At 45.1% G+C, this 288,358-nt stretch overlaps 2 protein-coding genes across 2 annotated transcripts; both read left to right on the plus strand.

The window, feature by feature from the left end:
* Window positions 1–5,438: 5,438 nt before the first annotated feature.
* On the plus strand, window positions 5,439–53,814 carry MEGF9 (multiple EGF like domains 9). The gene is made up of 6 exons (XM_077787952.1): window positions 5,439–5,739; window positions 27,997–28,189; window positions 40,617–40,756; window positions 44,022–44,165; window positions 45,063–45,335; window positions 48,944–53,814. Exons 1-6 carry the CDS (start codon window positions 5,439–5,441, stop codon window positions 49,396–49,398), a joined length of 1,506 nt encoding a protein of 501 aa, XP_077644078.1. The 3' UTR covers window positions 49,399–53,814.
* A 4,083-nt stretch (window positions 53,815–57,897) lies between these two features.
* Window positions 57,898–128,806, plus strand: CDK5RAP2 (CDK5 regulatory subunit associated protein 2). The gene is made up of 39 exons (XM_021551487.3): window positions 57,898–58,078; window positions 58,196–58,257; window positions 58,903–58,970; window positions 62,337–62,447; window positions 63,258–63,334; window positions 64,076–64,196; window positions 65,638–65,789; window positions 66,681–66,843; window positions 68,122–68,175; window positions 68,591–68,710; window positions 69,300–69,392; window positions 71,095–71,313; window positions 76,711–76,881; window positions 77,602–77,775; window positions 82,748–82,845; window positions 86,034–86,164; window positions 87,755–87,870; window positions 89,325–89,453; window positions 93,861–93,956; window positions 94,541–94,588; window positions 95,193–95,380; window positions 97,501–97,963; window positions 100,630–100,894; window positions 102,260–102,376; window positions 104,488–105,079; window positions 107,003–107,235; window positions 109,813–109,861; window positions 110,614–110,798; window positions 111,923–112,048; window positions 115,707–115,823; window positions 116,088–116,277; window positions 116,489–116,610; window positions 117,947–118,195; window positions 119,147–119,236; window positions 119,330–119,583; window positions 122,152–122,298; window positions 124,205–124,343; window positions 127,262–127,308; window positions 128,157–128,806. Exons 1-39 carry the CDS (start codon window positions 58,026–58,028, stop codon window positions 128,214–128,216), a joined length of 5,889 nt encoding a protein of 1,962 aa, XP_021407162.2. The 5' UTR covers window positions 57,898–58,025; the 3' UTR covers window positions 128,217–128,806.
* Window positions 128,807–288,358: the final 159,552 nt, after the last annotated feature.

Raw genomic sequence — 288,358 nt, forward strand, 5'->3', positions numbered from 1 at the left:
CCACTCAAATTGATGCCATTTTAATCTTCCACGTGTGTGAGCTGCTGGTTCCTGGCTGTACCCTGGCAGTGCTGGGCACCCACAGCACCTTTCCATGGCACAAAAAAGGGAATCCTTCCTCATCGGCACTTCTGAAAGCCTTCTCCAGCAAATTTGGGATGGACAGGAGGATTTGGAGATGAAAACACATCTGAAAGCACCACAATTTCCTGTGGAAGAGAAATTGTACTTTCCAAGCACTCTGAGTCAATAGTGCAGAGCCTGACCCTCCCTGCTCAGCCTTTCTGATCCAACCTCTCAGAGAACAGCAATAAACATATACATTAGCCAATTTATTCCATGTTTTGCATTTGTAGGACACTTTTGATATAAAAAAGAGCTTAGCTTTAAATTTGTGTGACCTTGACTTGCCTAGAATTAAGCTGCTCTTTAAGTCTGTGTAGAATTGGGACCTTGTTAGTGGTCCACACACCCCCACCATGTCCTGCTGATGTTCCCCTGGCAGGAGAGGGTGGTCTGGCAGCTGATGGCATTGATCTGAGGTGGCAGCAGACCTGTGCCAATGCCAGGTTTGTTTATGTTCATGTAGGAGTGGTGCTGGCTGCAGCACACAGCGTTTGCAGCCCTGTTCACCAGGGCTGGGACTTCTGCTGCTGTCTGGGAAGTTGCAACAAGGACTGTAGGGAACGCTATGTCCATCCTTTCCAACAAAGGACAGAAACTCTTCCCTGCTTCCCTGCAGTGCTTTGTGCAGATAAAAAGGTGAGGCTGCAGAGGCTGTGGGGGCTCATGGCCAGGTAAAGGTGTGTCCCTTCTTGGATCCACACCCGGATCCAAGGCCCCTCCTGGGTGGATTTGCAGGGAGCTGGAGGGAGGGATGCTCAGGGCTCAGCTGACTGCAGTGACAGGGCTCTCCTGGGCTCACCTTTAAAGCAACAGCATTATTTCAGAGACATGTGCAAGGGCAAATTCCCCGTGAGCACAGTGTGTGAGCGAGTGGGACCCAGTGAAGGAGGAATTTGTCACCTTTGGGTGATGCTGTGGATGCTCCTCCTGCACACTGAGGTGAGGCTCCTGCCTCTGCCCACCCAGCCCTGCCACCAGCAGCTGTAGGCCTGCAGAGACAACTCCCCAGGCTCCCTTTTTAACTCACTTGCTTTCATTTATATTCAAATCAGAGGATAAATGTAGGCAATGCGTGCGCTCAGCTCAGGCAAGGCTGCTGCTCCAAAGCAACCACAGAGAAGGTGTTTTATTTTTAAAATAGATAAAGGAAGAGATGAAGACAGGGAGTTCTGCATTCTCACTATCACCTTCTTGTTGCTAATGTTGGCCTGGTCATGAAAACAGAAAGATTTGTAAAAATTGTTTGTTTTCCAACACACAGGCTGTTTACTTGGCTCCAGAAGGGAAAATAAAGCCAAGGCTTCTGCTCATGCTTTAAGTCAGTTCTTGTGTCTCATGACCAGGTTTGTAGAGATGCTCCTGGGGATTTCAACTTCCAATCAGTCTTTATTTGATGATTTAAATAAATGATAAATATGCATGTGGAACAATGAAAATATTCTTGGAAGACGTGCAGCCTAAAGAATATATTGATCTCCCCTGAATCAGGGCTCTGCAAAGCGAGAGGTACCCTGCTCAGGGGCAAGCCCTGCAAAACCCCACCGAGGCAGGCTCCTAAATGAAGGTGGAAAAGATCCCAGCATTGTGTGTGGCTCAGTCTCACAGGCCATGTGTCCTGAAAAGGCACATGGGATCTCACTAACAACCCTCTGCATTTAGAGCAGGATTTTGCCCTAACAGATGATCCTGACATTCTTAAAAGTGACGGTGCCCTTTTGCAGTGTGTTTTAAGCACATGTGTGCTGACACCTCCATGTGTTGACCAGGCTGGAGTCAGCCTTGTGCCTCAGTCCCCACGGCAGAGCTGTGCTGCCTTGTCTTTTCCTGGCTTTGCCCACCTCAGAGCACACAGAACTGTCAAAACCTACTTAATACACATTGACTTAATGGGAGTTGTGCAGCAAAGTGCTGCTGGGTGCTTGGAAGGCAAAGTCTGTGCAGAGGATTCATTACTCCTGGATTGCAATTAATGATAATTAAAAAAAAAAAAAAAAGAGAGAGAGAGAAGGTTTTGTATTGAGAGTTATGCTGGATGTCAGAATTAACATCTCATTGAATTATCAAAGCTTTCAAGCAGTGGGTGGTGGAGAGTGGCTTGGGGCTTGCAAATAGGTCAGAGAAAGAGCTGGTTGCTAAATATCTGATAGAAACTTTCCACTGGGGAAGAAAATCTTGCTGATTTGATGAAATAGGAACAATTCTTGGGAGGATATATATTCCCTTAAAACGTATGGAAAAAGCAGGCATGGAGGCTGGGCTGCCTGCATGCGACCTGGGTTCTGTGGCTTGCTCCCTGGGGATCCCTCCTGCTCACATATGCATTACTCCCCTTCTCACTGCAAAATGAGAACACAAAAAGAAGGGAAGCGTGAACATTTTGGTGGCGTGGTGCCAGCCAGGTTTGCTCTGTGCCTTTGGCAGCTCCAGCTGAACGCCCTTGAAAGCAGCCATCGGTTTTTTGGGGGCTTGGGTTTTGGGTTCAGCCGGGGATGGTTTGGGTCCGGTGCTCTGGGCTGTGGAGCACTTGCAACTCTGTGTGACATCAACAGGGGGAGCGGCAGGTCCTGCGGAACTGTCCCTGCGCCGGGCCGGGGACGTGCCATCCCCCGGTCCTTGCACCAGCATCCTCCAGCCCTTTCACCCGGCATCCTCCATCCCCTTCAACCAGCATCCTCCATCCCCTTCATCCAGCATCCCCCTTCATCCAGCATCCAGCATCCCCTTCATCCAGCATCCCCCTTCACCCGGCATCCTCCATCCCCTTCATCCAGCATCCTTCATCCCCTTCATCCAGCATCTTCCATCCCCTTCATCCAGCATCCTCCATCCCCTTCATCCAGCATCCAGCATCCCCTTCATCCAGCATCCTCCAGCCCCTTCAACCAGCATCCCCCTTCATCCAGCATCCCCCTTCATCCAGCATCCAGCATCCCCTTCATCCAGCATCCTCCATCCCCTTCATCCAGCATCCCCTCGATCCAACATTCTCCATCCCCTTCATCCAGCATCCTCCATCCCCTTCACCCAGCATCTCCCACAGCCTTTCTCCAGTGTTGACTCCAGCCTTCAACCCAGCCTTCTCCTGGCAGCTGGGGGAGCTGCCAGTGGTTTTCACCTAGGTGGGAATTCATGCCTCATGTTTTCTTGCCCCTGCTGCCACTGGGATGTGGCATTACCATGAAGGCTCTGGGTTGTGTGTGCCCATAATTTGGCAGAGGCAGTAAAATTTATTGCTGTGGCTTTTTGTACTGATTCTCATAATAATTCAGCACTGAAATCAGCCAGCTGGGCAGATCGACTGTTTTTGCATTGTGATCCCACCTCCAAAAGGGGTGGTCAGTCCTTTTTCATGTGTCCTGCTCGGTTAAAGATGCCCAAGAACCTCTGACACTGCCAGGACCTTCTTGTCTCCCTCCTTTGTTGGGGTGACAGCAGAGGATAAAGAGATGGAAGAGTGACATGCTTAACCTGCTCCTCCCAAGCAGAGATGAGAATGTAATAGTTTGGGAATCAGATGAGCAGATCTGGCATCCTGTGCTGGTCCTTGTGGGGAGCAGCCCTGAGCTGAGAGGTGGGCACAGCATCCCTCCTTTGGCTCCTGAGGCTGTGCAACTTCTATTTCAAACTAACGAATTTCTTTGTTCCAGGCAACTCTTTCCTTAATCTTTCCTCTGCTCGGTTTCTTCTTCCTGTTCCCATAGACAACAACCTTGTGTGAACTGCTGGAGGAGACAGTGGCTCAGCAAACCCTCCTGCCTCCCTGCCAGCTGTGTTCCCCCTGATCAGAGGGACACTCTGCTCCCGTGGGGAGCGATGGGCTAGTGGCAATTATGGAAAGCAGATCTCAGAAAGGCTTGTCTCTGTGGGGGGAAGTGGTGCAGCAGAGCTGCTGGGGAATAATAATTCTATTAGTATGCAGGAATAAAGTCCTGTTTATTTCTGAGAAGGGCGTGGGTATGGGGGAAGAGCAGTGAGTGATTGCAGAACAATTATCCCACAGCAGCTATGCTGGGCAGTGGAGGCAACTCCTAAATATTGTGCTAGAGAAGGATTGGCAGCCTAGACCATGTGGTGGGTGAAGGTGGGGCTGTCCCATCCCAAAGGACGCTTGGTCAGTGGGGCTGTCCCATCCCAAAGGACACTTGTCAGCATCCATTGGCTTCTGCAGGAACAAGAGATGATGCACTCACCTGGCAGTGGCACACACCTGCGGGCAGGGCGGGGCAGCCGAGAGCCACCAAGCTCCCGGTGCTCGGTCCCTTCCCGCGGGGGGATGTGTAGGGATGCTGCCGCTGCTGCCCGCGGCTCTGCCCGGCCCACCCAGCTCCTCCAGCACATCCCAGCCTTGCTTCCACGTGCCTTTGTGTTGATCGGAGCGGCGTTCTCGCACCGCGCGGGGCTGGCAGCGCATTCCCCCTGGTCCAGCAGCCGCGGAGCGGCGATCCCCCAGCCGGGCTCCGCGGATAATGAATATCCGTGTCACCGTGCTTCCTCCCCGGTCGCTGCTCCGGGACCGGGGGGGCTTGGTCAATGTCAGTGCCGGTGTGGAGCCTGGGGAGCCCAGGTGTCATTGTCCTTGTGGCAGCCCTGCTGGTGGGGAGAGCTCCTCTCCATCCCCGGGAGAGGAGCGGCACAAAGCCTCACACCTCACACCTCCTTTTAAAGGAGGCGGGCAGGGCACGCCGATGCAGGCGGCTGCATCCCCGACCTGCCAGCCCCTCCAGAGCCCCGCAAGGAGCAGCACTCCTTCCCGAGGACCGCTTTGTGCCCGATGCCATTCCCCGGCGCCTTCCTCGTTGTTTCCCAAAACTGGGGAGGATGGGGGGAAATTTAATTTTTCTAATAAAAATTCTAAACACGACAGAAAGTTAAAGCCTTTAAAACCCTGTATCCTGACAAATCGAGCAGGCACGCCCCCCTGAGAAAGGCAGCCGGCGTCCGCCCGCGGCGCTGCCGGGGGCACGGCAGCTCCGGCCCGGCGCCCCTCACGGCCGCACAATGCCGCCCCCTCCCCGCCGCGCACCGCCCCCCGGCCCGCCCCCGCCCGGCGCTGATTGGCTGCGCCGCGCCGTCAGGTAGGGCGGGCGCGGCGCTGATTGGGCGCGGCGGCGCGGGGCGGGGCGGGCGCGGCGCTGTCAGCCGGGGCGCGGCGCGGCGGGAGCCGCCGGAGGGGCGCAGGGCGCGGGCGCGGCATGGCTGGCTGAGGCGGCGGGAGGAGCCGCCGCCGCCCGGCGCCGCTCCCGGCCGCGCTCGGTGCGTGTGCGAGCGCCCGCGTCCATGAGCGAGTGCATGGCGGAGCCCCGCGCCGCACCATGAGGCGCCGGCCGAGCACCGCGCTCGCCCTGCTGTGCCTCGCCGCCCTCCTGGCCGCCGCCACCGCCGCGCTGCCCGCCGGCGCCGCGCCGCCCGCCGAGCCCGGCAGCGGCAGCGGCGGCCCCGCTGAGAGCAGCCTGGGCACGCTGCCGCCCGCACGGCCCCGCGGCACCGCCGCGCCCGCACGGGGCAGCCCGGCGCCGCCGCCGGAGGAGGAGGAGGCGGTGGCGGAGGAGGAGGAAGAGGAGCAGCAGCAGCAGCAGGAGGAGGAGGAGGCGGCTGCGGACAGCGGCCCCGCAGGTGAGCGGCCCGGGGAGCGGGACGGGGCTGCGCCCCATCCTCCGCTGGGCGGACAAAGGCGCGGCCGGGGCCGGGCGGCGGCTGCCCGGGCCCCTCCGGCTGCGGCGACCCCCGTGCGGGGCGGGCGGAGCGAGCTCCGCGCCGCGGGACCCCCCGAGCATCGCCCGGCCCGGCCTCCCCGCGGGGCCGGGTGCGGGCTGGAGGGGCCGCTGTGCCTTGCCGGGGCTGTTACCGGGGCTGTTACCAGTGCTTTGGGGGCAGGTGCTGGCCCAGGCTCCCCGGAGCGTCCTTCAGGCTGTGGTCCCTGGCATGCACCGTGCTCCCGGTGGAGGAGATGCAGACAGGTCCTTCCCATCACCTTGCATCCAGGCGGTGTCCAGCAGTGTGGGTGCTGCCCTCGGGCATCCCCCGATGGGACTTTGTAGGTCGAGTTGCTCCGCAACCATCAAGCGTGCCTGGTGTCCTACCTCGACGTGCTGGCAGCAGAGAGAGAGCAGGATTAGTGATGACTTGGGGTCACCAGAGCCCGTGTTCTTACCAGTGTCAGGAGGTGTGTTTGCAGCTCAGAGGGTGCTGGGGTGCTCACATGGTATCTGATGAGTGTGCAAGGACAGAAATGAGCCCCAACTTCATCTGTGCTGGAAATGATGAGTCTCAGTGCATCCTGTGCGAGGCCGCATCCTGCCCCTGTGGTGATCAGAGCTGAGCAAGGTGCTATGGCAACAGGAAAACATGGAATTATCAATGGAAGGTGTAAGGAGGGGAGAGGTGAAGGTGGATGTGAGGGCTGTGCTCTCAGGTGAGGCTCCTTCTGGATGTAGTACACACTGACAGCACTGGTCACTTGCTGGGAGGTGAAACACTGATGTTCTTCAAAGCTGAGATTTCAGTTTACCTATAGATTAACTAGGCATAACTGTGCTGGACTCCAAGGATGGAGCTTTGTCCACTTATTTTACTGGAGAACTTGGCTTCACTCTGCAGTTCCAAAGCTGTATCTTCAAACACATGCAAATACTATATCACTGTTTCTTTCCTGTTTTATATTTATTTTTTTCTCTTTGCCTGGAAGATGTTTGGCTTAAGTACGTTAAGCTTCCTCTGATGTGAAACGGATGCAGTCTGTTCTGGTAGTGTTAGCAGTCTGAACAAGGGGATTAATCAACTTTTTTCATTTGATCTGAAATAAAATCAACTGAAGATCTGGAATTGCTTGTTTTTGAGACTTTAATTTGCTTTTTTCTGTTGAGGTTTCTCTCTTTGCTTTTTCTAGAAGAAACAGAACGGCTTAAGATTGGGAATTGCTGATAAAGGCAGGATAAGTTGAATGTTCTTAAAGCAAAAGCAGTTTCTTCTTTGTGCCTGATCGTACAGAATGGACTGAGCAGCTCAGTGCAGCACAGTGCGACCCTCTGGGTGCTAACCAGGGGATCCACATTCACATCCTGAACTTCCTCCAGCATATTTCCCTCTCTGACCTCTGTGCTGTGTTTATTTCCATTGGTATCCATTAGTATCCATTGGCACTGGGTCTCCCACCCTGAGCTCCAAAGGCTTCATCAAGAGCATCTCCTGCAAGGCAGTGACAAGTGCATGAGGTGGCTGGTTTAGCAGTGGCTTTGGGATGCTCCCAGATTCCATGGAGGATGCTTACATAACCTCCTCTATGTCTTCTGCCATTGCAGTTTCAGAGATGGAAATCTGGGCAATTCTGTGTCTAATCCCTGTGCTCCCATGGGCTGCCCTCACCCCTGTGCTTCAGTTCTCACTCGGGAAAAGGGAGCACTGAGGATGAGCACTCCCCCCCACCACCCCTGCGTGTGCTGAGGCTGTATTGAAGAGGCCAACATCACCCTTTGGAGTTTTAACGTGCTAATTATTAATGGCTACAGCCACTTAATCACAAAATTGCTCTCTGGTGCCTTACACTGTGGTGATGGCCAGGGCAGGAGCACATGGGCAGATTGTGTTCTCCAGGAGGCCAGGTTGTTAGTCCTGAGCGTGACAGGTTGAGATTAGCCCTGATTGAAGGGGGGAGTGCTGCTGTGCTCCAGAGCTGGGCAGGTTTTAGGGCACCTGAGGGTGGATGAGACAGCATCAGGAGGAGATGCTGGGCTTGGCAGCATCCTCTGTGTGATGGGGGAGCCTGGGGTGGATGGTACAGCCGTGCTCTGTGTGGGTTTTGTGGGGTTTTCTGTGCTGTCCCATCTGCTGTGAGCTGTGCAGAGGTTTGCTCTCAAAGGCTGTTAAGCACCAAAGCCACAGCAAAGCCAGTGGACATAATGGGCTTAGCTGAAACCCTCAGTTTGCTTTAACTCGAGCATGTTTTCAACATCACTTTTCCAACTCAGTAGGTAATTAATGCGTTATGTGCTCTGTTGCATTAAACAAATGGGCCTTTTCTCATGCACATTATTAGGAAGGCTTCCCTTAATGTTCACAGCATTATCACTGATAAGAGGTTGGTGTGAGAGGCATCAGGGCCAGTGGTGTTCAAAGCTACCAAGATTTCAGTTCTGACTTTGGTGCATTTCTCATTCCGATTTAGGAAGCGCTTCAGTTTTCCTCGAGCTGCCTGTTTGCTCTGTTCTTGTCCTCCTCCTTTTTCGAGTTTCATGATGTTTATTTTTCTTTCCAAGCCTGTGATCATGTTAAAATCCTGGATTTTGTTTCTAAGGGAAGTAAATTGCTAATCCTTATGTTTGTGGAGACAAGCTTAGAGGTATCCCCCGCCTTATCACCAAAGCCTTCAGCACCCAGTGTTGAGAGTCTGCCTCCTCCTTTAATCCCCAACAGTCTCATTTTAAGCAGGAGCTGAGCTTTGCTGGCTTGGGAATGGCTGCTCATCGGGTGGATGCTTGTTTTGGAGCAGACATGCAGCTGCTGTGGCCAGCATGGTCCTGGTTGGACTTTCCCTGCCTACGGAACAAAAATCCTCAATTCCACATGGTTCTTAGTTGAGTAATATGGGTTTCTTTGAAGGACATTTTGTTCTGTCTCTCTTCCTGCCCCATGCACAGCAGGTAGGTGGGCTGAAAAACCCAAATGTCCTTTCACAGCCATGCTGTGCTGGCTCAGCAGGAGAGCTGCACCCAAACCCGGGGTATTGGTGTCTTCTCTCCTCCCTGGTGTTTTATCATGCCTCACCAGCTCCCAGAGGTGACATTGGGTCTGACTCCTCACCTCTGCACCACCTAGGAGGGGACAGTGAACAATTTCTGCTGCAGCCACAGGGCCGGAAATGCAGGTGGCTTGGAGCATTAACCACGGGAAGGTGTCACATGGAAATGTGTGAAAGCTGAGTCAGTGACTGATGGGTCCCCAGCTGCTGGCGTGGGGCCACCTCGGGCTGGGGTGCTGCTGCTCAGATGGAGGAGGTGCAGCCAGAGCCCCTGCATGGGTGGTGGCTGCAGCTTTGTGTGGGATTAGCTGATGGGTTTAGCTTGTGAAGAGGAGCCTGGCAAATCCCTGGGGGCGTTGGGATGACCTGAGTAATTGTCTGGGCACAGGGGAGGTGACAGGTTGAGGAGGGGAGCTGGCTTCATCCAGCTGGAGAGATGGAGGGTTTTGCTTTTGTTGTGCAGGGCATGTGGAGAAAGGTCTGTGCATCCCCTTCTGGCAGGAGGTGTGGTGAGGGCAGGTCTGGGGGGTCCCCACAGCACTTACAGCATTGTTGTAGAGGAAAGACTCTTCCAGGCCATGGAGCCATCAGCAGCCAGACCCTGCCACGCTGGGGCTGTGCCCCTCGAGTGGTTGGGAGCTCTCAAATCCTGGTAGGACAGAAACAGCTGAGTTGTTGAAGGTAGTTTCAGGATCTTGTGCCATCATCCCTTTTGCACCTCGAAGTGATTTCTCCTCTCATCCAGCCATTAGATCTTTTGGAAGAAGTCTTCCCACTGTGTATGGGTCCACCTGCCTGAATGCCCCTGCTCTGCCTCTGACCCTGTGGGGAACAAGCAGGAGCAGCCAGGGAGGGTGAGCTGGAGCTTTCCTCCTGCTCATTACTTGGGAAGGCAGCTTAAGCCTTCCTTGTTTGAGGGCTCAGGATTGTGTTCCATGTGGTTACAGAGATAACTTGTGTTCAAGGTGCTAGCAGGATTTAAATTTATTTAAAGAAATGGAAATGAAGGCATGGATGTGAAAGCTGAGGATAAGGAAGATGGTCTTGTTCCTCAGGATCAGCACAGGAGCAGCCAGGGCAGAGAGTTCCTTTTTTCCATCAAGTTTGTATCTTTGAGCTTTAAATAAAGACATGTTGCCCAGAGCAGAAAATGTCGCTCCCTTGCCTTCCTGCCTGCCTCCACGCTCCCATCTGAATCATTCTTGAATCAGATGCATCCTACTGTCCTGACTCAAGATTGTGATTCTGGGACATAGCAATGCTCATGAAAATCAGGATATTTCTGGGAGGATCTGTAGAACATCGTGGGTCTTGTTTGTTAGCTTCTCTCTGCTGAGATTTTGCTTTCTGTTTTTATTTTAAATGGTAGCTGAGATTCAGACATATCATCACTGAGGTGCCACTTGAAAAATGGCACCACCTCTGTGAGGTGATGCTATTTACCTGGTTGCTGTTGGTCATACCCAAGCACCAGCCTGTGGGGAAGCAAACTGGAGCACTGAAACAAGAGGTTTGTCTGAGGCTGTGTGGTGGCAGATGTCCCAGCTCCTTTGCTGCAGGCCCTGTGAGGGTGGCTGGGACAGGTGGGAGTGCTGGGGTCTGACCAAAAACACTCTTGTGACACAGACTGGGATTTGCACAGGGTGCAAAGGTTGTGCCTGTTCAGACAGCTGGGAAATGTGTGGGCAAGCGTGGCATGGGCTTCCTGGACAGCAACTGGTCCTGCCCTTGGAGCATCATCCTGATGCTGCCTGTTCTCCCCAAGGCACCCTGACCCTGCCTGGCTGTGCCACAGGGGACAGGACTGCTGTGGTCAAGGAGTGATGGTGTCGTGGGCTACGCCCAGGTGTGACCTCGGGGTGTGTGACCCCATCCCTGAGGGCACTGTGGTCCTTGTGATGCTCCAGTGTGGCCCTGCAGGTGGCTGCAGCATCCTGGGATCTGCCCATGTGGGTGGCAGCGATGGTGGGCACTGAGCGTGTGGCACTGATGGTGAGCAGCATGAGGACGGGGACATCCAGGACATCCCATGCCCCACGGCTGTGGGCACAGGAGCACAGAGCAAGCTGTTCCCGAGGAGCTGAGGTCCTGGATGTGAAGTTCTGCTGAAGACTCCAGAGGTTTCCTGACGAGAGCCCTATAAATACACGGGGCTGAGGCTCAGTGTGCTGGTGACATTTGTGGAGCTAATGCCAGCTGACTGTCAGGGAGCGCTGCTGCTGATCTGAGGTGCTCGCTGGTGCTTCCAAGAAGCAGCCGAGCTCTTCGTGGTGGTGTGAGGCATCTGCCAGCTTTGGGAATAAACCTGTGCCAAGGCCGGGTGCTGAAGGCAGGATCCTTTTACAGCCGTCTGGCTGGAAGGGAAGGCTCCTTCTGCTTTACCGCTGACAAGCACCTAAAAAAATAAAACAAAGGAATGATGGTGAGGAGCTGGATTTTTGTACAGCACCTTGATTGCACCTGAGACTTCACTGGGCTCTTGGATGATGATGGAGCAAGGTCTCGGACTTGTTTTAAAAGCCCTGGAAAGCTACAGGCTGTGTTGCCCTGGCAGGTGCTGCATGTCTGAGCTCAACAGGACTGCCTTGTGCAGTGAGGCATCGCTAGGTGGGAGTGGGCCCAGAGGGGCACAGTCTGGCACTTTATAATTGGTTGGGGATATTAATATATTTTATGAGCTAAAGGCTAGATTGCAATCCAGCCATCTGCCCTGCCTTGGGGAGTCGTGTGTCTCCAGCACCCCAGGAGAACAGAACCACTTGCAATTGAGTCTCATTAAACTGGCTAAAACCCAGATTTCTGGTTCACAGGAAATTATTTGCCTCTTTTTTTTTTTTTTTTTTTTTTTTTTTTTTTTTTTTGACTTTTGGGTTGTATCAGACTGAAATGGAGTGGTTGTTCTTGCTTTGCTTCTGCTCAAGCTTCCAATGAGCTCAGTGAGTGTCCTGTGCCTTGAGGCTGCCCTGTGAGATTGTTGTGCCTGGGGCTAAACCCATCCCCAGTGAGGAGCTGGGGGCTGCTGGGTCCCTGCCAGGGGGAAATGCTCCCAAAATCACAGCAGGGCTTGTCTGGAAGGGTCTTTTATTGGATTAAAGCTTGTCAGTCTGGAAGCATTTCCAACAAGACATTCTAGACTTGGAATAATTGAACCTCATTTGTCTGGCAGAACATTTCCCCCCCTATTCAATGGGAAACTTCCCGATGGAGCAGGGCAGGCTGTCGCCTCTCCTGCCAGGGTCACTCAGTCCCGCATCCCTGCATGGAGGGATGCAGGAAAACGCTCCAGCTCCTGCATCCCAGCTGCGGGGCCGGCAGCAGCTTGCCTGGCTCCTCCTGTTGTCTCCAGCGATTGAATAAAGGCCGGGAGCAGGGAGGGGGCTGCTCCATCCGCCTGGTTTCCCGGGATTTCGCCTAGCTGCCTGGCAAGAATAGACCCTCCGGACACTGTAATTGCCTGCGGACCGATTGAGCTGCCCAAAGCGGCTCTTTTGTTGGAGGCTCAATTCCTCCCCTGCCCGGTGCTCATCTGGATCTTCCCGTGCAAAATTCCCCCTGCCCTCTGTCCCCAGGGTGCAGCAGGGTCGGGATGCTGTGCAGGCTGCCCCAGATTTGGCAGCAGCTCTGCTCCAGCCCTTCAGAGCTTTTCCCCCCTGCCCTGACTCTGGAAAAGATTTTGGAGGTCTCTGCTCCTCATTCACACACACAGCTCCTATTTCACTGAATGAGCTGCATGAACTAATCCAAATCCTTAGTTTGGTCTTGTGCTGCTTAAAGAAGGATTTTTTTCTTTTAATATATATTTCTGAACACCTGCTGTATGAATTAAAATTTGCCTTGTAAATGTAACCGATTCAGAGTCTAAGCATGAGCAATGGGCGTTTGCTTTTTGCCTGGAAAAAGAAAAAAGCAAAAACGCTAAAGGTTTTTTTCCTTCTGGCAACTTGGCTTTAAAGCAGAGAAGCCAAGACACTTCTTTTTAAACCATTTTTAATTCAGTTGCCCCCTGTTCTTATAAATAAGCCCCCAGAAACATGACAAGGCAAGCATCCCTGCTATTTATAGCTCTGCTCCACATGCCTGTTTTAAAAATCGGGCTGCTAAATGGCTCTGCAGCCTTTCAGCAAAAGGCCTAATGACACAGGCATTTTCTATGCATGGATGGGTGGGTGTTTAAAGGCTCTTGGTGCTGAGCCTTCACCCTGGGCAGGCAGGATGGTTTCTGCAGCAGGGAGATTTTTCCTGGGCAAAGGGGAGCCCCTTGGCACTGCCCCAACCCTGAGAAGGGGCTCTGGTGGGCTGCACCCCATGGCTCACCCCTGCTCCAGCCACTGGGGATGCTCCCAGCACGGTCAGTCCTTCCACCTGTCCCCCACACCTTGGCCCTCCTTGGGGTTACCATTAAACAAGATATATTGATATTCCCCAAGTTGTTTGGGTATTTTAAAAATAATTTGTTGAAGCTGCGTTAACCTTTCATTCTTTCTTTTTTTTTTCTCCTTTGTGGCATCACCTCTCTCTAATGGGAGGCTGCTGGTAACCTTTACCCGTTTAACTGGTCATGCCACTTCTCAGATGAATCTGCTTTATTCCTGGCAAATGATACAGCCACAGTTTTCAGGCAGCTTTACTCTATTTTGACTGACTGGCTGACTGTATTAACTGATAGTGCTGCTTGGGCTGCTTTGATCCTGTATTATTTATGGAAATGATGGCACATAACTCTGTGTAGCTGATTAATGCTGCGTGTATTTTTAATATGCTAGTTCTCCTGTTTGATCTGTGCTAAATGATTATTCTCTGATGTGTTCCTGGGTTCATATTGGCTCTTTATGAAAAGGAGATTGAAATGGACTGTTTGTTTTGTTGCCTTTTTTTTTTCCTCCCAGTGGTCTTATTGTGGGCTGGTTTTTCAGCTTTCACAGGTCGTTTTCCCCAGCAGGGCTCTGCCTGCCACATGGAGCACTTACACTTTATTGCTATTAATTTGAGCACTTTGTGACATTACTCTAAATTCATCCCTCAGTGTGCATTTGTGGGAAATTTTGAGATTTTACAAGGTGGAAAAACAACCTTTTAGGTGATGCTTAAGCCTTCTGTGTAGTTGCTGAATGAGATTGTGACTCTCACCCAATGGGACTCGGGTCCAGCAACACCTGAATGAGAAGAAAACCTGACTAAAATGGCAAGGGTGTAATTCATATTTTCTGTGCCCTGTCACAGGATGGCTGGGACTGGTTGCTATTAAGAAGATGACTTTAATTGCCAGGGATGTGTGTGCTTGACCCACAGCTTCCTCTCCTGCAGTGTGAGATGTGGTCATGGCTGGGGAGGGATCTGTGGGCAAAGCTGATGTTTCATCCCATGGCATGTGCAGTGCTGCTGGTGCAGATGTGCAGGAGGGAGGCTGATGTCCTTCATCCCTCCTCCAAAATCCACCCCCAGCACTAGATGTGGCTGACAGGGTGGAAACCAGGAGCTTGTTCCAGGAGAACCATCTGTGAGCTGGAGGATCAGCATTTCCCCTTCCCAGGGCCTAGTGGAAGGGAAGGAAGCTGATGATTTTTTCAATACATATTTTTTTCTTTTGTATTAACTGCTCATTTTCATGGCACAGGCAAGGGCTGTCTCCAAAGCCCTGCCCTTACCCTGCACATGGTCACATCTACCTTCTCCCTGGGCATGCTGTGTTCCAGCAGTAACAGGTTTGTGAGGATGCTTTCATGAGCAGTGCTGTAAAGGTGCAAAAGCAATGCTCACAACCTTTAAATGAAAGCTTTTCTTCCCCTCCTCTGAACAGTCCTTTTTGTCAAAATCAGCAAAATATATCTCTTTCTGCAAAAGATCCCATTTCCTTTAATGGGCTTTTCCATTGAAAACAGTTTAAACTTGATGTTCTGTTCCTTCCCTCCAAATTTTTCAAAGCTCCTTGGGCTATGAAAACTTCAATGATTCCATTTTCCTCCCCTCTATTAATATATATATATGTATATATTACTTTTTCTTCCTGCTAGCTAAAGCTCTTGCTTTTTATCCCAAAGCAAACATTATAGACTGGGTTTTAGGGTGTTTTTCCTCTGCCCCAAAATAGGCATGCTCTCTTGAGCAGTTATTTGGGGGAAAAAACCAGGGTGAATGCACCATGTTGGGCTCTGAGGGAGCAGGCAGGATTTCAGGATTTTTTTCCCTACAAAGCCAGCTGCCTTCCCAAAACACATCTCGATGGCAGATGGGTGACTAATGGGGCAGGGGCACCCACGCCTTCACCCTGTCCCAGGTTTGGAGCGTTCCTGGCTGGGAGGGGACAGGGAGCTTGCACAATGCCCCAGCTGGCAGCGCCTGCGGGGCGGGAGGAGGTGTTGCCATGCCCCCCTTCCCACCCCAAACTGCAGCCTGGCCTGTGGGGAGCTGGCCTGGGTGCAGTTAGGAACTCCAGGAGATCCCAAGGAGGATGTGCTCCAGTGGTTTGTCCAAGCTGGAAGGTGGTTGGAGTTGGAATGGAGCACACTGACCTGTTGGCTCCTGCCTGGGCTGGGTGTTTGCTGACTTGCTGCCAGCACAGCTCCTTTGCTGGAGCCTCTCCAGCTTTGTGCTCTGCCCTTCCCTGCCATGGCCAGCGGGGTTTTGCCCAGTCCCAGTACCTGAAGAAGGATCTGGGGGGGAATTTGCCATGTTTTCCAGCTTGACTTGAACATCAGTGCTCCCAGCACTCCCCTCCCTGTGAGCATCCATGCCAGGCTGAGATCTGCCCTGTGGGGTTTTCCAGCAATGCTCCCCCGTTCCAGGGCAGGGCTGGGGGTGCCCCAGTTTGGGTCTGGGGAGCTGTTGGGCTGTGTGGCATCACTGTGGCTCGCTCAGCATCCCCTGGGCCAGCTGGCACAGGGAGCAGATGGGGAGGTGGAGCTGGGTGCTCGGCCAGGTTTCAGGCTATGATAAAGTGAAGTGACGTAGAAAACTAAATACCTGTTATTGGAGAAAAGCAAACACTCACCTGCCTCCAGCCTTTCTCCCTTCAAGGGCAGGCTGCACTCCCTGGAAAAGATGTTCTCTTATTAATGTGCTCGCTTTCCTTTGGCTGTGTTGTTGAGAAATCCAAGTTTGACTCCAGATAATGAATGACAAACATTTATCTGGTCTTAACTATTTTTTTCTGAGAGGTTTTTTTTCCTCCTGGAAGTTTACAGTGAGTTGTTGACAGTGTGCCCTTTGACGTGGATTAGTGTTGACGCCTGGCAGTTGGATCTTCCCATCCTTTTCACATCTTGCTTGTTCCTTTCCAAGGGAAGCTTTTGTACATGTCTAATCCATTTAAAATGAAAGATAAACACCAAATGGACCAGTCTCTGAAGGGACAGTCAGTTACAGGAGTGGTACTGACTTCCCTGTGGAAGGCAGCGAGCTGTTTGGGATGGATGGAATGACAGGAGAGAGCCTTGCCCCCAGCACCTCATTTTGGTGTCAGGGGATGCTGAAGCAGTGGCTCTCCCTGATTTTTGGTTCACAGACCCCTTAAAAGCTTTCCAGGAAGTGTGTGGATGGTGAGTTCAAGTTCAGGGACTAGAGAGTTGATGCTCTCCTCTCTGCTTCACCACCCATGGTTTTGTGGTCCCTCTGAGAGGATCCCCTGTGTCCACTGTCAGGATGTACATGAGCTTTGTACATGAACTTTGCCTCAGAGCTGGCATCTTTCCCACCTGTATAACTGTAGTTCCAGGTGATGTATTTATATTTTCAGTGGGTGCAGTATTGGCCCTGTCAAAATAGAGTCTCAGGGCTGTGTCAGGTACTGGCAGCTCCCTGGGTTTGGTAGGATTTTGGATGCCTCTTCGCAGGTAAAGGGACTCAGATCCTCCTTTCACCTTGTTTCTTTCTGACAGCAGAGCTGGGGGAAGAGGAGGCCCTGCTTCTCCTGCAATGCCAAAACAGTCATTATGAAGCCCTCAAAAATGAGGAAATGGTCAAGATAGAAATGTCAACAAACCTCTCCTAGCTGACCCATTGGCTGCAGAGGAAGCTCTGTGGTTTTGTTTTTCTTTGGCTTGGGATCAGGCTTGGTTTTGCTAGCCCCAGCCTGAGTGTGCTGCTGTTGCTGAGGGTAATTCCACCTTGGTGATGCTGGAGGGCTCAGCTCTGCTTCTGCAAATCACTACTTTGATTTCAGCATCTTGGCTCAGACTTGGTCTCAGCATAGTGCCTGAGCTGTGGTGAGATGGGGAGGGCTGCACAGGGAGCCTGAAACCCTTGTGGCTGGCTGCCTCCCTCCTTCCTGTCATGCTTTTAAGGCTTTTGCCTATTTACAGAGGATTTGGGTGTTCTGTGGGACAGGGCTGTTGTCTGTTGTACTTCTCTGAATGACCTGGTATGTATTGTGGAGGTTTCAGAGAATAGGCTTTAAGTTACTGTTTGTTTGTGGTTGCTGAACTCGTGCTGTTTAATGGAAACATTTCCCTTTGGTAGGAGAACTATTGCTGGAAAGAAATACAGGTAATAAATACCTCGTGTCCGAGGCAGGAGCTGGGACAGGATGGAGCTGCAGTGTCCATCCACAGTGACTAAGCAGAGGGGAATGAAAAGCTGATGTTCTGCCCTGGCTGGAGTCATCCATGTGCTGCAGGGCTTGGGGCTCCAAGCAGAGGTGAGGGGGAGGCATGGGCTGGCAGCTGCCCTCAAAGCCCTGCCCCTGCTCTCTGTGCAGAGGGGGATATATGCCCTTTAAATTCATGCCATGGCTGCAGTGCTGGAGGAAGTTGTGGAGCTGAGCTGCACCATGCTGGCTGCTCACACTCAGCAGATGATACTGGATCTGCTGCAGTCCCCTGTTTCCAGTGATAAGTGATGACTTTCTCCATCCAGGTGTCTTTTTCCATGACGTGTCCTGACCCATATCAGTTCCCTCTTTGAAAGCTTGGCTTCTCCTCCATGGATTTGCCAACAAATTTTGTCTGGCTGCGGTATCTACGACCCAGTTTGGCAGGTGCTGGGTGAGAACAAAGGTGTGAAACAAGCTCTGAACGTGGGAATTTAAGTCACTCGCTGTGAGCTGGCATCACTGTGTCCTGTGCAAGTGTAGCAGGACAAGTGCAAGGCTGCATTATAAAATAAGGGAATAAAACGTAAGGAACAGGAAACTTCTCTTCCCAGCTCGGATGACATTTTCCTTGCTCTGTCCCAGCAGCTCTCCCTGCTCGCAGCACGTTATAACTTACAACTCCTTGTCTGGCAGGAGTTATGGTAACTCCAAACCAGCCCACAGCACTATGTCATCATAACCCTGAAACAGGACCCAAATGGCAAAACCTGCCCAAAACCAGTTGTGATTACTCATGCTCTGTGCTATCCCTTTCCCCCGCTGGGCTTTCTGCTATGGTAATTCCACTTATTAAGCAAGGAGACAAAACACCTTTATTAAACTTGGAACCAAGCTTGGGAGCAATGAGAGGAGCAGGACTTGCTGGCTGCAGGCTGTCAAAGAGTTTTCTTCTCTTGTCTCCCCTCCCCTTCATGGCCTTTAAAGTGAGTGAGAGAGGAACAAAGATACTTTGCAGTTTGTGATGAATAAAAGTCTGCATTTAAATATGTTTGTTTAGAGTAGAGAAGAATTAGGAATGTGTATTGGGAATGAATCCTGGGATTTGTTGGGGCTTTGCTTCATCTCCAAGCTTGAAAATGCAAAGAGCTGGGGTTGTAGCTCAGGCTCTGGAAAGCTTCTTTTTATTAACACTTTCAGTTAGTGTTTATTAACACTGTGGATAAAAGGTGCCTTTGTTAACGGGTCTGTCCCTTTGCTGCTAGGCTGGAGGAGCTGAATCTTGAAAGGAACTGCCCTGGGCATCTGCTGGAATTACTGATGAAAGTTTTCATTCCAGATTTTCACCACAGGCTTAGACATAAAATAGCCTGAAACCCTCCAAAGCAAGTCTTCCTTCTCTTTCTCATTAAGAAAAATGGTTAAAAAATTGTAAAAATGCCTCTTGCTGTCTGTGTGCCAAGCTATGAATGATGAGTGAAGAGCATTTCATCTCACAGCAGTGTGATCCCCTCCTTGCTCCATCTTCTTCCTCTTGTGGGTGTCCAGAGTCTCCCTTTGAGTGCATCTCTTGGCCTGGGGAATGATTAGAGCCGTTCAAAAATCACTCCTGCATGCTTGGAGAAGAACCTGGGCCTGATGCTTGTGCAGCCCCTCAAGGTGAGGAGCAGCCCCAGAGGCTGTGTGTGCCCCAGGGCAGGGTGGGGAGCTGTGGCAGCCCTCGAGGAGCAGCTGCTGCTTCCAGGAGATGCAGAGCACTCCTCTGCTGGGGGAGCATGCACATTTTTATATTGAATTATGGGTTGTGCTGTTTGCTGTTGGCCTCTCCTTGCTTTTGTTCTGTCTTCCCTCTGGTGTAAGAGCGCTGTAAATGAGGGAGAAAGGAAAAATAACTTCTTGCCACATTCATCCCAGGTTGGGCTGAGCTTTGGTAGCTCTGCCCAAGGGCAGTAGGCAAAGCTGCAGCTCCCTCCATACACCAGTGAGGACCTGGTGGTGTAAAGAAATTGAATTATCACTTCGCAACAAAAAAAGCTCTGTTTTTTGCAGTGAGATCAGCCATGTGTGTGTTTGCTACCTCCCTGGGGAACCTCCCAAGGGACCCCAGCCCTGCAGCTCGTACATGATATACCTGCATGGGTGCAGGGAGGCTGTCACCACTCCCCTCCCTTCAGCAGCTGGTGGCACTGAAGCAGATGTGTCACCACCTACTCTGTGATTTCTGTACTAAGCAAAACATGGCTTTCCAGCAGCCTGGACTTGGCCGTTTCCTTTTCTTCTCCCAGGCAGTGTGAGCCATGGCTGGGGATGACAAACCCAGCTCAGCAGCACCCACAGAGCTCTCGGGTTGGGTATTCCGTGGGTGCCCAGCCCCAGGCTGGCTCTAGAAGGAGGAGGCTGGAGGTCACATCCATTCCTGCCAAAGCTGAAGGTGGCACTGGGAGCATGAGGAGTTGATTGCAGTGACTTGGGAGAGGAGAATCTGTTGTATCTGCAGACCAAGGTCTGGAGGGGAGAAGGCTGCATGCCTTGCAGCAATGGATTTTGGTTTGAAGTAGCTTAATTGTGTCAGACAAACGTGCAGCTCCTGTCTCTGGGCAGATCATTCCTGTCCCTGCTCTGCTGCATCCCTGGCAGTGTGGGAAGGCAGGGCTGTGTGCTGCACCTGCTCTTGCCTGGGATCTGCCAGCAGCAGCAGGAACAGAAAGTTTTGCTTCTCAGCAAAAAGTATGAGCAGCAAACCCAGCTGTTACTCAAACAAAAGGTTTGACCCTGTTCTCCCTGGTCGTGCCCAGAGGAATCTCTGGGAGTCCTGCTGGGCAGGGTAGGATGTGATCAAGGGGTGTGACCCGAGCTCATCCCCCAGCTCATCTCTGTTTTCTTGCTGGTTATTCACACAGCACAACTTTACAGCCCAAACACAAACAGTTGGAAGGATGGTTCCTGCTCAGGGTTTTCTCTGAAGAGCCTTAAATCTCCCATAAATTAACGTGTTCATTCATTAGTTGCAACTCCCCAAAGCACCGAGCAAAGTTTGTGAGTTTAATTACTTTTTGCGGGAACTGGAGCAGGCAGAGCCTTCAGCAGATGATTGTAGTTCATATTATTCATGCAGCTCTTGATAATCCCTTTCTCTGCTGGGCCGTGGTCGATAGACACTAAAATTGGAATCTGCTCATAAATTCCCAGCCCCATCCCGTGTCAAGTGTCTTGTTCTTCCAGTGAAAGCATTTTGCTGACAAAACAATTCAGTTTCCTGAGAGGTGCCACACAAGTGTATCTGTCAGGAGGGTATGAGCTGCCAGGGTTCTGTGTGCTGGTGGGGAGGTGTTTGCCAAAGTTAGTTTTCACCCTGTTTATCTCTAAACCCTGAGTTGGGCTGGCTGTGTCACACACTGGGTGGTAAAAAATACAGAGATTTTCAAACAGAAACATGGAATATTTATATGGTTGCAGACGTTTGTGGAAATATTAGTGGGAAAATTTAATCATCTAAAGTAGAATGCAAACAAAACTATTTCTAAATTAATTAAAAGGCTTGGATCCATTTTTTTTCTAACTGTGGAGATTTTAATCCTCAAGTATGTATTTGGTCTGTTTGAAGTTACTGTAGTTTCTTATATCATAAACATTTTAGGGCCACATTCCTCTTTGTGCACAGTCTGCTTCATAAGAGACCCCGGAGGGTTTGTCTGCCTGTGGAAACTTATTGTTATATAGGAATGAATAATTCCTCAGCTGCAGCTGTGTAATCCCCCCTGCACAGCTTTTCTGCCCTATTACCTGGATCTTAATGACTCCAGGACCCCTCCTGCTTCCCCTGACATCTCCTTGTCCCATCCATGGGAGCTCCTCAGGTGTTGTGTTCCAGCAGAGCTGTGAGCTGGGCATCTCCCAGTGCAGGAGTACCAAGTTAATCAGAATCCATATTTTTCTTTTTTCCCCCCTCTGATGTTTACAGGGCTTTATCCTTTAGTATCCCAAGACAGCTTTCCACCTGTGAGTCTGACTTTTGATGCAGGTTTACTGGGGAATGAGCGGGTCCAAAGCTCTCTGCACAGGTTGCTGACTTGTTTAGCATCAAAAAGGAGGAAAAAGCAACAAAATTGCTCGGTGTGGAGGAGCTTTCAGGAACTGCTCAGAAACCAGGTGCCTGCAGGTTGCATTGCAGGTGCAGGGAAGGAATAGAAATAAGCAGTCCCAGGGAGTGAGCAGCCTTTGGGGAGGGTCTGAGGCTCCTGGTTTGCTCACAGCTGGGGAGGCAGGGCTGTGAGCTCTGGTGGGGAGTGATCTCCATCCCTTTGGAAAAGCAGGGGGCTGACACAGTTGAGGCTGAGCTGGAGTTTGGCTGAAGCCCCAAACCTGCCTGCTCCAGGCTGATAAAAAGTTCTTGTGCAGCTGCTGGTGACCCCAACGTTGGGGCCTTGGCTTTGTGCTTCTTTCCAAGTGATAAGTGAGAGATTAATCTGATACAATGTTCCTCAACAGAGGTGTTTAATCTTCTAATGACATTACAAGTAATGTACATGAATTGAGAAATTGTTGTCTTTTCCCCCTTGTTGACCTCTAAAATCCTTTTATGGAACAACACAAGTGTTCCATAAAGTGTTGACCTGTAAAAGCCTTTTATGGAACAACACAAGTGTAATTCTCTTAACAGCATTCATGTGAACAAAATTCTCTTCACCATCAGCACCTGACTCTGCAGAGCCTGGAGCTTGATGGAGGCTCCAAGTGCCCAGAACGTGGTGTACTCAGTAATAAAGTGAATGCAAAATAACAGAAGACACTCCTATATATAAATTTTCTGGGGATAGGCAGAGATACTCTTCCTACCACTTTGGCTTTGCATTTTAGCCTCAAGTGAGAGTAAATTACAGGTCTGAGCACTTCAATGCACCTTCGTGACACAAGAGTTTGACTCTTATTTTGTGCTGAGTGCTGTCTGGATGGGAATGAGTCCTGGGACTTGGGAGAACTCCTCTTTTCGGGAAGTTACAATGCATCAGCTCCTCTCCAGCCTGTTCTTGCAGGAACTCTTAGCCCATGGCAGATGTTCCCCAGCTCCCTGTGGGAGAGCTCAGCCAGGCTGTGCCCTTTCAGATCTGCTGCTGCCGTGGGGAAAGGTTGGAGGCCAAAGCATCCTTGCACTGGGATAACAACTCCTGCACTCAGAGCATCACTGGAGTTGCATCCAAGTGAGGAGTGATGGAGCTGAACCCAAGTTGCAGGGTGGACTGGACCACGCTGACAGCGTGCCTCAGAGACGTGGAAGAGATGGGCTGGAGCTCAGGGAATTCTTTTACAAGGGCTGGGTAGGATGGGACCTTCCCTTTTAACAGCTGGCTCATGCCTGCTGTCATTATCCCATGCTGGAGCAGCACTGTCCTGACCCTCGTCCCATGGCTGGGGCAGGTTTGGCACACCAGGGCATTGCACTGAGGGGATGAAATGTCTTCTCAGGGGGAAGGGAAAAAGCCTGTTGAGGCATGAGGAAAGACAGAGCCATGGTGCAGCACAGCTGTGCCTTTGTCTGTAATGAGGAGAAATTCCCACTGCAAAGAGCAGTGTCTAATTCTTTAAGGGAGTGTGGTGTGTTTGGGGGAAGATCTGGAGCTGCTGCAGTGCAAACAAGGAGAAAATAGATCTGCCAGGCTGGCTCAGAGCAAAGCTTCACCCACCCAAGAAAGGCCAGAAGATGCCAAGATGACAAGTCATGATCCTGACTTTTCTGGACAGAGTTTCAGGGCCTTTCCCATCAGGATGCTTCCTCCAGATCCCTGTGTTTAACAGCCACCATTGGACCTGTCCTCTGTGAGCTTTTCCAGTCCTGCTTTGGAGCCATAGGTATTTCTGGCAGCCAGAACATCCCCTGAGAATGAGCTCCACAATTTAATTACAAGGGGAAAGGAAATGACTTTGGATAGATTTTTAAACCTGCTGCCTGATCCCTTTATTCCTGTCTTGTCAGGAGTGGTGCCTGCAGAGGGATTGAGAAGGGGAAATGGAAGAGAAGGTAGGGAATGAAGTCTGGGGAAGAGGGAAAACTGCTAAATTAATATGAAAACAAAGCCTTTCCAGGGATGGGATCTGTTGGGGCAGTGGATTAAATCCAGTGGGATATCTGGGAAGTATCTGGGAGCTGAGCTTTTTACTGGGCTGTGTTGGCTTCAGAGCTGCAGGTGCCAAACTGGGGCTGCACCTCTGGCTCCCAAAACCCAACAGTACCTCCAGGTTAGAAATGTTCTGGTTTTTTTCCCTTCATTAATCTGGAGAACAGAAAATGTCTGTCTCCTTGGGGATGCTTTTGCAGCAGGACAATAAATAGCATCTGTGGGCCTCCACAGCTTGCTCTGACAGCTGCATGTTCTTATAACCAAAAATGTGCATCTTGGGTTTTCCAGAGTGGCTCCCAGGGGGAAGGTGAGTTCGTTCAGGATTTGCACTGGTTCAGGATGTCCCCAGCTAATGTGGTTTCACAGAGACCTTCGTGCCTTTCACAGTGTTGGCTTCTTTACCCTTTGTAAATATTTCACCTGTTTTCTAAATTATTCATTCATTAAGTGGCTTGGAAAGGAGGAGGAATCATGCTTATAATATGTGTGAAAACTTAAAACACCACAAAGCTGAAAGGATGTGAAAAAAAATAATTTGAGGAAGGATTTTTACATCAGAACAAGCCCTGTTAAAGTACTAGGAGGGGATGGGAGAGGAAGGGACGTGGAGTCTTGATGGATCTGGCACAGGTTGGGATGTTGCTAGGATTTGCAGAATTGGGATTTGCATTGGGATGGGATTTGGGGGCTGAGATCTTTATTGGGGTGGATGGGGTAGCTGGCAGGTTTGAGGTGGCCACTGAGGAGTCACAGGGTACCCTCAGACCTGGAGGTTCTTGGTTGTGTCAGTGCTATTTACAGCCATGGTGTGGATCCAATACAACATAAAAGATCTATTCTCCACTTTAGTGGTAACTTATGGCTTTTGTATACTAAACATGAATAGATTTTGGGTCGGGGCTAACTGAAATTGGTTATTAAATCTGTCTCCACACAGCAGCGTGCCCCTTGCTTCCCAAACGAGGAACTTTCCCTTCCAGTCCACCTTCCTCTAAGCAACAACCAGTGAAGGTGAAATATTGTTCCTGAATGGAACAATGTGTTTGTTTTTTTATGGTGCGTCTATTCTTGGACCCCAAAACGTCATTAGGCTGTTAATTAATGAAAACCTGTCAGTCCCTTCATGAGCAAAGGTGGTGGGTTTTATCTGTGATAACCGTGGGCTTTGAGCTGTAGTGAAGTTCTTTGTGGGAAAAGAAGGGAACCTTGCTGGTTTAGCAATGGGGAACAGGCAGAGACGAGCAGGGCTTGGAGGCCCTGGGGCACAGGGGAACACCCTCAGATGGGGAAACTGAGGCAGAGCAAGGATGAGTCAGGATAGCAAACTGAGAAGAGTCAGAGCTTGGACCAGTGCCTCATCTTTGGTCTTTGTTTGCTTGCTGATGGTGTTATCCCAACCTCAACACAACCCTCCAGCCGTGACTGTGCAGTCTGGAGTGGGACAGCCCTGGGGTCATCCCCTCTCTCCATTCCTTTGCCTTCACAAAAACTCTCAGTGAGGTATTTTTGAAGGTTATCTTCAAAAGCAAAACATCAGCCTGAGAAAACTGAATAAAGGCTCCTAAAGCCCAGGCTCTGGCCAGAAGCCAGGACAATGTTCCCTAATTTTCTTCTGTAGTGCTCATCCTCTTTGCTGTGTTCCCGGCGCCCAGGGCGGGTGTTGGTTATCAGCTCCTGTTCTGGCTGAGGGCCGTTCGTGCCTTCTGCCACCCGGCTGCTGTGGGGACAGCAAAGTGTCCTTTAAATTAGCCTCATGTTTTCATAGCCTGCTACATCCTTGTGTAGCCCTTGCCCTCGATGGAGTCCAGATTTCAGTGCTGCTGTCTGAATCTCCTCCACAGCCCAGCCCACACAGCTCCCGGGCGTTTTGGGGCTGCATCCACGTGTGAGCTGGGCTGGCTGCATTTGGGATGGGTAGGGGCCATGTGGGATGCTCTTCCCCTACCTGGGACCACCATCCCTTCCCAAAGATCTCTGGTGTTGTTGGGGGATGTAAGGTCTTCAGGAATTGACCCTTTTGGGAGACAACTTCTAGCTCTGTCGTGTTGTGCCTTACCGTGCATTTGGGGTGATTTTGCAGCAGACAGGCCCAGCTCCTGTCCTCATCACTAGCTGAACCAGGCTCCACCAGCCTCCCAAGCACAAAGTGCTTTTGCCAGTGTTATTTTGGATTATTGCAGCATTTCTCTGTCTCCTGGGGCACTGGCATTGCAGTGGTGTCTGTGCTGCTGTTGAATTTGGCAGCTAAGGCAGAGCCTGACCTGAACTGGGGCAATTTGATGGGCAGGAGCGCTGGATGGAAAGCAATGTCAGATTCAGGTTCAAAGTGCTGCCATCCTGCTGGAACATAAGTGATGGGGCAGAGCTCCATTGTGCTGATGGGGGCCATCCTCAAGCACTGCCCCACTCCTGCCCTCTCCATCCAGCCATCCATCTGGAGTTCAGGATGGTCTCAGGTGGTGCCTCTGGCTTTGATGCTCCTGGAGCACAGGGGTGGTCTCCACACGGAGCTGCTCATCCCCCTGAGTAGTACCTGCCCTGCCAGTGCCTCCCATGCCATTAGAATGGACACAGTGCTTGCTTTAGTTCCTCAATCAAGTCTGGCAGGTCCAATGGCATCACATGTTGAGTTCTGAAAGGGAGATTTGTTTTGATGCGTGTTTGACAAACTCCAGAGTGCTCTTGCTCAACAATTTTTGGTGGTTTCTGCTCTGGTAGGAAGGAGAAGCCCAAGTGCCCAAATCAATATGGTTCTGCTTGGATAATTGAGCTGGGAATTTAGTTCATTATGTGAAGTAGCTGTTGAAGTGGATAATTGCAGATCTTGAGGTGTTTGTCCTATGTGATAGTTTGGATTCAAGAAAATTTAGGTGCAATTTCACAGGTGTATAGGGACAACTTGGCTTCTCTGGGGATCTTGTGGAGTAATAAAGCTAGATAACTCACATTTCTTTGTGTGTTAGAAGAACATGGATGACAAGGAAAAGAGCTTTAAGTCAAGTTTTCTTTGGATGGGGACCTGGCCTCTCCCCTCTCCCTAAAGTGCCCCGAATACTGGCTCTTCTCAGGCCATAACAAACACCAACAGTTGTGTAAAGCCCCTGGTGCTTTATGCACTATTTCTGCAAATAAACCTTGTTTATAATTCAGTCTTGGCAGGAAAAGACTTTAAATTATTAAGGCACTAAACATTTTGCAATGAAAGAGCAGAGATAAAGCTCTTGGCAGAAACAAATTGCCAGGCAGAAGTTGTTCTCTTCAGTGCATTTGGGGCTTAAAAGTATTACAAGAAATAACGTGTGGGGAGGACTGGGAATTCATCACTTGATCAAAAGATCTGCTTCTCTCCAAAGAAAGCAGCTGCTCAGTGCATGCCATCCAGCACCCCTGGAAATAAGTGTCCCCAGAGCCATCCCCTCCTACCACAGGACTGAGGATGGTCTGTTTTAGGTGGTGGAGGTCTCTGTCCTGCCTCCAGCTCTGCCACAGTTTTTAAAGTGTAGTTTTCATGCACTTGGTGCTCCTCTGAGGGCAGCTTTTCAGGGGATTTTGTATCCCTTCTTCAGGAGTGGGAGATGCTGCTGCCAGTTCATCATGTCAGTGTATGTTCTGTGGTAAATCAGGGCATTCCAGTGCTGTGGAATGGAGCCTCTTAGAATTAATGATTTTGCAACCTGTTGCTGATTTTATCCTGATTTTACACAGTTACTGCTTGTCAGCTCCTGGAATCAGACAACCATGAGGGTGGCTAGGTGTGTGTATTTACACAAAGACATTGTGTACAGCTACATATAGATGTATTTTAGGTAGTCATACCCATAATCTTGTAGCTGTTTGTTGGAGAGATTTCAAGCATGAGCTGTGGTATTTCAGACCCCAGGGTGCTCCCATTGTGGTTTTTGTCCATCATCTCAACATTTTAAAGCAAAAATCATCCTTAAAGTGATGATGGGTGTTGATGTTTCCCCCTCTCTCAGCCCCTAAATGATCAGGCTAGCCCAGAGATATGAGGCCTTGAGGGGAGGAACATCAGGAGATGGGCAAAGATTCAAAAGAGGCTCTCACCCCCATGTGGTTGTCCAGCTTCTTTATTCCATGAGATCAGAGGGGAAGAGCCAGGGAAAGAGGGTGACCAGGAAGGGTCAGGGGTTTATCTGGGCTCTGGACAGGGTGGGATTCTCTGGCTCTACACCAACCCCGTTGGGGCATGAAGGAGGAGACCAGGCTTATCTTGATCAGAGTCACAGGGGTCCCGGGGAATGGGGGAAGGCATGGCCTGAGCAGAATGTGACAGGGGGTATGCCAGGGGTGCCCAGAGAAGCTGTGGTGGCTGCATCCCTGGAAGCGTCCCAAGGCCAGGTCGGTGCTTGGCGCAGCCTGGAAGCTGTCCCAGCCCGCATCAGGGAGCTTGGAATGAGATGGGCTTTAAGGCTCTTCCAACCCGAGCCCTCCTGCAGCTGTGTGATTCCGTGCCTCTGTTTCCCTTTCCCTTGCAGGAGACCTGTGCAACTGCAGCTCGGTGGGCAGCGCCGGATGCAACCGCACGACGGGGCAGTGCCGCTGCCTGGCCGGCTACGCGGGGCCGCGCTGCCACGGCTGCGCCCACGGCTTCTTCCCGCAGCAGGGTGGGCAGCAGTGCCAGCCCTGCAGCTGCAGCCCTGCTGGAGCCACCAGTCCGCAGTGTGACCAGTGAGTAACGCCGCGGGCTCTGCGCGAGGCGCCGGCATTCGGCGTGGTTTGGGTTTGGGCAAGAGGGGGTTTTGTCATCTGTGCTGCTGTTTGAAAGGGAAAAAAAAAATAAGCAGGAGGGAAGGTGGTCTGATAAAAATTCATGAAGATTATTATTCCTCTTTCAAGAGCTGAATTATAAAAATACCCACGGTTGTGGCAAAAGCCCTGGCAGCACCCAAGGGAGCTGAGTTGTGTTCCAGAGTCACACAGAAGCAGAACCTCTCCTAATACCTTGTGCATCTGTTAGTCCCTGTTGGGCAGGGCTGCCCTCACGCCTGAGCTGGGAGGGGAGCAGAGGCCGGGGAGGAGCACAGGGGCTTTGGAGGGGTTTATTTTCTAAAGGGATGGGTTTTATGCCGGAGGCAGGCAAAGCTTTGTGCTCTGCCCTTGCTGAGCATTGGGGTGGAAGTGGCCCCGACAGCAGAGTCGGCTCCTGCCTTGCCTGGTGTTTACAGTCACCAGAGCTGATGCTTGGAGCTCGTGTATAATGAATGTGTTCCTCTTCATTTCACCTCACCCACCCTCCCATCTTGCCTTGTAAAAGCTGACACGCAATGGTTTTCCAAGCAGTGATCTGCTAGCCCTTAGAGATGGTGGCTGAGGCTGAAGGGTCTCTATTCCTGCAAGATCACACCAAGCTCTCCAACATGTGCTCATGGCAACAGCAAGTTCCAAAGCTTCTCCTTGGCGGAGACCTCAGCAACCACCCTGCAGCAACTTCCACCCTTCCCAGGCTCCTGCTGCCTTATTGTCTTCTAGGGCTGGGCCTGGGCTCAGTGTGTGTTGAACACCTGCAGTTCCCTGCCAGGATAGGGGCTGAGTCACAGTCAAAATGCTCTGCAGGGACATGCTGCCTGTAATTATTTTATACATTATCTCCCAAACGCCCAAACCCTCTGTTGATGTCCTTCCTTTTTATTTCATTGCTGCATTTTTCTGCTTGCATAAGCTCTGATAATTCAGAACTTAAAAGTAGCACTCCAGTTGAGGAAAGTGACCTTCTTACTAAAGGAGGTGATTCTTGAGGGTGGAAAATATGAAGTTTTATCACTTTTTTTTTTTTTTTTTTAAGTGGCTGTTTTAGGTATGGGAAGATGTGCCTGGAAGCATCAGGGTTTGCCACAGAATTGAAAGTGTGATTTTGGTCAGATTGGAAAGATTGGAAAGATGAACTGGACAGAAAGGCAGATGGGGCAAATCTTATCTTTGGGAACTGGGAGAGGAGGGAAAGTGCTGCTGCAGCAACTTGGTTAACTGGAAGGGAGCTTTCTTGTCCTAGCTCTTGAGTTACTGGGCAGTGGGTGAAGCATGGACATGTCTGGTGTGTCCCCATGTTTCACTGTATGGGGTGAGCCAAGGAACGCCCTTGGGAGCTTCAGGTGAGATGCTCTGAGCTGTGAAGGAGAATGAGGGAGTTGGAGCCATCTGCGTGGAGCAGAAACAGCAGGGACCTCCCCAGCCTGTCCTCTACACCATTTCACAGCCTGGAGGGATGTGGGAGATGCTCATTCTCAGCCATTCAGAGACAGCACAGGGCAAGATGTGGAGGGAGATTTGGGGAGGGGGGATGTTGCTAACAGAGATCACTCTGTTTCCCTTCCCGGCTCAGAGGGGTTTGCTGCAGACAGAGATGACCTCTGGGTGTTTAAAAAGAGAAAAATAGGTCATCTGTCTGTGTTGTAGGGCTGGGGGCATCAGAAGGGCTGTGAGATGGGCAGCCTGGTGCGTAGTGATGCGTGTGGGAAAATGCAGTGGGACACCAAGGCCAGCAGGGCAGGTGCTCCCCTTGCTCCTGTTGTGTCAAAGTGGGCACCAGGGCTGGGCACAGCTCCTGCCTGTCTGCAGCTGGCGTGGCTGGGGGCAGGCACTGGGGTGTGGGGCATCCCTGCAGTGGGATCTGATGGGAGGGAGAGCCCATTGCAGGGAAATGCGTGTGTGAGTCCAGGAAGGGATTTTTGGCTCTCATGCTGGAGCCTGGGTGGCTGCTGAGCAGTCCCTGCAGGAGCAGTGGTGTCCCTCAGGCAATCTCTGCTCAGGGATGAGGCACGCAGGCATTGCCCAATACCAGCAACCAGCTACTGTTTTGTTGACATGGAAAATCCTGCAAGTTGTACTATTTATTTATTTAATAAAGCACAAGCCCAACTCGACTTGCACAAACGAATTCCTGTGTGAGGCTTCAGAGGAAAGCCATGGCTGTTCCAGTGGGGCTCTGGGTGAAACAGCAGCAGAGATTTTGGACTCTGACCCTTTTTAAGAGTGGCTGATTGGAGGGCAGAGTGCCCAAAGGCTGAGCCCTCGGGGCACACAAAGATCCCTTTTAGGTTTCAGTCAGCTCGCCCAGGCTCTTGTAAAAGTGCCTTTTAAAGCACCACCATATGATGATTATCAGTATTATTTCTCAGCTGGCCAGATGGCAACCCAAGTTCCCTGTTTGTTAACTAGACCTCAAATGCAGACCATCAAACAAAAATTAAAAAAAATCTCTTTCCTGAGGCACAGAGTTGATTTTGGGAGTGAACATTGACCTGACATGCTGTCGCTATGAATGGGCTCCATGGCTGCTAATCAAAGGTCTGTTTTGGTGGTGGTTTAAATTTGATTATCTAGGAAGATCCACACAGATCCCCCTGTGGGATGGCAGAGCATTTCTGTGCTCTGGTTTGAGTGGGTTTTTTGTTAGATGAAAAGCTGTGTGTGGCTCAGGCTGGAGCTTGCTGAGGGGCTGGATAGAGTCTTGGGCTGCTCAGAGAGAGCTGACGCATCTTGGGGAGAGGGAGGGAATTGTCCCTGCTGTGGTTAACGCCTAGAAACTTCAGAAAAAAGCACATTTCTTTGGGTTGGATGTGGTGCAGATGCTTGCTAAAGATAGCTGTGGCCTGGAAGTGTTCACAGTCCATAGAGGAAGGGTGGAAAAAGAGGCTGAAGTTTCAAGGGCCATGGTCAAGGTCAGAGTGGTGGAGAATGAGGACGGTGACTCATGTCAGCACGGGCTGGGCTGGAAGGGCTGTGTCCCTGCTGCTCAGCTCTGGGGACAGTGACAAGTGGGGAGGGTGCCTGGCAGTGGCCTCAGCCCACGGGGATGTGGTCCCAGCCAAGAGCTGTCCCCACCATCTCTCACCATCTTTTGGGCCCCTTGAGTTGAAGGCTGTGCTGTGTGTCCTCTGAGGAAACCAGAACTTCCCAGCCTGCTGGAGGGAGTGAAAGGGATCACTGCTGCTGGAGAAAGTCACCATGCCCAGGCTGGCCAGCCCACATCTCCCAGCCTTGCACCCCTGTGAGATTCTTTTCCCTTTTTTCCTTCATGTGAGCAGTCCTGTGCCTCAACTCTCATCTCTGGCTCCCTGAGGCTGGGCAGGGAGCCAGGGCAGAGGCAGCAGGAGCAGGCTGGGGTTGGTGGTAGCCAGGGCAGCAGTGGGAGCACTGGGGCTCCTCACGGTGCTTCTGGCCCTCTGCACCCCGTGCAGCTTTGCCCAAAGTGCCACCCGTGTCCCCAGCTGAGCCAGGGAGCGTGAGGCAGCACACAGACCTGGGGTGAACAGGGTGAGGGAGGGAGGTTTGGTTTCAGGAGCCTTTAGTTCTGCAGCCCTGGTGCCCTGGCGTGAGGAGCTGTGCAGGCACAGCTTTAAACACACACTGAGATAATTCTCCATGTAAACCTGGCCTCACGCTGCGGGCTTTGAAGGACCAGGACTGCAGGCAGCACCAGGCCAGCCTGGATGAGGCAGCATCCCCTTCCTGGGGAGCAGGAGATGGCAGATGACTCTGCAGTTTTTGGTTTGTTTATTTTTACCTTGCTGGCAGCACTGCCCATCCCCACGTGGGACTGCAGACACTGCCCAGTGTGACCCAGCTCGTCTGCAGGAGGGCTGACCTGGATTTACCTCCTTTGAGGTGTTTATCCCAACTTTTCCTAGCCCAGCACTTGGGTGTGTGCAGCTCTTCCTTTCCTGGAGCTGTGGGGGCAGCGTGTTTAGCCCACGAGCAGCTGGTCCTGCGTGGGTGCTCCTGTGGGTTTGGGATGTGAACGGGGGAGAAGCAGAGATGCTGCTAAGAGATGCTGCTGCCTGGCAGAAGGGTTCAGCCCTCAATTTCCTGCTTCCCTGGGGGGTTTTGTTTTTTAAACTTGTCCTGGTCCTAGGGGAGAAAGGTGATGCAGCAGTACCTGTGCCAGGGAACACAAGGAGAGCTGTGGCTGCTGGGGGTTTTAGGGATCACAGAATCAGAGAATATTTTGAGGTGGAAGGGACCCACAGGGATCATCCAGTCTGACTGCTGACCCTGCGCAGACACCCCAGCAATCCCACCCTGTGCCTGAGAGTGTTGTCCAAGCATTCCTGGAGCTCTGGCAGCCTTAGGGCTGGGATCATTCCCTGGGGAGCCTTTTCCAGTGCTCAACACCCTCTGGGGGAAGGAACTTTTCCTGGTATCCAGCCTAAACCTCCCATGACACGGCTTTGCCACATGGTTTACCTAAACCCAGGCTAACCATCTAAACTGGGTTAGGTTTTTCCAGTTCCCTTAAAAAGCTCTAAACTAATCATGCACCATTGTCTCTAGTGCAAACAGATGCCTGTTAAATTGGGATCTGTGGATCAGTTTAAGTTGCTCCCTCTGCCTGTGCCTCAGTTTCCCCATAAGTAGAAGGTCAGTGGGAAGCAGAAGCTCCAGCAGACAGCTTGAAGGTGATCTCTGCTCTCCTTTGGTTGCTGTGGGCTGAAACCCCATGGCCAAGGGTGCAGTGCTCTGCTTCTTTGCTGGTCCAGCAGCCTTTCCTTATTGCTGGCTGCAGACAGCCCTGTGATCCTAATTCCTGCATGGCTTGTGCTGCAGGCTTGGCATAAGTCATGTGAGAGAGAGCTCCTGTCACTCATTTCCAGTGAAAAAAAAGGGAGAAAAAAATAACACACACATGTAAGTGCCCGGGTGTTAATTCAGAGATGCTTTGCCCCCTCAAGGGGACCTCAGGCTTTGTGTTTGTGTTAAAAAGAGTGGAAGCAGTGTCCCTGGGAGCATGTGGACATGGCTGTCCCCTGGAGCAGGGATGCTGCGAGGCCAGGCAGGGAGGGCAGTGGCCATCCCTGTGTGCTGCCTTTGGGGTGGGGTTCTGTGTGCAGAGGCTGATCCTGTGACCCCAGCTCGTGGGGATTTGTAAGAGCCTGGCTGCTGAGGGTAAGGGCAGCAGCACTGGACAAAGTGCTCTGTTGAGACCTTTGAATAAGGGCTGGGGGTTCTGAGGGAGCTGGGGAAAATGGGCAGGGAGAGCCACACACTGGGATTGAGGAGCTGGTGGGATGTGGGAAGGTGCAGAGAAACTGTGGGGGGCAGCCTGGTGGGGCACAGTGTGGACACACCTCGCACCTCCTGTGAGGCAGGACTTGGTGGGGTTTTTTCAGGGGTCAGGAAATGCAGGTCCATTGAAATTCAAAGTTTTTGTGGAGCTTTACCAGCCTGCAGGGCTGCTGGCCATCCCAGACCCTGGAGGTTGTTTGGGGGAAGTGATGGAATTCTTGTTTTGCATAGATAAAGTCTTCATTTTCTGTTTGCAGAGTGTCATCACACTTCTGAAATGTCTCTCTTTTGCGTGGGATCTGTCTTTCCATTCTGCTGTATTTTAGCAGTCCAGTAAACCACATCAGGCCCTGCTCCCCTTTGGAGATGTGACCTTGGGAGCTGAAATCCTCAAGGACTTGTGCTTTACAGCCCCCCCAAAACCAGACAAACCCCCTTTTTCTCTTTAAAAAGACTGCTCTCCCTTTTATAGATCGGATGAGCACAACTGGTGGCTCATTATCTCCCAGTAATGCCTTGTCAGCATCGCTCTGCAGAGAACAGATCTTGTTTTGTAGCGGAAATTATTACATGTGGACGTCAGAAAAGCAGAAGAATACCCTGTTAAAGCCTATTTTTCTGCATGGTTTAATTATCTAAATCTCTCACATCCTTTACATCTGATTAGCTCTCCTCCCCTCTGCCTCCACAAGAAGGTAAAGGTACCTGAACCCATTTTTATTCAGTTGCAGACAGGAATGGGAAATGAATGAGTGACTGGACACAGCAGCAGGGAAAGGTGGATTGTTATCATCTCCCCTATGGTAATTATGGCTTCTCAGAAATCCTGTTATTTTGTGGGTTTTCCATCAGGCATTGCTGTTCCTGCGTTGTCTGCTGCAAACTTTGCTGCTCTGGCAAACACTGGCTGCCCTCAAAAAGAAATATGGGCTCAACTGCTTCAGCTTTTGTGGCTAAATTCTGGTTGGGGGGCAGTGCCCAGCGTGAACTTCAGGCACTGCTTGTGCCCTGAGTCCTCCTCTGCTGCCTGAGCAGAGGCCTGGGGGGTGGAGGGACCCCTTTGGGCAAAACAGAGGTGTTCAGTGCAGACCAGCCCCATCTCCCTGGCACCCCACTGATGTGTCCTCCTCTGCACCCAGGGTCCCTGGCCCATTCCTGCACACCATCCCCAGAGGCTGCTCTGGGAACCAGCACCCACCAGCTGAGGCTGGCACTTTGCTGTGAGTGAGGCTTGTGCCCATGGAACTGTGCAGGAACCCATCCAAGGCCCCTCTCCAGGGCCATGTGGACTTTCCATTGCCCCCTCCCCTGCCTTCAAGGGCACCTGGAGGGGACAGCACAGCTTGGAGACTCCTGGCTTTCCAGAGCCAGCCTGGAGATTCCTGGCTTTCCAGAGCCAGCCTGGAGATTCCTGGCTTTCCAGAGCCCTCTTGGAGACTCCTGCCTTTCCAGAGCCCTCCTGGAGACTCCTGCCTTTCCAGAGCCCAGCCTGGGGATTCCTGCCTTTCCAGAGGCAGCCTGGAGACTCCTGGCTTTCCCTGGCGGGGCGCTGGGGCTGCGGAGGCGGCGGTGGCCAGACAAGGTGGCCCTTTGACATTTACAGAGTGGCCTTTCAGAGCTGTGAAGTGTCCCTGCTCTGTCGAGGGCTGCCCTACAAAACAGCTGCCGTGCCCCAGCACAGAGTGAGGAATGTGGCACACAATGGGCCAGTGTTGGCCCCATAAAGCTCTGCTTCTTGTGCCCTCCACAAAGGGGCTCAGAGTGGGTGGCTGGTGCAGGGCTTGGCCCTGGCCCCACTGACTCTCCCACAGAGCCACCTTGGCCACCAGCAGCTTTGGGTTGAGCTGAGGGAGTGGGGAGGAGGAACCCAGTGTGGGGCTTTTTCCTGCTCTCCCCTTCCCCACGTGCTGGTATTCCATAAGTGACTGACAGAAAAGTCAGCACGTGGGTTGTGAGGGTTCTTGGTGTCCTGAGGATGAGAGGATGTGGCCTCAAGCGGCACCAGGTTGGATTTTTTCATGGGAAGGGTTGTGAAGCATTGAAGGGGCTGCCCAGGGAGGTGGGGGAGTCCCCATTCCTGAAGGTGCTCAGCAGACTGGACATGGCACTCAGTGCTCTGATGATGATCACTCAGAGGCTGGGCTCAGTGATCATGGGGGCCTTTTCCACCTAAATGATTCTGTGATTCTGAGTTTTAACAACACTGCTTTCCCACCAAAGTGTCTTGGAGCATTTAGCTTTCAAATGTGAGCTTTTCCACATTGCCCAGGAAGGTGTAAGAGAGATTTATCCCCTGGCTGCTGTCAGACATCACAGAAAATCAGCACTAAAGGAGCCCAGCTCGCTGGAGGAACACACCATTTTTGGAGACATCTCTTCTGAATCCTCCTAATCTTGTGCAGAATCCTTTTGTCTAATCCCATCAAAGTGTGGCAAAGCCTTTTCATGGGGTTTGTTTTAAAGATGCTCGTGGCTGAACACGATTTCCCCTGTTCCCAGGGAGCGCCGTCGCTGCTGGGAATCGTCTGTTCCAGGGACACCCCGTGCCCTGCTGGGACAACTGATGGCATTGCTGTCACTGGGGCTTCCCAAGGGGACAGGTGAAGCTGGAGATGCCACCTGGAGATGTCCAGGGAAGGGCTGGTGTAGCCCTCACTTTGCTGTCTCTTGGGCAGTGTGTCCCTGCCCATCTCTCCTGGGGCTGCTCAGGGAGATGCTGAGCTGGGCAGGGTGTGGGCCTGTGCTCTGTGCTTCAAGGGGAGACAGTAAATGGATTTGGAAAAACTCTTGTTGTAGGTTTTGCATGGCTCACCTGCAGGGCATGGTTTAAGACCCATGGAAGCTCCCTCCTTTTCTGCCTCTGCCCTAAAATCTTACCAATCTCATATGTTTTGAGAGGCACAAGAGCTTGTGTTGTGCTGTTTTGGCTGGGTCTGACATGGCCAGAGAGTCCCTGGGCTCTGACTGGGGCATCCAGGCTTTTTTGGTGTCTGGGAATATATTCAAAATTAATTTCTCCCTTCCTTCTCCTTAGGAAAAAAAAAAAAAAACCAAAACAAAAAAACCACACCAGAAAAAAAAAAAAAAAAAAAGGAAGAGAGGAATGAATGGAGCTTGCTGAGGGTTTTCTGTTAGACCATTAACTGTGCACAGCTTGTCTCCCAACAGCCCCTAAGGCCATGGTCCTTCATCCTCCCATCCATCTTGTGCTTGTCATGTCCCTGCTAAAATCAAGATGTTTCTGTGGAGGAGGAGACCCCTTGCAGATGTGGCTGCACATTGTGGTCTGTCTCAGATCACAGACACTTGAATGCTTTTTATCCCTTGTGATGAGGCCTTGAGCTCCTGTGCAGTCTGTGCTGAGCAGTGCACAGTGAGGACCTTGCCCGAGCTCCCAAGCCCAGCCCCTCTCCGTGTCCTTCCCCAGCCACAGATGTGGCAGGAGACCCTCTGCAGGATACTCTGTGCCTTCAGGGGCTTCTCTGGTCTCTGTGCCCTGCTCCTGAGACACTTCCAGGTGGGGTCAGAACTGTCTGCACTCCTCCTCTTTACCAGGGGAGTGCTGGGGTGTCTCTGCTGTGTCCCCTTGGCTTCTGTACCTGTAAAGCTGCAGTCCCATGTAAAATCCCACCTCAGGGAACATTTGGTTACCACCAGTGACACAAATCTCTTGGCAAGTGAAGGATCCTGTGGCTCTTTCCCCTTGAGAGGAGAGGAAGGGAGCTGTGGGGACTGGAAATGAAACCAGGCTGGCTTTTTGCAGACATAATTTGGGGTGTAGGCTGTCCCCTGCCCCAGTGTTTTATTTACACTGCCCTGCCCCATGGCTGTGGGAATGCTGCTGCCTGGGGTGGCTGTGTCCCAGTCCAGCCCCAGGCTGTCTCCTGAGGCAGAACATGCACCCTGAGGGATGAGGGTGCTCAGGTGATCCAGCTCCTGCCTTGGGGGGGTCCCAAACCTGGCCAAATGTGGCCCTTGTCCCCAGAGGGTCACATCATTCCATGCTGGCTGTGGCTGCCCTGGCCAGCAGTCACTGCCTGCTCCTTTTGCCAGTGCTTCATGTGCTGGTGATGGCTTTAATCAATGGGAAACATCTGTAAACTTGATGGATGATGTGATGGTGATACACACCACCTACACGGTCTCCAGAGTGAGTGCATTCATAAAAATCTGGTAGAAACCAATGCTGGCAGGAGACTTTGGTAACTGGAAGCCTGGTTTTATCACAGTACATATTTGTATCAATTCTTTGAGAGCTGAACACTGGCTGGCTTCAGAGGGGTTAATCATCATCTGAAGTGGAGTTGAGTATTCATGTTGCTGCATCAAAACGTTTCCTTCTTCCCATCCCCCTCATTCTCCCCACTTCCCCCCAAAAAGAAATTCTTGGCTGATACTCAAAACTCAGTTCAGTTCTCACTGTGCAAGTTTTAAACTGTGGGTCTTTTCTTTCGAATTTCTGGATTTTTATGGGCACAATTGGTCTGTTAACAGGATTTTTTTTTTTCTTGTGGTTTCAATGCATTTATATCATTGACCTTTGCTTTAAAAAGTGTCTGACAGACTTTGCTGGGCTGGAGCTATAAAAAGGAGTGTTGTAAGGGGGCTTTATTCTGTGGAAGCAATGACCACAGGCAAAGCTTTATATTTGCTGAGTGATTTAATTCTTGCACATGCAGGACTTGGCTCTGTGCCATGTGTAACATGTTGAGAAAAGGTCTGTTCAAGAGGCATTCAAACCAAACTTTCCAAACAGTCTTTTTTTTTTTTTTCTTTCTTTCTTTTTTTAAGCTTTCTTTCCTGTTATTTCTAAGCTAGTGAGTAAAATCAAGGGACTGTGCCCCAAAATGCTGAATTGAGCTCCAGCAGGGTCATTGGGGAAATAAACCTCCTTGAAAAAAATAAAATGGGAGTCTGTGTGGAAGCAGGGAGGAATAGGAGGGTGTCATTGAGAAAAAGGGTGGATCAGGGACATGAGGGAGTCAGACAGAACTCTCTGAACTCCAGGAGGAAGCCAGGGAGGGTGAATATGATGTAGCTCAAATTCTTGGTCCTACAAAACCCTGCTCATATGCTGCATCCCCAAAAGATGTGTTTTCAGGCTAAACATCAGATTTTCCTCCCCACAGCACGTGCTTTTCCCTGCCTGTCCCTGCCCTCTTACAGGAATAGCGGTAGCAGTCAGGAGCAAATAATAAAAAGCTGCTTTTTGTTTGCGCTTATTTTAAACACTGTGACAACGTTTGGATTAATGTTGGGTCTTGTGAAAAGCTCTTTAAAAGTCAAACATTCTGAGCTGCTTACCAGCCAAACATTCTGAGCTGCTTACCAGTGTGCCTTTGAATTTTGCATCTGCCTGCTGCACTTCCAGATAATGGTCTGGAGAGCAAGGAAACATCATATTTCTTTCTTCTTCTTGTAATCAGACCATTAAATATGCTTGAGATTTCAGATTCTGCAACTATTTAGTTGTGTAGCCCCTTGGGCTGAGGTCCATATTTCGGCGAGTAGTTCCTTTTCCTTTGGCAAACAAACAAACAACAGAAATACTGGATTATGCGAATTTCTAACAGAAGCAATGTCTTGCCCCAAACATCACAATCTACTGCATTTTAGTTAAAAACAACACATCAACAGTGCATCAAATATCTATTAGTTTTGAACAGCAGATTTTTCTGGAGTCTTTTAGGAGCAAATTGTGCCTTGCTCAGTCTTTCCAGGAGGAGAGGGGGAACAATGGATGAGCTTTGTGCAGGCACAGTGAGCCCTGAAATGGTGACTTTAAAAGGTATTTCAAAGGTGTTTAAAAAGTGTTTGAACAGGGTGGAGGTTACCCAGGGGAGAGCTCAGAGGGTGATGCAGCCTGTAAGAGCTGTCTGTGGGTCTGTGTGTGTCACCTCCTCTGCAGATAAATCCATCACCTGGAGGGGACTGAATGCTGTTTATTTGGGTTGCTGTCCTGGTTCCCTGCAGCAGGCAGGGCTGGGGTTCCTGCAGGTCTCCCCAGGGCTGTCGGGGTTGTGCAGAGGCATGGGGTGCCCTCTGTCCCTTGGCTTGGCTGTTCCCAGTGTGCAGGTGGGATGAGGCACCTCCAGCAGTGGCTGTGCCCAGGGCTGGGTGGGAATTGATCCATTCCTGTGATTCCTCTGGGAGCTGAGCTAAATGCTGCCTGTGTATAAAGTCTGTTATGAAAGCAAAGCTTTGGAAGCCTCTGTGTGGAGAGAGTAGCATGGAAAGCCAAAGGAATGAGAGTAACCTTTGCTTTTTATAGCTCCTGGTATTTGTTTGCTCGTGGCAGCCACCAGCAATGCCCTCTGTGTTCACAGCGCAGTGCTCCACCCTCCCTGCAGTGCCCAAGTAAACAGCTCCTGTCTAGGTCAGCTGGAGTGGAAACCTCTGCTGGGGAGGGGAGAAGCCTCTCTTGTCTTCCCCTGCTTTACTGCCTAGAATTCACCAGGAGAGAGGGGCCTGGCCCAAGTGTCCATGGAGATGGGGAAGGGATAAATGGGACCATGGAGGAGAAGAGGAGGGAGTGCAGGTGGCTGACACCTGCCCTGGCTGGAGCCAAGCAGGACACGTGAGCTGCTGCCCTGGCTCCCAGGGGAGCCAGGAGGGCAGCTGGTGAGCAGGGAATTGTCTACTCACACAAAAATCTGGGAGGTGCTGCTCAGCGCTGATGTGGAAGGGAGAGGATGACCCACGTGGGTGCTCTGGGATTGTCCAGGCACAGTGACCATGGGTGTGTCCATGGGTCCCTGCAGGACCCAGGGCTGGTGCAGGGGGGACAGGGACTCCAGAGGGGCTGTGGGAGCATCTGCTGGGGTTGATGCAAGGGAATGGCTCTGGGCCAAGGCTTTCTGGAATGACCAATGATTTCTGGTGCCCAGCTGGAAATTGCTGTCAGGGCAACTGGCTTGGCAGACACTCGTCTTTTCTTGAACTCTACATCACTTTTTGGAAGTGTTTCTCCCTGGGTTTCATGTCCTGCTGCTGGCAGAAAGGAAGACAGGGACTCCAAAATCCTGCCTGCAGGTTTGTACCTTGGATGCCTCCCAGCACAGCCAGATCTCACTGTTTGTTTTTCCCTCTGCAGCTCTGGGAGGTGCCAGTGCAAAGTTGGTGTCACGGACCTGAAGTGTGACCGGTGCAGTGAGGGCTACTACAGGTTCAATGAGACCACGTGTGAGCCCTGCCAGTGCAACAACCACTCCCACACCTGCGACAACTCCACAGGTGATGATGTCCTCTTGTCACCACGGGCTGCAGGCTTCACTTGCCATCTCTGTCTCTGTTCACACTCTGCTCCTATCCCCTTCATCTACACCTTTTTGCCTTGTGTACCCAAAATCTTTACCTTAAAGCTGAAATGGAAATGGAAGGTTGGGGTTGGTCTCCTTTGAGGGAAGGCAGTGAAGGCTGTGTGCTTTAGCCCAGGCTGCAGTGCAGAGCCCTAATTCAGCAGCCTGTATCAAAAACTGGGGCTCTATTGTTCTCTGCACTTACACAAACACACAACATGGGCTTTTAAAGACCTTTTGTTTAGCTGCTGTTTACCTGGAAACATACTGTGCTGGCACTGACGTAAGGGGACTTGCTGCCACAGATAACAGGATTAGAGCTGCTAAAAACTGGCAGCATCTAATTAATACTGCCCATTTTTTATAAATTGGCCTTGTTCATTTTCCTGGATTATTTCTTTGACTGTCTCTCACTCAGATGTTGATAGAGTGCAAATGTTGAGGTACCTGTGCTTGAACAGATTCTGGGAGGGCAGGGGGAGCTTAACTGCTTTGCCATCTCACCTAGGAGGAGGGATCCTGGAGGAGCTCTGTCATGGGACTGCCTGCATGACCCCCCTTCAGCCACAACACTCACTTCAAATTCCAAATGCTCCTCAAAACTTACAGGCTGAAGGGCACTTCTGTAATATTCGTCCAGGAGTAATAATTATAAGTAATGTTGTGGAATTTGTTGGCAGAGAGGCAGAGCTCATGAAATCGGGTATTTCTGGGTGATTTGTACCTGTGTGCTCTCTCATGGGCTGTGTGTTTTCAGCAGAGGAATGCCCTGGTCCGTGGGCACTGGGTCTGCATTCCCTGGGGGTGAATTCCTGCCTCCCTTGAGCACGAATTACTGCATTCACTCCTATACTGAATTCTGTGTGCTTATGTCCTGCCAGTACTGCGGGATACAAGGCTGTCACTAAAGCTGTGCACACATCAGCTGTCTTACTGATTTGGAGCTGGGTGTGTGGGTTTTGTGAAGGAGGAGGATAATCTGCTCTTCCTTTTTTCTCCTTCAGTGTTCTTCCTGCTCTCAATTTATCAAAGAAAACCCAGCACAGACCTTGCTCCTGGGATGGGGCTGCTCTTTCTGCTGGGATTGTCCAGTGTTGCCCACAGCATTGCAATGAAAACCCCTCATTTTGCTTAATGCCCTATTGTTGATTTGACAAAAACTTTATGCTGCTGTGGCTGAGGGAACCAAACAAAACCAGAACAGAGAATGAAGTTGATTAAAAATTAGATCTGATGCCTGCTCTAGAGACTGCACTCTGTGTGACCTCCCCAGCTTTACATCAATTCTGTGTAGCTTTTCCAATTTTCAAAGTTTTTTCCCATTACTGCTATACTTTGGGCTCCCTCTGCTGGCTCTGCAGCCAGCTCCTGCTTGGCATCGCTCTGGCCAGGAGGAATATTTAAAATTACTGGGCATAAATAAATAACTTGGGCAGCAGGAGCTTCCCAGCTGACAGCGCTTCCTCTGCCACGACCCTTGTGCTCCGTGGTGAGTCTGTGCACTGAGTGGGCTGGTGTTTCCCAGGTGGGGTCCTGTGAGGTCTGATCCATCCTGAGGGCATTATCAGCATGAGAATTGCTATTAATTATTAAGGCTCTCCACAGTGATACCTGATTGCATGCCTGTGTGTGCTCTGCCTGGCTGAGCAACCTGCTGACTCAGGGAAACACAGCCATTTGCAGGGCTGCTGGAGATGGATGTGGGTGATTTCTGCTGATGGGAAAGACATTGGTCCTGAAATGACCAAGGCAACACAGGTGTGATTCCAGATTTTTGCCCCTGTTAGTATCTGGGGAGCCTTGCTGTGACCAGGCAGATGAACTTCCCTGCCCAAGACATCCATCCCACTAAAACAGCTGATCCAGGTTTGCAGCTGGAGAAACCAAGCATAGCAGATAACATCCCCCTCTAAACCTGCCATCTCTCCCACAAAAACCACTGGCTCGTGCCTGACAGGCTGCTGAGGGAAGAGCAAAGAGCGTGTGGGAGGTGACACTGAGCAAGGGGTGCTGGCAGGGCCCTGCTGGGTGGGTGAATCAGCCACTTCCTGGGTTTGCTTCCTGCCCTTGGCATCAGGGCTGGCTGCAAGGACATGCCAGGCTGCCTGGGGATGCTTGGCTGTGGAGTCATCACTGTGGGAATTGAGGAGCAGCAGCCGTGTTGGGCTTGTGAGGGAGCCAAACTGTTCTGATATTAATAAGAAAATTTGCTGTGGTCTTTATAACGGTCAGCACAAACCTCAATCAGGATTTTTTCCCTGTGATTGATGTTGATATGAGACTTCCCCATCCCCCAGCAGCACTGCTGGAGCAGCTCAGTGGATCTGTCTGTGCTCTCCCACTACTCTGGGCTACCCCAGTTTATAGAAAGGGCTGTTGCCTTTGCAGAGTCTGGTACATGGGATTTAATCAAATCTTCCCTCAGCTCCCTGCCACCTCACCGAGGAGCCAGCTGAATTACAGCATGTTCCTGGTGATGGATGGGCTTTATATAGAGGCTGTGCTTTTGTAACTAAGGAGATTTTTCTTCTGGGTCACAGTAGTATCAAAATGCAATTTGGAGGCCATTAGGAGAGGCGTCTGTGAATTCACGGCAGATTGAGTTTGTGATTCAGGGGCTTCCCCAGGAAGGGCAGCTGGCTCACGAGCCCCCACTTCTCTGCTTCTCTGGGAAGGTCAGTGACTGCTGCTGCCTTGTCCGGGGGTGGAGGAGCTGGAGCTGTGCTGGTAGGATGGAGCTGCCTGCCCCCAAAGCAGGACAGTGGCATGTTCTCATCCCTGTCCACCAGGTGGACAGGAGGAGGCTCACCCAAAAAACCAAAGGAATAAACCTCAGGCACCCCCTCATGAGATCAGGGGACTCAAAGCATCAGTGTTCTATCTCACTGGTACAAATGCAAACTGAAACTGCTTTCAATTTTAACACTGATAACTTGTGTTTACCTGCAGTGACCTTTGAGTGGTGAGCTGTGGGGCCTCTGCTGGGGCCACCTGCTTTTTCACATTATCTGTGTACATGTGCAGCGAGGGGATGAGCATCAGAAGGTCATAAGAGGCCAGGATCATGTTTTGGCCAGAGGGCATCCAAAACCACCTGTGAGCTCTGATAATTGAGTGTGTTCCACACGGATTCTTGCTCCAAATGTTCTGCTCCAGTTCCTGCTGCTGAATGTTTGCTTGTTCTCCTCTCTGTTCCTCAGGCACCTGCCTGGACTGCCAGGAGAACACGGAGGGGAAGCACTGTGAGCTCTGCAAGGAGGGTTTCTATCGGAGCACCCATCCTGCCCACGGCTGCCAGCACTGCCCCTGCTCCATTGTGGCATCCACTGGCACCTGCCACTTACGTGAGGCTTTGTTTTGGTCTAATTCCTCATAATGAAGGTTGCTCTTCTCTTTTAAATTGCCCCTCAGAGTGTCTCAGCCCAGCAAGGTGTTTTATAGCCTGTGGAGCTCCTGTTTGTAGGCACTGGAAGCAGCACCTGCTGTGATGGGTCCCTGGTGCTTATGTTGCCTCTTTGTGAGAGTAGCTGTGCAGGGGAGGGATCAGAATCACAAAATGGTTTGGCTTGGAAGGGATCTTAAAGTCTACTTCCAGCTCCCAGTGTGTTGCTGCAGTCTGCTCTGAAGAACCTGCAAAATTTTGCAGAAAGCTGCTGAGCTCGTGGCAGGCAGGAGGGGGGCAGGGGGAGCTCAGCAGTGCCATGTAGCCCTCCATACTTCTGAGTCTGCTTCCAAACATCTCCATGGGACTCCATGCAGAGATTCCCCAAGGTAACTGAGAGAAGTTAGAGTTGTAATAGTCATGTGTAAGACTTTTTTTGATATTTCCCTAATCCATTTTGCAAGCAAGCTGCTTCTGGCTTTGTATAGGCCCAAAAGTTCCTTTGGATTGCAAGCATCCCTGATATAATTCCAGCTGTTCTCTGAAATTGCCTGTTTGAGATGGAAGTGTTCAGGAATAATAATCTATTTCCTTAGCAACGTGCTGAGTTTGCTCTGTGAGGTTGGTGCAAGGCATCAGAACTCCCCAAAACTGTTTTTTCTTTACTAACAGAGAAAATGCTGCAGTTCAAAAGTTGTGTTTTCAGCTCAGAATTTGAGATTGGTCAATACTTGTGGCTGCTGATTTTTGTCAGGGTGCCTTGTGTTCAGTTCCCATAGAACAAACCCCACAGAACAAATCCCAGGTGTCTCTACAAGGGACCATGGCACATCCCTGCTTTGTTTTCTGTGTTCTCCAGTGCCTGGCCAGAGTGTCCCGAGGTGTGACAAGTGCAAGCCAGGGTACACTGGCCTCAACTGCAACCAGTGTGACAAGGGCTACTACAACTCGGACAGCATCTGTGTGAGGTGTGAGTGCAACGGGAACGTGGACCCGGCGCTGTCCCCCAGCGTGTGCCGGCCGGACAGCGGCGAGTGCATCGGCTGCCTCTACCACACCACGGGCACCCACTGTGAGCTGTGTGAGGAGGGCTACACCAGGGACTCCGAGGGCACCAACTGCACCAGGAAAGGTAAAAAATGCTGCTCAAGTCACTGGCAAGGCTCTCTGTGCAGCTGGAAAAAGGTTGGAGAGGGAATGCTGTTAATTGTTCATGTTACTTTAGGTTCATCTGGCCTCTGGTGCAGAGAAGAAAACCAGATCTTTGTAACAGAATCCTGGAATGAACTGGGTTGGAAAAGACCTGTAAGATAATCTAGTCCAGCCTATGACCTAGCACCTCCTCATCAATTAAACCATGGCACTGAGTGCTACATCCAGGCTTTTTTAAACACAGCCAGGGACGGTGACTCCACTACCTCCCTGGGCAGATGATTCCAGCATGCAGCCATTGGTGCCTACGGGCCTTGAAGGGTGGTTTAGAGTTACCTCTGTAACCACCCTGATTCCAGATGCTGGCAGGCACTGCTAGTGAATAAGCTGGAAAAAACCCAATCCATTTGGAGTGTATTTAATGTAGAATGAGAGGAAATGCTTGTAGAAGTTGCTCCTTCAGTGGTTATCTGGAGGTTGGATTTCATGGTGGATGTCCCACACCATGCATGGAAACATTACCAGTGTGATGTATTAGATGAAAAACCCATAGTTCAGAGAAGTATTTGGGGACAAATTTGTCCTTGTCATAGACAGAGATTCAATTCAGATCTTACATCAGGAGCTAATGTGGCTTTCACTCTGGTGCTGCTCACTGGGTGTGTAATCACAGAGTCCTTCCCTGCTCAGGGACATGATCAGTACAAAAAAGTTGGATGCTTATTAGCTGTAACAGGACTGGAAATGGCACTTTTACATCAGCTCATCCATTACCTCCCCCTGCACAGCTCTGGCTTTGTGCATGGATCCACGTGACCTTGCTCCGTTAAGATCTGTACACGTGGCTTTGCTTGGGTACTTGCAGTTTTCACCATTCAGTTTTATTTTAATGACTTTGTTATAGCCAGTTCTCCAGTTCCTGATGTGGGGAAAGCCTTTCCTCATTCAAGGGGGCTGGGACATGCTCCTTGAGTTTTTTTCAGTCCCTGACATTTATGTTTTGCCTTTTTTATTAAGCAATTAAAAAGATGTCCAGCTTTTTTCCAGTTCCTTAAACAAAAAAAAAAAAAAAAGCCGAAAAACTGACATGCTGAGGTTATTGAGCATTAAGTTGGTTTAGGTTAAGATTTTCATAAATCACCTCTGCATTTGAGTGTCTCTTGGAGTGAAATCATCACCCAGTCTCTGTTTCAGTGGTCCCAGGTGAAATGAGCCAGCAGGTTCTGTACAGCCTGGGCAAAGCTCATGTATCCACTGGGGCCATCCAGGGTCTTAAACCTGACCAGGACTCTGGTGCTTTCAAGGCAGATAGAGAGGATATTCAACGGAGCAGAGCGAGTGTTTTCAGCCCCAGAGCAGGTGGTGCTCCTGCTGCCATGGGGAGGCACAGCAGGGGCTCACACTGGCGCAGTGTGGCTCTGCCAAGCACCGCGGCCTCGCCGGGACCGGGCGCGGGGCCTCCTGCCAGAGCTCCTCCACTGCAGGAGGCAGCAGCAGCTCTGCAGAGCCGGCGCTTCAGTCAAGCAGCTGGATCTGAGGCTCCCGTCAGAGCTGCCAAAGCAGCCCATTGAGGGAGCAGCTGCTGCTCTCAAGGAGCTGCTCTGGGACATCTGGAGAGCTGGCACGGCCCCGGGAGCGGAACAGGCAGCGCCGTGTCACGGCCCGGAAGCGGCGCCGGGGCCAGAGCCCGGCACTTCACCGGGACGTTCCTGGGAGTGCCAGGAAATGTCTTCACCCCAGGCCTCCGTGCCAGCCCTGAGCTGATGCTGACTCACACATAAAGCCCAGAAAAGTGCTGTTTCCTTGCTGGTGAATCAGCCATTGTCTCGGTTTTGTTTTTTCCCTACTTACAGCTTTGCCAGGGATTAAGTGTTGGTGAAGGAATTTGGAAAGGATGAGTGAATTCCTCATGCCCTTTTCCCAAAGCCAAAGTTTTCCAGGAACTTCTTGCTTCTGTCATGTTGCTTCCTATTGCAAAATTTTGCCTGTCATGCCATAGAGAAATGCCTTCTGGCATTCAGCATCCTGAGTGTCCTTATCAACCTGAGGCAGAGGAGCTGCTGCAGGGAGGGGACTCTGAGCAGGAACCTCAGTCAGGTGTGTGATGCTCCTTCCAGAGGAATTTCTTTCTCGGTTGCCTGAGCTGGGAATGTGACAGCCCAAAGTTAACTTGTGGGAGTTCCCCTGAGGGCCCGTGGCAGGACATGTGCTGAATATTTCCAGCTTCTGTTGCCATTGGAGATGCAACTTAGTGCAAAATTAGTCCTTCGGAAGTGACTATCCTCCTCAATCATAATTAGTAGATGTTCAGGAGAGCTGGAAGCTGGATCTATACAGCATGGCACCATCAGCTGTAATTGCTGCAGCTGTACGTGGATTTAAAATGAAGTTGCTTTTCTGTTGGCAGGAAGAGAGTGGGAAAGAGGATGTAGAGAGTCCTGTGGAGCAATAGGTGCAGAGAACATTCTGGCTGATTGAGGCTTCAGCTTGTGGAGTGTTCCTGTTGCCTGGACTTGAGAATCCAAAATAGATCAGGTTATTCATGTGAGGAAGTGCTTTATTAGCTACATTTATGAGCTTAATATTGCATATTTGTGGTGCTCTCTGAGGTTTGTAGCTCAGCAGGTTTGATGCAGGTGTAATGAATTCACATCCCACTTCTGAGATCTCAAGGTTAACCTGACTCCTGAACTGAGAAGGGAGTTATCCATGGCTGCTGGAAGCAAGGCAGGTTTTTGGCTATTTAATGCCAAGGAAAAAACAGAACAGCCTGGTAGTTCCCATGTTCTGATCCTTCCTGTGTGCACCTAGGCCAGCAGCTGAAACTAAACCAGGATCCCAACTGGCCTCTGCTGTGTTCAAAAGCTTCTGAAGAACATCCGCAGTCTTTCTTTATTGTGATTTGGTGACCTCCTGCTTCTGGCTGTGCAGACTGGGGATCGCCATGTGGCTTGTGTATGATTTAATTCAAAAGCAGAACTGAGGTTACTTTGCCCTTTTACCTAAAGTGGTGCAAACACTGAACCTGCTGCAAAATGCTGCGATGGCTGAGTAATTGTGGTTCATTTTTTCAGTTTTGATCTTCTTGTTTGTACAAGTAGAAATAATAATACCGTGAACAAAGTCCTACATCTGGTGCAGTGGTTGTGAAGGGTTTAAGCTCCTGGAGTTGCTGTGTCTGAGTGTGCAGCCCACACAGACACCAAGGGACACGTTGGTTCAGAGTCTAAACTTGCTGAGCTTGGTAAAGCCCCATTTTCCTGGTCTGAACTGGAGCTGGACTGGGACTTGCTGTCATCATGAGCTCCTGTATTGAACCCTGAATCATGACTGCTGCACCTGTCCCTTAGCACCAGACTTTTCAGAGGAGTCCTGTAGTTCATGGGCACTTAGCACACAGAATTATATTAAAAAACCCCTGGGCACACAACCCTGGGCAGACATCTTCTAAACTGCATTGAAAAAATACTAGTTTAGCAGTGTAGCCTTAATTGCCCTAATAACTGTGATATGAATGTCAAATCTCTTACGTTTGTGTTTGATTTTCAGCTCAGCAGATTTTTTTATTGATCATTTTTTGTTTTGTAGAAGCCACTCTTGGCCCAGAACCAACGGAGTTTACAACTTCTGCTCCAAATACCACCAAGGCCACATTCTTTTCCACGGCAGTGCTAAACAGTACTTTGTCACCAACAACTCTACAGACAATATTTCCTATAAGCTCCTCTGACAACAGCACCTCTGCTTTCGCAGATGTTTCATGGACTCAGTTTAACATCATTATTTTGACAGTGATCATCATTGTTGTGGTCCTACTAATGGGCTTTGTGGGTGCTGTCTACATGTACCGTGAGTATCAGAACAGAAAACTTAATGCTCCCTTTTGGACCATTGAACTCAAAGAGGACAACATCAGTTTCAGCAGCTACCACGACAGCATTCCCAACGCTGACGTGTCGGGGCTGCTGGAGGATGATGGCAATGAGGTGGCCCCGAATGGACAACTCACGCTGACGACTCCCATGCATAATTATAAAGCTTAGAAGTCATCCAGCTATTCCAAAGTTTGCTTCTCAAAAAGTTACAGGGCTTGTGGAAGGGGTGTCAGGATCCGTGCCAAGGCTCCATGCAGAGGAATTTGCTCTTCAGATACTCTCTGGTGCAAGGCGTGCTATAGCTTGCAGGTGAGCAGAAGACAGTGTAGTACACCTGAATTTCAGGTAGTGTGGTGAAATGCATTCAGTGTTCTCCATAAAGATCCATAGAATTCACTGTTGTTAGAAACTGGATTATGCTGAATTGAAACTTTTTTTATGAAGAGGTGGTGGGGTGGAGAGAGCAGAAGTGGATGAGGAGTCAGAAGCTACTTGGTTTCCAGCCAACCCAACACTTGTGTCTTCATCCTTTAGTTTGAGAAGTAGCTCATGAATTAACAGTGGAATTTCAGGAAACAGATCTTTGAAAAGGCATCATCTTCATTCCTGACAGAAACTTATTTGAAAAGGAGAACAAAAAAAAAAAAAAAAAAAAAGGGAAGTAATTGTTCTACCAAAAGGCAAGTAGGAGGAATGAGTTGCACACTGAAAAAGTCACCATTATCTGTTCCCACTAAGCAGGGAAACAGGGAAAAAAAATCCTAAGAACATTTGAGTTAGGGAAGAGACTAAACTTTTTCCTTTCTGAGTATTTATACAGGGTGATGATGCTATTAAGACATAGCAATCCATTTTTTTCTAGAAGGAGTTAATGAACTTGTATAGTTTCTGTGCAAGGGAAGACGACAAGACATCTCAGGGTTGCCATGTAAAAATAAAAGCCAGGCTTAATACCCTACCCTGATAGAAATGGTGTGTTCTGTATATAAAATGTAATATATCTTCTTGGAATTGTATTTGTAATTATTTGTAAAAAAAACAAGCAACCAACTGACCAACCAAAAAATCCCCAACAACAAAACCATGAGCCCCATCCCAACCTCCCCCACTTCCCAGGTCATGTTTTAATGCTCTAGGTTTTAATTGTACAGCGGTTAGTGACGTTGTTTAAAAAAGAAAAAAATCATGAGGATTGTTTAAAATACTGTAAATGAGATGGCAATATTGTTGGAGCTGGGCCTCTGGCAAACACCAACTGCTTAAAGCTTTTCTTCCAGTCATTGAATAACTTCTTTTTTAGAGAAAATGTGAATGCTCCCTGGTTGTATCTGTCAAATTTTGCCATTCCTTCAAATACAGAGTGAATACCAGTGTTACCATGACTAGGGCTGAGTAGGTGTCCAAAAACTGGATGCACCGATGCATTCCTTGCTTTTAAATCTCTCTACAAAATGCAAATACACTGTCACAAACACATTGAGAGCCTGGGCTCATTGGCTGAGGTTCTCCCCAGTGGGTGCTCATCATGTGGAAGGATCCCACAGCCATCCCTGCTGAGCTGACACGGCAGGGGAGACGTGCTGGAGGGCTGAGCTCAGCCCCCTGGCCTCCTGAGGGCCAAAAGCAAAGGTCCCCTGGATTTGGGTGGGAACAGCTTTGGGATGAAGAGCTCGCAGGACCCGATGTGCGCTTCGAGAAGGTAAAAGGGCACAGATGCTTCCAGAATTTAAAGTAGCACAAGGTGGTGGTGGGGAATCAGCTGTCCAAAAATCATCCCAGGCACAGGTTTAGAGATTTCCCTGTTTTTGGTGGGAGGTTGATGGGCTGTTAGCAGAGAGAACAACTCACAGGCAGCACTGCACAGGGAGGTCACACCACGGAGCTCCTGGGTTGGTACCTGCAGTGTGTGTCCCTTGGAGCAGGGGCTGTGCTCCCTGTGCCACCTGTCCCACCCCTGGAAATCAAACTACTTCATGGAAACAGGGCAAGAAACAAATATTTCCCTCACTGTTGCCCAACCTCAGAGCTGCAGCTGTGTTGCTGTGTGTGGTGGGGCAATGGTGATACAGAAGCTGGTGGATGCATCCTCTGAGCCAAGAAAAAGTCAGTATTTCTCCAGATGAGAAATGGTAGAGAGAACATGTTGGTTATGTATTTGTTTTTCAGTGCTGTGAGGAGGTTTCTCTTATCTTTGGAAACTTGGCAGGGGGGGAGTAGGTGATTGAAACACATGCTCAAAGATGCCATTTCTGCCTGAAAAATTTGCTGCCTGATTTAAACTTGAGGCACGGCAAGTCAGAATGAAAACTGTTGAGCATGACCAAGGGAAATGGTGAGGGCAGAATGTGGAATTGCATATAGGTCCAAGCTAATGGAAAAGTTCCCATTGCCTGCAGTGGGCCTGGTGAGGTCCCTTACTTCAGGTAATAAATCTGGCTTGTGTCATTCAGAGCAATGTTACTTTTAGTTATAAAATGGGGGAGGACTGGAGGAGAAAAATCTGGATATTGCTAATCCTCGAGTTACTCATCAAACTTCTAAAGAGCAGGATGGTGACGAAACAGAAAATTTCCTGGAAGTTATAATTATTTAGAGGTGCTGATCTAGCAATACACTTGCACTTGGTCACTTCATGGCGTGAGGGAAGGTAATTTAGTAAGTGTTGGGCTTCTGGACTGATGCTAGCCAGCATATCGAAGGACAGGTTGTTCACTTTAATGTTTCTAAAATACTTTAGCAGATTTTTTAATCTCTGCCACAAAACACCTCTTCCTTAAATTTTGCTGTGACTGTGGGCTGCTTTGTAACAGGAAGAGGCTTGGATTTTGTCTTACTGTAGAAATTGAGACCATCTGCTCAAGCAGAGCGTGGGCTCAGGTGCTGAGCCCTCCTAGTCCCTGCCTGCCACAGCACAGGAGGTGTTGGCACCTGGGCTCCTTCTGACCTCCAAAGTAATCCAAAAACTTTGTGTTTGGGAAGAGGAGGAGTCAGGATGCCCTGCAGGGTGAGACAGCTGCTGCCTGTGGATTGCACAGCTGGATAAAGGGATGGAGACAGCCTGGAAAACGCGATGGGAACTGGGCGGGAGGACCTGGCTGCCCAGATTTGGATGGCACAGGATGTTCCTGAACAGGGAGCACAGTGAGGATGTGGCACTGGCACCGTGCTTGTCAAATGGCAAAATGACACAGCAGCCACCTCCTGCCACCCAGGCATTGGCACAGAGGAACAACAGTAATAAAAGGAGATCAATACCTCAGCAAGGAAAGAATAAAGACCTTCATGTTTGACTTTGGTGATGTGAGATCAGATCGCCCGTGGTGTTACCAGTCCCCTGGCACCACAGGAGGGGAGAAAGAAGCTGAGCTCTTTCTGTCTCCAGTCACCTTGGGCTGGGCTGTACCTGGAGGGGTGGCAGAGCTCAAACTTGTGCCAGGGTGCTGAGGCCACCAGCACCATGATGTGTGTCATCGCTTGTCGCGAGGCTCCCCAGGTGCTGAGGTTTGTCCTGGGGGGGGTGAGGGCAGGTAAACCAGAAATGGACTCTCAGGGCTGTTCTGAGGCCCAGCTGAGCAGCAGTGAGGCCAGGGCAGGGCATCTTGGTGACTTGTGGGGCTGAGGTGGCAATCCAGGTACATGTGGTGCTCCTGATAGATACCTGTAGCACATTCTGCCTGGGAATGCTGGCCAGCTGCAGTGCTGGGCTGGCACAGAGAAGGGCACTCATGGCATGGGACGGGGCTGCAGAGCAGAGGGGAGCTGTGACAGGGCAGGGGGGCTGGTGGATGTGGGAAAGCAGCTCCAGGCAGCTCTTGGCAGGGTGAGGGCCCAGCTGGTCAGGCTGGGGCAAGTCCAGCCTGGCAGTAAAGGCAAAGGGACAGAAGGAGCAGATGAAGGGCACAGGGCTGGGGTGGGGCAGGGCTCGGGGCAGCTTGCAGGGCTCTCAGCTTGGGGAGCACTTGGAGTGCAACACACGTGCAGAAAAGTTGGGCTAATGAGGAGAGATGCTGTCCAATCTCGTGGACCACTGTAGCTGGAAATAGCTACGAGGAGCACTAGCCCTGGGGAGCTTCAGGAGATGTCAGCCACTGGAATGATAATTCCTTTGGACCAGGCTGAGCAAACTTAGCAGGCATTTAGGAAAGAGGAGGGGATATATCCAACATCCTTCAGGTATCCTGGGCCAGTTAACCACTGCTGTGCAGAATCATCCTCTTCAATGTTACAGGCAATGTAAATGTGGCAGAAAGTTTGCAGTCTCCTTTAAATAAAGGATATAAAAATAGTTTTCTCTTTGAAGTGAAATTTAGATTGAGCTCCCACAGGACTCTGCTCTTTATGTGTCAGAGGAATGGATTAAAATAAGAAAAATGTGGGCCTTAAAAGTTTTACTTGCTCCCATCTGAAACCCATCAGTCTCACTCTACATCCAAATACGGCGTCTCCCAAGCATATGCTATGCTTACAAATGCATTTCTAAAAAGAAAAAAAAAAGTGTATGATTTGAATATATGTCAGAATTTATACAGAAGAATGTTATTTAAAATGAATAAAAATAAATGTATATAATTTGTATCTATGCCACTTGGATTTTTGCATTCGTGTTTTTGTTCATTGAATTTCAGCAAGAGTCTTCCCAGTGACAGAAAGGATTGAATCCAATCTCATCCCAGTAATAACATTTGTTCCAAGAGAATTATTTCTTCATTATGCCCCTGTATGCGAGATGAGAACCAAGGCACAAAAATGTTTTCTATCACAGATATTCATAAGCACAGTTGACATTCTGTGTCAGAAAATCCAACTGAAAAATGAACCCTCTGATCTCTTGTGTCTGCTATGAACAATCCCAGCCCTCAGCTGTGTTTGGGAGCTCCACAGGCAATCACTGTTTTCCCACTGTTTTCTGTATCATTCACATGGACACATTTTGTCAGAGATGTGAATCACTAGCAACAAAACCCTCAGAGCAAAGCTGGAAATGGGATGAGGATATTGTATCAGACTTTTCCCCATGACCACAGATGTCTTTCAAAGGCCATTTTTCTTACAAATATTCTGAAATCCACATCTGTGGCATCAGTTCTGGGAGTGTTTGCAGAGAGGCCTGTGGAAAACTTGCATTTCCTTCTCACTTGGCAGAGTTAGGAAATTGATTTTGTTTTGCAAACGACTGCTAAAGGCTCTTTTTTGGTGAAAGCTCTGTGTGACTCTACAATTCTTGTTAAGCAAAGAACTTGGAGAGGTAAGGCTTCATACACTGATCGAGCATGTGTTTTTAAGTGTTCATGCAGAGGTTTGACTGGGCTGTGTAAGTAAGGGCCACACTGGTGAAATTCAAGGGAGTTTATTGAGATTTGCATTAGCAGAGCGGTTGGATCGTGCATGACCTAACTTAGGAAGAATCTTGCTGTGAATGGTGTGAGGAGGAGGCAGAACTGAGTCTGAACCAGGTCCCCAGAGCAGGGAGTGAGAAGAGCAGGGTGAGGGGACCCGTGCTCAGCTGGTGGTGACATCAGCCCTCCTTGTGCCAGCACAGCCAGCAGCTGGCTCCCGTCCTGCTCAGCTCAGCCCTACACTGCACTGCCCAGAAATCCTTTCCCAGACTCCCTTTAGGACTTTGCCTGAGGTGGGAAGGATCTCAGGCTGCCTTGAGAAGAAAGAAAGTTCCAACAAAGCTTCCTGGTGTGAGGGTTTAGTGTAATCTCCCCAAATGTGCTGCTAATGAATTTAAGGTTAAACAACACTAAGCAGATTATCTGAAGGCATGTTGTTAACTACTTCTAAACAACACATTTCCCAGTCCTTTCTGCCCCTTGCAGCTTCCTGATGCTACTGCGGGTTGTAAAACATGGGGCAGTGCAGGAAATTTCCCAGGGAAATTTTCCATCCTGGCTGTGTGTATACATGGAATCATAGGACCACAGAATGGTTTGGGTTGGAAAGGACCTAAAAGGCCATCTCATTTCCCCTCCTGCCATGGGCAGGGACACCTTCCACTAGAGCAGGTTGCTCCAAGCCACCTTGCCCCTGAGCACTTCCAGGGAAGATAGGCAGGGATGTATGTCTATATATCCTTATCTTTGTCCATCAGACAGCCACTTCATGAAGTAATGAACTTCACAAGGAGGGCCCTGCTGATTTTATTTTGACTACAGTGTGTTGGACATGTGTGTGAGCTGTGACTCTGCAGACTTGTGTGCTCTGTGTGCAGAGTAATTTACCCTGCACTTGTGGCTGATGGATGCTGATTTAAAAACCCACATCAAATATGTAACACCTCGCTGAAACCTTAAACAAGATTAAACAAATTGGTATTATCCTTTCAAGTGAGTGGACTTACTCATTTTATGAAGATCTGCTCTGTAAATGAGGAAAACCCACATTTCAGCCTGGCTGATCAGATCCTGGTGCCATATGGCAGACCTGATTTTGTGAACTTAATTTCAGCTTGGCAGAGGCCACTGCAAAAGGGTTTCAGTCACATAAGGTGACCAGTGTCTCTTGAGGTCTCTCACGGGGACTTGAAGGGACTAAACATCCCTTGGGGTCATCAGACCCCAAATGCAAAGCATGAGGCTTGTCCAGTTGGACAGGAGATGGGCTGAAGAGCTTTACTTGTGCTAAGTAGTGCCTGGCACTTCTGGCAGTTTGGGACTTTGCTGCAGCTCCGTCAGGCACTTGTACACATGAAGCTGAAAGAATTAAGCAGGGATGGGAAGCCCATCATGACCATACACATCCAGAGCTGCAGTGGCTGCTCCCACCAGTCTGGGGCATTTGACAGGTGAGTGCCAATGTAAACAGTGCAGGTACATGGAGGAAGTGAAGTTCACAGGGCACCAGGCCAACTGGGAATAATAAACTCACAGAACTGGGAATAATGAGCTCACAGAATTCATGGCCTGTGGTCAGCCCTTATCCGTGGCCTAATTCCTGGCTGGGTAAGAGTCCCCTTGAGATAGTCTAAAGGAAAGTGAGTGAAACCTGACCTGAGTTGGTACAAAAGAGGAAACCAAATCCAAAAGAGGAAACCAAATCTAATGCACAGGGTCACTCCTGTGCTTCCTTGTGTTACAGAGAATGCTAAGAGCAAGTCCCAGCATGAGGGACTTGAGTCCCACTTGATTCTTGATGCACTCTGGGGCAGTGGCTGGAAGGCAGCCCAGTAGAAAATGACCTGGGAGTGCTGTTTGACATGGCTGAACAAGTGCCCAGGTGGGCAAGAAGGCCAATGGCTCCTGGTTTATACCAGCAATAGTGTGCCACAGATGCAGGGCAGTGATTGTCCCCTGTGCTGAGCACGGGTGAGGTTCCACAAGTGCTGTGTCCAGTTCTGGGCCCCTTGTGAGCAGAAAGACCTTGAGGAGCTGGAGCGTGTCCAGGGAAGGGGCTGGAGCCCCAGGAGAGGCTGAGGGAGCTGGGAAGGGGCTCAGCCTGGAGAAAAGGAGGCTCAGGGGAGACCTGGTGGCTCTGCACAGCTCCTGACAGGAGGGGACAGCCAGGGGGGTCGGGCACTGCTCCAGGGAACAATAGGGACAATAGGGAACGGCTTCAAGCTGTAGGGGCAAGGTTCAGGTTGGACATCAGGAGAAATTTCTTCACAAAATGGGTGATTAGACATTATGAAGGGGCTGCCTAGAGAGGTGATAGAATCACTGTCCTTGGAGGTGTCCAGGGAACGACTGGACATGGCACTCAGTGCGCTGGGCTGGCTGACAAGGCAGGGATTAGTCAAAGGTTGGATTCCGTATCTCAGGGGTCTTTTCCAGCCTAAATAATTCTGTGACTCTGTGATCATGTAAATATCGCCGGGGGTATTTCAATCCTGCACACGGGTTCTAAATGAATTTAAGGAAGGCAAAGGATGCAGAGCAAGCAGGGTCCGGAGCTCCACCTGTGACCGGCGCTGTTACCCAGGCCATGCCCCGCGCAGGAGGGGCCACAACAGCAGCGTTTTATCCCGTTCAGCTCGATGTTCAGAAATATCGAATGCGGTGGCATTTTCTCCCACAAAAAGGGGGACAGCCGACACGCTTACAACTTTGCTTCATCAAAAAAATTCCCAGATGATTCAGAACCCGCCCGTGCGGACGATGTCAGCAGCTGCCTGCAGCAGGCCGATTGCGATGAGCAGTGACCAGAACGTGGAACTAACGCGTGTTTATTTCTTCCGCCAAGCCCAGTGACGGCTTTGCGCAGCGGGGAACGCGGTGAACACCAGCTCCAGCGGCTCTGCCAGGCTCGGCAGGAGCCGGCGCCTGGTGCCTCCCTTCCAAATGGGTGCGGTAATGGAGCAGGGCCCGGGCAGCGGCGGGGATCACCCGCTCCCCGCTCGCTGCGCGCCGCCTCGGGCGCCCCGTCCCCTCAGGCGGTCAGCGCGGGGCTCCGTCCCTCACAGCGCCCGGCCGCCCTGCCCTCAGCGGCCGCTCTGCCCTGCCCTCAGCGGCCGCCCGGCTCTGCCCTCAGCGGCCGCTCTGCCCTCAGCAGCCGCCCCGCTCTGCCCTCAGCGGCCGCCCGGCTCTACCCGCAGCGGCCGCTCTGCCCGCAGTGGCCGCCCCGCTCTGCCCGCAGCGGCCGCCCCGCTCTGCCCTCAGCCGACATGGCCGCTGCCCTCATCAAACAGGGCGGCTCCCGTTGCGTTCCCATTGCGCCCGCCCCCCGCGCGCCCCGCGGCGGCTTCAGCGCGCTCGACGCGAAGATGGCGGAAGCGATTGCGGGCGTTTGAATTCCAGGGAAGCCGCCAAAGCCGCGCACAAAGGCGGCGGGAGCCGCGGCAGCCGCGGGGCCCGTCCATGGATTCGCTGCCGGGCGAGGACCCGACGCTGCCGCTGGCGTTCGAGGGCAGGTACGGGGGAGCTGCGGGCGGGGCAGCGCGGTGCGTGTGGCGGGCCCGGCCGCCGATGGGGTGAGGGGGGCGAGCCCGCGGGGTTGTGCTCTCAGCGCTCTCCTCCTTCTTCCCCAGCGCCCTGCAGCTCCCGGACATCTCCCGCGGGGACCCCCCGCCCGGCCCGCCCGGCCGACAAGGTAAGGCTGGTCGCGGCCGCAGCCCGCGCATCCCTCCCTGCCCGGCTCGGTGCTTCGCGCTGCTCCCCAAACCTGCGGCAAAAAGGAACTCAAACTGGCGGCAAAAACGAAAAAAAAAAAAAAAAGGTTTTAAGTGATGCGCTTTTTAACGTAATTTAAGAGTTTTTAACACGACAGCTGCTGCCGTCACTGCTGTGTGCTCGCTGCCTGTGGTCATGAGGGCTTTCAGCCTTATATAAGATGATCAGCGGTTTTGTGCGGCGTGTACTTAAAATACTTGGAATATCCAGCGGGGCCGCGCTGCTCGGTCACATTCTGCTCAGGGCTCGGGAAGCTGCGCGCTGTGCATCTCCCAGTTCTTGCTGTGAGGGTTTATTCTTGACAGCGCACCTCACACAGCCGAATTCCAGTGTGCATCATCATTTAGGTGGGTAATGGAATTTGGGAGTTTATGTGATAGACAGCTTTCTGTGATCAGAAAGGAATGTAGATACTGGCACGTAATGTAAACAGGGGGCCAAGCAGCGACTCTGTCACTTCCCTAAAGGTTTTGTTGTGTTTAGATTAGTGTAGACCTTTGCCAAATTGAAGCCCTACTTAGAGAGATTCTGCTGTCTGAACTTGTTCTGTCTACTTAATGTCTAGTGGTACCAGATGTGGCAGAAGACACAGTCTCACCAGCTCGAGCTCGGACCATGAAGGATTATGAAAATGTAAGCAGAACTTTTAATGTAAGACTCAGTGACAAATTGATAGCCAAGATATTTCCAACGTGCTGGCTGATGTGTTGACTCTTAGTTTGTGTCAGTTGATACACATCTTTTGGAGGTGTGACCAGGTGAATGTCCCTGTCCATTCCTTGAACCTCCATTTTTATGTGCTGCTTTCAAAAACTGAGGTAGGAATTTGTTGCTCAGAGTGGCCAACTGCTGTGCTGAAGTTGTGAAACAAAATTGGCACCCTCTGCTCAGAAGTTCCTGCAGCTCAGAAACATCAGAACTTGGTTTGCACATCTGTTGCTGATTTATTTCAGGGAAGCATCAAGTTTATTTTCATTTAGGTTAGTGTGGGATTTGGCTTTTTAATTCATTGACTTTAATATAATGCCTTTTAACGTCATAGCATGAGTGTGCTTGGAATGCTTGTGTTGTAGAAGTCCAGTATCATTGTGACAGTTTTGTAGATAAAAGTATTTTGGCACTTACTAGAATATAAGGGAAAACATTAGATTTTTAAAAATATGTTAACTATACAGGCTTTTAAAATTGAATAAGACAGTTGTTTATGTCTGCTGGATGGTTTGATTGGGCTGTGTTGCAGGACAACTTCCCAGTTAAGGACTAGAGTGAAAAACTTTTAAGGTATTTATTGTTGTGTGAAGAAGCTGTAGAGGGGAAGGCAGTCTGAAATCTCTGAGATGATTGCTAGAGATAAAAGCTGTGACTGCTGCCTTTGGGCTGTGCCAAGAGTCTGCAGTTTCAGTGTGCTGCTGCTGCTACCTTTTGTGGCAATGCTGTGTTTGAAATGAGCGTTTCTTACAAACTCTTTCAGTTTCTTATGGCCTTACATGACCTCTGAGAAGAAAGCTCTGCTCTTTGCTCAGAATGTAAAGCTTGTTTTGGAAAGCCTTTGGTGAAAAGGATGTTTTTTTGCAGTCTGTATCTATTTCCCTTTCTCTCTTGTTTCTGTGTGTTGGCTGGGGTAGACAGACACTGCCTTGGCATTGCTATGTGCTTAAAATCTTTTACTGTGATGTGTGCCAAAGACCCCTGTCCAGAATATACATTTTGCTAGTGTTTTACTGTCTGCAGGGTTCCTGGGCACGGGAACAAGAAGTTGCAGAAAGAAGGAAAAATCTGTTGCTGTGTGTCCTGTGTGATGTAGAGCAGGGGCCTCCCCACAGGTCTGGCATCCTGCTATGCTCAGACCCCTCATGGTAAACTGAGCTGTAAAACTTCCCCTGGGATGTAAACTCTGGATGCCAGTAGTGTAATGAAGCTCAAAGATCCACTGACATGAAGGAAGAAGAATATACATTAAACACAGTAAACTTATTTCTATAACTCTGTTATTCCTATAGGCTATAAGTAGGATGTAATGAAAAGAATGAGCTCTGACCTCATAGCTCAGAGAGAACAGGATGGATGTAATGACCCTTAAATGGGCTAAAAAGTGGATCCATGTAGGAAAGGTCCTTTAATGTTTATACCTGGAGCAGGTGCTGAGCTGTGCAATGTTGGAGGTGCAGATTTTTGAATTATTTATGGAGTCCCACTTTGTTGCAATATGGAGGTAACCATTCTGTTATAGAAAATATGATTACATGGGCAAAGTGAAAAGCATCTCTGAGGAGGACCTTGTTATGGGTAATGAGGTGTTCATGGGTATCACTTAAGGGAGCTGGCTAATAGTATTTGTGGGATTCTTCCTTGTCTCTCCAATCCTTCTTAGAGTTTTACTGTAAATCTAAAACAGCCTTTATAGTTGAAAACTGTTGTGCTGTGAAACCTCAGCCACTGCTGACAAATCCCTTTTGAACAAAACTGGCTCCATGCAGGCTTGGAACAGAGCTCATCTGAGCTAGGATTTGCTGCCATGCTGTTCATGCTGTGGAATATTTTGTGCAGGATGTATATAATTGTCTTGGTTTTCATTCCTTTTGTTTAAATACAGAAATCAAAATGCATAAAGGAATTAAGACTGAGTCTTCAAATGCATAAGTTCAGAGGGTTGTTTTTAAAATCTTTTTGCAGTGTGAGCTTTCTCACATTTTATATGTTTTCTTTCATTAAGCAATAACTTATAAATTGTCTGTATGCTCTAACATTCATCCAAGAAGCTGAACATCAGAGATGACATTTGTTTCACTCCTTGGTTTATGATTGCATCGTCTGTTTCATTTGCCTTTTGAAAATATTACCCTTAAGCACTTTGGTTTATCTCTGGTGCCACTGAAATACATGTAACAAGAGTTGTGAAATACTAAATTCTTTTGAAATTATTTTCTCCTTTTGACTCAGAAATATATTGAATGTAGGGAGACTAATTAGAAGTTTAGCTGGTACAACTTCAGAGTGTTTTTGTCACTTGGACTTTTTCTGAATGAGCAGGGAGTGTTGGGAATGATTTACTGACAGGTTGCTTCAGGGTATGGGAGTGAGCCACAAATTTTATGTAGGATTTTCAATTGCTCTGATGATTTTCCCTTCTGTGAATAATGTCAAAGCAGCTTTCTGGGCAGGGATTATTAAACTGAACAGTTGTTTGCAGATGCAGGTTCTGAGTGCAGTTACAGAAAGTAATCCTGGGTTTCACAAGCCAAGTATTTTGGAAATTGTATTGCTAATAATTTTTACAAATAGCACTGTAGTGTTCTGGAAAAGCCTACATAAATATTTTATTAGTAGCTCTGTAACATATTAGATTTCCATTTGCTGAAAGCATCTGGTAGGGGACATGAGTCTTATTTGAATGAATGTTTTATACTTCCTCTCTTAAAAAAATTTAGAGGGAGACTCCTTTCTTTAATGAAACCATCAACTAACTTACTCCTTCAAGGAAGGTTAAAAGTGATAAGCAATTTTCCCCAAAGAATTACACTATGAATTATGGGATGGGATAAAGGTTTTAGTGGTGTTTGATTGGGCTTGCTTGTGGCTTTTCTTGCTATGAATAAAGTTACCTGGGTCCCGTTAATGAAGCTGCCTTCCCAGGCTTTTGCTTAGAAAATACTTCTGTTTCGACATGAAAACTGTATTGTGTCTTGCATTTTGTTCAAGTTCTATAATTTAGAAGCATTACTTAATGTTGTTAGATTCAAAAATCTCTCCTGAGTTCTTATTGTGTCAAGTCGGTCAGTATTTTGATACTCTAGGGAATAGTTCAAAGGGCATAAGGCTATTACCTATTTAATTAGCACCTTCATAATTGGACGTACATATGTGTCACCCACATGTATGTATGAGTTTAACCACGCTGAGGAGATGGAATTCTGGTCTTGCACTGGTGAAAGCAAAACTGTTGGAGGTTAGGATTTTTCCTTTTTTTCCTTTTTTCTCATTATCTTTCTCCTTTCACAGCAAATCACTGATCTGAAAAAAGAAAACTTCAACCTGAAACTTCGTATTTATTTTCTGGAGGAGCGAATGCAGCAGAAGTTTGATGGTCCCACTGAAGAAATCTACAAAATTGTAGGCATTTAGAAACATTCCTGAAACTGTCTCTTTTTGAAGAGTTTGTTTTGTTTTGTTTGTTTTTGCCTGTTTCGCTTGGCTTTTAAGTATTTTTTTTTGTTATTGGAAATTTTGATGTGATTATTTAATTCTGACCTTATCCTTTTTAGTAATAACTTAAATTAAAGTGACGTAAACAGTTGCTTTCCTCAGGTCTCTTTTCCATAATGGAATGGAAACTTGAGTCTCTCTTGATGCATTTTTCAGTAGTTAAGAACATAAATTGATGTTTGAGTAGATCACAGTTGCAGCTGAATATTGCTGCCTGGTCTTCTCCACTGGTGATTTTTTTGTTATTGCTGATGTGTTGAGATTGTGTTTGTCAGCTTCCTGGCCAAGGAGTTCTTTGTACAATTACATCATGAGAGGTTTCCTCAGGTTATAACAAAATAATTCTAAAATTACTAAAAACCTCTGTAGTTGATAAAATCAGGTTTTGAAAAGAAAATGTGTCTTGTAGCTTAAAGAAAAAATATGCTTGGAAACCCTAGAAATTCTCAAACTGAAGTGCAGTAATCCCTATAAGAGCAGTTAAATGTGTGTGCTGGGGATTTGTATTGCTTGAGTGCAATGGTCCTTAATGATATTGATATTTCTGGAAGGCTTGAACCTTGCAAAAGATGTCTTTTAACAGCTAAAGGTCTATTCTTATCCCAGTGATACTTTATATTTGCTGGTCCAAGCAAAAAGTAATCTACACACTGCCAATAACTTTTGGGATGGGTGATCTTCCAGTTCTTTCCAGACATTTTTATTTTTTTGCCACAGAACATTGAGCTGAGAGTTGAGATAGAAAGTCTGAAGCGTGAACTGCAGGAGAGGGAGAAGCTGCTCATCAAGGCCTAGTAAGCACCAGTTTATTTCTTCATGTCCATTACTTAGGATTTGTTTCTATGTGTTTTTTCCTAATGCTTTAGGAATTGGAGGATCTAAAGGGCACTTATTTAGAAATATCTGGTTCAGAACAAATCCAGGCTGGCAGCTGTTGATTGCCCCACGGGCCTCAGTTGCAATGGAATTTTCTTTGTTTTCCTGAGGAGCAGATGAATTTTGTTTGATCTCTCCAGGTTGCTCAGAGGGTATTGCTGTGCTTTGAAGGGAACCTTGCACAAGGTCATGCTAGAAAGCAAAATTTAGGTGGCAGTCATGAACAAGTGGTCATCTGGTGTTGAGCAAAGTGACACTGCCTGTTCTTTTCTCACAAGGGGTTAACAAATACTGAAAAGGGAAATGGAGAGATCTCAGCAGCTCTTTGTCTTCAGTTTATTCCAGTGCTGCTTCCTATAGAAAACACAGCTCTGCTGAAGGCTTTATAGTGTATTTGGAAGCTTTAGAAATATTTCACTTTCTCATCATACATCTAAAATGCTTCTGTATCCACTGTACCAAGGCTTTTATGTGGAACTCACAGACAGCACCCAAATTGCTGCATAGTCTGTAGATATTTGTATTGAACCTTAAAGTGATAAGCAGGTACAGAGAAGGTGGAAGGTGCTTGAGCATAACCCATCAGTCTGAAACTGGGACCTGAAATGTTTTCCACATTGATATGCACTGGGATTTATGTCTGTGTTATTGTCTTGCAGTAAGGCAGTTGAAAGTTTGGCCCAGGGTGGTGATGCTGAAGTGCAGCATGGGAAGGAGGCACAGAAGAGGATGCAAGAGATGGAGGAAATGTTGAGTGGCAGAATAAACCTTCTGGAAGAGGTGAGTGACCACAGCTGAAGGAATATCAAGGAATCACTGCTGTCTTTGTACAGTTATCCGAGATTTGGTACTGTGCTCAACCTATATTTTCATAATGTCTTTTTTCATTCCTCACTATCTGTGCTCGAGACAGTTTATTGCTGTATTTGTTGTTACGTTCTGGTTACTTTACAGGGCAATTGTAGTGTAAGGGGAAGGGACCCACAAGGATGATTGAAGACCATTTAAAGTGAGCTCCTTCAGGGAGGAGGAAAGGGGAATTTGCATGACCTGTTACTCATTTTAGTGGAACTGGGATTTCTGAAAGCATTCTTTGTGCTGTTGAATTGGTAGAAAAGTTCTTAAATTGCTTCCTCTGTCCCGAATCAGGCAGTCAGGCTGGTGTTTTCCAGATCTGATAGGTTGAAGAGCAGATTTTCTGGTCTCATGGAGATGGGGTATTTTCTGTAGCTCAGAGATACGGTTGGCCTCTGACATTCATTTTATTCTGCTTATGAATTTAAACACTGCAGTGTGGTTTTAGTCACAGGTTTACACAGCACCATGTATTTATATAGATCTAGGGAGTGCTAACAAAGATTAATTTCCTTCAGAGCTCTTGACTGACAGGTGAATGTTGGCAAAGCAGCTTTTCAGGAGAGGGGTTGGTGGAGAAGTTCAGTGGTAAAGGAGCTTTTCCTTTCCCTCCTCCAAAGAGATGCTTTTTAGTTTAGATGTGAAGGCAAGGGGGGAAATGGCTTGTTAGGCTACAAGGAGGCTTTTATTTCATAGGAAACTAAATTGGGTGAGCACAGCAGGGAAGCTTGCAATGTAAAAATTAAGATCTGAATCAAATTTTGATTTAGTATATGGCAAGTTGTTTTGTGTGTCTTTTTTTGGTGTGAGCTGGGTCACCCAGGGGAAGTTTACTGAAATTTCTGGCTGTTCTCTCCATTGCTTTTACTGTTCAAGAGAAAAATGTCTGGTTCATACTTTATCAATTTCTGCACAATATTATAAATGATGTTGGAGAGAGTTCCAATTAGCTACAGTGAGCTTGGGAATATTAATTTTATTGAACAAAAAAGCCCTTCTTTAACCTCTTTCATTTAAGTGTAGCTATTTATTATGATAGTGGGAGGATAGTGGGACAAAACCATTTTATAATTGCTAAATCTAAAACCATAGGATAGGGGTACTTTTGTTTCCAGTTCTGCTATCAGTTAGGGTATTTTTTATTTCTTTGAAACAGAATTCCCTTCTTTCTGTAGCACAGAAAGCGTATTGATCTTGAAAATTCAGACACAGAGTTTAGAAGCATTTAAAAAGATCTTTAAATACTTGGAAAAGGTCCTAAATTAAACATCCTGACATATGCTGAGTAAAAGAAACTTCAGTATGTGAAAAAAACTCATGGTCATTTAGTTCTTAGAGGCATCAGGATTGTGTGTTTTAATTTCAGAATCTTAAAGCTGCCCAAGAAGAGGTGGAAAAAGCCCTTGCAATGACAGAGAAGGAGAAAGCTCTGAGAATTGCTGCCGAGCAGAAACTTGCTTCAATTATCAATGTCCCTGCCAAGGATGTGGACAAGGTTGCAGAAGCTGAGAAAGACAGGTCAGAACTGTTGCCAGTAATGTTTCTAACTGCTGCAATTCTTTATTGTTAAAGTGTGAAGAGTCAGCACAGCTTTGGGTTTGATTAGTTTGGTCCTACCCTTGGGTACAGGAGAGTTGGTGGCCATCCATGCAGTGAATGGCAACACAGCAACCAGTTTAGTGCTTTGTGGAGCAAAGTCATCTTTAAAAGTTCTCTGAAAGCCTGCAAGGCTCAGGATGTGTGAAACATAAGCTCATAGGTCAGGCTGGTAAATTTAATGGGAAGAGAAACACTGTTAGAAATACAATCCAGGATACAAAACATGAGGAATCAGGGATGGCATCTTATGCTGCAAAGTTTTCATGTGTAACACTCAGGTCTGCCATAAAGCATCATTATTGTTCTTGGAATACTGGGAGTGTGAAGGTGTGTATTGACAGAAGACAACAGCACTGACCTGACTTGTTTTTAGTATGGTTTTTTGGATTGGTTTTTTTTCTTGTTTATGTGAAATGAGAACCACTTAGATACAAATTTAGATGAAACTGACTACTCGAGAGACACTTGCTGAAGGCACATAAGGATGTGGTGTGTGGGCTAAGAAAGGAAATAGATTAATAAGGTTTTTGTGTGTGCTGTAAAGGGCAATGTCGGTAAAATATTGAAACTTAACTGTTGATATTTGAAGTGCTATTGGAGGAAAATAAGAATGAGCACTTTGCAGATAGCTCAACCCTGTTTGCTGATGTTAAAGTTAGAGCCCCTTTTCAGGTTTTGCAGGGTTGTGAAAGTTCTACAAGTGTTGTCTTCAATCTTCACTTGGGAGAGTTGTCTGCAAGATTGACTGCAATGACTGGAGAGTTGGTGGTAGATGGTGCAAGTTTAATACTTAAAATCTTGTAATTTTAGACTTATAGAGCAGCTGAATCTGTCACTGAAAAGTAAAGAAGCCCTAATTCAACACCTTGAGAAGGAAAAGTCTCAGAGTGGATCTTCTGATGGGAACTTGCCAGCAGAAAAAATCAGAGAACTTACCATTGCCTTGAGGCTTGAAAAGGATAGTGAGATAGAGGTGAGGAAACTGCCTGATGAATTATATGTTATAAATCTCACGGTGGGGTAGGATTTTAAAGGTTTTATACATGACACTATGTGTGTGACAACAAATGGTTTTTTAAAATATTATTTCCTCCTCCATTTTCCAGTTCCTTACCATTCATGGGTTATGCTGTGGCTTGGTGGGCAAAATTCATCCTTATTTATTCATTCCTTCAGTGAGAGGTTGTGTTTCACTGACTCAATGCCTGTGGAATAGGTAGAGTACAGTTGTTTTACAGAAGTATATATTAGAGAAATCCTAGATGTTAATAGATCCCTCACTGCATGACATAACTGCTATAAAACTTAAGAATGCGACTTGAGAATTTGTTCTTGGGAAGTGTCTCTGCTGTTATGGGCCGAAATAAAAGCTGTGGTAAGGGAGGTAGGCATAAAAACATCTCATGAAATAAAGTGCAAGTTTATCCTTTAGCTTACAAAAAGTGCAAGAATCCGTCTTTTATTTCACTTGGCTCCTAAACAGGAAAAGAGATCCTGAAAGCTGAAATGTAGAAACAGGTCCTCAGGCTTATTGTCTTCTTTTTTTCCCCTACTGGTTATTCAAAGTAAAGCTGGCAGAACTAAGAAAGTTAATTATGGATGCTGTCAGGCATCTGAGAATTTTTCTTCCCTTTTGTTTTGGAAATTAATATTGCTCAGCTCAGTACGTACACATTTTTTTTGTCTATGTCAAGAACCTTTTATGGTTGGATTGATTAGAGGTAGTAAAAGTTTTCAGTTCAGGGTGGTCTTGCAATTAAATCAATCTGTGCTAGGAAAACCCCCCTGGTTTCACAAGAGTATTTGTGTTTCAGGGTGAAAACAGCATTATCTTTAACCATTTCACAGGAGGTGGACAGGGTGCATATGATCATTTGGGGGCAGTATTGGAGAAAAAAATCTGATGCATACCTTTGCACAACTCTGGTTTTATGTATGATTACTTTTTAAAAACAAATAATTATGTAACCTCCCTGGGGAAAAGTGCTAATTAAAATCTCTCTTGATAAAAGCATCTTGCTGACAAAGATAAATGTCACATAAAAATGCACCTCTATTAACTCAGCAAGTGCAGTTCTGTCTTATGCATGGAAGAACATGTTTTGAGGGCTTTTGTTCTATTTTTTTTTTTTGACTGGCTTATTTCATGCCCAGGGTTTTTAAGCTCATTTTGCTTTACTTTAATGGTTAATGAGTGTATTTGTGTTGAGAATGAATGAAATCGGCCATAACAACTGTTTCATTTTTATAGGCTCTTAGGATGGAGCTAAAAAATGAGAGAAGTTCATTTGAAAAAAAGATTCAGGTAAGTCCCAGTTTTGCTCCTGTTCCCTTGACCCCTTACAGTGTGTGCTGGGCTCCCTGTGTTATCCTTTCATAGGTACAGGAGGCCTTGACTCCAAGAGAAGCAGAGCAGGTCCTCTGTTAAATTCTCTTTTATTTGGGATGACAGGAGGACCCCTCCTGTGGTTGAAGCAATTTTCAGTAAAGCTGATAGTCACACTCATCAAATATTGAAGCTGATGCTCATGGCCTGCTCCCTTCTTATACAATATTCCAGGCACTTCTTTATGATGCTGCCTCTCATTTTGGGGACTGTATTTTATGTTGGTAATCTTGAGTAATAAGCTCCAAGAGCTCTGGGGGAGTGTACTTATTAATGTGCAGTTACAGTATCTCTTAGTGGGAAGTTAATGCAACTTTCACATAATCTAATTTAGTCACTCCAAGAAGAGCTACAAGAGAGAGAAAATGAGCTTGCTGTTGAAAAGAAGAATGGTTTGAAAAGGGATAAAACTATCCAAGCACTAACTGTTGCAATAAAAGCAAAGGAAAAAGAGGTGAGGGCATTGTGATGTTGCTGGTTTGTTGAAGTACCACGGAGGGGGGTGTTGTGTGTGTGGCAGGGTCTGATGCTGCTGTAACCACGAGGAGGCCTCGAGTGGGTGCTTGTCACTGCTGTCACCTCTCTAAGCAGCTCTGCTTGTCTGCAGTTTGGGCTCTTGGACTGAAGGAGAGAGGAAAAAGTATCAGTTAAGGATCTTCCTGCCTTAAGAGCTTGATAAAAAATGTTTTCAGTTGCATACTGATTTTTATCATCTCTGAGCACCACTTAGAAGATACGAGGGGTATTTCATGTTGTTGAGTAAGTGGAGCTGTCAAAGGCAGCTGAAATGAGAGGGGTCAACATCAGCTGAAATTCAGATTGTGTGGAAGAGTGGGAAATACTTCACTTGAGTGATAGGCAGTCTAGTGAGTGTATAACAGCAAGAATTTCTTTATATAATATTTACTATGATGCATTTGGTGTTCTTGAAAGTGTTTTGTGAAGTTGGATGAATGTTTAATGAGATGGGGGTAGAAAGTACTACGTTGCCATCCCTTGGAAATAACTCTTCCTACATAGTATTCATTTCACTTTATTTAAAGAACGAGGAGCTGGCTTCTGAAATTGATGAGTTAAATGCTTCGTTGGCTAAGGCAAGAGAGGCAACTCACAAGGCACATGTCCAAAAATTCAAGGTAAGAACAAGCAATTTGTTGTGATTTCCTCCATTCCTGCTTCTCCCTTCTCTGTAATTCCACACAGCAGGCAGTGCTTGCTATCTTCAAAAGCAGAGGAATGGAAATAAGTTTAAAATGTTGTCTTAAAATTTTAATGTTTATTACTTTGAAAAAAAAAATCCTAAATAAAATTATTTGAACAATAGAATGTTAAAATAACTTACCTTGTTTCTCCTTCTTGTTTTGTTTTTTTTTATTATTTTTTAATCTAAACCAACTGAGAATCTTTAAGGGAGAAACATCAGAATAAGTCAAAAATAACCTCAGCTCCCCAGATATTTTTGTCTTTATCTTGAGTTTTTTTTTTTTTCCCAAAAGTATGGTGCTAGCACAGGCTTCCTATTAGCGGAATTGAACTGGGTGTGAGACACCTGCTTGCATTTATTTATGCAATAAATATGAAACCACTATTTATAAAAACTGGAATGTTATTTGTGAAAATGTGATTTAGTAATTCTTTGTGTGTATGTGTGAAGAAGAAAAGAGACTTGAAGTTTTTTTTCAAAGTTCTGAGTTTAAAAAGTGTGTGATGGATCCCTGCTGTCCACAGAGCCCACACTGCAGAGCGAGTCCTGCTCCTCAGCACTCTGCTCCTTAGCTCCAGCCCTGAGCTGAGGCAGCTCTGTGAGTAAAAAGTGCTGCAGAGCCTCTGCTCCTGGCACCTCTGCTCTGACTCCAGGGCCACTTGTAGCTGTGTGTGGTGAGAACACAAAATTGGCCTGTGCCAAGGGGAAGGGTGGAGTCACCATCCCTGGAAGTGCCCCAAAAATGTGCAGCTGTGGCACTTGAGGATGTGGGTTGGTGGTGAGCACGGTGCTGGGTTGGTATTGTAAATACAGGTCAACTTAATGGGAAGAAATGATGATGTCTGACTCAATTTAGAAGGCTGAATTATTTCTTTATTATCACGATGCTAAAATACATTAATATGCTATATAAAAGGAGGATATTAAAATACATACTACTTTCTCTGACTCTATCAATTCCAAAACAACTCGTGACCCTCTCCCGAGAGTCCAGCCACAGATGTATTGCATTGGCCATTAGGCTCAAACAATCCTCACCAGAATCTAATTAAGCACTCACTCTAGGTAAACAATTCTCTAAACACATTCTACATAGGAAAAATAAGGAGCAGGAATAGAAATTGTTTTCTCTTTCATTTCTATCTGTGCACCTTTATGAAAAATCCTGGGAGTGAGAGAAATGGGCTTGCCACAGGTTGGCATCTGGACTCCATGTTAAAGGTCTTTTCCAGCCTTAATTCTGTGATGCCATGAAAGACTCAATAACTTCCTGCCTAGTCCAGATTGAAATCGGACTCTACTCCAGAAATAGTTTGATGTAATTAAAGCTCTGTGAATCAATAATACTGCCATGACCTTGTCTGCACTGTGGACTCTTTGCATGTCAACCTTTGTCTCATTCTTTGTCACCTGAGACTTCCTCAGCCTGCACTGGATATCACAGAAAGTTTTGTTACATCAGTAGAGGAAGTTTTTAGTATTACACTACCCCTGTTTTGTCATTTCACCGTGTCTTTGCACCCCAATTCTGAAACACTGCCAAGAGGGGCAGGGCTGTGGGATGCAGTGGGAATAAAGACTCCCAGGCTCCACAAAACCCCCTTCTGGAGCCTGAATGCTGCTCTGTGTTTCAGGGTGCTGCAGATTATCAGGCTCTGCTGATGGAGAAGGAGACCCTGCTGGCAGAGCTGCGCTCGGAGAACCTCACAAAGGACGCTGAGAACCGCAGGCTGCAGAGGATAATTAAAGTCACTGGTCAAGAGCTGAGTGATCTGAATTTGGAAAGAGAGAAAATGGAGAAGGAGCTGGATGAAGCACAGCTGCAGAAGAGCAGAAGTGACAAAACCATTAATGTTATTATCACGTTTTTCCTTTCTTTCCTAAAGTCTAGAAATCATTCAGTGCTTTAGCGGGTCCTTTTCTAACAAAATTAGGTTTTTAAATTAACTTTTGGGATGGAAAACCACTTTTTGCTGTGTGTGAAGACTGAGGAAAATTCTGGCACATAATCTGCACAGAATAATATTTTATATATAATTTTGATAATTAGATCCTAGGAAAAAAAAACATTAACCTTTAAAAGTGATAAATGGTTACTGTTGATTCCAGTTTTTCTGATGGGAGAATTCTGATGATGTATGTTCAGATTTCTGCCATATTTTTCTTCGTGCATGTCTATAGATTATCTTAAATTTCACTACTTAAGATTTCTTCTAATTGTGACCTGGAGCCAAACCTCAGCCTGCTGTCCTAGCAGGGTCACTGTAAAGGCTGTATATTAAATAACTTCTGCTTGTAAAAGACCCAAAGCACAGGATTAATTGATCACAGTTTAACATAAAAATGAGGTGCTGTTCATTAATTCCGCTGCTTCATATTCTCTTGAGGGTTTTTACCTTGCTGTGGGCATTCAGATAAGCTCTCCTGCTCCCAGCACTCACAGCTGATGCAACAAAGTGAATGACCAATTTGAAGTTTCTCCTTTTCTTCATTTGGAAAAAGGATGCACCTTCTGCTGAGGCTTTGACACAAACCATTTCTCACCTGAATGCTTTGTCATGTGGATTTTGCTAAAATCTTCTCACCATTGCTTCCACAAGGACAGCATTTGCATAATGAGCAGCGTCCTGCTTGCATCCAGAGTCTGATCCTCCTCAGTTAGGGATTAGTCTCCTGCTATATTAAATTACATAAAAGATTTAATGAGCCTGTCTTTATTCACTAGATGTTTTGGTTCCATTATTAAATAAGGACCTTAATAAAGCAGGGAGACATGGAAATTGCTGCTCCTGCACTATTCCTTGAAACCAGCAGAGGGGTCTCTTTACCTACAAATAAATTAAGTTCCTCTCCCCCCTCCTACTCCCAATTTAAAGCATTTTTGTTTGATTGTCAACTGTGGTTTGGCTGCCGTCACAAAATCTCTATCTTTGGTGTGCTTTGAGATTTCTTTGGGGCGTTGAGGTTAAGGAGAGCGAGAACAGATCGCTGCTGTCAGTAAAACAGCCACAAAGAACATTTATTGATTTGAAGTATTTTATATTTAACTGTCTTCTCTATTCAGATTTTTTTCTTCTTTCAGGGCAGCTAGGATGTAACTGTACAGGAAAGACAGGAAAAATAGGACTGAAGAGGGAGTTGCCAGGGGATTTGAAGTTAGCTGGATTACAGAAGTCCTATTTGACTCCATTATGTCCAAGTTTTTCATGTAAATTATGAGCTCCTTAGGGAAAATCATTCCTGCCAAAAGATGAGCAGTCTTATAAAAATTATATCCCTAACCTATTTCCTACTCCTTGCGGAACAGCTGCTTCAATTTCAGAGCTGCAAGTACATTGGATAGAACCACATTGCCTGTGAAGTGTTGCCCATTAAGTAGTAGATATGTGGGAGTTAAACAATATGCTGTGAGATTTTGCTCTTTGACAAAGAGGAGACTGTTTCGGTGATCTGCTGCAAACTTTTTATGAGGCAGTCTTAAAAACTCAGTTCTATTTATGCTCCAAGATGCCTATTCATCAGCGTTTCTATTTTGTTGGAATAAAGTTAGCAAAAAAGTGTAAAAATTGTAGAAAATGGCCTCAACATCTGTAATGAACTGCTGCCCTAGCTCTTCACTCATTCTCAGGGAAATTTGCATGTACTGTAACTGGGGTAATGCTAATTTTTGTATCTATTCACTAAAAAACCCCCAAACACCCCAACAAACAACCCCCCTAAAATGTATTTCTCAGCCTGCTGTAAACCCAGTTTGTCTGGACATGTATTGGGCATTACTGTCCTGGAAGGGAAGAAGGTGAAACTAAATCAAATAAGACTGTTACTAGTGAGCTGATCATCCAGATCACAGTCTTGGTCCAATATTAGGAGTTTCCTGGATTAATGGTTGTAGATGTTCTTGAACCATGTTTCTGCCTTAGGATGGCACTTTAAAATGTATCTGAAAGAGCTTTTAAAAGCTCTTTCAGTTCTGTACTTTCCAAAAACTGTTGTTAAGCATCGCTATCAAGATGCTGTTAAACATAATTTAAAGCTCTTTGGAATAAGAAACTTTGGACTTTTATTTTTACACACTATTGGTGAGGAATAAACATCTCATCCTTGATGTTCATGGCTATCATGGTACTGTGCCTGTAACAGGGATGGACTGCTTCTTCCTTGAGAAGTTTGTTCAAATTTACATGACTAAACACTTCACATATCCATTCTCTCTCCAGGCCTAAATGTAGACAGTTAAAGTGTATTTACTAGATATTCATGTTTGATCAGTTGGTTGGGGAAATGCATAATAACTCATTAGGCAGAATTTATTATTTAGTCTTCCTAGCTGTAGTTTAGCCTGAGAGGAAAGTTTTGGATCTTCACAACTTAATTATTCACCAAACTGGTTTTCATCTGACAAGGAGGGGGAGGCATCTGCTCCAGTCTTCTATATTAGAATGTTTCACATTCATTTTTCTTAGTTCAGCTATCATTAATCATAGGAAGGTCTCTTGGGGAAAAGGTTGGCAGAGAGAATTGCAAAGTTTATGCTCTGAGAGCTGTAGGTACTATATTACCCTTGCAAGTCAATGTATAGAAACCAATAGATTTTCTCCCAGACAATTTGAGTGGTCAATGAGTTCAAGCAACCTGCTACAATGATGGATAGTTTGGTGTGTTACAGAATTCCAGCTCGTGCAAAGAAGGTAATTTTCAGTCTCACCTTTAGCTTGCCTTAGGAAGGATTTAGGGAGTTCTGGGGGCAAAATAGCACAGGCAAAGTTATGTGCAAATTGCAAGTCTCACACCGGCTGTTCTACTTTTTCCACAATTACATCCCTTGTCGGTCCAGCTCTTCCCATAAACCTGGCCATTACAGAATTGTGCTGTTTTAAGGCAGAAACGTGGTTTCTGTACCTGACAGGTGCTGTGCACCAGCAGGATGAGGTAACAGGTTGAGTACAGTTGTTGCAGCAGCATCTTTCTAACTCTGCATGTCTGTCCTCTTCAACCGTATGGTTTTCATTAAGAGTCACAATGTTGGTCACTTAAAGTTGCAGGCCAGCTGAAAAGTCTCCTGAAGTTTAATTACAGGTGATGTGTCAGTTAAAGCTGCTCAGCAACGTGATGGTATAAAAATAACATTTAAAAAGCCAAGGAGTGACCTTTGCAGCACAGGGAATGTGATATCAGTGCTGTTGATCCTTTGCTTCCAATTCCAGTGCTGTGTGGGAATAGGCTTAACGTGACCCACTTGAAGAGCTCCACAACTTGGAGCCAAAAGCCTTTGCAATTATCAGAGCTTGCACTACTTCCCACTGCAGTTTGTATTTATAGGCAGCAGTTAGGGAAAAACAGGAACATATTGGAGGGTTTGGGTATCTAGACAAAACTTGGACCTGATTCTGCTGTTCTTCAGTTTTCTTAGTCAAGCATCACTATCAACATGGTTCTTTTGCTCCTGAAAAAGCAAGTGGTTCTTTTGCTCCTGAAAAAAATGAGTTTGTAGAATTGAGGGATGGGGTGTAATCATTCTTTGAATAATATTTGAGAGGGTTTTGGAAGCTGTTAGGTGTTTCTTAGCTGAATCCTGGAGATGAAGCTAAAATGAAGAAAGTAAACCAAAAGGCTTTGTAAATGACATTTTGCATTTAATGTGCAAAATAAACAAATAAAACACTGAAGTAATAAAGTGATGTTAAGGATTTGATGTGAACCTGCATGAAGCAAGGTAATTAACTCAAGAAAAGGGCATAAAACAGTTTGTAAAGAGAGTACAATTAAAATGTCACTAGTGCTATTTCTTTGGACTTAGAATAAGAAACAACTATTAAATTTTAAATCCCACTGGAGGTAAAAATAAAATTTATAAGTGACTACCATATGTGCAAACTATTTAAAGGGCTCATGCTACTTCACAAATGGGCCCTTTTGGGGAATAAATAGCAAACATTTATTTGAAGGTGTAGGCTGTGTTACCTGGTTCTTTGGGTCTGAACAGAAGTTTAGATAGTATTAAGTCTCCTGTAAGTTTTAATTGTTTAATTTTAGGCAACAACTCCTGTGTTACAAGTTTCTACCTCTCTGTCTTCCATACAACCTGTGCAGTAGAGGCAGAGGAGAAAATGAGTCTGGTGTCTCTGCAAGCTTTGCCTCCTTCAATTGACATTGTGGAAACTCCCCAGCCAGCCAGCAAAAATGTTGGAAGTGACCAGAACAGTGGTGGTGGGAGAGAAGGAGGAAGGACAGAGAAGCCACGTTGGAAATTTTCATGCTGCCCTGTGCTCTTAAATATTTTCCACTCTAACTGGGAGCTGACTATAATTTCCATGCTAATAATCTCATGTATTCACATAGATGTAGTGATTGTGCTGGTGCCTAGCAGCATGTAAGGAATAGGAATTGTTTGGTGTTACTTCTTGGGAGTCAAGGCTTTGTCAGGTGGCCAGACTTTGCAAACCTGTGTTTTCAGGGGTGGATTTTCAGCTGGAGTGGGGCAGATCTGTAGGGCTGCAGAAGAGAGCTGTGATTGTGGTTGATGAAGCCCAGGAGCTGCTGCTCTTCCATTGCAGCATTTCATGTTGGTCCTAACAGATCTTGGAGTCTTTGGGACTTGCTGCTGTGTAGAAGTTATTGAAAGAGGTTGTTCCTATGGTTTAGGAGAAGAATGTCCACATTTCTCCGGTGGGAAGCTAAGATGTGAAGGTAATGCAGCTAATCTTGGAAGTGCAGGAAGTAATTAACAGAGCCAGAGTCAAGATCAAGTTCTGTTCATCCCTTCTGACCATGAGGCTGACCTGGTTGATCATTTGTAGTTTGAGTTCTTGTCAAAAGAAAAAAAAAGTTAATATTTCTGACCTTTTGTTTGATGCCAAAGTAACTAGTGTGCAACAATTTTCATGGTGGGATGAGAAAAAAAGGCAAATGACAAACTGAATCACCTGTAAGCAGTTTTCTCCTATTTCTAGCCAGGGAGTAAATTGACTCAGAAGTGAATGTTCATTCTGATAACATCTATGTGCATAATATTCCCAACAGCCTTGGAGACCAGCCATTCTGTATGTAAAGCATGTAAACAACAACCTAGATTTATGGAAGAAAATACTGACATCTTATCTGAAAGTTGTTCTTTCTTTAATTGTATTCATTGATGGCAAGAGAAAGTGGCTTCAGTACATTCTTCAGTGATAGTGTGGATTGTTAGTCTTAAACTATCTTTAAGGTTGATTTGCTGCATATTCAGTTTCTTTTTTTTTTTTTTTTTGTAGGACCTTAGAAATCAACTAGAGAAATTACATGGTGAAATGACTGAGAAAGAAAAAGCAGCTGAACACCATTACAATATTCTTTTGAGTGAAAGCAATCAGAAGCTGCAGAGCCAAGAACTTGTTATAAGGCAGCTGACAGACAGTGTCAATCACAAGGATCTGCTGCTTGAGGTAGGTAGACATACTCTGAAATGAAAAATGGAAAGTTATCATTTGATTTTGTATGGGGAATTATTACAAAGTCACATTTGTAGTTGGACTTATTGTTGATTTTGATGATAATCCTTCACTTCTCATAATACCGTATTTGCAGAACAGATCTATAATTACAGAGTGTGTGGCATTCACCAGGATTTCTTGTTAGGGTTTTGTGAAGCGTGTGGACAGAGGGGGAAGAAAGCTTTACTAATACTTATGTAGGATTGTCACTGTTGTAAAAGCTCTGAAGTGCTCATTATTTTCAGTTTATTGTGCACAAAGTGGAAATTGAGGAATAGGTATAGATACTGAAATATTTTATCTTTATGACCTGTATGAGAAGGTTCCTGCCTGAATGGTAACAGGCCCCTGCTCAGTTTTCACAGAGTAAAAAAAAAAGTAGTGATTGTATTCAGCCAGCAATGCAGAGTAGGAGTTGAGGTTGCTCTGTACCTGGAGACAAAGGTGCATGCCTTGACTTCATTTTTCAGTCCTGAGAAGTTTGCATAGATGGGGAGAGCTGTGTATCTTTTGGTTTTGTTTCTGGTGTCTTAAACTGAGCTCTCTGTGCAAGGCACATGGATAACATGTTCCAGGTCATCCTTGGATATTCTCCTGTATTTTGTTAGGTTTTATATTTTGCAGTTTAAAATTAGAGTAAATAATGTAAAACTGCCTGTTTACTTTTGTTAGAGACTTGATGGAACAGTTAAAGAAAAGGATGCAGAGCTGCAGGAGCTCCAGAATAAGTGCAAGAACCTTTTAAGAGCTAATGAAGAACTTCAACTGAAAAATGAGGGCTTAGTAGAGGAGAAATGTGCTGCACAGACTCAACAGTCAATTATCAAGATAGTCAGAGAGCTGGAGGTGAGTTTTGCATAACTGGTCATTTTTAGGTAAGTACCTTAACTTCAGATTGAAGAGAATTTTGACTTTGGCTTCAAAGCTGTGGACTAATACATGTTGTAATTCACCATGTGTTGTGCTCTGATGAATTTATATGGCATCACTAAATTCTCCTACTTTCAGATGTTTTGCCTGCCATAAAGAGATAGGTATTTTTGGTGGTTAGGGCAGACATAATTCACTGAGTGGGAGGATATCTGCATTTTTGGAGAGAGGTGCAGAGAAGAGTTTGTGTACTTTGGATAGATAAGGGGGAAGATTGCACAGAGCTGGTGACCACAGGAGATAAATGGAATGTGAGGATAAATACAGGTAGGAGTGAAAATGTGTCCAGGGCAAGAAGAAAACTGCTTTAAAGCAAAGAAGAACTTGTACAAAAATATGTATATTAAAAAAGGATGAGCAATATGTGCCCATTATTTTATTTGATGCCATGAATTGAAAAGACTTGTACTTGAAGTGAGAGGTCAAATTCTAGTTTTAGAAGTACTTCCCTCTCTCTTTACCATCCATTCTGTTCTAGCAAAAAGAAGTCAGATACTGTTAAATTTTTGAATCACTCCTTGACTCCATCAGTGCATCATTGAACAAATGAGCTACTTTTGAAGGTACATTTCTATTCTGTTTTTGTGTTGTTTGCAGCCTGGTGTGCTAAGGTTTCTAAAAGCATCAGGCAAAGTTAAAATAATTAGAGTGGTACACAGTAATGGTGGAGAAAGCTTTTTCATTTCTTTAATAATATGTCAGTCATTAATGAGATTTTCTCAAGGAAGCTCAAAATAAAGGGAGCCAATGGCAAAGGAAACATAAATGCAGTGTTTTGGGTCACATTCTGAACAGTCTGGTGGTGAGATGATGAATGTGATGGGCACTATAATTAACCATGGGAGAGACAAGAACGTGTGGAGTCCTGGTTATGTGACCAGCTCAGAGAAAAGGAGCTGCAGCCCTGTTTGCCTGGGCAGCAGTGAGGATTTATCCCACTGTATGGGAATGTGAAGACACAGAAAATGGTCTGGGAAAGGCTGGGGGGAAAATTCTCCTTCTGCGCAACAAACTGCAGTGCAAGCACCTAAGTTCTGTCACAAAGGGACCTAGGATGGAAAATCACAGGGAATGACTGGAAATCAAACAGTGACTTGCCTGTGCAGCCCTCGCTGGGTTTAGGTGGAGAAGCAGGGCAGGAGCAGTGGCAGGCAGTGCAGGTAATCACCCAGAGCCACCTTCTAATCACAGCCCATTCTCTGCTGCTGTGCACTCAGGGACTGAACAATAGCTAATCACAGCCCATTGTCCTCTCAGCTCAACCTCTGTGTCACCTATCTCCTGTGAGGACCCACTTGGGCATATTAATCACCAGTTTTTGGACACAGATTAGCCAGAGCTCTGCTCTCATTGGCTGCCTGGCACTCTTGGATGGCTTTGCTGTGCTGCACTGACTCTCAACAAATCATAGCTAGATCCTCCCCACCAGAGGGGAGAGACACCAGGCTCTTCAGCCTCACTGATCTTTTAAAGTTGAAGAAATTGATTGGAGAGATACAGAACTTTTCTCTCTTTCAGCATATCTTTGTACTCTATTTTAATATAATGATAAATTTTAAAGCAACCAACACACAGAGCTCTGCTGGGTGCCTTGGCCAGGCCAGGAAAGATAAATTACAGGTTCTAATTTTGGAGTTTGGATTTTTGAGCCACTGTCATGGTCTAGAGAGAGTGAGTGAGGCATTGATAATTAGGGGAGTGTGGCAACTTGTGACTCGAGGATCTCTGAAGTCTGAGTTAAATGTATTTTACAGACAAGGAATTTAGAAGTTTGAAGAAATGGCCAAATTCTAGTGATGGATGAATGGATGGATCAGTGAGGAGGTATAGATAATATCCTTCTCTCAGTCATTTATCCTTTAACCTTCAGAGATTTTAAAATGATCCTGAGGGTTGTTGGAAGCAGGAGAACATTCCGTGAGGCAACCAGATATTCTTGTGACGTTGCCAATAAGTTATTTATTGTGGGGGTATAAAACTTTTACTTTCATTGCTTACAATCTAGGGAACCTTTAATGAAAATAAGTTATGTTTTCCACCACTGCTGCTTCAGAATAGTATTTCACACTTAAATATAGACTTTAACATATTAGATTGCCTCCTTTCACGGGAATATAAATCCTTCACTGCAATATGGTCCTGGATGTCTTGCAGCTATCTCCTCTAACACATTTTCCCTCACACCATGTGTCAAGAGGTTTAATGTTTCATTAACTCCCACAGCATTACAGTCTATTTAAGTTACAGAGCTGCCTTATGTTTTGTGTACCGTCGGGGAGTTGATTGAAATAATTCACTCCTACGCGTTATTTAGAAATGACAGTAATAATGTACAAAAAAAAGGCATGTTCATGCTGCATCTTCTCATCCTTATTATTCATGAAAGATTCTGAAAAAATCAGGAACACTTCCTCGTGATTTTGCTAACCTTTACCTAGGTAGTTGAATTTAGAATTTAATAATTTGTATATAGCCTGTGACATTTGGAATTAAGAAACAGCTCATGTCTCCTGTTACACAGAAAGAGTTGGGAGGATTTCATGAGATTACTGAGATTTTGGTACAAATGGAGAATTCAACATATGAATCCTAAAAGGAACAGGGAAGTGGAACAGGGTTTGTGTGTGGCCCTGCTTTGTTCATGCAGCAGCCGTTCTTTCCTTCATTTGTGCTCCCTAACTCTGCACAGTGACATTGCTCTGCCAGGGCTTCAGGAAGAGCTTTAATTAGGATAGAGTTCTGTAGTGTCTTCAGTAATAATTGCAAGGTTTGGATCAGACATATGGAAGAGTTCACCAGAACTTTTAGCAGACTGTGAAATAACTAAATTAAGTGAAAAGATTATTTTTTTTCCTGTTGCTTTCTACGTCATTGGTCAGTGTTTGTGATCAAACTTTTCCAACTTAAATTACAACCCATGTATTTTTTGCTTAATGTCTGTTCTTGAAAGGCTGAGATTCCAGCACATTGGTAAGACTCCTTAATTTAGGCTGCAAGATCTACTTTTTAACATTTTTTATGAGATTATTACTGGCCTCTGGATCACCCACCTCCATCTGTTTTTGTGTTTCTTCAAGCTCAATCAGCAGCTTTGCTGGGAGCTCTTCCTCTGTTCATCTAGATAATAAATTCGATGTGAAGCTCAGGAGTTTGCACTTTGATACAGAATAGTATTTAATGTCTAAATTGCACTAAAACCTTGGAATGTCTCTTAGATGCAGCCTTTAGGTACTGTTAAATTTTTGAATCACTCCCCAACTCCATCAGTGCATCATGGTGTACAGATCATTGAACAAACGAGCTGCTTTTGAAGGTACTTTTCTTTTCTGTTTTTGTGTTGTTTGCAGCCTGGTGTGTCAAGGTTTCTAAAAGCATCGGGCAAAGTTAAAATAATTAGAGTGGTACACAGTAATGGTGGAGAAAGCTTTTTCATTTCTTTAATAATATGTCAGTCATTAACGAGATTTTCTCAAGGAGGATGATGGCAGCTGGACATGGAGCATTGTCCAAAGGCAAGGTCACTTCTTCAAAGTGGAGCATCAGTGGTAGAAGCTGCAGCAGGACCTGCCAGGCAGGTTACCTTAACTGGAATCACCTGATCACAGCTTGATTACACTTTCAAAATATTATTTAGCATATTTGCTGGCATATTGTGACGTAAGAGTGTAAATAATTAAAAGTAAACACCGGTTGTCCTTGCTTTTGTGCTGTTTACTTTGCAGAACACTGAATTGTTCAAATTAGCAGTCTTTGCATCTTTAGTGTGAATTAACGAGATTCTACTGTAGCTGATTTTTTTTTTGGTTGCAATTTCCTCCTTAGGAATTGCAGTTGGAATAATAACAGCTGCTTAAAACTCCTGGGTGCAGGTTTCTTCCTTGTTAATGATCTGTTCACTAATGATTTAGTATCTCTTAAGAGTTCCCTTAGCTGAAATTCCCCCTCAGCTGTGGCACCTTTTTTGTTCCTCCTTTCAGTTTTCCGTCAAAATAGAAAATGGAGAGAACCAAAAAGTCTTTAACAGAGGCAGAATTTGTGCCTGATATTAATACATCTAAATTTGTTGTAATATCCCAGTTATTTTCTCTTTGGAAATGACTGATATCTTAGATACTTTTACATAGTAAGTTCAAGAAAATACTCCATTAAATAGCTGTATTTTTTACTTCCTGCTGAAAAAGTGACTGTCTGGCTGTTTTGGAATGAAAAAAGTCTGGGGAAATTAGTGGATCCTTACTGAGAATGTATCATAAGAGTTTATGTTTATTCTTATAATTATAATATCATTCTTTCTGTGAGCAAGACTGCAGATAAGCCATTTTCTTCACATGAATGAAGCAGCAGCTTGTAGTGTGCAAAAAACTGACTTATGGAATGTCTGATATATTCATCCTTTATTTGAGGTTCAATATAATCCTTCTTGTTCAGAGTTGGAACAGAATTTGCTGGATCTCCTGACCCCAAAAAAGCCAATTTTATCCAGAACACAAAGAGGACTTGTTCTAAAATGTGTGCTTGGAGCTTTGGCTTGTTTGCTCCCCTTCCCCTCCTCTGGGATAGCTGCCTGCCAGGCTGTTCCTGGTTTTTGGAACTTTGGGAATGAAGGTGCTTTCACTGGGGATGCAAAAAACTTCTGAGGCTGTGAGAAAAATTCTGGAGCACTGTTGGGATGTGTGATTCACTCAGGGTGAAACAGTCTTTGCCTCCTTCAGTAACAGCTGGATTTAAGGACAGTGAATGGTTCTCAGATCCATGTTGGGCACTGGTGATCCTGTTCAGAAAACTGGGATTTCAGCTTCTTTCACAAGTGCTTCAGGACACAAGCACACACATGGCCATAGACATGAAAATCACCTTGTAAGCACAGCATGTTCTTCTTTTCATTTAGGAAAATAAAGAAGCTGAATATGAGAAGCTGATCCTTGCTTTAAGGAAAGAACAGAATATTTATTCTACTCTAGTGAAGACCTTCAAGGAGTCAGATAGGTAAGTGCTTCTGTTGCTTCTGTTTTGAGGATAATCTGAATTCAAAGGGCAAAAGTCAGAAGTTGTGAAAAAAATGTGCAGCTTTACTGGAGATTAGTTTGTTCTGGCCAGTTGTTTATAAGCTCTCTGATGTAGTCTCCAAAGAGAAATATTTATGTGAGTTTCTATTATCTAAATTACTTAAATGTTTCTGAAAATGTTTCTTTTCAGATTGGAATCTCAAATGAGCCCTGTTTCCTGTTTTTAGGTATCAAAGTGAGCAGCTGGATTTTCCATACTTAGGTCTTGGTTTTTGTCGTCTGTTGTAAAACCAAATTGCAGTGAACTTTCATGCAATGGACAATTTGGCATTTTTTACTCCTAAAATATAGATAATGCTTATCTTAAAAGTGACACTGAGAATTTTGATGAGAATATAAATATGCAAGATTTGGGAGAAGGTTAAACAAAACAAAGTAATTGAAGTTTGCATAGTACTCTTTCAATGTAAAGCACTGGACTGAGTGGCAGGAGCAAGTGGTTTTTAACCTTTTAAAATCAAAGAACCCAACAATTTAGAAAGAAATCTTCAGCCTACTCTGTATCCTGTTGTTTCTTGGCAGTTGAGGAGGAGACATTATGATAAAGAAAATTCTTAGTCTGTAGACAAATGAAATTTAAATGTTTTATACAAAATTTACTGTTGTAATTGCAAATTTCTTAATGAAGAATTTAAAACATTTCAGAGCCAGCTTCTGAAAGCAATGGCTTATACCTGCCAGCTTTGGAGGAATGTTTATTTATATTTTGCAGTTGTTTTATAGACCACTATAGTTTGGAAACCATAAAGAGAAGTAGCACTAGACTAGATGAGATTTGTGTGTGAGTTAATCACTCAGCAGCAATGCCAGCTTGTGCTTGGCCACAGCACAATACTAAATATACTAAAAATACTAAAAAAATAATGCTAGTAGTCAGCTTCTGGAGATGATTACTGATTTCACATGAAGAGTGGGAGCTGGCAGTGGCTCCTGCTCTGCGAGGGGCTCCACATCTGTGCAGCAACAACAGCAAAGCAGCATGGTCTGAACCTGCCTGTTCCTAGAATGCCTTCCAAACAAGGAAACCCTCAACTGCAGGTGGAATCACTGGGCCTTTGCAATCAAATTCTGTAGGATCAGGATGGTTAGTCCTTGTGGGTCTCAGAGTCAGTCAAAGAGAGAAACTGAGAGTTTCTAGCCAGGCAGAAGCCTGGGAAAGAGTTAGAAAAGAATATAAATAATTCTTTATCTCTCTTATTATTCACATTATTTATAATTAAGTTCTATCACTATACATCAAACACTTTATACCAATAATATTATTTTCACTTCAAAACCAATAAAATTAATCCTCACAAAACTCTATATGAAAAAACAATATATTTTAAATAGACCAGATTTTTACTCTCAGCAACCTTCTAATCAAAGTCTTCTCATGCCCATCCTGCCTCAGCAGCGACAAGTCCTGATCCTGAGGTGGGATCTTGGGATGCATGGAGCAGTCAGTGCCTGTTGTGCCACAGCAGCAGAGGAGCGCAATGAGCCAGGGCTTGGAGCTGCTCTTATTCCTCCATCTCTCACTTTTGGGGGCTGGAAACTTCATCAAGACTTGAATCTTAAATTTCTGGGGAATGGGTAAACAAGCCCTGCAGATACACAGATGAGGAAGCTGGGTTTAATTGCCATCAGCAGTGACATGGATTTTGGGCAAACATCTGTTTTCTTGCTGACATCTTCTTTTAGGCGTTATTTATTTTAAGCAACCTGGGTGCTTATTTTTCAAAATGAGCTACTGGATGTCAGGACCAAAGACATTCCTTCTCTCTCCAAGAGGGGAATCAGTGCCTGTTCTTATAAAACTCATGAAAATGAGAAAATGTGCTTATGTGGCTTCTAGTCATGTGTTGGTTTTGTTTTATTCTTAATCTTTTTTTTTTGTTGAGCATTTAAGAGAGCTCTCACTTCAAAGAAGCTCTTGTATGAGGAAGAATTGGTTAAAGCAGAATTCCTTGTGCAGGATCCCCTGACAACAGCACACTTGTCAGGAGACAGACTGGGAGGCTTTTCATACATGTAGCCTTTTAATTAATGTGCATCTGCAATACTCTGTTATTCTCATGCAAGTGTGATGTGCTCTGTGTTCCTGCACAGTCTCCCATCAGGTGGATTGAAATTTTTTTAAAGATCCTTGAATTCTCTGTCATTTAGTGCAGTGGCTTGGAAATTCTGCAGCAGCTTAATTTATCTTAAAACACTAAGTGAAATAAATGCACAAATAAATAATACGAAGAGTTCAGTAACACCTTCTTATTTGTTTTTTATTAAATCAAATTTATTTCATTCTCTTGCAATTTCAGGTTGGTTTATTTTCAGCACTGAAATATTTTTACAGATTGATCAGAACTGCCTTGTTGGTGTAGTTGAAGGGTGTGGGAAAATGTAGCAAGGGGCAGCTGATTCTGGGGCCTGAGGGGCAGCTGGTGCTGAAGAGCTCCAGAAGCAAAGATGCTTAAAGATTAATTCACCACAACAAATTATAAATTCAAAGTTTGCACATTTATACCCCCATTGTGGTAACTGAGACAACTGAGACAATTTAGAACTCAAGGAGTCTTTTTACAGACTGTGGATAAATGAAGAAATAAAGCAGTTAGTTGTGTCTGGGTCCTATTTTCAATGAAACAGGATCTTTTGATATTTTTCCTAAGTGCAGGATTAGATTATCTGGTGCAGCTCTGTGGCAAGGGAACAAAGTTTCCATGGTCACCACATAATGGAATACACAAAGCCATCAGCATTATGTGATAATGATGTTTTTCTGGCATAGTTTTTAGAAGATAGTAATTTAGATTTTCCTTAAAAAGAACTGTTCAGAAAGAGGCTGCTAGAAGAGCTCTGTCATGGGGAAGCTGATTTAGGCAGCAGAGCCCAAAAGAGCAGGAAAATGCTATGTATATAAACATTTAATCTCCTCTTTCTATGTAGGGATTTGTTTGTGCTTATGCATCAGAGTGATGGAAGTGTGGGATGAAACCCAGCCATGGGGAATGGGAAATGGGTGCAAGCCTGCGTGGAGAAAAAAAAACAGTGCACACCAGAATGTTTTGAATTGAATCTCAGAGATGTATTTGTTCTTTTTTTTTTTTTTTTTTTTTTTTTTTTTCCCAGTATAAATAGCTTGCAAGTGGAACTGAACAACATTTTCATGTTGAGAAAACAACTGGAAGAAGATGTTTTAGGTAACAGGAATCTCCAGAAGATCTTACAAGATCAGATTAAGGACATGAAAAATCACAAAGGTTTGTATCCATGCCGAGCCCAACCTTCCTCTTGCACAAAAGGAAAGTGGTTTTATTACAGTCAGTTTGCTGGCATGGAGAAAAAATATTTGAGAATAAAAAAGGTGTGAAAATACTTATTTTTGAAAGATGTGAAAAGATTCCTTTTTGACTTTTTATACTGCAGCTGATTAGGTGGATTTGTAACAGAATGTCTTGGAGCAATCAGGGCACATACAGAGGGACAGTTTCTCTCTTTCCATGCAGCAAATGTTAGAAATTCCATGGCAATTCTACTGCAGGGATCATTTCATGCTCCCTACAGCTTTGTACTCACAGAATTTACTGTTTTCCACAAAAGTCAAAGATTCCTGCCTTGGAATCCCTCGGTGCCTGTGGGATCACTTTCTGACCATGGGGTGTAATTACTTTCCAAAGAGTTTGTGGCTCAGGCACTGCTAATCTCTTCCTAACAGAAGTTTTTCCAGAGAAAGAAAAAAAATACCCAGAAGTTCTGTTACTTAGTAATTCAGAAAAAGTAGAGCTTATAAATATAGCTTAGCTTCTGGCTTTTTTGCTGTATGTCTTGGGAGGTGTTTTTAGTATATTCTTAGATATAGAAAAGAATAATATAAGTGGGTATCATTAAATAGTTTACTGCATATGTACAAGATGTTTCTGTTTTATCCCATAGGGGATATATAAATAACAGTAAAGCCTGTTCACTTCCCCTTTCAACTTAGATTTTCAATTTTAGCATCACTTGACAGCTCTGATAAGTGACAAAAGGTAAACTTCAGCTGTTTCAGAGTTTCCAACCTCAAAAGCCCAGAGATAATCAACAACCAGGGTGGGCCAAAGGGTCTTGTGGATTCTCCAGGGTCCTCAGGAGCTGTTGTGCTGAGGGTGAGGCTGCTGGGAATAAAGGCTGAAAAATTAGTAATGATTTGTGACTTTTGGGTCCTTGCAGCAGCCACGGGATCAGTGTCAGAACTGGGAGCAGGATTTGCATGTCTCTTCTTTGTCCTAATTTAGTTATGCTTTCTTCCTATCTAATGAGATTTATATATAGAATTGACTGTTGTTTATATCGTAAATAAACAGGTGTTTATTGAAACATAAATAATTCCTGCAGTTACAGAGGCAGTGAATAAGTAACTATTTTCCAATAGTTATATCCAGTTAATTACTGCATTATTTTGACCCAAAAGTAAAATAAGTTAATTTACTTTGTCTAACCTGGCATTTTTCCTTGAGACCTTGAGTCCATGCTCATAAAACTATAGTTAAAATAGAATAACTATTCATGCCTAACTTATGCTTCCTAAAAGTTCTTTCTAATTGTAATGCTAAATATGTAAATTATAGTTCAGAATTACATTCACAACTCGTGCTGATAACCACAGAAAATTCAGCCACAGAAAATGCAGCAAGTCTGTGTGACAGAAGCACAAAGAAATATGAGGACAAATTTTTTTCAATTAAACAGAAAGCTTATTTTGGGAATGAAACATTCTAACTGGCCTCCCACAGACTTACTGGAAGGTTCTTATTGGAAACGTCCTGTGCATTCTGTGCTGTGTTAACCTCTGTCCTTGGCTATTTTGGCAGATGAAACTTTCTCTTTCTGTGGAGATCAAACTTCTTATATGAGTATCTGTTTAGGAGAACAAGACCATTTAAGCCTTCAGGTAGACCATCTGTCTCTGGAAGAACTTAAAAAAAAGGTATTGATCTTTTTTATTATTTACTCTTCCTAATGGCTTAATTCTGCTTTGTTTCTGTATCTCTCACAGAAGCATTTATTTAGGTACAGTTCGGTAGTTCTGAAAGGATTTGAAGCTGCCATCTCTGTGGTTTGTGACCCACCTTTTATAAACTATTTAGACTTTGTTACACCCTTGGGTTTCAGAATCAGCTGAAAGCTGAGGGATTTGCAGCCAGGGTTTTGTGGTCCTGGACACCTGCACTCAAGGTTTTGACTCAGTACAAGTTTCAGACTTCATCTACATCAACTCCAAAGAAAGGTTTTGCCTTGAGCATCCCACAATGTGTATTTCATGTACCTACATTAATCATGGAGGGGGTGGTGTCTGTACTCTATATTCTGTACAGCACACTCCATCCCAGGATTTGCAAATCTTTTGGTAAATAAGACATGTCATAAAATAACCCTGAGGTGAGTTCTCTATTGTGTGTAAGGAGAACTGAAATTCACAGAGATTAAATGTGCAGACCAAACAATAAATGAGTATTGGAATTCAGAAACTTCTTATCTTTCTCCTGATCCTGTGCAGAGACATCTGATCCATGCACCAGTTCATGACAAGGAATAATTTTGAATATGATTGGTTGGGAGTGAGCATAAGTGAAGTTTTTCTGTTTCTCAGGGACAGCTGAATTGTAGGCAGGTGCTCATGCTCTGGAGGTGGGTAGTCTGAAGGAAGGAAGTTTGTCTTACTTGGAGCAGGTGTCCCTAAAAAAAACCCAGATTGTGTCCCAGTGTCATTCTGGGGTTTCACCACTTTTATCTCTGAGCATGTTCCCTTCAGAAGGCTCAGGGACACTCATTAACAAAAGATATTTATAAGCAATTTCTTACTGGAAAAGGGGTGTGACTGAAAGCTGACCTGGTTTTCCAAGTATATTAACTGGTCTGATCAAAAGATTTCACTTTTTTCTCCAAACATTGCCTTGATACATTTCATGGATTTCTGGCCATGAGAGTTTTGAACCCAAGTACCCAACAGACTCTGTGTCTGTGAAACTGCTCAGAATGAGAGTGGCTTTTAAAGGGGGTTGGAGAGAGAAGAACAGCTTGTTCCTGAATGCTGCTTCTTTCCAGTAGTGCTGTTTTTTCTTGCATTAAGTGTTTCTTTTCAAATCAGCTGTTTGTGTGAGGTGCCCTCAGGTTTGTTCTTGCTACTGAGTTGTGAAACTTGTTATCTAAACTTAATAACTGCCTGTGAACTACAGTGTTCCAAATGAAGGTACTTTGAGCAATAATTCACAAATAGAGAAGCATGTTTCCATACCTGGGGAGATTAACACAGGACCAGATACACAAACCCAGGCTTCCAATTGTGCAGCTTGCATTTAGCTGGAGATTTATCTGCCATCATTTGTTTTCCTACTAGTTTGGATGTTACCAGTTCTGCTTGTTCTTCCTTTGGTTATTTAGGTTACTGACCTGCTCCTGATGGTCAAAGAGCTGCAGTCAATTAATCAAGAGCTTAAGGTGAGACAGTCTGGGTGTTGCACAAAGGATTCTCAAGGGAAGGAAGCACTGGAAATGCTAAACCACAGAGAGGTAGGTTTTCTGTTCTAAAGCAGTGAGTCTGGCTCTCACATCTAATCTGCCTTGTGGAGTCGTTTACATCAGTGCAGGAGTGTAAAGCCCTTGGGGCTGAGGTTGCTAATTCCTTATAATAACTTTTTAAATTAATGATGTAAACAACTTTAACATGTTAGCACGACAGAGAAGCTCCTCAATGCAAGTGTTCAGTGATGTGTCAAGTTGATTTTAGGGAAGCAACATACTCATTTAAATATTAATTGGGTCTGCGATCTATTTGTTTTGTCAGTTGAAGGGAGGGAAATAGTTAATTTTACAAAGAAGGCAATATCTTAAAAAACATTTTAGTTATTCCTGAAAGTCTGTTTGCTATTGCATAGTTATTCCCAGGCTGTGTCTAATTATTTAAATTTCCTTCAGACCTATGATTCATCTTCAAAATACAAGGGTTAGGTTTAGCCAAAACCCAAGGAATAGCACTTCAGCTCACCTACACATGTGGCTATTTCTTCATATAGAATAAAAAAGTACATGAAGAAGGGGCCAGCACTGTAGTGGTTGCTGAGAGTTGCAAGGAAATAATCCTTGCTGGGATTTCCCCAGAGCTGGAACTGTCCTCAGCTCTGGGGAAGGAGAGGCCTTGGCAAAATCCTTGCACTGGGAACATTTTGGGTGCTGGGTCCCTACGTGTGTGAGTGGTGAAGGTTGTTCAGGAGGTTCTGGAAATTATTGGAAAGTATTACTTGAAATGTAATACTTGGAAAGTATTACTTGAAACGTGGCTGGTTTTGTGGCTTTTGCTTTCAGTTCCATCATTGTGCAGAATGTATTGAAGAGGAAGAAAAAAATATGAAAGGAATGATGATGGTGCTGGTACTTTGTGTCTTGAATTTCTGAATTAAACTCAAAAGAACAAGATTAAAAATTAGTTTGAATCAGTTCCATGCAGGACTGACTGATTCAAGAACTGGGACTGTGGAATTAACGTTTTTTCTGCAGAATTCAGGAAAAAGCTCTTGTCTTTTCCTGGATATGCTGCAGGTATACTGGGACAGCCACAAAATATTTTTGCTTCTTCAATTTTAAGACACAGGCATGCTGTCTTTAATTGAAGTATATTTTAAATTAGAAACAGACCTTTAGGTGTGCTGTGGTTTTATTGAAATTGTGAATTTATTTGTTTGGGAGAAGAGCTGGTGGGTGATCCCTCTCCGGGTGCCTGCACTCTCCATAATTAACATTTTTAGCAATTTGTCTCGTCATCCTGCAGAGGGCTCTGCATCCCCGTGGATGCCAGAGTGAATTCCAAAGGAATTCCTGTCCTGTGCCAGGATTATCGTGACAGGATGCTCTGTGCTCCTGCTTGTCTCGACATGACAGCTGCATACAGGGCTGCTCACTGAGGAAGCTGCAGCATCAGATGTAGGATGACACAGAGTGAAGCTTGTAAAATGTAAATAAACCTCAATATTCTGCAGAAGGAAATAGGAAAGTTAAATATGGATTTTAATCAGTGCCAGGATGACTGTAGTACTATGGAGCTCAAAAATGAAAGGATCTTTAGATAGAAGTTTTCAGTTCAAAAGCTATCTTTTTATCAGGTGTAGCAATAAATGGATATTGGGTTATGGCTGTGACAACAGTGTGTTTTGCATATTAACAGCCACTCTCAAAAGCTCCCTACATTTTTTTTCGTGTTTTTTGAGCTGGGATTTGTTGGCAGATAGTGCTGGGATGACACTGACATCTGTGTTGTAAGAGGAATTTGGATATACATGGGAAAAGGGATCTTCCTCAGGTTGTTAAAGTGCTCCCATCCTGCTTTTCCTTCCCAAAGGCAGAGCAGAAATGAGAGGAATGTGCACCTTGGTGCCTCTGCAGGCTCTGACAGCCCCTTGTCCTCTGCTCCTTGGCTTCCTGTTGGTGCTGGGAGGGAGGAGGAGGAGGAGAGGAAAAGGTTGTTTTTGTGCTGTCCTCTGAACATCTGCCTTCTCAGAGAGGAGCAGCCTCAGTGATTTCAGCCTTCAGGGCTCTGGGGAGCTTTGCAAACCAAGCACATCAGTGCTTCATTTAGGAAAAACATTCTTCTGCTTGTCAGTCTCCACGGAAATGCTTTAAAACAGGCAGCTTATTTTTGGTAGACTTATCTTTCTGGCCTTAAGACACTTATTTTCTTTTAATATTTTGTTGCACATGAGATTATATTCCTTGGAGTACAGGACATGTCAGCCCCTCAGACACAGGACCATAGGAGCAGGCTCAGCCTGCAGTGATTTATTGTTGCAGTGTATTTACAACCTGTTGGTCTTATGCAGTAATTTCGTTAATGAATCCTCACTTATTAAACCAAATACTAGCCTGGGAAAAGCTGATACTAAATAATGTTGACCCATAAAAGGTAGTTGCATTGCATGGATAAGTTATATGGGCAAATAAATTTATTTTTTATACCTAAATGTAGGGTTTGTCCTGAACCTCCACAGGGAAGATTCAACCTAAAGAGGTTTTTTTTTTTTAATAATAGTTAACATTATTGGACTTTTGGCATCCCACGATTGCAACAAAATTTTTTTTTGTAACGCATGCCCTTGTTATATACCCTAACCCCCTCTGTGCCTTTCACCAGCTTTCAAATTGTCTTTACTCTGTGTTGTCCTACAAAACCAAGTCTGAGTGAAAATACCAAGATAGCCCAAACATGACTTTAAAATCAGTTTTCCAATAGAATTCTAATTGTAAAATGCAAATATATTAATACTCTGCACCATCCAGTTTGTGCCTTTTAAAATTCATACCTAAAACCATAAGACTTGTTTATACTGCAAGGGCTTGGGAGATAAAAGGATTTTTTTCATTAATTTCACATATATATGTATATATATTTTTAATCTATATATGTATTTATATATGCATACATTCACTGCATACTCAATTAAAAAATCAAAATCAAACCACACACATCCATTCAATTCCCAGTGTTGTAAGGAAGCAGAGCTAACTCTGTCCCACACAGGTTGGGATGCTGTGTGTCAGGGCTGTGTCCTACCCATGGATTAGGCATAATGAGAATTTCCAGAGGAGCCACAGAGATGCTCCAGGGCTGGAGCCCCTCTGGAGCCAGGCTGGGGGAGCTGGGGGGGCTCACCTGGAGAGGAGAAGCTCCAGGGGGAGCTCAGATATCTTCCAGGGCCTGAAGGAGCTCCAGGAGAGCTGGAGAGGGACTGGGGACAAGGGACAGGACACAGGGAATGGCCTTGAGATGAAGGAGTGCAGTTTTAGGAATTTCTTGCTAGTATTAGGAAGAAATCCTTCCCTGTGAGGGTGGGAAGGCCCTGGTACAGGGTGCCCAGAGAAGCCTCTGGATCCCTGAAGTGCCCAAGAGCATCCAGCGAACCAAAGGGATTCTGCTCCTGCTCTCAGTGATGCTGCTCAATGCAAGTGTTCAGTGATATGTCAAGTTGATTTTAGGGAAGCAACATACTCATTTAAATATTAATTGGGTCTGTGATCTATTTGTTTTGTTGATTGAAAGGGAGGGAAATAGTTAATTTTAGAAAGAAAGCAATATCTTAAAAAACATTTAATTATTCCTGAAAGTCTATTTGCTATTGCATAGTCATTCCCAGGCTGTGTCTAATTATTTAAGAGTTTCCTTCAGATCTCTGATGCATCTTCAAAATACAAGGTTTAGGTTTAGCCAAAACCCAAGGAATAGCACTTCAGCTCACCTAAACACGTGGCTATTTCTTCATATAGAATAAAAAAGTACATGAAGAAGGGACCAGCACTGTAGTGGTTGCTGCTCCTAAAAAAGCTGAGTCCTCTTCCTCCTCTTTGGTCAGGCAATGAGAGATAGGTTGGGTTCTGTGGAAAACAGGGAGTAAAAGATGATTTGGCACTGTTTGCTGCAATTGGGCAAATTTAGGCATAGACACAGCAGATTGTAACCTTCAGTGGCACAGTAAATCTTTCTAGTGTATAGCTAGCCACATGTGTTTGCTTTTAAAAGCATCTATTTCTTGAATGCTGGAGAAGAGCCTAAATTTTGTAGCAAATAAAAATAAATTCTGGAAATTGGAAAATAAAATAGGCAGAATGGGGACATGACTGAGGATACAGAGTTCCTTTACCATGAGAGGTTAAATGGTTTTTATATGTTCTATAAATTCTGAGGAGGAAGGGTTAAATAAAAATGAAGGAATGTAGAAGATAAAGTTTCACTTTATTTGATATAAGTAATCCCTGGGGTTTATATTAATTTTCTTTGATCTTGTTGAAGGAATCTAATTCAGTGTTTGTTACTTTGTATTACAGGCTTTTTTATTTTTCTTTTAAGACATATCACTGACTTATTTATGCACGTTTCATATCACAGTATTTTTTTTTGTGCTACATTTTCACATCATTCCATACTTTGTGTAGTGTCTTGAAACAACAGAGAAGCCTGTGATGCAGCCTGAAGATGGTGACAATGACAGGAAGGTGCAGAACAGTCAGTTTTGTGAGAGGGTCAGTCAGGTAGGAACGTTGTGGTACAGTGCTCTCTTCTCTGCATGCCTTTAAAATGTCTTCATTTTCTTAGAGCATAAAGTCTTGCAAACGAAACATACTTTTCTTGGTATCTGATTTTGCTTTCAACTAATTGTTATCCTGAAGATCTTCTGGAAGCTTTTTCCTATATTTCTGGGCTGATTTTGCATTCAAGATTGCTTTCATTGTGGACTTTGTTTTCTGTTGTTTGAGTACTAACCCTGAATGGGGGTGGCAGAGTCCTTTGAAATTGTGTTTCTTTGGATCCACACAGGTTGATCTCCTGCTTCCATTGCAGTCAGGCCTGGAGTACAAATTGTGTGAGATTCACTCACTGTGATTGAGGCAAAAATCCTGTAGATCTTTCTTTAGGGTTGAAATGCTTGATAACTTGGTAAATGTTAAAGTGCATTTTCATACAAACAGGAATCTGCTGTCCTCTCAATCTAATCAATGTAAAGAAAGCATCATGCAATCATAAAATAACTCAGGTTGCAAACTGGTTTGTAATGTTGAATAAATAATATTTTGCTCTATGAAATCTGTAATTTCTGTGGTTCTCTGTTTACCAGGTATGCTTTCAAGTATCTTTGGATTTTCCTTGTGATGTGGATAAACAGGTAAGTGATGTATTGTAAAACTTCTCTTGGCTCTTGTTGCTGATGGGAATTGCACCCAAATGGACCCAGATTGGATTCTCATGTCATTGCTGCAGATTTTGGTTGTTTAATTGGGGTTTGAATGGCTGTAGAGATCCCAGGTAGAAATTCCCTTGGACACATCCATGCTGTTCTATATAGAAAGTTTGCAGCTTGTAAATGCTTCCAAGTTTTGTCCTGTCCCAGTCATCAGGGCTTGAATTTGGAGATCCCAGGACAGAATCTGTACTGTACATACAGATGATTCAAAGCTGAGCTAATAAAATTGTTAGCTGCAGTCTGCAGGCAACATTCCAGAAGTTTCATACCTCTTGTTAGATAAAGACCTTTGGGGAAATCTTCTTACTCCTTACTAAACAACTGATCCCTATGAATTAATCATATGAAATAGATGTTAATTAGTTTTTCTATTAATAAATAGTCAGCAAAATGTCTGTGGATGCTTCTTAATGTAGATAAAGAGCATCAGGAATTGCAGAACCTGATTACAGAAAGATTACAGCCCTGAATTTAATAGAACATTACATACCTGTGTAATAAGACAATGTTTGCAATTTTTTAACAGATAACTCCATCAGGCTATTCAGAGAGTTTCTGTAAAGACAGACATTATAGGAGTCCAATTAAGCCTCAATTTGAGCATGATACAACTGACAAACACTTGGGCAGAACAGGAATGAGTGAACATGAAACAGAAGAGAACTTGCTCACATCTCTTCTAAGAGAAAATAGAACATCTGTGCTGGAATCTACGTAAGTATGAGCGATATGCACTGCTTTTGACAGTATTTCTATTTGAGAAGAGAATAAGGTAATTTTGCTAAAGTGAATTTAGATAATGGCACTGTCTAATTTACCTGAGAGATTGGCAAGGCACCTTCAGAGCCATTTTAGTCTATCATGCAATTAGGTAATTAGGGAACACACTATCAGTAGAAATCCTTAAAAAAAAAAACCCACTGTAAGAAAGAAACTCTGCAAAGTTACTGATCCAAGGAGCTTTACTGTAGGGACTGATTGTTTCCAGGATGGGGTCTGACAGAGTCAAAGGGCTTAGTTGACAGTAGCTAGTGTTTTTGTTGAAAAAACCAAACTGTCTGAGAGCACAGGCTAGTGAAAAGTGGTGTGGTGGAAGGGACAACAGTTTACTGCTGTAAAAAAATGTGTAAAAGGATCTAAGGATGGAGGAGTTGGAGTTACAGTGACTTTCTACAGGGAAAATTTTGAATGGATGGTGCTGCACACTGCGTGCCCTTTGCCACTTCTCCTGGACTGCCTGAACAGGGCTTTGCTGCTCTCAGTTCAGGGAGTTTGGGCCCCTGTCCTGCACTTGACTAAAGGGTTATTCCAGTGCCACCACCTGGAGGACTGCCTGAGCTATATTCCAAGTTCTTGGGTCACTTTTCATGCAGGAGAAAACACTTGTTGACCCAAATCTATACAAGCGTTACTGGCCCCACTGGAATTCAAGAGAGTGTGTGAGTTACACTGAAATTTGATCAATTCCCAGCTGAAGTGCTCATTTCCATAGGAACTGGACAATGTCAAGCAAGAAAAACCTTTATAGGAAAACCACACCGCCTGATTTACCCCAGTTTCATGCCCACACCACTTTATCTCCTGGTTCAGCACTGAGTTACAGCTCATTATCATGTTCCTTTCCTTGTTCTGTAGCTCCTTTTCCTTCTCCAGTTGCTTTCCTGGTCTCTGGACTGACTATATGCATAATTCTGTGACTTTCCAGTGCCTGTCAGTGCTGGGAGTAGAATCTCCAGTGGAGTTACACAAGTCAAGCCCTGGTTTCTGTGTTCACCATGCTGCACTTGGCTTCACTCAGGCAATTCTATATTTTCACATCACTATTTAAAACTCTCCCAACAGGCATAAATTGTCTTAGTTGTCACAGGAGTAGTTAGTGGTGAATGAGGAGCTACTACTCCCTCAGAAATGAAGAGAAAACATTGTTTATTTGTTATCTTTACTTAAAAGTTGGCTAATGAGTAATTCTAGCACCGTCATCTTTACCACTCTAGTGTGTAATTTTTCCTGTGCTCAAGTATAAATGACCAGGCTGATGGGTGATGAGCCTGTGCTTTGCATAGCTGAATTCTCACTAATGCCATTAGATGCCAGAGGAAGCCATAAAAAGCCTAGTTAGCTTCTACCATTTCAAATGCTAAATGATACAAATGCAGTTGTTTAAAACTCTGGTTTATATGTTTAATGGCACAAACAGCTCTCTGTTGGACACATGAAATTATCTCTAGAATTTCAGAGCTTGCTTGTGCTTTAAATGCCTCTTATTTGGCTTCAGTTTCTCTTAAAACATTGCTTTCCAAACTGCTGTCCATGAGCTGCTAGTTATCCATGGGACAGTTTGGTGTCTGTAATGAGCTGGTTTTGCAGGCTTTTTGGCTGATTTCTCAGTTTTCATCTTCACTGTTCCATTAGAAATTCATGGAGGAGTAGATTTGCACAAAAAAATCAACATCAGGGCCAGGAGTTGCACTCTGATGGTCCTTGTGTGTTCTTAACTTGGCTTAATCTATGATTTTATGGTCTAGAGTCTGGTGTGGTGTTGGTATAAATTAACTTTTAAGGTAGAGAGTAAACTTTTTGAGAATCTATTAATATTTCTTGTATTTCTGTGTTAAATAAGAGAAAAGCCATGATGAGGCAATTTATGATATAATACATGTTGTGAAAAGGTTCCAAAAATTCTGTTAGTAAGTAATTCATTAGTGAGTAAAACAGAACCTCCTGGGAATTTCAGATATGTCACAACACAGCAGAAGGGTTTCTTGGAAGGTATTTTTGTTTGCTTAAATAAAAATCTAAATTCATGTCTTTTCTCTCCTCTTTCCTGAGTGTAGCAGACAAGAACAAATGAAAATTGTAAATGAACTGTTAGATCATCTGAACACGACAGAGGAAGAATGTTCAAGTGAAGATATAGAGAAAAAGGATGAAAAAGATCTTAGGCAAATGATTATTCAACTAAGAGCTCAACTCAAACATTTCAAGCAGGTCACTAAATTCTTAAAGCAGCGAGTAGAATTGAAATCAACTTTTGATGGGGAGGAGAAGCTTTACCCAGATGCAGTGCCACAGATTAATAAAGCGAGTCAGTCGCTGAAAGTGGAATTGAAAGATGCAGCTATGCAAACAATGACTTTAGAGAGTAATGTCATGAGATTCAAACATGAAGGCAAGAAAGGAGCCTCAGAAGAAAAGTCAAAATATTCAAGATTAAATGCAGAAGCAGAACATCAGCAAGAAAATGTGTATAAGAAGGGTGAACAGCATGAAAGACTTTCTTTTACTAGAACAAATGAAGTAAGTTTATTCTCTTTTTTGTACTTAGGGAGTAGATGTATAAAAGGGAAAAATATGTTTCATTTCTAGTATTAAATCTTACTTTTGTATGACTTTTAATATTAGGAAAAGAGATGTAAGCCAAATATATTTTAGATAATTGTTCTTAATGTTCAGAGCTTTTCATCTCCTACTTCAGCATGCTTTAAAACGTTAATTAATTGAATTTCAGTCCTCCCTGGGACCACATACTCGTAAACATTACAGCTTTTGGAAAAAGAGAGTCTGTGTTTCTTGTTCATAATGCACAGAACTAGAGCATTCAGAACTGATGAATTCTAAATGGCAAAACGTGTTCTAGAAAATTCCAGATTTGCATCACATCTGGAAGCAGGCTGTGGAGGGGTCAGTGGGACACTTCCACAAACTCAAATCTTAATTTTAGGCGTTTATTAACAGCCTGTCATTGTGTCTGGCTTCCTGGGAAGTGTGGTCAGGAGTGCCCTGTGGAATGGGAGCAGTTTGGGACCTGAGTGCACAGAGTCTGTTCTGGGACTGCGGGCAGGGTGGGCTCGGGCCAGAGGGGTTTTGAAGCCTCCTGTCTGCAGGCAGCGTGTGATCCCAAACAAAGAGGTGGGAAAACAGTGTCTGCTAAAGAGTTCTGTGTATTGTTTCAGCAGCAGTGATAGAAATGAAGTTGAAAACTCTTTGAAGATCTTGGCTCCTGCAGAGCAGACAAAGGGGAGCGTTGCTTTTGATTTTATGTACTGCTAACAGGGAATGTTGTAGCACCTTCTGCAAAGAGTGGTTTCCATAACTTTAGTGATCAAGAGAATTTTGAGGTGTAGCAATTAGGAGCAGTTCATTTTTATTCTGGCTTATTCCTCTTGGGTTCGTTTTTCTGAAGGAAGGGGCTTGCAAATGAAGTGGTGTTGATAAGGCTTTGTCCTGGGCATGAAGTGACAGGACAAGGGGGAATGGCCTGAAGGTGAAGGAGGGCAAGATACTGAGATATTAAAGATGGAATATTAGGGAAAAAATTCTTCCCTGTGAGGGTGGTGAGGCCCTGGCACAGTGTGCCCAGAGAAGGTGGCTACTCCATCCCTGGAAGTGTCCAAGGCCAGGCTGGACAGGGCTGGAGCAGCCTGGGACAGTGGGAGGTGTCCCTGCCATGGCAGGGGGTGGAATGAGTTGTCCCTTCCAACCCAAGCTATTCCATGATTTTCTGATTCTTTCTGCAATCTTCTTGTTTTCTTTCAAGTTCCCTGAGTTTCAGTTTGCTGTTCTCACTCATCATTTCCCAGATTCTTCACTGGTTTAATCAGTGGCACCCTCAATGCAGCCCTTGAATGAGTTGCTTTAAAAGCTTTCTTGTTTGGACTAATGCACTGTATCTTTAGCTTTGGAATGGCTTTTATAAATAATTTGATGTAGCCAGCTGAAGTGGCCTTTGGGTAATCTGGGTGACAAATGTGTCTGTGCCACAGCCCTGAGACAGCTGGAAATGGTTTGATGTTATTAAAGCAGTTTAGTTAGCTGGAACTTCTGGATTTATTTTGCAGCCTGTGAAGGATACTGTTCTCATACATGTCCAAAAGGAATTGAGGATGGCATTTGGAAAATGGAACTTGCTTTTTATGATTTTAAATTGTGTAAAGACTGTAATTGCTGAGAAGTAAATGTGGAAAGGTATTTCAGAATACATTGGGTGGTGAAAGAAATTAGGGGACTTAACAGCATAGGTGGAGCAAATGAGCAGCAAAATTATAAACTAAATCTATCTGAACATGCCATTATTGGTTTTTATTATTATTACACACAATTCCATAACTCTCATCAACACATGGCATGCTTTTATCTTTTTGGAGACAGCATTGGTTTATGCTGTGTGGTTTAAACAAGGAACATTTATTTTATGCAGAGACTTCCAAAGCTGAGAGGCTAAAATGTAGTGACTTAGGAAACGTAGCTTCCCTCAACTCCAGTGAGGGAATGTCTATTACAGCAGGAAATGGGAATCCTTCAGAAGCAACTTATAGAGTGGATGGGTGAAGAAACTGGTTTTGTTCATAAAGGATTTCTCTGTGTCAGAATAAATGTCCTCTGTGGCTGATGCAAAATTAGGCTGATTTTCTCAAAGCTGTGCAAGTAGGGCATGTTGGGTAGAGACTAAAGGAAGAAAGGAAAATAAGCTTAGGACTTGTTGAAAAATGAAGAGGATCCTCAAATTAAAAAAAAAAAAATATTTTAAGGGAAAAAGTTTCTGGGCCAGCAGACATTTATGATATCAATGACAGTGGAAAGTAGCAGTTAGAGAGGTCAGTTTGGGTGAGAAACTATTTTCCTAAGGCAGCCACAAATGCAGAACTAATTAATACACCTGGTGGTTAAAAGCCTTTTGTAGGCACTGCTGGATTTGTTGTCCTGCTTCAGGAGCTGGAAAGTTATAGATGCATGAACAGCTGGGACTTACAGAAAATTTACCAGTGGAATGGGTATTTTGCCTCTCTGAATGTTTACTTCTCATGTAGCCAAGGGTATTGCAATTTTATTTGCAAAACTAACGTGACAGCTGCCTGATTTTACAGGAAAATTCTTATTTTTCCTGGAATGTTTGTTTATACTTCCTACACTTGACTGTTACACACGAGTCACTAACTGCCCATTTTCTTCCATGCCTTTTTCAGGCTGACTCTGCTTCCTTGCCCAAGAAGTCACGGCTGCCTGTGCTTGTGAGATCCTGCAGAGCATTAGGAAATGTCCCTTTGAACTCCTGGCTGCAGAAATCAGCTTCAGAAGCACAGCATCGTTCCAGAGCACCTCCTGAAGGTCTGAGAGCCTGTGAAATACAAACCAAACCATTCCAGGCACAGCCTAAGGGAGAGTTACTGCACAGGTCTGGAGCTGAAAACCTTCCAGAGGAGCCCGCACAGGGAAACACATCAGGGAGAGGTAAATAAAGAACAAATCTGGTGACTCGTGGTCCTGCCTGGAGCAGTGGCAGCTTCTCTTGCAGCAGAAAGTAAATGCAGGTCATCTTTGAATATCTACAATACTGCTTAATTTTGCAAGTTTCTTGAGTAGAAAAATATGTGTAGGTGTTGAAAAAACACCTTTTTTTCTGTTTGCCACTAAGATGTAAACCAGCTTTTGGTGGGACAAAAAGTGCTGGGTACCCATGTAAAGTCTGTAATAAATAGCAGATCACAGGGTGCTTACATGTGCACACATATATCAATGTTTAGGTAAATAAAAAATTCCCCTAATAAGATGCCAACTTTAATGAAAACTGCCCGTAATGGAGACAAGAGAGTATAAAAATCTTGATTTTGTTTATGCTGGATAATTAAACTTTTCCAATATTCCACTGATCAGTCAAGTCAGCCGTGTCTGTTCCCACTGTGGCTGGGTTAATTTAAACTCAGTTGTTGACAAAGTTCTGGGATCAGCAAAGTATGACAAATTGTAAGACAGAGCAGTGGGTATTAGATGAAGATTTGGGGTGGTGGAAAAATAAAAATGCACTTAGCAGTTAGATTAAAAACTGAGTAGGGGTGTGAAGGACATGTAAGGGAGAGTAAATATGAAAATAAGATTCAGACAAGTGCTGGGTGAGCCACTGTCAGACCCAAAGGCTGCAGAGAGTGTAGTTAAAAAAAACATTGTTGTGGTAAGGTACAGACATGGTAAAATTTGTTATAAATACTTTGGGTGGTGGGACTGGAGCAATTAATTCTGGTAGGTGCAAAAGCCATGGAGAATTCTGAAGTTCAGGGCTTCTGAATTAGATCCTGAAAGGAATCAGAAGCTGCACTCTGAGATTTCCTTTCCACTCTGGTTTTTTCCCTTGGGGAGCAGTTGTGCTGCACACTTGCTGCTTCTGAGACTTGCTGCAGTGATTGCAGCAGATTGGCTTGTGATCAATGCTCACACTGGAGAAACTTCTAAGCCTTTTCTCTAAGCTGAACATAAAACATTTAAAATGCACTAGAGATTGATTTACTGTTCTATTACAAAGGGGACCTACAGTGTTTATCTTCATTTGTTACTAGGAGCCTTTGCAATGAATTCTGAGTGGTTACCCTTATAATTAGTTCAAGTACTTAAAGATACTCATATTATCAATAAAGATTTTCCTCTTCCAAACTGTCAGAGAACCAAGTTTGTGTTTATGAGGTGTGGGCTTTTTTTACTTTTTTGATTTTATTGATTGATTTGGTTGGTTGGTTTTGATTTAGTTTTTTTTAAACTATAACCACTTAAATTTTTTTCAGTCTCTTACTGATTTCTCTTTTACCTTTCTTCACTGTTCTCCAGTTGTCTCATTGTTCAAACTGGATAATACTGAGACCCAGGTGGAGTTCCAAGATGTTGATCCAGGTACAGGGGACAAGAATGAAAATGTGAAGGACAAAAATCAGCAAAACTATCAAGGTAGAGCATTTATATGGTACAGAATTAAAAAAAACCCATAAATTAAAAACTTCAGTTTCTTCTGAGTTGTACAATATTGTAAATTGCTTCAGGTAATCATCTCCCTTGCTGTTATTTGTGGGTTTTAAATCTGGTTTTCTTAGCTGCTGTGGATTAATTGCTCCAAGAATCCAAGTTGGTCTTTCAGGGTTGTGCTTTCAGAAAGGCCACAGGGATTTATGAGTCTGGTTTCCAGTAAAAATAATGAGTTGCATGCCTGACTCTGATCTCTGTTGCTAATGACCTCACTTCTGAACTCCTCTCTGAATTAAATGTTTGTTACTGCATCTCCATCTAGTTCTGAACTATTGGAATGAAGCAACTGAATGATGGAATTTTGCTTATCTGAATTATTTGAAAGCATTCAAGTAGGCTGAAACCTAATGGAATCATTTAATGAAAATGTAAATAGGCTTAGTGCTGCATGTTCCATGTGTGTGCATCATCCATTAGTCTTTTTTGGAAGGACTTGAGTAACCTGGCTAACACTGGAGAGTGCAGAGGACATGGCCAGCTCAGGAATCCTGTGGTGTGCAGGCTCCTGCTCCCTGTGCCCTGTGGGGGTGTGGCCACGTGCACAGGGAGCTCATTAGTTCTCCTTTTTAATTAAAGGGCACTCTTGCATTAAAAACCATAGCCAGTGCTCTGAGCCGAAGTATCTTTGTTAGGATCTGGTTTTATTTTCTCTGTTTGTTATCTGGAATGATGCAAGGAATCAGGGTTTCAGAGTTTGAGTTCACCTGGTGTTGGGGATTTTTGCCATCTGTGTTACTGCAGCAGAAGTTAACGAATGCAGTGTTGCATTCCCTTCTTGTGTCCTCCAGGATTCACAGCCAGGCACTTCCCTGGAAGCACTTCCACACAAAAGTAGAGTGCAGCAAACATCCTCTGGCCTTGATGTCAAATCAGAAAATGGGTTGGGTTGGAGGGGACCTCAAAGCTCATCCCATCCCACCCCTGCCATGGGCAGGGACCCCTCCCACTGTCCCAGGGGGCTCCAAGCCCAACCTGGCCTTGAACATTCCAGGGATGCACAGCTTCTCTGGGCAATATTGATATCCCAGAATCACAGCTTATTTTTATTCCAGCTCTTAGGTAATATTTATTTTTATTCTCCTGGTCTTGGTCTTGGACTTTCATACAGAGCTGCTCCCCCTGAGTTTTTGTACCGATTTACAGCTTGAACCTGGACATTCAAATTCTCCATGGAAACCAATCTGAAAGTCTTGCAACCTGTTTGAAAGATCAATGAATTGACTCCCAAAAGGGAAGTTCTAATTCATAGTGATCTTTTGCAGAACTAATAGAAGGGGAAAATTTAATTTACTGGTAACTAGAAAATAATAATTTTGCTGGCTATTTACACCTATAGCTCTCAACATGCACAGAACTCTAAACATGGATCATCTGTAGGAAAATATGGCTTTTATTGGGCTGAATCTGAGGTGATTGCATTACTTAGGGATGGCAGTCACCTGAGGGATGTTCATATCAAGTGTAAAATCTTTAATACCAAACACTTTAGTTGGGTTTGTTTAGAACACCTTTTAAAAAGAAGTTATTATAGACTCCTTTTCTATTTTGTTGAGAGTCTTTTTAAAATTCCACTGACTTTATGCTCCAATTGGTTTTGTATAGATTTTTGAAGTAGGGAGAAGAAGAATATTTAATTAGAAGCTTTAGGAGGAGTCATGTGAAGTCGGAGTCTCCTTTGCCTCGTGTTTGAGGTTATCATTTTTGTGGCTGGAAAGGTCTGGGCTTGATCAGTGTCTGGTTCAGGAGAGCATATAGCAAAAGGAATTTTCAAGCACTTGGGAAGAGAAAGTTGGTTGTATTTTGAGTATTGTTTATTTGAAAGGTAATAAAGGATTCAAAATACTTGATGTGCAAATTGAATCGATGGCAAATCATAGAGAGAGATCAAAAGTCCCAAAGTAATAATGTACAACTTGTAATTACCTACATTTTAATTCTGCTCTTATAGAATTGAAATAATTCATTCTAGTGCTGTTAAGAACAGAATGTCAGATAAAGAAGCACTAATATTCAGACACAAGCCTCCTGTTTTTCAGAAATGCAAAATCATCATAGCATGAGCAATGGGAATTTGCAGAGTTCATTAGAAGAGGTGGATGAAGAGTTTTATCCCATGGGACACGAGGACATTGACTCAGCCCCTGCACAGTCAGACTCCGAGTGCCTGCACAATCACCAAGGGACTGGAGCAAGAACTGATGCACTCCATGGCTGTGGAGCCACAGAGGATATAGAAGAACTGAAACAAAGAGTTAAAAGTATGCAGTCTGAGCTTGAAAAGTACAAAATGTTCCTGCTGCAGGGCTCTGAGCAGCTCCTGTTCAGTGGTGTTTCCAGTGGAGCTGTGAGGGATGCAGCCCTGCCTGTGGAAGGGTTTGTCACACAAGTGCAAGGCACAGCCATGGAAGGAGTCCAGGCATCCTCTGCTGTCCCTCTGCTGGATTATGAGATCCACACCAAAAACAGAGATTCTGAGCCTGCGGAAGCACCTGATACGTGGGCAGCACAAAACCTTAAGGAACTGCTGTTGGCCAATGAGGCAGAACTTGACAAAGAGCAAGTTGTGAATGTGCATCTTGATGAAATGTATCCTCTTCAGAACAGTCTGAGAGCAACATCACCATCCAAGTGAGTAAAATTGCTGCTCTTTGAGGTTCCCTTTTGTAAACAGCAATACCAAATAGCATAGCAAGGTGAGATGAGGATCATTTTATTCACAAGTGTTGTTACAGTAAAGGCTAAATTTCACTATCATTAGCATAAAGGAAGTGAAATGTTTTGTTAAAAGACTCCCTAAGTACAAAACTGATAAATTTGTGTCATCATCTGTGCCAGACACATCTGTTTTTCCCTACACCTCAGGCCCACAACTGTCTTTGCTGTGAGAGAGCCTCTCTGGAGCCAGCTCAGATCTCAGGTTACCTGTGAGACAGGCTCACCTCTGTCATCAAAGCACCAGTCTGCATCGCTCAGGATATTTTCAGGTGCCAAGTGCAGGAAAATGGAGCACCCCATTTAAGACAGAAATGTTTTTGTGGGCAATGGGCTGGCAGATTGGTGCTGGCCCTTCTGTTTGAGTGCCCAGAGTTGATGTGTAAACATAAGATGTTCACGCTCTAGTTCCGATTTATTTTGCAGTTGAGGGCTGTAATACCTTCCTGTGAAGGATGTGAGAGGAGATAAATACAGAATTAATGAATGAAATTTTACAGCATAAGCTCATAAGCTGGAAAATCATTTATGGGAGACTGAAAAGTATCAGTCTTGGATTTAATACGAGACTTGGGGCAGCATTTTGGCTACACATGTACAAATTGCAAGCATACAATGGGGGATTATAAGAGTGAGCCTTTTTCAACATCCACCCCCCTTTTAAATATTGTTATTGTCCTGAGGGCCTGTGGAATACCAGAAATTGTAACAAGGAAAGGCATTCAGCCTTGTGGCTTTCTTCCAAATGCTTGAGTGGAAATATTTGGAGATAGTGAACAACCACCAGCATGGATTATTGTGTGTGTCTGAGGCTCACTGTTGTAAAATACAGTGCTGTTACAGAGTCCATAGAAATTTACATTCCTTGAAAATATACCTCACCCATTTTCCAAAGAAAGATCTAACTATAAATTAAGGAATGAGACCCTGTGGCTCACTGTGAGGTTTTTATGGCCACTGTCTAGGACAATGTCATGAGTCACAAATGACAGACCCCAAAATGAGTTATGCATCTCTTCCTATACAAATGACAGTAAAAATGCTATAACAACCCACATCACCATAGATTTTGTTTGATTCCTGCATCTTTTAACATCTTCTCTCTTTTTTTCCCTGCTAATGGATGATTCTGGAGAAAGGAATCTACCCGTGGTACAAACAGTGGCAGTATTGAATTTACACTTGCAAATGCCTACATTTGCAAGTGTAAATTGAATAAATAAATGCAATTGATCTGAGTTAAAATGTATACCCTGACTTGTGGAGTACAGGAGTTTGGGCAGCACTGTGGTTGTCATTGTTTCTTGCAATACACATGCAGAGATATGGACAATTTCAGACTTGGTGAAACCATCAGTTCATAAAGTCCAATACTGTGGTTTTGACAGGAAGTGCATAAAGTTTCAGAGAAGGGACAGTTGTCTGCTTCCACAGGGAGTTAAGAAAACCACAAAACACCAAACCAAAAAAAAAATCCCCAATATATGTATTGTTAAAAATATATGTATTGTTAAAAATTATTTACATGTATTCACTCTTATTTAATTTAATTTGGCACATCTGCTGCCATCCATGTTCTTTCCAAACAGGCCATCAAGTCATCCCATTAGTTTTATCCCATTTTATAAATGATGCAGTTAAGTGAAGGAGAATAATCTCTAAATACCAAACTCAACAGGCAGAGACAATACATCTCTCATTGTGGCTATTAAAAGCATTTTAAAAGCAAATTGAGACGCATAAAATGATAGTTTAGGAATATAAGTTTAATTCCCGTGTTATTTATATTTAAATGTCATTTATGACCAGCAAGCTTTACAGCTAATTTCCTTTTCTCAGATATGATTCGTTGGTTCATTCACAAGTTCGGGAGCTGTCCTTCCAATGCCAGCAAATCAAGGAGATCCGCTGTGCCTGTGCCACCTACCACGAGCACCTCAGCAGCCTGGTGAAAGCCTTTGAGGAGCTGCTCCAGGCCTGTGATGTTGATTTTGATCTTGCTGAAGGCTTCCGTGAGCAGCTGAGCCAAAGCGTGCTGCTGTTTGAGAAACTGGAAATGAAATTCCTCTACGGTGAGCAGCAATATTTGGTGCTTGTTGTCAGATAGGTGGACACCCTTGAAATGGGAAGGATTTTATTTGGTTGTTGGTGGAAGGAAGCCTTCCTTTGAAACCAGGGTCCTGATAAGGCAGGAAAGCTGGACAGGACGAACATAGGTCAAACCAATGTGGTTAATGCTACGTTCTCCATTTATTCGAAGAAGATGGCAATTTTTATCCACTTCTATACAGTTTACAGTTTACAAAGGCACTCTGATTGGCACTCTGACATTGTTTACCTTTGCCTTAAGGTGGTCAGGCTTTTCACACTGCAGCTCTACCCTAATTCACACTCAGATAGCTCATTACTTTGTAGTTAACATAATTTCTAACTGTGCCACAACTAATTTCTTACTGAATCAAAGGCTTCCAGGCCCCACCAAGGCCGCTTATCAGGGGTAGCTCCATTCTCACTCCACACATAAATCATGCCCTCTCTCAGAAATTCTGCAACATTCCTTGCTCTTGGTTGCTTTAAGATGGATCCAGTGGCAGCCACAGCTTCTCTGGGCACCCTGTGCCAGGGCCCCCCTACCCTCACAGGGAAGATTTTTTTCTTAATATCCCATCTTTAATATCTCAATATCTTGCCTTCATTCATTGGGGTGGACTGTCATCAAAGGTAAAATTTTTATGATCTGACAAGAATCACAAAGAACCACAGAATTGGAAGGGACCTCTGGAGATCATCCAGTCCAAGTCCCTGGAACAGGTGACACAGGAATGTGTCCAGGTGGGTTTGGAATGTCTCCAGATGAGACTCCACACCCTCCTTTGGACACCTGTTCCACCCTCAATGTAAAGAACTTTGAGGTGGAACTTCTTGTGTTTTACTTTGTGGCTATTTCTCCTTGTCTGCATTTTACTTTTGTATCTGTACTCTTTATTGACACCTACTATTTGGGGTCATATCAACACAAGCATATTTTAACTGCCAAAAAAAATAGTGATTATATAAAAATTTTGTTACGCATAGCTTCAGGGTTTCCTGTTTCAGGGAACTGGGGACATAAGTTAGTGCTGAGCCTGACATTGCTGGGGTAACAGTTGATCTCAATGATCTAAGATGTCTTTTCCAACCTAAATTATTCTATGATTTTCCTAAGGGACCTGCATCTTGCTGCCTGCTAGTCTGGCTGGTGGAGAAATGTACACTGCCTTTCATAAGAGAGCTAAAATACAACCACGTTTTGGAAAATGAGCATCACAAAATGACACTTGGCACTTGAAGGAAGAGTATAACCTGCATACTGCCTTCAGTCTGTAGTTTGGGGAAAGTTAGTAGGAAAGTGATGGAAGAGGGATGTTGTGAGGAACAGAAAGCAAGACCTTTGCCTGGTGTTACAAGTGCTGCTCTTGCTGACCCAAAGAAGCAGCAATCCTTCACAGATGTCAGCTGCAGGAGCAAAACCCTTGAGGTGTCTGGGATGGGGCCCTGAGCCTCCCATGCTCAGGAACTGCTCTGGAGCTGCCTTTGCTCAGCCCAGCCATAGCATGATCTGTGTTCTGCTTTCACTGCAGATCCTGGCAGGATGTTGCAGTTTTGATTGCTCATATAAAGCAGCTGTGTATGAGAAAAAAGGTATTACAGCCTTGTGTCATAGCAGGGTAATAAAAGATTGAGTGTATTCAACGATTTCGGTGGCTACAGAGTTTCCTTGCATTGCAAATGAGAAGACTGTAGTGAATAAACATTAAATGCCTTTAAACCAACAGATGGTATCCTATATACTATGAAAAGTCACTGACAACTGAGACAATTCAATATATCTAACACAATGGTGCTGCATTGAACCACACATTAAAGTAAAATGATGTTTGTAGGGTTGTAAAGAACATCCAAGGTACTAAGAATTGACTGTAAAGAAGAAGCACGAGCAGCTGTCTGTCTCTGCATTTCCATCCTGACCTTCAGTTCATTCCCCTGAAATTTCAGCTGTGCAACTCTTCCCTGCCACTTTTGCTTAATTGCACAAAAATTTTAAAATAAGGGGAGCCAAGGTGACACCACCAAGCTCTTATTTCTTTATTCAAATTAGAATCTGAGTCCAGATCTCCTGCACTGAATTGTGCCTGTGCTCACACACAATTCCACAGAGAATGTTGCAGGCAAAATCCTGTACGTGCTCCTTCATTAAGGATGACTGGTTAGCCTGACTCCAAAACAAGCACAAAAAATCCAAGTGTAATGGAATTTCTTTTATATAAATGTTATTGAAGATGTAGCAACAACGTATGCCTGTAATCCTTTTGCCATGTAGCACAATTATTTCAAATAGGTATGCTAATTAAAACACCAAGGCTGTAAAATCTGGCACCTGTGGTCTCTGATAATTTTTTGTGAGTTCCAGAGCAAAGCTATTACTTTGTTGCTGGGCTATAAATAGTTTTGGTCATGTACAGCATTTGACACTAATTCAAAGTGTGCTAGTATCTGTTGACTCCTCTAATTTCTCATTAATTTACCACTGTATTTAAACTAAGTAAGATGGAGGCGAAAAAATTGTAATTCTCAGTATGTGTTTTTAATTAGCTGTTTCTCCTTTACAGGGGAATCAATAGGTACAGAAGTCACTATACTCTATGAGTTAGCTCAAAGGTAAGAGTGCAACTGAATGTTCAGCAAAAATACGGTTTTTTCATGAGTTGATAAGGATACTCCATGTTTTGTAGCATGTTTAGCTGTTTGGCAGGGCTTTTCTTATTAATATCTATTTTGTTAATAAAACACCCATTGAAAACAGATTAAGGCTTTTTCCCCCACTTCTCACCAAGCAGGTGAGATACTGAAAGAGAAGCAGTGTACCACCAGGATTGTTCTTTTCATTAACAAAAATAACCATGTCCACACTCCACTGTGGTGCATGCTGAGACATTTCCCTGGTGCAGGTGCCAGGGGGGACAGTCCCTCCCTGTGTGTCCCCATGCCCTTGGGGCTGGCTCAGGGTCACTCCGGTGCAGCACTGCTGAAGTTCATTGTCACAGCACCTTGATGCTGAAGGAGAAGAGAGCAGGTGTTGTTGTGCTGTGTTTGTTGGTTTTCTGCCAGCTTGGGATTCTGTGCTACAGAAATGCTCAGCTCCCTGTTGAAGGCAGCTTGAGGTCCTCTAAACACAAAGGTGACTGCCTGGTGCTGCAAAATACAAAGTAGGCTGGAGGGCCAGTGACTATTCCTGCTGACTTCAGTGAGCTTTGAATTTCAGTCTTGATACAGCCTCTGGTGTGCAGTGGCTTTTCATGCCCTGTTGCATAAATTTACCTGTAAATTGATGTAAATTTGGCATCTTCTGTTCGCTTTCCAAAATCATAGAATAACTTTTATATTTTAAACCATTTTATTTGGCACCAAAGGAACAATGAGAAGAATTCCACCATGTACCAGCATCTTCAGGATGAGTCTCCTGTGCCATCTGCTCTTCACAGCTCGTCTGACTTTGATTTGTCAGAGAAGTCCCCTCTTGGCTCACCTGAGCACAGGCATGACCTGCAAGGCCAGCACAGCACACTGCCACTTCTGCCAAGCAAGTTTCCTCCAGGTAATGTTTTTCCCATGGAAGATTTGCTGGATATTGGGAAAAGCTGATAAATAACATACAAGGGAACTAATTAAGAAATAATGAAGAATGTTTGCCTCAGCTTTCCAGTTCCTTGAATAATCATTGCAGTTTCAGTGATGAGGCACACAGAGATGGCAACCATCTGAATTACCCTTTTTGAGGCAGTATAAAGTGTGTTAGTTTGTGTCCTTGTTGTTTTAAGCTACCAGCTTTTACATTGCTCCAGATACTCTTTAAATAGACAAGTTATAAGGTGAAAATAGACAATTGTCAAGAGATTATTATGTGGAAAAGGAGAGATTTTCCAATTTTATAGAAGCCAGTGTTGTGTTTCCTTGAGAATTGTTAAGTGCTGCATAATTAATAAGTGGTGTCATGTTTGACCTGGATAGTTCCACTAAACACAAGTGATGCTTGCAGTACTATATTGGCAGCAATGAAAATTTAATAGCTGAGCTGGCACATCCTGTTCAGGGAGAAATATTGCAGAGTAAACCAGGAGTGTGTGACATGGATAAACTGACACATCACACGCTGACAGGTAGAACAGAGCGGCTCCTGAGGAAGGATGAAACTTGCAGCCAATGGAAGAAAAATTGTAGAATAGCAAAGCAAGAAGGAAAAGGTACTGTAATGAAACTTGATACAACAGATTTCTTTACTGTGGAGTGCATTGTGTAAGTCAAAGTCAAATTTCTCTCTGAGTTACTCCAGGAGCTTCCTGTTGTTGTAAGGAAAAACGTGTGCTGGTGGTGTGTCGAGACAGAATGTGGAGCTGCATTGCAGACCTTTGCATTCTTTCCTCAGTACAGGGAATGTTTAAGTAGATAAAATTGTTATCTATTCCAATTTTGTAGGAAGAACAAATCTGAAGAGCTTTAAAACTCTGGACCATTGTTTAAGTTAGAATGTAGAGTAGGAGTTGTCACTGAATGCCTGGTTTGAGGACTGTATGGGAAGAGTGTTGTGAAGTCAGATATTCAATATCTGCCAGCTCTGTGTCATTTTTTAGGATTAACACCCATTAGATTTGACAAGAGTACATAGTGTAAAAGAATACAATCATCTGCTCTAAATAAGAAGTGGTCTCTTGCTTTATTTAGAGTTATTAATGGAGCATCTGCAAGAAATTAGAATCCTAAGACAGCGTTTAGAATATTCCATAAAAACTAATGAGAGACTGAGGAAGCAGCTTGAGAGACAAGTAACAGACAAGGAACTAGATCAAGGTAAGAATTCATTTAATGAGAAACTGAATCCATCTTTCCTGCTGAGAGCCTGAGGGATCAAATGCCAATGGAAAGGTTTGGAGCCACTGTTCTCTATTGCTGGTGTTCAGCATCTCTGAAAGCCAAGATGTGAGGTGGAATTAAAGCTTTTCACAGGTAGCCAGCTTTCACTAAAGATGCTTTTGGAGCACCTTTTGAAGCACCCCATCCCTGTATTTTTCTACACTTTGCTTCTCTCTCCTTCCCACCTTTTCCCCCATAGGAAAATTGATTAATATGCAATATTACTCAGACTGGAAGCAGGTAATAAATACAGACATACTTTCCTTTTCCTCAGTTCCACTGGTATTGACATTAGATTCATTATGTTTTACATCATCCCCATGATCCATTTCTGTTGTTGTTTAAATGGAGGCAACCTGCACATGGCAGTTTGCTTTCAGGGATAATTTACAGTGATGGAAAGGTGGATAAAAAGCATCCATTTCATTCGTGAAGTATTTACACTGCTGGAAAGGCATTCTGTGCTCGTGAAATAACCACACTGAAACACTTCCAACTCTTTTACAGCTTCATAAAGATTCTGGCAAGGGCATCCATTAATGCAGTGAAAGTATATTTTCTTTATAAACTGTCTTATGCCTTCCATCTGTCTTCTTGTTGCCTTAGCACATCTACCAATGAGTACAGGAGAAATTCGGAAAAGTAAAGGAAAAAAGCAGCTACCTGTTAGAGTAGCTCCCTTTTGTCACTGTGTTCTTTCAGTTCTTGTTTCTCTCTGTACCAAAGATCTCTTTCATGCTATCAGATATGCACATGCTTTCTTGCTAGTGATGCTCCTTTTCCCTGATGGATGAGCTTCCTTTGACTTTCGGTGTAAAAAGAAATCCTGTAGTGAAGCTGAGAGGATTCCCATGGGCACGTGGGAATGGCCTTAAGCTGAAGGAGGGCAGGTTATGACGGGATATCAGGAAGGAATTGTTCCCTGTGAGGGTGTGAGGCCCTGGCACAGGGTGCCCAGAGCAGCTGTGGCTGCCCCTGGATCCCTGGCAGTGCCCAAGGCCAGGCTGGACAGGGCTGGGAGCAGCCTGGGATGGTGGAAGTTGTCCCTGCCATGGCAGGGGGTGGAACTAATTGAACATTAAGGTCCCTTCCAACCCAAACCATTCTGTGATTTGCATTCAACATTTTTGCTTTTAACTGAATGTCCTTAGTTTGTTTTCCTTTAAAACACAAGACCAAGTTGTAACATGCTTAATTGTTTATGGCAACCTGCTAAACTCATGATATTGAATTGTTTGTTCAACAGAAGTTATTGCATAGATTTATTCTTGTCTGATAAATATTGTATGGATGTATATACACATATCTGCCTACTGTTCTTGCCATGTTATTTTTAATATTTAGATTCTTTAAGTATTTAAATGCCTTTGGGCTTCCAGTATCTTATAAATGACTCAAATGCTGGTAATGACTACATCATTCCTGTAGAGCTGAGGCTTGCAGTGCAAGTAGAAGTAAAATAATTGCTTCAATAGTATCAAATGTTAGGCTTCAAAATAAAATCAAAGATTTAATTTTGAGTGTCCTGGGTTTCAAATGTTCTTAACAGCAGTTAATATTAAAAGGGAGTTTGTTTGCTTTTTTTAACCCATAAGTAGCTGATATTTCTCCTCAGACTTCTTTTCAGCTTTTGAATGCCTTTTTTTTTTTTTGCTTTCCCTGGGAGTGAATATCTCCTTCCTCATTGCTGTGATTTTCAATAGTGCCTTTCTTTCAGTCGGTGTTTCCTTTGAAACCTTCAAGGTATGCTTCCTTAGCACTCACTTTTTCAGCACAAAACAGAATGAAAACTCAAGTGTATTGCAATTGTGGGCCCTGATGCTCCACTTTCCTCTGGTTAGATGGACCTTTGCCTCTGTGGAGAGAGTAATTGATGTCAGCAGGGCTCTGCACAGAAGTAGCAGTCTCAATAGTGGGTCAAATTGTGGGATTGTGGCCCTATTACCACTGGCTCTACATTATCCCTTATTAAGTAAGATAACCAATAGTTATATTCTAAAGCCTTTCAGTAGAACTGCAATAGCATAACTTTTCAAATAGGATAAAGCTGGGTGATGGGCAATAAATTAAATTAGAATCAAGATGAGACCATCAAGCCTTGCCACTTCAACTTGGATTGCTTTGTTACAGTCTGAAAGGAGAAAGCCTTTTGAGTTCACATAGCTGCTTCAACTCTTTAACATATAGATAGTAAAATGCCATTAGTGCCAGGCTTCCAGAGCCTTTGAGTCTTTCAGCAGTGACAAGAGGTTCATATCATGGCACACTACATCCCAGTTAGGTAGTGGGTAAAAGCTTCAATTGGGATTACAATAAAATGAGATTACTCAGAGGAAGTGCAGCACATCAAATTGAATTGAACTGCCAGAGCTGAAAGGCATCCTCCTCATACATTCAGCTAATTTTTTTGCCAGCTGGTTATTTCTCTATTAACCAAATAGTTGACACTCATGTACTTTTATCTCAGGCTTTAATGTGTGAGAGACACTGGGATAAGCAATCAGCTGAAAAGTGCTTTTGATTCCAGTGGGTCCTGAAGTGTTTTACTGACCATGAGAAGGTGACAAAGGGCAATAACAATGCCTTGACCTGCATTTCAGAGGCAGCACCTTGAGAGTGGGATGTGGCACTTTGCAAGCTGTGCTGCACCAGTGCACATCACTGGGAATGATTAGCACCAGTGCAGTGCATGGAGGATTGCCTGGGCTGGGGTTTAACTGGCTGGATACAGGATTTAGCACTTAGATTCACTTGCCTAGTGCAGTAAGATCCTCAGAGCAGGATTCATCACCCTTATGTTTGTCAAAGTCAGACATTTAATTCGTGCCAGTTACCCAGAGCTTCTCGTGGAGGTACTGGAGGGAAATCCAACCCGTGGAGGACAGGGGGTCTCATCCTCAGAGATGTGAGGAGAGGGGACACAGGCTGAGCTGAGCTCTGGAGGGGCCTGTTCCTCCCCAGGGCTGCTGATGGGTGATCAAGACTGGCTTATTTATCTAAATGTTATAAACATGGATTTAAGAGGGATAAATCTTCATCCCTGTGATCATAAATGGGCTCTGAGTTTGTAATCTGAGGCCAAGGCAGTGACTCCAGCCTTATGCTCTTGCCTATGTGGTACAAGATCTCTCACCAGACTATTTACAAGCCTCCCTGCATTAACCCCTGTGGATTAGCTGGTAGAATCCCATTGTTCTCTCACTAAATACAATGGAGTATGAGCAGAGCAAGACTAAAATACATGGTAAACGCTCCTACGGTTTTCTTTCCAAATCATAGCAATGTCACAAAATACTCCTGCATTTTGTCCTGTTGGGATTTTAGCTGATAGGTAAAGACTGCCAGGGATAATTCTGCAATTTCAGTAATGGTTGCCCAGCAATGAGAGGCAGTTGTGCTGCATAGGGCTTTGGATTACTTGGCATTAACCTTAGCTGCCTTTTAGCCTGTAGTGATAACCTTCAAAATATATAGGGGAGAAATAGCTTTTATAGCATGTTTTTCTGCAATTTTTTAAATTGTTCTTGTCTGGAAAGTTTAATCTTTAATGACCTAGAGATGACTCATAAATCATCTTTTATGTATATATTTATAGGTTCTGCAAACATTTTTATCCATGGCTCAGAGCAGCATAATTCCCTGACTTCTGAAATACATTTCCTGAGGAAGCAAAATCAAGTTCTGAATGCAATGCTAGCAAAAGGATCTAGAGGTAAAAATGTAAACTGTTCTTTACAGAGTAGCCTGCAACTCATCCCAGATCAGAAAACAATAAAATATTCACAGTCCACTCATTAAATTGACTTAACCATTCTTTGCACCCCTGAAATTCCATGCTCAACCATAAGCATTCAAGCTGGGATTAGCAATAATGGAGTAGCAGCTGGACAGTCTCTGAAAAAGCTGATTTAGTTAAAAATCATAGCCTTAGTGCATTGTGAGCATTGCAGATACCTTGTGTTTCTTCTTGTTTCAGATAAGCAAAAGGAAAATGAAAAGTTAAGAGAATCTCTTTCTAAGAAGAATGCAATCATTGAGCATCTTCATGAGGACCATGAATGCACGAAGAAAGAAAACGAAAAGTTGCAAAAGCAAATTTGCCAAAAGGAAGATGAAATCAGATACCTGACGTGTCAAATTTACAGCAGTCGCAATGAACTGAACAGGTATTGATTGTGTCCACGTTTAAACATTCATTTAGAGAAGGAGTTGTCAGTGTGACAGGCATGTGTTTAGCCACAGCCATTAACATTAATGAGGGGCATGGATCTATTCAAAAGGCAAGGGAAGAATTATGGAGGGAAAGAGGAATGGATTTTAGCTATTGCAAAAAAAAAAAATCAGAGTTTAACTCAGCTGTTTATTGGGACTTAACAGGTTGCAAACAGAAATTAATGTAAAGCAGCATCAGATCTCTGAGAATGAGAAGTTGCTGCAGTCGCTGCGGACTGAGATCAAGGTTTATGAGAAGCTGGAAGAAGCAAGAAAGAAGGGAACAGGTATAAATGCACAGTTGTCTCTGTGCCCTTTGCCCTTGAACCTCTTCCCTCTGGACATGCTCTTGGTACAGGCCAGGAGGGCTGGGTCACTGTTCCTTTGCTTCTGCTTGTGTCTGCTCTGCAAAGAGAACTGATAGCCTGCTGCTCAGGTGCTTTCTCCTCGGAGTGACTGCAGACCTGAGGTGTGTTAGATGTTGACTAGACACCCCCAAGTTTCCTTAATCTTTCTAGCTAAGCTAAAAACCAGAATTGAAGACTTAGTGGCTCAGGCTGGATGAGTTTCCTGGGGATCTTAGCTGTTTACTTGTCTTCTAAAATCCTGCTGCTTACCCAGGTAGCTTCTTCTTTCTCTTGGCTGAAGGTGGTGGGGAGAGGCTTCTCCCTGGGGTTGGCAGAAGTGTTTGCACTGCTTTCTGAATTAGGTGTTCAATAATTTCACGTCCACTTTGCTCTCAGTGAAGGTGAGAGGAGGACTATAGCTCACTATAGAGCTCTTTCTCCCCTTGGAAGGAAGCTGTGCCACCACACAGCTGTTGGTGTGCTGAGGTGAAGAGTGGGATGCTGTTCTTTGCTGAAAAGCCCTTACCACATCCAGCAGACTTCCCACTGGAAGTTCTTAAAAGTTGATCTTTTCTCCCTGCTGCTCCAAGTGTTATGCCCTGCAGTCACTGGTTTTGCTGCAGCAGAGGAGCCCCGTAGGCACGAGGCTTTGAGGCAGAGCTGGCTCGGGGTGGAAGGGATTCTCCTTGCAGAATTCCTGAAGCCATTAGGGAGAAGCAGCACCCTCCTCATGCAGCTGGAGAACACCCTGAACAGTTGGATTTCAGCAGGAGTTGTTTGTGTACTGATCTCGTTCTGTGAGAAGGCAAACACAGCCTTTGCTTTTCTCAGGTTCAGATTTGTTCCTCTGGTTGCCAGGTGATCACTGTTTTCTTTTTCCTTCAGTGTATAAAATTAAACTCCCAGTTCTACTCCGTCCCTCCTCCACACTCTGATGTTCCCCATTCCTTTTCCTTTCCCCAGACTGTGCATAACTGCACTTCACATTTTGTAAATCCTCTTCATTCTCCTTTTATCTGATTCTTTAGCTTTTCGCATGAGATATAGTAGCTTTTATGGACAAAGTAAAATAAAAATTTCAGCCCTTTAAATCTTTCAAGGGTATAAGCAATTAAGACATGGGTTTTTTTTGTCAAACCATTATCTTAATGCTGGTTGTAGTTAATTCTTAATATTGAGGATAGCACTGGCTATAACTTACTTGCTGAGTGTTCTGGTGGGTAATGTTATTTTAATTGTTAGAGATGTGTGAGTGTTTCTTTTGAAATTGTCTCAGATCCCAGATGTGATGCCTCAGAAGAATTCCAGAAAGATCAGAAAAATCCACTCGATTTACACGAACTACTGGCTGAAATCCAGAGCCTGAGAGTGCAGCTGGAGAGGAGCATAGACACCAACAAGTCTTTGCATGAAAAATTAGAAGAGCAGCTTTCCAAAGGGAAGAGAGAGGAAGAGGACCCAGTGTCAGCTGTTAATATAAAGTGTCTGCTGAAGGCAGGCTCTCAGCCCTGTGCAGCACTGGATGGTACTGTGCTCTGTGTGCTTTGGCTACTGCAGAACCTGTGCCTCTTACAGCCTCAAACCACAGCAGCTCTCCTCAAATCCCTCTGCTGTTAGAGCAGAGTGTGAAGTGCACACTGCACTGTCCTAGAGCAGCTGGTGCTTCCTTTGCATCCAAGCAAAGCATCTGGGATGGGAGGATGCCTGCAGTAAATTGCCATAAATTTTGCTTACCTGGGGGGTTCTTTTTTCACTGCTGAGCTCTGTAGTGTTTGCTAAGGGTGAGTGTGTATTACTCAAGAATGATCAATAAGTGCACTAAGTGGGCTCTGGATAAATCAGTTGTCCCCTCTTTGCCCTTGAGGAATACTTTACCTTTATTTCAATCACTGTTAAGTGATGCTGTTTTAGCAAATAAAGGGAAGTGTAATGTTTACAGCCAGGGTTAGGTTATTGTTCCAATATTGATGTACATGGGATACAGAGGGCACAAGAATCTTCCTCCTTAAAGTGCTCTGCACAGTAACAGCTTTCCATACATCCAGATAAAACCACATGGACCAGAAAGATACCCTGGAATGTCAGCAGCTGAGTTTTTTAGATGTACTTTTCTCATAGTTGCTTAGGGAATGTAGAAGTTCTGAAGGAGGCAATCTTTAGTCTGTTACAGCTGAGAAAAGTGTCCTACTTCTTGTGGAGTTAATGGGAAGCTTTTATTTGGTAATAAAATATGTTAATCAGGATGTATTTTAGATTTTTTAACTATGACTTGATTTTGGGAGAAACCTAGAATTTGGATAGATGCTCAGGTATAAAAGTGGGTAAATGGAAGATCTGTGGCATGCCACTAGAAAAATCAGCTGTTTTTCCCTGCTTCCAGAGGCCAAGTGTAGCATCAGCAATAAAAGAACTGAAGAGCTGGGAGGAGTTTTTAAATTGTAATAATACAGCTTTCCCTCTCCCTTTTTATATGTAGAAAATCTCTGCCACTGCCCTGCTGCCAGGAGAAACATTGGTGAGCTGCAGAAGCAGCAGAACGGGCGCTGCATTCCAGCAGAGAAACCAGGTACACCCAGCCCCGTTTAACAGCAGTAAGTGCAAATTAATTGTTATTTTTTTGTATGAGGATAAAAAAAACGACCTGATTTTTCTGTCCCAGGTACTGAGGCAGCTCCTGAGGGTGACAGTGCCTCCCTGTGCAGCAGCACCTCGGGCTCCAGCAGGACGTGCACCCCACGCCTGGTGCCCGGCCATCGGATGTGGGCGGACAGGAACGGCCGGCACGTCCTGGGCCTCATCGAGGACTATGATGCCCTGAGGAAACACATCTCAGAGGGGCAGCAGGTGCTGGCAGACATGGAGATTGCTCTCAGAGAGGTCACTGGCACCACGCTGCAGGAGCCTGGAGTAAAGGTGTGTTACATTGTGCTCAGGACATACCTTTTCCCCATTCCCGGGGACCCCTGTGGCTCTGATCAGATAACCCTGGACCCCTCCTTCCTGCCCTGACAGGGCTGGTGGAGAGCCAAGAAGCCCTCCCTGTCCAAAGCCTAGATAAACCCCTGACATTTCCTGTTTGTCCTCTTTTGCCCTGCTCTTTCCCTTGGACATCACAGAATAAAGAGAGCTGGACAACATACATCGGGGTAAGAGCCTCTTTTGGAAATCTTTGCCCATCTCCTGATATTCCTCCCCTCAAAGCCTCGGATCTCTGGGCTAGCCTGATAATTTAGGGGCTTAGAGGGGGGGAATATCAAAAGTGAGCACTGAAATCCTCCAAATGAGGGTTGATTTTACCCAGAGGTGCAGAAAGGTGAGAAGGGAAGAATTGACCAAATAACTGAGGGTGCCTCAAGCTTGGCACAGTCATCATCTAGATGGACTCAGTGTGATTCTGAGGTAGTTAATTCTAGGCCTTTGAGCAATCTCCCTTTCAGTTCTGGCTTTAAATGAGGTAAAACTGCTTGGTTTTGCTATGGAAATTGATGTTTGTAGTGCTGGAAATTATAAAAAAGCCAAACAAAAGCAGCAGCAGAAAACCCCAGGTAAAAATCTAAAATGCTGTAGAGAGGGTTTAAACTAGGGGTGTGTAAAAGTAACCTAAGAATAAAAATAATTAGGATTTTCATATAATGAAAGCTGGACATAAACCCAGGAAATATGAGACAAAAGAAATGTGATGCAGAGCTGATAATGTTCTTGTCTTACTTGAATTCAGCCTTTTAGTAGCATGAGGTTATAACTACATTAAAGACTGATGTGTGCTAATGAGGCTTGTTTCATATTACATTCATATTTCAGGGAAAATTTTTTGTAATTTTTCCACTTCCTGGTTATCAGGTGAACATTTAACAATAACATAAGCTAGTCCAAAACCTTGAATATTTCATTAATGATCAAATACTGTCTTATAGGACTGAGTCTATCATCCTTTCTTCATTGTGGCATGGTGCTCTTGCTGCACTCTTAAAGATGCTTCACCAATAAAATGTTTATTTTGTTTTGAATAACCTCAGTCCTTTTTGTCTAGAATAGGAGAACTGTTTAGTGTTTACTTCTGCTAATTTTCTCTTATGTAATACTAATTTTGGGACACAGTTAATGATGGCATATTTGGGGTGGTTCAAAAAGACACATTTGCCTACAAGCTTCAGTTAAAGGGAAGGAACAATCTGTGCACATCTCTGGGTCTAATAAGGAACTAAGAAACTTAAACCCCAGCAGGAAGGGCCTGGATCAGGCATGGAAAACAGCAGCCAGTGGTAGAAATAATGAACCACTGGCATGGAGGGTGCTCAGAGACACTGACTGGAGGCAATTTTGAGGATAGATTATGCCAATGTTTAAAAAATTTCATGTAATGCTTTCCTGCCTTGGAGAGGGAAAGGAAACTAAGTGTCTAATGAAGGTCCTTTTCACCCCTATGATTTTATGATAATATAAATGCTGCAAAAACTATGCTTGCTGCTCTTCAGAAAACAGAAGGTCTTAACTGCAGGGATAAATTCGTGCTACTTATTTTTGCAGTTATAATTAGTGAAGCTGTTGAAGGTGCAGTCTGCAACAATTCTGAAATTCTTTTTGTGGTATCACATGTGTGCTCACGCAGTCAAATGATGCCTGAATGACACTTAAGACTCTCTGAAGTATCATATATTTCCCAATGACCTAGTTAACATACTGATAATGACTGAAAAAGTAATCTCTCTAAGTTTTAAACTTGTTTTCTTGGTGTAAAGATAAAAGCAGTAAGTTCCACAATGTGTGGTTTTCTATCAAGCTTTACATCACTGAAGTTTCAGACTACTTAGCAAATGGGATATTTTATGTGACAAGAGGATTCTGGTTTGATAACAATGCTAAATAAATATTCAGATTGTATCCTGCATGGGGCAGGAACTGCAAATGCTTTTTTTTCATTACCCTCCTCCCTTCTGTAGCACCATTGCTTTGGTAATTCATTTGCTCCCCTCACATTCTTTCCCTCCTTTATTTCACATTTATGCAATTTCTTCCATTTGGTTTCTCATCTGTCAGCAGAGGAAAACATTTTATGTGTACCCTAATAGTGATTTTAGCATTAAATGGAACAGTTTAAAGGGTCTGCTAAGGAAGAAACATCTATATTGCTTAAATTGATGTCTGTAATCATTGACTTTCAAATAACATGACACAAAATGCAAATGAAGAAAGAAGACAGTTGCCAAGTGTTACCATGTGGCATAGCAAATCTAGTAAATATAATCTATTGTTAATCATGGTTATTGATTAGGATAAATCCCCTCCCTCACTGATATTCTCAGATAATACATAATTCAGCAGCCTTTGTTAACTAACAGATTAGTTTTTATGGCACACAATGGCTGTGTACATTATCTTCAATATGAAATCACACCAGCTGGATTAAACCCATTAATTAAGATTACATTTTCATAATGGTTTAAGTATAAAATATAAAATGTCTCTAATCCTGTGATACAGGTACTAGAACAAGCATCTCTGCATGGCTTTTCCACAAGCACTCACACAGTACAGCAGATTTTGGAGGAGGCTGCACGTTCCCTGAAGCTTCTCTGGAGAGTTTCTCTACCCCTGAAAGCTGCTCATGGTACTGCTCAGGGCATTCAGGTACTGCTGGGCTTCATCTTTGCCTGGGAGTTTGGGGTGGTTTTTGGGACTTCGGGAATGTCTCCAGGAAGATGCAGCAGTTCCAGATGTGCATTTGGGAGAATCTTTGGAGAAGCATGCCCCCAGTCTCCAGACACACGGATTTAGTGTAGGACTGAGTATATCCTGGTGATGTTGGATGGCCAGGTGTTCATTTACAGCATACTTTGTAATAAAAATGGAATATCTAATCCTGTTACATGAGATTCAGGAAATGAAGGGAGGTGGCAAATGCTCTACCTCAGTAAGAAAAGGTTTGGGCTCCCTGTTACTTGAACCAAATTCAATTTAATTCTGTGTGTACTGGTAAGAAGAGAAACATCAGCAACTTTGATGTAATCTCAGCTACATTTCCTTTTATGTTCTTGATGCCAAAGTGGTAAAAGAAGAAGCTTTTGTAAAAGTGTGACAAAACCCCAAGACATGTTTTATAACACTTTAACTATAAAGGATTGCACTATGCAAATACATAAAAGTAAACTAAACGAGGAATGAAATATCTCTGCTGTCAGAATACCACCACTCAGCATTGAAACAGTTTCAAACCCTGGCTTTAAAATAAGTCTGAAGTGATTTCACTGAGGTTTTTGTATGTGTTTATTAAGGGAAGCAGGATATTTTTGAAAAAAACCTCAAACTTTGGGAAAACAAACATTTCTATATAATTTCATAACATTTTTGGTGATATTTTTTAACACCCTTAAATATGTGAAATCACAAAAGCAGTGGGAGTGAAGTTTGCTGTCGGATACATTCACTGATGTTTCAGCTCCAGATTTGGGATGCCTTGGCAAGAGTGTGTACTTCCATTTTTATCCTCATGTGTGTGTAATCCATGCAGACAGCTCCATGCTGGCCTGGATTGCAGGGATTGAACCTCTCTCACCCACACAGGGCTTTCAGGATGTGGGGGAGGCTGCATCTCCTGCTTTCCTGTCACTGATCTGAACCTTGATTGGACCAGTCACCTCTGCAAGGCTGATCTTAATGTGTGTGGGGGTTTGAATTCACAGGATGCTCCTAATTAGAGCCTAATGGAATTTTTTCTGGAGCTTCTTATCTAACACCCCCTGATATTAAGGATATTAGATTGCTCCTGATGTCTTAAATGCAGATTATGAAAGAATCTCTCTCTGTTGAAGTTTGGGTTCTAAAAAGCTCTTGAGTATTCAGTGTCTTCTCTGCAACCCTAGAGGAACTGGGAGTAATCAGTTCTTCTACAGAGATAAATAGTGTGGGCAAATTCTAGAAGTTTTATTACTTAACAAGTGGTACAACAACAAAAAAAACCTCCAAGCTTAAATCTGCACAAGGACCCAAATCAGTGACACTGGCAGATGTGCCAGGGCTTTTCACAGTCCTGTTTTACCAGTCACTGACCAGAAGTTTGTTGGTATTGGTGGTGAAAACTGAACCTTAATAATGATGCTGTCAAATAATCTTGCAATTAAACTGTCCCAGTGCCTTTTAGCCCTGTGACAGAGGCAGCATCAGCCATTAACAGAACACAAGTTGGAGGCTGGAATTCTGAACCTGGGCAGCCAGGGCACTGATCCCTTGGCACTGGCCTTCCTTATCTTTTCTAGTTCAGAACAAAAACAGGCACCAGTCTAATAGACTTGCCTCAGCCTAAGAGAAAAATTACTTGCACTAAATTCCATCTAAGAATTGTAGTTGTATCACAGAATCTCATGTCATGGGGGATGTGAAGGAGAAAGGACAGGAGTCAGTGATCTCCTCCCCTCCTCTGAGTTATTGGTACTCCAAGGAAGCTTGAGGGTGCTTGTCCAAAGGTATTGAGCAATTCCCAATGTAGGAAGTACTTTTAGCCAGTAGTTTAATATCTGACTTTCTTCTCTCAATTTAGGATGAAGGAATGAAAGCAGAAATATTTAGGTTACGTAAGAAACTGTCTGAGCAAGAGAAGAAATTGCACAGCACAGTGAAACGCCTGCACTCCACAAACCAGCTGAAGGAAAACATGGAGAAAGTCATCATTGACCAGTGTGAGTGTGTGTTTTAATCTTAATTCTGATTCTATTTCTGTAGGCTGTGGCTACCTTTAAAATTGGTGTTCCCTCGTGTGTCCCAGCTGTGACAAACAGGCTCAGGCTGTGCTGAGCTGATGGTGCCTCACTCCAGTACAAAAGGCTGTAGAGAATATCATGGAAAGCTGTTCATGGTTTTACACAAACCACTGACAATGTATCAATCCATGCAGATGCCACTAATTCCTACTCGGGTTATTCCATTTTGCATCCTTCTGTTTCTGTTTTACAACAGCTCTGGCCAGAGGCGAAGTTTCTGTTTGCTGTAAATATTCTCAGCCAAAGTTTTTGACATTGTCAAAATTGGGATTTTGCATCAGTCTTAATAAATGTGGAATTAGGCTTTTACATTTTCTGAGGTACTACCCTGCAAGGAGCTGTCAGTGCTCTGCACCAGACTGAGAAGTGCAGGAGAACAAGCTCAGAATAAGGGAAACAAAATCTTGCTATGAGTAATTTTTTTTTTAAGAAAAATTAGGGCATGCTATGGAATTATATTTTACCCTTAGTGGCCCATGTCTAGAAAATTATCTGGAAACATGAACACAAATGGGACATAGGGAGTATTGTAGCTGTGTTAAGCCAGGTGCCTGTTTGAAGAGCTCCATCTCTGCTGCTTTAGACTTTAATCACTCACCAGAAGACATCTGAATGGAACTCTCCTCTACCTTCCTGCTACAGCAGTATGTGTATTGTGGGAGGAGGAGTTCATTTTCTTCCGTAAAAAAAATAAAAAAAAAAAAATCAATTCTTGCCTCCTCTGAAGTGGTGGGACTGAATGGCTCATTAGTCCTTGCTGGAGTGGCATTTGTGTTATCAGTAATTAATCTAGACTGGAAAATTTTCCACACCATACAAAGTTAAAGAAATATCTGTAATATTATATGTTACTTAAGTCAGTTAAATGGAATGTAGAGTGATAAATCTTTTTTTGCTCCACAGCCTATAATTTTTATATCTAAGGCCCATGTCTTCTGCCTGCAGATTTTTGTTGTTTCGAGCATTTATGGGCTGGTGTTTGGTCACTTCTTTCAAAATTGCTGTATTATATGTGTACAAATTACTTCTGTTGAATCATAAATAATGTTTTGTTCAGGTTGTAGAGCCAAATAGCTCAGTTTGAGGTCATCATGTGAAAATCAAAGCAATTCTATTATGTCTTTCCAAATAATATCCCTGGGGTAGATTGAGTGGTCTGGTTTGTCCAGTTCTAGTGTCATCTCAGACACACTGGGTCATTTCAGAGCTAGACTGGGTATAAATCAACTGATTTTACCCTTATAGCTAAAATGTTATCCCTGAACTACCTCACCCACCCACACTTCCCTAAAGCAAACAGTGCCTGTTGCCCTAAATTTGCTCACTTTTTCTTCAGGGCATTCAGCCTCCTCTGAGCGAGGTGCTGAGAAACTGGAACCTGCATTTTCTGAAATCTCTGTAAAGCAAATCTCTGCTTGGAGAGCAGCAGCTGTGCCAGCAGTGGTACAGCTTCCAAATTCTCATCATTGGCTGAATTTAAGAGTTTTGATTTAGAAAAATCTAGTTTGCCAGGTGAAATGAATTTACTAGCAGAGCTCTTCTGAGCAGTGAGCACTCTGTCACACAAAAAGACCTGGATGTGATTTTCTCCAAGTTTCATTGATTATGAATGTTGAGTTGCCTTTGTTTTAAAAGAGTAATTTCAGAAATGTTTCTGATTTGCATCTTTACACAAATTCTTGGCCAAGCCTACAGCAAAACTGGTGAACTACCTGAAGCTGCTGGATTTTATTATGTTGCTTCCCTCAGTTTAGAGATTTCCTCCCTTCTCCTTTTGCGAGAAGAGAAAAGTGCTGCAGTGGGTGACCTTGCTGCCTTCATTCTGCACACATCCTCTTACCTGCCTGCTCCAGTGAGGATATTCAGGTCCCTCTGTTATGTACCTGAACATTCCTAAATATATTTAGAGGCAGAGACTGGAACATTCTTGTGGCTCAGAGTCTTCTGTGTGATCTCTCTGGCGAGAGAGCTCATTGCTTATAAACCTCATCTGAACCTCTGAGCATGGAACAATGCAGTGCCAAATTGCAGTAATCTGCCAGGGGTGTAATTATCTCGTGACAGCTCTACCCTTGGAGTTGTTGGCTTCTTATTGTTGTAATGAAAAATCTTTATTATGGCTAAATTGTTTATTTTTGAGACCGGAATATCAAATTGGTGATTGTGAGTGGTGCATTTCAGCAGTTACAGAACTGACACAGATTAGAGACTCATGTATTTAACCTGACATTTCTAAATACCACTTGTGTTTGGAAACACCCCCTCCTCCATTCAGAGGTCTCCTGCTGGCCCCACAGAGACAGACTGGGCTGGATGAATGGAGAAAACTGGAACCCTTCAGGGCAGGCCACTGGTTTTTGATTTCCCCATGGCACAGAGAGGTTGCTTTGTCCTTGAACTGACTCCTTTTGCCATCTGCCCTCTTCTCCCCCTCCTAACTGCCCTCCTCAGCCCAAGCAGGATACTTAAAGGCTCAAACTGGAGTTAAACCATGCACCATCTCCCCTTAAAAGGAGCAGAAAATCTTCCTGTGTGACTTGGATGGAGGGGTGAGCGTGGCAGGGGCTGTGCAGATCTGGGTACATGCAGTGCTGAGCTTTGCCTGTCTCACGTGGCAGAAAAACTTCAAAACCACTTCCAGGGTCCTTAGGTCTGAAAAGAAGATTGTGGAACACAGGCCAGCAGCAGGGAATGACATTCCAGGGGTGGCACAGCTCTGGAGCTGCAGTCCTGAGGGAATCCTCCTGCTCAGACATTATTTCATGTTTGCTCGTAAGACAAATACGGGAATTTAGAAAGACTTGCAGTATTCTTTTTAATCTCCTCTTTCTTTCCAGTGGTTTTAACACATGATGTCTTGAAGAAGGCTAGAGGAAACCTGGAAGTAAGTAAAATTTTGTTTTGTATTGAATTCCTTGGTCTCTGCTAGTCAGAAATACACAGTGCTGTGTCAGGAGTGTTTTGCAGAATTAGTCTGATTTGCTTTAGGTTTGCTACCTAATCAAGCCTGGGTGACAGCAGTTTAGTGTGATAAATAGCCTGCTGTGTTTGATGGCTGAATTAAGAGTTTTATGACTGACCACATAAACACCTAAACCCTCTCCTTCCTGATGCTCTCCCTAGATTAATATTCATGTCTGTCATCATCTCCCAGCAGTTCATTTCCAGGAGATCTCAGCCTGATAACCTGCCTGCTGCACCAGACACCCTTGTTAAAAGCTGGAGCCTGTGTCACTCACTGGTGGTGCTTTTATGTTTTAACCACACACCCAGCAGGGGCAGCTTTTGGCAGCAGCTCTCTGCTGGTGCAGGGTGTTCAATCCCTGGGAGTAATCCCTGTTCAGATTTGATTTCTCTTTTTCAGACTTTACTCCCTGAAGGATGCAATCCATTCCTTGACTCCAAAATCCCACCCTCCCACTCTCACTCTGAATAATTGTACAATTCCCAGCCCCCCCTTAGGTTTTCCTCTAACCTTTTCCATGCATCCCTTCTCCCTCCTCCCCATCAGCATCAACATTTCCCTGCTGTGCTGTTCTCAGCCCTACCTGAGCTAGAAAGTGATGACATAAAACAATATTTCTGCTTACAGAAGTCTTATCACTTTAATTTGAAGATCTGATGAGCACAGGAGCTTCTTTTTGCACATCCTTGGGCAGCAGGATAGGGTAGGGACAAATCTTGGACATTGAAGTACTGTACAATAATAATAATTATTGCTTTTCTAACCAGGTTCCACCAGCTGAGAATCAAAAATCACCTTCTTACACCAGCAAAAAAAGGATTCTCTGAAGGAGAAAGTTCTGCTAACAGAGACTGATTTTGTGAGTGTTGTTTGCTTTGTGCTGCCTTAATATTTATTGATGTAAAAAATGTTTGTTCAGCTATTTTAATGGAATCAGCCTTTGACCAAAAAAAAAAAAAAAGGACAAAAAGAGACACCTTTTGGTAAATAACTTATTTAACATTTTCTGTAATGTAAAGATGGTTTTTAATATTTATTACAGAAGTAAGGTACTGCAGGTATGGAGGAAAAATCCAGATTTTTTTAAAGTTGGCAGAGTTGAAATTTTATATTTGTACTTGCCATGTTGTAAAACTGTTGTTTTAGTCAAACAGATCCTGAAAGAACTAAGAATGTGATCCACCTTCCATTGTTTCTCTCTTGCTAAAAGAATGTAGGTTAAAAAAAATACTTTGCCAGTTGTCATTGTTTTGTAGCAATGTGAAAAATGCTAAATATTTTAAAGCATTTTAACCATCTTTGGAAGGTTCTTCTGGAAGTTGCCTGATGCTGGGCATTGTGTTAGGTACTTAGACTGATGGTGTGTCTGAAAATGTTACTTAGAATCAGACAATTAAAATGAAAAATAATCACAAAATGTGTTAGTGTTATTTTGTTTAAAACCTCAGACTTTGGGCATTACTGACCAAAGCAGCCACATCAGAACATTTATTTCCTGAGTGACACAAAGTGAACTGGGAAAATAGTTCAGTTTAACATTAACAAGACCATAATTTGAAGTGATTTTTGGTTACAAAAGCAGAGTTTGTGGTGCAAGCATGACTTTATTGAACTGATTTTACACAGCACACGATGTTTTCCCCCCTCAAGCTGATGACATCCCCATTGCACACGGAAATTTGCCCTCGGCATCCAAGCACTGGGAGATGCTCATACAGGATTGGGGTTATATTGGCCCTTGGATTTTGCTATTTTGTAATGGGCTGCCACAAAACTCTCGAGTTTGTGCTCTGAGGGTGGGGAGAGCTGGAACTTCACCCACCCCTGAGCTGGGGCTGTTCCCTGCAGATGGGGAGAAAGGACCTGAAATCCCATCCCAGCCCACCCCTGCCGTGGCAGGGACACCTCCCTCTGCCCCAGGGCACTCCCAGCCTGGCCTGGGACCCTTCCACAGCTTCTAGGGAAGAAATATTTCCTCAAATCCAATGTAAACCTCCTGTCTCTCAGTTTAAAGCCATTCCCCTTTGTCCTATCACTTGAGGTCCTTGTAAAGAGTCTCTGTCCCAGCTTTTCTCTTAGCACCTCTCTGGTTCTAAAAAGGCCACAACTGGATCACCGCAGACCCTCCTCTCATCCAGGCTGAGCAGCTCCCAGCCCTTCCTCACAGATGTCCCAGATTATCTGCACTGGGGATGGTCTCTCCCATCCCTTCCATCCCCACAGCCCCTGTGCGTGGGGATTTTTTTGGAGAAAGCCACCCTAAAACCTTGCACTTGCAGGGTGCCTCTCCCCATGGTCCCTGCTGTTTAATTTCCCAGCACAGACCTTCTCTGAAGCTCACAAATGGATTTAGTGGGGGTCCCACAGCCTTCCTGGAGCTGTCATGTTCTGGAAGATGCTCTGTGCATGCAGAGCCCATGACCCTGAGGTTTTGGGAATTAATTCTGGATGGTGCTTTGTACATGAGGAGCCCATGTCCCTGACTTTTCCTGGAATGAATTCCTGGTGTCTGGGAGGTGCTCTGTGCATGCAGAGCCCATGTCCCTGAGTTTTTGGGAATGAATTCCTGGTGTCCTGGTGTCTGGGAGGTTCTCTGTGCATGCAGAGCCCATGTCCCTGACTTTTCCTGGAATTAATTCTGTGTGTCTGGGAGTTTCTCTGTGCATGCAGAGCCCATGTCCCTGACTTTTCCTGGAATTAATTCTGTGTGTCTGGGAGGTGCTCTGTGCATGCAGAGCCCAGCCCATGTCCCTGAGTTTTTGGGAATGAATTCCTGGTGTCTGGGAGGTGCTCTGTGCCCTGCAGCGTCTGTGTCCCCGAGTTTTTGGGAATGAATTCTGGGAGGTGCTCTGTGCCCTGCTGAGCCCAGCCTGTGTCCCTGACTTTTTGGGAATGAATTCCCGGTGTCACATCCCGGGGGAGGCTCAGCCCGGAGCCAGCAGGGGGAGCCAGCCCCATTCCTCTGGATTCAGGAAAAACGGGAAAAGTTAAAAATAAACCCCGCGAACTGGGGAAAACGGGGGGAGGTAAGGGAAGAGCGTGCAGTCAAACTTGTTCTTCAGTCTCTTCACACATTATTGTCCTCACAGCTCACTAAAAACGTCAAGTTAATTTTACTAAGTAGCTAAATTATAGACACTCAGATGTAATCAGAATCCGCTATACATTTCAACTTTCAAAATTAATCATCCTGCGTTTGTGAGTTATCACACCTGAAGGAAACAGCTGTACAGCTATATATAGCTTCCCCTGACTTCTGGTCTTCTTGCAGCCTTTATTCCCCCCACACCATCTGCACTTCAAAATAAATAAATAACCAGGTTAAATGTTTCCCTTTCCTGAGATGATTTGCCACTTATTTTTTAATGGTCCCTCTCAGAGATCTTCTCCTGACCCCCTTTTTTTTTTTTTTTTTTTGTGTGATATGCTCTAATTGCTGCACCCAGTTCACACCTGGGCAGGTCTCACCACTGAGATTGGTTAAAAAAAAAAAAGATGCAGGATATCAGTACCTCTTTAAAAACAGATGATCCTACAAGATCAAAGTATTTCATCTTGATGAGAAGTACCTCTTAACCACACACAATTTACTGGGCTGGTTTAAAAATAATTAGAAAGAAAAATCCAGGAAAGAAAGCTCACCAGATGGTGGCTGTGGAAGACAAAGCTTACCAAGTGTTAAACTTTGTTCCCATTAAACAAAATTAAATTTTCCTTTAAAAATAATTATGCAGGAGAAAAATAAGCAGCATAAGCAAATGGAATTATAGGAGGGGCTCATTTGCTTAGTGAGTTGCTGCCTGTGCTTTCATTCTGTGGGCAAGGTGAATGGAAACATTGCTGAGAGAGTGGTTCAGGGAGGAGAACCCTGAGAGGCTGCTGCCACTGCCTGTGACCTTGAACCTCCTGCTCAGGCCCCTGGCTCACAGGCTGAGGTCTTTCTCAGAGAGGATACTGAGGGCCAGTTGAGATTAAGGAAAAAAAGAAAGAGAGGGAAAAATGAAAAAAAAAAAAAAATACGGGGTTTCCCTTCTCTAGGGCCTCTGCAATATGTGCAGCAGCACTGAGAAGAGGCAATATTCACTGCCCCGAGGGCAGAGCAGGGCTGTGCCCACCACTGAACACGCACCTCTGCCAAGGGGAACAAACACAAATAATACCCAAAGCTCACAGGTCGCTGCTGTATTAAAAATAAATCAATGCAAATGCATTCAGGTGTTCTTAAAAACAAAAACGCAGCAGATCTTGAGGTATTTTAATCTCCACCAAAGCTGCCCATTCACTGGGGGGCTTTGCTGGGTGCTAGAATTTGGGGGGTGTGCTGCCTGGGGCTGCTGTGGGATCACAGGGAGACTTGGGGAGAGGGCAGAGCCCTCCCCACCCTCCATATGAACCACGGAGCAATTTGGGTGAACTTTTCCCATTCCAGCTCAGCTCAAAGAGCCAAAGGTGCCCTCTGAAGATTTTGGGTTTATTTTAAACAGTCCTGAACTAACAAAAAGCAAATCCTGTCATCACTCCCAAATTAAATGACAATGTGGGAAGAGAAATATAAAAAAGGAAGTGGCAACACTCTTGCAGCTCTTGGTACCAAATTCCCGAGGTGCAATGAGCCCAAACCTGACCCTGGTTCCTCCTTGGAGCCCAGAGGGTTCCCAGCACAGGCAGGGCAGGGACTGGGGCAGAGCAGGAACCTGCAGGGAGGTCAGCTCTGTGCTGTGGGTGACATCCAAGCACTGCAATGCCCGTGAGCCCAAGGTGTTAAACCCCAGGAGCCTCTCAGTGGCTGTGCAGGGGGATTTACACCTCCAGGACTGGCTTGTGCTGCTGGCAGAGGGTTTTTGGCCTCTGGATGCTGGGAACAGCCAAGCACAGCCATGTCACACTGAGGATGCCACATAGCAGGGCATCCTCACGGCTGTAACAACTCAGAAAAACCCTGCTTGGATAGCACAGACCCCCTCCATACATTGCTGGCTAACCCACCTTCCCTGCCTGACTGGTCCTTGGCTCCTGGGTGGCATCACCAGCCTGGGGACAGTGCACAAATCCTGGGAAGGGGCTGAAGGGGCTGCTGAGGAACACGTCTGCAGCTGTTCATTTTCCAGCATCACTCTCATTACATGGTTGTGACAATGGGCAGATGCCAGCAGCTCACATCCCAGGCAGCAGACAAAGAACTCAATGTTACAACTCACTTTAAAAGCTTTTTGGCCAATCACACAGAGCAAAATCATATTGACAGTAGTTGTATCCAAGCACTATAAGCACATGTACCTTTGGTTAAAACAATGCTCCCTGATTTCCATTACAATACCTCTTGTAAGCCTTAAGATACAATGCACAGAGTTCCTTTATTAAACTTAGAACTTCCTAATATCTCACTAGATAGACTTTTCTATAACTTAGGGAGTTATTCTAGCCAAACATTAATACACTGAACCATTGTTCTATTTGTTCTTACTTTCTACTTGTATAACTTTTCTGCTGACCAATCTTATGGCTCCTGCTTAGCTCTAATCACCATCCTGCTGTCTCTGAGGCCTGCCTTTTGCAACGTGCCCAAAACCCTCTGATTTTAAGGATTCCTACAGTGGTTGTGCAGCTAGATGGCAAGAGCAGAATGTGCTAGCCCCCATCAGGATGTGCTAGCCCCCAGCAGGCTGTGCTGGCCCGGCTGTGCCCACAACTCCAGGGATGCTGAAATAAACCCAAACATCCCTGCCGGATCGGGCTGGGCTCATTAGTGTGAGTGACGTGAATTAGATGAGATTTGGAGCCTGAGTTATTACTGAAATTAGGGAAAAATTCTCCAAGCCAGCCCGGTCTCAAGTTGTGCCCGGCGTGGATCACAGTGATCAGGAGCCCTGGGCATTACTGTCAGAGGGAAATGATGAGCGAGTTTAGTGCTTGCTGAAGTTTTGGGGCTCCTCTCTACATCCCTGCAGGCAAATTCCTTCCTCTGAGCCTTTTCAACAAGTTTGGCCTCCAGCCTGAACAGGTTTGGCTTGCAGAGGAGCAGATTGCCCCATCCACCAACCCCACCATGTGCCTGTGGGGATGGACCCCCACCCTCCAGGGGAAAGGAGAAGCAAACCAACCCCCTGCTCCTAAAAATGCCATTTTTGGCATTTTTGTTCTAATGTCTGCTCCTAAAATGCCATTTTCCTCCACGACAGTCTGACCCTGGACCCACGGCTCAGCTCCCAGGGCTCCCTCAGCGCTGGCTCCTGAGGGAAGCTCTGGGAAGGGGCAGTGGATGCTCCGTGTCCTGCAGGGAATGATGCAGCCCTAGCAGGGGCACAGGGAGGGAATGTGGTCCCTCACTTTGGCACCTTTTGCAGAAAACTCTTCTTGCAGGGAGCAGAGGCCTCGTCCTTGTCTTGCAAAGCAGCAAGGCTGCTCCTTGGCTGCTGACACCAGAGAAACAAGAAAGGTTTTGGTGACTTGTTCCCATCTTTCTGTCCCCCCTCCTCACCTTCCTCCACACCTAAAATGACCTCCCACACACAAAATCTTTATTTTTGTGGCTCTTCCCAGAGAAGTGGTACGAAGTCCAGTGTCACACAGCAGCACAGAGCTACAACACACCCCTGCAAACCCAGCACACTGAAAGCGATAAATAAACTAAATAATCTCTTTTCCTACCTCTCTCCACGGGAAGTCACTCCTCTACTAAGTTCCCAACACAAAATCAAGCCCTCAGAGACCTCCACAGGTAACTTTGGGCTCCCCTCTGTTCTCCAGGAGCTCCAGGACCTGCAGCTGCCCCTGCCCCAACCTGCTGCTTCACACTCTCCAGCCACATCATCCTTATCTTTAATTTCTGAATTGACCCCCTGGAGAAAAATCTCTGCATGCCTATTTTTTATGTGTTTATCTTGTCATTTCTTTAGAAAGATACTTGTTACAAATATATTTTCCCCTTCCTTCCCCCCAGCCCTGTCGGAGGAATCTACTTGGGTAATTTGTTGAGCGGGTTGCTGGGCCATGCATTATGCATGAGATGCAATCTTGATTTTTGCACTCCACTGTGTGCATTCAGAAACAGGAACGGCATCGTGCCCACATGCAAAATGAACATTAACAGCTAAAAAAAACCACCAACAAACCCAAAAAACACAACAAACAAAACAAAAAAAACCCCCCACAAACCCAGAAAAACAGAAAATGCCCATTTATTTAAAGGAAAAATGAAACAAAAGCCTCCACATTTCCCAGGTGTTCTTTCTGGGGTTTCTCAGAGCAGTCAGGTTGTTCCCATGTAAGCTCTGCTGGGCAGTAACGGGGCTCAGAGCTGCTGGGTGGGACAGCAGTGATGGTGCTGCAGCATCCAGGGCCTGGCTGGATGGGGCTTGGCGTCCTGGGCTAATGGAGATGTCCCTGCCGTGGCAGGGGGTGGCAGGAGATGATGTTTAAGATCCCTTCCACCCCAAATCGTTCTGGGGTTGTGTGTGAGCCCAAAGGCAGCATCACCCGCAGCAGCAGAGCTCAGGTGGAACATTGCTCAGAGGAGGAGGAGGAGGATCACCCTGTCCCTCCCTCCTGCTGCCCACACAGACACAGACACATTACACCCACAAACACGGTGTCCTGGCTTGTAAGATCAGCATGGATTCTATTGCCATCTGTTGGAGGTGGGGCAGTTTTCTTATCTCTTCCAAGGACAATGTCTCCCTCCGGGGAGAATCTTCTGTTAATGGCCATTGAATGTCTCACTGCATGGCTGGGAAAGTTCCATCATCCCATTGGGAGATGCTCCACCCAGAGGGAGGAGCCCAGCACTCCTACCTGCATAAAATCAGCAATTTTTGGGACATCAGGGCAGCCCTTCGCTGGATTCCCAGAGGAGCAGCTTCTTCTCTGCTGGATCCCCAGAGGAAGACCAGGCCCATCTACTCCATCCCCAGACCTTCAGAGAAAACTCCACCCTGCTCCAGATCCCTGCTCCAGCAGCATTCCATCTGCCCCTCCAGGAGGAGCAGCCACCATTTCACTGGAATATTACCAACACCCTGACTCCTCAGGGTGTCAGGGTTCTGACTCCATCACTAGTTCTGTTTGCACTAATTACATTTTTAAAATTTAGTAAAGAACTGTTATTCCCATTCCCATATCTTTGCCTGGGAGCCTTTTAATTTTGAAATTATGGTAATTCAGAGGGAGGGGGTTTACCTTTTCCATTTCACAGGAGGGTCTTGCCTTCCTTCGCAGACTCCTGTCTTTTCAAACGAAGACACATGGACACTTCTGGCTCCTGGAGACAAACCAATCCTGCCTCAGCCACTCCTGCTCCCCTGCCTTGTGCTGCAGCAGCTTTTGGAACACAGCAGGGGCCAAACCTTTTGGGTCAAACTCCAAAGGCCATCACTCACCTGAGCTTTTTGCCAGGTGTGCCCTCGTTAATCCAGCACACCTCCACTCCTGCCTTCACCTTCTCCTGGCAGGGCTGGCTGCCTGACTCCTGGGCTGGCAGCAATGGCCTGGGGACACGGTGGGAGGTGTGACACTGCAGGTGACACGGGTGAGGGCACAGCCTGCTAAGTGTCAGTGAGACAAAGTGCACAAACACAGACACAAAAAAAACAGATGCAGAAGATTCCCAGCCCATCAACCCCCCCCAGCTTTTCATGCTTGGACACCGAGGATTTCAGAGCAATCACACCTGTGGCTCATTTTAAAGTCCATTTAAAATCCAGCTGTGACAGTGATGTCCTTACCAACCTCTGCTGGGGCACCTGTGTCACCTGCAGCCCCCACAGGGTGGGACACAGCCAGCACAGGCCATGCTGCTCCTCTGGCCACAGCTCAGAACATCAGCAGGAGAAAACAGGACAAGAAACCATGTCTGATCATCCCAAAAGCATCAGCAGTGGAAAAGAATCAAGAAAGTGGCCCCTGAGAAGGAATTGAAAAGGGAAAAAAATGTCAGAGAATGAATAAGAGGGAGAGAGACGACAGGTGGAAAGGAAAAAGGAACAGGATAAAACGGGGACCAAGATATAAAGCCAATTATTTTTGATTCTTTGGCTTAGGGGCTAATTTATTACAGCAGTAAATCATGCTTAGGACAGGTAATACAGCCGCCAGAGCATGGACATTATTTAGACAGTGTGATCACGGTATTAGCGCTCAGAAAAGTGGAAAAATTTAAATTTTAACTGCCTCCAGGCCACATCTCACCCTTTGCAGTCTCCTCTTGGCTCAGCATGAAGAAATACGGAATTTTCTCAGAGCCAGGGACTCCACGTGGAGCCAGAAGGGTTTTGTGGGAAAGCACAGGGCTGGCTTCCCTCCCATGCCATGCCATGCCATGCCAGGGCTCGGATGCAGCCCCACATCCTCCTCTGCACCGTGCTGGTGCCAGGGATGTGCCCACCCACCCACGGGCCCTGGCAGCCACCAGGGCAGAGCTAAAGAGGTAAAAAGCCTGAAAGGGCTCTCAGCGAGCTGGATTGTGTCCCTCAGGCAGGGATGTGAGAACTTGAGCTGTGATTCCAGGGGGAATTTGGGCTGTGGGAAGGAAGGAGGCCAGGCTGAACCTCTCATCACACCTCACAGAGTAGCTTAGCTGACAGGGAAACATCTTTATGTTATCTAAAGGTGGTGCCTTTATCAATGAACTTCCTAGGGGTCGGAGGAAGCGAGGTGGCTCTTCAGGGACCCCGGGAATTGCGGGAGCAGCCCCATCCCTGCACCCCGGGAGAAGAGCACTGGAGCAGCGCTTTGTGAAGGCTTTGTCCCCACACCTGGGGGTGGCAGGACTCAGATCTCGCCCTGAGCCTGTGCCTGGCTCTCTGCACCACTTTTTGGGGTGCTCACCCCGTGCCCTCCTGGCCCGGCTGCATTCTGCCCTGGTGCGAGCATCCCTGTCCGAGGCACAGGCAGGGACCCGAGTGCCCCTCGGGCAGCATTCAAAAATGATGTGAAAGACACCAAAAACCTCAACCTGCCTCCCCTCAAGCCACCACAGCAAATTGAGCATTCTCCAGCAGCGGGTAATGCAGATTTAATCACTCTGGGTGCGCCGATCTGGCTGCGAATGGGAAGGGAAATTTCTCCACTTTCCTCGAGTTTCATCTCTGCGTGTTTGCTCTGATTTCACCTGCTGGGAATGCACAAGGTGCTGCTTGGCAAAGCCACCCCACCCCAGGCAGCTGCTCCCTGCTTTCCCCAGCTGTGGGAATCCAGGGCTTCCCTCTGGCTGCCCTGGCAGGTCTGGGACCCTGGCCGGGGTCAGGAACCCCCCTGGACAGAGCCCCCAGAGACACTGGCTGTGATCCCTGTACATGGAAAAGAGTTTTCAATCTTACAGGATCAATTACAAGCTCTCAGTGCTTGATAGAAGTAATAATTAAGTGTGGCACGGGTGCAAAAGTAAAATTTTAGGATTCTAGATAAGGGGTCCAAAGGGGACAAGATGGAGGAAATTGGGTGTGTCTTGTCCTTTTTCTCCTTCTTCATGCCCTCCATGTCTCACTGTGGTGTTGGCATTTTTCTGTTGGTTCAGGCTGGGGACACACTGTCCAACGTAGGTGACAGATATTGGCACGTTCTTGTAAATCCAGCCCAGGGAGTTTCTGGTATTTAATGTTTGTCACATCCCACTGAGGGCAGAGCCCCACACGCTGCCCTGCAGGACAGAGCTGGGCAGGGCAGCAGAACATGTGAGAGATAAACAGAATAAACAACCTGGAAACCAGCACAGACCAATTATGGCTTCTGCTTTGGCAGCAGGGCTGACAGACAGAGACTTTCTACAATCTCAGAATCATCAATACCTCAGATTCTGACACTCTGCCCCCGGGCATGGGGATGCTCCATGGCTCCAAATGGAGACACATCCAGGTCCTCCCGCACAGCCCAGGGCTCTGACAGCCCCCACCAATATTTTGTCTGCCCAGAGCCACGGCAGGATATTTTTCTTTTTGTAGATGGGAATATATTTAGGAAATGTGTTTACTTCTATCCTGTAAAAGCACAATGAACTTATCTCCAGACTTTGCATCAAAGGGACGTCGTGATTTTAAAAGCTGCTTTGTTCAAAAACTCCTCCAGGCAGGAAAGATTAAAAAACTAGCAAGGTAGTGGTGGCTAAGGAAAAACAGAACCATGCTGTTGTAATTTCACTGTCCCTAACAGAGCAACACACACAGGGCACATGTGGGATGGTAAGTTAAAATAACTTGGAGAAAGCTATTAATTGCTAACAATGGCAAACACGGACAGCAGAGGTGTTTTAAAGCACTGTTCAAGTTATTGAGCCCAGCAGATGCCACACAGGCACTTTGAAGCCTCAGGTGGCTGGAAATGCAGCACAGATTGTCTGTGTTTGATCTTCCACTCCCATCTCACTCCATCACCATCAGTAGATTTCAGGATAACTGGGGCCAGCATTGATGGGGGACTGATTAGTTTGTTTGGGCCCAAAACCTGACATTTCTACCTCTTCTGTGGGAAAAATGTGACTTTAAGCAGAAACAGGGCTAACTTCCAGCCCAAAGCCAATCTGCCTGATGGAATTCAGGCTGCAGAGCAGGAAGGGTATTTGTATTTCCATCTGCCTGAGTGCAGGCTTGCTCCCACCCGCTCCTTGATTGTTTTTAGTTACAGCTGATGATAATGCAGAGAGAAAGATCAATATGAAGTGTGTTGGCCTGGTAACCTCCTGAAAACTGCAGAACTTGCACTGAGTTGTGACAGGGGGAAACTGAGAAACAGCATGATCATTTTATGCAGCCAGAGCAGCTCTCTGATGATCTGCTCCCCATGGGCCCTGAGGTCTCTGTCTGGGCGGGTTTTCCTGATTGCTCAGGAGGGATTTTGCAGCTGCTGCTGGAGTTTGTCAGCTGTGACAAACTGCTGGGAGACCCAGAGCGTGATGCTCTCCGTGATCTCCTGCATGGATGGGAGCACCCTGGACCTCCTCTGGCATCAGGGTGGGAGCCCTGGCACAGGTGCCCAGAGCAGCTGTGGCTGCCCCTGGATCCCTGGCAGTGCCCAAGGCCAGGCTGGACAGGGCTGGGAGCAGCCTGGGACAGTGGAAGAGTCCCTGCCATGGCTGGGAGTGCAATGAGATGGGATTTAAGATCCCTTCCAACCCAAACCATTCAAATATTGTATGGCCTAAATTCACCCTCTGCCTTTCAAAGGGGCTGGGCCACCCTTGGCACTGTATGGCCACCGCCTTGGGGACCGTGTGGCACCACCCTGCTGCAGCTCCTCCACCGCAGATACAACCTTCATTCCCACTTCACTTGGCGTTTCCAGAAAATCCAATTTCCCCAGAAACCAAGCTTTTCTCCTCAAAGCCAAGAGCAAAGAACTCCCATCTTGTGAGAGCAAGAGCACACATCCAAAACCCAACCAGTCCAAGCCCAAAGCTTGGCAGCTGCAGGGTGTCTGCTGAGCCCACCAAACCCTGACCTTTGCAGGGCACGTGCCTGGGGGAGCCTCTCAGAGCCTGGCTTGGCTCCATCCCCAGGGACCACTCACCTGGCTGAGGGCAGCAGGGTTTGGCTCAGGAGACCAGAGTGATGTGGTGTCCATGAAAACTTTTATTAGCACGGGCTCGTGTGGCTCACCAGTGCCAATAAACCCCTCATACCACACCACTCACTGCTCTATAGATGCTACATCACTCTTCTGTAAAATACTTTATAAAGCATTTTAAATTTTTCCACTGTCTTTTTTCCCCTTTTTCCCCCTTGGCCATAAACCCAGGCTGGGTTTAACAGTTGAGAGCTCAGCTGAGCAGAGCTGGCTGGGACAGGGAAGCCATCCTCACCTTTTCACTCGTTCCATGGTCTTAAAAATTTTTTCTTAGCTGAGAAAGCGTGAAATGGAGTAAAAGAATGCAATGTGTAAAATACAGCATGCAAAGTGATTCTGCAGTTTCTCCTGAACCCCATGGTGAACATTGAGATTCAAGGTTTGGGGCTGGTATTTTGGAAAGTTTTCACAGAATAAGGCAGAGGGTGCTCTGGCAGACTTGGATTTTCAATCTATTTTAACTGAAGACTGCAAAAGACAGATTTGAACACAAGGACAGGTAGAAAGAGGAGGACTCATCTCCAGCAGTGATGGGAACTGTTTTTAAAATAGGGAATCACTCAAAGCACCCCTCAAACCCAGCGCAGTGCTGGGAGCACATGGTCCAGCTGACTGCTCCCCAGCTTTCCTCAGTGGGCACTTAATTTTTGGAGAATCTGGGCATGAAGAACCCAAAACCCAGCATAAGATCAGTCAGAGCAAATCTGGCTTGTTCTTGAGGGACGAGGAATGAATTGACATTAGGACGAAATATGTTCACTTCAGCTCAAACCTCAGCCAGGATGGTTTTCTGTTGATGTGGGAAAAGATTAACATTTGGTCTCTCCTAAATCTCTAGGAAAGGGGAAGCTGCACAGGGCTGGCAATGAAGATGAATCCTTTCCAAAGATTCAGTTTTAAAACACTTCCTTGTTGTAACCTTGAACTAGCACTCCTAGTGTGTTTTTTTAACTCTTTTTTATTTTTTTCCTTTGTCCCTTCAGGAGTTGACACAGTTGAAAGAGCAGAGAAATTAAACTGTGCAGGATTGCTTCCTGCATTGATAGACTCGGATTCTCATTCATGCAGAGACTTAGGGAAAAAAAATGTTTAAAAAATCACTGGGATCTCTCTTTGCTCAGAAATCTGTATTCCATTAACTTTGACATAAGGCACAAAGTAAATCAGGAGAAAGAGAAACTCACCCCAGTGGGTGGCTGGAAAACAGAGGCAGAGCCCATTAGCATTCTCTGTGTGTGCAGGGAACAGAGGGCTTGGGCACACAAAAAGTGATCCTGATGGAAGGAGCAGCTAATCCCTCCTTGTAGCAGCAGTGAAAGCCTATGGCCAAGAGAGTCTGCATGGATTTGGTAGCAGAGATAAGAGGGAGCCAAATTCCAGTGAACATCCCCTTCCTGCAGCTGATTAGCAGCTACACTGCAAGAGGGAGAACACACACCCCAAAAACCTCTGAGTGGAGATCCTGACAGCAGCCCTGAGCACAGACACCTGGGAGAGAGCTGGGGAGCAGCAGAGGCACAAAAATCCCATTCTCAGGGACTAAAGTTTGGTTCTGTCCTTCAGGGGGCAGACCCAGGAGGAAAGTGGAGCAGGGTCCATCCCTGCCTGGTGAGGAATTGGCTCCTGAGCACCTCAGGGAGCTGGAGAGCCCAAGAGGGGCTGCAGGAACACCCCAGGAACCTTCCAGCAAACCCTGCTCCACCCTAAATCCCAGCAACACTGGCACTGGGAGCTGCCCATGCTGGATTCTAGTTGTAAATAATTTTAAAGCTAAGGCTTTAAAGGTACCAGCTTGCAGGTGAGTTGTTAATATATATTAAGTTTCCAGAGAAGCTGAGGCTGCCCCTGGAAGTGCCCAAGACCAGGTTGGATGGGGTTTGGAGCAACTTGGGATAGGGGAAGGTGTCCCTGCCGTGGCAGGGGTGGGATGGGATGAGCTTTGAGGTCCTTCCAACCCAAACCACTCTGTGATTGATGAAAATAAATTTAGGACATCTTTGTCAAACTGGGATGAAATCCAGAAAAGCCTTTCAGATGGGTATGCATACAGGTAGAGACTTATCAGCCAGTTTCCTAAAAATATTTGCCTGCAAAAGATGCTTTAAAAAGTAGCATTTGCCCAGGCCCTGCAGAGCGCAGCTTCCCTGCTAACAAATCCCTTTTGTGCTCAGCACATCAGGCCTGTGGCACTTCAGGGAAATTCTGCACAGGGGTGGATTTCATCAGAGAGAAAGGAGGGAGAAATACTCCAAATCCCAGAAAGGCTCCCTCAGCCCCAGCAGCCCTTGTGGGAGCCCTGTCAGAGCCCAGCCAAAAAGTAAAACCCTCACACAAGCCAAATGGCAGAGTTTGAATGGTCCACACAGGCAGAGGTGATTATGTGATGCAGGCATGGATCCTTCCAGCTGGAGGTATTTTAAACACACAGGAAATAATGTCAGAATCATAGGACTGCAATCTTTAAATTATATTCAAAAAAGATGCTCAAAGCATATATCATTGAATTATGAGCAGCTTTGGCAGCTTTATTGATGATGTTGAATCTGGTTGACAGATGCATTTACACTGCATAAGCATTCGAGATGCAAGAGTAATTGCTTATTAGTCTTGTTGTGAGGCAAAACACCAGATTGAAATAAATAGGAGCTCATGAACACAATTTTGCTGCCTCTTTGATTATTTTTTCAAGCTAACCATCTGCTAAGCATCTGGGATTCTTAGAATCCAAGATCCATAGCCCCCACACAGGTGGGAATTAAAAAATACAAATAGAAGGAGCTTAAGAACCCAAACAAACTATAATATGAAATTGTCCAAAATGACTGGGGAGGTTCTTTCACAGCTTGAATACAAATGTGGGGAGTTTGGTTCTTACAGGATACGTGGAGAAGACGCTGCACTGCTGCTCCTCAACTCAGGCCAGGGCCAAAAAATGCTCTGTAGTGACCCCAGGGAGGGGTGCAGGGACCCCAGAAATCAACTTAGCAGGACACTCAGCACAGGGGTCTTCTCCACAAATGAGACACTGTGGGACAAACAAATTCCATTGAGGCCTCCAGGAAAACCTCCAGGACTCTCTGGGGCTAGTTGCAAGATTTTTTATGACATTGTAAAACTTCAATTTCTGTGTCCCCTGCTACTAGGTTTTTAAACTTCCACCAAAACATAAAGAAAACATAAACATGGAAGGAGAGAAAACACAAACACAGGAATGACGAAAAGAAACAACATAGGAAAGAGGGAAAATAAAAAAAAAACAACAAAAAGAAAGAAAAGTGCTGCCAGTGAGGGAGAGGCTGCTGTATCTCCTCAGCACTTCGCTTCAGGGGTTTCTTTCCTCTGCCCAGCAGTGCTGGGTGTCCAAAACCATCCATGGGGACAGATCCAGCCCTTTCCACCCTCTGACCCTCACAGATTCCCTGTTCCTGTCCCCATGGGGTCGGTGTCAGCTCTGCCACCAGCAGAGGACAAGGACAAATCTCCACGAGGACAAAGCCAGGAGCCAGAGTGAAGTTTGCTGCCTGTGGGATGGCAGCTTTGATAAGAACATAAAATTGATATTTGAATTTTCCCCAGCTGCCAATGCACTTGGTGCTGAGAACACGAGTTAATAAAAACAGCCAGTTAAATAACTGTCAAACTCAGGCAAATACCCATAAAGCAAATGTTCTTTTAAAAAACCAAATTAGACATGCATTTTCCTCCATGAAAAAGGGCAATTAGAGAAGCTTTATAACTAATGTTTGGTTTGGGTTCTAAAATATTAAGGATCTTTCCTAAACACAGCACAGTGAAGGATTTCAATTAATCTCCTTTGAACACACACATTCAGGTGGCTAAAAAGGAAAAAAAGAAGAAAGAATGATTTGTGCATCAAGATCTGTCATCTCCAAGAAGCTGTAAACAGAATCTTAGAGAGCAGAGTTTGTGTGACAAATTTGAGATTAGGCGGATTCTGATCTAAAAATTAACTTGCTTATCAGAGAAATAATATTAGAGTAAAATAAATTAGAATCTCTACTGAAGACTCTAAAAGTAATTTTTAAAATTAATTAGAATCAAAAAGATGGATCTCAAAGGATAGGACAACTCTAATTTAGACAGACGGTAATTAATTCCTTATTTCAGAAATTCATTAACAGGCTGTAAGAGCAAATCATTCCTTTGCTGGAGTTAAGCTCCAGAGGGAAAGATTCATCTGGAAAGGGGCTGTGGGAAGTCCCCTGGTGCCGGAGGGCAGGGGAGCCTCTCTGGCAGCATGGGCTGGGCAGGGTCACTGGGGTTTATTTGGGGTGGAGGGGCTGGACCCACAGCTGCTCACACTTCAAACACGGAGGCTCAGCTGAGCCACGGCTCCCACAGGGCTGTGTGGATGGGGAGAGCAAATAAACCACTGCATGTTGCTTTTATTTGCCATTAAGGATGAGATGATGTGTCCCTCACTCCCTGTCTCGGTTGGGGCAGCAGCTCCTCCACCTTTCACCTCCACCAAGCCCCTGGCAGACCCACCACAGTCCTCAGACCCCAGAGTGGGGACAAAACCTAACGATTTGGGGAATTTCTCCTCAAAACTCTGCCATGCAACAGCAGGGAGCTGATCTCGCGACAGACACATCCCCTTTTCCTCTGCTCCCACCTTGATCTGAGGAACCTCCACCACAGCCCTAAAATCCCAGCAGCCCACGACTCCCAGGGCAACATCCACAAGGAAAACAACTCGTGTGAGTTTGCCCTGGCACTGGGGACGTGGCTGGTGTGCTGCCATCCCCCAGAGCGTTCCCACTGCCACTCCACACCCTTGCAGAGGCTGTGCCAGCCCTGGCCGTGCCAGCCCTGCCTGGCAGCTGCATCCCGCCGATAACTTGGATAAGCCTGGAGCTTATCCTCGGAGCCGAGGGCTCGGCAAGGGGAGGATAAGCCATGCAGGAATCTGCAGCCTGGGCCCAGCTGGAGAGGAGCCCAAAATGAAATCCTTATCTGGAAAGAGCTGGATCTGGGAGCGAGGAGCATCCTGCGGCCTTCCCATCTGCAGCCCCGGCCCCAGGGCTGAGCGAGGAGCCAGGGAGAGAGCCAGGAATGTGGATTTGTTCCTGTGGACTCGGGCTGCCACATGCCTGCTGGCACTGGTGCTGCTGGGCTGGGCTGGTCTCTTGGCCTGTGACCATTTCCACCAGGAGGAACCCTGGTGACCCGTGCAGGGGCTTGACAGACGGCTGGATCCAGGAGGAAGGAGGCAGGGATACAGCAGGATTAGCTCCTGCTGGCCCCAAACCAACCTCCCTCCAAGGGCAGCAGCAGCTTCCAGAGGGGCAGACAGGTCACCTGGCAGCAGGAGGCACCAGCTGGGACCAGGCAGGAGCCACACAGCAAAATCAGACCCTGCTCACCATCGCCCAACATTCTGCTCACAATTCTCTCCTTAAGGGCATGTTCACTCCCCCTCGCCACGGTTCTTTCAAGCCCAGTTTTATTTCACATAAACAGTGTTAAGTGTCTGCAGTTTCTTTTTGCCTAAGTCACAAGTCAGCCTAAACATAATTTGTTGGAGAAGGGAGTTGCTCCGGGTTGCAGAGCACTCGGCTCCAAGCCCCAGGGGTTCCAGAAAACAAAGACAATTAGTTGCTACCCCTGAAAAATTAATTTAAGTGACAGACTGTGAAGCTGCCAAAAACTAACAAGCATGTGAAAACTGACTTAAAAAAAATTATAGCAGTCTGTCTGTTTTTCTTTTTTCCTCAGGAAGAGCCATTGCTCCCTTGAAAGTCATTGCTCAAAGCAAAAAAAAAGCAAAAAAAACCCAACAAACCAAAAAAAAACAAACTCAAACTACTGATTAAGAAAAGGAAAGTCAAGAAAATATCTCTTTTTTCCCATACTTTGTGTCTGAAGTTTCCTGGGATGTTTTATCTGGAGGCAGGCACACTGGCACAGACTGGTGAGGATATAAAATTGATACAAAGCACAGAAATGAGAAGGTTTTGGGGACAGGTGGGACGCTCTCATCTGCACAGCACAAGGTGTTTTGAGCAAGGTCTGTGTGCTGGAGAACTTCTTGTCCTTTCCAGTGGCATCAACAGGTAAAAAAGCCTCACAATATTTTCCTGACAAACCTTGTATCTGTAGGAAACCAGAGCTGCAGGAACTGCCCTGATGCAGCCATGATGGTGAAGTTCTTCTGCAGGAATGAGGAAAAGAAACAACATAGAAAAGAGGAAAAAAAAAAACCTAAAAGAAAGAAAAATGCTGCCAGTGAGGGGGAGGCTGCTGTATCTCCTCAGCACTTTGCTCCAGTGGCTCCTGTCCTCTGTCCAGCAGTGCTGGGTGCCCAGAACCATCCATGGGACAGATCCAGCCCTTTCCACCCTCTGCCCATCCCTGATCTCTGGCCCCCACAGATTCCCTGTTCCTGTCCCCGTGGGGTCTGTGCCAGCCCCAGCTGGCCCCAGGGTTTGATCTTGGCACCTCAAAATCCCCACTGCTGCTTCCATCACCTGGGTCCTCCCCAGCTCCCAGGGGGCAGGGGACCCCCAGAACGTGCTCCAGCTGGCAGAGGGGGATGGAACAGCACCTGTGACTGCCAGGGGGACGTTTCCAAAAGAACTGAGGGTTCTGTTGCTGGGTTCTGCTGCTGTTCAAGTGCCAGAGACACCCAGGGCATGGTGTGACACTGACAGTGCAGGGGCTGGCTGGGAGCTCACCCTCCACCGTGCCAGCTGCAGCAGAGCCATTCATGTCCCAAACACACCTCCACCTGCCAGACAATGTGCTTTAAACAAGATCTGTGCCACAGATTTAGAGTTTAAATTTAACTTTTCACCTCTCCCGATGCCCACCCAGCCTCTGTGGCACCTCAGCACCTGCTGCACTGAGCAGGGTGGGGCTGCCATGGCACTTTCCTCCTCTTCCTCCTCCCACCAGCTCATTAACTCCATTTTCTGCCTAATAAGCCCTTGAAGGTGGTGTTGTGGGCAGCTGCCTTTACAGCCCAGTGAACCCAACACTGCCTGGTGCCACGCTGTCTCATTCACTGACTGTGACAAATGCCTGGCACTTGTTTGGTTTCTGTCATTATAACCCAAGGATATTAAATTTACATCACCCTGACAATGAGAGCAGGGCTGAGGACATGAAATGCTGTCTCCAGAGAGAGGAGAGGACAGGCATCCCTTGGAATGCACAATGGGGGTGTGGGGTTCTGCTTTTCCTCTTCACCATCCCCCAGGCTGAGCACAAACAATTTGGTTTTTCCCAGAGAGTAACCTGGAGGTGTGGGCAGAGGTGGCAGAGGAGATGGTGCTGGGGATGCCTCTCCCCCTCTCAGGTACCTTTCAAGCCTGCATGCCCCAAAGTCCAGGGCACCATCCCCTGGCTGGCTCCACGCCACACCCCTGGTGAGCAAAGGCACATCAGGACTCTGCCCCTCATTTCCTTTCCTGTCCCTGTGGCTCACTGTCCACTTCCCCATCTGGGGCCAACCTCAGTCCCAGCTGAGGAGCTGCAGGTGGTTGGTCCCTATTGGAAATGCAGGCGAACCTGGTGGGGAGAAATGATGATGTCAGACCCCAGTTCAGAAGGATGAATTATTTCTTTATTATATCTATGCTATAATACATTAATATACTATTTAAAGGAGATACTCAAACTACAAACCTACTTTTTCTAACTCCCATATCTAACTCACTCCCAACTCGTGATCCTCTCTCCAATCCAGCCCCAGGTGAGTTGGATTGGCCACCAGGCTCAAACAATCCTCACCAGAATCCAACCAAGCACTCACCCCAGGTAAACAATTCTCCAAACACATTCTACACAGAAAAAACAAGGAGCAGAAATAGAAATTGTTTTCTCTTTCTTTTCTCCATGCTCCTCTATGAAAAATCCTGAGAGAGAGGAGAATGTGCCTGCCACAGGTCCCTGTCCACCGTGGCCACGTCCAGCACCCCCTGCTCCCTTCACAAATCCCCAGGTGCCTGCTCAGCTGCCTCCTAATCCTCAGGAGGCCTCAGCATCTCTGTGTTGACACCAAAAAGCAGTTCCACTGGAATGTAAGCTCATTATCTCACCAAAGAGCGTGCTCAGTGTCTCTTATCCCATTACCAAACAAGAAGAACTTCCATTCTTTTCACCTACCAGAAAGAAAATTTTTTTTTTTTGGTGTGTTTATAGCTTTGTTACCCAAATACCTCCCTCCCACCCACATTTCCCTGATTACTGATAAACATGAAAATCCATTCCCCTCCTAGCAAGGGGAACAGGGAATCTTTTATCCTCCCCTGATAAACAGTAATAAGCTTCTTATCCTCTTACCAAAAACCGAGAGCGTTGCAAATCCTGTATCAGGCACACTAGGGTTAGGGTTGTTTGCATTACGTGGAGGGATTTTGTAAAGTGGTAAATAAAAGGCATATCATTGTGTTCTTTTATCTGAAGCTTGCTTCTAGGAGGGAAGGCAGAGCTGTTTAGAAGTACATTTAATTGGGTATTATTCAGTATCAGGTTGAGGCAAGTTCTCCTGTCTCCCACAAAGAACTTCTGCACTAATTTGATCCTACTCGTGGATGAAAGGTCATTGTGCTGACTAGGAAGTTAAGTAAACAAAATTAGCATCTGATTTAAGAGACTTTTTATTCCCTCTGGTGTAAATTAGTGTAAAAATTAGCAAGACTTTCCGTTGCTTCTGTTTTCTGCATTTGAAATGCATCAGTTGCCTGAATTTAATGGTGTGGAGGCTTATTATTTCTTTATCTATGGGAGTGCATACAGATGGGTGGGGAGATGGAAGCTTCAGCATCAAAGGCGTTCAAGGTCAGCAAAAGTGACACAGAAGAGCTCCCAGCAGCTCTGACACCTGGACACTGAAGGAGCCACAAGAACTCACAGATGGGAAGAGATTTTGGAAAGGCAAAGTGGGCTTTAGCTGTGAAATTCAGCACCACACAAAACCCACCATCACTACAGAGGATACAGGGAGCTTCAGGCAAAGGTTTGGTTTCTTTTTTTTTTTTTTAATTGAAATAAAAAATAGCCTCTCAAGTGTTCTTTCAAATCTGAGAACTTTCTAGCGATTAGAAAAGAACCCAGACACTGCTTGGGATTACAGTAAAAAATCCCAACAAATGTTCCAGAAGCTGGTTCTTGATAAGTTGCTCATTAAAAACCTTTAAACTTTATCCAAAACATCTATTCTTGGTTATTGCTTCCATTCTAATAAGTAGCCTGATGCTACTGCAGTTTTTCCTGGTACTGCACTCCTGAAAAAAAGGATGTAAAAGGTAAAAAACACACTGGAAAAAGGCAAAAACACATTGGAAAAAGGCAAAAACAAATTGGAAAATAACCTCATAGAGGGAAGGTGATGGAGGAATATTTTTCTATCTTGCTGGGCAAAATGTTCCTCCAGAGGAGGAGTTGGGCTGGCAGAAAGAGAGCACCTGAGCTGTGGTGTCTTCCAACATAAGTGTGGGAGAGATTTTTCTAATCACCCCTTCTCTGGTGTAAAGACTGTTCCCAGCGTGCCACAGATTGCACTGCAGCTGCAGCTGGGAGGGATGAAGGCATCTGATGAATTGGAAGGTCAGAAAGAAAGCCCAGGAGGGGAATTTTTGGGAGTCTGTTTGACAGAACTCTTCAGCTATCCTGTAACTGGGAGCTGGAAACTTTGGCATCCCACAGATACAGAACATCTCTCCTAAGACGTTCTTGCTTGGAAAAGAACTGGAGGAAAAAACCCAACCCCCCCCCAAAAAAAAAAAAAAAAACCAAAAAAACCCAAACCAACCAACCAAACAAAAAAAAACCCACCAAAAAACAAAACAACCGAAAAAAACCCACCAAAAAACCAAGCAAACAACAACAACAAAAAAACCCCCCAAACCAAACAAAAAAAAACACCAAAAAACCCCCCAAAACCAAAAAACCAAAAAACCAAAACCCTCCCCAAAATAGGATTGGATTCAGATATTGGCCAGAGATGCTGGAAATTTTGTAATTATTTTCCACCAGCAGCTGATGCTCTGCAGAGACCCACTGGAGTCCCAGTGCAGTGACCCCAGAGGAAGGTGGCTGCCTGCAGCCCAGGCCAGGAATGATGCTCTGACCCCACCATAAGCCTCCCCAAGGACCAACATTATGCAAAGGGGGCAAAACCAGCTCTCCCAGAGAGCCTCTTGAGCTGAGGGTTACACTAGTCTCTGGTGAGGTCCCACCACAGCAGTTTTAATCTTACACACTGCAGATTTGCCTGTTGATTTTTCCACTGCTCAGATCAAACATATTTCCACTTTAATTGGTAAAACTCACATCCCCAGACCCCAAAGAGAGGTGAGGCATTTGCAGCCACGCTCATCATTTTGAGTCTGCAATTGCTTGTTAAACCAAAAAGATGTGGAACTGAGAGCAATATGTTAAACTTAATAACATGAATATTAATTCCCTGAAGAGTTATGGAATATATCTATTTCACCAGCTCAGGAAAGGTAACACTCCTCCAGCCCCATAAGAGAAAGGCAGGCACTGAAGTGATAGTTTGCATTTCTCACTAATTCAGTTAAAATCATGAGCAGGAACGCTGGGTTTGTGGTTAAGAGAGCAGATATTGCACTGACCATGGAGGGCTGGCTCCAGCAGAGGTTTGGACCTCCCAGTTTTTGCTGGGCACAGCAGGAAAATGTTGCTGATGCCTCGCTAAAGAGGACAGTTCAGAAACAGCCCCTCTGCTGGAACCCCCAGTGTCAGAGCTGTCAGGAATCATCCCCCACACCTGGCCTGAGTGCCCAGATCTGCCTCGTGTGCCAGCAGCTCCTTCCCTGCCCAAGCACACCAGTTCTTCCAGGAGAACTCCACTGTGAGCTTTCCCCTCTCATTACAGAGGCAACACTTGCTGGCAGCACCAATTTTGCCCAGTCTTGCTATCTGTGGTATAAAAATGCCAGCTTCTCCAGGGACTGAAAGAAATAAAACCCCCCAGGCCATGAGGTTCAGACACCTCCAGATGCAGCTGACAGCTGAGCAGGGGTTTCAGGAAATGACCTTAAGGAAGTGGGATCTGCAGTCCTCCCAAACCATCCCTGAAGGATGTGCTCCTACATTGTGGATGTGATCCTGCATCCACAGTCATCAGTCAAATAATTTTAGGCACTGAAATATTAGAAGAGCCCTCAAATTTGTTGAGAACAGTAAGCTTGCAGCTGGAATACTTTCTCCTGTTGCCCAGCTCGTGTTTAGATCTATCAGCCCCCTCTGATGGGTCTGGCCTTGATGCTACTCCGAGCCAGGACTTGGTGTCACAGCTCTTTTCCTTTCCATTTTATTGCTCCTTGCAGTTCTTCAGCCAAAAGCAGTGCTAGAGGGGAGGACAAAAGTTCACAGCCTGCCACCAAAGGCACCTCTTGCCAGAAGGTCAGCAGCCCTTGCTGGGCAGAGACAGTTTGTGACTGCTGTGGCCACTGTGCCTTCCAAAACCAGAGAGGAAAAGCACAGTGGCAGAGATGAGCAGCAGAGCCATTAAGCATATGCTGGGCTCAAGCTCATAAACACATAAACAACAACAATTCTGGTTAACCACAGGCAAGAACTTCCGACAAGCTGCAGGTAGTGGGCACAAATTGACAATAATGAGGTTTAATGGGGTTGGTTTACAGTCTCGCTGGTTTGCATGTTTTATTATTTCCTGCAGAATTAGCCAGTAAAATAAAGTCTCTCTGCGCTTGCAAATCTGTTGGGTTGGGAAAGTCCCAGATGTTGGAGGAGTCATCATCAATACAGATCCCCAGGGACCAGGACTTTTGTGTTTTCTGTTATAGCACTGAGGCCTCAGGCAGAGAGTGAAAAGCACAGTAGCAAGGAGGAAATTTGGATCCAACCCAGCTAACAAAAGTTCTCAAGTCCAAGGAAATAAACTCAAACTTTAGTTTCCATTCAGCTGGAAAGACCTTAGCACTGGAAAAATACAAGAGGTTCCATGCAGAGGGATGTGTGAAATCAGTGACTGTATTTTCAGCACACAAGTTGGAACTTTGATTGCACTAGAAATGGAAATAAACAGAGCTAATTTGGAGAAAACACGGCAAATTCCAGCTCCCTGCAGAGGCACAGGCTCAGAGGCACCACTCTGCCTGTGGCACAGAGAGCTGGGAGCTTCTCGGGGTCAAAGCTTAGGGGAACACACCATGGGGGTAGGAACAATGGCACAGACAACATCACTGCTATTTGTGCAGCACCAGGGCTTGGTTTGCACTCCTCAAACTGCAGCAGAGACTCTGACCCAGAGAACAGGGCAGAACACACGCAAACCCCAAAATGCAGAGGTAAGAACTGTAGGGAGGAGAGTGTGGTGGAGGAGCAGGTACTCAGCAGAACCTGAGGAGGTTTCCAGCTGAGTGCTTCTTTTATCAGTAGGTGTTGGACAGCTTTGCTGCCTGAGTGCCCCTGGAAGCAGAAAGAAATCCCAGAATAATGAGGTTGGAAGAGAACTCTAAGATCATCAAGTCCAACTTATGCCCTAACACCCCAACTAGACCATAGCACCAAGTGCCATGTCCAGTCTTTTTTTAAACACATCCAGAGATGGTGATTCTACAACCTCCTTGGGAAAACAATTCCAGTACTTTATTATTCTTTCAGTGAAAAAAATTTTCCCAATATACCTTCCCTGATGTAACTGAGGCTGTGTCCTCTTGTTCTGTCAGTGCTGCCTGGTGGAAGAGACCGACCTTCAAGGAGTTGTAGAGAGCAATGAGGTCACCTCTGAGCCTCCTCTTCTCCAGGCTAAACAGCCCCAGCTCCTTCAAATGCTCCTCACAGGGTTTGTGTTCCCAGCCCCTCACCAGCCTTGTTGTCCTCCTCTGGATGTTCTCAAGCATCTCAACATCCTTCCCAAACTGAGGGGCCAGAACTGGAGCACATGATGCTACAGCATACCTGGCTCCATGACCCAAGGCCAGGTTTCAGGTAGGTCCTTGCCCCAGGCTGACCCCAAAACCCATTCAGTGGAGGAGAGCACCCAGGGGCTCCTCTCCCTCAGCTAAAGAACCTTTTCCCCACCTTGCCCTCCAACTGCTCTGCCCTTTGCTGCCTGATTGCCCCCAGGAACCTCACACAGCACCGTGTGGGGAATTAATTACATCCTCCTTAAAGACTGCTGATTAACATTTCCATCACATGCTAATGAGACACTTCCTGGCTTCAATCTGCTTTCCTTCATTATGGCTTTCTGGAGACAAACTTTATGCGTTTATGAGAAGCATTAAATGCACAATGGTCTGAGTACAATTTATTGCTGTCCTGGCTCTGGGGTGTTTGTGTAAAGACTCAGCCTATTAGAGTATGAAATTTGCAATGGGATCCTCAGAGCATACTGCTGTTCCTTAGGTCACTTTGGAGGTTGCCATCACTGAAAAGAAAAAAGCAACCAAGCCCCGAGGTGTGGATTGATGCACCTGAGAAAGTGGAGGGGAATGCCCACCTCAAAAAACAGCAATGAAAAAAAATACCTTTAGGTCATCCAGCAAAAGCACAGGGTGATCCAAATAATAAGTGTGCCTCCAATAGAAAGAGATTATTGAGGCAAAAAATTAGAATTGTCATTTTGGGCAACAATTAAAAATGAGAGAGAAAAACAATAAGCAAAAATGATGGAATAAAACTTCTAAAGATCAAAATGAGGGTGGATACCTGGAATATTTCTTGTATTTAATGCAAGAGAAAGGTTCTAAAGTTTGAACAAAATGACTCACCCTTCATAAAGAGCTTTGCAATCACTGCAATCTTTAGAAACCCTCACATTCAGCACATACATTGAGCAGGCTCACTTCAATACATAATACAATAAATACACAGAAAGCTTATTGTAATAAACACAACACCACCACAAATGAAATTGTAATTAGAAGCATAATTCAGACAGATTTTAGTTAATACCTGTTTACTAGGAGGTGCTAATCTCCCAAATAAATGTCTGAAGTATACAAACTGTGCCTCTGTGCTCCCAGCTTCCCTCTGTCAAAACCTGCTTACCCCCTAATTGGAATTTTAAAAATTGCCCCATTTCTTGGAGTATGCTGGCAGCTTTTGGAAACTAAATGTGGCCGAGTGGAACCATTCAGCACTTCAGTTGTGAGAGCTGGTGTGAGCAAAGCAATCCATCTACCCTGCCCTGCTCCAGCCAGGCTGGGATCCGTCACACCACGACTCCTGGGTAGAAGATGTGACAATCCCGTGTCATCTCTCCCTGCGTGTTTCCCAGTGTGTGCCCTCTCCCAGGCAGCGTCCTGCAAGCTCAGGGAGCTGGGGACATTGCAGGGTGACCCACAGGGGCAGTGTGGCACTGGGGTTCTGTAGGGTGGAGCAGGCTCCTCTGCCTGTTTGGTGCCAGAGCTGCACTGCTGCTGGGCTCTGGGGGGCTCAGCTTGGTGCTGAGCTCTGCAGCGAGGCTGGGAACGAGTTACAGATGTGCAGAGAGAGGCAGCAGAGGGGAAAATCGTTTATTCAGAGCAGAGTGGAGCCCTGAGGTCCCAGTGGGGGAGATGTGTCTGCTCTGCCCCACAGCCACAGGCCAGGCAAGGGCAGGGGACAAGGACAAGGACAAGGACAAGGACAAGGACAAGGACAAGAACAAAGACAAGGACAAGGACAAGGACAAAGACAAGGACATCCCTTTGCCTTCACTTGCAGAAGGGAAGGGAAACAAGCCTCCATGTCTCACTCAGAGGCACAAATAGCTAGTCCATGGCAGGCAGGGATGCAGCTCTTCCAAGTTCCAGAAGAGGATTCACACCTTCAAATTATTCAAGTTCTCAGTGAAGCACTGCTGAGCCTGCAAAAGTCAGCTGCAGCCTTTGCCCAGGACTTGACCCTTGTTCTACAGAGGAAAGATTAAAATGAGTAACAAAAAAAATCACTTTTCTGTCTCCTTTGCACGTGGCTGTGGTGGCTCTGGAGCCTTGCCCTGGCAGGGGATGAGCACCCAGGGGTGCTGAGGGGACCAGAGGAAGGCTGTGCTGGCAGAGGTGCATTCTTCCCAGTGGGAAGAGAAAGAAAACCCTAGGAGAGCCCACCAAAGCTCCTGGTCAATGCAGACCCCATGAAAAAGTCCATCAGCCCTGCCTTCCACTCTCGAGACCTGGAAATCCCCAGATCCCTCAGGCTGGAGGTGGAGCAGGCTGGGCTGCAGGGAAGGCTCCAGATCCATGGGCAAGTGAGCAGCAGCAATTCCCAGCACCCCTGGAGCTGGACCCAGGAGCACCTGCCAGCCCTTGATGAAGCTGGAGCACAAACCACCATGAGCTGTGACAGCCCAGGATTGATCTGGCTCTGAGGAGACACACGGGGGGAAAGTGGAGAGGGTTTGCCTGCAGAGACCATAATTCTGCAGCCCCAGGCTGTGCATTTGCTGGGCATTCATTTCTCCCTCCATCACTGGGGTCATGTGCAGCAAGGAATTTTATCCTGTGGGGCTGCCAGCCTTTTATTCCAAGCTGTTCATTTTCCCCTCAGAATCCATCTTCTGGCCCAGGACACACTAACTGTGAGCCTGCATTTCTGATAAAGACCATGAGACATAAATATTTTACACTGGTAATGAGATATTTAGCATTGATATAGAGCTCAAAGCCCAGTGCAATTCCAGCTTTGTTAATTATAATGAACGATGGTAGGGCTCGATTTCATCTGCTCCCTGTAAATCTTGCTTTGCTGGTGCAGTGTGCTGGTGGCTCCTTTCCAGGGGGAGGCTGGAGCTCAGGTTATTCGATGTTGGGGCCCACCAGAGGAGCAGCTGATGGTGTGAAGGGTGTGTGGGGTGTGAGGTGCTGCTGCCTGCTCCTTGCTGGAGATGCAGAGCTGGCCCTGTGCACGGAGCCCCTTGGAAATCCTCTGCTCTGCTCCTGGTGCTCCCGAGCAGGGATGGAAGCTGCCAGCAGTGGGGATTGTCTTCTACCCCCTAAATTGCCGTGATTAGCAGGAGAGCAAACCAGATTTTCTATAATTTCACCTTTGGGAGAGGAGATGAACTCAGCCATCACTGTTCTAAGTACTTTGGACACCCTCTGTCAGCTGCCTGCTCCTCAGGTGCTGGTGAAAGGTGACAGCCTTGTCACTCCTCCCAGAGCTCTGTCCCTGCAGGAGTTAGGAGATATCAATGGCAGGAACTGCACCAGGTTAAAAACGTGATGCAGTGATGGCACAGTTCTGCCTTTATTTAGAATTAGTGGATACTTCGGGAAGTAGCTTAATGTTTTGTCAGATGCTGAGCATAAATCTAGATAATAATTCACACTACACTAGGCTCTTTATAACAGTAGTTTGCTAAAACAAATTGAATTTAAGCCTATATTAATTTACTAACTTAATGCTTGACATATCTGTGAATAATTTTTCATAACCTAAAAAAATTCTAGGCACAGGCTTAGTTGGAAAAGGGCAATGAGATCTAAAACTAATGTACATTAAAGCATAACTGCTACTCTAAGAGCATTTGTTATATGCAGCAGAAACTGCTTTAAGTTTTTTGGTTTTTTTTTGGTTTTTTTTTTTGTTTTGTTTTGGTTTTTTTTTTTTTTTTTTGGAGGGAGATGATTGTGTAAGGGCTGAAAGAAGTTTAGATCAGAAAATCCCAGGGTAGAATGAAAAATCAGAGCTTCTTATATTTCAAACTGAAGCTGTGTGAATTTGGGAGGAGGGAAAGACCCAAGCAATTTGGCACTTGGGAGATGCAGTGTTATTAATGGAACAACTTAAAGAGAAAATTTGCCTTTTTCTTCCAAATTGTTGCTGGGAGTGGAGGGAATGAAACTTCTTTGCTTTTGAAGATGTGTTGAAACATCTCCACTGTCTCCCCACCTCTGCCTCAGTTGAAAACGTGACTTAAAATAAAAAAGTTTCACTTTTATTACATTGCATCCCAAACCAGAAATAATTCCATTTTCATTTTATTTGAGAGCAATAGGGGAAAACCCGCCAAGTTTTGCTGAAGTGGGGGCTCGTTTCTGTACCACCTGTCCACAAAGCCCTGGAGCAGTGACCCCAGGGTGTGACACCCATCGCAGGGCAGAGCAGGGCGGTCCAGTGGGGATGAGGGATGCAGAGCACCCGGAATTCCTGCTTTTCTGTCCTGCTTCCCATGAGGATTCATATTTCAGGCAGCAAAAGCCCTCCTCACACACCCATCCGAAGGCTGCCTTACATTTCACCTCTGTGTCATCCTCTCCGATGCACATTAATATTAATTCCCTTTCCTCCCCCATCCCAATAATGATTTACTTACAGAGGATTTACTGTGACACTTCAGCTGAAGGCAATGTGTATAAGCCCCACTCCTGCTGTACAAGAATTAATTTTTAGCATTCTTAATTTATTACCAATTAATTTATTCTAAATTATAGGAGAGACAACCCGCTGTAGATAACTGTTTCTTTCTAATGCCTTCCTAGAAAATCTTTCATTAATGAGCCCATTAATTTGATGGTGGCAGGGGCAAATCATTCAGAGGACCCTTCAGTTGCAATCTGTGTGTCCCACCCCGTATTCTTGAGAACATGGCAAGAAGAAAGCTGGGTTTGTTTGCAATAAATGCTGGTATAAAATATGCCTGGATATGTATATATGCAAATAGCCTGATCTAGCATCATTAAACCTCTTAAGGAAATATGAAGTTTTGAAGGCATTTCCCACTTTAGAGCTCAGGCAATGACTGGAGCATCTGCATTAAATGTTTAATGTTCAGCGGAAGTGCAAATCACTATTTAATTAACTCCTTCCATAAAGTATGATAGTTTAGTGAAGTGAACACAGATGAATTATCATTATTCAGGAGGATGCTGAATGCGTTGGTGAATACCAGACTTTGCAGAGCTGACAACAGTGGATCAGGAGGTTTCTGGTATCTAAACCAGAGTGGAGGCTTTTTTTCCAAGGGAGCATTTATTATTCATGAAACTGCATTTCTCCACAGCAGCCACTGTTATCAGACTCAGGCATGTGAATGCACAATTAAAAACAAAATAACTACTGCCAACAGCTGGCAAAAATAGCTTCCTTGAGCAACCATTCATTAGCTTCTGAGCTGGAGCCTCTGCAAAGGCGCTGCTTGATGCTAAAAATGCATTGTCACTAATGCTGTCCTGAGAGCAAGATCATCTGGGACCTGTCTCTGTGCCTGTGATGAGGGACCAGCCATCCTCCACGTCCCTCCAAAGCCACTGTCTGTGCAGGAGGGGTCCCGTGGGAGAGGCCAGCACAGAAGGCAGAGCAGAATTCCCCTTGGTGCCTGGCCCAGGCAGAGCAGGGGCTGCAGCCGAGGCTGCTCTGTGTAGAACCCATCAGAGGAGCCCCTGGCAGGCCAGGGTGTACAAATGGCACCAGGACTGGGTTTCCTGGCCCTGCCTGTGTGTTCTGTGTGTGTCCTGTGAGACCTGAGCCATGCCAGCCTGTGCTGGGGGCAGAGATGTGTCCTGTCCCCTGGGCTCTGCAAAGGCCACCTTGCTCTGCTCCAACAGCCCCTGTGCCTCCATGGGCTCTGAAGCTAAAGGGTGATCACCGATTCCTCGCTCAGACTACAATTCTGTGGAATTCTATTCATGCCCCAAGCCATCTGGAAGGGATTAGCCACTTTGAATGGATTAATTTTATCTGACTTCTGCCATCCACCACTGTGCTACTCACCCATGCCCCTCTACAGCCCTGAGATGAGGACAAGTCCATTGAGCAGCCTTATCTCAGACACATCTCCTGGTGAGTCACCCCCTTGGAATACATCTCCCTCTCTCTGTTGATTACAGATGAACACCAGCTGCTCATTTTATTTGGAACAGTTATTTATTTTTTTTTTAAAGCTGCTGCTGTACTACACTGACAAACATCCAGACAGGGCCATGTCTGGTTTCTGGGGACTGCAGGAGCTTTCCTACAATATGTCAGTTTAAAAGGCAGCATGAACGTGAGCTAGTTCAGAGAGTGTCCCTGTGGAATAATGTTCAAAACAGGGGGGAAAAAAACCCTGTGTGAAGATGACTTGAGGCAGCTCTGATTGTTTGAGGAGTAATGAAGAGTAATGAAGCCAAATGTTTCAAAGTTGGAGTTCTCCTATTTTATTTCCAGTCTTCCACTAACAGTGATTCTGCACTTCATCTCTCGGGTTCTGCTCTAACAGTGCCTCTGCTTGCTGAAATTTTGTTTTCCCTTTTGATAGATGTTTCCTTGAAACAACTCTTCTCAATATAAAAACACATTCCATTTGAGCAGTCACTAAAACCGTCTCCACTCCTGGCTTGAAGACAAACCCCAGCCCCAGTGAGGTGATGCTCTGCTCACAGAGGGGTAAATACATCTGTGGCAAAACCAAATTAATGTAACGTCACTTCAGCAATCATTTTGCTCTGGTGGCTGTCAGAAACCATCTCCTTTGCCTTGAATACTCGTGATTAGCTTCTCATTGATGACCCCCTGACCTGTGACAGCCCTGTGCTTTTCCCCCTGTGCTTTGCACCTCCCCTGTCCCTCCTCAGGCTCTCAGTGGTGCCCACCAAGGAGGGGTCACACACAGCTGACAGGGGTGGCAGGCTGAGAGCTGGCACTCAGCTTTTGGACCATTTTTTTGCCATTATTTTGATCCTGTTTGCTGCTGACACACTCACGTGTGCACACACATCTATACCCTTCTTCTGGCTGGAGATGTCACCTTTGCCATTGTGAGCTGGGTTGTCTAATCTGAAATTAAAAATTGTTCCTACTGAGAAAAGACAGTCAGTTGGCACACATGAGGGTACAAAATTGCTGTGGTTTTTTTTTTTTTTTTTTCAGTTTGTGAGCAGGAACAGATGGAAAGAGGGTTCTATGCCCAGAAAATAGAGAGTAACAACAAATGTGTGTTTCAGTGCTTAGATAAGAGTGTCCAAGGGAACCCTGGGTGGAGTTTCTACAGGCACACTAGGCACAGGGACACTCAGCTGCTCTCAGAGAGGATTTACAAACCCCAGCACACTAAACCAGCTTCCTAGTGCCAGATGAAAACACCAAAATACAACCAAGTCCAAATCAGGGCTACCCTGTCACAGCAATCCCACAACGGACCACGACCACCAGAAAGAAGGGTGTGAATTTTCCACAAGCACAGAACAGAACAGCTTTTCAGTAGCCAGCAGCTTTGGAGAAGCTCTGAGGATGCCAGAAACACAATCACCTGAGAAGAGCACGAGAGTGTTTATGCAGGTGGCAGTTTATCAATCGATCATCACTTTCTTCAGCAGCTTTTTATTCCTTGCTCCCATCAATTCCCATCTCTGAAGGTTCCTTCCGATCAGGGCAGACTAATTGGTACTAGAAGGTTCAGTGTTTGAAGATCGTATGATTAGGGAAATGTACAAATTCAATTTCTTTCAACCAGATTCAATTCTAATCTAATCAGAAAGATAGAAAACTCCAGTGTAATAATGACAAAGAAAATGACTTTGTTTCAGGCCATTTAAATGCCCCTTACTGCAAACATTCCAACAGCAGAGACTGAGTTTAGAGGCAGAGATGGGGTATTTGCTTTGAATTCGACAGCAAATGGGCCATTTTCTGTGTCTAAATTAAGATTCTCCCTTTTTGAGAGAGAGAGACAGACACCATCTAAGTCAAATGAACATTTGTGACATTTAATAAAGCAATTATATCTAAAGACCAGGGGCTTGAGATAGAATAGACTGGTTAATGCTGTCTGGGAGAAGTCTCTCAATTATAGGAGTGATCCTTCTCTGCAGGATCCTGCTGACCTTGAGCAGAGTCAAATTGCTACTGGAGAACATCTTCCACGAGCGCTAAAGTCAAAAGCAGACCTGTGCAAAATCAGGTTATTATGTATTTCTGGGTAGGTATTTCCAGACCCTGAAGGACTGGGGAGCCTTGTTGGCTCTGAAATTCTTCCCAGCATGGCAGAGAGCCAAGCCAAGGACTGCACCAGCCCTGCTTGGTGCTGACTGTGCCAGGAGGAGTTTTACACCTTGTTCTGAGACCAGAGCTGTGCTGGAGTGTGGATATTCTCAGTTCAGTCAGAGAGAAAAAGAGAAAGATTTCTGCCAGGCTAAGCCTAAGAAAAAGCCCGAGAAGAATGTAAAAAATCTATTATCTTGTTTTCTGTTCATATTGTTTACAGATATGTTCTACCACACTGACCTAAGTCCAGTGTACCAATCAAGTAAACTGTTTTTACTTTAAGACCAATAAAATTTATATTCACAATGTTCTCTATAAAAGAGAGAAGGGCTTTTGAATAAATATTAATTTACCTTCTAAAATCATATGAGTCATTGCACCCGTTCCTGGCTCACCAGTGTCACTGGATAACTCAGCTCTGGTTGTGAGCACCTCCAGAAGTTTGGGCATTCAAAGTGCACTGAGGTTCTTGGTTGACCATTCTGGAGATCAAAATCCTCGAATTAGCAGGAAAATGGGAGTAGAATGGTTACAAAATGAGCTTTAGTTCAGTTCTAGTGCTTGGTTTGGCCTCAAATTTGGGCTGGATGGAGCAGCTCAAAGCATGAGAAAGATTTTCCTTTACTTCCTGGCCCATCCATGTGCCAAAAGTTTGGCTAATAGGAAACTTGCTGGTTTTATGGGTGAGCCTGAGGTTTAATTTCACCCCAGATTTATCCTGTTGGGTCCATGCAGGGATGTGTGACCATGAGCACAACCCCTGGCTGCTGGTGTTGATATCCTGGTCATTTTAATTCAAAACCTTGGCAAAAAAAGGGCTTTTCCTGGGTGCCCTGTTGCTTGGTTGATGAGCTGTGGTTCAGTCCTGCCAGCCCCTGCTTACCACAAGGAACAGAGGCACCTTCCTAATCCCAAACTCATCCAGTGAGTCTCCAGCTGTGTGAGATTTTTGCAGCTTGTGGTGGAGGAGTGAATGCTGTTTCCACACTAAAATTTTCTTCAAAGATAACCTGATTCAGTGCCACGAGAAAGCCCCCTCCAGTCAGAGGGCAATTTAAATCAATAAATATCACCATCATTTAATGACACTAAAAAATCATTTCAGAAGAGAAGGTGAGCCAACACCAGCAGTCTTTTAAATTGAATGACCTATGGTAAAACCAGATAATCCCTGCATTTGACATAATAATTTCTGTTTGATTCCATTTAATTATTTGTTAATAAACACAGACCTCAGTGCTGTAATTTAACTCTCAATTTATAGGTTAAGGTAGGGGTTACTTCTCTTTTAAGGCATTAAATGATTGGCATTTTGCTTATAGAGGATTTTATTACCCCAATAATACCATTTTCAGGAGAGGTTTTCATAAGCTTCATTTGCATGTTGATTTTTTATAGCAATTATCAGTAAAAGGTCAAATATTTGCTTTATCTATATAATTCAATTTTAGAAATGCCTTTGGGATTCAAATTAACTCCCTTGTAATATCTTCATTGAAAAAGAAGATTAATTATGCTTACAAGAAACCTAATTTGGCTTATCAGACCTTTAATGTTACAGAGATCGTTAATGCATTTAAATTTAGGATTAGTAGAGTGATCTGGTTCCATTATTTTGGTGACTTTAATATTTGTCTTTATTTTTATGCATACAGTTGCTTTTCCCTAAAGTGAAATTATAATGTCTATTATAAAGGAAATAAACATTATATATTGACCTTGGTAATTATGCTTCTGGTTTTTAAGAGTGCATAAAAAGACGTATTTGTGACTCACATATAAATCCAGCGTTCCTGTGTTAAGTGGAGTCAGGGTGGAAACTGCCAGATCCATCTGTGGCATTTGGCAGGAGGATCCATGGCGCTGTGGCCTGAGGGACCCCAGTGTGGGAATCCAGAGCTTCCCTCTGGGACCCTGGCAGGGGTCAGGAACCCCCCTGGACAGAGCCCCCAGAGACACTGGCTGTGATCTCTGCCCATGGAAAAGAGTTTTCAATCTTACAGGATCAATTACAAGCTCTCAGTGTTTGATATAAGTAATAATTAAGTGTGGCACGGGTGCAAAAGTAAAATTTTAGGATTCTAGGTAGGGGGTCCAAAGGGGACAAGATGGAGGAAATTGGGTGTGTCTTGTCCTTTTTCTCCTTCTTCATGCCCTCCATGTCTCACTGTGGTGTTGGCATTTTTCTGTTGGTTCAGGCTGGGGACACACTGTCCAACGTAGGTGACAGATATTGGCACGTTCTTGTAAATGCAGCCCAGGGAGTTTCTGGTATTTAATGTTTGTCACATCCCACTGAGGGCAGAGCCCCACACGCTGCCCTGCAGGACAGAGCTGGGCAGGGCAGCAGAACATGTGAGAGATAAACAGAATAAACAACCTGGAAACCAGCACAGACCAATTATGGCTTCTGCTTTGGCAGTGGGGCTGACAGACAGAGACTTTTATAATCTGGGAATCATCAATACCTCAGATTCTGACACCCCAGGAGGAATTCCTGAGCTCCAGCCCCATCACCTGCACCCCTGCAGGAGCTGCTGCCCACCAGCAGCCTCTGGGTGACCCCAGGGTGGTTTGGGTTGGGAGGGACCTTAAAGATCATCCTCATCCCACCCCTGCCATGGGCCGGGACACCTCCCCCTGTCCCAGGCTGCTCCAGCCCTGTCCAGCCTGGCCTTGGGCACTGCCAGGGATCCAGGGGCAGCCACAGCTGCTCTGGGCACCTGTGCCAGGGCCTTGCCACAGGGGAAAGTTATTTCCAAATCTCTAATCTGGACCTACTCTCAGTCTGAAGCCATTCACCCTTGTGCTGTCGCTGCACTGACTTTGCTGGAGAGCAGCAATGAGTGTTTTGGAGAATACTGCAGGCCTGGGTTCATCCCACCTGCTTAAAAACACCCCAAACCCACCTCATTTGCTCCACTGTTTTTTGCTCTCTCCAGAGCACTGTGCCCAGCCCATTCCCCCTGATTTTGTGGGGGGCTGCAGGTGTTTGCTCTGCTGCCTACACCGGGGAAAACTGGAAGTGCTCAAAGCAGGTGCTGCTGTACAAACCCAAATAAACTCATATCAGTGCTCTTCCACTTCTCTTCTTTCTGCCTTTGCTGTGCCGTGGTTGCTGGTACAGGATGCAATTTTTCATGCCATGCTGATTGCCAGGATTTGGGGTTATTTACGCCGGGCTAATTGCTGTGGTATCACAGTGCTCATGCTAAGATAATCACCATGGTATTGGATTATTCATACTGAGCTCTCTGCTTTGCTGTTGGGTTGTTGCTGTTGAGCTCATTGCTGGGGTATTGTGTTATTCAAGCTGTGGTGTGGGGCTGTTTATCTTATGCTTATGCCTGTGATATCTGATTAAACTGATTAAACCAGTTGCTCCTTTAGTGGGAGATTCTGCTGTCTGATCTGGTATCAGAGAGAAAAATCAGCCCCTTCTCTGCTCTCCACACCAGGTTCACACTGAGGTTTTCTTTTGGTTGACCTTCCACAAAGCGTCCTGGCTGTGTAAGTCCAGAAGAGAGTTTGGATTTGGGGTTTGCACAGGCAGTGAAGCCGTGTAAGAGCTGTCAGGGCTCTTCTGAACCATCTCTGTTTCTGTATCTCTTCAGACACCTTGAGTAATCACAAGGCCTCTCTGAGTGACCAAATTGTTACATCCTGGAGTAAATAGAGACATTTTGACATGTCCATTATTCTCCTGCAGCTCTACAGACACAACAGTTGGAGGGAACATGGATTTGCTCTTTTGCAAACGGGGGATGCATTCTTGGAAAATGACTTTGACTTGCAGGACTGTGACTGGGACCTGCCTGATGCCTTGAGATACCTGCACAGGTAACACCAGCCCAAATCACTGTGGCCACCAAAAGCCACTGATCTCTCCAGTGCTGCCCTCTCCTTGGCTTGGAAAGTGTCTCAGATGAGCCCCAGCTCAATCCTGACTTTGGGAAGAGATGGATTTCTTCCCTAATCGATGTGCCCAAGGTCACACAGCAGGATTCAACCCCTGCTATGCTCAGTGTCTCCTCAGCCCCTCACATTCCAGTCCTTTGCTCCACCATCCACGGTGACTGCTCATCTCTGCCAGTTGGACACTAATAAAAATTCTCAGCTTAGTGGCACCTGCCTTTCTTTGTTTCTAGGGTTTATTTTGTGCCTCAGTACTATCTATGTTTCAATACTGCAGACTTTAAAGGTGCTTAATGCATCACAAAAAATAAATCACTGCAAGAAACAAGCACTGATGTTAGCTTAGGAGAAAATCTTTAAAGGTGTTTTTTGTTTTGCTACCAGAATGCTGCTATGTATTATTCATTACAGCCTCTGAGATTTAATTATTATTAGTGCAACTGATGATTGCTGGAAAAATAAACGGTAGCAGAAGGTGTCCGTCATTGTGTGAAGGGCATCTATATGTTGTAGAACTCACTGTACCCATTTGCATTAATCTCATTAGCTGCTCACAAGGCAGCTCCTGGGCTGGGGAATTGAAGGGAGGGGACACACATGCCCTGCCTGTTCTGTGCCCACCTGGACTCCAGAGCACAGAACTGAGTTTATCAGCTCCATCTCTGGCTTTCTGTCCACGGTCTCTGTACCTGGGGTTCCCTCTGTGGGGCTGCTGGAGCATTTTCTGCCCACCCCTCCCAGTGCCACCTGCAGCCCTGAGCACTCGTGACAGGGAGGATGAAGATGTTCTGTCAGGAACGACCCTGAGATCTCCCTGATGCCTTGAGGCAAATGCAGGGGAGCTGCTGGAGTGAGTTGGAGAGGAAATCTTGACTCAGCAATGCCTTTTAGCCTGCCCTGAGCAAGGCACAGAGCCTGGCAGGTAGAGCCCCCAAAGCTCTGCCATTCCCTGCTCCCTCGCAGTCCCTGAGATTCAGACCTGGCCCGTATTTTCCTCTCTTTATTGGCTGCACCTCAGTCCAGCCCTGCACAAAATTAATTTTATTAATCATAATAACCCATTAACACAGCAGCCACACGAACAGCATCCTGCAGCCTCTCCTGGGGTTGCACAGCATGGCTGGAGATGCTCCTGCCAGGAGCTCTGGGGCTGAGGGGGCAGTGGCACACCTTCTGTCCCTCCCTGCTATTATAAATGCAGGTAAAGTCAGTGGGAAGAAATTATAATGTCAGACCCCAGTTCATATACTATAATATATTAATATAGTATTTAAGGGAGATACTAAAACTACATTACTTTTACTAACTACTATATCTAACTCACAACTTGTGACCCTCTCTCTTGAGTCTAGACACAGGTGGGTTGGCCATCAGGCTCAAACAATCTTCACTAGAATCTAATTAAGCAAATACTTCAGGTAAACAATTTTTAAACACATTCTACATGGGAAAAACAAAGAGTAGAAATAGTTTTCTCTTTCTTCTCTCTGTGCTCGTGTATGGAAAAATCTTGAGGAGAGAGGGATGTACCTACTACACCCTGCTGTGCTGCAGTTCTGCATCCACCCCTCTCGCTCACCCCAAGCCCTGTAGGAAGCTGGAAGTCTCTCTGCTGGCACCTAATTTGCCCATTGCCTTGGAAATCTCATTAACTGCCTGCTAGATCTTGCATGGCCTCTCTTAGAGGTGCCTGAACCGAGAGTGATCCCTGTGCAAGGCTTTGACAGAACGCTGCAGACTCGGTGCCTTTCCACTTTGTACCTCTGACACCCCTGGCTCCACACGTGGGGCTCTCATTAGAGACCAGAGGGAGAGGAAAGGAGCCTGAGTGTTTTAGGCTTAAATTCAATCTCTGCCCCTTTGCTCTTGAGTGACCTTGCTAAATCACTGGATCTTTTGAAGATTCAGCATCTCCATCTGCTCTGTTAGGACGGAGGCAGCCAGTTATGTCAGGCTGAGCATACCAGAGATGTGAGATCTGTTATCACCTCTTTATTTTTCATTTCTTCTGCCTTCTTAAAAGCATGCCCACGAAGGGAACAAAGTGAAGGCTGGGAGAACAGCCAGGAGGCTCCCATGGATCAGGAAACATGCCCCCAAGATGGACATGCAGATGGTAATGGTCCAGGGATGTGCAGTGCCTGATCACAGAGGCTGAACAGTGTCCAGTGCAATCCAGAAACCTACAAGGCTCCAGAGAAGGGATGTGTCCAAGTAACTTGCTTTTCCACTCCTGCTCCTGCTGTCAGATGAATGCTTTAGCTGCACAGGAGCACACCAAAAGAGAAGAAGCAGGAGCTGAATGTTTCAGAAGAAAACCACACCACAGATCACAGGAGAGCAGGGCAGAATGGAGCCAGGTATCAGTCAGGGAGGTGGGTATGGGAGAGGTTTGATCTCCTTCATTTGCAAGAGAGAACTTGAAGGCAAAGACAAGGATTGAAATCTTGGCCACGTCAGTGTCTCTCATGCAAAGCAGATGCAAAGTTTGGTACTATTTATTTTGGGTGGTTATAGATGCAAAGTCTCCATGTATCCTGTGTGCAGATGTGGAGGACAGATTGTACATCTCCTGCATCGGCCCAAATATTTGGATTCAGCTTTCCCCTCTCTATACTTTATGTACGTTGCTGTCTTGCCTGCTCTCTTTAGCCACTTAGGTGGCAACTTAAAATCTTTTCTGGGTTTTACATTACCCTTGCACGTGCAAACTAGCTATTGTCATCAGCAAAGATTGAATGAAGACCTGAGGATTTAACCCAGCAGTTCCCTACCCTGCCTTGGGGCTCTGCAGTGAGAGGCAGCAGAATTGGGAGTGGTTTTCCAAGGGGAGCACAGGAGGATGGCTCTGAGTGCATCCCTGTGGCAGCCACTCTGTCCTCAGAGCCACAACGCCCAAGATCCTCTCTGGGATTTGTGTGCTTAAAGACTGGAGCTAATCTCATAAATGAATGTATAAAGTGCTGGACATTTACTCTTGGATTGTTGAAAGCATATGGTCATGGGGCCACGGAGGGGGTTTCTCTGATTGCAATGCAGAAATATGCATTACATCTAAATTGACACTGAAAACTGACTGGAGCCTGGTATTAGAGAAGATTAAATTAACCCCCAGCAATAGCCCCATATTACAAAAATGGTTAGATCTTAATAAATTGAAAATGATAACAGTGGCAAAAGCTGTACATTTTCCCTCATGTTCCTTTATTGCTGTAACACTTCTTTCCAGTTTGTTGCTTCCGTGGGTTTTATTAGCACATTTCAGTGGAGTAGATTTGCTCTGAAGTGATAAAAGCCGACTGTAATCAGAAAGCTTTATTTTATCTGCAGCAAACAATGGTAAATGCCACCTGAGAAGGTCTCTGCTCAATGCCTTCATTACTGTGATTAGTCTAAGATAGCAACAAACTCCAAAGCTGCTGATAACAGACTTGGTTAGGAGCACAATAAACACTGAACACCCTGCACTCAACCCGGGAAGGAGAAGGTTCCCAGTGCCTCTGGGGCTGTGGGATGAGCAGATCTGGCCGTGCCAACTGCATCCATCCAGAGCAGGGACTGATGATCCACCCAGTCCCTTCCAGCTGGAGATGATCTGCCACCCTGCCACTATTGTAAATGCAGGCAAACCCAATGGCTAGAAATTACGATGTCTGACTCAGTTCAGAAGGCTGAATTATTTCTTTATTATTACTATGCTAAAATACATTAATATACTATGTAAAAGGAGGATGCTAAAACTGCATACTACTTTCTCTGACTCTAACTCTCCCACAACTCATGACCCTCTCTGAGAGTCCAGCCCCAGGTGGGTTGGATTGGCCATCAGGCTCAGAAAATCCTCACCAGAATCCAACCAAGCACTCACCCCAGGGAAACAATTCTCCAAACACATTCCACATAGGAAAAACAAGGAGCAGAAATAGAAATAGTTTTCTCTTTCATTTCTCTCTGTGCACCTCTACGAAAAATCCTGAGAGGGAGAGAAATGTGCTTGCCACAGGCCACTGGGTGGGAATCAAACTCTGGCACAGCCAAGCACATCCCTCAGCACAGCTTTGACACCCCCTGAAATACGGTGCAAGGGGTTTCTAAGGAAAGATCCAGGCTGGTTTGGAACCTCACAGTTTCCTGAAGTAAGAGACAGTGGACAGGTGTTTCCTCACCTACACAGCTGCTGGCTTGGGAGAAATTATCAGCAAATACTGGCTTTACTTTGGGGATAAAACTTTATGGGGTCATACGTCTCCTTCAAACTGGTGCTATCAACTAAATGTTACCAAGTCTCAGCTGAAAGCTGAAACTTCCATGACACAAGCTGGTGACACTCACCAGGGTCCTGCCAAATTTACCTTTTTTTGCACATTTCTTTGACATTTTTGATTGCAAGCCCCTGGATAAAGAGCCCTGTCCTCTGCTGCCCCTGGACAGAGGGAGGATGGGATCTGACTGCCACAGCAATGCTACTCTGATCCTCTGCAGGAGGCAAAATTTTACACCTGGAGATTAGCTTTGAAATGAAACAAGGTGTGCAACTATATAACCCTAATAAAAGTCGCTTCTCCTTTTGTAAAAAATTTTTTATTTTAATAGCATCCATTTCAATACAGTAAGGTTTTCTGGAGAGTTTTTTCTTGGTGTGGATTTTTTTTTTTTTTTTTTTTTTTTTTTTTTTTTTTGGTGAAAGCATTGGTGTCTTGGTTTATAGCAAGTGTGGTTTGGCTCTGGAGGAAAGTAGAAATCACCAAGAGAATAACTTCCTGAATGGACACCCAGTCCCCCAGGGGGCTGTGGCAGGGGTGGGAGCACACCCAGGCTCTGCCACGTGCACTGTGGAAGTCAGGGCTTGGCTGGGGAGCCAAGGGAGAAGGAACAGAAGCCAGCTGGACTCTCCCTCCCCTCGGCACTGCAGCAATCTTCCAGAATAAAAATACTTCCAACTTCCAGTGAGAAAAAATTAATTTTGTGCAGAATTTCCAAATACATAGTTAATATTTCCATAGAGCAAATAAATCTCATTGAAACACCCCTTAGAAAATCAGTAAGTCAAAGCCTTTTGGAGAAAGATCAGTTCAGACAGGAATATTGTGCTCTGAGCTGCTGGGAAGTGTTTTCCCTCAGCCCAGGGAGCAGCATTTTGCTTCCCAGGGGTTGGCACCCTCACTGCAGGCAGCCAGGGGCTGTGCCTGTGTGTCCAGCATGGCACATAACCCCCTGACTTACACTCACTCCCAGCCCTGTTGACAAATGCAAAAGGCAGAAATCTTAAATAGATCCAGGAACAGCAATCCTGCTGCCAAAAGCTTAGTTTTGAAGTGTTTGACATTTCCTACCCGAGTTGAGCAAATAATTTATCTGATTAATTTCATTTCCTCCCCATCCACGAGTAGTCCAGGAGCTGTTGCTGAGATTTGCTCCAATTCATTTGTTATCTCAAGTTCCTGCCTGGGTCTGCAGCTTGTTTATGGGCAGTTTGTTATAAACAGCCACAAAATTCAGAGCTGTGCTGATTGCTCCTGATGGGGAATACGTGGCAGGATATTGTTCTAGCTCTCTGATGGGGTAATTTAACCCTTACAATTCGACTTCCCATGTGACTGCAAGTGAAATTTGTTGCCTGTAAATAGTCTTTGCTGTTTGCCTAAAGGTCACTGCAGCTGTGGATGCTTCTGCCAGCTCCCAGAGCTGCTCAATAGGGTGGCAGTGTCCTGGTAGTGCAGCCTGACCATGTCACCAGACTGTAGGAACAGCATCCCCCAGCTCCACATCGACACAGAAACCCCAACAACAGACTCCTTTAAAAAAGCCCACCCATGGATTTGAGGACCATGAACTGCTGGAGAGCATTTCTACTCCCTGATGTGGTATTGATAAGTGGGGCCTTGGAAATAAAATCTGCGGTTTTAAAGTAGTAAATTGGATGAAGAAATATTTAAATTTTTAAAAAAGTGACATTTTCAAGTGAGAAAATATTTTCTAATTTACTCTTCTCCCACATTTTCACAACTACTAATTGATGGGCCAAATCTCTACCCAAAAAGTAGATTTCCATAACAAAACTAAGTTTGTTTTCCAAACAAACTAAGGCCATGTGGTAGGAGGAATCACAGCATTGTACTTGTGTGCAGTACAGCATCAAAGTGGGAATAATGAATCTGGGGTTTGTATAATTGAGATGTTTTATACATGGGCTGTAGGGCTCACCTCGTTGTTCAACACTCAGCAAACAATTTTGTAACATTACATCCATATTTTTCTGCTTTCTAAGGATAATTTCCATGACTTTGTTTATGCTTTCAGGAGCAGTTGACATGTCTTGCTGATCTGTGCATTCCTGCAAGGTTCAGTGCAAGGGGGGACTTTGCAACAGAGACAGAAAGGAAAGGGAACTTCTGATCTGTGGAAAATTCTGACATTTTGAAACAAATAACTATTGCAGAGCATGATGAATGGACACACTTCTGAAGTTTTCTGCCAACTGATTTGTCAGGAGTCTTGGTTCACTGCCATCAAGACATGTTTTTTCAATAATGTCCAATTGCTTTAGTTTGGTGCCACTAAACCAAAATGAACAAAGTCCAAGGGAAAGCTGCCAACCTTTTAATTAAGATATGATAGATTATATAAACTCACCACACTAGCTGCATTTCAATAAGAGTGCAAGGAGAAGCTACAGCGGATTAAAAGCAGGAATGTTTTCCCTCCTGAGAAGTGAGTGGAATTCGGGTGATGCCTTTTATTGAGGCACCACCTGAGAGCAACATCCCTGGTATGTCCATGTGCCCCAGGTGGGAGAGGCAGCACCTGGATCCCCAGAGTTTCACACAGAACCATTGTTAGAAGGTAAATTATTTTTCTTTACATTTTTTTTTTCTTTGTTTTTTTTTCAAGGTCCTGTTTCTTTGCTTCACTACTTGATATTGTTCATGAATTCCCAAGGAAGTAACACTTTAAAACTTGTCAGCCTCCAAGGACACTGAAGAGCATCTCCCTCTTATGGATTTCATGAGACTTCCTGGAGCCATGGGGCTTTTCCAGTGCAGCTGGGTTCATACCCAGAAGGAGAAAAGGTGTTTCAGGCTGCTCTGGCCATGTGGGGAGGATTTCTGTGAAAAGTCACAGCTGGACTCATTCTGTAGCAACAACAAATCCTGCCTGCTGAACAAAAAATCCCAGTGAGCACAAGGGTGTTACATGCACAGTGTCCCTCCACCTGCTGTGTGGTACTCTCTTGCTCTGTGATAGCACTAATATCAAGAAATCTCATGTGAAATTTTTTATTGCTTGTGAGTGGGATAAAAAAACATCCCTTGAAGATTCCGCTAGAGGTGAATCAGGGTATTTTGTAAAACCAAAGTCACAAGGCATTTAAATAGTTTGACATATATATTAATTCATATTCACAGTCAATTATACAGAGGAATGGCATTTGTACTTATTGAAATCACCTGACACCTCTCATTAGAAAAACACTGCTGCCAGTTGATTATAATTTTGCCAAACCTTGGGCTGGAATTTTCTGTGCCACCAGTTTTCCTGAGGCAGGTTTTGCGTCTGCTCCTTTTGCTGCAAAATATCAGAAAATTCACTTCTGAAAAATAAACCCAGCAAATACACCTCTTCTCCTGCCACTCCAGCAAGGAAACATTGGGTTTTCCTTGTGTGATCGTGTCTGTGAGCATCCCCAGGATCTGTGGGCCAGTGGCAGAGCAGGAGAAGGATTCTGCTGTCATGTCACAATGTTTTTGTTCAGACCAGCTATGGCTTAAGCAGGGCATGCAAAACGAGTGGGATTTTTAAAAATGCTTCTGTTCAGGGGGAGCCAGTGCTAAGTGATGGGATTCTGAGTCCAAACAGAGCCGTGCTGGGGTGTAAGGTGGTGGCACCCCACCTTTGTGCCTCCTCAGCCTGCTGCCTCTTGTCACACATGGAGGATGAAGGTGGTGCAGAGCAAACACCACAAAGGACCTGGGAGGCTCTTTAGGAGATCAAACCCTTCTTCTTGTCTGACTGCAATTCAAATTTAAAATTTGGCCTGTGTTTGTAGGGTGGTTAGAACGAAGGGCTCAGGAACTCGTTAAGTAAGGTTAAATAAAGCAAAGCCAAGACATTTTGTTTCACTCTCTTTGACTGCTCTGCACAGAAATATTTTAAGATTGCCTTCAAAACCAAAATAACTCCTCCTCTCAAAATTACTGACTCAAAAAGCCCAACTCCAGAGCACTGTCTCAATTTCTATTGTTCTCCTGCTCTTTTCCTTGCCTGCCTGACTCCCCCCTGCTTGTTTCTGGAGTGGCTTTATCAAGCCAAGAGGCTCAGCCTCTTCCCTTTGAGGTCTTCATTGCCTCCTTGTTGAGCACACTTTGAACAATAGTTCTCTAATTGCTCTTCAGAGAAAATTCATGAACTACTTGGAAAGGCCCTCTGGCTGTTCCAGGGGAGAGGGACTGCTCTCAGGAAAGGCTGAGTTTTAGCACCCAGGAGCTGTTTCCCTGTGAGCCTTTTGTGTCACTGTCAGCCTTTTCATCCCGAGGATGTGCAGCTCCTAGAGCAGCCCACTGGAGCCACCAGAGCCACCAGAGGAAAAGATGCCACATTTTCCTTCAGCTGACCTTGGCATTGTTCAGTGAAGGCGCTCTGGGGAATATCTCGGGCACGGGATGTTCTCCTTTGATCAGGACATGAAAGGACACCGTGTCTCTCTAATATCTGACGGGGCTATCAATCATCCCCATGCAGATTGAGAAGTGCCACTCTCTTGTTCCATCACCTTTGTCTGACCTTGGAAAACTCCTCCTGAGTGCTGGGAGGAAATGCCACGGAGCAGCTGTCCTTGGAGTTCCGTGATTAGGTGACCAAATCAAAAGGAAAAGGCTTTTTGGATGGGAAAACTGAAATGAGCCGTCTTCAGCAATTTCCTGCAGTGGAAAAGGGGAGTTAAAATTCCTCCTCAGTCAATTAAAAAACCCCTCAGGCTGATTGACTTTGGAAAGCTCTATTTAATACCTGCATATTTAAGTTTAAATTTGATGAGGCTAGACTTAGACTGGAGACGTTATTCCAAACAAATCCCCTTACAGTATTTTAACGTATTAATCCTAAGTATACAGTAATCTGTAATAAATTCCCTGATCTTTATATGAATTTGGTGCCTCTATAAAGCTCGAAACAAGGCAAGTTTTGGCTTCAGAGGGCTGTGAAAAATCCTCTGCCACTGGAGTATTTCTCCCAATTCCACTGGAGGTCAGTGCAGCCCTACAGTTCTGCTGGCAGGACTGTCCTTTTCACTCTGCTCTTGTGCTACAGCTGAACACAAACCCCTGTAGAGCTGTTTTTAAACTAGATTTGTGTAGTAATAAATACAGGCTTAAGAACCGTGTTTCGTGGTTATATTTGGAACATCCTAGCAGGGATGTGAAAATCGCAGCTCGTTTGGGTGTTGGTGGGTTTTTTTTTCCCCTTTCTTGTTATTGTGGCAGTTGTTTTTCAAGAGCTCGGGGTGATTTTTTTTTTTCCTTGTAAAAGTAAAATTACTTGGAATGCAAAAGTAGAAGATTTTGTGATATGTTTTCATAGCTCCGGAGAAAAACTCTTTGAGTTCCCAGCCTGTCAGAGGAGTGATGTAAGTGCAGTCCAGCACGTGTCCTGTGCACTCAGGGGCTCTGCATCACATTTTTGGTAGGATTTAAGGATGAACTTGCTCAAGTCGATGCTTTCCTCACTTTGCCTTCCTGATCTTCATCCCCTTTTCTCCTGTAGGGCATTCACACATCACCCTCACCCCTCCCAACTGTACAGATTCACTTGGGCGAGCTCCAAATCATCCCCTGTGGGAGAAGGTGAGTGAAAAAAAATCCCAAAAAGCGGCCAACAAAACCAGTTTACAGTTATTTCAGACAGGCTATTGGGGTTGTGGGTGAGCCCCCAGGGCTTGCTGCACGCCTGGCTCCGTGGGGAACACTCTGCTCCTCTGCCATGAGCACAGAATTCCAGGCAAAATCCTCATCCTACAGACCTGCACGACCAGGCATCACAGACAGACCCCCTAAAACAGGGCAGCAGAGAAAACAAAGAAGGGAAATCTGAGTGCTGGGTACCACAACAGAGTTTTGTCTGGGTGGTCAGTGCAGAAGGGAGAGTGACAACACCGAGCAGGCATCACCAAGAAGAGAACCCTTAGTCAAAGGCTACAGGATCCCAAAACAAAACCTGTCCAAATTGGGATTGATGTGGTCCAGTTCAGCCAGCTGGGCCAGTTCTGCTTCAGAAAATCCCAGTCCAGCCCAGGAGGTGACAGGGACCGGGGTCAGCCCCGTGGCAGCAATAGGCTTTGTCAGGCTGTCAGTGATCTGCCCTGGGGCTGCCTGCCTGTGCCCAGGCACAGAGGACGGGGAAGGTGGAAGATTTATCCCATTCTCTGCCCTCAGAGCCTGCCTGGGAGCAGCCTGGGCACAGCTTGTGGGTTTGCTGCAAAAGCAGAGTGCAAAGAGCAAGATGCTTCTGCCCTTGGGGTCTTCAGGCAGGTTCCCAACCCAAAATTTTATGTTTCTCTTCCAGGTACTTTGTTCCTGCTCATGGATTTACTTCTCAGCTGTGCTGGCCAGAGAGTTCATTAGGAGAAGAGGCTGCAAACCTCAATTCCTACCCCCACCAGGCAAAGGAATGACTCAAATCTTCAGGTTTGCATCCTTCCTTCCTTCCCTGAAGGGATATTGGGTTGGAAGCTCTCTGTGGCTGCGCTGGCATAGAGGACACTGTCTGCAGGATGTTTAGGTCTCAGTTTAATTCAGTGTACATTCAGCTGAGTCAAAGCAATGTTGGCAGAGCACGAGATGATCAGGCTCAAGCACAGAGATTTCCAAACACGCTGCTTCGACTGTGGAGGATTTCTTGTGTAGGAGCAATCTCATAAAGGAAATGCTGACAGCTGTATCCACTGGTTAATTTAAAACTCAGCTGGAACAAGACCTGGGCAAAATATTATTGTGAAGTGACTCTCATTTGCTGTTGTTCCATTACTGAAGCAACAAGTTCTACCACAGGCTGCCCTCCCTGTGTCCTTGTACCCTGACTTAATTTCCCTCTTGGCTCATGCAGTAATATCCTTCTGCACCAGAATGTCATAGCACCGTCCCCCCTCCTGCTCTGAGCCTGCTTTTGCTTGTTGATTTTGCATAAACACAGACCCTTTCCTTCAGGAGGGCTCGGGAAGGTTTCTGGTACACCTGATTTGGCAGCTGCCTTCCATCCCCACCCTCCCAGCTCGTGGTGGGTGGCAAGAAAAGCTCAGAGCCTCTCCTCCTGTTTTCCTGCCCAGCAGTGAGGCTCAGCTCTCCTCTCCCACAGCTGAAGCAATCAAGAGGGTTCCCAACCCATTCCTACCCCTTCACTCCCTGTCTCTAGAACCATCCCACCTACCAGGGTGATATTTCCCCCAAATAAAGGAACCTCTGCTGGGTGAGAGAGAGACCCCCTCTCCCAGTCTTCCAGGTCTCTGCAGCAGCTGATTAACATAACAGCATTTTCTGTTCTAAATCCTATGATTTCCATGTCTTTCTCATGCTTTCATGCAGCAAAAAAAGGCTCTTTATAGGCCAGAACTAGGAAAGCTGGAAAACTTTGTTTTTAGAATTAACAAGACTTTCTTCTAAGTGATTTTGTACAATATATGCTTTATAGTTCTCTACCCCATCCATGACTTATTTTATGCTAATATTTCCCTAAGTATTATTAATTAGTTCTTTTTTAAGTAAGAGAAAGTTCTTGAAAGTTAATTAAAAGTTCCACGCAGTAATTGTGCAAAAGTAGCTTTTCCGTTCTAAAAATTAAACCTCTATAATTAAAATCCGATATTCATTTAAAGATTCAAATAGGGTGTTTATGACTCATTTGTTTTTATTTTTTTTTTTTTTTTTGCCACTTTGGGAGTGTAATTGCTCCAGCAGAGGAAAATCAATTCCAGCCCTGGTGTTTCCATGCCTTGTGTCCCCTCACCCCGACTGTGTCATCCGGGGAATGACTGAGCCAGGAGTGGAGGGACAGGGACTGTGTTTGCACATATCTTGATCTCTTCCCCTAACAGCCTGTGACATTTTTTCTTTCCTTAGGATGTAAAAAATTTGTTGTCTAGTTATCTCAAGGCTGGAATATAGATTTCTGAAGCTTATCAGCATCTCATATTTGCCAGCAAGAGGCTTCTTACTACACGTTCAAATAACAGCCAGGCTGGAAATCCAAACAGAAGAGCTTGGCAGAGCCAGGGGAGTGCTGGGAGGGGAGTCTGGGTGTTGGTGTAGATCCTTCCCTTCACCACAGTGTGTCTGTATTGGGGGTTTGGATCTTTCCCTTGGCCCTGGTGCTCTGCATGGGTGGAAGGGGAGGAAGCCCCATGGCCAAGGTTGTGTTTCTGTGCTGTTTCCACCACTGGAGTGCTCAAAGAGATGTGCAAGAAGGAGGAGCAAGCTTTTGAGAAGTGAATTTTGTGTAATGATCCAACTTCAGCCACCAGGCAAGGGACACGATTTTCCTGCTTTGCATTTCTTGCACACTCAGCCTGCTCAAGGAAGCCCAGGTGGCTGGGCAGGACCAGGGATGTCTTTGGAGCCCCTCAAAATTCCAAGTGTAACATGATACTGCAAAAATCCAAGAGACCCAAGCCCGAGCAATGTCCTCTAATTAATGGTAATTAATTTGGCTAAATAATGGTAACTCTTTTGGCTCCAGAAGTGTCCCAGCCTTCGTGGCAAAGTGGCTCGTGCAGAGCAAGGTGAGATCCAGCCTAGGTCAGTCTTCCTTGTGTGTTCCAGAGCTCAGGGCTAAGTAGTTGTACATCATTATAATAAAGTTATTAATTATTGTGCTCAGTAGATATCACCCATTCCTCCTGGAATGGCTTTTGCCTCTCTGAAATGCACAGCATGCCAATAGAACAAGAGAGCGGTGTAATAACCGGCATATAATTAATAATTATCAATAACGAATGCATAATCAAGAGAGAACACCTCGTGCTGTGTTTAGGAAATGGCTGGGCCCCTCTTTGGGCCACAGGTTTATTAAGAGCTATTTTTACTGAACATCTATTTTGGGAACGCCAGAGTCACAGGAAGGAGAAGGAAATTTTTCGTAAAATCTAAAAGGAGTCAATAGGAATTAATTGAAAACTTTTAAAACCTGGCAACATTTAGGTCAACTGCACCAACAAAGGCTTTAGCAGCAGAGAGAGTGCTGTGAGCAAACAGCAAACTCCAGTAATACAAGTGTCACCCACAGAAATAATCAAGAATAAACAAAATCCTTGTTGAATTGGCACAGAGAGAGAGCTCATTTGTCCTTTCAGGGCTGATTTGCCTCCAGAAATGCCTCCAGAGAGTGGCAATTGGCCCCAGAAAGAGTTTGCAGAAGTACTTCGGGACTAGACACTGATTTTTGAGCATCACATTTAGGTCTGTTGAATCTCAGCCTTAAAATCCTCCCCTAAGTGATTTTGGAGCAGTCACTTCATAGCCCCAGACCTCAGGATGTCTCAGTGAGGCTGATATTTCTAAATTTTGAAAGAGATAATAACCATTCCTGAATATTAACCACTGTGCACCATGGACTCTGATAAAGACAATTACAGAAATAAACCACTAGTTGATAACCAAATGCAAAAAGAAAAAGAAGTTATTATTCCCCCAGCATTATCTCTGTGCTCTGCACGAGTACATTTTAAGGCAATCTCAGCTGAAAAGATGAAGTCATAGTCATCCTTATAAACAAGGATATTTCAGTTAATAGATAGAAAGCTCTAAAGGGTTCCAGCTTTGCTGAAGCACCGAGAGATTGAAGATTGAAAAAGGTAGGGAGAATTAATTAGACTTCTGATATTATCCTGGTAAATAAAAGCAATAAGCAAATCTCTGAAAAGGAAGACCTGATTCATATTCAAACATTTACAGAATAAACAGCTGCTGATTCTCCTATCTAGCCCAGTCCTTATCCTTTAAGGCTGCAATAAGTGACCTCTTAATCCCAGGAAAAAGACTGCATGAGTATCTGGAATTGAAAAAGAAAGCATATTTCCTTCACTATTCCAATTTCCACTCAATTTCAGTATAAAGTTGTTTGTGTCTATTTTTTTTTTTAATTTTTTTTTTGGTCCCTCCAGCGATGAGCTTTTGATGATGAGATTTCGTGCATCTGAACACTTTGGCAGCTTTTTTTTTTGCCCCTTTCTCTAAATAGGAGCACTGCAGTCCTTCAGCTGGGTTATAACTCCATTGTACTGGCCATGCTCTTAAAGCACTTAGAGCAGTAATTTCTGGGCATGATGGACAGACTCAGCAATAACCTGATCCTGCAATGCACTGAATAAACCCTTTAGCATTTAGTACATGGATGCTAATGTGCTGGGAAGTAATTGCTTAGAGGTTCCCAGCTTCAATATAAGAATGCAGGGATTGCATTTATCCAGCGGCCAGCAGAGGGAAAAGAATTATTATTGGCCAGAATTCCACTCTCACATTTTTATTAGCACAGCAGGAGAGAGGGGAAGGTAAACTCGAGGTGATCCCAGGTTCCCACGTCCCCTGAGCACCCGGGGCTGGGAGTGGATGCTTAAAACATGGAGAAATTCCACTGACTTCAGCCCATTTACTCTGATTTTACACCAGCATTCCTGAGAGAAGGGCCTGGCCATTAATATCCTCCTCCACTACAGTAATGCTGAAACGAGTGAAAGATTAAAAAGCCAGTGCTGGCTTGGCAAAAAAAAAAAAAAAAAAAGTTGGAAAAAAAAGAATAGCTTTACAGTAAATACATAAACATGCAGGCAGCAATTCCCTGGGTGAGCTCAGCTTAAAAAAGCTCAGTGGAGTTGGGAGGAGAATGAACTGTGTCGAAGCACCAAAGTTTTGTATTTCCACTTATGCAAGTAATTACTCCAGCCCTCATCAACACTTCTCTGCCTAAATAGCATTTATAAATTAAAGAAGCCTAAACTTTAAATGAAAACTAATTTAGGTATTTATTATTAAAAACTGTTTCCCTGGACACTTTGGACTCATAAATGATTATGAAACATTTTTGCTATATTTTTGCCATCACTTTTCCCATTTCCTAAGCACTGCCAATGACTCCTTAGCAGCACACAGAGTGGGACCACCTTTAGGATACAGAAATGCTGCTTGAAGACAATTCCTTTTTAAAATATTTTATTTTAGAGCTACAGAGAAAGAAAAATTATTCAGAGGGCCAAAATAAAAAGAACAGCTTTCCCAATCTATTATTAATACCAATAAATGGGAGCTGGCAGATTTAAAAGCTAAGATGTAATGCATTTTCCTGGAGCAGTGAGCCTTTAAACAAGTTGGGAGTTATTAGATTGTGTAGTAAAAACGGGTAAAACGAAATATCTTTTCAGATAGGATAATAAAGACGGGGTATATTGACATCCCCTTGCTGGGGAGCACGGGGACAGAGGTGCCATTGCTGTGCTTTATGGCCTGGGTGGGGAAGGCTGGCAGGTGCCTGCACAGCTTCATCCCTTAAACTCCCCGGGGGTTTGGTGATGGAAAGGGGTGAGCCTCTCTCAGGAGGATTTTTTTATCCACTGCCTCCACGTGGGATATTTCCTCTGCCTGCATGGTGCGCTCAGCCTTCCCTCGATGCCTTAAGGGTTTTAGTTTGATGTTTTTTCATATATTTGATTACTCCTGCAGTTCTTTAGTGTATAACTCTAAACTCCACACGCAGTCTGAGCTGCTGCTTTCCCATTTTGGGCAGACACAACAATTCCTCTCCAGGCCTGGCAGTCAAGGACCCCTCACTGCCTCAGGCCCTGAGAGATGTGAACCAAAGTGAGTTGGGGGAGCAAATTTGGGGTCAATGATTTCACTACCTGAAGCTGGAATTAATTAACCCCCAGTATGCAAATGCAGCAAACTTTAAAAAGTGTGAAAACCTGTGACCTGTGGTCCATTTTTGGGTGTAGTCCCTGGTGGGGACTTCATCTGTCTGAAATGTACTTGAAGTCTATTCAATGAACATAACTGCTTTTTATTCCCTTAATTTTATTTGGCCCCTGTTTTTAGGTAGTCCCAAAAAGGTGTCACCCTGGTGCTTCAGCAGGTTTGCAATGTGGTGTCAGTGCCTGCTGCTCCGAGAGGAAAGGGAGCAGCACCTGGAAGGAATGGGGGGAATGGGGAACAAAGGGAAACTGAGGCAGAGGGTCAGGGCACTGGGGCACAACAACAACTTTGAACTAAACTCTTGTTAGCCCAAAAGCTGCCAGAGCTCACCCTGGCTCCGTGTGGTGAAAAGTCTCTCCTCCAGCCCGAGCTTCCAAAGAAAGGCTCAGCAGTCTCTGTTGTTCAATCTCAAGGCAGATTATTGCAAGTTATCTAAAAGATTTTCTTCTGGGGCTGCTGTGGTTTGCTCCCAGCTCAGGCAGAGGCACACACACACCCTGACATCCTCTCTGACCCCGACTGCTTCTTCTCTCCCTGCCAGGGCTGCTGCTGTCTTTTATATGGTACATTACGTGTGACATGGTTACAGTTTTTCCCAATGCCTATTACCTATATTAAATGGTGCTTTTCTATCTTTTATATGGTACATTACGTGTGACATGGTTACAGTTTTTCCCAATGCCTATTACCTATATTAAATGGTGCTTTTCTATCTTTTATATGGTACATTACGTGTTACATGGTTACAGTTTTTCCCAATGCCTATTACCTATATTAAGTGGTGCCTTTCTATTCTAAACCAATCTGTGAGTGCCAACATCACCAAGAACATGGAGATAAGGAAGGAGAAAGAGGGAGGACAGGGCAGGCCCAAATCCCTCCATCTTAAAACCTCTGACCCCCATGTACAAAACTAAACCCCCCTGTACAGCACTCAAAAATTCTTCCATTTACTTTGTGACTACTTCTACTATAATAGCTAAACTTTTGTAACTTCTTGTTCTTCCTGCAAGGTTGGTAAATCATTCCATGGCTCAAACCCAAAATCACAGCTGTTTCCAGCTGCCTGCCAGGGTCTCAAATGCTTCTGACCTGGACACAGAACATCCAAAAATGTCTGAGGGACATTTTGAGTTCCGACAAACAGATGCCAGAGGGACTGAGGCAGGCAAGGCTGGGGAAGTCCTGCCAAACCTGCCCGGGGATGGCTGAGGATGGCAGGGGATGGTGTGGGGACGGGTGAGAGATGCCAGTGGTGGGATGGGCAGGGACGCTGGCAGTGGGGAGCCCAGCTCTCAGTTTGGCCTCTGCCACTCAGCCCCTCTGCCCTGACACACCCTGAAATGCTAACCCTCCATTTGCCAATGTCCCTGAGTACCCTGGCAATTTCTTACTCTCAGGTTGGTTAGTTGAAACCTAATTTAGCTCTAAGAACATCTTTTATTTTAACTCCTGCCACCCCCTATGTCTTTGTGATTCTCACCCCAGTAAAGACCGCTGCAACCCACCTTCCTGCTGGCCTCACCAGGGAACTCAATTCAGATTTGTTGTTTCAGCAGAGCACAAACAATCTGTCCTAGCTGAAGTGTCCAGCTGAGAATGACTCTCACTCTCCTTTGGGCATGTGTGAGCCTGAGATCACCAGGTCAAGGCAGGTACCAAACTTAAGCAGTTGGAGTTTGGCAAGAAGTGTCCATCAGTGCCCCTGTGAAAGTGAGACCCTGCTCTGAAATGACTGCTTGGAGCACTTGTGAAAATCCTACCTGTGGCTGCACAGAGAACCTTCCTGCTGGTTCTGGGAGAATGAAATCCGTGCCTCTGACTTTGAGGACTTCTTTTGGATAAATCTCCTCATTTATTATTTTTTATTATTGTTATTTTTATTTATTTTAGTATCCTTTGCAAAGTGGTGTCCTGCCCTGCTGCAAGCTTCTGCTCTAGTTTCACCTCGCCCTTGGGCAGATGCAGCACCACTGCACAGGGTGGTGCTCGAGGTAGAGGGTCAGCTCAGCTGCAGCAGCTCCTTCAGCTGCATCCAGGATGTGCAGTTTGCCACGAGCATCCTCCCTCTGCTTCCCGAGCTGCTCAGCTGCATGTTAAGAGAAAAACCAGCAATAATACATCTGTAACTGCTCGGGGAAAGAGTGTTTTAAAGGTAAAGAAAAAGATTTAAGAAAGTGAAAAAAAAAAAAAAAGAGCAGAGATAAGGCTGAGACAGTGCCAAAGAGATGGAATATACATCTCAGAGAAAATCTAAAAGCAGATCATTACCCAAAAAATACTAGCTGTAAGCAATGGTTTGTAGTGCAGGAGGAATATTTACCCACCAGGCTTTTGATAGTCTATTTCTTTCTTTTTTCCTCCACCCAGGAATAATTTTATTCAGGGGATGGAGGTGGAGGTTTGGAGGTGGTTGGGTCTGGAGTCTGATCCTAATCCTGCCCCTGCTCTGCAGGGCTCCCTGGCTCATTAACCCCTCCGTGCCTGGGGATCTGCACACCCCCGGGGCAGGGAGTGCTGGAGCCAAAGGGTTTGTGTGCACAAAATCACTTGGGGAGCCAAAGACCAGCTGTTTGGGGCCACACTCAAAGTCTCTTTGAGCATCTCCTCCCTAACAGTGGGTCTTTCAGCAGGGTATTTACAGAGTGCTCCCACTACTGCCTCAGCCCCTCTTTGACCCAGAAAAAGGATTTTGTGTTAAAAGCAAGAGATGGGCTGTGAATTTCAATTATGTGGCATCTTTTCTTTTGCAGTTGGCATGACTTATTCCTGTTTAGTTTAGCTCACTTTCAAGCAGATTAAACTAAACTGGTACACAGCACTCTTATTATAGGATAAGTGCTTGCAGAGAGAGCTATTCAGGAATAATTATTCCGATTTAAACATTTCTGAATAATTCTATGCAAAGGCAAGTCCTGAACAGAGAGACAGTGGGTGGATGTGACATACAGATGGGGGAGCACAAGGAGCTGTAATCCAGTGTTCGTGCTGGAGTCCATCTTCCAAATGTTAACGCATCCTGTCAGCAGCAGAAACCCTCCAGGTGATCAATAAATCCAGTGAAAACGGAGGTGGTCATGGTGAATTCTCACCATCCAATATGCCCAGCTCACTCCTCCTGAATGAGGCACAGAGCAAATACTCCCCTAAAATAATTTAGTAAATAGGTCTGAATAAAAAACACAATCCAGAGAAATCTGCTTATGGACAATTTGCAAGCAGAAAGAAGGAGCAGCATTCTTTTAATGAGCGATCCATTATGAATTATTCACACAGCTCTAATTAACATTAAGATTCCTAATTTCTTCAGGAAGCCTTACTGAAAGGATACTTTATGATTCCTTTGCATTTTCCACCTCCTCTGAGCTCTTCCAGACATTCAGGAAGAAACCCCCACCAGCCTCCTCTGGAAGTGTCTTCATTTGGCAGGGGATGAAATGAAGACACAGCAAATAATTGATATTTTTCACCTTCCACTCCTTCACAGCAAAGTGCATATCAGCCTCTGCCACTGACTTTAGTGATAATTTGGGCAGTTTTTACACTGATGCAAAGCAGCTCTGCAGGTGAGTGAAAGTGGTGATTTAGAGTACGCTCGAGTGTCACAGGGACATGAGATTTGTCCTTCATATCTTTTTTTGTGGTGGATTTCTTTAGCTGTAATGGCAAAATGCCGGCTGTAATGCCCAAAGTCCAAGTTTTCAATGATATTTTGGTGCTGGAAAACACAAAATACAAGCCCAAATGGCCACACCTAATAGAGTTGAAAATAAATTCAAGGGAAAATAAAATTTTTCTAATTTTTACATATACAAAACAAGTTTATCCACCTATATTCTTTTACCACTGCTTTCCTGCAAACACTGAAGTCTCAGTGTGTAACAAACCCTCTCTTTTTGCAAATATTTAACGAAAGCAGTGATACCTTTTTAGTGACAGTATTCCCAACAATGGGAGCTGCACATTTTTGGTCTGGAATTAGTGAGAGTTATGAGTCAGCATTATCCACTTATTATGGTGGGAGGAGGCTCCTACATTGCTATTTGAGCACCAAGATTTACACCACAGCCAAAATCAAATATGTGGAGAACACCGAGGTTAAAGACAGCCTTAATTCTGGATTTATGGAAATTAAATGTTAGGGGTTTTCATTACAGACGAGCTGGGCTAAAAATGAATCCTCATTAACAGAATGCTGTGATATACGGTTGCATCTTCCTTGTTGGCCAGAACGCGTCGTCTCTGCATTTAGCTCAACAATTTCAGATGGCATTTTCCTGCTCCCTCCTCCTCCTTCACAGTTCAAGAATAGGAATAGCTCTTCCAGAAGGACAGAAGTTGTTTTTCATTAAAGTGTCATAATTTAGGGGAAAAAACCCAACCTGATTCATCTCTCATGAAACACACCCAGCGTGCAGCATCTCAGGTGCCTCTCAGGTGACATCCTCACCATCTTCACAATCAAGTTTCCTGCTTCCCCCAGCACTCAGGCTCACCAGCACTTCCCTCCTGCCTTCTCATTTCCAAATCAAAGACATCTTTATTAACCTCTGACTTTCCAGAGGGAAGCCTGAGGTTTCCCTGGGGAAATAAAAATCAAAGCCATGCTGTTATTGAAGAAATATGTACAGCTGGTTAAAACAAAGGCACAATCCTGGAGAAAACCAAGGAGAAAAGGTCAGAAGACTTTAAAACCTGGGTGTGCACGGAGTCACAGTGTACCTGAGTAACAGCCTTATTGCACACGGCTGCCTGACAGGGAAGTGATTAATTCTGTGAGATAGGATGGAGCCTGGAGGTTATGATTTGTAGGATCAAACACCTATCCATGTAATACTTTATTTGGAAACAGTGTTTTTTATCTCCTGGAAAATCTGGGGCTCTATCCTTGCTGGGGACTTTCAGCACAGTTATGATGCAGCTGCATGAACGGTGCCAATTAAGAAACAAAAGACTTCCCAGAAGAGACAGTATTCAGAGACCCAAAACAATTCAGGCAGAAGACTTTTCCCTGGGCTACTGAGGCAGAGTCATCAGGAGACTGCATTCCAGCCTTACCTGGAAATTGAAATTATATAGAACCACTGTTCTTCCCCCCAGACTTAGAAACTAAGAACAAGGGCAGAATGTAGCTGTCAAGGGTGGAAATTTTTCATATCGTCATCATCTCCATGGGTACTTGGTATCATGTATAAAATGCAGGCAAGGCACTGGCTGTGCAGCCACTGCTGCCTTTTCATCATGCTGGGATTTTCAGGTGAATGTGGAGAGCCTCCATCCCTCACCTGCAACACATCTCTTACAGTCCAATTTTGGATTGGCAATGCCTCTGCCCGAATTAAGGTGTAAATGAGACCATATGCCAAAGTCAATAGTATGGATTTTATTTGATAGTAAATACAAGAAAGAGAGAGAGAAAAAGCAAGAGAAAGAAATAGAAAAGAGGTGAGGTGGACAGAAAGAGAGTGACAGAGACAGATTAAAAAGAATGTCACCACTCTGTGGGTGCCACTGGTGTGCTGATGATCCTCTCTAGCTGGTTTTGGTGGTGAGGGTCCCAAGAAAAGCATGGAATGCAGTGGATCCATGAATCTTCAGGCCAGGTGGGCAGGCCCAGGTGCCCCCTTTGGTTGGGGACCCTTGGGCACTGTCTCTTGCAGCAGGCTCTGGGTCTGTTACATCACTTTGTGTCACATGCAGTCCTATGGTGCAAGGAATGAGTCTGCGGGGCACTTTGGGGGTTTTTCATGGATTATGGCACCTCCTCAGCTGCCTCCCATGTGAATGTCCCATGACATTCAGAGGGTTTGGGGGTTCCACAGCTGGGCTGCTTTGTGTAAGGGAGGAAGGGTGTTCAGTGCCTGTGACCAGACACTATTCCAGGCACCCAAAACCTCCTCCCCCTGCCCTCGGTTGTGGGGGGCAGTCTGTGTAACCCTGGCCTCTGTGGGCTGTGGTCTCCCCCACCCCAAACCCAGCCAGAGATGATTCTCAGCACAGCTGCTGGGTTTGGCTTTCTTGTGGATGCATTCTCCCCCCTCAGCCCGAGATGACTGAACAATAGTGTTCCCTTTATCATATCTAGGTGGCTTAACTCACAGGCCAAGGTTCCAGTCAGTCCTCTTCAAGGAGGAGTGGGCTTCTGTGGTTGTGGCTTCTTGATACAGCTTTTGCTGTAATGGCCTAAACTCCTTCTTAACAAAGTTAAAGGCATGAACCATTTCAGCTCCTGACAGAGAGGTTGTAACAAGGAAGGCAAAGTATGAATTCCACATCTTAACTTCAGTACCTGCCAGCATTTCCAGCTGGGCAAGCCTTTATTTCTCACTCTGGTACCCAACACCACAGGGCTCAGGTCAGTGCACACAGGCAGATGTCTTTTATAGCACTGGAGTTGTTTCAATTCCTTCCCATTTTGCTGGGATACTCCAGCAGCCGATGTTGGGAGGTGATGTTTCTCCTCTCTCTCAGCCCCTAAATTATCAGGCTAGCCCAGAGATACGAGGCCTTGAGGGGAGGAACATCAGGAGATGGGCAAAGATTTCCAAAAGAGGCTCTAACCCCGATGCGGTTGTCCAGGTCGTTATTGCATGGTCCGAGGGGAAAGAGCAGGGGTGAAAGAGAGCGAGCAGGAAGGGTCAGGGGTTTATCCAGGCTCTGGACAGGGTGGGATTCTCTGGCTCTACACCAACCCTGTTGGGGCATGAAGGAGGAGACCAGGCTTATCTTGATCAGAGTCACAGGGGTCCTGTGGAATGGGGGAAGGCATGGCCTGAGCAGAATGTGACAGGGAGGCACTGGTGTCTCTGACCCATACCTCCTCTAGCTGTGATTCTGTAAGCAGAGACAGCTGACAGGAGCTGGGGCTCTGGGGGGCTGTCACCCACGGCAGCCCCAGGAATGGCACCTGGATGGACGTGGATGAGTGGCCTGTCCAAAACTGCCCAGTGAGGACAGACTCCCCCAGCACAGCACCGCTCAGCACCCGGTGTCCCCTGCTCAGAGGCTGCAGGCAGTGCTGCAGGGGCACAGCCCCAGTGTTCCCATATCCTTGTGCCTCTCGCTGTGATCTGACTTGCAAGAAAAGGGGGAGAAATCTCCCCTGGCTCCCTCTCCCCAGCTCCTCCACGGGCGTGCGGCCGGCAGGTCCCGGCGGCTCCTGCGCTGCTCGGCTGAGTCCTGGCTGAGCTCTGCTCCTGGCTGAACTGCCGTGCTAAATCAGGATTAAACTACAGTCTCTGCTGCATCATAAAACCTTTAGCTCTTTAGCACCAGTGGAGAGGCAATACCACTCTCAGCCTCATCAGGAATGGTTTCCTCTTACAGATGTTCACTGACCGTAACTCCCCACAGCCTCTTCCCTCCCCGGCTCGCTGCAGACAGCCAGCGCTGAGCTCCGAGGACAAGTGATGCTAGAATGAAGAGATTGGGGTTTTTTTCCTTTTTAAATAAAAGAGACAACAGTCCATAAATCTAGTCCTCCTGCCTGATCATTGCTCCCCTCTGTTTCCCTCTGGCATTGTCAGAAAGTGGCTCTTGGAACAACCTCTTAAAAATGTATCGGCGAGAAGAAGGGAAATTGTTCTCAGTGACAACAATGCTGTACACATATTTGTATATTTATTCTGGAGATCAAATTGATAACAACAGGTCCCTTCATGGCTGCTGATTTATCTGCTGAGCAGGTATCTGTGCCATATGCAGCGCGTGGCCATAACTGTCATGGCTGATACAGGGATAAGATGAATAACCTCTACAGATTTCAGGTACGAGTAGGAAAATGTAATCATAACTCACTTTAGAACCAAGTGATACATATTTATACTTTGCCTATCACAGACTAGCAAGCCTTTCCCTTTTATTTTGCATTCATGGACCTGTGATGCACATCAATCTTTTTTTCAGTTTGTTAATATTGTTGTCACTCAACTGAAATTTATTATCACATGACTTATGATTGGGAGACAGTTTCATCTGAGGAATATTCGCTTAATTTTCCATATTCAAATTTCCTCTCCTGGCTTGACTCTGCTGCACAAAGACCGAGACTTTGGTTGGTTCTAACCTATTCTCCCAAACCAGAAGCAGTAAATGTCACAATATTTATAAACTCAGAAAGAGCAGAAGTCAAAGTAGCAAAATAACACGGATATAAAATCCTAATCAGCCTCAGATGCTTTAATGAATGGGCTCAAATGCCTGTGGGCTGATTTCTCTTGGGAGATCTGGCCTTGAAGGACCCTGTTTGGGTCATGATTTGCTTCCTCATGGGAAGAAGACACTATTAAGTGCAGCAGCCCTGTGCAAATGCCATTAGAAAAGCAGTTTTGCTTACTTTGGGCAATTTTTTAGGACTTTAAATGCCTCTTGCACTTCCAGTCTCTCCAGGTTTCCTCTGGATTTGATGCCTGAGTGCAGCAGCAGTGGGACTGGGCATGGGGATGCCCCTCTGTCACCGTGGCCAAGCTGGCAGGGCTGGGATGAGGGTGACCCTGGGCAGGGCCAGCTCCACTGGGCAGGGTGAGGCCACTTCTGCTGTGCCAGCACAAGGGCAGACCTGGCTGTTGCAGAGAAGTCTCCACTCTCAAACTTTACTGAGGGAAGAATTAAACTTTTCTTTCTTTCAATCTTTTTTTAGAGGTCATAAATATTTATGAAGATCCTGTCAGTCATCTTTAGGGTTTCTGACTGAGTGTGTCACAAGAGAAGGGCTTTTATGATGATTTATAGTAAATTGCAGTAAATTGCTTTCCTGCCAGGGAGCACAGAGGAGTTGCACCATGCCAGAGGATGCAGGTGAGGTCCCCAGGATGGCAGGGATGCTCTGGGGTGAGCTGCTGCCTGCCCAGGGGACATTGTGAAGCCTGGGCACTTCTCAAGTGTCACTTCAATCCTCAAACTGCAGCGAGGCATGGCTGGCAGAAACTCCCTCTTCTTGGGCAAAAAACACAGCAAATATTCCTGCTCTGGCAGGTCAATCCCTTTCCTGGATTTCTGCACAGCTGAACATTCCCTGCACACAGAACTGCAGTGCTCACCAACAGCAGGGCTTGTTCCAGAGCTCAGGTACCACACACAGCTCCAAGCCTCCTGTGACTGCATCCCACAGGAAACACTCAGGTTCTCACACCAGCAGAGGATGTGGAAGTGGGTCTGACCTATCAATGTAACAGCAAGTGTTTTAGAGACACTTTCTGCACAAAAAAGCAAATCAAGACCAAGCTAGGAGTGCTTTGTTGCAGGTTTTGAAGGAGACAGAGACTTCTGTAGAATCACAAAATAATAGCATGGACCTTAAAGATCCCATTTCAACCCTCTCCCTCAAGCCAAATCCCTGCTGTCCCCAAGTATAACATACTCTTTCTCCCTGTCTCTCAATAACTCAGTCCTGGCCAGTTGGAAACAAATAAAAAGTCAAGTACAATATTTTGTAAACATGCCTCAATTTAATCTGATTTTACTGCTCATTATTAGGACTATAAAAGAAAAGGAAAAACTGATGCTCCACCTAAACTGGAGCAAATCCTTTATGGATCCAGCACATTAACATGGAGCACATCATTGCATTACCATCCCCACTCTAGAGCCTCGCTTTTATTCTTTGGCTGATTCCATCACTTTATATTTTACTCATTAAAGTGGGGGAAGAATGTCAAGTTCACATTTTGCCCAGCAAGTAAGGTCTGTGAAGATGGGAACTGCTTTTGCATTAATTGAATCAAGGATGACAGTGCAAGCAGCTTTAAGCCCCATAAATCTAGACAGGCTCCTGTCAGATAAAGTATCAATGTGCTTTATCAAACTTTGTCCATAGATTTATAGAGTGCTCAGGCCACAGATCTGTAGCTCCTCAATGTAATCACTTCAGCATTTTCTAGCTATGGTAGCCAAGCTCCATGTGAAATAATGGAATTTATTGACAGAGAAGCAGGCACTGCAATTTTGCTGTTGTTTAGAAAAATTGCCCATCAATGAGGTGCCGGTGGAGAAAGACAAAAGATATTACAGTAAGATGACTATCTCCTGACTCCTGCTGAATTGGTAGATGAGCCATTAGCTTCCAAGGAGGGAAAGGAGTGGCCACTCTTCCAGACAACTGCTCTGGCTTGTACTCAGAAATTGTACTGCTCCAAGATGATAAAAAAAAAAACCCTAAATAAAATCAAACCCCAAACCCTAGATTTGTTCCAGTCTGCTGAGTTGCTTCAGTCACGGGTTGCAAGTCAGAAGTCTGGGTTTTGTCAGGGTTGTTTTGGTTCAGCTATCACAATATTTAACCTTGTAATTACATAGGTTTGTCTTTGCACAATTCCTGTTCCTATTTCACTGTCTATTAAAATGTGTAACTACCATTGTTCACATGATCTGTGTATCATCTTCCTCCCAGCATTCGAGGGGGCAGAGTGTGTGAATTCAGGAATGGCTGTTGAAATGAGGCTCAGTATAATCTCTCTCTTTTTTTTTTTGCTCTGCTCTAAGTCCTCTGACTTAGAGGACTTGGTTTAAGGAAGGAAACGGAGGAGTCTTGCCAGGAATTCTTAACAGAAGAAGGTTTATAATTACCTCAGGTAGTGGGAATGCATGTTCACATGGGCATCAATTTATAATGCACTGTGCTCTTGAAGCATCCTTTTCAGAGACGGCTGCAGGAGCTGGCACATGCTCCAGTGCTCTGGGAGCAGGATTTTGGGATCTTGCTGTGCTGAAGGTGACTGTAGGACGGGACTGCCAATGCTTCTCCGAATCACCTTGATTTCAGCAATTAGCATGACCTCCCTCTGTAGTGACTGTCCTCGAAGAGTGCTCAAACTGTCTTGCAATCTTCCCTTAAAGAATTTCTATTTTCCACCTGTCAGCACCTGAGAGTGTTTTATGATTGAATGATGGCTGGTGCTCTAGCCAGAGGAAGAGCCCCCCAAGAACACACCTATGCTGTTGTTGAGCAGCCCTGATCATGTCATCAGCACAAAATGATGCAGCTTCTCTCCCATTGGGTTCCATTAATCCTGCTTCCCCAGCATCCTCTGATGCCTGCTCCTGCTCCAATTGCTAGTGCAAGCTGCTCAGACAGGACCACTGGCTGTGCTGCTGGATGGACACCTTGGGACTGCAGACAAGACTCTTCCTCCCTTATTTCCAAAACTCCAGGCTTGATGCGCAGGAGCTGAAAGGCATCCTCAGTAAGCAGGCACATCTCATCCCTCATTCTCCCATGACACTGACAGCAAGACAGTGTCACTTGCTCATTAACTTCATCCTACTGCCAAATCGCTTTGTGGGACACAGAGGTGGGAACGAGCTCTTTCTTCTGTGCTGCAGTAGCTCAGGCCCCCAATGAAATCAGGGCTCTGTCGCTCCAGGCAAGATAAACTCGCTTGGAAATGCTCCTGGCCTTGAGCACACACTGCTCAGGCAAAGGAAGGGAAGGTGGAAGGGGAAGCAGAAATCCTAAAGAAAGGAGAGACTTGCCTGAGGCTGCAGGGGAGGTCAGAGGCACAGGCAGGGCCCAGGGAGCTCTCTGAATGCTGTCCTGCTGGCAGGGACCTTGACCTAAGAGAGAATCATGAATGAGGTATAAGCAGTCTCAAACCTGTGTCTCTGAGCCAGGATGAGCTCCTTACTTTGATAACACATTTGAAATTGCATTTAATTCCTGGCCTTCTTCTCATGCCTTGGTGACCCTTAGGGAGCAGAGGGGGATGTGCAGCAAAGGGCAGCATAAGCTGTGGAGGCAGGCAGAGACATAAAATGCTAGAAAAAAAGCACAGTGGTTTCGTGCCATCAGCAAAACCCCAAATTCCAGCCCAACCACATGTGAGCCATTCAGCCACAGACAATAAATAGCAGAGAGGAGCACTGTGTAACTCCGTGGTGGGGTGGACAGGTACATCACACAGACAGGATGATTTCAGGCAGATAGCTCCCACTGGAAGAGAATGTCTGCCTTGTAACATACCCCTGTAAATGGACGTTTCCCAGCTGGGATGCCACTTGGAAGCACACTTGTCCTGGCACTGCAGGATGTCATGCTTAAAAAGACATGGTGCAGCCAGGGCTGCTCCAGCACTCACAAGGAAAGGCTGTTCTCACAAGAATTCCAGTCAAACCCAATTCTCCCATGGTTCAGGGAACTGCACACAATCAAACTCCCTGGATGTAAGGACAAGGCACAAATGTCCTCTTGTGACCTGGCTGGGCTGGGCTGCTGTGCCCTAGTTCTGCCCTAAGGGGATGGACAGACCTTCCCCAGTGGTTTAATGAGAGCAATTAAAAACCTGTGATGGACCTTCTCAGGTGAGCTGCTGTATCTGACTGCAGGAGCACTTGTTGTGTCCCTGCAGAAGCCCCACAGACCATGGCAGTGGCAGGGTCCCGCCATGGAGCTGGTAGCACACTCAGCCAGTGCCTGGTGATAGTCTGCCTGTACCATCATTTCCTTCAAAACAACATTTTTTTTTCTCCACTTGCCATAAGTCAGCTTGTTCTCTTGCTTCAGCACCAGCTGTAAACTCCAACATTCTTCCTGCCTGAGCAGAGCAGCCACAGTGTGACATCCTGGGGGTGCTCAGCACAGCCCTGCAGGCACCACGCCAGCCCCAGGCAGTGTCACGACCCAATTCTGAGTGACAGAGTGTCCCACAGCTCAGAGTATTTGCCATTTGACCACACTTCCTGTGCTTTCCCTGATCATTCATGCTCCTGACCTGGCAGCAAGGTAAGTAAAATGTGTGGTGCTCAGGCTTGGGAGAAAATTATCAGCACTTGAGTTGTCTTGCACCTCACTCTTCCTGCTTAATGTGGTCTAACCAGGAAATCCACCCATTCTGCTTTTATTCTGGTCAAAGTGAATTTACTTCACCTCTCCTCCACCTGCTCATAGCAAACCAAAGATGTCTTCTATTTCTCCACCTCCCATGGCCTTGCTGAGTGGTGCTGTGTAACTCCAGTATGATTTTGTCTCTGTTTTTCCCCATCTGCAAAGATGGTGCTGGTGATGTTGGCACGTGTCCATGCCACAGTGTGTGAACCACAACAGTGATATTGCCAGGATGATATTTATGCAAAGAAAACAAGGAGAGAAGATGCATCTAGGGAGAAATATGGGGAGAAACAACATAGAACAAGTTAATAAAATTCTGATACAGGCACTTACCTTTGTTCCTTACCTGACAGAAGGTTGCAATGTGGTTCCAGATGTTACTGCTACTGTCTTGGCTTCCAAGGTCTGGATTATCTTTGTCAAACAAAAGCTTAGCCAGAACTGCTTCCCCTGTGGATAGTCCCAATAAAGAACCCAAATTCCAAGAAGTGAAGCAAATGTTTTCTGAAGCACTCAGGACCCCAAAGCCACGTGTGAGTATCACAGGAGAAACTGTGCCACTTACCTTCATGTGATTAAAGTTCTTTAAAATAAGGAATGGCCAACTCATGTCCATTCATTAGCCCAACATTCACTGAGCACACAAATTAATGTAATTAATGTGAGGAAGTTGTGCAGTAGGAGTTAATTTCTCGATTTAGCTGCAGTGTATAACTGCTTCTCACACTTAATGGGCTTAAAAGACAGAGCCCAAAATACATATTGCAAAGAGCTCGTGCAGAACACAAGCAGTGCTGCCAGGCACATGCACAAACTCACTCAAACGTTCAGCAGCTCCTTCTGCCTCCTCATGACCCCAAATTAATTTCTGCATTAACCCTGCACTTCTTCCTAACTAGCCCAGCCTCTTCAAAGATTTCCTCCTGGCTGACTGTGTAACTGTGTGCTTCCTAACCCTTCCCCATGCCTGGCATCACCATCTGGATCTGTCCATCACTGTGCCCATATCTGTGACACCTCTTGGGTGGCTCTGTTTGAGCACGAGCTGGGGTTAAACGTGATCCAAACAAAACCAGGAGTGTGCAGAGAGCACTGGTTGTGACAGTGCAGAGAGGTTTGAGTTGGAAGACAGTTGATGCTGGAACAATATTCAAAACTAGGGTCCCTTTCAACTTAATTTGTAAGTTTGCAGCAGTGGAGATGAGTTGTTAATTCACCCCTGACAACTTTATTCAACAATTAATGTACAGTCCTTGAAAATTAAATAATGAGGACCAGTGATGTCTTCTGTTTGTTTTTAAGGGTATGAAAGATATCAGCCATCACCCAGTAGAGGAATGGATAGATTTCTGTAATCAGACACGAGTAGAAACACCCAGATTCCCTGATGGGTAGGAACCCCTCAGAGCTCAGCTGGGAGATCTGCTGTCCAACAGGGAAAACTGGCAATTCTGCAGGACTGCCTGAGCTCAAAGTTGCTGGAAAGAAGATGTGGAAAACACTACAGTGATCATCAAAAAGGTAATATTAACACCTTGGCTAGTTGAAAACCTCTCATGGAGGTTCTACATCAATCTGGTATTGGCAGAGCAGTGTGGAAACTGGTGCCCATGAGAGGAAAATCAGGCACAATGCTCTGAGCTCTCCATGGGATCTGATCTCTGGCAGGAAATAATCTCTGAGCCTAACACAGCTCCTCTAACCCCCTGGACTCTCAGTCAAATGAATATTAGCTCATCTTCCCACAAGAAAATCCCCCTCTCCTATATAACATAGTTCTGAGATAAATTTTATCTCATCCTCAATTAACCATCCAGTTTTGGAGAACAAAAATAGAGTGAAATTTTATTTCTGTCTGCAAGGCTCTGCCACTGCATGCTGTAGATAATCTCTGATATGCTCCAGAGAAGTCACAGGCTTGTGGTATTTGTTTAAATATCCATGGCATCATGGCATTGTACATGGAATAGCCACATGTGCCAGGGCAAAAGCTCAGGAGAAAGAAGAGTTTGTGAGATGGGGAGGGAAGGGTGCTAACCTAGATTTAACAGACGTGTGATTCAGAAGAGCAAGTTGCAAATTAACTGATATTAAAAAAGGAAGGTTAATTGGTGACAGCTAGACTGGTCCTTTCATACAACGTTTTAATGTCACTCTTCCACAGAGCAGATCAAGCAGCCTTGGTCTCCTGAACAATAGAGACATGTGGATTAAAGCAGAGTGATTGCCATTAAAAAAAAATTTAAAAAGTAAGAAAAGAGAACAGAAAAAAGATCAGGACTTTAAAGGGGATTGGATGGCTCAGGGGTCTGTTAATAGTTGTTCACCTTTCAAGGTCTTTGGTCTGATTGCAGACCAGGTCAATAGGGAGAAAGAAAGAAAGCCATTGCCTTTAATGGCTGGGTAGTGATGGATGTGAAATGAATTGATGGTCTCAATCCAGTTCAGAGCAGACTTCACAAAAATACTTTAATCTTTTTTTTTTTTTTTTTTTTTTAGAATTTTAAGGAAGGAAAACCTAAGATGATTAAAATGCCCATCTGGGGCATCTCCTAGTCTGTTCCTACCTCTGCTCTGCAATTTCTCTCGTCTCTGGCAAATCACCTGGTCTCTCACCATCTCAGTTCTCTTCATGTAAAACAGAGGTGACATTTGAGTGCCTGTAGTGGAAGTTAAACACCTCAACGTTGTGACCAGGACATGGCAGGCTTGGGTACCCCCTGCACCCCAAGGGATCCCAGTCTCCCCTGCCCCTCTGCCTTCATAGATCATTCGTTTGCCTGGAGCTCAGGCAGCAGAACAATGTTCTTGGGTGCTGCTTCAGAAAGTCTCAGTCCTCCAGGCCATCAATCAATCACCTTTCTCAAGCACTAAATTAGTTTAAGAGAGGGAAAAATAAAAAGTGGAGCAAAGAAAGAACTAGATTTCATCATATAGGAAGACTGGGAGGGGGAGTTTGCTTTGAAGTGCCTACAAGGGAATCTAATCAAGGCATTTACTATAAACAGAGAAAATCGATCACAGAACATTTTTAACATTTAAAACATGTCTGTGTTTGGACAGCTGAGAGATCTCATTACTGTGAATGACACCGCTGGATCAAGGGTCTGCACAGTTTGAGAGAGCTGTAAATCAGCCCCGGACCTCTGGGCACAAAAACATCTACAGAATTGCTTTTAGTTGTTTGTAAGTAAAGGGCCAAATTCAGCCCTGGGCAGAGCATGGCTTACCTCAGCTGAGCTGGGCAGGGGGGACCTGGCACAGGTGGGGCACGGGGGCTTTGGGGATGGCACCTGCCTTAGGGGGTCTAATAGCTCCCATCTGAGCAGGACCTGGCCCTGGGATTTGTACAAATACATTCCCAAAACCACGGGGTAAATGCAAGCAGGGGCAGCGAGAGCTCTGTGTGCTGTTCCATCCCTGTGAGACTCGTCCAGAGCTCTGATGAACCAAAGGCAAAGATATCAGAGCAGGGAAACATTCACAGGCTGATTAATGAGGGTGATTTTGAGGGCATAAAAGGTTGGATTTCACTGACATGGGTGGACTCTTCGCTCACTGAAGGCCAACTCACAGTGATGCTGCCAGCAGCTGGTGTCTCCCTTGCTCCCAGCACCTGGTGGAGGAGCTCCTAACCAGGATGACAATATTTAAAGGATTGCAGTCAGAAAAAAAAACACCAAACACATAATTTGTGCCTAGGGAAATGTTTTGTGGGGAAAAAATAGAAAATAAACACTGTAGAAAGAAATCCCCCTATTGCAGCAATGGCTAAAAACAAGCCCAGCTCAGTTCTGTCTGGGTGTGCCATGTGCCTTTTGCCTTAGAGCATGGGTTTGTCAGTGGTCAGCTTGAGAAGTTTGTTAGTGTTGTACACAATTATATTGATAGTGCAGTCTCCATTCCTGGAGGTGTCCAAGGAACTCCTGGACATGGCACTCAGTGCTCTGGGCTGGGTGATCAGTCACAGAGTTGGGCTCAATGACCTCAGAAGTCTTTTCCCACCTAAATGATTCTGTGATTCCATGGCTCTGTGATTTTCAGACTCTAAACAGATGGTTGGCAATAGGGTATAAAGTGACTCAGAGTGTTCACCAAGGGAAGTGGGATTATTTGGGGAAGCTGTCATTATTAATTAGCTATTTCCAGGTCAGAGGTGCATGAGTGACCTGCACCACTTACCCAGTACACAAAACCACACAAAGGTTCTCAAAACACAGTAAGGTTAAACTGATGCCTTAGGATTTTAGCTTTTATATTTCTCATATATTTGTAACCCTGCAGTTCTTTAGTGTATAACTCTAAACTCCACACGCAGTCTGAGCTGCTGCTTTCCCATTTTGGGCAGACACAACAATTCCTCTCCAGGCCTGGCAGTCAAGGACCCCTCACTGCCTCAGGCCCTGAGAGATGTGAACAAAAGTGAGAGACGGGAGAAAATTTGGGGTAAATTACTTAATTACCTGAAGCTGTAATTGGCAGATTAAGCTCCAATATATAAATGGAGAAAACTTATAAAAGTGTGAAAATCTGTGACCAATTGTCCATTTTTTGGGTGTAGCCTCTGGGGGTCTTTGTCTGCCAAAAATGTACCTGAAGAGCCTTCAAAAAATAGAACTGCTTTTTATTCCCTTAATTTTGTCTGGGCTCAGATTTTAGGTAGTCCCAAAAAGGCATCAAACCCAATAAATAAGCAGTACAGGAAGGTGCCACAGCACAGTGCAGCATTTGTTGAGCTCCTGGACCAGCTGGGTGGCACGAGTCCTTGGAAGCAGTTCTGTGGTGGAGGTGGGAAGGAAGGAATACTCTGCAAATAATACTCCCAAACACACTGAGCATTTCCCCTAGCTGGTACTCAGAGTTATGTGAATAAAACTGGAGCTAATCAGCCTCCTCGGAATGCTCCCATTAATTTGTCAGGCTGAACTCAGGCTGCAGTAGGAGGTCACTAAAGCAGCCAGGGAGCTTGGATAAAATGAGAGGGATGGGCCTTAGACTGAACATTGCTCACCCCAGTGCCTTAGGAAGGTTTTTGTCTCTCTCTCTCTGAGTCCCTTGGTGGAGATTTGCTGAAAAGGTGGTGGAGTGTGGGAACTCAAAATGTCTCTCAGACATTTTTAGAGGTTCCAGGCCTTGGTCAGAAACATTTTAGACCCTGGCAGGCAGCTGGAAACAGCTGTGATTTTGAGTTTGAGCCATGGAATGAGTTACCAACTTTGGAGGTGGAGCAAGCAGTCACAAAAGGTTAGATAGTATAGTAAAAGTAGTTACAAAACAGAGGGGAAATTTTTTTAGTATTGTACGGGGGGTTTTAACACTTGTACAGGGAGGTTTTTACTTTGTACATGGGGGTCAGAAGTTCTAAGGTGGAGGAAAGTGGGCTGATCCTATTCTTCCTCCTTCTTCTTCCTTGCCTCCATGTTCTTGGTGATGTTGGCACTCACAGATTGGTTTAGAGTAGAAAAGCACTTTGTAATATAGGTAGTAGGTATTGGGGGAAAACTATAAACATGTAATACGTAATATAACATATAAAAGATAGCAGCAGCCCTGGGTGGGGGGAGAGAAGAAGAAGACAGCAGACAGAGAGGATGTCAGGGTGTGTGTGTGTCTCTGTATGGGCTGCAGCCCACAAAGACAATCTTTTAGATAACTCGCAATAAACTGCCTTGAGACCGAACAGCAAAAGCCTGAGGAATTTTTTTTTGGAAGCATGGGTTGGAGGAGGAATTTCACCACCACGTGGGACCCCAGAATAAGGCCGGGGTTCTCACAGTGGAGAAAAGCAGCAATGTGGCCATTAGTGCCAGGTTACCCAGGGCGGGTGTGCAGCTGTGGGGTGCCATCAGCCCAGGGCTCAGCTCTGCCTCCTTCCCCAGGAAATGCCACCTTTCCCTGAAGGAAACTTTCCAGCAGCTGCTCAAGTTTTGCTGTTGTCTCCTTCCCAGAGATCCGTGGCATCTCCCGGGAAAACCTTGTGCTGCACACAGGAAATGTCACTCCTTCCTCCCAGGAGTTGGTGGTCGGAGGAGCATCCCCACAGAGATGTCCCTGTGCCCCTGGAGCTTCCTCACCTCAGGGCAGGGGGACAGGGGGACTGGGGAGCCCCACCCGGGTCTGGAACCAGCCCAGGCTGCAATCCCTGCTGCATTAATTAGCCACTACAATGAGGATTCCCCGTTACCCTGCTCTGCTCCCCCCTTTCCTCCTGACACGTGCATGAAATACATGGCCATGGGTGGCCAGAGACAAAGCCCTTCCAAAAAAAAAAAACCAGCATTTATGACCTGACAGCTGGCTCCAGTTACACACCAAAAGGCAGTTTAGACTTAGTGACTTAGTCAAGGATTATGATGCCATCAGAAGAAAAAGGATTTGCTGTTTTAGAGTCTTAACCTTGTCTCAAACCAAAATTAACAAAAAAAAAAAAAAAAAAAAAAAGAAGAGAGAGAGAATGAAGAAAATCAATAAATCTAAAATTGTATTCAGCTGGGACAGATGGCAATGATATTAAACATTTTGGATTTTAGCCAAGTGCACTTTTAATGCAAAAATTGATGTCAGCGAAATAACCTTTTCTCCTTTTAAAAGCCCTCTCCAAGATGATTATTAACCACAAAAAAAAAAAAAAAAAAAAAAAAAAAGAGAACAAAATAAAAGAAAAAAGAAAAGGAAGAAAGGAAATAAAGGATATCTAGCTTAGAGATACATTAACAGATCACTGTGAGTAACAACCCAGCAGAGTTTATGGCACAAAACATGAAGCTTATTTGGAAAGCACTTGGTTGGGGTTGATAATGCACAGCATCACCAGAGAGGCTGCACTGCCTGTGCCTGAGCTGTCTCCCATCTCCTCCTAATTTAGTGCACAATTAAGACAATGTCTGTGAGATCTAAAGCAAGCACCTACTTCCAGGGGCTACTCCTAGATCGAGTTGCTGTCGTGCCAGCAGTGATATCTCCTCCCAAATAAGCACCCAGCCCCTGCTGAGAATCTCCTGATAAAAGGCACAATCCTGCCAGGTGCTGAGGACCTCCCGTCCCCATGAAATTCACTGGAGGATGAAGGTGCTTTGTGCACTGGGGAGGTGTCCAAAGCCCAGAGCTCAGCACCCCTCAGGATCTGCTCCAAAGCACATTTCCATTCAGAATTAACAGCTAGTGAATTATGATTTTCTTGTTTTATTACAAGTGAATCAAATAAATGGACTGAGAGTTATTTCTCCCTTGAACATTTCTTATGCTTTTGAAAGATTCCCATGGCAGACTGATTGCTCTGGAATATTTATTTAATTTACTTATTTTCTAAATTTATGCTGCGTGTTCCTTCACTATTCTCTAGGTACACAGACGAGAAAAATATGTCCATATCTTTTTTGAAATATACCATGTCACAGATGTAACCAAAGAAGAATGATGTGAAGGTGGAGAGGATGCTGAAGGGAAAGGCTGAGATATAAACCCAGCAATGCTGGGATCTTTCCACTGCTTGGAAAATGGGGTCAGTAGAGAAGACCTTCCATTACCTGTGGAGAAATGAGGCACAGAACAAGGCTGCAACCCTCCCAAAATCCCTGGGCATTTGGAGCAGCATTAGGAGTACAGTCAAGGGGTTTCTACTCCAGAGTGATGTTCCAAATTTTTTTTTTTGGTTCTCCCCACTCATTAGAAGCTGTGATCAGGGCCTCTGAAAATTCCCTGTAGCCAGACTAGAGATTATCAGTCTTTTCCAGAGCTCTGTTACCTAACTGATTTAAAAATTGAGCTATCTTTTAATTTTGCATTTGCTATAAAATATATAAATCATACAGCTGCAAATTTTTTTGGCATTGTAGCATAATTAAGTCCATAGATGTTTAAAATCCATGCTGGTGCCAATAATTGATTGTCAAAAAAGAAAGACAAGCAGGTTAGTTTGGATATCTAAATACTTCTCCCTCATAAATAAAAAAAAAGAGAACCTTTGAAAACAGCCTTCAAGACCTACTCAGTTTAATTCTCTAGTAAATTTTCCTTTTTTCCTGATAAAATTAGCAACGCGCCTATCGATTTTTGTGTAGTTGGAAATGCATAGGTAGAGCTAAAAGAAGGGTAAATAAAACATGATGGACTCTCAGGGCTAGAGAAAGAAAGTGCTTATAGATGCAGAAGTCCAGGAGCAGAACAGAACCCGTGCAGGGTTCAGGCAGGAGGCCAAGGAGGGACTGCACACTGAGAGCTATTATTTGTGTTGGAAATCTCCAGGAACTGACTGACTCTACCTTCCTTAAGCAAAACCTTCTGCCAAAATCTATACAGTTATAGCCCTCCCACATCATTTACATCACAGGAGTTTCCCTAAATATATCTTGCTCCTGCCTCTGCAAACAGAGGGACCAGGTGCACATGGGCAGTTCAGGCTCCTGGGTGACACAGTGCAATGCTGCTGGTTTAAGGGATCTCTGATCCATGGCATTCATGGAAACAGGTCAGAGCCCAGCACATCCCTCTGGCTGCCCTGCCTGGCTCCAGACCCTGGCAGGGGGCTCAGAGACCTTGGCAAGAACTCAAAAACACCTGTGACTTCCATTTTAGCCCACGATAAAAATCCCAACTTTGTATGAGGAATTACAAGGGTAATATTTGAATTAACGCAGGGTGGAAAAGTAGAATTTTGGCATTTTTAGAATGTAATTCAGGGGGTCAAGATGGAGGAATTTGGGCGTGTCCTGGCCTTCTTCTCCCTCTTGTCCTCCATGTCTTGGTGTGATGGTGACACTTTTCTGTTGGTTTAAGGTAGAGAGATTCACAGTCTGACATAGATGATAGGTATTGGCAAGAAATTGTAAACATAGACATGTAGTTTTGAGTATACAATGTGGGAGCCACCCGAGGCTTGCAGCAGAATGCTATGGCCTCCTTGCCAGCCAGAGCTCAGCAGGTCAGAGGGAGAATGTTATAGATAAAGAAAAATAAACGACCTTGAGAATGCGATCCAAAGCATTCCAGACTCCTGCTTTGGCTGCATGGGCTAGAAAGCAAAGACCCTTTACGATCTCGGGGTCACCTCAACCTTCTGAACCCCAAGACATCAACAGAAACATCTGAATTTGTTCGCCCCTATTTCCAGGAGGTGTTTTGGCACTCCAGTAGTTTTAAAATCAGGGGACTGAATCCAAGAAAATAAATATGAAAAGGAAACTTTTCCAAGTTCATCATGGAACTTAAAAAAGATAGAATGCAAAGTGACCCAAACCTCAGCAAGAGCAGGCACTCCTTGGCTCTGTTGTGCCACCACCTATTCCTTCCTCCTGTGGGAGGGGACAGGTCAACTCTTGTTGCCCTGATTTTTAAAAGTGTTAAGTTTTCATTTATAGCTCTTTTAAAAGTTTTAAAGTTCTCCTAAAAATTCTTTAACCTTCTGATAATGTTTACATATTTGAGAGTCAGAGTTCCCACACAATTTCATGTATAAATAAAATATTTTACATATTTCTCTGTGAGTAGAGAGAAATGATTGATTGATCTTTAAACCAGTGTAGTTGGAGAGGTGGTAATTCCATCCTCCAGTTCACAATAACCTTTGAAATTATACAAATACCAGATGTTTGAATAAAACTAAGTCTTTTCCTCTTTTAAACTTACCAAGCTTCTGTGTACTTATTTCGTGTCCAACAATGACAACATCTCTTGCGTCTTATCCTCAGTTATCCCACTTTCAAGGCTGATTTAAGAAATTACATGACCAGCACCAGTCTAGTTGCACAGTGCTGATGATAAATTGGATGGCATTCAATACCTGAAGCAGTCCCAAACACGAGGGGTGTTAAAGATCTGAATCACCAACGTACACCAAAAGCAACAGCTACGCTGTGCAACAAATCAAGCCTTAAAATTGTATTTAAATATGGATGTGTATGTATATAAAAGCTGTAAGCTCCATCCAAGCTGACAGGAGGAGAGAGCTGACTGTGGCAGAGAGCTCTCATGGATCAATGTTGCCTTGACCTTCACGTGTCACGTTTTTGATGCTGACACATTTTCCTCAGAATCAGAAAAGCCCCTGCTCTTCCTGCAGAGGAATTTCCTCTATCTCAGTGATGCAGCCTGCATGGCATTTAACCTTCAGCTCTGATTGAAATGGGGTGTGCATGCCTGCTCCTGGGCTGCTGGGCCAGGGATAATTTCCACCTCTCCAAAGGGGCTTGGAAGGACAGGGCAGATCCTGCATGGAAAGAGCTGCAGAGTCAGTGCACAAAGAGCAGACAAGCTGTAGTGCAGAGACATTTGGTAAATGAAGGGTTGAAAATGTGATGTTAGAGTCACATCATGAAATAATTCCCCTCTTCTTACATTAAACAAGGATGCCAGTAGCTGGAATTACGTGGCTTAGTTGGTGTTGTGGGATATGAGAGCACAGGACTACGTATCAAGCTGCCAGCACTGAGTGCATCACTTCTCTGCTTCCCCTTGTCCCCTTTTCCTGCACCATCAGAAACCTCTTGGGACACAGACTGTGCCCAGACAGGACCACATGAAGGACACCTTGGGGCGGATCCATTTTTGGGACTTTAGTGGTCACTGCCATGCAAATAATGGTTGAGACCATGAATAAAGGTGAGCTCAAGCAGAGAGCTGAAGTGGGAAGGGGTTTGATCCTGAAGTTTTGCCCTTAGTGAGCTGCAGACTCATGGAGTGATGCTGTACATGCTTATTCAGATGCCTCAGCTGTCACATCTGCACCAAGGAGATAACCACACCAACCAGCGTGCCCTAAATACTTTGAGATGTAAGCATTAGGGAAGTCAAGATGTAAAATTTGTACAGTATACTGCAGTATTATTCACCACCTAGACATAATCAGCAAGAAGGATGGCTCAGATATGGCTCTCATTGCTCCAGAGCCATAAAAAATACCTTCCACCATAAATTTTAAAAATTAGTTTGTGTCTTTTCTGAGTTACTGGAAAAGTAACTTTGCTTGTTCCGTTCTTATAAATAAAATGTCATCGTATTATCAAACCCAGCATGAAACATGATGTTCAGCAGAGACAATCCATAGCAAGGGGTCTTTTTGTGTCCACAGATTTGACTGTGTGGTACCACAGCTCAGCTGTGAATTGAACCCCTTGCAATTTACTTCATCCTGCTATAGCCAATTGCTATTAAATTCACCCATCAAAAGCATTTCCATATGCAGAGTATCAAGTGCTTAATCTCAGACCAGAACAGCAGCACCAGAAGGTTTTATTTATCAAATCAAGTCACAGCGTGTAAGTGTCAAATGAAAGAGTAAAAATAAGGTTTTAAGACTATCAGGAGAAATTGGAGCGTTCCAGGTACAAATAGAGAAACGCAGGCTGTCTGTCACATGGCTAGCAGCAGAGAGAAATGCAATCTACAGGAACAGCACTGCTTTCTCTTTATTTTCACTTTGCTCAAAGGGCACTTCTCATCTGCAGTCCCAGCATGGTGGGTGGCAGCTGTGACACGAGTTCAGGAGTCACACCCAGGACGAATCTGTCACAGCCCAGTTCCAGCCCACGGCACCCAGGCTCACTTAGGAGCTGGCAGGTGACTCCACCTGGCCTGAAGCAATTTATATCTATTTCAGGAATATAAAGAATAAAAAAATGCAGCATCCCTGAAGGGAAATCTGCATGAGCCAAGGCTGGGGTGCTGCAGCCTGGGCTGTCCCAGGTGACACCTTGGACACTCTGTGGTTGCACAGGAGGGATGAGCCCTGAGACCAGTGGCCTGAGGTACTGCCCCAATCAGAACACTTAAATATATTCATTTACTCCCTCTGGTTTAGTTATTCATTCCTGCCACAGGAGGGGACACAGAGTTATGTCCACCAATGTTCACCCTTGGGTGCTGGGACTGATTTTCCTCCCAGATCAGAATTGAAATAAACCATTCCCCACCAGGCTGTGCTTCCCTGTCACCTCATTTTTTTAAAGATTTTCTAAAGCCTTCTGAGTTTTCATTCTTGTAACAAACTTTCTCACACACTTTCTGTAAATAACTTATTGTTTTTACACTCCTTCATAGAGGTGGAGAAATTTGATGGACTGGTAGTTTGTCCAGTGTCATTGGAGAGGTGGCACTTTCACCATCCAATCCACTGACACCTTTAGAAAACCATAAATGCTGGAGTCAGAAAATAAACTTCCCTCTTTTACCTTTACAGTAGCAGCAGTATGCATCATGCTTTCTCGTGTCCTATAGTGACAGTATTTAATTTTTAAAAATATTTTATTTTAAAATTAAATATTTAAAAATATTTAATCAGAAAAGGGATGTGGGGGGCATTGGCTGCCTTGCAGTCCTAGGGCTCACCCCAGCTCTCCCCATTGTTCCACAGTGGAAGCTGCTGCAGTTTCAGCTCATTCCAAAGGCCAGGACAGAACATTTTATTTTTTTTAAGTTGTGCGTGACTTCCAAGCTGAAGCCACTGTTTGGTTTGCAAGGACAGAAGTAGGACTGTGGATATTAACTGCTAACAAATAATTGACTGATACAACAAAGCAGATCATCACCTCCTCCCTCTGCAAACTTTTCTTTTTTTCCTGGTGCCATGGAAAGTAGGTTTTTCCCCTCTATTTTTGATGATGCAGCAGAGGAGACTAAAGATTTGCTTTCCCAGGGTGGATACCAGAATCCATTTACACCTGTAGGGAGTGGGGTGCTGGACACTGCTGATCAATTTGAATTAGCAGGCACTTTAATTCTGAATTTACAATTTATTTGCTGTGCAATGAGGTCAAGAACATAAGTGGAATGAAATAAAAATTGAGGTCTCAACTCAGCAGTATTCGGTAGTACATTACCTATGGTTATGTGCATAATTTTCAATTCCTTATCTGTCTTTCCCAGACAGGTGACCCAGAGTTATTAGCACTGTTTATGTCATTAAGTACTGGGCTGGGACTGTGGCCCAAGTGACTGCACAACACTGGATGTGAAATTCAGATCTCCTGAGCTCTTGCTAATCGAGCTCTTTTGGGCTGATCTTCCATCTCTAGTCCCAGCTAATCTAGGATTTGATTAAAAAAAAAAACCCAGGCAGCCTTTTCCAACTCCTTCACAGTTTAATCTATGTGTGCAAAGATCATCCAAAGCAAGCTGGCACTGTGGAGGAAGGGGAAATATCCCTGAGACAGCCAGAGCCAGGCAGTGAGACAGCACAGATCCACCTCAGCACCTCTGTGAGGAATATTTTCAGCATCATGGAACTCACCCAGGGGCAGAAAAGCATGCAAACACTCCGGGGTGCAGGGAAAATGCTCTCTCCAAGCAAAGCAGAGCAGCAAGACGTCGTTTTGTGTGTCTGGTTTATCTGCAGGAGGCCAGGCTGAGCAGGTAAATAGTGCTTACCAGCAGAGCTTCATTAATGCCTTTTCCCTGCTGCCACGGGGGCTGCCAGTGCTTGGGATTGTCCCCACGTCACACAGGAGGAGAATATTTGCAGTGTGGGATGAGATGAGATGGTTTGCTCTCAGCAGGGTGTGCTGTGGCACTGGTGCTGCTCCCAGACGTGTCTTGGCTCCCTGCCTGCCCCGGGACAGGGGACAGGGGACAGGGGACAGGGGACAGGGGACTGGGGAGAACCCCTCTGTCACCGAGGGACCTGCCCATGCACCTGCACAGGTGTGAGGTCAAGAGAGCAAGGAGCAGAACAGGAGACCTTGGTTCACAGAGTTCACAGAATCACATAATTCAAAGAATCACAAAATCACAGAATCACAGAATCACAGAATCACAGAATCACAGAATTCACAGAATCACTGGGTTGGAAGAGACCTTCAAGATCATTGAGTCCAACCCAGCCCCAACACCTCGACTCAACCCTGGCACCCAGAGCCACATCCAGGCTTTGTTAAACACACCCAGGGATGGTGACTCCACCACCTCCCTGGGCAGCCATTCCAGAACTTTATCACCCTTTCTGTGAAAAACTTTTTCCTAATATCCAACCGATATTTTCCTTGGCACAGCTTGAGACTGTGTGCTCTGGTTCAAGACTGGTTCCTACTTTAGACAGGCAAATGTGGCTCTTTTCCTGCTTTTACAACAAAGGACATCACCTTTGGACAATAAACACCCTGAATTGCTCACAGACCCTTGGAGCTATGGTGTGGCTTGTGGATAATTCTGGTTTAGTGACCACAAAAAGCACTCTGGACTTCTCCAGGCACCACAGCCCTGATCACTCAGTGCTGGACCAGGGCAGCCAGCACCACGCAGCCTGTCTTATGGATGACACCACTGCTTTCCTTGTAAAAAAGGATAACCAGTTCTCTTTTTGTTGTGAATAAATCACCCAGCTAGCAGCTATCTTCCTCTATTTCATGCAGAGATTAATTTAAAATAGAATAAACACTATACTACTGTTACTATAGTAATACACCAACATAAAAAATACCACAGAGCATTGATATGCTTATTTGAGGAAAAAAAAAAATCTGTATTTACTAAGCAATGAAGTGTCAACTAGCATATTTTTCCAGCAAGTCTGGGACATTCCAGTTCAACCTACTGCTGGTGGCTGAACTCTGGTGTCCTCCAGCCACATCAGGTCTCTCACTCTTCAAGGAAAACTACACCCCAGCATCTCCTCCCTGCTCTGAGCACTCATCTCCATGCACAAGGCCAAGGTGACAAGGAGAGCCTGGACTCTGACTGCAGCCACCCTCCAGCTCAGTTATTCCAACAGCAGTTCATAAAAGAAGAAAAAATGATTAGGACTCCCAGATTTCAAGTATTTTGGAAGCACTGGGCCTCCTCCCTTCCCCTACATGGTTACCCCCTCCAACAGAAGCAGGAATGCCAGATCTGCCTGGAAACCAACCCCCTCTGCCTGAGCTGGAAAGGGATGCCTGGCCATGGAGAAGGGCTTCCCAAGGCAGTGACTGCTTGGAAAGTGAGGGCTCAAGGCTGGGGGCTGCCAACACTCCGGGCAGCAGCGCCCAGGGGCTGGGGGAGAGTGCCAGGGGTGCTCCCTCCAGCCTGAGCTGCTCCTCTGCCTGCCCAGGGCACACCTGGGGCACACCTGGGGCACATCTGGGGCACACCTGGGCCATGATTGGGGCACACCTGGGCCATGATTGGGGCACACCTGGGGCACACCTGGGGCACATCTGGGGCACACCTGGGGAACACCTGGGACACGCCTGGGGCACACCTGGGCCATGATTGGGGCACACCTGGGGCACACCTGGGGCACATCTGGGCCATGCCTAAGACACACCTGGGACAGACCTGGGCCATGCCTGGGCCATGCTGCTCCCCCAGCAGCACCTCAGGTGCTTCAGCAGAAGTTCCTCACCCCCAGGTGCACGAGGGGTTTGAGGGGGCAGGTGAGCCAGGCACAAACGTACAGAGGGGATGGATGTTGGTTAAATACAGAGGTGTGCAAGGCTCAGCTGAAGATGGACGTGTATGGGAGAAATTCCCTCCTCCCTCCCTTGTCTCTGAAGTTAAATAAATAAACCCTTGTTCTTTTCTGAGGCAGGTTTCTGCTGGATGTGCAGCCAAAACCTTCCCAGTAATTCACTGAGCAGTTGTGAGTATGATAATAGCAATAACAGAAACACCCAAACAAACAACACACCTGAACACGGGTGGGTTTTGCAAGACCTCAGAGCTGAGTGCTCCAAATAACTGACATTGCATTTTCTTGCTTGGCTTTCAGGGAAGGGTGAGATGGGAAGAAGTGGCTTATTTCATTCCTATTCTCTTACTTATTTGACATTATTTTGATTAGAAAAGAAAAGCTATTGGCACCAGGTATAATAGGTTTATACCTCTCCCCAGTGTCAATATTTTCAAGCCAGAATTCTTTCATCAACCAGCAAAAATTGCTCTGACTTACTGGAAAGAAAAAAACAACCTCGCTTTTTTGGTAGAAATATTGCTCACTTGGAAGTTATTTTTTATGGATATTGGGAAAAGTTTTCATCTATGCAGCAAACTCCAAACTTACAAAGATTTCCACCTTGAAGCACTAGAAAACAGACAGTCTACAGCCAGCATGTTGTGTCTAGTTTCTCCCTGAAGAATCCAGATAATCACATTTCTTAAGAAAAGAGTTAAAGCTGTAAGCATCATCATTCCATGAGAGGTCATCAGAATGTGTGAGGGGAGTCTGCAGAGAGCCTTGGGATGGTGGCTGCAGGGTGTGAGACCTCTGATACTCATTTTGGGGATGATGGTGAGTGCCAAGTTCCCTGCTCTCTGTCCCCTCTCCAGTCCCATTGGTCACTGACCCCAAACAACTTCACCAGAATCCAGCCCAGCCATCACTGCAGGTGAACAATCTCCACGCCACATTCCACATGGGCAAAACAAAGGAGCAGAGATAAAGATTGTTTTCTCTTCTAGTCTCTGTGCTTCTCCTGAGAGACAGAATTATGTCTCTCTGTCCAGAGAATGTGAATGTCACAACCAGCATCCACAGCCACCAGCCCATGTTCCACCTGTGAAGTTGAAACTCCCTTTGAGCTTGCCACAGCTGAGGTTTTCACAGCTGCATTGGAGATGCCACATCTGGCAGGATTTGTTTCATTCTCCGTAAAGTGTAAATGCTGCCACCTTCCCAGCGTGGTGTTTGAGATGAATGAAGGAATCCTCTGTCCAGCACAGCTCATCTCCCAGCACGGGCCCTCTCCCTGGGTCACTCTGAGCACAAGGAGCATCCCTGCTTCCTTTGGGCTGTCCTTTGGAATCTTGATGGAGCTCACCCTGGGTCAGGGGTGGCTCCGTGTGGTGAAAAGTCTCTCCTCCAACCCGAGCTTCCAAAGAAAGGCTCAGCAGTCTCTGTTGTTGGGTCTCAAGGCAGTTTATTGCAAGTTATCTAAAAGATTTTCTCCTCGGGCTGCTGTGGTTTGCTCACAGCTCAGGCAGAGGCACACACACACCCTGACATCCTCTCTGACCCCGACTGCTTCTTCTCTCCCCGCCAGGGCTGCTGCTCTCTTTTATATGGTACATTACGTGTTACATGGTTACAGTTTTCCCCAATGCCTATTACCTATATTAAATGGGGATTTTCTATCTTTTATATGGTACATTATGTGTTACATGGTTACAGTTTTTCCCCATGCCTATTCCCTATATTAAATGGTGATTTTCTACTCTAAACCAATCTGTGAATGCCAACATCACCAAGAACATGGAGGTAAGGAAGAAGAAAGAGGGAGGACAGGGCAGGCCCAGATCCCTCCATCTTAAAACCTCTGACTCCCATGTACAAAACCAAAACCTCCCTGTACAGCACTCAAAAATTCTTCCCTCTACTTTGTGACTACTTCTACTCTAATATCTAAACTTTTGTGACTTCTTATCCTTCCTGCAAGGTTGGTAATTCATTCCATTGGCTCAAACCCAAAATCACAGCTGTTTCCAGCTGCCTGCCAGGGTCTCAAATGCTTCTGACCTGGGCCTGGAACCTCCAAAAATGTCTGAGAGACATTTTGAGTTCTGACAGAATCTCACTGGGGTGGGTGCTCTGACACAGGTGACAAAAGGGAGCCCCTTTGGGAGCTGCCAGCACAGATCAGAGGCAATCAAAGCCTCTGGCACCTCAAAGCAGGAGATTTGCCAGCGATGGCAGTGGGGAAGAGCTCTCAAAGCAATGGTGTGAAAGGGCCACGTTACCTTGTTATACTTGTGCTGGGAACAGAAATTTTAAAGGCAATTTACATAATATAGATTCTCCACTCTTGGAATAGCAAATTAACAGTTCATTTTATGACTCCACCAATCAACACCTATAGCCCATTAAATTTAACAACAAACTTGCCTTATGAAGGAGGTTGCAGCTGAGCCTTTCAACAAGCACTCCCTATCATTTATTCTTCGCCCTGAATTGTGTTTATTTCTTTTATAAACCAGCATTTCTATTTTCTCATTAGCAAGTAGCATGCTAAATTAATTCCAGGTATCAATTTACACACTGGGTGCTCAATTCAAAACTCAGCTCTGCTTGGTGTCAGTGGGGACTAACCTTGCTGTATCTTCAGTTCTCCAGAAGGAATCCAGAGCAGCCCAGCCCTGCTCACAGGTACTGCAGGTTCAGGTAAACCTGCCTCACACTCTGATGTTGCAGAAAAACAAACAGAGCACATCCACTAACCCCATTCTGTCCCCAGTTAGTGCAGTGTGATTTGAGAGCAACTTCACAGAATGGTAAAAAAAAGAAAATTAAATTCCTCAGTGTGAACACTGAATATAACCGGAGGCAAAAATTGGCACAAGAACTGAAAATAGGCAAAAGCTTGTTTAAAAGGCTCAGTTTCAGAACCAGCTCAGAGCACAGGGTCACTTCAGTAAACAATGAACCTGCTGCTAATTGAGGGGAGAGCCACATCACATGGCTTCATTTGCAAAGCTATTTAGAAGGAATAATCAATATTTTATAGATACGTTAAGGTGGTAATAAAAGATGCATGATGTAGTGTGTAGGTAGGAGCCCTTCTGGAAGGAAATGAAGGAATTATAGATAACCCTGGCATGTTGAAGTTATGCAGCTGGCATGGTTAAGGGGAAGGGCTTTTAAGATTCTTTAAGTTAGGAATGTGACAAGAATTCTTTAAAGGAACCCTATCACTTCCTTTATATTTAAAATCTGCTTTGCCAGCAGGGAAATTTTTTTGTTTGCATTAGCTCTTAGACAGACACATTTCACCCCTGAACTTTTGATAGGGGTGTTTCCACTGCATTCCACACTTCACTCACACATAACGAAATAATTTGTGCTTCTTGCAAAAGCTGTCCAAAAGTATTCAGACAAAATTCTGCTTAGCTCAAAGACTGAATGGAGTGAGAATAAAAACACAGCAACAGTTGCACTTACAGGCAGTGAAAATGCCCATTTCCAGTGTTCTTTTCTCAATAAAAAAGGGAATGAGTATAATTTCTGTGGCACAAGAGACTTGCAGTGGGTCCTTGTAAACTACAACCCAAGTTACAACAGCTACTCAATGTCAGAATCACAGTGGGGAAAATGGATAAAAAGTGATATTTTTTTCCCCTTTATAATAAGAACTGACCATTCCTCATTTTGTTTCAGGAAAAAAAAAATCCCTACCAAAACATTTACAGTATTAATTTATAAAAAATGTTGAATAAACGTTTCTTTTGACAAAAATGGGGAAAAAATCTAACCCAGCTTTTTTTTTTAACCCACTCCAGCACAGACAGAAAGATAATCTCCTCCTTATGCCAATCCATAGGCTCCTAGTCCATGTATAAAATGCTGGGAGCATTATGGAAGAGAAGATGCAAACAAGCACAATTAAGTGACTCTGCATCACACAGCAGGGGCCCTGGTAAATACACACCAGACAATTTGTAACCATGCTTATGTTTAAACATTTTATGGGTCTAGGAGATCCCAGCTTTAATTTAAACAAACATAAACATCAGGGTATGGAGATAAATAAAAACAGAACGATAGCTTTCAGTCTGACAGGGCCCAAATGTGAGACATGGTCTGCATTATACGTATAAATTATTTACAAAATTACAAAAATATGGTTTGGTTTCCTCTCTATGTGCAGACAACTCTTTCCATCACTTAGTTTTTAATGATTTTTTTTTCCCTAAATTCTGAGGCAAACAATTCAGAAGGAAAAATAAGTCGAATTATTTTGATTGCACATTGTAAATTTGGGACTAAAATGGTTGACATCTCTAAAAATGAGGGCTGTGTCCCAAGTATATTTTCCATAATAATTTTTCAGCTTTCTTGAGGCAGATATTTCTTTTCCTAAGCATGGAGGAAAGACCAAACTCCTGTTTCCACTCTCCCTGCATTACTGGCAAATAGTGACATTTAAATGCTGTTGCTGTGTTGGGCACCCTTCCAGCAAGGTGGTAGGGATTATACATTTTCCTCTCAAGTTTTTGGTTTTTTTTTTTTAAGTCCCTAAACATTGTTGGATGATTTCCCTGTACATAATTAACTAACCTGGATCTGTTCTGCAAGAATGAAATGGCAAAGTGAGGGAGTCCTCCAGGACATGGGATAATGCTGACCAGGTATTAAATTCATGCAAAACACACACTGACCTAGAGATTAGAAACTGAGGCACTGAGCCAGGAAAAGTGCTGAGCAGCAGAACAGGCACATCAAAGCCAAAATCAGAAGAAAACCCACAAAAAAAAATACGACACTAAAAAAGAAAAAAGCAAACTAAAAAAATAAAACCAGAGGGAAATAAAACCCCCAAACAAAATCTTCTAAAATTGTGTATGGGATGTTTCAGCATTTGCCTGTCTATATATAATAAATCCACACTGAGAACACTCACATGCCTACAGTACATGATCATTCCCTCCCTACCAGACAAGGCTCCCTCCATGCTGGATATTCACATTTTCATGTGCATTTCAGGCTCTTCATCCTGCTTTTATTGAATTCCAGGGCCAAGTTGTCCCTTTTTGCAGTGCTTCCAGCAGAGGTTTGGGTTTGCTTTGCAGGGGTTGGCTGCAGTTTTCCATGACCTGCCACAATCCCTCCTTCCCCACAGGTCTGGTACGACAGGAGTCACCCAGGGCAGGGTGTCTGGGGCAGAATTTCCCTCCAACCTCATTTTATATTGGGAATTTCAGAGGTTTTGGGACTATCCAGACAGTAATAAAATAGGTGAGAAAGTTTTGAGCTTGTAGAGCTTTTCTTTTTGAAGAAGGATCTTTGGCAACTTCTCCAGGTTCACATTTTGGGAGGGAGAGAGGTGGGAGCCAAAGAAGGAACTGTGTTCTTTGGCCTTTATTCTGTCCTTATCAAATGCAAGAACAAAAAAAGTGAGTGAATTTCTAATTATAGCATTGCAAAACTGTGAAAAAATATATATTTAGGACAGCATTCAGCCCCCCCCCCTTTTTTTTTTTTGACTTACTACTTCTGCAAAGGACTTTTCCTGGAGTCCAGATTCTGCTGCAGCTAAAATCCCCAATTATAGTAAGAGGTGCTTGCAATACAGGTTATTTTGATGGACGTAATACCCAAAACTTAGCTTTCTACCATCTGTTTGTCCCTAAAATTTGAAAGCAAAGGGAACATATTTCACCACTGCGTCAGTGAAAAGTAAGATAAATGCTATTTAGATACATGTGCAGCATATGTTCTTTCTTCTATGACACGTTCATCTGTAAGGTTTTACTCATTTCTCTGGAGACACTTATCAGTAGAAAAAAGAAAAAAAGGCACCAGCCTTCCACCCCAACCAATCCCTGCACAAAGCCAGGTAGGTTTGTGGGACATGGGAGTGCTGCTCAAACTGCAAGTGACACTGGACTTTACACATTATGTTATTTATTTATTTGTTCCCCCCTCCAATTCCCTCCCCTGGTAGCTTCAATGGCGTGAGCTGGTGGATCTGAGGGGCTTGGGAAGCACAGGAAGGTAAAGCTGTGATAGGGTGGGAGGGTTTGTGTTATATATCTGAGTGGAAAGCTGGAAATTTGTTTTCCCAGCAGCTCCTTTGGCAATTCCAGCAGTTGGTAGACACAAAGTTGAAGGGAAATCACCACCACAGTTGTCACTGCAGATTTTCTCTGCTGTCCCACAGAGCTGCCAGGGCTTTGCAGTGCTACGTGGGACACAAGACTGCCTTTATCCCAGAGAAAACAGCCAGTTAAATACCAAAAAACCACTTGGGGACACTGGTCTTGCACCTACGTGTGCATCTTCCCCTCTCTTTGCATGCAAGGCTGCCCCAGAGGAGGGGGCAGCTCAGATTTGTTCCTCCCTGGCTCCAGGGCTCTGCAGATCTCCCTGCAGGCAGGAGCCTGTGGCTGGCTGTGTGAGAGCGTGCTGGGCTGGGGGAGGCAGGCGCTCCTTGTACAGTGAATTTTGCTGTGCCAGAGCAACCACAGTGCAAAGACAGACCCTGGAGAGATGGTTTGTTTTTTTGGCCAGCACTGCTCTCCCTGCTCTATCCTCTTTTGCCCTAATTCACCAGGTGGGCCTGGTGTCAGTGTGGATGCTGAGAGAGAGACAGGGATGCTTTCCCAGGCATCACTCTGGGAAAAGCTGTGAGAAGCTCAGAGGAAGAATCAAAACAATCCTTAATCTCTGCAGCTGTGATCATGTTAACGTGTGCTACGTGCTGTTTACAGTAAGATGTTTGCCAAAGGGTTTCTTAATTAGCCAGTGGTGATGGTGTGTTGATTAAAGGACCAATCAGGTCCACTCGTATCGGAATAGTGTATGAGGAGGAATGGGTTTGTAATAAATTGGATTATTAGCCTCTGATCATGGATATGTCACCTATGCTGACATGTCAGTCCACAGGGAGCCCTGCAAGAGGCACAGGAGCTGTGTGCAGGGAGCATGGGCTGCTCTGCAGCTGTGCTGAGCAGGTTTGTCTTTGACACCCTCGTCCTGCAGGCTGTCCAGCTGGGGGTTGCTTGAAGCATTAGCAGCCCAAAGCAATTGCCAGTTGTTGATAAATTGTAGGTTGGTAAGATGAAGGAATTTGGTCATGGCCTCCCAGTCTCTGTTCTGCCCATTTTTTCCCTAAAATCTGCAGACTCAGCATCCATGTGCAATGCCATTTAAAGCAGCCACCTCCTGGCTGCTCAAACAAATGCACAGAGAGATTTCTGCCCGGGATTTTGGAGATGCTGCAGCAAATCTTCCTTGGTTTGTGGAGAAATCCTCTGCTTTCAGTTCTTTGCTTTCATCCTCACTCCCCAGGATGCTGATTCAGCCACACACAAAGCCTGGTACTGCTCAAAGGTTGCACTCTGGAGAAGACTTGGATCTCCAGCTGCCTGAGCCTGCTGAAACATTCCTGTGTCCCAGTGAAAAGCCCAGAACTCCTTGAGTTGGGCCTTTGTTTCAGCTGTTGGTTCCAATTGACAAAAATCTGCTTACGTGCACCAGATCAGGACTCTGTTGGTTTGAAAAAAATGGGAGGAAGAGAATGCAAGGCTGATCAGGGCTTGCAAGGAAGAACTTTTTTTTTCCCAAAAAAAGAGAATTTTTCATAAAAGGAATCTAACATGATTATATATTTCTAGCTCCACTTCCCATCTGTTCACCTTCCAAAGTGACATTTAAGGAGATGAGTTTACGATGCTGGAGGCATCAACAGCACTGCATTGAGTGGATCAGATCCAGGCTGGCTCTAAAGCTACTCAAACCTTGCCTAGAGCTCAGCCCTTATTTGTTTTCCTGCAACAGAAGTACCTTGATCTCTGGAAATACTGGCATCTGCCCTTTTCTTCTTTGCATCCCTTTCTGCTGAGAGCATTATCTGCCTTTTTCCAGCACATGACTTGGCAGAACTGCTCCAACCCCCTGACATGCCTGAAAGCACTTTGGGTGAGGAGCAAGGCAGCTCTGACACAGTGTCTGGAGTTCAGAAGGCACAGATCAGCACAGTGGGTGGGTTTCAGGGCTGCTCCCCTCTCTGTCACACAGGCAGGTGTGGTCCAGCACAACGCTGAGAGTCAATGACCAGAAAAAGGCTTATTTTGGGAGGTGGCTGGGCTCCTTCATCCTCTGAGATGTTGGTTTCCAATGCAAAATGGGAAACATTTCCCTGCTCTGTGGTGCAAGCAGGAAGATCTGGGCAGCAGCTGATGTGAGCAAGGCACAGATTCCTCAAAGAGCAGCTCCAGCTGCAGGTGTGGCTGTGGAGTGTCCATGCAGCACCAAGATCCACCTCAGTGACAGCAAGGAGTGAGCAGGAATGATGTGTGAGGAGGCAGAAAGCTCACGGGCAGTGCAAAACGTGGAAATGGGAATAGATCTGGATAAACTGGGGAGAAACAGCCACGTGAAGACACCGACAGGATGAGGAAGGAGATCTGTACACATAGCAAACACAGGGCTGAGGAACAGAGAGCTCTCCTTCCTCAGGCAGTCACACAGCCTGACACCACAGGAGAGCCAGGATTTGGCCAGTTTGCCATTGGGAAACTGCCAATTCCACTTCTGCCACTCCCTTTCTGCTCCAGCCAAACTTGAGACTTGTCCTGTTGGAATCTGAGGTATTCATGATTCTGAGATTGTAGAAAGTCTCTGTCTGTCAGCCCCGTTGCCAAAGCAGAAGCCATAATTGGTCTGTGCTGGTTTCCAGGTTGTTTATTCTGTTTATCTCTCACATGTTCTGCTGCCCTGCCCAGCTCTGTCCTGCAGGGCAGCGTGTGGGGCTCTGCCCTCAGTGGGATGTGACAAACATTAAATACCAGAAACTCCCTGGGCTGCATTTACAAGAACGTGCCAATATCTGTCACCTACGTTGGACAGTGTGTCCCCAGCCTGAACCAACAGAAAAATGCCAACACCACAGTGAGACATGGAGGGCATGAAGAAGGAGAAAAAGGACAAGGCACACCCAATTTCCTCCATCTTGTCCCCTTTGGACCCCTCATCTAGAATCCTAAAATTTTACTTTTGCACCCATGCCACACTTAATTATTACTGATATCAAACACTCAGAGCTGGTAATTCACCCTGTAAGATTGAAAACTGTTTTCCATGGGCAGAGATTACAGTGTCTCTGGGGGCTCTGTCCAGGGGGTTCCTGACCCCTGCCAGGGTCCCAGGGCAGCCAGAGGGAAGCTCTGGGTTCCCACATTGTCCTGCACAGGCTCTGGGGGCTGCAGGCACAGAGCTCTCCACGGGATCTCTGAGCTTCCCCAGGTGTGTATCCTAATCCTACAATTGCTTCTACAAAATTTTGGGTTTATTGATTAAGGGCACAATTAGGGGGAAAAAGGAACCAGCCTCCCACACTGCTTCTGTCTCTCTGTTCTTCTGTCTCCCACAGAGGAAGGGCTCTGGCAATATTTATAGGCCTGTAATTTCCTGCAAGTTTATATAGCATGAAAGTAGAAGAAGTGATAAAATATGCAGTTTAATTGCAAAAACCCCCATGTACTAATCTCACTAATGTGCTAGATTAAAACTGTAAATGTGTGAGGCTTCAAGGTGATTACACATATTTAAAACAAATTTTCCTTCTAAGTGTCTCTAACCAAACTCATATTTTATGGTATCCTGGACCTTACAATTGACTTTTATTTGGTTTATTTTTATGAATGATATTGAAAGTATAATATTGTCACAAGGGATTCTCTTCCTCTGTGGATTGTTTCATGATGCAGGATTTCTATTAACTTTTCTCAGAATTTTTTTGTCACACTAGGCTGCTTTAGTGGCTGCAAGCTCTATTGTATCACACTGGGCCGTGTTAATCACCCAAGCTGGAGTTTCCCCTTTGTGAGGAGGGAGTGGACGAGGACTGGACATTTTGAAAATCTTCTAAAATTCTGTTTGGAGGTCTTGGTGCCAGATGAAGACTCTGCATTACTCCTGTGAACTGCCAGTGACCCACATCACCTGCATTTTCTCACATTTTGGGTTTGTTCTATCCATATAAAGACATTTGCCACAATGTTCTCTAAGCCCTATTTCCTAAAGAGAATTAATAAATTAATCTACAAGCACGCACTGTCTAATGGGGCTCTGCTAAAAGAAGTAACCACAGAAGCTGACTCCAGTCCCAAAGATTCTCTGACTGGTTCAGGTACTCCAAACTGGAATTTTAGAGGACTGGTTATAGCTAACTGCAAATTTTCTAAAATGCTGGTTGAACAGCTCCTCTGGGGGACACTGGACTCTCTTTGAACAGTAATTGTTTTACAGATCTTCTGCTCATTTTCTTTGGGAAAGAGCAGGCTGATCCTTCTCTCTTCAGAGTCACCTCTTTATAACTCCAGTGGAGTTATTTCAGAATTTGGGATGGACAACAGGTTATTGCTAGCCTCCAGGATCATCTCATTCTGGGATTAGGGTAGGCAGGGTCCCCCGAAGAGCTCCTGGCTCAAGGGAGCAGAGCAAGTGTCCCCTTGACACACACTCATGCATGCCACAGAATCATTTAATCAGAAAAGACCCTCAGGATCATTGAGTTGTTTAGCCTGGAGAAGAGGAGGCTCAGAGGTGACCTCATTGCTCTCTACAGCTCCTGAAGGGAGGCTGCAGACAGGTGGGGTCGGTCTCTTCCACCAGGCAGCACGGACAGAACAAGAGGACACAGCCTCAGTTATGTCGTGGAAGGTTTAGGTTGGATATTGGGAAAAAAATTTCCACTGAAAAAATAATAAAATACTGGAATTGTCTTCCTAGGGCAGTGGTGGAATCACCATCTCTGGATATGTTTAAAAAGAGACTGGACTTGGCACTTGGTGCTATGGTCTAGTTGTGGTGTTAGGGCATAGGTTGGCCTTGATGATCTTAGAGGTCTCTTCCAACCTCATGATTCTGTGATTCTGTGATTCTGTGATTCTGTGATTCTGTGTGGTTCTGTGGGTCCCCCACAGCTTGGCTGAGAGCCCAGGGCAAACCTGTCCTCCTATGGGCAGGGAAACCTGTTCAGAGCACCCAGAGCAGCTCTGGAGCCTGAGCTCACCTCAGTGGCACTGCTGGGGGCTGGAGGACACCCCTTAGGTGTCCCTTATTCTCAAAAATCCCACCAGAACACTGCCTAATCACCTAAAAACCTCCCAAATCTATAGACCCCCAAACTGCAGCACCCCCCAGGCCCCCCCATTCTGGACACACTTTGTGCATCCCCAGGCAGGACACGCTGAGCTGGCAGGAGCATTGACTTTGGGACCTGGGAGTCCTCCACAACCCACTCACATTCACCGTGCACCGGTTGTGTTTAATGCTAGGAAGGGAAAATAATCGAAACATCATTTTGCAAATGGTAAGCTATTAAACTAGCAAATGATTTGAGACAAGAGCAACTACACCAGGTCAGCTTCTCTTTCAAACTCTGCCAGGGTACATTGTGTGGAGCTTTGCCTCATGTAAATACCATGGCCTTGAGGTTTTTCCTTGTGGCTTTGTTCTTTCTCTCGTTTCTGCAAGGAGGCAGAAGGGATAAATAGATGTTTTTATCGCCACTTTTTTGCTTTCAGAAAGTTCACATATTGCATTTTTGACATTATGCAAATTAAAAATCACCATGGCATTACCTGAAATAAACTATTATATCACTCCTTTCACGCTACTTTAGTTAAGATACTGTCAGCACTTCCATTACTAGCCCTTATTTCAAGGAGTCTCAGACTTAGCTGATAAAAAGGCAGGGAATTCTATTTATTTATTATTTTTAATGGAAACTTCTAACAAATTGCCATCTTGGGGAAAAATTTACTTTTCTTCAGATTTTAGGAAAATCTTATTGTCCATATGGTTGTTCAGATGCTATGAGGGCATTAACCCACAAACAGTTTGAACATCAAGTTGATGATAACCCAGTTCCCTGACCAATTCCCTTCTCCATTCAGGTTTACACTGCCCCAGCCAGTGGCAAACCAATGCAAAACCAGCCCAAAACCCCCGCCCAGCTCTGGTGTTGGGGCACAGCTGTGGACACCTGGAGGGACAAGGGGAATCCTGGCACACAAATGTGTCACTGGTGCCTTTCAGAATGAGCCTTTGTGACCCTGCTCCCCCTGGCAGGCTGAACTCCACACACAGCTTTGGGGAGAATAAATTTGGTCTCCATGTCAGGTAGAACAAGGAATAATGGGTTTAAATTACAGCCAGGGAGATCCAGACCAGATATTAAGATAAACTTTCTAACAGCAAAGGTAGTTAAACTCCAGAAAAGATAGCCCAGGGAGGGTGTGAAATCCCTGCCCGGGGAGGTTCTGAGTACAGATTAGACAAATGCTTGACAGGAGTGACAATTTTGATGTTCCTTTGGGGCAGGGGATTATATCTTGATTTCCTTCCCATCCCCGTTTCCCACAGTGCTTTGGAAATCATTTAGAAATAGGAGGATACATATTTTGACGGCTTCCATCCCACCCTGTGCTGTGGAACACCTCACTGCACTGTCTCCTTGGGATCCCTGTGAAAATGCCAGGAGCTTTCCCAGTCTGCCACCCCTCCTTGGCAAACAGCACCCGGGGTGGGCTGAAAAGGGCAAAGGGTCGTTCTCAGTGGCATCTGTCAGACAACAGGCTTCACCAGCCACCACCAGGAGCCAGGAAAAAAGCTCTTTTTTTAATTAATAAAGCCTTTAGCAGGTGAATCCCAGCCCTTTCTGGTGGCTGCAGCCAAGATCTCTGCCGAGCTCCGCTGATGCGTCTGCCTTCCCTGGCAGCGCGGGGATGAGAGTCCAATTTGTGAGCCCCAGGAAATTTCACAGGCAAAATGCAAGCAGCCAATTTCGAGCTTTGTTTAGAAATATTTTCTGTGTTTCCTGCTGCTGCAAGAAACAAAGAAGGGGGGAAAAGAACCCAAACAAGAATTCACTCAGCCTCTTCAGTGCCACTCATTTTTCCGCCCCAGTAAAGCAAAATGCGAGCTGCAAACCTGGAGGGAGCCACAAGGTAAAGAGGGGAGAGCTGCTGCTTTGCTCTGCAGCCTCCTCCTCTTTCTCTTCCTGAGGTTTTCATGCCCTTTCTTTAGCCCTTCCTTTATCCTCTCCCACATTATCCCAGCCCTGTCCTTCCCCAGCTGCTGATTTCCTCCCCAGTTTAAACTTTGCAGGACCAAACTTTGCCTCTCTCCCTGTCCAGTTCATTCTCCAATGAGGCTTCTTGTCGGCTCCTTAGTCTGATCAGAGCAAAATTAGGCAATACTCCCCCTTTTTTCAGCCTAGGCTGGAATTTCTAATTTGTAACTACTGAGGCAGTGTTGGCTTGTTGTAGAATTTCTCAAGGTGCATTCCTGTGGTCACATTTTGCCTGGCTGAGAGCAGGCAGGGATGGCCACAAAAGCAAATATCACACAGAAAGATATGTCTTAATTTCAGCTGGGGCAACTCCTTGGATTGTGAATCTCTCCATGGCTGTGGTCCTGTAACCCACCTTTCTAATCCCCCAAAAAACAAACAGCGTTTTCTTCTCCCACTATCAAGCCCCATGTTCACACATATTCAAGTTATAACAATCTCTACACCTTCAAGCTGCTTATGCACAGATTTCATGTTCAGAACACAGACTCAGTTTTCTGTAGTCATCTTTCCTATTTTTTAATCATCCCTAACCATAATGCTGGCAAGCACAGGGACTCACAAAAGGGGCTCAAGGCTTTTAAAAAATGTATGTATGTAGGCACATATATATTTTTCATTTTTAGATGTTTCCCTTAATCATATCTTGAATTAATGCAGGGCTTGTTCATTCGGAGCTCTCATTACCCTCTTAATTAACTGTGCACAGATGGAAAAAGTCGGAATTGCTTCACTTGAGTTGTTCTGCTAGTTTTAAAATGAGATGGCAGATGGAGGACAAGGCAGAAAGGGCTCAGCTCAGAGGTAGGAAACAAGTTTTCAAGCTGTCACAGAAACGTCAACAAACACTCCATCTGTTTATGAGGTGTACCAAGCAGAGGCAGTTTTAAGTGCCATCCGCAGACGTGAGTTCAAAGAATTCCAAACAATTAGCAGCAAAATGAAAGTTGCAGTTTTGGTTTGAGGTTTACCAGGACGCTGTCAATCTGTGCTGCTGACACACGAGCTGGGAGCAGCCAGCACAAGGCTCCAGGAATGAGCTCAGTGTGGCAGTGGCTCAGCACCTCGGGCTGTGGGTTGCCTTGCTAGGACTCCATCCCCAAAGCTCTGCAGACAGACCCAGAGGAAGGACAGATATCACCAAAGGCCCCAAAATAAGAGAACCTCTTGAAACTGATCATTAATGTTCAAAGAAATGGCTCTGGGCTTGTTCCTGTGAGCACAAGCCCACAGAAGGGAAAGGTCCTCAGCTGAGGGTCCCAAATACAGACAACAGAATTTTCTAGGGAAAAGTCTAATTTCAACTTTCCAGAAGTTTTCTATAACTGGGTGGATTTCTGGAATGAATCAGTGTTAGCATTTGGGAGGTAGAGACAGTCAAATGCAATTGAAGGCAGGTAGACAGGAGCATGAAGCTAAGAAAAAAATAAAATCCTATCCTCTCCTTTCTGAGAATAGCTCTTGTTGAACTGCTCCAATGGGATATTAAATTGTTCTGCTGGAAATGATCTCAGTGATGGAGGGCTCTGCAGACAGACCCAGAGGAAGGACAGATGTCGCCAAAGGCCCCAAAATAAGAGAACCTCTTGAAACTGATTATTAATGTTCAAAGAAGTAGCTCTGAGCTTGTTCCTGTGAGCACAAGCCCACAGAAAGGAAGGGTCCTTAGCTGAAGTTCCAAATACAGACAACAGAATTTTTTAGGAAAAAGTCGAATTTCAACTTTCCAGAAGTTTTCTATAACTGGGTGGATTTCTGGAACGAATCAGTGTTAGCATTTGAGAGGTAGAGACAGTCAAATGCAACTGAAGGCAGGTAGACAAGAGAACGAAGCTGAGAAAAAACAAAATCCTTTCCTTTCTTAGAATAGCCCTTGTTGAACTGCTCCAATGGGATATTAAATTGTTCTCCTGCTGGAAAGGATCCCAGTGATGGAGGGCACAGCACTGTTATTGGCATTTTAGAGAAGCAGCAGCACAGAGTGAAATAACCGTGTCAGGGCAGTGGCACGTTTGCTCTGGATATTTAAATAGCCAAGGAAGCCTACGAGGAGCACATCTGCTTCCCAGCACTGCAGCCAGCCCTGAGAGCAGGGCACAGCTGGACCCAGGCTGGGTGGGTTTATGGATGGGCAGCAGAAATGGTTATTGGGAACTGAATTGTACCCATGTGGCTTCCACATGGGCAGAGATGCTAAAAGAAATGCACACACAAAGCACTTCTGCACAGCTTCTTGTGATATACTTGCTAATTCTTTTTCCAGTAGGTTGAGCTTTTTTTTGGGCAGCACCATATGCTCCAATGATAGGAAGGTCCAGGATCCTATCCATGTGCTCTCATTTCAAAATCTAAACTATGAACTTGACTTTTCCTCAGATTCAGACATATCTGGGTCTGTCACAGGTCCAATGCTTTCCACACCATTTTTAAAATAATGGACAATTTGCAGACACAAATTAAAAATTACTCACCTGACACATACTTACAAAAAACATCCCCAGCAAAAGCTGCAATAGAAGGTTTTCTATTCCCTTTTGATATGGCACATATGTTTTTTATCTATATCAGGCCCCCAACTGCTTTTCCTATCTCTTCTCTAGCTCTCCACATGGAGAAACCCACACTATACAGTTAATTTTGTTTAGGCCCAGAAAATATTTAATTATTTTTGACCCAATTGGAAGGAACATATGTGAACCATGAATTCTGTCCATCCTGAGGGTGCACTGAGTGTTATCTACAGCTGACAGAGAAGAGAAGCAGACCAGGGCCTGTTCAGAGCCCTGCCAAAATTTGTTCTGCAGGTTCAGGCAATTTCATGTTGCTTTTGTATGTGTGCACCTGTCACTGACAGGTACAGGGACCAGTAAATAAGGCAGTATTTGGATTCCATTATTCAGAAGGATAATTCTTCTTTTTATTAAGAAACCTATGCTTTTTATACCTTAATTTGCTACAGGTGGACTTGATTGGTCCTTTATTTAAAACACCATCACCATTGGTTAATTAAGAAACCACCCTTTGGTATAAAAACCTCCATAAACATTCCACATGTTCACAATACCAGGTGCAGCAAGTGGAGATAAGGATTACTTCTCATTCTTCTCTCTGTTCTTCTCCCAGCCTTTCCCAGAACGATGCTTGGGACAGTCTGTGCCTGCTCTCTGTGGCCAGAGAGCTGCTGCCACATGCACCCACAGCAGCATTTTCAGACACAGAGTGCATTCTGAATATCAAAACTTCCTCTTTATTACACTTCAGTTCAATGGCAAAGCACACTTGGTGCTCAGAAGCTGAACTGTTTTTGGATAAAACATGCTCCTAATTCACTGATAATAGTCAGACTGTGGGACCAGACCAGAGGCAGCCTAAAATAATTCCCTTTAAATTATTTGTACCATGGACACTGCTCTTTACACCAAATGTTTTGCTCTCCACAGATCCCACACCCAGAGGCTCTGCTCTGCATTAGGCAGTTTTTCCTCGTGTGACTGACAGAAAGTCAGTGAGTTCCATTGCTTCCTTGTGATGGAAGGGAATATTTGAGATGTGAATGACACAGCAGACATGGGATGGAGGTGTCAGTGGAGGAGCTGGGCAGCTGACAAGGCAATTTGGTTATATGGCCTGGAGTACAAGTGTTTCTTTGGTTTTTTGGAGAGTTAACCCCCATCTGAAATAAACCATTAAAGGCCTTTCAGCAGAGTGTGGAGATCCACGTGCCCAAGGGGAAGCCATGGTCTCAGTTCTGCTTTCAGTGCTGCTGGCACACTGTGTGCCAGCCCATCAGCTGGTGCTGGGGCTGCAGAGCTAATGGCCACTGGGAACAGGAGAGCTGAACCAGAACGTTTTGTCACAGCAGAACCACCACAGGTGACACTGGGACACCAAGGCTGCCCTCAAGGCATTGTGGAGGAGCCCAGAAATATTCAAGGCCCTGTCAGAAAAAGGATGTGAATGTGATTTTCTTCAGACTGCAGTCTAGGAAGCTCAAAAGGCAAAAAAAAAAAAAAAAAACAACAAACCAACAAAAAACAAAAAAAACCACACAACCCCCCAAAAAAACAATTCTCAAAGCTTTTTTCTGTAGAAATAAGGAGAAAAAAAAAAAAAAACAGAGTAAGAAATAAAGGAGAAACTGAGATAAGAGCAGCAGCTCATCTCTGTGTATGTTCTCAGTCTGACATGAGAGTACCCTTCCCAGGGGCTTCTTATCAGAGCCTCAGCTCCCTCAAGGTCACAGATCAGGGTAATTACACTCTGATAAGCACAGTCCTTGCTCATTTGCAGTTACATGCCATAGTTCCTCATTTTCTGCTCTGAATACTGGGACAGAATCAACACCCCACAGCACCTGCAATAATCTGCAGCTCCAAACTGGTTGCAGCTCAAAGAAATGAAGTGTAATTCTGGCATGTACACCTCAAAAAGTGCTTCAGGAGCCTTAGGTGGTGAATAAAGGCAGTTGATGCCAATGTTGAGGAGCCCAGCACTATCCAAGGCTTCTTGTGGGCTCATCAGGGTAAATGCTACAATCCAGATTATAGAAAAAGTCAGCCCCTGTAATAGGTTTTTTTTTCTAGTATTACAAAAATCCTGAAGGAACCACCATGGGAACAGCAGAAGGCTGGAAAGGGAAAGGATTTGTTCATCTCCTGGGAGCCTTGCAGTGAGTTGAGGGATTAATAATCCAGAATCCTCCAACCTGGGCTGCTCATATTTTTAGCAGTTTCCTGTGCAGCTTATGAAATGAATCCTCAACAGCAATTCCTGGGAAAGGCTGCTGTGCCCTCCAGGACATGGGAATCCTACACCAGACCCCTCTCCTGCCCTGTGGAGCACCCAGAGGTCCAGGCAAAGGACAGGATCCCCTCCTAAACCATTGTCAGCCCTCCAGTTCAGCAAATATTCTCCCAAAGGAGCCTGAGCAGCCCTGCAAGAAGCTGATCCCTGCTCTCAGCATGGTCCCAGAGTCCTGCAACCTGCCTGGCCTGGAGGCTGGCCATGGAAAACTCCCTGAGGCATTGCTGGGTCATGAATTTATTTAATGACTGAGCAGAGGACAGTTTCAGTTTTAGAATATTTCCCCCCCCCCACAAACACACCTTTAATTTTTTCTCCTTTCTAAAAGAGGCACTTAAATCATCCCGATGAATAGTAAAGATGCTTGCCAGCTCAATTTAAGGCAATTTCCATTTCAGTCCCAATATTGTCCTCAAACATACTTTTCCCTTTATCTGTGGAATGGCCTGTTCTGCACAGCACCTTAAATAGAAAGTGCTATGCCAGCTAAATGCTGCCTTTCAACTATTACAATAAATATCTGACAGTGAAGAAAATAAGAAAAGAGGCAGGCGGGGACTGATCTGCTTTGCCACAGCTCCTGCCTTGGCACTCGAAGCTGTGTCAGTCCATTAGCTACTCTTAATTTCCTTGTTCTTCATGGCAAAGGTGGTCATAATTGGTGGAACTGCTGGAAATATCACATAAATGGGGTGATTCACACTCAGAACTGTCACTGTAATAAAAACCCATTTAGAAAATGTCCCCATCACCCAAGGAAAAAAGCGAGCTCCAGAGCCTGTCCTCCCCCTCTTTGCTGCTGGAGGGATGAGTGACCCATCAGCATCAGCCAGGAGAACAGACCTGTCCATCTCTGAAGGCTGGGCAGAATCTGAAAGGGACATCAATTCTGATAGCCTATAATCAGTTCAGACACAACAGCTCTTATTTTGATTTTTTTTTTTTTTTTTTTTGGTGGGACTTTTCAGACTGGACAGAAGCCAAGGAAACAGATATAAACATAAAACAGAAAACCCCCTCTTGCTATTATCAGTATCATTAATGTGTGTGTGCTTGAGGAAGTGATAGATGTGAAAAGAAATAAGCAGAGCTGCCTTGAGGAGACTTGGCACAGCAGGAGCCTGCTCACTTTACTCAGCAGTGCTCTCAGATTCAGACCTCAGAGAAAAACTCTCAAACTCATCTTTTCACCTGTGAGATGGAAAGAATTGGAGGGACACCTTAACTGGAGTATGGTACAGCCCTTTAAGATATATGGAATATATACAAAGTTTTGAGTCTGAGAAACAGCAGTTTTAATTTTGAACACATTCCAAGTTTCATATGGAAAACACCCTCATTATTTACTTTTGGACAAATCTTTTGGTGGCACTCTAAGGAACCCTTCTACACTTATAACCCAGATGTTGAAACCACCCTTTCGTCCCTGCCCCCCCCAAACTCATCTATTTTAAATTCCATGGTTCTTGGGCAAAAATGCAGCTCATTTTTAACAACAAGACCTGTCACTCTGTAATAAATTTCCAATATCCAGTGAGAACAAGCTGCATAGGTATCTCCAAGCATTTTCAGTGAACTGAGTAGACATCTTCAGCATAACAGGATTAATCCCAACCTGACACCAAGCCTGGGGCTGGATGTCCAGGTCCTTGCCTATCTTCTGACCTTATTTTGCCCAATTTTGCCCCAAAGCACAATATAAAGCCCACCAGCAGACCAGGGTATGCTGCTGTGAATTCTGAGCGTGCACTGAGTCCTTCTTAAAAGGATAACAAGGGGGATTTGTGGTCAAGGGTTTGGTGTTTCCTTTTGGACCAGGCTGGTTAGGGAAGGCTTGTCACTGAAAGGGTTGGATTAGGAGTGTTTTGCAGCTGTGCTTTCTAAAATATTTACTCAGTGTCCACTGGAGCAGTTTGCAAAGCCATCAGCACTCACTCTAATCTTCCTGAGCAGCCTGAGTGAGCAGTGAAATGAAAGACTTCAGCAAAGTCCTCAAATATCTGGTGAGATTAATCTTGTCAATTATAAACACCTCTTGACTCTGAAGTGGTCTGGGATGAGAAATTTGAGACTGGTGTCCTTTTTTGACAGACCCACAAAAGCCATTTCCCCCAGCTGTCACAGAAGAAGAGAAAAGCTGCTGGGATGCCCTGGTAGGAGAAGCTGCAGTGCTGGGGACAAACACAGCCTGCAGATGTGGGGTGGTGAGAGGCACGATGGTTTTGGTAGCTCTCCACTCAGGCAGGAACTGCTTAGGTTGGGAAAAGCTCTCCAGGAAAACAGAACATGCAGGTGAGGTCTGTGATCTCCCAAAGGCTTCTACCTGCTCCTCAGCCAGGAGGTTTTGTGGGGATATGTGTGGACAATGTCATTTTCTTGGGTAAAGAAGAAAGATGAGGAATATCCTGCCCTTTGCCCACACAATTCCAGCAAAGGCCAATCCAATAACCTTAGGAACTGTGCTCTATTTTTTTTAACCCTCTAATGAGGTAGGTCTTGTTACAGCTTTGCCAATCCACCAAGTGCCTGGAACTCATCTCCAAGCAGGAGCAAAGCTAATTACCCAGGACACCAGGGCCAGAGAAAGGAGGAGCTCTGACTCCAGACCAGCAGGTCAATCCAGCAAAGTGCTTGAGCACACAGAACCAGATCTCATCAATCCAACAGACCCAAAATATTACAAGTTAAGGATGTGCAGAAATCCTTTGTCACACATTGTGATCAGGGAATATCATCTGACCCAACCAACTCTATCAACCTGACACTTGGGTGCCTCCCTCCTTCCCTCACAGCCTTGCAAGGCACAATAAATTAACAAGTCAGAGCAACACCAGGGAATGAAAACCACTGCAGTGAATCACGAGAGCAGCCCCTGGCTCCCAGCATTGCCTGCACCAGACTAATCAATACCTCAACATCTCTCACAAGCAACATCCTGAACTGGGGCCGTAAGCACAGCCCGAACAGTTGGTGCCAACTATTGTGATAGCTGGAGTGAGCCAAGGAAAGCAGGAATCTGGCTTGAAACCAAGCCCAGGTTCTGAAGATTAAGACATTTTAGCTAATGAGGAGGTGTAGCAGAGAGAGCAGGAGAAAGATACAGAAGCAGTAGAATGGAAAAAAGGCAGTGGGATGTGAGCCTCCACAGGAATGCACAAGAGGACAGGCTGTGGTGGTTATTGTGTTCTGTGGGGAAGGGCCACAGCAGGAGCAGGCAGCAGAGGGAAACTCTCCTTTGCAGCATCGTTGACCTCCCTTCCATGAAATATCCCCCTTTTTGCCAAGGTGCCTCTGGCTGTAACACCGTAGTTCATTTGTGCCTTCTTTGCAAATCATTACGTCCTATGATGGCCTGAGTCAAATAAGGAGTGTCACACTGGGAATAATCCCATTTCTCTGCAGGATGAGACATCTAAATAACACAGTTGGGTCCTGCTGACTCTGTGTCAGTAGTATTGCAACTTTTTAAAAGTTGTTCTAAAATATTTGTCACTTTAGCACCCCCTTGTCCTATGCAAGGGGTAACTACCATCACAAGTGGTGTCACTGATATTCTGTACTGCTTTTGATTCTTAACAGCACAAGAGCAGGTCCTCAAAACCTCACTGACTGCACCATCTCATCCAAAGGCGCTTTCTCCTTTTGACAAACTTACAAGATATACCTGAGTTTTACTCACACAGATGCCTGTCCCTCCCATTTTAAAAGCAAATTGCTCTTCAGGGCTGCTAGGAAGTAGCAGATGAAGAGGACAGTGATGGATGATGCACTATCAGACACATTCCAGCACAGAGCCTTTGTTCCCCTGCTCCCCCTCCCACCCCAGCACAGTGTGCAGTAATCCACAGCAGGTCTTTGTGCAGTCTGAGTTTTCTACTGGCTCTCACTGCCTTTTACAGTATTTCTGCTACAGAAGACAAGCATGGCTTCAGGATACAGGCAAGTAGAAGAAATATAAAATTGTGGAGTAATTGAAGCTGGAAGGACCTCTGCGGGTCAGCTGGTACCACCCCTGCCTCAAAGCAAGGCCAGCTTCAAAGTTACATTAGCTAAACTGGCCATAGTGATTATTTAGGACCCCTGTTGTCTGTTTGCATAAAGTCAGCTCAGGCTGGCTTGTTTTATTCTGCCCTTAGCCTTGCTGAAGTCAGAGCACCTCTTCCTACCAGAGGGCTCCTTCCTCTCTCTAAACTGAGACACTCAACTCCAAAGGAACACCATTTCCTAAAGGACTACAAATATAGAGAGTCTGTTAGAGCAGGGAAAGAATACAAAAATAAAGCATCAACAAAGGGAGGAAGACTCAGCCAAAGCTGGCAGGCAGGACCAGACTGGAACCAAGACTTTGTACAACTCCCAGTTTGCCCCCAGCTCAGCACTCATCCTTCTTTCCCAGCAACAGCCAGCTCCACAAAACACCAACATTCCAGCAGAGAGAGTCTTTCCACTGACCAGAAAGCCCAGAAAAACTGAAATTGTGTTTCATCTGGCTGTAGTTCTTGGACTCCACCAGCTCAGGGCAGACCAGAACAAGGCACTCCCAGATGAGGTCTGTACCCAACTGCAAGGCTCCCCTCACTGCTGGCAGCACTCGGAGCCTCCCCCTTCATAGGCAAGGAGATAATCTAATTAGCACCTGAAAACAGCAGAAATGAGGTCACTTGCTTCCTGTGTAAAGCTTAATTCTGTATAATTTATTTTTTACATTTTCTAATTGAATGAATATTAATTAACTGGAGTTTAATGCAGAAGATGAAGACATTAAACTCTCATTAACAAACACTGCGTCCTATTCATCCCCAAACACTTCACATCTGCAGCATTAAGTTATCAAAGGAAAAATCTGCTATGATTTATGTCATTTTCTGGTGGAAAAAGGGAGGCAATAAACCTGCTTTATCAGTTAATTATCTGCAGGATGACACATGGCTCTGTGGGCACCCAGGGATGGCACGTGGGTCCCAGTGAGGCACTGGCAGGCAAAGCCATGTGGTTTTCTTGCCTGCAGCACCATCCATGGAGCTCCAAATGACCTGGAACAGGGAGCTGGAAAACAAACCTGGGCCACCTGTGGCATCCCATGGAGCTCATGGGAATGGGCACTGGGGAGGTGAACACAGCCAGGTTTCAGAGCTGGTGGGAGCTGAAGGTTTCAGAGCTGTGGATCATCTCTGCCACAGGCAATGAGCCTCACTGGAGGGCTGGGAACAAGGAACTTTGCTGGGCTTAGCCTAGGGAATTGGACGAGGCTTTATTTGTTATTCCACTAATTATTTCCAAATGTTCTTATTCACAAATGTTGTTAATAACCATGTGCAGTGATTAAAATGCCACCCCGTGGTGGACCATCCATTCCTTAGGCACAGGGTTGTTTCTCCTCCAGCGTGAGGATGATGAGGGGCAGGAATTCTTCTCCCACTTGCAGAAGGTTCCCCCTGCCTGCTAAATCAGCTCAGGTGTTATGGCCAGAGCTCCTGAGCAGGGAAATGAGGGATCAGCCCAGGCTGCTGGCAGAGACTCCCACAGCCCCCCCAGTTCTGGGGAAGGGAGATGTGTCAGATCCTTCACTGGCTCAATTTACTTTAAACGCAAACACTGGGAGATGTCGCTGCACTTCAGAAAGTGGAGCATAGATGAAATGTACTAAAAGTGTCCCAAAAAGTTATTCAGTGATTTTTTTTAAAAGGTGTTTCTTCCTTGTCATGTCATTTATAATTTAATTAGTTGCAGGTTGTCATGCTATAACTATAAACTATAGATTTATGCACTGGAGAAAAATAGCAGCTTCATTCTTAAAGCAGCAGAGCTTGTTCCCCCTGAGCTGGTGGAGTTGCCATCTGCTGATGGTTCCCTGGAATGTCACCTGTTCTGTTAAGCATATTTATATAAATGAAACTGTATATCTTCATCACTTCTCCCCCCCCCCAAACTATGATTTATTCCAGCAGGTTTTACATTTCAATAGAGTTTTCATTTCTCCAATAGAAATCTTTTGTGGATGTGAAACCTGATTTTATATCTGCAAGTAGATGTTACAGTAAAAAAGTGGCAACAGCAATCAACTATAAATCATGGAAATAGCCTAGAGAAGTCTGAGAACCAAAACAAGAGGTGACAGTGGAGACATTTAAAAGCTCAGAGAGAAAAACAAGTCTTGTGAAGCCTTTTCCACATCAACAAGAATTCAGTGAGCTGGTGGAGAGGCAAGGAAGGGAAATCTGGAAATGTGGTAAAAAAACCAAAGCAAAGGCAGACCAGCTTTTGTGCCCTGCCAACACAGGTCAGTTGAGGCAGAAAATGGAGCTGTTGATAACAAATAGGAGAATGGCACATGAACAATAACCTGCCCTGACACTCAGAAACCTGAGAAAGCAAAATTCCTCTGCTGCACTGCTTTGGGGAGGACAAAACACAGAAGTGATTTAACCAGACTCGGTTTCACTGATGGATCTGTTGTCAAACCCCAACTCCTGAGAAATACAGCCAGCACTAACACACAGTGGGAGCTCTGAGGGCAGAGCAGGCTGGTGGTGGGACTGAAAGCATCCAGATCCTGGAGGGAGTGATTTTCCTTGGTGTGGGCTCACCCACTTTTAGACACCAAAACTACACTTTCTTTGAACCCAACCTGGAATTTTTAGAGTTGGAGTGAGCTTAAAATAAGTTGGAAATTGGCTTTCTTAAGGCTCACTCACTGTCAGGATCTTTCTCAGCTGCTGCTGACTCCACTCACAGCAATTGTTTCCTGAGCAGCATCCCTGCAGCATTTGGGCTCCTCTGACTCATGGCAAACCCTGTTGCCTTAGTGTACAGTACAGCTTTCATTGGAAAAGAATTAAATTTAGCATTAAACTCAAAAAAGGTTATCCCTTCTTGGTTAAAATGAAAAATTCTGACCAACTGAAAACATTTATTGAAAGGGATCTAAAAAAATGACACCAGAGGACATCATGTCCCCCTGAATGTGTTTTCCTCTGGAGGAAGTTTCCCATTAAGCAGCACACCCAGCACCTGCCCAGCTCCTCTGTTCCCAAGCTGTGACACACACAGAGCAGTGGCTCTCCCCCCTCTCTCTGCTTGGCTTTAATGAAACATGAACAGCCTGAAAAGAGCATGTTAGCTCTGGCAACGTAATCCCTGCTCCTAAAAATCCCATCAAAGTGTCTGTGCACTTGGCCTTGCCATCCCCTGCCTGGATGCAAGCACAGGCTGGTGCTTCCCCGTGTCAGGATTTCACAGGACACCTCAAGGATGTCGCTGCTGAACTGAAAGGCAGCGAGGAAAAAAAAAAAAAAAAAAAAAGGATGTTCACTGCTGTAGTCTCACAAAGGCAATTGTATGATTCAAGGACTCACTGAAGGTCAGCTGCTGTGAAAAAGACCTGCTAGGAAAAGCAAGCTAAAATCCCATAATTAAATGGACAATTTGCCACCTACCAGCCCACTCTGGAGTTTTGGTGATAAATGTGCAGGATTATGATAAGAGATAGAGGTTTGTGGTCTCCATGAGATGAGAGATGCTCCAAGAGCAAGTATCAAGGAGACTTTTATTTCTGTGGGTGGATGAGTGGTGTGGAGCAGGGCCAGCAAAGGAGCCACCAAGGCCCTCAGGACTGGAGGGCAGAGAGGAAAGGGACAATAAAAATTTTTCTGTGTGCAACCAAAGGATGCACAGATCTCCTCTGGTGAAGAAGCAGGGGTTGGAAGGACTTTGACAAAGCTTGTGAAAGACGAACCCAAGGCAGTGAAGACACCCTTGATGGGTGTGAATATATGACATGGTACCTGGTGTCAGTGCTGCACCAGAAATGGAATTATTGCAAAAGAAAGATTTTTTTTTTTTTTAATATGGGGAGGATAATTCTGGGAAAATATTTTTTTAGAAGACAAATCAAATGTGTGATCTTTTTTAAAACAGGGTTTAATAAAGCACTTCTGCAGGTGAGTCTTCAAAAGATGAAAAGAAATTCTGAAAATCAAAATTCAATTCAATTGACAGAGTAAACTCAGTTTCATGTCTTCACAAGAAAGTTTTGTCTTTCACCAGAAGGAGGGGGAGTTGTGAAAAATTTTCATTAAAATGGAGTATTAAAAAAAAGAATTAACAGCACTTCTGTTAATCATGACACCTTGAATATTTCCTTATCTCATTTTGTGTTTTCACAGTACATGTCTTTGCCTCTAAATTTCATCTGGTTTTTCTGCCTGGGTTGTAAACTCTTCACAGCAGGGACTGTTTTCTTATAATGCATTTGTCCAGCACCTCAAATGTTGTGAACATAATGTGATGTGAATAATATATGACACTCCTCTCCTGAGCAAAAGATAAAACTCAGAAGCAAAACCAGATGATGATGGCTTTGTGACAGTGAAACAAAATTCAAGAGAAACCTCACTGCAGCATGAGGTCTCCATTGTGGCTCATGAAAGTAAATGCCAAATGGGCTTGACTGTAACAGAGATGAGCTCTAAATCATTGCTGGCTATGCAATTGCTGCACATAATGCTCCTAAAAAAACCCACCCAAGCTCTCCTCCATCTAAAAGTGGAGTTCAAAATTTTATTGGAGTTACCTCCTGCCAAGAATAGCAGAGAGCAGCCTGCACACAGCATCTGCTCAGAGAAGAGAGCAAAAACATCTGGGAACAGATGCTCACACCTCCACAAAGGAGGAGACAACACAGGTTTTATGGGAATGGCTCTGTCCCTGGAAATAGGATTTCCCCCAAGGCACCACATTCTGAGGGAAAAACAAGGGAAACTTCACCTGTGTGGGCTTTTCTCTGTTCCCATCTCACACCCAGCTCCTTGTGCCCTTCCCCTGTCTTCATGGCTGCTCTTGTGTGGTGGTTTCTCCATCATGAGCAGCCAGTCTGGGTCCCCAAACCTCTGTCACCTTCTAAGAGAGCAAAGTACCTCCAAGGATCAGGAGAAGTACTGCTCCATCTTCCCCTTACTAGAAATCAGCCTTGCTCCAGCTCCCTTGCTGTGCAGCCCATCCCTTCATGTCCAAAGGGAAACACAGGTGAGACAGACTCAAATGTGTGTCTCATTGAGACAATGACAATGAGATGTAGATATGGCAGAATGTTAAACAAAAGATTCAGGACAAACCAGATCTCCAAATGCAGCACGGACAGCTGTCATTTAGCAAGGATAAATGACTCATGATACCTTAATTTTGTCCTGTTGTCTAATTCTGGAAATAAACCCTGATGACAGCCGTTCTAGAATCAGTGTTTGGAAATACACAACAAAAGGAAAAAGCTTTATTAACACTGGAAATGTACTCTTAGGTTGGATTTCCTTTTCAACACCCAGCTTGTTCATCTCACAGCTCAATGAACAGTTAACAGCACATATTTCTTCTGTTCCAGCAGCAAGTCCAGTCACTTTGGTTTCTGCTAACTGCAGACAGATGAGAGTCAGCCTTCCTGGGGAGATGGGAGGGAGAGAGGAGAATGGAGCTGGAGGAAGGGGATGAGAGGCACGAGGTCTCAGAAGAGAATGTTGATGAGTTACAGCTTGGACTTGGAGGGGCTTTTTAGCCAAATGCTGCAGATTTTGTGTTCTTTGTGCATTATGTGAGCCTTTCTGCATCCAGGTGCTTTTAAACCAAGCCAATCCCTCAGCATTCAGTAAGGTTGCAGAGCATTGTGTCAACAGCTAAATTGTGGATTACTGCTGTGGGTTTCATATTCTGCCTTTAATAGCCCAAGCCAGCCTCCTTTCTGGAGACCAGGAAATATCCTTGTCCAGTTGTGCACACACACACAATTTGCAACCACCACCCATAATAACATTTCAGATTCCCCAAGTTAAAATGAAGTTAATATTCTTGTAAAAAAACCAAGAAGTTCCAGCTGCAAATTACAGCTGTAAGTAAAATAAAAAGTTCACAGCTGAAGTAAAGATATAAGGGCAGACACTTGTATTATCCATATTCCCTAATAATTGTGTTTTGCTTTATCTTCCATCCTTTGCCACAATTTCCTGTGTTGTTACGTGTGTTTTTGAGCAATGAGAACATGGAGAAATTACCCATCTAGTCAGGTGGAGGAAGAAGAGCAAGGCAGGTGTCCTGGTGGGTGGACTTTCATATCCACCCCTTGTCTGGGATGGTTCCAAAAACACCAAACCTGGGGGAAATCTGCTTTGTTCCAGGGATGCCAGCTGTGGATTTAGGCTCTGGCCTCAATTCTTAGGCAGAAAGGAAATCCAAAGGGTAGAAGATTGTTGCCCTGATTCTTAAAATTTTTTAAAACCTTCTGAGTTTACATTCTTGTAGAGAACTTTCTCACACAACTTTCTGTAAACAATCTATTGTTTACCATTCCTCCATAAAAGCAGAGAAATTTAATGTACTAGTAGTTTAGTCAATGTCATTAGAGAAGTGGCACATTCACCCTCCAATCCACTGTCACTTTTGGAAAAGTGTAAGTGCTAGACTCAGAAAAGAAACTTCCTCTTTTTCACCTTTACAATAACAGCAGCTCGTGTTGTACTTTTACGTGTCCTATAGTGACAGAAGATAACAAAAAGGACCAGGAGGCTGGAGTGCCTTCTTCTAGCAATAATGTAGATTTTTTTCAGTGCAGACTTTAATCAGTTTAACAAAAAAAGCTTGCTGGACACAAATGTGGGGTAAATACAGAAGATTGGAGCTGGCCTTGGAGACATTCACAGCTGTAGTCATCCTCTGGCTCCGATTCTTTCTTCTAACCCTCCCTAATTTCCTGTCAAAATTTGTGCCTTCTGCACCCTGATCTGGGAGTGTTATTTATGGGAAAACATGAATGAACTTTTATTTTTAAATGACAGCTTCAGTCATGATCCACTGAACTATCTTCTCTTTGTCAACACAGTCTGCCTTTTCCTTTCACAGGCCAATTCCATGGTTTTTATGTCACTAAGCTGGGAAAGAGGTGGCTAATCTTCTGTTTTTGATCACTGAGCTGAAAGGATATGTTGCTAACACCCTACCTCTCTGTTACAGAGACCTTTGGCTGCAGTTCTCTGCAGATGATGGGATTTGGCCTCGTGTGGAAATTGGGATAGTTAATATTTTTTTCTAAACATTAATTCCTCACACATTTTCCCCAGGAAGAGAGAGAAAAAGGAAGAGGCACTTAGCATTCAGGAGTGAAAAAAAAAAAAAAAAAAAAAAAGATGAAATCTAATGAATTCTTTTCCCTCTCGGGGGTTAGAGAACAGTTCAACATTTCTGATTAAGGACAAGAGAAAGGTGGCCTTGTGCCACGGTGCTGCCCTTCTCACACAGGAGTGTTCAACATGCTGCAGGATAATCAAGAGAATAACAACAGCACCAGCAGGCAAGAGGTTTGGACTTGTCATCTGACTTGGCTCCACGCAGTTAGGTCTCAGTAAAGATGACTTGTTAAAAATCTAACTAACGTACCAAGGCTCATTGGGTTTCGCTAAGCTCCTACCCCTGTAATCACCATTTACCAAATTAGAATAGGGGGAAAATGAGCCACTTCATCTCTGTGTCATATAATGAACTTTTTTGTGTGTACCAGAGAGGGTGATTGCCGCTAGGTATAATTATTATAATAAAGATCAGTACAAACTCAAGTTAAAAAGAAATTGTAGTTATTGAGGCCACCAGTGCGACTTGAATGGAACCAGTCCCCGTGTCATGCACAGATGAGCCCAATCCACCGATCTCAACCATTTTAACATCCCAGGAAAGCCAGAGCAATGATCCTGCCCAGTGTTTGCTCCTCTGTCTAATGTAATTCAGATTATTGATTCTATTTGATGTGAAATCCACTGATTTCACTCAATGTAATCAAATCAATTAATCCTATCAACTCCAGTCCAATCCATGTGCACAATCTAGTACATCTGACAGTGATCAGCTGGCAGGCACAGAACAAGACAGGCACGGAGATAAATAATAAAAATCAATAGTTTTATAAATAACACCTACAGTGCGCTGGGTGTTTTGCAAACAGCTGTAAAAAGCAAACAGCTTGATGTTCAGCCCATATGCATTTTGCAGACACACCAAAATTAGTGACTGATTTGTGCATATTTTGGTTGGCTGGGGTGCCTTTTCCCAAGTCTTTTGGCTATGGCTGGTTAGGGTAGCTCAAAATGGCCTTTGGGATAAATTTTGAAAATAATACTTATGATTCATAAAGGACTTTGAGATGCACCTGTGAAAGGAGCTGAATAAAGTTGGTGTTATCCAAGTTCTCTTGCCCTTTAACACTGATGAACATCTTCTTCCTCAGCATTAATCAGAAATCCTTTATTTCACAACAGAACATTTCACAGATGAGGGGAGAGCCGTGCTTTATAACAGGCTTGAGGAGTTCATTGGAGCAGGCTGTGTTTTTTTCTAATTCAGGAGAGGAAAGCACCCCCAGTTAAAGAGATCTACCACTCATCTCTCCACTGCTTCCTGGACACGTGAGACTCTTAAACACAAGCACCATAAACAACAACAACAAGAAAAAATCCTAGAGGAGCCTTTTAAAGTTGGTGCAGTCAGCAAGGTGTACCTGTTGTGCTGCAAACTGACCTGGCCTATGACCCTGGCTCCACAGACTGCTTAAAAAAATTCTTCTATATAAAATAGGGTCTCAATAATAAAAAAAACAGACAGAAGTACCAGAATAGCCACGGTATAAACCAGTCACAATTCCATTAGAAACCTGTTCTCTTGTCCCTTTCAGAGTATCTTTCCTTGAACTCTGTGATTAATAATATTATGTGCTGGTAAAAGATCAGGGAAGGGGCAGCTGTACTCCAGCTTGTAATCTACTCAGGGGCTATTGATGCTGCTGCTCCTGGTATTCCATCTGCTTCTTTCGTGTTTGTTCCATGCTGCAGTGCTGGAGATATTTGAGGTTAACATCTCAGATAACCTACAAGAACGTGGGAAAAAAGAATCCTGTCCCTGTGCAATGCAGGAGAACAGGCCAGGATTTGCTTCAGGCCAAAGTCCAAATGAGAGGCTCCCAAGGGAGAGAAAATAAAGTTAAGGCTGTGTGGCTCAAATTTTCTGTCACTTGCTTGGCTCCACTGAAAAACCCTGGGCTTGATAAACCTGCTGTAATTTTCTTTTGGACCCAAGGCTCCCAAATCACAGTTGTCCTTCAGTTCCTTTGTGTGTCCTTCAGTTTTTCTGTTTTACCCATGTGGACATGCAGCATTTTTGCTCATGTTTTTTAAATTATATTTCATAATAAGGTCAAGAAATTATGCATTCTGGCCTTGATGAGAAGAGTGTCTCAGACTCGTTGCAAATTGTTGTGAATTAGGGTGATACCAATGCTAATTGTCTTTTCCTTGCTTCACTAACTCTTTAAATAATTGCTCTCCTCCTTGGCCACTCTTTTCCTTGCACCTCTGAGAAATTTGCACCTCAACTCTTATCAGTCTCCTTCCACCCAACCAATGTAAAGTACATTGTGGCCACTAAATCCAATTAATCCTCCCAGCACTCCCCAGTGAATAAAATTAGTTACATTTTCCAGCTGGGTGGTCAGGGGTGCAGGCAGCTTTCCCAGCAAAAGGCTGCATTATCTCTCTCCTCTGAAAACCTGACCTGCCTCGTGAATAGTTGGGTCTTTGGAGAAATGAGGGACTTCAGCTGCAGGGAAACTCAGGGTGAGGGATGGAATTGGCATATCACGGGACAAAAATAAGTGTTTTGGTGATGCCCAGTGCTGAGCTGAGTTGGACTGAGTAGTTCTGTCCCCCGGGAGGGCTGATAGGATCCATCCACATCCCATCTTCAAACCCACACAGAAAGCACCCACCTGCAAGGGCCAGCTCAAAAAAAAAACAAAAACCAAAAAAAAACCACAAAAGATCCCTTTTATCTATCACTCCCATTTTTATAATATTGTTCTATCATTTTCTGCAGGACTGCACATCCTTTGCAAGATGAGTGGAAATGAGGTGTTGAGCTTTCATTCAAACAACTGGCTTTGTTCATTTCAGATCCCCAATATTGGATTCAACAGCTGCTTGCAAGTGAGCTGAAGGATTTTTTTCTCCTTAAAAAATAAATGTTAGTCCCCATAACCTGCAGACAACTTTCTCAGTGTCTGTGTTTTGAGTATATTCAAGTATGATTTTTAAAAACTCTCCCAAGCAATTAGAAGTCATTGTGGGCTAATCAGCCAAGAAATTTAAACATAAAGTTTGCTGAAATCTCTCCTAAAAGTACAGCTAGAGCATATTTCACTTTCATTTATCTGAAATATTTACTTATATTTCAAGTAAAAAGATCCAGATTCTCTGCTGGCCCAAATCTAGATGATGCTTCTGCCTTTATTATGATACACAACTTGAGGGCTTGGCCCTCTATTTTATGGTCTGTCCTCTTTTATCACAATATTCTCTATTTTGCACAAATCTTCCAGTGGATTAAAGGGCTGGGAGAAGGCTGAGTACAACCCAGTGAGGTTTGCAGATCCCCTGGGTGTGTTACTATGTTATGATTACTTTTATGTTTGGAAAGCTGAGTGAACTAAATGCATGAACTCCAAAAAGAGGGAACTTTGGCTTTGGAGATATTTAACCTACTGGAACCCATTCCAGTCTCACTGAATCAAATATGACTCTATAATGAATAAATGCTTGCAGGGTACATAACAGCTTCTGTTGTACAGCATGCAAAAAAGGGAAAAAAGGTGCTTTTGATACCTTTGTGACAATTTTATTTCAAGCAAGGAATGCTCTGCATCATCCACCACAAAATTCTAACTCAACCACGCACTGGACTGTCGCTATAGGACACGTGAAAGCACGATGCAAGCTGCTGCTATTGCAAAGGTGAAAGAGAGGGTTTATTTTCTGACTCCAGCATTTATACTTTTTCAAAGGTGACAGTGGATTGGAGGGTGAAGGTGCCACCTCTCCAATGACATTAGACAAACTACCAATAGATCAAGTTTCTTCACCTCTATGAACGATTGCAAAACAATAGGTTGTTTACAGAAAATTGTGTGAGAAAGTTCTCTAACAGAATGTAAACTCAGAAGGCTTTAGAAAATCTTAAGAATCAGGGCGACGCTGGACCATGCTGATAAAACAATTATAGGGGAGTGTTCATGTGTGGAAAAAGGACTGCTCAACAAAATCAGCAAAGGAAGTTGACTGGGCTCGTGGAAGGTACAAAAGTGTCACTCCAGTCATGAGTTTATTAGCCTTAAGGGGCAGGAAAAGCAAAAATTAAGTGGGAATGGAATGGCCCAACAAGGTTGCCTTTCTGTTCTCCATCCCCCTGTGCACAGGTGGCATTACCCCATCCATGTGCAGCAGCTGTGCTTCAGGTGGATGTTCTCGTGGTGATGCTCAGGATTTTGGGGAATGCAGTGGCATGTGGTGCACTGTCAGCCTCCAAAGGGCTTCACTGATGTTGTTCATGCATTAAATGATACCCCCCTAACCTGGGAATAGTTCAGGGCATGCATAATTTATTTGTAGCCAAACCCCAAAGGGAAGAGTAAGATGGATGAGAGTTCTTTCACGGCATTAGCATGGATTTGCTCAGTTGTTCCTGAAACATCCCATGAAGCCTTCATCTCAGCTAAACGCTTGGCTTCAGGCACATGGGACACAGGAATGCTGCATTACACATGCTACAATCCATAAAACATTTTCTGGTATTTGGAAACTAAATCCTATAGTTCAAAAGGCCAAAAATCCACAAAACCTTCAATTTGTCAGGGGAAGACAAACAGATGAGACTGAGGCAATCAGCAGGTTCTTAAATTTCTGCCACAAAAGGAGAGAACTAGTCATTTTTTTTTGCTTCAGAAAGAACAATTCTCATGTTTTAAATTAAGCCTGCAATTCAATAATGAATTGGCCTGATCTTTGCTTTCCATCAGCCCAAACAGAAAGGTGCTCACAGATCTGTTTTCAGGAAAAACACAATATGAAGAGGAAAAGCACAATATGAAGAGGAAAACCAGTATATAAGTAAAACAGAACAGGGATATCAGAGGAGGGTGGCCACAAGCACCACCACCTCTGGCACCCAGTATGAATTTCAGCAGGACCCTCCTGCTGGGACCCCACAGATGGAGCATTGGGTGCCCTGACGTGGATTTGTCTCCATGTGAGTTCCCCAAAGCAACAAGTGGTGAAGCTTGAGGAGAAATGACAGTGAGACAACAGGGGGTGGATTTCAACTCTGAACACCAAGGGCTTTTCATTCGTTTCATCCTGCCAGACATGCTGTCCCTATTGAAAGTTAATGTTGGAAAATCATCTGTTTCTCTCAAGCTCTCTTGGAATCTGGTGATTGGAGCAGTAAATGTGGTTTGTGCAGTGGCTGGGGGGATGAGCTCCTGCTGGTGTGGTCAGTGGGAAGGCCATGTGCTACTTGTTTACAAGCCCCCCACAACCCAGTGCATTCATTTAAATAGGATTCCTTGTCCTCTCTGTTCGAGTGCTCTGTATCTCAGGCTATCTCCTTGATAATCCTTTTTAGATTAGTGTCAGACCCCAGATGAAATCCTTGCTCATTCTCTTGCCACGTTTACCAGGCTGATTTCCAGCACTGTTTCATATGGATTAGGCAGAGCAACTTAGTGCTCATATGTTTTTCAGTGCATCTCAGTACCTCATGAAATTACATTATAGATTCACTGTATAAATAGAAGACTGAACACAATTACAGTCCAAAAGCCCCAAAGCGCAGGACTAGAATCTGAAAGTAGATGTGACCAGATCTTGCTGTGTGCAAATATCTCAAAATAAATTGGTTGCACACTTGTGTATTTAATACCTGTTTTCTAAATTTCCTTTTATTTTAATTTTTATTTTACAGGAAAATAACCTTTTTTTTGGTCAGAAAGATGAGGGAAGACAGGTGCACATTGCCATTATGGCCAGGTCAAAACAAGGGTGACAGTGGTTCAACCCACCCAGGACATAAACCAAACTTCATAAAGGTTGTTCAAAGTGAACTTCCCATTGCTTTTCAAGGTCATGACATTTTAATCACAGCTGTTATCACCACTGCCTCATAGAAGCTGAGAAAAAATTGGGTTGGAATGGATGTTTGGGTCATATCATCCAACCAGCTCAAAGCAGGGTCAATTTTGAAATAAATTCCGTCCACAGGGGGATTAAACTGGCTGAAGTGCTGTAGACATGGGGTGAATCATCACTGGAGAGAGTCACTGAGCTTTTTATTGCTGGTAAATATAAAAAGTTTGCAAAGGAAATGAATAATATTGGGGTGTGCATGCCCTGAGCACATAGGAGGTCACACTACTGGTGGAAAACTGGGGTTTGTGTCAGGCAGGATTGCACTGACAGGTCCATATGTTTGAACTGCTAATTGATATTTGAAATTCCATTGCTGAAGATTATTTGGCTTCCAGTTGTTGCTAGAAACACAGGCTTCTCCCATTGATGAATACAGCTCCCTGAATGGAGATTAGCAGAGACAGCTATCGTTGGGCCTGTAGGTGAATGGATTACCCTTGATTTAATAAGAAGTAACAGGCCATTATTTCCAAAGCTACAGGATGGAAAATGACATCTGGATTCTGGATGTAAACATTATTTATCATGTCGGATGCTTTGCTGTTCTTGCCAGTGGCCCATGCTCTGCTGAGGCTGTTATTTCTAGAGCAAATGAATGGTGAGTGCAGCATGGATTTATTCAGATTTATCTGTTGCATCTGAGCTCTGTGAATTGGCTCAGCCTGGAGCTGGGCATTGCTGGTTCTCTGGGCAGGGTGATGGGACAGGCCCTCAGATGCTGTCAGGTGGCCCCAGCCCGTGGGTGACACTCCGGGAGCTCTCCCATCCTGTGCTGGCTTCTCCTGCCAATCCCCATCCAGAATTATCAGGATCAAAAGCAAAACGAGATGGGAAGGGAGAAGCTGCCAAGCTGGAGTTCAGTGTCATGGCTGTGATGAGCAAAGGGCTAAATGACTTTTGCTAATACATACAAAGGGGTTTCCACCTCTGCTTTTTGGAAGAATAAAAGAGTTGGAAGGTATGTCCATAAATCCCCCCAGGGTTTGTTTGCACTGAACACCCAGTGAACTTATTGTGCTGAATATTTTGAGTAATTTCTGTACAGCTCAACAGCTGGAAGGCCTCGAGATGGTAGATCACATTATATGGCACTTTCTGCATGTATTTCTGACCTCACATAATGGTAAATTAAATTGGGGCAAACCCTTTCATGTTCAATGGGAGCTAAATGTCTTTAGAATCTTGGATAATCCAAGAAATTCACCACAAGAGGTGGCTGATTCTTCTGTTTCATTTCATTCCATAATAGGTCTGCTCTTCTGTTCTGTCAAAAAGAAAATTCTTTAATAATATTGAATTGTTGTTACAAGTAATTTTATTCTTGCTTTCTTCACTACCATGTGAAGTTAGATGATACATTGACTTAATGCAATTATTATCCTTAATTTCTTCTCTTTTGAGTGGCAAATTCAGGAGAGAAAAAAGAGAGAATAGGGGATAAAGGATAGAAAACCATACAGACAGCAGGTGCAGAAGTCAAAATAAAATATTGTGCAGGACTTTTCCAACAATAATTAAAAATATTCTGCAACTGAAACAAATATGTTTTACATTTCTTCAATTGCAAATTTTCAAGAGGTCATAGAAAAATTTTGAAGCTGGACCTATTATGGAATGAAATGCTGACAATTATCCAGAAAGGGACATTCTCAAGAATATTTTGCTGCTTTGGCTCACCCTTCCTGAGGCAGATAAATCAGTCTCTTTGTGAAAGCGTGTTTTGTGCTGAGTTAATTTTGTACCACTGGTGGTTTGTGAATTCAGGCTTTGGTGCTGGGCAGAGCAGAGGAGCTGGGAGGAGATTTTTACCCAGGTCTGTTCCTTGTCTCAGCAGACAAAAAATGCTGAGTGACTGGTTCCTGGGTGTGATTTCCCACAAGCTCTGCCCGTCAGGGAGGGTCAGGAATTACAGGTGGTTCAGGAGCTTTTTGCTCACGGGTGATGAGTTCTGCCTGTGGGAGCCCTGCAATTCCAAACACGACTGTTTCCATTGCACAGAAACACATCCCTTAACACCCAAATGCCACCAGACTGAAATAATTTATAACAGCGCAAGCTTGTGCCCCCTCCCCCTACAAATATTACTGTCTCTGTGTAGTAATGAATTCATTGATTTTACCATTTTTTATCAAATCAGTTGTTTCAGAGATAAATGTCCTTCATTTGCAGTTATTAAATCTGCCATGTCTAGGACAGTCATTGGAATAATTGTCTAGCGTGGACAGAAAAAAAATTAACCGTGTCCTCCTGCTGGTTGATTTAATATCCAGTGTCCTTCTCTTAGTGACAGAGTCTGAAAGGTAAGATCTTAAAACTCACCCAAGATAAGATGTGTTGAAAACAAGAACAATCTCATGGGACTGGAGAAAGAAGTCTGGTGCATCCAACAGAATGAGAACTCTTTGGCCACAAGGTCAGAACAGAGTGACAAAATTCTGCTACACACTTCAGGAGCAAATCCAGTTTATTTTGCTTTTCCTTTCAGCTTGGGATGGGGCAGCAGGAGAAAAGAGCTGCTTAAGGAGTGACAGGGCCACGTGCACAGTGATGAAGGGAAATGTCCCTTCTGAGCGAGCCCCAGTTCCACATTGTTAACCTCTTGCTGCTGTTGCACAGTTGGAAGCTGAATGCTGCAAATTAAAATTACTTCCTTGGCTAGCCAGAACAATCCTTCATCTCTTCAAGGCTCAGATCCTTCCCGCTGCAGGGACAGTGAGCTCTGGTTAATGAAGCTGGGAGCACACTCACATCGTGGTCCCAGGGCTGTGCAAATTGCTTTGGATGCTCTGGGTTCCTGTGTCCCTCCCCGCTGGCATCCCCACACAGGGATGGGAGCAGTCAGAGGCTGTGGGAGGCTCTGGGACATGGCTTTGTGCTGACCTGGGTGTGGATACATCCCAGAGAGGGATCCTGAGTGCTGCTCACTGCCAGCCCTTCCCTGCCTGCAATGCCATCAAGGCTGGGTGGGTTCTGGGCAGTTTGGACCTTGTCTGGGGCTGGCCACAGCCACCACAGAGCTGCAGTCAGGACTGGCTCAGCCTGCTCTCCCTGCACCTGGAAGAAGTTGGGGCAGACATTGCCAAGCTGCTGGAATCAAGAACAGTTGAAAACAAGACTTTTGGTGATTTTCTACCTAAAGGGGTGAATGTGTGCACATGAGGTGAGTCTGAAGCCAGCCCCATCAGTGAGGAGCAGCAGGACTATGATACAGGAGCAGGAGACCACAACCAGCATCCCCAGCTGCTTTGGCTCTGTCACAGAGCAGACATCCTCAGCACACCTGTACCTCACACCTCCCAGCTGTTTCCAAATGAGGAGTCAGACCAAATGCTATGCAAGGAATGAGGGATGGGGAGATGAGCAGAACAAGCAGAGTGAAAATGTGCATTGAGCTTCATTTCTCTGTGTTTCTCCTTTTGTTGGCCAAGCCCTGTGATTTCTTCTTAGAGCTCAGAAATATATTCCAGAAATGCACCAGCTCTAGGGAAGGTCTGTGAGAGACAGGTCCTGCCCCACTGATCCCAGTGCTTCCTGGGAGGTGAGTGAAATGACATTCCACCTGCGAGGATCTGGAAGACTTGAGGCCTTTAATCACTTTATGGCTTTGTGTGTGGTTTTAGTCAAAGCTCATCTCCATGGTGCAGTTCTTCAAACCTTTAATCTGTCTCACTTGCTCCTCAGTCCAACACTGTCCCTTGATGTCTGCTTTCCATTTTTTCAGCTGGACATCCTTAGGTGTTAGGGCTGGTGAGCTTCACCCTCCCAGGGCTGTTTCCTTTGGAACACAACAGAAAGGGCTTAAAAAATTTAAGTGTCTCTGCAAGTGAAGACGGCTAGGCTGATGTTCCCTTTTGGATTAGGCTCAGCTCATCATTCCCAGGCCAGTGCTCCTCTCAAAGATAAAAGATTGTTTCTGGAAGTTAATAAAGTCCCTCCTTCAGTGAGAGCACTGCAGGCTGGTGGTCAGCAACAACCACAGACCCCAACCCCTCTGAATCATCTCCATGCCCCATATCCCACACTGTACCAATGAAGTCAGGATCCAACACCCTGGGGCTACATCCCCCTGAGGACCTCAGAGCTGATACCCAGGTATACAGGACCTGTGCTGCCCTTTTACACGAGCAATAAATAAATAAAAGCATCCTGGTGCCTGTGCAAGGAAAATTCCATACTCATGCCCCTGTTTCCTTTATCACTTATTCTGTAACAGCTGTTTAATTAATTGCTTGAGCGATTTCCTAATACATCTTATTTACATACAAAATTACAGAATAATGGTTTGCCTTTGAGTTGAGTGAGAATTTAAGGTCTGCTTGTCATGCCTCATGGAATATGGTTACTCAACAAGAAATAAAAGTTTTGGTTGTTTTTAGCCACTTCTTTTTTTTTTTTTTTTTTTTTTTTTTTTTTTGTTTGTTTTTTTTTTTTTTTTTTGTTTTGTTTTGTTTTGTTTTGTTTTTCTTTCAAAAGAAGTAAAAATCTTTTCCTCCACAGGTTTTGTTGCTGTTTTTTACAGGCATGACTGGATGATGCTTTGATAGCAGTAAGAAGGGGCAAGGTTCCTTTCAAAGGCAACTCAAACCTTTGGGGGGGAAAAAAAGTATAATGAATAGGATGGCTTCTATTGAAGAATAAAGAGTCATATAACACAACTTTATCACTGCTGTTCAGGTTTATTCCCTGGCTGGCAGAGCTTGTCCTGAGAGCAGGAGGCTGTGTGAGCAGGAAAGGTCCTGCTCTGGTGGGCTTCTCACCCCAGAATGCTCCTTCTGACACAGAAAGCTTTTCTTTGGATCACAGCAGCTCCAGCAGCCGTGTCACTGCTGCTGATCAGCCTCGTGTCATCTGATGTTTTCCTTTCCTGGACCCAGCTGCATCCAGGCAGCAGCTGCACCCCTGGGCACTACCCCCTGGGCTGGAAATCGCCTCCTGGACAAACACTGCACAAGCACAGGCCCAGGTAGAAACGTGCTTTGGGTTTTCTTTATTACCCAAAGCTTTATTGCCCAAATCTTGGCTAATGTGGGGCACTTGATGTGCCTGGATTAAGGAGCTAATTCCATGCTTTTCTTGCTTAGTCACTAAAAGAGCCAGAACCCTGAGGAGGAGCTCACCTGTGCTGCCTTCTGAACGTGTCAGCTTGTCTTTGTTGGCTACAGCACAAGTGTTGATCACTTGAATTTCCAGCTTAGAGGCTTGAAAATGGAGTTATTTGGAGAGCTGTGGGGGTCCTCATGCTGACCAGCAGCACAGCAGGGCTGACACAGCTGGCCTTGGCTCTGCTCAGTGCTTCAGGCCATGTCTCAGGATGGCACCACCTACATTATAAATCAATGTACAAAGCTATGGGCTGGTGCACTGGAAAATTTGTGGCTCTGGACAAATTTAGGAGCTAGTTCCCACTGTGGAAAATCCCAAATAAAATAGTTAATGTAAGAGTTTCAGTAAGGTTGCTGCTGGATCCCAGCCCAAGGTCCCAAGGCAAAGGTTGCTCTTTTGGCTCAGGTTTCTCTTGAATCCCACCCTGCACTCCAGGCAGCAGCAGGGAAGGGCAGCACTCCTGATCTTGGGGCCCAGGTCAGGGGTGGGATGGCTTGTTCAGGTGTCGCTGTTAAGGCAGGACAGGAATGAAGAGACTGACTCAGAAGGCTGTGAGAGTAAAACTCCAGTTTATTCAAAATACACTGCTCTTTTATACAGAGCTTTGTGAGGACCAACTCCATTGGTCCTGAAGTGAAAACAACTCAATGCATTGGTGCAAAGTGCTTGACACACAGTGATAGAACTTAATTATAAACAATGTGAATAACAAGAGAGATAAAGAATTATTTACATTCTTCTCCAGCTCTTTCCCAGGCTTCTGCCTGGGTAGGAACTCTCAGTTTCTCTCTTTGACTGAATCTGAGACCCACATTCAGGGGGGCTGTGCTTTGCAATCAGTAAGATACAAGTTCCTGTAACAGCACCTTGCTGAACTTGGTCCTTAAATACCAGAAATCAATGGCTCATACACAGAGACCAACATTAAACATGGCCTTACTAGATTTCCTAGACTTGCATCTTCAGACATCTAGAAGAAGAAATTACTTCTATTAACTACCAGATGTCACAATTGATATCCTACTGCTGCCTACTCAAAAGTCTTACAGTATCTTTTTGGTTGCTAATGATCCAGTACAAGTATTTAAAACGTTCTTGAATACACCATGGCTGCGAGATTATTTTTCTCACCACTCATAAGGCAACTGATATTAAATCCATATAAAGAACTATTGCACTTTTTACTAAGTGTAAAAGGGAAAAATATTACCATTCATTTGTGTTACTTTTGCTTTCTAACTATCTTCACTTAATAAGGTATTTTCTTGCAACACAGTGTGTTATATATTCTGTGTTTTATAAACCATCTCCTGGGAAAAATAACCAAGGAAACACAATTTTTTGGAACCATCTCCTTTTATTAAGAATAATGAACAGGGAACAAGAGTCATTCCAGCAGTCAAACATCTTTCTACACTTTCTTATTGGTCTTTTTATGTTAACTGTGCCTCTCTGACTGAGCTGTCTGAATTGTTTATTTACATTTGTCCTTTTAATGCATGTGGATCAGCGTGGAGGTGACATGTAATGGACATATAGTGCATCTAACATTGATGTCCCCACACACAGGATGGAAATACATCAAAAATACTGGACAGGATAATGACAGCAGTGAGGTTTGTCTTTGTCACCAAGTTTTAAAGCTTGAATGGAGGGCTGGATTATTTTGCCTGCTCTGTGCATCATGCCCCCCCAGCCCTGGATTCAGAGGATAACAAGGATCCTGCTCTCTCTGCAGGCACTGCTTGGGTGACTGGAGTCAATCATGCAGGAAAAGATCCCAAACACCACTCCCACACCGTCTCCCAGTGGGTTTTGTACCTTTATTATTTTAGTTACAGCACCTCCAGGACTGCTGATGGCCCCTCTCTGAATTATGTGTGATGCAGTCCCAGGCTGGAGGAACACTTTTCCCTCTGTGTCTGTCTCCACAGGACCAAGGGATGTGTCAGTGCTCATGGAACACCAACTGGCTGGTGACTGCCACCAGCAGATCCCATTTCAAGCCTTTGAGTCCCTGTCTAAAGCTGTAATTTATACCCTTGGCAGGTACTCAGATTTGTTTTTAAAGCATCAGTCATTCTTGAGTAGTCATACATGATTCAGGCTCTCTCCATAGGTTCTTCTGCCAGATATTGATCCTGGGCACATTAATTATCAATTACAAAAGGTTTATTTCTGGCAACATTCATAACTAAAAGATCTGCATATTTATTTTGCTGAGTGATTTATTGACACATCATTACATGTTTCAAGGAAAACTGCATTTTATAGATGGTGGTGGGAAGAAAAGCCTCCAAAAACTCCAATTAGAAAAGAGCACTCAAAGACAAATAGCATGATATTTCTTTGGTTTGCCTCAGACACAGAGACTGAAAATACCTTCCAGTTCTCCCCTGTCCACTGGGAAACTGTTAAAGCACTTACAGCATAAATCACCACCCTGGTTGTAAAACCTACAGTGTTGCAGGTGCTCCACATCCCAGTTTGCATTAATGAAAGGACTAAAGAGCCTGCCATGAGCTGGGACAGTCATTTGATAAAGAATGGCTTGGAAGATGCAATGCCTCCAACAAGGAGGCCATTGGGATCATCAAACAGATCCTGATATTCTATAAAAGCTGTCACACTAATGATTCATGAAAGGGAAAACTAGTATCTGGGTTAAGGTGAAAAGATAATTTCTAATTCCTCTTTTCTCAGTGCAAATGTGTCAAAGCTCGTTTTTGCAAATGTGGTTGCAAGGGGTGTCAGCAGCTTGAAGGCTTCTTGTAGCCAAAGGCCTGACCCTTGTCCCCCTGTCCAGTGTAAAGCAGTGACAGGGACAAGGTAACATCTTTCATTGCCAGTAAACACCACTTCCACAAAAAGCTTCATCAGATCTTCTGGCACAGAGCTCTGCCCACTGCACTGATGCCCTGGAGTGGTACCTAGAACAGAGGCTAGACAAGATTAAGAGAGTAAAAGTGGGTATTTGTTAAAGGCCTTCATTAGGAATGCCTTGGGCAGTCAAAAGCCTCTGGGTGCTAAACCCAGCTGGACAATGGTCACGAGTTTTTCAGGCAGAAATAAGTTTGGTTTATTTATATATCAGGGGTTAATTCTCCAATTACAGCTTCAGGTAATGAAGTCATTCACCCCCAGTTTGCTCCCTCCCAATTCACTTCTGTTTATACTTTTCCAGGCCTGAGGCTGTGGTGTGTGCTTGGATCTCAGGCCAGAGGGATTGCTTTGTCTGACCAAAATGTGAAGACACTAACTAACACTTTATATGGAGTTTAGAGCTATGCACTAATGCAGTAGAGGATTTGAAAAATAGAAAAGCTAAAATCCTAAGGCATCAGCACCATCCTGATGTCCACATGTCCACTGGCTGTGCTTCTCCACACTGACTATTAAACATATCTGTGGTAACAGGCCTTCAAATGATATAAGAAAAAAAGGAACAGAGTTATTGAAACCCAAATAACTGTAATACAGTAGATGCAGCAATTCCTCAGTGTCCATTCTTCTTATTTGCATCATTAATTGTTGTCTGATTAAAATCACAATGAGGCTGGAAACAAGTTAAAAGAGAAAAACAAAACCTGGTGTGGTAGGAGAGATAGGCCTTTATAAATCACAATGAAAGCATAAACAGATTCCAATCTGCAAACCAGAAATAATTCCACTCTATAAATAGAGAGAAATGACGATGCCTAAACATAGACCTTCCAGAGTTCAAAAGGTTAAAATAAAGATATCAATAGAGTCCTGTAAACTTAACAAGGAAAAGAGTGGAAATTCACAGTATGCTGAGCTGCCATGGAAGTTTGAGTGTTGGAGTTTAGATATTTTCCTCTGTGTCCCTGGAGAACCTAGTGAATGGTCTGGAGAGGAGAGCTTCTTGTTTACTGGAATCCTGGGTTGCTGTTTGTGCTCCTGCAGCTGTCAGAGAGCAGCTGGAGGCTCTTTCCACCACACAGGTTTGCCTCAAACTTGGGCCTCGAGATGGAATTCTCAATTCTCCTCTTGTCCCAAGCAACAAGCAACAGGACAAGAGGAAATGGCCTCAAGCTGCACCAGGGGAGGTTCAGGTTGGACATCAGGGAGAATTTCTTCACTGCAAAAGTGGTTAAACATTGGAAGGGGCTGCCCAGGGAGCTGTTGGAGTCACCATCCTTAGAAATATTCAAAACCCAACTGCATATGGTACTTAGTGCCATGGTCTGGTTGGCAATGTGGTGATGAGTTAATGGTTGGGCTCAATGATCTCAAAGGTCTATTCCAGCCTAAATGACTGTGTGATTTTGTGATTCTGGATGGGAGATAAATATAATTTTAGGAACAGCATATTAATGTAAATAGATATGCGGAGCCATCAAAAGGTTAATAATCCCAGTACAAAAATTCTTAGACAAACTATCCTGCAGTTGAGCTGTTAGCAGAGCTATTAAATTTAATTGCAGTATAATTACACAGCCATACACCTCGCTGATACCCAGCTATCCACGGGCACAGCACAGGTCTAACCACTGCACACAGCACACGGGGCTTTGCCTCAGGTGCTACGAGCATCCTGCAGCCAGGTGTGCAGCCAGGCTGGGTCCCAGCCACGAGCATGCCCAGGAATGCACTGCTGATGCCTCTTTGGGTACCCAAAACCAGAGTCCAGACAAAATTAAGGCAATAAAAAGCAGTTCTATTTATTGAAGGCCCTTCAGGCAAAACACCCCAGTGGCTACACCCAAAATGGACCATGGGTCACGAGTTTTCAGACTTTTACAAGTTTGCTCCATTTGCATATTGGGGGTTCATATGCCAATTACAGCTTCAGGTAATGAAGTAATTTACCCAAGTTTGCTCCCCCCAAACTCACTTTTGTTTCCATCTCTCAGAGCCTGAGGCAGTGAGGTGGCCTTGATTGCCAGGCCTGGAGAGGAACTGCTGTGTCTGCCCAAAATGGGAAAGCAGCAGCTCACACTGTGTGTGGAGTTTAGAGTTATACACTAAAGAACTGCAGGGTTACAAATACAGGAAAAATATAAAAGCTAAAATCCTAAGGCATCGCTGCAAGGTTCAGTGCCAATGCAAAGAGGGTCAAGCTGCTTTGCAGAGCAGGGATAAGGAGCAAGATAAGCTGGTATGGCAGTATTTGCTGTGAGGAAAGCTAACACACCTCTCAGGCTCTGTGGGATTAGGGCCAAAGCAAACAGCTCATCTCTCCCTCCTGGACCTCAGATATTCTTGCCTTTTCCTGCGGGAAGCTGCTGTCTCCTGAATCACTCTCATCCCTAAGGCAGTGAGCCCAGAAATGTGGTTTTGTGCATCCAGACCATTTCATGCTAAATGCTCCATGTGTCCTCAAAGAGCAGGAGATATTTTGGGAGGGAGCTGCTGGGGAAGGGGGAGCTCAGCAGCAGCTTTAGGGAGGTGCCAGCAGGGCAGGGATGTGCCTGCTGTGACCCTGGATCTCTTACAGAGGGCACAGCAGGTCAAACTCTCAGGCTCCCTCCGGGCTTGCATTTCATGGTTTTAAACAAACAATTGTGTGTAAATTAAGGAAATGGCTGGAAGGAGCTACTTTGCTAGGAACTCACTGAGCTTATCAATTATAGAATGTGAGTACATGTGGAATTTGTGCTGAGCTCCCCTTTCCTTGGGGGAGCTGCCAGGAGAACTTCTGCTCCCGCGTTAAGTGGGAGCAGAGGACTTGCCTTATCTCCTGTGATCACCCAGTGCATTTTCATTGCTTCCTGCCTTTCACAGTGGCCAGCCTGTGATGAGTCAGTGGAAAATGACCTTCCTCCCCAAGCCATTTTTCACTGGACTAATTGTGCAATGCTCTGAAAGAAATTACTTCCTCATCCCTGTGGGAATCCATGAAAGCCTTGAAACTCTGATGTCTTTTCCTCTAGCACAGGTTAAGACAGGTACAGCAAAACCCACTGGCATCTCAGAGCACCCTTTGGGTTTCTGTATTTTTGGCATCTGGATTATTTTGCCACCAGGACCCACTGCTAGCTGCAAGTGCTGTTAGTATCCATTAAATCCTTCTCCACTTTTTCAGTCCCCCAGCAATTGCATTTGATCCTTAAGTGAAAGGATAAAACACTGCTGAGTATTACATGCCATGCTGGGAACTCAATCGCTCCTTGGTCAATCTGACATGAGTCAAACAAATGAAAACGTAAAGAAAATAAAGTGAAAATTAAAACTCAATCCATGGGTGTGCCCACAGTGGGCAAGGACAAAGCAGCTACAAAAGGAAATAAGAGAGGGGTCGGTTTTCTCCGTGCTGTTTGTTTGAATAAGCCCCTACTACAAGGATATTGTGGAGTAGTGCTTTCATTCCAAAAAAGCATTTGTGAGAGTGCCAAAAACACAATACCAGGGGTTTTAGGAGGAAATGAGGGGTTCCCTGCTGCAAGGTAATGGTGTTGATAAAATGGGATTGGGGGTGAGTAAGAGCTGGGGGAAGGTTCCTGCTGCCTGTGCAGGGCACTCAGCCAGAGGCAGGATTGCAGAGTGCAACTTGGGGTGCCCACACTCTCTGATCTTCCTCAGCATCAGGCAGCGAGGACCAACAAATAGAAGTTCAGGTTTTCTCCATTTTGGTCCCAAAAATCACCTAATGTGATGGCTTTTCCCTTTCTATCTTACAAGCTGATTTTGTGATCACAGAGGCTTCCTTTTTTCCTTTGCCCATCCTTCCTTTAAGCTTAAAGAAGTGGTAACTGAAGAAGCTTTTCTCCCCAGTGTCTGTTCAGTCTGAGAAACCCCTTTTGCAGCCTGAATCCCAATCCAAGCTCCTCACCTGTGGCACGTGGAAATATTCACCTTCCTTGTGGCTCAGAGATTTACAACACCTTAAACTGATCATGTACAGCTGATTATTCTTGAAATAACTCTCTGGCTACCCATCCCAAAATTCTGTGTCTGGAAGTGAATCTGACCTTTTTTTTTCCTACCAGTGCTCTGGAGAGTTGCATGTCAGCTACAATTTTGCTAGATTTTAAACACCTTGCAAAGCCATGTCTTCAATTTGGTTGGCAATATCAGCTCTGCTCTATAAGAGCTCTTGATGCAGCCCAGCATTCCACAAAGGGGATCAGGAGAGTTGTGGACAGGAGAGCTCGTGTGATCTGGATATTTTATGTAAATGTGGACTCTGCAGGCACCTGGCTTCACAAAAGCAATTAGGATCCTACGTGTGGGGGACTTTATTACACACATAAGCTCCTGTCTGCTGCAAATATGTGGGGAAATGTTCCATATTCTTCTGTTTATTTATCATTGGTATCTGTGTGCATTTATTTTGTGTTTATACCTGAAGACTATGAACAGGCAGGTGCACAGGGGTTTTGTCCACACTCCCCTTGCACACGGGAGTATTATGATTAGTACTTGAGATTTATGTGTGCATGTTGTGGGAAGCTCTGTGCCACGAGCTGGGATGATTGCAGACTGTCCATATTGTCTGTAACCATATATATGCCCAACTACCTGCAGGCCTGAGATGATTATAAATCCTTCAAACCCCTGTTTTTTGCAGGGCTGGGATGAAGATCTCCTGTGCTGTACAGGGTTTGTGTGCTGCATGTTTATTGACTGAGATAGGAAAGATCTGAGAGCAAACATGCACATGTGGGTATGCTTGTGCACAAACACAGCTTGTTTCTTTTTGGAAACTGTGCCTCAGTCTTGCAAAATAGGAAACAAGACAACTTTGGAGAAATGAGCCCAAAAGATTGATCCTGCCCAAAACCCTACAAAAGTAGTGTTCATCTCTCCACAGCAGAATGTGGGAGGAGGTGGCACCATAGAAGGGGCACAGCTTTATCACTTAAGTCTGTTTTTTTCAAGCACTTGCTTTTTCAGGTGTTATAGCGCTTAGATATGAATCTGCCCCTGGGATCCTGATGATTTTTCAGTGCACATAAGCACCACACCTATAAGCATTACTCCAATTCTCTGTACTATGCAGGGAGATTTAAAACACAGGTCTTTGGGGAAGCCAGAAACATATGGTGATCATATTAATGGTGAACTTCTACTGAGAACCCGCACCTCCTGGGCAATGTGGTGTTGTTCTACAACATTCACTGTGTGATATTGACTGAAGAGTCAAAAATCTGTTTAGCATGCAGGTGTACACTCGATGTACTGGGAATGCAGGTTATTCTGCAGCCATCTCTGGGTATTTCTGTGTTGATCAAGTATACATGACTCTGTGGTACAGTGGAGAGAAAAACATCTTCCCTCTCTCCATGAAGACTGACAAAGCTGTGAAAAAATGCTGGAGAACCCAGAGTCCACAGTGTGCCTGTGTTGATGGGAGTGGAAATCAGCAACTTGTGCCACCAGTATTTCCTCTGGTGGTAGACAAAGGCTTGGTCAGAGAAGGGACTTTGACTAATTACTCCCAGCGTGCTGGAAGGCTTTCAGCTGAGCCAGGTGCTCAAGCCAAGCAGGATTTATCAGGTATGAACACTTTGTGCTGTAGTACAACACCCAATCATTTGTGATTGGATTGGGAGGCAAACAAAGACCCAAATAACAATAACCTGTGTCGATGGCAAATTTGCTGAACAATAAAGGGTGAAAATCATCTTCATGTTGTAATTGACAGCTCTGCCCTTCATCTGCCCCTTCCTTCTCCCTCTTTCCTTCACTCCAGCCCTCCACTGATGGATTAGGAGCACAATAAATCCCGTGCAGCCAGCAATGAGCAGAACTATTGCTACAGGACATGCGAAAGCACGACGCAAGGCACTGCTATTGCAAGGTGAAAGAGAGAGAGGGTTTATTTTCTGACTCCAGAATTTATACTTTTTCAAAGGTGACAGTGGATTGGAGGGTGAAGGTGCCACCTCTCCAATGACATTGGACAAACTAACAATACATCAAGTTTCTCCACCTCTATGAAGGAATGCAAAACTATAGGTTGCTTACAGAAAGTTGTGTGAGAAAGTTTTCTAACAGAATGTAAACTCAGAAGGCTTTAGAAAATCTTAAGAATTAGAGCAACACAGAACAAACAGGGATTTGTGGTGGAGTGGTGCTGCTTTCCATGGGCAGAGCCCTCACTGGAAACACTCTGGATTTACTCACCAGCCTGAGTTCTGCTGCAGGAATGACTGGCCATGCACACCAGGAGCACTGATGGCTTTGCAAAACGTGAACAGCTGCATTGGAATTGCTGATAAATTGTCCACAGTGTTAGTTTTGATACTGAGTGTTCCTCTGCTTTTATTTTTTAAACCCAGAAGAGGATGAGGGTAGATAACAGAGACTTGGGATAAACAAGCAATTGTCTGGGAATGGAGCTGAAGAGGTAAACTCAACCCTATTATTTGATTCCTGTTTTTTTTTTTTTTTCCCTCATCTTGACCCAGAGAAATAGGTGCCAACAAAGCTGCTGGGGAAGTGGACAAGTGGGCTCTCAATATACCACTTTTCCACCATTGCTCAGAAAATTTTAGGCCTGTGGTGGTCAAAGCAGATCTTCTCTGCTCTCTGGCCTCCTCTTTCACAATTTCCTGAGTCTTTTATTTACCATGGGAGAATAAAAAATCTTCCTTCTTCCTCTCCAAAACAACAATAATAATGAAGTTCAGTTGTTCTGAATATTGCTTAAGAATGCAGGGACTAGTGTGCAGTGCCCAGCCCTCCTGCACATGGCGCTGTCAAAAAGACATTGGCTTCCACATTGACTAAATATCTTCTAGCAGAAGGTGTTGTGTAGCTCTCCTGGTCAATCCATGTTAATCAAATTGTTATCAACTTCCTGAAATTTCCTGTTAAAAATGCTTGGGTTTGGATTTTTTTTTTTTTTTTAATAGAAAGATGCAGCTTCTGCATACTAAGAAATTTCCAGGTAAAAAAAACTGTTAACCTTAGATTTTGTAATAAGGGAAGAGGAACTGCAGCACTTTAATTTGCTGTTTTGAAACCTGGGTGTTTCAGTTGGCTCAATCTGAGTAATGTGTTTTTAATGTTTTATTTATTACTCTCTTGGATCTGCTTCAACACCAAGCTATATATCTCCTGTGAGGCTGGCACATGGAAATTTGGCCTCAGCCATCTCTTTGCCCCCCAGCACTGATCTCGCTGGCTGAAGGAGCTTTTCCACTGCAGGGTGGTCTCCCCTGGCATGGAGGTGGGTGATGCTTTTTTGGTGCCATGTGCCTGAGGTGCCTCCCCTGCTCTTTGCAGCTTCTCAGACATGGACACATCTCTTGTCCCTGCACTTTGCTTCACTGAAAAGTCCTACATTTTCTGAAGCAGTAAAAATTCTGCAAAAGCCCCAAAATTGGTGGACAGGTTGAAGTTAGGCCAGCAGCCCCAGCTAGGAAAATTTTCTATGTTTTAAACTGTATGTCAAACTGAAACACAAACCAGGTGTGTTTTATGGCTTGTGGTGCTTTTAAGACCCAGACCTGCCCTCATACAGATATTTGACTTTCTTTTTTTAATCAAGAGATGCTCTCATGGTTTTACTGGTGTGGAAAATAGTTCAAAGCACAGAACCAGGCTATGACTGACTGAATCCACCCTGCTGTTACTTCTGTTTCCCAGAATCACTCCAAACTACTCTGCTGACACCATAAAAGATGTCCTATGGCATTCCCTAAGATATTGAATGAGGGACTGGCCTCCCAATGCAGCCCTTGGTCCTCTAATGAACTTCAGACAGAAAACTTATGTCCCATGGCTACTAAATTGTTCATGGACAGACATGGCACATTTTGTTTGTAAGTCTTCATCAAAGACAATGGCAATTACAGGGTCCAAAGCCAGTCATGCTGATATCACTGTTGGCTTCTTTATTTGTCTCAGCAAGAATACCACAAGGACAGTGCCCAAACTGTGCCCTCCCTGAGTGTCCTGCTGGATGCTCCATGAGGAATCTGGCCACTAGAAAACTCAAGGAGTGCATGGTTTTGGTGGCAAATGGGCCACCTGAGCAATCCAATTGTTCCAGGTGGGCTGTAAAACAAGAGTGTTATTACTGTGTACAAAGAAGAAGTGAGTGGCTTTGGAGAATTTATTTTTAGTGGCTCAAGCCTTCAACCAGCCCATCACTCACTCAATATCTGGCAGAAGAAGGAAAAGGAATCCACTTTTTTATGATAGATTGAAAACTTCATGACAAAACAGACACCAAAGTGTGCTCTGGGCTATGCAGAGACAAACAGTGCTCAAATACCCCTTGTATTGGCTTGGCCACCCAGATCCCATCCCATGTAAATGGAATAAACAGGTGCCTGATGAACTCTCTGTTCACTGTCTGCTAACTTTATATCACCATCCAGATCTCCCTGCTTTGCCATTCCATCCCTATTCCTTTTCCCAGCAGAATGGCTGCTGCCTCTCCAACTAATTCATTTTATTTGCTTCAGTGATTGTACCTGGCATCCTCTCCCATATCTTCGCTTGGGCTTTTCTTTAATTCTCCCTTCTCTCTGACTTTCTCAGAATATGTTCTCCATGGTATTAAGGATGGATTTACTTCTGAACAGGGAAAACGAAAAAGTCATGAAAATCCTTTACAGTTCTAATTAGAGCTGAGTAATGTGTGTAGACAGCCAGTCTTACCTGTACCAGTAAATGGAGGATTTGGGAATCCAAGTGCCTTTTGCTTTATTACTCAGTGGAGAACGATGAAACTTTCTATTTAATTATTACCAGGAACAACGTAAGCAAGGAACAACTGCCATGGCACAGTGCAGTGGGCTTGGGGAGCTTAAATAGAGGATTTGGGGATCAGCCAGTCCTGCCTGATTTGGCCTCATTTTTCTCTGACTTCAGACAAGCCACTTCCATTTTTCTGCCCCTGACTTGTTGCATGTGACAGGCAGTTAAATGCACTTGTGTGGAGTATTTTAGGGGGAGGCAAGTTTGTCAGGAATCTTGGCAGTGGTTCTCAGGTACAAAGATGAAGGATGAGAAACAGAAGGCAGTAGAGACCCCACAGGTGGATTTTTTCCTTCCCAGAGAATTCCCACAAGACCTCGTGCAAGGCAGTTTATGCTGTGCCTCAATTTTCCATCTCTCAAGCAGGCACTACAGGCAATACTTTCATTTCTTTGGTGTATGTAACCAAGACTGAAACCTTGATGGAACCCTGAAGCTTTGAAAATTAAATGCTCTGTCACCCAGTAAGTTGTTTTCTTCATCAATAAACAACTTTTTCTGACAAAGGAAAAAAGTAGACAAGAATGAATCTGAAGGGAAGGGTGTTAATAGGTTAAAAGGAATCCTCCCAGCTTCCAGAAGGCAATGCACATTTCTCTGAATTGACTGATTGGAGTTGGTTATGGAAATTAATTGTTAATATCTACACATGCTTTATTCTGTTACAAAGAAGTCACAAATCAAATTAGGACAAAGATTTCTCTTTAATTTCTGTGCTATTCTACTCCTTCTTTTTTAATTACTGCATTTTATATAGTTTTTCATCTCAATCTGACAGCTTATTAAGAGGCTTGAAACCCACAAATTTGCGTTTTTTAAAGCCCACAGTGAGAAGAATTACAAACAGTCCATCAATATATATACTTCTTTTGTATTTCTAGTGACAGATATTTAAACCTTAGTTTCAGTCTCTCCACAGTCAACATTTGGGCAAATCCAACTCTATTCTTTCCATGCTTGAGCACTTACAGAGTCACACATGGGGGGGCAAACACATCACCACAGCTGGGTTTTGTTGGCTTAAGTCAAATGCAGACATTTAAATAGATGGTGGAGGGGAGCAGAGCCCCTGCAACAGCGGGGGAGGTGAAGATTCTGCTCTCCTGACCTGCCTGTATACAGAAATTTAAAGAAAATGGTAAGAAAAACAGGTCTGTGTTTGCAGCAGATATCACCCACATTTTCCAAAGACCAAAGAATCCTTGGAGAGTTCAAACAGGGAGGTGTTGTGTGAGTGCAGCCCACGGAATGATAAACACGCCTCGGATAATTTAGGTGGAGAAAGCACACTGAGAAACACAATTTCCATTGCAGCAAGGCTAGGGGACAGAAGTCTGTGTGGTGCTGTTTGTTCCCTGAGTGCAGCAAGGCTCTCACAGACAGCATCAATTCCCTGTGCCAGGATTTTGTGTGTTTTTGAAGTAAGAACCTGTTCCCTTCATGGAAGAGGATGTCACAGTTGGACAAAAAACCTCAGCAGATTAGATTCTGCTTCTTCTCCACTCTAAGTCTCTTTATTTCCCTACTGATAAATTCTTCTTCCAGCACAGCAGTCCTCATTTTTTTCCCTATTCCCTTGTTATCCCCATGGGCACTTTCATTTGAATTTCTGATTTTTTTGTGAATCCAGCTGATTCTTTGGGCAGGTGAAATCACGTATACAAGAGAACTTCGCAAATAACTGGAAATAAGAAATCTCAAAGTCAATTATTTGTGAGCATGTCATAAAGCTTGTTTGTTTTCCTAACTCCCTCGAAATCTCCAGAAAGCAAAGTGCTCGACCCTTTCAAATCATGCTTTGTAACCACTTCTATGTTATAATCAGATTTTTGTTTGCGAAGATGAGAAAGGCAATGAAGGAGAGGCAAATGTGTGGTTTCATCTGCCTTGTAGCCCCCAAAATAAGCAGCCAAGGCAAATCTCCAGTGTCCTCTGCCTGCAGCAGGGACCTGCCCAGGGAAGGACAGGAACTGAATGACCCAACAGAACAGGAAACACATGGAGAATTTCTGAAGGGATAAGAGTTTGTGCGTTTTGTTGTTTAAGCTCCTAGAGAATTGAGAAAAGTCTCCTGAAATGAAAGGTTTTCCTCATTTATCTACTCTAATTAGTCTCATATTTTTTTTTTTTTTCTTGGAAGCAGAGGATGGCAGTTTCTGAGAGGCAGAAACCTGGACAAAATAGATGAGAATTCAGCTGTTCTTGTGTCTCAGTCTTTACCCCACTAATGCAGGAACTTGTGCTGCCCTTCCTGGCCCTCACTAAACCGATGTGTTTTTCTTGAAGAAGCTGAAACGATGCTTGAAACATGCATGTTTCCATGGTAAATCAGCATTTTTGGTGAAAAAGGTTTTGTACTTGCACTGTTTGTCCAGAGCAGCTGTGGCTGCCCCTGGATCCCTGGCAGTGCCCAAGGCCAGGCTGGGCAGGGCTGGAGCAGCTGGGACAGTGGGAGGTGTCCCTGCCATGGCTGGGGTGGACAGGATGAACTTTAAGGTCCCTCCCAGCCCAAAGCATTCTGTGAATTCTATTTGTAATTCTCTCTCAAAGGTCACTCCAAGGGACCTGCCCAGCTGTGTCCCTGATGTCACTATTCCATGTTTCTTTGCAGGGCATCAAGGATGTAGATCTTGTGTCTTTCAGGAAGAACAGATTCCTGTCAACAGTGCAAAGAACAGAATAATGGATGGTTGTACCTGCAGTGGAAGACTCTCAGCTCTGACAAGTGTGGGCATGGCCAGAAGGCCCTTGGCCATGAGCAGCTGAGCTCACATCTCCTCATGTTTCCTGGCTGATTCTGCTTCAGCCAGACCTTTGGGGTGTGTTAAATGATTGGTTCCTCTGTGAAATAACACATGAGAAAAAGGACACCTTGCTCTTCCAGCAGTGAGATTTTTACTTCTTTACTAATTTGCGCCCTTGAAATTTGCACTCATTTCTACTTTGTGGTGAGAGAAAGCAAGTTTGTGCTCACAACCACCTGTGCATGGCATTTGCTTTGCATGCTTGCACTGGGATTTTCAGGATTACGCATCAGATTTGTTACCTCTGTCTGGTTTAGAGACACAACAGAGAAATCTGGCTGAATTGAGAGAAATCTTTGGTCTGATGCTGGGCTCACCCAGTTGTTTTGTACTGCTGGAAGATCCTGGAACAACTGGCACAATTAGACATGCAGAAGTATTTGAGCAGCAATACCTACTCACAATGAAGCAATTAAGACAATTACTGTATGTTTTATGTAACAGGACAAATGGATCTCACTCTTAAAGTCTTTGAAAATCTCCTGTAAAAGCTCTAATAATGCATTAGTACATTAATCCTTCTAATCCTGTCAAACTACACAAGTGTTTCCATGGAGGGGCTGATAGGAGATCTCAGTACTGAGAGGAGGAGCAGCAGCCACTTGCTAGAGCTGCTTTTCTAACCATTTATCCATGGCAGGAGTTGCAAATCACAGTGGCTCGGTGGTGAAGGGTGGGATCCCAAGGGATGGTTGGGGTTGGAAGGGATCTGTGAAGTTCACCTAGCCCAGCCCCTGCCTCAGCAGGTTCACCTAGAGGAGGATCACATCCAGGCAGGTTTTGCATAGCTCAAAGAAGGAGACTCCATAAAGGAGAAGAAAAATTTTGGAAAAACTCTCTCGACCTTGGTCCTGGAAAAGGATCCCTGACTTGTGCATGCTGCCATTACTGTTGAAGGCAGTAAAAATGCAACAATTTCTCCTGAGTCACAAATCTAAAGGCAGAGGGGCTGTGGTCAGGAGTGATCCAGAGAGGATTGGTGGTCCTGAACTCCCCCAGGCAAGGAGAGTCCCAGCCCGTGCCTCTCTCTCTTACCACAGGCACAACCTGCCACCTCTGCAGTCCAGGTGTTTTGGGGAGCTGAGGCTGGGCTCTGGGAGATGGGCCAAATATCCAATCAAGAAGTAAAAATAAAAGCAAAGGTAAAATGAAGGATATTTTGTAAAATCAAAGAGAGAGGTAGTACAATGGCAGTATCATGGAGAAAGGAGAGAAATAAAAGAAAACTGTGTTTCTATTTACCTATGCTTAGGTTATATCCAAGAGGCTTCTCTGATTCTCCATTATCCAGCTGGCAAGCCATTTGCAATACCTGCTTAATCACGTGCCTCTGCCTCCTGCTCTTAGGCAAAGCTCATGTTCTTAGAAAACTGTCAGGGGAGAAGATGCTGATTTGGATATACAGTTCTGAGGATTTTTTTTTTTTTTTTTTTTTTTTTTTTAAATCTTACCTGATACTCTCTACTCTCTTCCAGCTGTAGCATCTCCCTGCATGGATATCTTTGATACCCAACATAAATTCAAATTAGTTTTAACCCTCCACCCACCAGGCTCCTGCTGCCTCAAAGCTTTGGTAACTCCTTAGCATGTTAACCTGTTGGAGGATAACAAACTCTTTTCTGCCTGTCATGGCAGTGCTGAAATCTCAGTGTGAAGCCTTTCTCACAGAGCCAGCCTTGCATTTCACAGCATCCCAAAATTGCCAATCACATTTATACAATAATATACATCTCACTGCTACAAGTAGCTCATTAATAGCTCTTAATTGAGACTAGACTCAATGGCTAAGCAGCCACTTGGAGAAGATAATGGGTACGAGGAGAGTGACCCCTGCGCAGTCTGTGAGAGATTTCAGAGTGCCTGGAATTTCATAAGAGTCTGGGGAAATTATACATAAAATACCTGCCATATCTCACTGAGAATGGGGTATCTGGACTAGCTCAGAAAAAAACAAAACAAAACCAAAAATCTCAATTTTAATTTTTCTGCATTTTAGGTCTTGATCTGAAAGCCAAGGCTAATGCTTCTTTTTGTAATTTAGAGGTACATGGATCCCTCGAGGCCTGTGAATTATGTAGATGTGAGTCTACTTGGGGCTAGTTAAGTCAAGTACTGCTGGAAAATCCAGGACACCCACAAGCAAAGACTGTGCCTTCTTTATTTTCCCAAAAGCACAAGGCAAAAGGAAAGCTTTGGAATCCAGTCCTTCTGCACAGCAGAGCCCATGGGATGAGAAGATCTCTCAGGACACACTTTTGGAAAATGCTGGCCTGACCCTCACCTGGACTATTTATGCTGATTTGCAGCAGATCTGCCTCTCTATGCCTAAATATTGTAAAGACTCACATGTAGCAGACAGAGAACGAGGTGGAGGGGAGGGGTTATGCCCTTTATCCTGTGAAATTCTTTGAAGGGAAAGTTTCTCAACAAAACACTGAAGTTTTTGCTGAGGGATGGTGTGAAACTGTTCCCAGGGAAATGCAAAGGAGGGTGAGAGTGTCATGCTGAGGGGGTGCAGACCCTGTCCCTGTGAGATCAACAAGGAAAAGTGCTGCTGACGATGCTGGAATAAATTAGGAGTGGAGTGGCTGGAGGATGGAGGCATTAGGGTCAGGGATTAGGGTCAGCCAAGCCAGGCTGGTGTTGGGCAGTGCAGGGGAGAGAACAACATCTTGATATCACTGTTGGCTTCTTTGTTTGTCCCAGCAAGAATGTACCACAAGGACAGTGCCCAAACTGTGCCCTCCCTGAGTGTCCTGCTGGGTGCTCCATGAGGAATCTGGCCACTAGAAAACTCAAGGAGTGCGTGGTTTTGGTGGCAAATGGGCCACCTGAGCAATCCAATGGTTCCAGGTGGGCTGTAAAACAAGTGTTATTACTGTGTATCAAGAAGGAGTGAGTGGCTCTGGACAATTTAATTTCATGATGTCCCAACACAGAGATCATCTCCAGCAGGAGAGCAGCAGCAAGGGACAGCCACATACCTGCCCACAAACTTTTAATTAAGGCAGAAACTCCTCTCTCTGAGGGGAGCACTTGGCAATGCCGTGGCAGGATGGGGCTCTGAGCGTGGCAATCCAGGCAATGACTCAGCCAGGACTCCACAGGGACTGGGGAGCTGGGCTGGATGATTCAGTGTTAACAAATCTCTCCCTGCCAGGAGCAGGTTGTACCACCCAGGCCAGCCTTTGGCATGCACAAAAAATATGTTCCTGCAGCTCCATGTAAGTGCAGGCTGTGGGAGGGCTGGTGACCTCAGCTCCTGCTTCTGATGGCAGAAGATGTTTACAAAAATTAAGGTTATCGATTGCAGTGGTTCTCCTCAATCAGCCTATTAATGCTCGTTCTATGTAACAGGACAAATAGATCACTGTGTAAAGTCTTTGAAAATCCCCTGTGAAAGCTGTAATAATGCTTTAATGTATTAATCCTCTTAATCCTGTCAGACTCCCAAAGAATTTCTGTAAAGGCTGACAGGAAATCTCAATACTACCAGCAGAACCAGCAGCAGGCACTTTTCCATAGGTGTCTTAACTATTTTTTGGTCTCCTCACTTCAAAATATTCCTGAGCTGACGGTGAGAACTGCAGTTTGTGGAACCCAGGGAAAGATTTTCAGCTGTTTGGCAGGTTGGATTGTTCTTTAAGTTACATCAAGTTAAATCAAAGCTACAACACGAGGCTGAGGGTCGGCATTGAACAATGTCTTCTCCTGCATCTCCCTCCTTTCTGCTGTGCTTTGTGTGCCTGTGTGTTGTTATAGGACATGAGAAAGCACAACACGAGCCACTGCGATGGCAAGGTAAAAAAGAAGAAGGTTTATTTTCTGACTCTAACTTTTATACTTTTCCATAGGTGACAGTGGATTGGAGAGTGAATGGGCCACCCCTCCAATGACATTGGACAAACCACCAGTACATCAACTTCCTCCACCCTTACAAAGGAATGCAAAACAATATGTTGTTTATAGAAAATGTGTGGGAAAGTTTTCTAACAGAATGTAAACTTAGAAGGCTTTAGAAAATCTTAAGAATCAGGGTGACACCTGTGCTTTGCCTTGGTCCCCTTTCCCTGCTCCTTGCCAGGCACTGGAGTTCCCCAGTGTGCTCCCATGGGTGGTGATGCTCTCCCCCGTGTCCCAGGCTCTGATTCCATCCCTGTGGGCTCCACACGCTCTGCAGGCTGGCTCTGGGAGTTACAGGGCATAAATGCCCTGTCACAATGCCCAGGTGTGTCTTTGCCCAAGTGCTCGAATGTAGAGAATAACTCTGAAAAGGGAAAAATCAGATAGTGAAATGTTAGCAACATAATGGCAGTGCTCCTTTGAAAGGTGGCACCTCCATGCTCAGGCATGTCCCCAACAGTCTGTAATTTAGATGGAGCTGAAGCATTTAGTCAGTAGGATGTTGTTTTTCTACCTTCACCTTTTCTTTAGCTCGTAAAGAAAATGACATTCTGTGTAAAATGTAATAACCAATAATGAATCCTTTAAAGTGCAACATTATCTTTTCAGCACACATTTCCCCTGCACCTCTCTTAATTATTTGATTAAATATGTGCCTTAGTAGGTGTAGTGTTTGCTGGAGTGATCAGGGTGAATTCATTTTCCTTGTACTGAGCAGAAGACAGGGTATTTGGGGATCCTGTGCAGTTACGTGCCTTTGTGATAGAGGAGGTAAAAACAATGACAGCTTTGCAGTATCAGAACAGCCCATGTCTTAACTACAGCTCTGCTTTGGATTTCATTTACAGCACTGCAAATGGATGGCAATTTCAGTAAATCAGCAGGCTTGGATTGAACATAAAATCAAAAACTACATGTTCCTCCCTGCCATCTCTGGCATGGCTGGTGTCCCCACACCTTCCTGGCCAGTTGGTTTCAAATCAGATTTTTCCATTCAAGGTAAAACCAGCGGAAATTTAAGTCCTCTCTCACTATTCATAGAATCATAACATCAGAAAGTGGTTTGGGTTGGAAGGGATCTTAAAGCTCATCCCATCCCACCCCCTGCCATGGCAGGGATACCTCCCACTGTCCCAGGCTGCTCCCTGCCCTGTCCAGCCTGGCCTTGGGCACTGCCAGAGATCCAGGGGCAGCCACAGCTGCTCTGGGCACCTGTGCCAGGGCCTGCCCACCCTGCCAGGGAAGGATTTTTCTTCCTTATGTCTAATCTAAATAGACTCTTTTAGTTTTGAATCATTACCCTGTGGACTATCACAGCAGGCCCTGCTGAAAAGCGAGCTCCCCTCTGTCTGACAGACCTGCAGCTGCTGGAAAATCTCCCTGGAGCTTTCTCCTTTCCAGGCTGAGCAGCCTCAACTCTCACACACTGAGGGAAAATCCATTCTCCCTGGCTGCACCTTTCCCTGGTGGAGCAGGGATGGAGAAGGAGAAGGTAACTTCCAGTGTGGAGCTGCAAAGAGAAATAAATGGACAAACTTTTTGTTGACAAATGGAAATGCACTGCAGGGTCCAGGTGCTGCTGTGTCTGCTTTGGTCTGGGCTCCTCACCTGCACACAGAACTCCCTGCAGGCTTCAGCTGGGGACTCCTGTGATGGAAAACACCAACAGATGAAACCTCAGTGCACTGGGGATGTGCTGGGATCCACCCTCAGAGCACCCCCAACACAAGAGAATGGAAACACAGAGATGCCTGTGACATTCTGTAGCATCATTTATTATTTTCTGGTTTGGCATACATGGTGTGCAAAAGTGTAAAGTTTAGAGGTTTTCATGTAAAAATCAATGTTTTCCCCAGTTGGGCTGAATAATTATTTTCTGACAAAGCTTAAGCTCTGAGTCACCACCAAGAGGCAAAGCTGCCACTCTGGGAGCAGCTCCCAGGACAGCATCTCCATCCCTTCTCTCTGCTGCCCCGGGCAGAGCCTTGCTGGGGCCGTGCCTCTCCCCACTCCCCCCAGCAGATACAGAGTGGCTTTGCCTTACTCATGCATTTTCCACTTTATCCTGTGCATTGATAGTTTATTCAAGCTCCTTTTGCAAGAATAGCATTCAACATTTTCTTGCTAATGCCTTGGCAACAGCATTTTTTTTCCTTTTTTATTTTTTTTTTTTTTGAGTAGTACAAGATGCTGTGCCAAGAAAAATCTAATGCTCATCCAAAAGGATTAACTGGGTATCATAGCAATATCCTGCCGTTTGCCCACAGAAGAATGGAAATAGTTTCCTTTTGTGCAATACATTGGAGAGAGTATTTCACCTTAACTTTTATGTTGAGACTGTTTGTAGTCCAGAGATAAGTCTTTGCAAGGAAATCGATAATAATTCATGCATGCACAACTCGCATCAGCTTCCACAGGACATTAGGTTTTGTATTAACATAAGTGAAAATTGGAAAGTTCCTTTTTCAATAGAGTAGAGATAACTACTGTTAAATGCTACTCCACCTGTGTGTGAGTCCTGCACGAGGAGGCAAAGTATAAAATATGGATTTTTAGGTGCGTTGTTTCCTACAAGCTTTGCTCTGCAAGTGCTTGCAAAAGATGGCATCAGGAATTCCTGACACAGACTGGCTTAGTTAGAGGCACCCAGGGATGGAGGACTCACCTGGAGAATTGTAAATGACCAATTTGTCATTACTTTCCCTGTTGATCAAATTAAAGATGAGAAATCAAGGAGTTCTCAGGTCTGGGACTGAAAGAGAAAAAATGTCTCTTTGGTACCATAAAATGTCTCTCTAATTAGTTGGAAAAATCAACAGAACATAAAATTTAAGGCAAAGAAAATACCATATCAAGCACAGGCAGTGCTGGCCTGGGGAGTACAGACCCACACTTGTTTTACATGGAACCTCTGCTGCTCCTGATGCTTGTGTTCACTGGGCTACCAAAGAATAAAATAAATTATATTTGTGCTTAAAAGAATAAAAGATAAAATATGGAGTCTTTCACTGTTTTGTGATGGGTTTAAAATCTGGGCCAGGTTTGCAATGATCTGTGACAGGTCAGTTCTGTAGCTCAGGTTTATTATGCTGAAAATCTACACTGCCAGGCATATTCCAACATGAAAGAAAAGCTCTGCTACAGCCAGATCTGAAACCAAAGGGGGAAAAAAGCTTCCTATCAGTAAATATAGACTTATATTTGCTTATATAGGAAAAACAGGCTTTCTGACTCTAAGATGGAGAAATAAATACAGAAAAAATAAATAATAAAAAATATTTCTTTATAAATAATAAAAAAACCCCATTAAGATTTCTTACAAGGTACAGAGGCAAGTGTAGGTTCCAGTTTTGTGCTCCTTGCTCTGAGGGGTGCTGAGGAGTGGCTGTGAGAGTCCCCTGGTCAGACCCAGCCCCTGGAGCATCTCCAGCACAGCCCTGTCCTACCTGTGTCTCCCCTCACAGATGTCAGAGCATGAGTGTTTAATTTCCTTGGAGAGAGTGTTATCCTTCTGCTGGGTATGTATTGGATGAGGTTTATCTCTTTTATCAAATAATGAAAAACCAGAACACTCTGGAATCTGTTGTTGACCCAACTGGCACAAGGTATTGCTCTCTGAGCTCTTCTTATTGATGGAAAATCTAAATCAGAAAAACTGTTCTCTTGCTTGGTGTGAGCTGACTCATCTGTCATCACTGTCCCCAGGGAAACCAGGAGCAGAACTGGCTGTCAGGACTGCTCTGCTGGGCAGCCTCTCCAAACTGGGGTTGTGGAAAATGTGGGGCAAACCTCTTGGGAGAATTTCCTCTGGTGTTCAGCTCATTGCCAGGATATGGCTTTGCAGAAGTGGCTCCCACCTCATCTTTGTACCTGGGGACAGGCTGGAAGTGGTGTTTGAGGTATCTGCAACTTTAAAATGTGGGTTCTTCATGGAGACACCCCAAATCTTCCAGTAAAAAAACCCTAATCTGTATCCTTTATTCCTTTGGAAAACTCTGCCTATGGATTTTCACTCTGTTGCAGATTTCCAAGCCCCACAGCCACTCAACTGAAAAGGGAAGAAAACTCTACCCATGAAATCATATGATCTTTCAATGGAAAAGTATTTGTTATAGGCATGATTGGTTCTGTGGTATGTACATTATTTACAGAGACATGCATGTGGGGTTATATATTTACTTCAGTAATTATATGCTTGATGGTGCTCTGAGAAGAAAAAAAAAAGCATGTCAAGAACAATTCAAATAAATATTAAGGCCTTGACACAACTTGTATTGCAGTGATGTGGTTTTCCAAGAGCAAAAATTTCTCCAGCTCTTTGGTATGTCACAAAGGAATAATGAATGCAAATGCTGTTGATGATGACAGTCATTAAAATTCTGCAAATGAAAAATGACTCACCCCTTCGTTAATTCCAGCCCATTGCAGAGGGAACCTGTGAATGCCTTTGTCAGTGACACTGTTAGCTTTGGAAAAGTGAGAAGGTTCCTGAGCAGCTTTTCTGTTCCTGGCACATTTTGTCCTTGTATGGTAGCAAGCCTTCTCTCTGCCAGGATGATGATGATGATGATGATGATGATGATGATGATGATGATGATAAAAACCATTTAACCACCTTTGACGTGTGAAGTGTCTCCAAAAATAAAGTCGGTGTGTGACAGTGGGATCAGGATGTGGAATGAAAAGGTCAGTGATGGTGTCACCTGTGTTCCTGAGGGAATTTGAGGCTCCATTGTGCTGCCTTCTAAGTATAGTGTCTCTGGAGAGCTTGTGATATAAATAGGAAAGGCTGACAAAACATGAGAACTATTTTAGGGACAGAAGGTTGAAGAAGTGGAGGGTTGTTATGAACCTTGAGGCACCTTGGGGCTCTGCTGGCAGGCCAGCACCTCTCTGGGGTGGCTGCTTCATCAGCAGGGATCTCAGTGAGCCTGGGGTGCCACCAGGACTCCAGAAGGAAAGGGAGTTGGGAAATGGGGTGGCTGCTCCATCAGCAGGGATCTCAGTGAGCCCGGGGTGCCACCAGGACTCCAGAAGGAAAGGAGATGGGGAAATGGGGAATTTGGGAAGCTCGCTTTGGCTGCACTGCTGTAGGATGTCTCTCCATAAATGAGGGGCTATAAAGGACCAGAAACTGGAGGCCAAGTTGGCTGGAAGCAGCAGTAGGAATAATTTGTCTTTGACAGAGCTAAAGTCCTTCATTTTCATTTAATTGGATAACGTGAGCTACAACCTTGCGATTTGCTAATTTGTTTCACTGGAATATGATTAGAAGATGTTTTGAGACTCAGCGATGAGGAATTTTAATAAGACATTTCTGAGGTGGGGTTGTTCTGACACCAAGGATTTTGTTACAGTATTTTAAACTCATTGTGACTCTAATGATGTTACAAATGTGGAAGTGAGATAAATATAAATGAATTGCTATTGAACCAATCCAATGAGAAACTTTTAAAGTGTTGTGGGACATATGTAAATGAATATGTAAATTAAATGGTTTGGGTTATAAAAGGACATATCTGAGGAATGGCTCTTTGGAGGTTCTTTGAATCAGCATCAAGGATGCTGATCATTTGGAGCTTTTACATATGTTAATCATCTTGTTCTTCCAGGCCAAAGAGGCTATGAATATAAAAGTGCTAACAGCCTATTACCAAGTTGTTTGCAAGAGTCCTCATAATAGAAACATTAGCTGTATAGCTTAATTTCTACTTAAATAAACCTGCAGCTTTCTGTAATAACTGACTCTGATTAGCTGGAATTGGATCCATCTAAAATAACCAGTGTGATTAAACCTTATCTCATCTTATCTCAGTTTAGTCTGACAGTCCACAAAGGGTTTGAGAGGGAAACAAGTTGTTTTAGGGGTGACAGATAGGAAGTAGCTGAGGGAAGGTGACAGAGGAAAGTGTGAAGGGGTCAGAGGGGTGGGTAGAGAAAATGACGTTTGCAGCAGTGTTTGGAATTAACAGGAACAGCCTTGATTGCAGCTTTCCAAGTAGAAAGCAAACTGTCAATCAGGATACAAGATGGTGAGTGGGCTTGCTTGGGTTGGCTCTGTGGACTATCTAAGTATAGAACAAAAATCTGTAAGTTTGGTTTTTTTTTTTTACCAATAGGCCACAATGTCAAAACTCTCAGACTTCTCCTTAGGGAAAAGACTGTTTCTTGTCATTCTTCGTGTATGACTCAAAAAAACCCCAAAAATAAAAATAAAATTAAAAAAAAAATAAAAATAAAGGAAAAAAAGCCATGTGATGACTGTGCAGCTCAGTCACCCTCTGCAGCAGCTGCTTCACTGGTGATGGGACAGTGCTGAGCTCTCCCTGCACTTGGTTGCTGCAGGTGGGTGCCAACCTGTTCCTTTGTGAATCCCAGGTCAGGTTTGTCTTTGGGAGCTTCCAGCTGTTGAGGAATCCTTTCAGGGCAGGTGGCTGCAGTGCCAGCTCCAGGATGAGCTCTAGGGTTGGGAACCCAAGGCAAGAGGCTGTGACCTGTAAGGACTTAATGCAGATGCCTGTCTCAAAACAAGTCAAGGCCACAGGAGAAACTGTGAGATAAGTCACCACAGCAGGAACTTGAGATAGGAGAGGAATTTGAAGCAGGCAGGTGCTAATTCCAGCCCTAAAGGAGGTGAAAGTTTGCTTAGCACCCCAAACAAGAATTCCTGCTGTGCATGCTGTGGGAAAGGAAAGGCAACCACTGCTTGCATTCCATGCCAGCCCAAATTGGGAACATCTGCAGCCACCCAGAACGTGGGCTGTATAAAGGTGGCACCTCCAGAAGGACAACTCTGGACCCCCATCACCAAGAAGATTTGGGGTGAAGAGGGACTGAGGGGATGCTGTGGGATCCACAGGTGTGGGATGTCCATGACTTGTGTAAGGCTGGTGTGTTTCTCCTGGCACCTGTGTGGGGCTGCCTGGCCATTGCCACCACCACAGCCAGTGCTCCTGGTGGCCCAGAGTGCCACACATGCTGCTGGGTGAGGGTTTTGTGGCCCTGGTGCACATTTCTCATCCCCTTTGGTCCCACAAGCCAGTGACTGCAGGAGAAGTTGTTCAGCAAAGCCTGGCTGATTGTTGTTTCCTTGCACACCAGCTCCAGAGGGTTCTGATGGAAAAAGATCTCTCCCTGGCTATCTTTAGCTCTTGAACTTCTTGCTTGCAACAAGCAAAGACCAGCAGGAATGATGCTCCAGGGCTGTTGGGAATGCAAACTTGCTTTTTGCAGGTCTGCTTCCTAACAGTGAGTGAGTTTTTATTTTTATCACTGTTTAGTTTTGCACTCTGCTGAGGAGAATTGCTCTTAGAACTCTTGGTCATGAGTGGTGGGAAGGGAAACTCATGTTTTTCCTACTTGGAAATCAATGAAGCAAAGAGTGATGCCACCAGTATTTCCATAAAAAAATCTTTTTTTTTTTTTTTTTTTTTTTTTTTAATCCTTTGAGGAACACTCTTCCTCCAAGCTTGACATTTTGAAATAATAATATCTAATCTAATTTCTGATGTATTTAACTGAAATCTAATTTCCATTTTTTTGTCCTGTAAAGAACAGCTGGCTCTAGGGATCCCTGATAAAGTGGGAGGGACCCCCTGCTTCCATATGCGAGGAACTAATCAATCTGCCACCACGAGCTTACACTAATATCTGTGGTGATTGCAGCTCACGTATAATGAAGACAAATCCTGTTCTGCTGAAAGATCAATAATTCAAGAGGGAAAAGGGGGAGCCAGGAATGGGGGACAGAGACTGCATCAGCCCCTGCCAATAAAATGCTTTTTGAAAACAATGAGCTTTAAGTATAAAGTGTAGGACAATTACTGAGAATTACTGAATGCCCTATGGGTATGAAGAAGACCCTGTGAATACAAAATATCCCCTCCCACCCCTTCCAAAATCCAATTCCTGCTAGGAGCTCCTAGGAGAGGTATTTAGAGCCTATTAGAATGGCAAGAAACCAGCTGTTAATCAGCATGCTAATCCTGGGGTGACATCACAGGGACCAGGCTGCTCCCTGCATCTGTTAGAGGCTGAGGAGGCTGAGCTGGCAGCCTGGCTCCGAGTCCCTCAGCCTGCAGCACCACAAAGCTCTGGCCTTTTCTGGGGACTAGGAGGCATCCAGGGAGAATGGAACAAGCCTGGCATGTGGATGTAGAGGTTTTGTGGTTCATCTGTAGCAGGCTGCCCAGGGAAGTGGTGGAATCACCATCCCTGAAGTGTTCACAGAACATGTGCGTGTGGTGCTTGGGTGATGCCTCAGGTTTTAGCTTTTATGTTTTTCAATTCTGTGCTGTTTTAGTGTGTACTGCTGAGCTTTATATGAGGGGATGCTGAGCTCTCTGCACAGAGCAGGGAGACAATTCCTTCTCCAGCTGGGAACCAAGGACCAAATCCAAATCTCAGGCCCAAGAGCACAAACACTGTGGGCTGCAGAGAGAAAAACAAGCAGGATGGGACTGCCTGGGCTGAAGCTGGAATGGGACAATGAACTCCAAGGTGCCAATGGAGCAGAACTGATCCCAGGGAGAGCCCCGGGAGCGCTCGTGCATTTTGGGACCATTTTGGTTCATCTTGGGTGCAGCCCTGGCTGGGGTCTGGTGCTGCCCAAGGCGGATCCATGGACGGGATCCTTTGAATAAATCCCTGCTTTATTCTTTAACTGTCCAGCCTCTGTTCTGGGTCAGCCTTCTCAAGGCATCGTGGGGACATGGGTTTGTGGTGGACCTGGTAGTGCTGGGGGAACAGCTGGACTCGAGGATCTTGGAGGTCTTTTCCAACTGAAACCATTCTCTGACTTATGACGAGGTGGGAAAAGTGCTGTGTTTGCTCACTCTCAGTGTAGGCAATAATCTGAGGACAGGGAGGTGAGCAGGGCTGTGAGACAGCTGTGCTGCTCCCCCAGAGATGTTGGGGGGTGTCCTGTGCCCATCGAGTGATGGATCACACGAGACAAGGGCCCCTGGGCTGCAGGGCCACATCTCCTGCCAGGCAGGGATCCTGCTCCTCTCTACCCACACACTGCACTTGCCATCAGTCTTAATAATTTATCATACCCATCTTGTATTTTAAAATCTTTATTGGGCGTGGGCCTAGGCTGTTGTCACAACATCTCGAGTCAGATCAGAGAATTAATGTGAGCAGGCATGGCAAGACACAAATCACTTTGGAGTTATTTCTCATCTTCTTTAGAGTGGGAAAGGGTTAAAAACTGCCTGAGACTCTCCTTTTGCTGAGACAAGAGAACTAAAGGTGTATTGATTTCAGCTTGCCTCCCCCCCCAATTTTTTTTTTTTGAGCACCATGATCTTTGTTTTTTGCTTGCCCTGCAAAAGTGATTATTTGACATAAATACAGTTTTCAGTGTTTACAAGTTAGCTGATATAGCAAATCTCCTTGTCATGTGCTCCTGGAATATAGGGGAGGGCTGAAGTTGCCAACCTTGAGCATTCATGAGTGAATTGCTCCTAGAAATCAAAAGCTTTGTTCCAAAATAGCCATGTTTTTCTTAATGAAGAAAGGGAAGAGCCAGACATTTGTTGCTGTATCTTTTCAGACCCTGGAATGGACCACGGGGATTCAATTTTAAAATTTTTCTCCCCAGTCAAAAGGTAGAGACGCTTGCATTATCTTCCTATATTTTCTGAGCTTTATCACATGGCTCTGAAAGCTGGAGTTTTGAGATTAAAAACTGCCAAACAGTGTGAGACAACAGCAATATGAGCTGATGTCATTGCATCAACTCAGCTTTATCTTGATTTTCTTTGGGTATCAGAAGTAAAGGTGTAGGGGAGTTCTGCTGCCTCCTAAGGAATATTTTAGTATGAGCTACATTTTGAGCAGTCAGCTGAAAATACAAAGAAATACAGAATGTTTGCATGGTTTATGCCCCTACTACTGCACCCTTACAGCTGAAGGCAGAGTGAAATGCTGTCTCTGTGTAAGGGAAGGGTGACAAGGCTGTAAGACAGGCCCAGGAGCAGCCAGGTCTGTGCAGGGGAGAGGTCTGAAAGCTGGACACAGCAAAGGCTGCTCTGCCTCTCTCCTGCCTGGACAGGAGCCCAGGAGTGCCTCATCCCTGGGGACTCCACGGAAACAAAGGCTGTCCAGGCAGGCACAGCTTTGCTGGGTGTGTTTTGGCTGGAGTGTCACAAGGATTCTCTTGGAGGCACCCAGGAGCCCGAGCTGGGCTCTGGGGGCACATTGATCCCAGGGCTGGGATTGCTCCAGGAGGGGGCTCGTGCTTTGCTCTCTCTAAAAGAGGAAATGGAATTTCTTTGGGTGGGTATCAGGTTGGAAAAAACAGAAAAGAGACTATGGAACTTGCTTACAGCTCCCCAAACTCCCTTCAGAACATTCCTGGTGTGTTTTCCAGCTGTGAGTAGGCTGAGATCAATTTTATTAAAGGTTAAGCCAGGCTAACAAGTTTCATATCTTGATCTCAATCCCATCTGTTCTTCTGCTGTGGCTGTCCTTGGGGGATCATCCTCTGATGATGTCTCCAGTGCCTCTTGGATCAGGATTCAGGGTCTGACAGGGTCCCTGATCTCCTGCCCAGCACTGACCCTCAGCACAAGGAAGGCTAAACCAGGCAGCTGAGCACGGTCCCACAGCAGAAGGGCTCTCTGGAGGAGGCAGTGTCCCAGTGGGAATTGCCTTTCTGCCCCTCCTCCTGGCTGAGGGCAGCCTGAGCATGTTGGTGAGCATCTCTGGGAAATCATCCTCCCCAGTCCCTGCTGGAATGGGCTGTAGCTGAAAAGAGCAGCACCATCCCAGCATGGACAGTCCAGGAACTTCAGGCAGTGCTAAACTCCCCTCAATGAATCAGGTGGGAAATACTTCACAAGCTTAAACCACCAAACAACCTGCAGGATCCTCTTAAATGGAAACCCATGAACGTGGTTGCTACCAATTTATTTTGAGGGACACTGGGAAAGAGATAACAGCAATTTTATAACATTGCAAAGCTGTGGCTTTGTAGTGGAGGGAATCATTATAACATTCATGAGCAAGGTCCTTCTCATTTTCTTTTTCTCCACTCTACAATTGCAATTCTTTCCATCAGCTGGAGGAAGAACAAGAGGCCAGCATCCCATCTGTTAAGCTGAGCTTTGCAAAATGGGAGCGAGCTGGAAACCCAGTGGACTTGCCTGGGATGCAGAGGCACAGCAAAGGCACATATGCTGCAGTTCCAACTATGTCATTTTACTGCTATATGTAAAACACCATCTGTGGTGCAGAGACCTCTGACAGGAGGGAGGTGCACAATCAACCCAGAAAATTGTCAACTGAAGTGCTGTAAAGTTCTCTCTAAGTGTCTCCATCACTCATTGCTCAAGGAAAGCACCTAAAATAATGGAATTCTTCATTAAAGGGCTGGTGTGGATGTAGGAAGGCAAAACCAGCCCTGGGGTGAATGGCTGCAGCTTTGCTGCCTTTAGGAGTAGGGGCCAGTCCAAACTCCGGGGATTTCACGGAGGGAAAGGGATACAATGCCACTGAATTTAGAGGTGCCTCAGTGTACCACCGCTCAAAAATGCAGTGAGGGGGCTGCTATGTGTTTTCCATATGATTTAATTTGAGCTGTAATATTTTGCCTGAGGACAAATTATATGGAAAACAGGAGGCCAGGGGTGATGGAATTGTACCCTCCCCTAGCCAGGCTGTAATTCACAATGTTATTTGGAGTTAGTCCCTTCAACTTCACCTTCACATCTTCTCCAGGCAGCAGCAGCTCGAAGGCAGGAGCTGTCTCCCACACAGGGACCAGCAAGTCCAGTGACATTCACATCCCAATCCTGTGACAATTTGCTTTGCAAGGAGAGGGAAAGAACTGTGCTTCACTGAGGTGTGTGATGCCACTTATTGCCACCAAGGGACCTGGTGCAATGTCAGTGAGGTACAAGATGGGTACCACGGGCACGCTGCAGCTCAGCCCTGGGTGAAACAAAGGTGACACCAGTGCTGCTTCTTGCTCCCCTGCCTCAAAGAGGGAACAGCCAGACTGTGCTCAGCCCTCCCTCTGTCTGTCCATCCAGGCCTGTCCTCCTGTCCTTTGGATCCAGATTAACTCGGTGAGCCACCAGTGCTCCTAATGCCTGGAAAACCAGAGGAGATCCTGCAAGGGAAGGAGTTCTCAGGAGATGTGTGGGCCAGATTTTGGTCCAGGACCAGACCTTGCTGTGCTCCTGGAGTAGCTGAACCAGCAGACATGCCTAAAAATGTACTAAGCTTTAATAAACCGTCCAAAAGAAAAATTAGGCAGGCTTCTCAAGCCTCTGGGCTGGGGTAAGGGGTGAACCCTGCAGTTTTTGCTGTGGGATGCCTGTGTGAGCAGTGCTGCCCTGCCCACGCTGCAGCTCTCCCTTTTCCCAAGGCTGGCAGGCAGTTGTGCCATGGAAGGCTGATGCCAAGGAGGGGCTCAGCAGGGGAAATCACTGCTCAGTCACTTTGCTCTTGGGGCTCAAGGGAGCAGCAGGAAGTTTGGAGTTTTGGCAGCAGCTCAGTTCTCAGAGCAGGGATAACTCTTGGGTGGTGAAGCAACCACAACCAGAGAGAAAAAACCCTCTGGGGCTTGCAGGCACTTTGCACCTGTGCTGGGAGTGTCAGGGCAGGGCAGAGAGGAAAGCAGGAGGGAGAGGCTCTTTTCCTTCCCAGTTTTATTGAGTTTCACCACTGCAGTTGGTAGAAGTGAGGCAGTGACAGAGACACCAGCAGAGGGTTCAGAGGGAATAAGAATGGTGAGTTTTGGCCTTTTATACAGAGGTGCTGGAATGTGTGCTGTGTTGTAGGATTTACTGCTGGAAGGATCTAAAAAAACAGTGTAACTTGGGCTTGGACTTGGCCTCTAATCATTAAAGACTTCAGGGCTCTAGAAGGAGTGGCTGTGCTTTAGATCCTCTTACAAAAATGACACAGGGAGAAGAACTTAGATGCAGGTGGAAGTCCCATGAATGCAGGGCTGGGGGACAGGGGGCAGGGATGAGGAGCAGGGCAGACAGGGCTGCTCGTGTGGCAGGGTCTGCTCACATGGACCCACACTGGCTGGATGTTCAGTGCATCTTATGGGACAAGTTGCTCCTCCTGCCTCAGTTCTGGACCCATTGCTGTGCCCAGGGCTGAACCCTGCACTCAAATTAAGCTCAAGATGAGTAAATTCACTGAGGGAAATGGAAGTGCTACAGATTAAAGAGAAGATTTTTTGGTAAAGTGCACAATTCCTTTGCTTCCCTTCCTCTCTGGAGGACACAATTTTTGACCTTTGCTGGGCAAGCTGCAATATTAATCATTATTAAAATAGACAGACTAATGACCCTGAGACTGCAGCCACTGGGTGTCCAGTGTGGACTTTCCATCTTCTCTCTCCTCATTTGTACCACAGTCTCAACAGGACAGAACCTGTACTTCTCTTCTCTTCTCTTCTCTTCTCTTCTCTTCTCTTCTCTTCTCTTCTCTTCTCTTCTCTTCTCTTCTCTTCTCTTCTCTTCTCTTCTCAGCACAGGGGAACCATCAGAGCCAAGCCTGTAATCAAATTGCAGTAATGTGCCCTGACTGTAATTAGACTTCTGCTTTTGCTCCTGTGGAAGCCACAGGGCTGGGAGCCCGGGGCGAGCAGGGTGTGCCAAGCTCAGAGAACAAACCCTGGCCTGTGCCAATTCACACTCATTTATTATGGGGAATTAAGATAGCAGCTCGAGATGCTGCTCCTGAGCAGAGTACACAAAGTGTTCACAGTTCCTCCCACGAAAAACTGACAATGTGTGTAGGATGTAAAGGAAAGGATTGTTGCTTCATTTGAGGTGAGAGGAATTGTGGTTCTGAGCACTGTGCAGAAAGCTGGAGGCTGAATCAGGGGATAAACTCGGTCTTTTAAGCTCCACCACAGTGATTTTTCTACCACACTCTCTTATCCAAGTGATATGAGGAGAGTTATGAGACAAAATATGGCATTCTTTTTCTATTGCATTGCATTTTTGCTCTGCCTGCCACTAGTCATGGGGGAAGAAAGGCCATTTTGTGCACTGAATATACCCAAAAGGTAACTTAGGCCGAAATCAAAATGTTTTGGTCTTTCTGCACTGGAATACAGAATGACCTGAACTTCTTTCCTTGTTTCTCTCCTTTAGTGGAGCCAAGTGCTGCCATTTGAATTGGAAATGTAGCCTGGCTACAACATGGAAACCCTCCTGCCATCTGCTCCACCTTGATTCAGTGTAAACCCCAGCAGCGTTAACTCAGGCCATAAAACACAAAACCATCAGCACATTCACCTCCTGATGGGCAATCTGGCACAGGGGCTGAGCCCATTCCTTCAGCACCAGCTTATGTGCTGGGATCAAATTGGGGTTTTTTTATTCCCCTGCTTCGCAAACCATTTGTAACTTCCATCCTCATTCTCATAAGCTTTAAGCCAAAGCTGAAATTCAGCATGAGATGCTGGTGCATGGTCCTGTACCCAGTGCTGGGGGGATAAACACTGGGCAGCCCAATTTCTCCTCAGTGTCAGGTGGGGGTCAGTTCAGTTTCACCCCGTTTTTATTTTGATCCCTTGCATGGAGTACTTTCAGCAGTTTTGGGGGCAGTGTTTTAGTGCCTGTCCCAGGAATATTCAACACTTTATGATCACTTTCCTTTGAGGGAGGGGAAGTACAACTTGTGCATGAAGTCTGAGAGGGAGACAGACGCCAATCCTGGCTTGTGCTTGCCCTGTGCTGGTTGCCACCTCATTGGCCACCCCTCTAAGTGAATGCCATGCACGTCCATGTAGCAGATTAAAGGTGCCTTTAATGCTCCTATACCGTGTGCTTCAAAAAGTCCTGAAAGATAGATAGGTAAAGTCCCTTGGCACCCTCTCTAATTCATGTGTTTGTGACTTTAATCCTTGGCTTGATGGTGTTTTAATTGACAGAATGTAAATTCCTTTCTGTGGTAATCCTTCTGGCACGGGGAGATGTGGACAGATGCTCTCAGTTCACAAGACAGCGAGGGGGAGCAGGCAGGAGGGGCTGCTGCTGCTGTAGTATTTGCTCAAAAATTCCCTGATTATTTACTTTTGTGCACTTCAGCTTGTGCCATCCCACTGAAGTTCCCCAGGATCGTGTCTCTGCCTCTCTTTCCAGGATTGCTGTGATACAGCAGCAACTTTTCTTTTTACCCTGGGACTTTTGAGCCCCTCCCAGGGAGATTCTCAAGTAAACAAAGGAAAAAATGCTGAATATCTCAGTGAGAAGAGGAGGAAGCTATATCTGGCTTTTCACTAAAGAAGGAACTCTCTTTTGCAGCAGCTTTTAGCTGAGGAAAATGATTCCTTGCTTTTTTCCCCCATCAGGATGAGAATACCTGTCCCCACTGCCTTAGCCTGTTGGGAGGATGCTCAGTTAAGGAGGGGTCAGCAGCTGCAGCTGTGAAAAGGGATCAGGAACAGCCAGACTGCCCTCAGCCCTCCCTCTGTCTGTCCATCCAGGCCTGTCCTCCTGTCCTTTGGATCCAGATTAACTCAGTGAGCCACCAGTGCTCCTCATGCCTGGAAAACCAGAGGAGTTCCTGCAAGGGAAGGAGTTCTCAGGAGATGTGTGGGCCAGACCTTGCTGTGCTCCTGGAGTAGCTGAACCAGCAGACATGCCTAAAAATGCACTAAGCTTTAATAAACCATTTAAAAGAAAAAATTAAGCAGGCATTTCAAGGCTGCAAGAAGAGTGGTGTTTGGGTAATTTTTAGATTTACTGTAATTTCAAGTAGTTTGGTCTACCCAGCTTATGCAAGCACATTTCCTTCTGAAACCACTTTTCCCTTTTTGGGCTTACCCCTAATAACTGAAACCCCAACCATTTTAGTTATTTGTCATACCAAAAGGTCCCCTACTGAGTATAATCAGAGTTTTGGTACAGAGAGAAATGAATAGCATCTGGGAAAGAATTTCATCTAATCATAGAGGAGTTAATGGGGGTTTATTGAAATATCTTAGTATTTACCACTTTGGGGTTATGAATAATATTTACAAGACTTGTAGATGGATAAATTCTGGCATTTCCAAGCTCCCTTGTTCTGCCCAGTTTCTTTTTTAGTCTTTCTTGTGGTCCTTCTGGCTTTTTTTAATATCTCTGTCAGACACTGCCCTCATTCCCCACACTGGGAAAGGCAGAAAAGGCAAAAGAAACTCTTTCAGTAAAACGATTTTTTCTTCCCAGCACTGCTGGGTCAGCTACATGATTAGATTTCTCTTAATTGCCTTGAATTGTTTTTTATTTTCCAGATAATTGCATTGTCTGTGGCTCTGCCCCACAGGCCAGGGGCTCAGAGGTGGTGGCAGTGAGGCTGCCCAGGAAGAGGCTCCGTGGTGCTGCAGCCCCTGCTCTGCCCTCCCAGAGATCTGCTCAGTGATAGAGGACAACTACAGCTTGCATGTCCTTCTTCTTTATTTCTGCTTGATTTACTTGCCCTAGATTCAAAACTTTGACTACTTCACAAGTTGCTGCTGAAAAACAAGTTCCATATGTATTATTCTTCATCTGCATTAGACACAGAATAAAAAAGAAATGTTTCCATCTGAAACTGTGTCCTCTGAATTAACTTGCAGAGTGCCTGACTGGAAATGTGGGGTTTGTGCAGGTCCTTTCCCTTTCCCTCTCTGAAACATCCTTTTAAGGCTCTGACACGCTGCTGGGGACCAATGAGGACAGGACACCAGTGCCATCACATCTCTCTTCAGGGATCCCTGGGAGCCACTGAACTGCAAATCCTCTGTCAGTGTGTTGGGAAAGAAAGAGCTGAACTTCGAGCATGAAACTGAGGAGTGAGAGTCAAACAAGCTCCAGAGAGGATTTATTTTCTCCAACACAACCACTCAAGAATCAGAGGATTTTTCTACTATTTCTTTAGCTGCCACTCTTCATCTCTAAATATTTCTTTGTTGTGTGAATCCTGATGTCCAGCTGTGGGAATCCAGGGCTTCCCTTTGGCTGCCCTGGGACCCTGGCAGGGGTCAGGAACCCCCCTGGACAGAGCCCCCACAGACACCGTCTGTGATCTCTGTCCATGGAAAAGTTTTCCATCTTACAGGATGAATTACCAGCTCTGAGTGTTTGATATCAGTAAGAATTAAGTGTGGCACGGGTGCAAAAGTAAAATTTTAGGATTCTAGATGAGGGGTCCAAAGGGGACAAGCTGGAGGAAATTGGGTGTGCCTTGTCCTTTTTCTCCTTCTTCATGCCCTCCATGTCTCACTGTGGTGTTGGCATTTTTCTGTTGGTTCAGGCTGGGGACACACTGTCCAACGTAGGTGACAGATATTGGCACGTTCTTGTAAACCCAGCCCAGGGAGTTTCTGGTATTTAATGTTTGTCACATCCCACTGAGGGCAGAGCCCCACACGCTGCCCTGCAGGACAGAGCTGGGCAGGGCAGCAGAACATGTGAGAGATCAACAGAATAAACAACCTGGAAACCAGCACAGACCAATTATGGCTTCTGCTTTGGCAGGGGGCTGAAAGACAGAGACTTTCTACAATCTCAGAATCATCAATCCCACAGATTCTGACATCCAGCCTGCTCCTGGGCTGAGATCCCATTCTGGAGTGCCCAGGTGTGCCCTCCCTGAGCTGTCAGGGCAGGATCTCCCGTGGTACCTGGCAGGAGCTGTTTGCCCCTTTAGCCCCCCAGGACCTCTCCCAGGTGGAGGTGAGCTGCCCGCGCTCCCTGGAATTCAATGGGGGAGAGTGGAACAGCACCTGGGCCCAGAGGGGCTGCAGGGGGTGGATGGAGCCTCTGGTGGCTCTGCCTGGCTCGAGAGGGACGTGCCTGTCCCTGCCCTCTGCTTGTGCAAGGAGAAATGGGGACCTTTATCCAGCACAGGGCTCTGTCTGTCTCATGAATATCCTCTCTGCCCTGCTTATCTGGTACAGTGAGAGAGATTGTCACTCTCAACACAAACACAGGCATTTCTGACAGAAAGGCATAATTTCTCTTTAGATACACTCAGCAAGTCTCAGGGAACCAGATATTTACTACTCTTACGAGGTCAAAACTGTCCATAATCACATCAATGGACCACCAGAGTCATGGTGCAAAATCTGCTTAACTATAACTCAGTTCTCATCTGAGTCTGGTCTGGGAATTTCCTTAAAGAGCCATTTGAGTGACCCCCTGCTTTTTTCCCAGTCTTCAGACAGCAGGAATGTGAGCAGATATGTGGGATTAATGGCACTGGTTGGGGACAAATCAGGTGTTATGTGAGTTCAAGAGGAGGAAATTTCATCTCCTGGAAAGTCAAGCTGAAGTTGCCACACGTGGTGTAATTCCAGCCTTCTGGGCAGCACTGTGTGGGAACACTACTGCTGGATCAGCTTCTGGGTTTCCAGCTGGGTGTCCTCGTGCTGCCTTTATTACCTACAAATAATCTTTATTTGTATCCAGAATGGACTTAATGCATTCAGCAGGACCAGTTTGTCTCAGGGAAACTGAGTCATTTGCCATCTACAAAAACCTCATCTGCTGTTCTGGTCCCCAGGCAGCCCCAGGCAAAGGCTGACCAAGGAATTGAAGAGCTAAGTGCAGGAAGTGGAGATGGAGCCCCAAGGTGAGGCTGTCTTTGAAAGCTGGAAACGCAGGGCAGAAAATACTTTTCTCCTCAGAAATAAACCTTTGAAACAAGCATTTCCTCCATGAACTGGGAGACTTTTCCTGCTGATCTTATGAGGGTTCAAGTGTGGGGTCATGAGATCATTTATGTTGGAAAAGCCCTCTAAGATCAGTGAGTTCAAACATGAACCAACACAGCCAAGCACCACTAACCCACATTTCCAAATACATACCACATGTTTTCTGAGCACTTCCAGGAACAGTGACTCCACCACTGCTCTGGGCAGCCTGTGCCAGGGCTTGACAACCCTTTTGATGCAGAAATTTCCCCTAATATCCAGTCTAACCTGCTCTGGTGTCACTTGAGGCTTTTACTTTTGTCCTGTCACTGACACCTGGGAGAATGAGCATTTCTTGGCGTGGCCAAAGGCACTAAGTACCCACTTGGCTTGTTGGGGTTGGGGATTCCATCAGTTTATCAGTGCACCGAATGCTGATTAGAGCAATTCCAAAAAGCTTTTGGTTTGTAGCTGACTTCACCAATCTCACTCATTTAAGTCTAGAAGACTTTCTGTTTCACTCACAGTTATTCCAGGATGCTTCATGCAGGTTTATTACACAATATTTGTAATTTTTTCCTCTTGGAACTACACTTTTTGATCAATTTGCCTTTCTGAAACTGTGTACCATCCTCTACTAACATCCAGCAAAGCCCAAGGCAGAAAGAGGTGTGAGCAAAAGTCTGATGGGCTTTTTTGAGAGTGGTGGTACAATCTCTCACTTGATGGAATGCTCTGTTCCCCAGTTTGCTGTTCCTGGCATTGAGAGCAAAGGGGAACTCCAGAGGGAAGTGTCAGGGAAGCTGCCCTGTGTGTGTCCCAGCTGCTCTGAGAAGCTCCTGCTGCACACCCTGAAAGGGAACTGTGATATATGGAGAGTGATTTAACATCTTAATATTTATTGGACCAAGTACTGCTGAATATAACCCTTCACTGGTCATGGACTTTACAGTATGGGTTTATTTGTATATTTATTTGTATTTTTGGGAGACTTCAATGGCTTTTGCATTTTCATTTAATAATGATGAATTATCTGAAATCCTGCCCATTCTCAGAACAGATTCCCCCATCTTTGACTCCTGCTAGGATGTTTCATTTTGTGTTGAAAATTGCAATAGGAATTTTCCCTGAGGCATTGATATGTCAGACTGGAGTTTATTATCACTCACAGTCCCAGCACACCGGGGCTGTGTGAAAGGTTTTGTAAATAATATGACATGGGCAGGAACTCATTTGATGCTGTGATAGGTGGTGAATATTCCCAGGCAGGCAGGCAGAGGGAAATGCAGGAGCAGGGAGTGTGATCTTCCCCAGGAAGAGGTGTTCTCACTCTGTACTGTGTCTTGGTAATTAATTAGGATTTTTAGTGGGGAAAGAAGGATTTCAGTGGCTGATAATGGCACAAGGTGCTGTCTATGTGTTGCTAAAACTGCTGTTCTTACACATCTCTAATGAACTAGGACAAAACTTCTGCTTGTGCTGTCTTAAATTCTGTTTCTGACTTCAGTCTGCTCCTCTCCTGGCTGAACATTATATTTAAATATTATTATGAATATTGGTAATATGTTAACATTAATATATTAAGAACTTCTATTAAATATCAAGTATATATAGGGATAGGTATAAATATAGGGAGGATGCTCAGGATCAATTCAAATGTGTTTCAATGTTAAATCCACCCTTAAATGTGGTGTTTGCTCCAAACCCCATCTTTCCATAACCTGTGTAACTTTGAGTTTATTGAATGGAAAATGAGGGGTGCTCTCTGGTGGTGCCTGCCTTAGAGTTAGAAAATTTGTATATACATCTGTATTGTCCTAAAACTCCTACTCAGCTCTTACTAAAATCAGGCTGTATCCATTTACCTTTTAGCTTTCAGGGGTGTGCAGCAGAAAGAAATTAATTTAAAAACATCCCTGCTTTGCCCAAGTGTCATTACCTCGGTGTCTAATCATAGTCCTTCATTTACATATGAGGAAATTGACACGTGAAGAGGTAAATTTTCTCATTATCAAATGATCTCTAAGTTAGGCTGGAGTTATTGATTTGCAATAGGTTTAACCTTGATGTGCCAGGTTTCTCCTCTGAGGGAAGGGGTCAGGGAGCAGCCAAGGCTCTCTCCAGCCCCACACCTCTGCATCTGTGGGAAGGATGTTTCAGCTCCTCTCTAACCTGTTTATTTCAGGTCTTTTGTGCCCACATTTGTGGTAGGAACCACGCAGGCAGTTCCTCCTGGCCAGTTCGCTGTTCCAATTATTTTTAAAGGAATTTTGTGTGCAGCTCAGTTCTCCATCCCTTCCTCTGCTCAGGGGTCTCCTGACATTTCTTAGTGGTTTCAGCATTAGTTTATATGCAGACAGAGATCATGTTTAGTGCTCCATC

This window comes from Lonchura striata, chromosome 22 (genome assembly GCF_046129695.1).
Source record: "Lonchura striata isolate bLonStr1 chromosome 22, bLonStr1.mat, whole genome shotgun sequence".
NCBI classification, from domain to species: domain Eukaryota; kingdom Metazoa; phylum Chordata; class Aves; order Passeriformes; family Estrildidae; genus Lonchura; species Lonchura striata.

Bases quoted from the DNA above. Each gene is read 5' to 3' on its own strand.
- MEGF9 (XM_077787952.1), top strand. From the start codon at position 5,439: ATGAGGCGCCGGCCGAGCACCGCGCTCGCCCTGCTGTGCCTCGCCGCC. The intron at 5,740-27,996 runs GTGAGCGGCCCG...TTTCCCTTGCAG, and splicing joins TGCGGACAGCGGCCCCGCAG to GAGACCTGTGCAACTGCAGC. The intron at 44,166-45,062 runs GTGAGGCTTTGT...TGTGTTCTCCAG, and splicing joins CACTGGCACCTGCCACTTAC to TGCCTGGCCAGAGTGTCCCG.
- CDK5RAP2 (XM_021551487.3), top strand. From the start codon at position 58,026: ATGGATTCGCTGCCGGGCGAGGACCCGACGCTGCCGCTGGCGTTCGAG. The intron at 58,258-58,902 runs GTAAGGCTGGTC...CTTAATGTCTAG, and splicing joins CGGCCCGCCCGGCCGACAAG to TGGTACCAGATGTGGCAGAA. The intron at 82,846-86,033 runs GTAAGTGCTTCT...TTTTTTTCCCAG, and splicing joins ACCTTCAAGGAGTCAGATAG to TATAAATAGCTTGCAAGTGG.